The following is a 288,358-nucleotide window of genomic DNA, read 5'->3' as shown; positions in this document are numbered from 1 at the left end:
AAATAACTTCAATAACCCATGTAGGGGAAAATAATATTACAGATATTATGCTACTTTGCTAATACTGATTTTGAGTCAAATCTCACTTCACCTCTCCACTCTGATTGCCAGTCCTCATTGTAAACTGCATTGTTTTTCTTATGCTGATGTTGTCTAGGTGCTGAGTTGTGCTAGCTGCTACATCTTTAAATGCCATCTCGGGTCTTCCCCAGAAAATAGGCACTAGGCTGAATTACACCAACCTGGCAAAAAAAGTAATAAATATACTTCCAGCTGCTGAGCATACATTTTTTAAACAAAGTTACGGATATTTATTGCTTAGTTATATTACATTCATTATGTGCCTTTGTTGTGATACTCACTTATCTCCAATCCGCAAACCGATAGACTGATGGTGTCCTATAGTTCATATCCATTCCTCATCACTGACTAATAACAAAGTGCTGAAGCAAAACTTTATTTGGGGTTCTACTGCATCACATGTCATTCTTCTATTTACCCTGCACTCCAACCTAGACATCTCAGAGTTTAAAATATTATGTTTTTCCACATCTGGTAAGACTTCTGTTAGAGCTGGTCTTTCATGAGTACTTGAGAAAGATGTCCATGGAGTCCTGCTGGCTCAGATACACTCTCTCACCATCTCACCATAATCATATGTTGCTTTTATGTGATACCGAGATACATACCCCATCACACTCCCTGTACAATTAACAGATCCTTTTACAGTGTATGTTACTGTGATTTCTCTTTCGCAGAGCAGATATGCATTTCATAATACACATTACGTTATCAGTAATGTAACTGAGAAAGGACAACGCATGTACTTTAATGCTGATATTTGTCCACTACTGGCACATGCTGAATTATAGGTATTCAGCACATGACACATACTGTTACTCACTGTTTTCTGGACATTCAGCCCATAGCCTAGTGATGCCACAATCTGCTTTAGTGGTATTCAGTCCACAGACTAGTGTTGCTACAGTCTGCTTTATGGGAATCCTGCCATAGCCAAGAACTGCCATGCTGCTTTCCAGGCATTCGGCTTATGAACCACTGATCAATATAGTCTGCTTCCTGGATACTTAGCCCATGGCACAGGACTGCCAAGCCATGCTTTCTGTCATAGCTGTATTGCTGCAGTACTATCACATTGTATATCATAGGCACTTAGCACACAGACAGTTTTGCTATGCACTGTTTTCCAGGAACTCAGCCAGCAGTGCATACCAGGGGTTCAGGTGCCTAGGCAGAAAGACTTTTCCCTGTGGTGCACTTGGTTGGGGACACATGGCTGAAGTGATATTCAGCTGCAGAGATATAAGGCTGTTGTAAATTCCCTGCTGGCAAAGACAAGAATGCAGTGTCATGCCCACAATTTCAATAACCAAATGCATAGGTGAAAAATAATGTCCATGGCCCCCATGACAACACGAGATAGCAGGCAGTATGGCAGCCATCAGCAGCAGCAAGTTGGCCAGTGGGCATATCTGTGGTAGTAAAATGCAGTGCACAATGGACAGTGCCTTCAAAATTAGTGTATGTGTGGACCAGTGCCCTCTTTGCAGTGTCTAGGGAACATTACATAAAATGCATACTGGAGCGTAAATGTGACTACAGTAGCATGCAATATTTCATTTTTACATGTTGCAGTTACATAAGCATGTACTGTACACTGAGCACAACATTCATTACTTCTTCCTTACACTTGGTTCTTAAAGCTGTGGGCATGGCAGTATCTGCTTCTCTTTGCCAACAGGGAGATCATAACAGCCATATTTCTTTGCAGCTGAATGTTACTTCAGCCATGTGTCCCTAACCAAATGTACCCCAGGGAAATGTCTCACTGCCTAGGAGACTGAATCTGCAGACCAGACCTTAGCATTTTTTAGGAATTCATTCTGAACGAAATAACATTATTTTAAAATATTACACAGCAGCACCACACACCTTAATTCTAAAATAAACTAGTGTACTTTAGCTTGGAAAGCAAACATTAAATAGGTGAACCTAGATGACAATAGTGAATAATTTAGCAGCTGGAAATAATAGACAACAATGTGTAAAATAGCTAGGCTGCCTATCACAATACCAAACCAACAAAACAGGAGTTCCACAAGGGTCCATCCTAGGACCCCTCCTCCTTAATATATTCATTAATAACCCTCACACAACCTGCCATTATAGCACTTTAATTCAATGCACCAATGATTCAACTATCATCACCTTCTCTGACAATATCCCTGATCTACTGAAAAAAAGCACAGAGCACATTTATCTCCATGGAGTCTTGGCTAAACAATGCACTATTGCTTAACCCTAACAAAACCAAACTGTTACTTTTTTCTCCCAAAACCAACATATCAGAATTCAAAATATACTCCCATAACAATACAGAGATTGAAATTGTTACTAATGCCAAATAATTAGGAGTCACCATAGGTAACAAGCTCTCATATGACCAGCAAATTCTTAATACCATTAAAAAAACACTCACTTCAAACTAGGAACTTCCTGGACCCTAGCTCTAAAAAAAAAACTCTAGCAAATACCTATCTTATCCCCTCACTTCTCTATGGCACTCCCATATTCACTAACCTGCATGTTTCTCTCAAAATTAAACTTCAGTCTTGTCACTATAAAATTGCAAAATTCGCCACTAATTCATTCTGCAATGCATCACTGCAATGTTCTCAAGGAATTAAACTGGATGGAATTCCCCCATTATCTCAACATCTACAACTAACTACAGCACAAAAAATATATATATATAAGCCTGATAGCTGCTGCCCAGTCTTAAAAGGCATCCTCCACACCTACTGTCCAACTAGAAATCTCCTCTCAAATAATAAGCATCTTATAGACATATACAAACCTAAAAAAAGTGCTGGCAAGTGTCATTATTCTTATGCCATAGGTAAAGTCTGGAACAACCTCTGAAATAACATTACCAGAACCGAACAGCCCAAAAATGTCAAGCTCGCTCTAAAGAACTACCTCTACAACTCTTAGAACTGTCCTTGTCAAACGTAATACTCACCCCTTCACCACCTACCTGTCCTGAAACATTTATTTATTTATTTATTTATTTCAGTTTGATAACCGGGGAAGTGCACTGGGCCATGAAGAGCCTGTTTTCAGTGGAGGCTCGGGGAGAAAAGCTCCAGTGTATAGTTACAGAGAAACAGAATTTACAATCAACTGTGAGAATATGCAGTGAACAAAAATAATAGTGAGGTAACATAAAGTAAGTTCACAGAGAAAATAACAGCACACAATACAATAACATGGCAACTTTCGATAAGACGTATGATGCAAGTATTAAATCAAATATAGTTTTGTTTTTTTTTTTTGCAAGTTAGGGGACTGGCACAATAAGGGTGAAGAAGTAGAAGTACAGTGAGAGAGGAGAGGATTAGTGGCTAGAGAGGAAAATTAAGTTGGGGAGTGGGGTGTGCATATCCATTTAGTAGTAAAATAGGAGACAAGAGAGTTTTGAATTTAGTGGGGTCTTGGGTATTTCGAAGAGTGAGAAGGAGATAGTTCCATAGTTTCGAAATGGAGTATGACAGTAGGAGGTGGCCTGGGGGTTGTGATGGTTTTTGGATCTGTAGGAGGTTTTGGTTTTCTGATTTGAGTGAGCGGTTAGGGATGTAAGGGGTTAGTGCAGTGGAGAGAAAGGGGCAATTAGCAGTTTTATGAACGAGCTTATAGGCATTAGTGAGTTTAAGCAAGGTCAGGTAATTGGGAAGTTCAAGCCACTGAAGTGTGTGGAGAGAGTGGCAGTGTTGGGAGGAGTTTTTTGAGTTGGTAGCAAATTTGCTTATTTTATTGTAGCATGATTCGAGCTTGAATTGTAGACCATGTTGGAGATTGCTTAATAGTGGGGCGCCATACATAAGAGAGGGGAGAAGGTAGGTAGATGCTAGGGTTTTTCTGGTGGAGGGGGAGAGGTAGTGGTTGTGCCTATAAAGAAGTCCTATTTTCTGGTGTTTTTTTTTTTTTTTTTATGGTGGATTGAATATGTATGTCAATTTTAAGATGCTCGTCAATGATGATGCCAAGGAGTTTGGCTTTGGATACAATTTCTATTGGGATGTTATTGCTACTGAGTATTGAGAAAGAGTTTTTGTCTATTATGGAGTTTCTAGAGGGGGAAAAGGTCATCAGTTTTGTTTTGTTAGCATTTAGGGCAAGATGGTCATTTTTCATCCAAGATTCTGTTTTAGAGAAGGCTAACTGAGTTTTTAGGAGTAGATCAGAGGCGGTAAAGCAGTGCAGATGATAGCTGAGTCATCTGCATACTGGATTATTGATTAGTCTGGGATCGCAAGGTGAAGGTTGTTAATAAATATACTGAAGAGTAGTGGGCCTAGAGCAGAACCTTGTGGGACCCCACTCAGAGTGTGTTGAAAGGTGGAGTTTGAGGATTTCCACTGAATGGCTTGTTGATGTTCAGAGAGATATCTTGAGAACCAGGCTAAGGCGGAGGAGGAGAGGTTGAGAGATGCAATCTAAGTTAAGAGTAGAGGGTGGGAGATGGTGTCAAAAGCCTTGGATAGATCTAGGAACAGGGAAGATACCGGTTTACCAGAGTTGCAAGCTTGATTTATACTTTCGAGAAAGGATAGGAGGGCAGTCATGGTGCCCAGGTGGAAGATGTGTTGAGTGTGGGTGAGAAGATTGTTTTGGGTAAGGTATTACATGAGCTGGGTTTGGACACATTTCTCCAGGAGTTTTGAAAGAGGGGACAGGATAGCTATAGGTCTAAAACTGGAGGTGTCAATGTTTTTGCCTCCTTTATGTAGTAGGATGATATATGCTTGGCCCCAGATGGCTGGAACATATGCTTCTTGGATGGATCTGTTGATTAATATGGAAATGGGAAGGGCTATATTGTCAGCAGATAGTTTTAGGAAAGTTGCTGGGAGATTGTGAAGTGTGTTCCAACTAGGTTTTAGTTGGAGTAGTATTTTTATAGTACCTGTGGGGATAGGTTTAAGGTTAAAAGGGGGGCAGGGGTTGGTGGGGCAAGAGGAGTTGGAGGGGGTGAAGGAGTTGATCTTTGGGGGGTGAGGAAAAGAGGAGGGTAGTTTGGCTATGCAATCTATGAAGAAGGAGTTAAATTGAGTGGCAATTTCCAGGCTAGTAAGTTTTGGGTTTGGGCAGGGGTTTTCTTTGTTACCAGGGTGCAGGAGGGAGGAGATACAGGCCCAGAACTTTCTAGGGTTGATAACAGTGGTTTGTCTGAAGTTTGAAATAGTATAATTTACGATATCTCGTTATGAGTTGTTTATAGAGTTATGAAGTTGTTTGAATTTGAAAGGGTAGCTGTTAATTTGGTAATTTGTTTTTTTTTTTAATATAGTTTCCAAGTTTTATCGCTTTGTAGCATAAAAAGTTTGGTTTCTTTGGATAGCCAGGAGAGGCATTGGCTCTGATTTATTTGGTTCATATTGGGGTATGGTTGCTGAGAGTTTTTATGAATATGTTATTGAAGTAGGTAGTGGCATTGTCGAGGGGCAGGGTTCTTAGGGGGACCAGTCAGTAAGTCTTAGACATTCTGAGAAACTTTGAGGGTTGAAGTTGGAGAGATTGTGTGTCTGTATGTAATGGTGATGTTGCTGAAGAGGGCAGGGATGACGGTCAGAAAAGGCAGGAAGGTGGTGCTGAGGTGGTCTGGTAGTGTTCCTGAGTTAGAGATAAGGTTGGGATGGGATGTAAGGATCCAGTTGATGATAGTGCCATAGGTCCCATCTTTACTTGGCCTGGTAGGGGAGTTTACAAGTTGGGAGAAATTGAAGAGACTGAGTGATTGATATGGGGCTAGTGTATTTAGTGAGGCCCAATTTATGTTAGTTTCACCTAGGATGTAGGTTTCATTTTTTGAAATTTGAAACATCCCACCAACCTTCCGACTTCAACTCCCAACTCTCTAAACACTACATATTAACAAATATATACCCTTCCTCCTATCTTTTGCACTTCACTCAAAACTATCCATCTCTTCTAATATTATTCCTATAAAGTATTAATCCATTTCCCCTCAAATCCCTACCAGACATTCTGGTTTTAATACTTTTTTGTGTGATATATACTTGTAAGATATATCCCCTATAAACTGATGCATTAAAATATTGTATTCTCTAACCTATCTGAATTCATCTTGAAACAATGTTAGCATCCTTTGTTTATCTAATGTATTGTATCATTATACTGTATTATCTGTTAATGACTGTACTAGAGCTTTTTTCCCCGGGCCTCCGCTGAAAATGGGTCCCTGACTCAGTCAGACTTTCCCAGTTACCAAATGTCAATATATAAATAATAAAATAATATATATAATCTTTTTTGTATGGTAAAAAACAGAAGGATAATATTTTTTATGAATTGATTTGTTTGACGGAATTAAGTACTCAAAACAAAGTCCAAGATGACTGCAATGATGAACAAAGAACTTGTATGAAGTCTATATATTAATGCAGATGAAAGAGCTAAAGTTTTAAAGTGTTGCTGAGCAGTTGCAGTTTGGGGTTTGATTTTATTGGATGATGACACGTGTGACATGACAGATGCTTAATAACAGGCACAAGATGTAATACCACAATATTACATATAATACCAAAATATTATCTAGACAAAAAAGATAATGTGTCCTGACAAAAAGCATTATTATCAGAACAGTTCATTTGAATTTAATATATTATGTGATGGATTTTTTTATTTTTTTAAATTTAGGTTCTGATACAATCACATGACCTGTTCTGTTATACTGCCTCCTAATTGTGCTACCATTAAATATTTGCAGATTGAAATTGCAGTCTTCAAGAGTAAACACTTAAGGTTAACAATGGGAATCTATACTAGTAGCTAGATTGTGGTATATTGAAGTATGCTGCTGTACTCCAAGGTAGAGCAGTTTCAGAGTTAGTACATGTAACTACTCCAGGTATGAGGTTTGCGGCTATTGACAGAGGTACACATAGGTAACATAAAACATGTTTTTCTTCTTCATTATTTTCTTGCGTGCCTACCATTTGTTAGACTATTTTAAAATCTATGCACTTTGCTGTAACACTTCTATTTTTATATACAGCACCAGCATTACCAAATGGGATAATTGCAAATATTATAAAAATCTGAGTAAAACAAAGGAATAAGCAATGCAAAAAAAATCTGCATTTTTAAAACTTTTGCCAAATGACTTAACAGTTCTAAAGTCCTGAAGCTCTCTCTCTGCATACAACACATTGTCACAATTCTGAAATGTTTTAATGCTATACTATAGCTAATAATAGTAAGTGATGTGCAGCATATAGACAACAGTTTATTTCTTGGATCTCATTACATTAGCTAAATCACAGTTAATTCTAATGTCTACTTATTTACATTGTTAAAGTGCATATGAATTAACATTAGGCCAAAGTACATCAACACATAATATTCATTCCTAAAAGTAATGTCTTTCGGCTTTTCCCAGTTAGGGGTCGCCACAGCAGAACTCTGGTCCACTAATGATTGGCAGTGGATTTTTACGGTGGTGCCGAGTTGCCAGCCCGATGCCCAACCTTCATAGAAGGCACACTCATTCATGCACGCACCTACCTGTATGTCTTTAACGTCACTCGACCGCGTGGAGGACATGCAGACTCCACACAGAAGGTGCTCCAGTTGAGAATCGAACCGGAGAACCCCTTGCTGTGAGGTGACAACGATTCTTTCCTAAAATAAAAAATTAATACTTACAAACTAACTGAAGTAGCAGAGTCTCCTTTCTTAAAACATGTACTACAGAAGTCAACATTTTTACAAAAAATGATCAGGATTATATGTCTACTAAAACATTTATAAACTTCCATTTATCAAGGCACCATGGGAGACATGTAAATTATCCATGAAAAAATATGAATGATTTTGCGCTCTGGCTATAGAATGCACAATGACCCAAAATTCTTTAATAAAGCACTCATGCTGAACATCAGACAAGTTACATAAATCATTCTAAAACAATGACATTTTTAAACAGTTTACTGCTGACCTCAGTATAATTTTTTAATTATAAAAAATACTTTTAATATGGATCATTGTGCTTTCAACATATGCAGTATAAAGCTAAAGCAGAAAATAATTTTCTAGACACAAACACACAGTTTTGTAATGTGTCATGTGAAATTTGTATATTTACATAAAGTAGAAGAATATGGAGGTTGATTCTCGAGGTCAAGAAACATCATATAACTTGAAAATAAAGTTTTTATTTTTCCATTTATGTATTTGAAACAAATAGCACCTAAACAATAAACTCAAAGAATATTTGGTTATTTTAAGCAATCCTCAAGGCCTCCTAATTTGATTATTTTTAAATATTCTTTTAAGGTCACCTAACTATAGTTATTGTTTCAATGTGTATTTGCTTGTTAGTTTGTCTGTCTGGTTGTTAATCTGGAAGGTAAGCTGGTCTGAGGTATCTTATGCCGCAAGGTATAATGAAAGTTTACTGAGAAACATTGCATTATTTACTATTACAGTTTAGTTATAACAGAAAATTGTTGCATTTAATCAAAATAATCAAAATCTACAGTAAGGATAATATACACTGTGATGGGTCTGAAAATCGTTTTATAGAAAAAAGCAGGAGACAACATAGTGTTACACAAGATTGTGAGTTTGAAATTAACTGGCTTGTTGCTAAGCTCAGTACAAGTGCAAGTTGTACACAATTCAAGAGTATATATTTATTAAAATTGTCTAATTAAAGCTAATGCATTTCAATTTATTTCCATATAGCAGATCTATTTCATATGTCAGGTATCTGCAATCTTTGAAATAATGGCAATAAGAGGTCCTGGCTAGATGATAGAGTAATTTGGCTTTAATAATACTATAGTTTATCTCATATCGGCTATCAAGAAGGGAATTTCAGCTTACTAGTGTAACTTTACTGACTATGAGCTCACCATGTCTTTTATAGTTTTGGTCTAAAATAAATGAATTCTTTTCACTCCATTGTTTACACGGTATGCAAGAAGACAAATACAAGTTGTGTAGGATTGTTTGTCCTCCACTGACTTAATACTTTGCAATTACAGACTAATAAGGGTAGACTCACAAAATAAACTTCTTCCATCTGCTTTAACCTCCAACACCTCCAACACATTTTTGTACAAGCCAGCATTAATAACTTTACTAAGCTGATGTTACATGCATTAATCTGCTGTCTAGTGAAATCAGTATTATTATTTACTTTTTCACCTTGACTAGATCAATAAAGTTGCATAAATATTTGAAAAATGGCGAGGGCTAGGACAGTAAGTGAACACATGTCAAGATGTGCTTAAATTTGTGGGTCTCCCTGACAAGTCAAAGCATGATGCAGCCTTTTAAAAGAAAAAAAATGGCAGTCTAGGTGACTACATTGTTTGCCTATTCTTTCTGCTCATGCTGGCTTCATACTTTACAATAACTGTTATTTAGTTAACTACTTGATCCATTTTGCCTGCCCACATGTTTTATTTTTTCTCACTGCTCTGGTGTTTCTGTCTTATGCCATCTTTGGCTTACTGATTGCATACTGTGTCAAGTAATGCTTGGGCTCGTCCATTTATGACATGCAGCAAACATGCCTGCCATTAGATACAAATATAATGTAGAAAAAGCACACAGCCAGTAGTCCACAACAGAGATAAATCAAAGCAAAATAGTTTAATGAAGACAAAAATAAAAAAAAACAAGATGAGCGCTTTCGCAGTCAGCTTCATCAGATCTTGAATACAGCAAGAAAAATGCAGCTTATTCATAATACAAATAATTAACAATGTATCCAATCAAAGACAGTGCATCCGTGGTTGCTAGGTAATAAACTAGAACTCTAAAAAATGTATACGAATAAGGGATTAAAAACATATAAAATATACAGCACCCCCTGGATGTTATAATCTAAGAACATCATGAAATAAAAATGAAATAAAAATCTATCTAACAAATTTTATATTTAATTTTATTTTGTTGTGTATTATTTTATATGATATTATTTTGTTTTGTGTTTATTTCTTTCTTAAAGGCCTTGCTCTCAAGGCAGGTTGTGTTGAAACACTCTCATTCAAGCCAGGGGCGCAATGCACCCCTAGCTTGAACATCCACTTTAACTCAGCTTGGTATGTGGTATTAACCAAGTCACCCATCCTAACATTCTGATGTATTACTTCCAATACTAAAAATTTTAAATTATGTTCTTCTCCAAAAGTATTCATATGCTTAGCTATTGCACTATAATTCATGCCTCTTCGTGCACAATAAAAGTGATCACGTATCTTTTCCCTTAGGCATCTGTTTGTTTTGTCGACATAAAAACATCGGGAATAGGTACAGTGGGCTAGGTAAACCAGATTCTTCGAATTACAATCTGCTGGTGGAAAATGTGTAAATACTCTATTATTTTGTGGGTGTGTAAATACTGGAGATTCATCCACATAAATACAATAGGAGAAACCATTACATTTTCTTGTACGTTGTTCCACTTTCCTATCATTCAAATCTAACACTTGTCTGGGATAGCATGATTTTTGTCATATAGACTTCTTATTCCTGTATCCAAACTTAGGTCTATCACCTACAAGTGAATGAATTCTCCTCTCATCACTCGAAAATGTAACACTAAAGAATGGAGTATGGTCTCTGTTTCTGTTATTTGGAAAATGAGACACATTAGGTAAAGAAAAATATGGCTTACCTGTTGTTTCTCTACATCTTCTAACTATTTGCTGTGTATTATCTATCTCATGGTCATGATAGCCCCTGGACAAAAAATCTGCTCACATTTGTTCTAAGCATGTTTCAAAATCCTGATCATTATTGTATAAATGGCTGGGCCTTAAATTCTATCCCTTGAGTACATTGCAGAACACATGCTATTGAGATGTACATAAGTAGGCCGATAACATTCCTTTCTGTATAGTTTAGTGTGTAAAGTACTGTCTTCACTTTTAACTAGTAGAATATTGAAGAATTCAATACTAGCATTAGAATATTTAAGTGAAAATCTCAAAAAATCAGTACTTGCATTTAATGCATCTATAAACTGATGTAGTTGTAGTAGATCTCCTGTCCATAATAGGGAAAGATCATCGGCAAAACTTCAATAGAAAGGTATGTAAGACTTATAATAGGTGAAAGTGAACATCACATTTTCCTCCCAAGCTACCATGACTAAATTGGAATAGCTATTGGCACACGGAGTGCCCATAGCTACGCCAGAAGTCTGTAAGTAGTAGCTATTGTCAAAAGTAAACACATTATATTCCAGTACCATCTCCATCAGCAAATATCAAAAATCTGTTTGTCTAATATCATACATACTTTGACTCATTATAGCTTGTTTCACCATCTGTATCCTTTCAAGATTCGGTATACTGGTGAACAAAGCTGTTACATCCATAGTGACAAAAAATCCTAGATCTCTATCTATATTTCCATCAACAAATGTATATAGATCTTGTAAAAATGCTTACTATCAATTAAAACAGAATTGCATGTAAACAAAATAGGTTTAAACAGTTTTTCCAGATAAATAGAAAGTGGCTCAGTGAGCCATCCACCTCCCGTCTAAAGGGAGGACACAGACGGTCCTTGTGTATCTTAGGGAGACCATTCAAGACAATGAACAATGCTACTTTTATATTTTTTTTTCAGGGACTATTATATCTGGTTTTCTTGCATCTATTTTATGAACTGTTGGTAATGTCTGATCCCATGTGATATAGATTTTATCATTCTCCACAATGTTCTGTGGTTCTTGTTTCCAGTGCTTTTCATCTACTTCAATACCGAAGTGTTTGCACAGTCCCGAATGTAATAGTCCTGCCACATTGTGTGCCTTTTGGTATAGAAGCCTTCTGCCATGAGTGCATCACACCCAGCAATATGATGTACAACTATTTCCAGTCCTTTTACAGAACCTGTATTTGTCTGTTTTTCCCACATTTTCAATGGATTTTGTAAACCAATGTGTATGTTGTCCATTATCCTGCACCACGATTATTAACCTTTTATCCTTTGGTTTCAATTCACCTCTCCTTAACCATTCCTGTATCAGATCTTGGTCAACATGAAGTTGTTCCAACAAATCTCTATACTTGCTACTGTATTTATGGGTTTTCCAGCTTTCCTTTCTTATCATCTGATCATTTTCCTTGTATTCGTTCTTGCTTTTGGCACATTCAGTTGTTGTCTGATTTTATCTACTTCTGGTTTACTTTCTATTCTCACTTTACACCAAACCTCCTCTGCTAAACTTAGCAAGGATGTCATCTTAGGCTTGTTCTCCTCATGCTTTCAAACTTTCTCTTATGTTTGGATCTGGTGAGGTCAACAGGTATGTCTGTAGTCCCACGACTGTTGATCTATACATGTAATAAATTTCAAGGAGGCTCATACTTATTTCAGAAAAAAATATACAGTCTTGAAGTATACTAATTTTTATATATCATTTGATAGGCATGAGCCATTTTTCTTGTTTTCCTATCCAACTGATTCAGTACTCTTTGGGGCTAGTCAATCACACGAAAAATGTAAGTTAGCACAGAAAGAACAAATTCCTTTATAGCTTGGACTTTATTTGTAGATGTCAAAGGAGTTTTCAATATTAGTTTTAGTCTTCTAAATATTATTTACTGAGTTTTATTCTCATTTGTTCATGTTTTATTGTTGATCCTTCATCAGTTCCCAAATATTTATATTCTCCTTCCTGTTCAGATTTATTTATATCACATTCGTGTCCCAAATAGATATTTTCATGGTGGTGCAGCTTTCTTGCTTTAAATGCTGCTTTTACACATTTATCAAGACCAAATTATATTTTTTATCATCTGAGAAAGATTTATCCATTTGTGGTAGTGCTTTCAACTCCATATCTGATGAACATCACAGTTTTAATTCATCCACAAAATGCTGATGAGAGATTTATAAAGAAGGCTGGTTTCTGGGAACCATATTGTAACCATAACCTCATCTATTAAGTAAACAGCTTAATGGGTTAAGGGCAAAACAAAAACAGTGGCGACAAATAATTACCTGGAATATTCCCTTTGAATTTTTATCTCTGGAATAATAATTTTCCCTTTGTCATGGCTCATCTGTGAAGCTGTGTGCCACTGTTTTATGGACACTATAATGTAATTGATCAGTATAAGCATTCCTTTATGTATGACTGTGAGATGCTGTCAAATGCTTTTTATTAATCTGTATATATAACATACCTAGCTTTTTCCCATTTTTACAATTCTCTTTTATTGTTTTATTTAGCAACAAACGATCCTTTGTTCCACGTCACTTTCTTTTGCTGCCCTTTTGCTATATTGCTGTGACTGAATTTTTTTTCTAAATTACTATAAACTATGTCTCCATCAGTTCCAGTATATAATTTATATATTCTCAGAAGGCAAGTTATTGGTCTATAGTTTTTAGGATGCTTTTCAGGTTCACTCTTAAAGAGGACTATCAATTTTGCTGCTAAGCAAGTTGGTGTCTGTTCAGGATGTGCATATGAATAATTCTTACTCAGGGCTACATCTTTGTGCAAAGATGTTAATAACATTAGCCAAAGGTTAGGAGCCACTTCTTGGCCTGAATTTTTCCATTTAGGATCTTTTCTTAATTTTGACTCAGTTTCTCTGACTGCTACATCATACCATTTCATATCCTCTACATTAGAACTCCATATTGTTTCTTTTAATTCTTCTATCCATTTAGCATCTTTGTTATATTCGAAAGGGTCTTTATAAATATTTCTCCAAATGTGTCTATTTCATCTTTTTATGATTGTGTTTCTATTCATTTTGCATTATTTCCCAGTTCTCTACAAAATCTTGTTGGCTCATCAATTAATTGCTTATTTTGTACTTTTCATTTATATATATCTATATATTTTCCAAGTTTTTTAGCTTGTGCTGATATTTTTAGTTTATTACTGGCAATCATGTAGACATCCACGGTGGTGCAGCGGTAGCATTGTTGTCTCACAGCAAGAGGTTCTCCCGTTCGATTCTCGGCTGGAGTGCAGGGAGTGCCTTCTGTGTGGAGTCTGCATGTCCTCCCCATGGTTGGATGGGCATTCGAAAGACATGCGTAAATGGGCATGCCTTCTTTGAAGGTTGAACATCGAGCTAGCACCTTGGCGTTTGTAAAAATCTACTGCCAATCATTATCGGACCGGAGTTCCGCTGTGGCGACCCCTCACCGGGAAAAAGCCGAAAGACAAACAAACATTGGCAATCATGTATGATAGATCCTTGTCTATTCTATTACTGTTCTGCCCAGGCTGAGCAAATATTAGAGAGACTCACAGCAGACTGGGAAAAAGCAGGGGATATGACTAAATAATTTAGCTCATACTTCATGAAGGGGGGAGGGTAGAAGGTATAACGTTAGCATAGTAGGATATCAGTCTAGGCACCAGAATGAAGTAAGATGGAGTAGAGAGAGAATTATCTGACCCAAAGGAAAAAAGAATAAATATCATATAGTTTGCTCCCAGGCTCTATGTGAATCTGGCCATTGTGTTCACAGTTCCCTAGATTAGATTTTCAACAGATCACTGACCAGTACAAATACACCTGCGAACTGGAAGATAACAAGTATGGTACCTGTAAAGAAGGTGGGAGAACTGGGCAACTAAAAGTCTGTTAGCCTAACATCATTGGCTGGGAAGGAGTCATAAAGTTAATGGTGAGGGAAACACCAGTTACTTTCCTAGTGGATGACACTCTCAAGTACAACAGCCAATATGGCTAGGAGATGTCAGTCAGACCTGATCCAATTACAAAAGAACTTAACAGGTGAGTGTTGGTAGACATTTTGTTTCCTGACTTCGCAAAGGATTTTGCCTCAGCTCTGCAATGACAGTTGCTAGAAGAATTGCAAGAACACTATACACTATCACAACATGAACACTCTCAAGTTCTTATTCTCCATAAGCACTAAACATATTTTCCAACTGTTTCTGCTACTAATCTTCACTTGATTATTCCTTCTCTCATGCCATCTTTCTTTTCATCTTGGCTTCTTCTGTACCTTAAATTTTATTCAGGTTTCTGTTCAGGTACAGCTGTCTGTCTCCATAACTGATGTTGTTCAATGTCTGTTTGTTTATCTCATTTTGATGTAGTGTAGACATTAGCAATTATCATTCTTTAACTGCTTTTGTTATATTCACAATAAGCAAAACTATGTTAATCAGTGTTGTTAATTTTTCTAAAACTGATGGAGTTTTTCTTCCCAGGCCTCTTCTGAAAAGGGGTAATTTCTGGCCCAATCAGTCTTTCCTGGTAAACAAAGGGAAATAAATATACCCTGATCCCATGTGCAAAAATGGGAAAAAGGAGTTGTGGATGGATGGAGAACAACAAAATCTCTATTACAGATGTCTTTTCTTGGTCCCATAACTCATCCCAGTTAGGATAGACCCATGGTTTCTAGGTTGGCGTGGGTCATTGTGGCACAGTGGCTGTTTCATTTGTCCAAGGTGCTTATACTGTATGACTTATTATAATAAAAAAGTTGTATTAATCATCCATGCTGTAGGTATACTAGGTAATATGGTAATGAAACCTTGTAACAGCTAGGCACAAACCTTGTAACTGATGACACTATTAAAAAGAAGGCCCATAGCCTAAACAGGCATACATGTTTGCTTCTAGTGAAAAGTGATTTTGTAAGAAAAAGACTGAAGATATGAAGATTCTAAGCAGTAGGGTAACTTGGCATCTTGACTCTCTCTCTCTCTCTCTATATATATATATATATATATATATATATATATATATATATATATATACAGTCTAAATACTATTATACTCATATGATAGGAGTCAGTTGAGGAGGTACTGGCACTTTGGGAGGATGCCCCCATTGCTCTGCCCACAGGAGGTAAACTAGACACACACTGCTAGTAGATGGCCATAAGGCAGCCCACAGACATGGAAGGAGTACATTTTTTAGCTTTCCTGGGTATATTGTGAAATTCCACAAAAGGAGCAAGAAGTTGTCAGTTAGACTAGGGATGTTTGGTGTACCCTACATAGTTTGCTACCGCACTGACCTTCACCAGCACAGGTGGTTTGAAAAACAGATGTATTATCTTAAATGTTTTCAACTCTGCCTGTGTTGGTTGACTGCTTACATGCTACTACCCACAACTGTCTGATACAGCTTTCATAAATCTACTGCTTTTGTGTAATATAATTTGTATGTATCGTTGTAGCTCCTGCCACTGTGGCATCTATTTCTGTATTGTAATTTGTGTAATTCGTTGATGTACAGTATAATCTTGGTGCTACAGCTTGAGTTTTACCTTTAAAAGAAAACAGGGTTTACCATTCGTAGGATTTGCAGACGCAGGACTTACCTGGTAAACACATTCAGTTTAATAAACAATCAAACAAATAAATCAAACATTTCATCAGAGCAATTTTGAGACTGGCTGTCTCCCCTTTATATTTGTGTTTTAAAGACTATTTTAGGTCCCTGAGAGGCTATTGATGTTATTTCTCTTTCTCCCCTCTATATTCTTGGTTTGACCATTATTTTTGGTATGTATGAGGTTATTGATTAAGATCTGCTTTATGAGCAGAAACAGACAGACAGATACTTTGGAGTCAGGAATCAGTAGTGGTATATTTGGGAATGTAAAAAGGGTAAAACATGAATGCATGTGCTGATTGTGCTGAATAATGTAATGGAATTGTGCAATTGCACTTAAACTGATGTGAGTTAGAGAGTGGATGTTTACAGACGCTATGTTTACAGATACTAATGTGTTGGCAGTCTATATATTATGACAGTGAGGATACTGATCTTTTTGACTTGCTTCTAGAGCAATTAGCATCAAGCCAGAAAGTCTTTGACTAAAGGCATACAGTTTTTCTAACATCCAGTCTAGAAGTATACAATGCAATCATAAACAACATTTGAGATCTTTGTATGTTATATAATTTATCCATGTTCTCATCATTGCCTTTACAATATGGCCATTTGTGACATCCACTTCTGAGCACAGTGTTAAAATGTTCCTGATTTTGCCACAAAATTTGCTGTGGCTGATGTAAAGTATATGATTCTGTAACAAAACAGTGTTGTCACAAACCATTTCCAATAACCACATTTATAAAATCTGTATTCAACAAATGTGTATTAAAAGAAAGCCTCTTCTTCTGAAGGCTTTCTTAATGAATACCAGTGCAATCTAAAAACTGTCATTTCACTGGGGGCCTTGTCTACTGTTACTCTCAACTTTGTCTGTGATTCTTGAATTAAGAATGCTTTCTCTAACTCCTTTGTTCTTCAGAGGATAGAGCATTTCCTGTGGTGCTATAGCATGCAAGTTATATATGTAAAATGGTACCAGGTCCGTAGTAGTTTCTTCTAATAGTGCTACCTTTCCTTCATCAAACAAATACAGAGGATTATAGTCAGGTTGTCAATCATAGCCAACTAATTATGTGTCTGATGCACAGATGCAAAAAGTTTCACCTTGAGAGTGAAGATCGAGAGGTAAATCTTGGCATCCATGTGAGCAGCACATAAAAGAGCATTATGATCAGGGACCCAATCGTAATATTTTTTGTAATACAAGGAGCTTTATCTGTTTCATATACTACCAGTTATAATGAAAGAAGGAAAGACAGCGAAAGAATGTATTTTACTGACTTTCAAAGCCAGTGAAGCACTTAGTGAGAGCTGTCAAACAGCGGCATACCTCTTAACCTCTTTGCTTAATAGTTCTGGACAAATCTGAAAATAACGGTGGTAGTGGAGGGGGGGGGGGCAAAAGATCAAAATCATGGACAGTTATTAAATATTGCTCTAATTCACTGAACTCATTCTCGCCAATGGAGTTCTGGATGTTTACACTCTATCTTCCAATAGTTGCACACTGATCTTTTTGGAAAACGTGTTATGTTCTCATATTTTAAATACATTTTCAAATCTTTGGAAATACAAGGGTTACTAAAGAAGTGCAAATAGCAAACTGTTCAGTGAAAACTATTTTTTACAGTGGTAGTATTCATTAGATTATATATTTTAAAATGGATTTTATAAGTCACACAATGCGGAAAATACAATGTTTGCAATATTTTGTGAACAGCTTACATTATCACAGTAAATATTAAAGTTACACACATGCCATCAGTAACATTGTGTTCATCCATGTGCGTGCTTTCATATGAGATGAAGTTCTGACTGTGTCACTTGATTGTTGAGATATTCAGAGAAATGTAAAAATTATGACAATATAACTAAATCATATATGAACAAAAAATAACATTGCTTTAGCTGCACTAGACAGAAGCCAAGTGTCAGAGCAGTTGTATTGCCAGTCATGTAAGCTTTAAGCCAAGTGTCAGGGCAGTTGCATTGCTAGTTATGTAAGCTTTAAAAATAAATCTTTCAATAACTTGCATGTAACATAATTTTAGAATTAGTAATGTAAACATGTATAAGAAATATTAGATGCCTAGAGATGTCACTAAGACATGAATAGAGAAATGCTTGGAGGTGTAGCTATAGAATAATAGGCTGTCCATCAACGTGCATTTTCTGAACATTAAGAAGTATAAAACTGTAATGTCTAGGACTATTAAATTATTGTAATCCTCAGTGATATACCTGAAAAATAAAATTACAAGAGACAGGGCAAAACTATGAGGCAAAATCATGAATATCTCACATAAACAAAGAAAATTGAAAAGTACAGAAGTCAGAAACAAAGTGATCCTCTGGCAGAAGGTAAAACAGATTTTAAAAGGTGTCAGACACTTTATTCTGCCACACTTTCCATTTGTAAGTGTGGAAGAGTGAAGCTCTATCTGTTTTGAAACATTGGTTTACCTTCTGCTGCTACATTTGCCAGCTGCTGTAAGTCCCTAGTACAAGACCAAATCATAACAATGTTTACTGTGTCCTTAAAGTGACTTGCCGATGTTTATATATACATCATAGGATTTGATAAGTGAAGTGCCATGATGTATTTTCTTTCTTACCCATCCTTACTTTTTTGGTCCATTTATTTCAATAAAAAGCTTTGTAAACTTTATATTAAATCACAGCCAAAAATAATTTGGCTTCTCCAGTTGTCACGTTACTATAGGGGAACATTAGCTACATCCATAGACTTTAGTGGAGCAACTTCCTGCATGAGCAGTGGTACACCCATTAAAGTCTATCGCTGCAATAGCTGCTTCTCCTGGGCTTATGTCACTGAGGTTAAAATTCTTGTTTTTTCCTCAGTGATGTCGATAATAGGAAATTGAGCATTTTAAAATTAATTTTACATATAAAGGAGATGTTGAAACATTTTCTTGATGGGAGAAAGTGCTGTTTGAGAGTTTATTCACTGCATGCTGTAGTATTAAGTTTCATTTTCAAAAATTGGCAAATCACCTTAAGCTCCCCTAGGTGTTGTTGAAGTATTACTTAGGTGCTGTGTGTAATACAATGTAATTGTAAAGACTAGAGCCAGAGAATATGTCTCTGCACTACTCTTTTTTTTTATTATATTCTGTGTTGTATGTCTTACAGATCTATATTCTTGGTTTTCTTCTGTTGGACAGCTGATGAATTTTATTTTCCTGTTAAAGCCACTGGTGGAGCAACATCGAAACATGTAACAGAAATCTCCATTTTTTTTCTATGCTGATGTTGCAAAGATCCTAACACATTTAGAAATCATACCAACTGATTAATAAAATAATTGAATTCAATATTTTTTAAGCTTTATTCCTGTAGTTATATTGATAATCTTTAAACTAGTAACAAATATCTTCAATAATAATTGTAAAAATGACCTCAGAGCTGCAGTAGTGGTTCACCATAGGAATGTTCATGTCAGACAGACCACAGATTTAACACTGTAGCAATATTTGAAGTATAAACTAGGAATATGAGAAAGAACAGTAGATTGTTCCGAAGTAGATGATGTGTGTTTAAGACATACTCATCCCATACTAACAAAGGAGTATTATCTGAAATACAAAATGTATAAAGTACCTTCTTTACATACAAGCTTGACAATGGCAAATGTCATAGTAAGTCTATGCAAAATTGTGTGCAGGATGTAGAAGAAAGGGGGAAATAATAAAGGCAATATCAATGTAGAGGATTAAATTCTCACTTACTAGCAAACTCATATATTCCTTTATTTGTTAGTAATTGGTCTGAAAGAGTGTTTTTTCTAACTTATTTGTATATAGTAAGTTGTCAAAATGAGAAATATCTTTTATTTAGTGTTTTCTGAGCATGCATTATTTTTCAAAACCTGACAATAGAAAATGCCCTTAAAAAGAAATAATGAATGTTTCAGTAGAATTAACTAGGCCAGAATGTATAAATCTAGCCTCCATAACAATTATTGCCTTAACACATTGTCAAAGGCATGCTTTATATGAACACATGCTTGACTGACTCCCTGCCAGATGTTTCCTCGGACTCTTGCACTTAATTTACACTCTTTTATTTCCATGTATAAAAATATATCAGGGGAGCTTCAAGTACTCAGAAGCTATCACTAAATGTGACAATTGCCTGATGGCAGTAATTATCTCTATTGTACTCCTTGGTTTGCAAGATTTTATTAGAAATTCCCCTGAGTTAGGGCAGCAATGTGTTTATTTTTACTTATTATATATACTGCTCGTTTTATTTTATGTGAGTAGCAAAATTAAAGCTTCATTTATAGTCAAACATGATTTGTATACAAACAGAAAGGTAGGATGCCTTGGATTTCTATTTTTTTTTTTGTCATTTTTTAAGAGATGCATGTTTTATGCACAAGAAGTCAGTATTTCAGGTAGACAATACAAATTAAAAACTTGCTGAATACATATTTTGTTAATGACTAACAAGAAAACACAGATGTTATGGTGCTATGAAATAGAACATCCTGGCATTTATTTAGAAACACTGCTATGCTGATGTTAAATATTATCCATTCGGTTCATTTTTATCAATATGATCAAAGTTAAAAAAAAACTTCTAAAGGAAATACCTGCTGAACAATGGTTTTGAATCTTTTACTTGTAATTTTACTGATTGCATTAAAGTTTCAAACATCTCAGCGGATTTTCTCTTTTCTTGATCCATTCCAACATACTAGCTTTGATTTTTCTTGGTCTTGGGATGTGCACAGCTAAATTTTCCTCTTGACAATGGTTCTGAATCTTAATCTACTGATGGTTGATGTTAAAGATTATATATGCTGAACTCTTGTATGGAATGTCAGCAGCTGAAGCATGAAGGCAGATGCAGAATTATAATTTATTTAAACTTAATGTAACTGAATGTCAGAAATGAATTTAGATGTTTATATTTTTTCATGGATTCTTTTTATCTAGCAGAAAGAACCATAAACACACACACACACACACACACACACGCACACACACACACACACACACACACACACACACACACACACACACACGCACACGCACACGCACACGCACACACGCACACACGCATGCACACATCAGATATAGCAACCAAATCTTTATAAGGTATCAATTTATTTACCAGTGTAACTACTAAACAGTCTTATGTTCATCATTAGATCACTGCTACAGTAGCCTAAGCTACATGGGACATCCTGCTAATGGATCATACCAATCAGCCAGTTTCCAAAGCTTTAGGACACCTTTCATGCTCCCCAGCCTCTGCCATGTATAAAGGCAGTAGCTAGAGTATAAACATGTTCAGGACTTTCTTGCCACTGAAGAGTATGTATTTTGAGGGCTTTAGATGATCAATGGTTAGCTAGCTGTTCATCAAGGTTGGGCAGATAAGTTCCCCATTGGGGATTTCCTTCCAATCTCCTAATCTGAAGAAAAATATATTATAGTCTATATAATGTTTTTATTTAGGGACATTCCAACCCTTTATTGACTCCTTGTCACAGTAAGCTTTTCTGTCAGAACAACATTTTAATATCTAGCTTATCTGGGCAATTCCCATGTAAAAGTTTTTTTTAATAAAAAGATCAAACTTTTACCTCAGGAATCTTTGTGTGGGGCTTGAGTTTTTTCTTTGCTGACTGCTGCTTAAGAAGTTTTACCACAGAAATTAATTTTTTGTCAGGGGTTACAATTGACCCTTTAGAGCTCTGCTAAATGCTTGTTGGGTACTTTTCTTGGCTGTAAGCCGTTCTTCAGTAATTGTTGGGGCTCTCTAATTTGCAGTCATTCTTTTATGCAAAAGTGTACTGTATATGCATTACTTTGTTGTGAGAGGCAAGAGCAATCTGTGTGTGGTGTTTGCCACTATAAGATTTACCTCAGGAAAATTCTTCTTTTGTGAAAAGCTGTCACTGATGGTTCTGGACATCGCTTCCCACTTGGGAGTTTCCTTTTGCAGCTAGTACATGGACTGGGGTCTCACTAATTCTACTAAGTCCTCTCTGAGCTGCAAGAATTAAAAAATTATTAAGGAGGTTTTGGTCTTCAAGTCAGCTTCCACTGTGCTTCAGCCACTGATGGGTGACTCTGCTGTGGCCATCTGTTGTTCTTCAGATCACTCATCTTTTTCTCCTGAACCTCTAGTGTTGCTCCTTGGGGTACCACCATGAAACAGGCACATCCTCTGCAGCTGTGCAGTTGACTTTTCAGGGTAAGAAACCACCACCCTTGCAGGCTTCTGTAAGATATCAGAGATTTCAGGAGGCACTGCTTCACTATACCACACTGAGAAGCCTCTTTCCTGAAGTAGGGGCCATCTGTTGACCTGCCCTTTCCCTAGGGGATCTCCCAGGCAGAGGAAGCATAAATCTAGTAACACTTCTTTCCCAGAAGAAGATAAATGGCTGAATTTAGCAAAAGGGTTGTTGAGAACATTTCAGTCTCCAAATGATGATGGTTTTCGTCATAAGAAGAGGCAAATAATTTCTTCCCTGTCATATTCTGATTTTCAGTTTGAGGAGCAGGATTTAGATTAGGTCAATATTTCTCATGTTCCCTAAACACAAGTGGGGATTCAGGCGTTGAAACAAGCTTTTACTCATATTCCCCTCCCCTTTATTGGAAAGGCTCACCCAGACTCTGCTACACTTTGCTGTGAGGGAAAGGTTGGTTTGCTTTTTATTTGTTGTATTTTGTATTGGTTTATTGCCTTTTTATATTTTGAGTGCTGTGATTTGTTTTCTTTACCTTGTGTTTTGCTTGTGTTTTTCTTTTAACTGCATATTAAAACTTCAAAAGACACTACAGCTCTGTTTCTTGTGAGTCAGGCAGAAATGTTTTCCCACCCCTCACCCTGTTCCTGTTATGTTCTTAAATACCACTGTCTTTCTAGCTGCCTGCCTCTTATGTTAATTTGCCGATATATATCATTTCCTCTCTGCTTTCACTGACTTGTGTGAGTAAGCACAAAATTGCCATTTTGTGAAATCACTCCCCTTCAACTATTTAAATTTATTGGCCATCCTACTGTATTCCATAGTACCGGAATACAAAAGTGATCACCCCCTTTCATTCTATCTTGCTGTTTTAAAAATAGTGACTCTCCACTAAAACTTAACTTTTTAGACAGGTAAAACTTAAGTTACCTACTTTCACATCTAACTTCTCTAGTGCACACTGCAGTGTTTAGGATAAACCATTTTTTTCATCTTACCTTTAAGCATCCCTGTGACTAGCACTTGCTCTAATACCTGCTGGAAAGCACTAGGAAGCCTTAAACTGATACAAGCACTCAACTCTCCTTATTAATAAGGAGAAATTAATCATAGGCACTAAAACAGCCTATAATTGCAAAGTACCTTGCTAAGGTAGGGGAAAACAGCTCCTGTACTTTATATAAAAAAAAAAGCACCAAACCAGACATGTCCAAGGGTCAGCTTTCATTGATTTCTCATGTCTACCTGGTGAATCTGGGCATACTGAGGCAATGCAGCAATTGTCTCATGTACACAGACAACCCTCTCCTCCTACCACCCAACACTACAACCTGTAAGAGATGCACTTACATAGCCAAACTGGAAGCAACGCTCTCTCCACCCAAGATTGTGCTAGACAGTCAAGAGGAGAAGGTTAACACCCACACTACACCTCAAGCAACACATAGCCCTTCTAAACTCACACCACCAACACCCACACATAGCAACACTAAATCCACATATGCGGAGGACCTTAACTGTAACCTGCCCAAGCAACAAGGACCTCCGAAGCTGAAACGCAAACAAACACCAATCACAACCAAAGTGTCACATAGTTCACAACACCTGTGTGCCACCCAGCAACAGCCCTTAAGGCAAGATAATGTACCCAACACTTCAGTCATAGGTGACTCTATAGTCAGGCACACTGATGTCCCACTCACCAGGCTGAACAAGGAGAAAATTACAGTGAACTGCTTGTCAGGTGCCAGGATCCACCACATAACTCATGCACTCAAGTCACTCCACAACAAGTACAAATATGACTCTGTCATTGTCCATGTCGAAGTGAATGACTTGAGACGTACCTCCCTGGACTACATGAAAAGAGACATGGAAGAGCTCTCAGATCATGTGGCCCATGCAGGTATGACCCTAGCCCTGAGTAGCATCCTGCCTTCACCCAGAATGATACCAAAATATAAGGACAACATGATTGACTTCAACAATTGGCTAAGCTTCTGGTGTTATTCAAAAGGGGATCCAGTATCTGTCTGCCTGGGACAACATGATCGACAGACTACGATGCTTTACCAGAGATGGTCTGCACCTCTCGCCCCTGGGATTCAGGTTACTGGCTAAGGCTCTTGCCACTACTATAGTGCCTTTTTTAGGCAAAGTTCAAAGAACAAAACCACCACCATAACAGGTACAAGCATGCAAAATCTGAAGGTAATGCTACTCAATGCTAGAAGTCTAAACCTCAAAATGCACTCTCTCGAGGCACTCCTAAAAATGGAGAACATCAATATCTGTGCAGTAACTGAGACCTGGTTCAAGGCTCCAGAGAGCACCCCTGCAATACCAGGCTACAACTCTTACCACTCTTTTCGGCTACCAAACCAGGATCGAAACACTAAAGGTGGAGGAGTGTCCATATTCACCAAGGATATTCACACCACCAGGTTAGTTGCCCAACACAATGCGTCTGAAATTCTCCAGGTGCAACTAACACTAGGTAAGACTGCAATCCAAATTGCAGCTTGCTACAGATCCCCCACCCATGCCCCAAGATTCTCACTACACCTTTCTAAACATACTGGAAAATATTAATATACAACCAAACACCTTAATACTGGGTGATTTCAACTATCCTGCCATTAACTAGGAAAACTACTCATGCACCAACACCTTTGCACAACGGTTCTTGGAATTCATAAATTCCAATGCCCTGGATCAACTAATCCATAGTCCCACCAGGGGCTCCAATATTCTAGACCTGGTCATTACCAACATGGGAAATCGATGTTCCACACCTATGGTCACCCCCTTGTTGGTCAGGTCAGACCATAAGCTAATCACCCTTAACATCCACATCCCACCCCCACCCCCCAGTAAGGAAACCTCCATAAAAAAACTTCTCCAAGGCCAACTTCATGCTACTCAAGTCAGAAGTTACAAACTTTATGACATCCATGCAGATGGGAACTGAAAGTTCAACTGCTGAGTCCTACACTAAGGCACTGTATGAGCACATCCACAAATGCATGAATTGTGCCATCCCAAATAGAACCAAGATGCTCTCCTCCAAAAAAAAGGAAGCCAATCTGGTGGTCTCCTGCCATAAACAAACTTTACAACAAAAGGAAAAAACTGTTGCAGAAAATAGGAAAATCCCAGGATGCAAAAAATTCCCTTACCAGCCTCAGTAAGAAGCTGAGATCCCTCATAAAATCCTCCAAAGATAGTTACGAAAATAAAATTGCCAAAGATTTCAAAGACAACGACAAGGCATTATATAACTATGTCAAGAATCTAAATGGCAATGCTCAGATCTGCTCTGAGCTACAACAGAATGGCATTAAATATACTGATCCCAAGGATATTGCCAATATCCTGGCAGATCGATTCAGTGCCAACTTCACCCCCCCTCTCACTCCCTAAATGGCCCATCTCAATACTGGAAGATTGCCAAATTCTGGTAATAATGGCCACACAGGTATAAAACGCACTCTCCAAAGCTAAGAATACAGCATCCATGGGACCAGATGACATCCCGGGCTGTGTACTACATGAACTACAAAATGAACTGGCACCTCACCAAAGTGTCAAGTTTAATCATACTCTCCCCTCAGGCTTCGTGCCCACTGAGTGGTGCACAGATACAGTTATCCCTCTCCACAAGGGGCGAGACACCTTGGATCCCAGGAGCTACCATCCCATCAGTCTGACGAGCCTGATCTGCAAGGCCATAGAACGTATTATCATGGAACTTATAAACAAAGACATTGGCAACCTTAAAACACTGGACCCCACCCAGTTTGGGTTCGTGAAGGGCCGATCTTGTCTCCTGAACCTTATTGACTTCTTCAAATCAGTCTCCAGAGCCGTGGACAAGGGTAAGGCAGTCCACACAGCCTATCTGGACCTCGCCAAGGCCTTTGACACCATCCTCCACTCTGGAATCATAGATAAACTTACTAAGCTGGGCATTAATCCCTACGTCACTCGATGGGTTGCCAACTGGCTTACTGACAGGACCCACACCAGAAATGTAGCTGACTCCAAATCCAGCACCAGATAAGTGACAAGTGGAGTACCTCAGGGTTCAGTCCTGGAACCTCTCTTGTTTGGCATCTACTTCTCTGAAGTACAGGCCAACACTAATGGACTCTGGCTAACAAAGTTCACAGATGATTGCAAACTGGGAACCATTATTGAATCCCCAAATTATGTGTATACTCTACAAAAGGGCCTTACAGAAACAGATGCTTGGTGCCAGAGCCATGGGCTCAAGCTCAATGCCAAGAAATGTACAGTTATCCCCTTTGGGAAAAAAACATGTACCCGTGAAATATCACATAGGTGGCAGTACACTAAACGCCGAAAGTGTGATAAGGACTTAGGGACACAGGTGGACAGTGGTCTCACCTTCAATAACCACATCGCCACAACAGTCAAGAAATCCTTCTATGTGGCACACCGCATCACTAAGGGCTTTTCATCCAGAAAAAAGGAGGTCATTGTCCCACTGCACTCATCCCTCATTAGACCCATTATAGAATACAACGCCCCATTTGGTATGTACCTTTTAAGACATTGGCAACAACTGAAAAGGCCCCAGAAATACCTCACTAAAAGAATCACAGGCCTAAAGCAGATACCCTATGCTGATCATCTTAAAAAACTCCAGCTATACTCTGTCGCATATCGTCTGCTCCGAGGCGATCTCTGCTTAACATACAAGGCCATGTCAAACCCAGAGCTGTTGGACATGCTACACAAAGAAATCCCAATCCCTCAGAGCCACACGCTCCAGGGATCTAAATCTTGTCTTGTCATCACAATAAACAAAACATGCTGGAGGGATAGGTTCCTGACCCAGAGACTCCCCAGCCTCTGGAATAGACTGCCCATACATGTGAAGCAGAGCGCCTCCTTGACCCTCTTCAAAAGGAACCTTGATGATTGAATGGGAGATAGGAAATTCACACCAGAAATCATGTCAGTCACCCTGCTAGACAGGGGTCGAGGGAAGTAAACAGTGTGGGAAGAAATAGCCAAGGAATTGTTATGGCTAGGCTTGTATAGGCCTTAGGGCCGATAGCCTAGTACCAACCTATGAACCTATGAATCTATGAAGAATGGTCTTTTTCTAATACTATTGCCAAAATGAGGGAATTTCTTTCAATGGGAACACTAAGATATGTCTGAATCTCAATGGTAGACTTTCCTGAAATAGTACTTGTTCATCTTGTAGTGCTATTATTAGAAAATGCCTGCACCACCACCATCAGTCAGCCATCTATTCCAAAAAATGTTTGATAAGTTGTGTAACTTGCCCCAGTCCCATGTATTTGGCAGATCCTGGAATAATTTTCTTGTCAAATTCAGTTTCTACCAAACTGTCAACAGCTAGCCTTAATCCTTCTGGCAAACTGGGAAAGTTTTGGATAAGTTTGGTAAAAATGTTCATTCTTCTTCTACCCTGGCCTTCAGAATTGTAAATTGTCAAGCATATATGTCTAAGTTTTTGCTGACTTCTTATGATAATTTAAGAAATTTAACTATTGCACTTCCAGAATTAAAGAGCTGAAGTTTATATGTGTTCTGTGGTATCTACTATATCTCAGGTAATCAAACATTCTTTGAAATGTGTTTATAACATTGTGGATATTGTATCCAAAGCTGCTGCTACTTGTTCTGTCTTGAGAAGATTTGTTTGGTTGCAGACACATAATTTGCTACAAGATGTTAACTTGGAAAATTTAAATGCTCCCCTAGATATAGAAGTGCTACTTGGTCTTTCCTCTGAAGAGATCCTTAAAGGATTTAATGAAACTGGAAAGTTACTTCCTTGCCAAAATGTAACAGAAAACTTTTTCTCTGATTCATTTTCCTCTTTAGGGAATCAGAATGAACATTCCCAACTATGTTCAAGCAACACTGACATGGAGGTTCACAAAAGAAAGGAGAATCCTCCCACAACCAAGGACAACCTAAACAGATGGCACAGTGGTGCAGTGGTTTGCATTATCGACTCACAGCCAGAAGTTCTCTGGTTTGATTCTCAGCTGGGGTGCCTTCTGTGTGGAGTCTGCATGTCCTCCCTTCATTCATGTGGGTTTCCTCTGGGTACCCCTGTTTCCTTCCACATTAGAAAGACACGTGTCTGGAGCATTTCTCCCCAAGCCTCCACTGAAAATAGTCTCGTACCAAGTCAGACTTTCCTGATAAACAAATGTTAGATAAATAAACAGACTGACTATATGCCACCTCAGGATGCCCCCTCCCCTCCATGGAAACCCAGTAAAGCTTTCACAAAGTCTAGAATTCTCTTATCTCTATGGCACCCAATAACCTCAGACACTCATGTACCAAGAATCATTAAGAAAAGGTTACAACTGGCACTTGGACTCCCTTCTTCATTTTCAGTGGGTCTGTTTTCTTTTCCCCAATCAAACTGACCTGTTTCCTTCTGTTCTGGATCAGATGCCATCTCAGGGGGGTAACAAAACCTAATCTGCCCCCATTGAAGAGAGAAATGATTTTATTCAAGAATTTTTCTGTGTCAAAGAAAGAAGGAACCCAGAGTCCTGTTATAGACCTTTCTTTTCTTAAGTGTCACATCATAATTCCAAAATTCAAAATGATTTCCCAACAATCTTTGTTACTCTTTATTTATCCTTCCAGTTTTCTAGTAACATTGGATTTAGAAGATCCTTGCCATCACATTCCAATCAACAGCAATTTCAGGCTCTTTTTGTATTTTTCTATGTCTGGGTTTCCATTTTCAGTTTTCTGTTTTGTCCATTGGTTTATCTGCAGCTCCAAGAGTGTTTCATCATGTCTGGCTCCTGTAATAGCCCATTGCAACTTGCAGGGCATTCACATTTTCCCTTATTTAGATGACTGCCTGATTTTTTGCAGATTACTTTATAACTTGTCATGATTCTCTAGCTTGGATAATGAGACTATTTCTTAGCCTGAAATTTCAAGTGAGCAGAGAGAAATCTTTCATTTCTTCTCATGAGATAATGTTTATAGGATTCCTCCTAAGTATAACACTTATGATGGCCTTTCTTCCATGGCACCAAGTCCAAAATTACAGGGAACAGTTTCTGATATTTTTGGGTCTATAACATCGAATTTTATAAAGTTCGAATGTGATAATAGTGATCCGGGTTTGCTGAATGCTGAAAACAGTGAAGGTGCAGGACACCAAATTCTTTCCCAGGGAAAGAATTCAGTGGGCCATTGCTGTGGCTTCGCTGTTTTCAGCATTCGATATGTTGGAGCTTTATGGGTCGGGTTCAGGTAAGTGTGCGATTGTGTGTAGGTTAGAGTTAGAGGGCGGGTTAGGTGAGTTAGGGTTAGGGAGTGGGTCAGGTAAGTGTGCGGTTGTGTGTAGGTTAGGGTTAAGGGGCGGGTTAGGTGAGTTAGGGTTTGGGTGCGGGTGAGGTGAGTGTGCGATAGTGACGGACCTTAGGGTTAGGGTCGAGTTAAGGTAAGTGGATAGCTAGTAGTGTATGTAAAGTTTAGTTTAGGTGTAGGATTTTAAGTGTATGTGTGTGGATTGCTGTGTTTTGTGTGTGTTTGTGTTGTGTGTATGTTTCTCAGAATAGCGATTTTTTTTTCCTGGGAAAAAATCACTATTCTGACTGTTCAATGTTTGAGGATTTCGATGTTTAGTGTTCTATATTATAACATTCGATCTTTGTAGATTTCAATGTTATAATATAGACCCAATATTTTCACACAGGACTTGGGCTTCTTACAGAGAATATCTCATAATTCTAGGTTTAATGGCCTCTACTATTTGCATGATTCCCTTGGCCAGACTTCACATGAAAAAAAAAAATAATGGCTTCAGCACCAGTATCTTCTCTCATTTCAAATTACGGTACTGGTGTTTGTGGAAAAGGATTTGTCTTTCAGTCCAGGTCTCCCTTTCTTCCTTTCAGCCCCTACTCAGTCTGTAATCACAGATGTGTCAGAATTTAATTTGGGACCTGTGTCCAAGGGGCTGAAAGTACAAAGGTCTGGAACAAGCAAGACAAGTTAAAACACATAAATGACAAAGAAATGATGGCTCTAATGAATGCTCTGAAATCTCTGGAATGCTGAATAGAAGTTGAATCCAGAAGCCTTCTGGGAACTGATCCATCTGTAGGCAACCCCCTCAAGTAAATCTGTTTGGCTTCCATCAAAATAAACAGCTGAAGAATTTCTGCTCCAGGACCCCTTGCAAGCAGGCCTGGAAGAGAGATGTTTCATTCCCAAAGACAAGACTGTTTTTTTATACTTTTCCACCCTTTCCACTGATAACCAGATTAGTTATAATGATCCAGAAGGAATCTCTAAAGATACATGTGATGATGCCCTATTGGCTGAGGCAACAGTGGCACTCCTTTCTCTTGAAAATGGCCAAGGACAGTTTTCTGCAATCTCCCTCACAGAATGAACTTACTCACACTGGACGAGGGATGTCTAATACACCCTAATCTTTATTTTCTTCGGTTAAGTCCCTGTATGATAGAATTCTAATTCTTTTTAGTCAATCTTTCTCTGAGGAGGGTGTGGAACAGGTATTAATGGAGGCAAAATATATATATATATCTAGCTACTAGAAAATCATATATGGGTAAATGGAAAAGGTTTTATAGTTGGTGCGAGTCTAAGAACAAGGATCTTATTCAGGCACAGACTCTGTGAGTCTTTAGTATTTGTGTGATTTATAATCCTCTGGCCTCTCTTACCCTTCTTTTAAGATTCATCTTTTGGACATATCTGTGGGTCTACAATTAAACCCCTCCCTTTCTTCCTTGCCTCTAGAGAAACAATTTTTGTAAGTTGTGTTGCATACCTGTCCAACTAGAAGACAGGTGGCTGTTTTGTGGGATCTTAACTTTGTATTAGAATAATGTACTCTATTTACTTTTCAACCTGGTCATATGGCTGATCTGAAGTTCTTAACATGGGAAACAGCTTTATTTATTGCTCTGATTTCTGCAAGAAGTGTATCTGAGTTACAAGCTCTGATGGTGAGTCACCCCAATCTTATTTTTCATAAGGATGGTTTAAGCTTGGGAACAAATCCATCCTTTATGCTTAAGGCTGTTTCAGAGTTTACACTAAACCAGACTATTCATCTCCCTGTTTTTTTTTTTCCAGTGCCTAAAAATGAAGAAGAAAAACTGTTGCACACTCTGGATGTCCACAGGCAACTCAGATACTACAATGACAAGACAAAAACCTTCAGGTCATCTATTCATCTGTCTGCTTTTTATGAAGGTGAGAAGGGACAACCAGTATTTAAACAAATTATCTCCAAATGGTTATTCCATGTTATTGTCATTTGCTTATCTTACCATAACAATACACTTCTAAATAATGTCAGAGCCCTGGATACTTCTGCAACTTTTTGGAAAGAGGTGGACTCTAAAAATATATACTAGAATCAACAACTTGGTCATCTGTAAGCACCTTAACTAAACTCTACAAACTGGATTCCTACTCTAGGTTCAGCGTAGGTTTTGCTAAGACTGTTCTTTAGGTGCTCCTGGACTCTGATCCATCTTCCTCCTAATAAGCTTTTGTATTAATCCCATATAGCCCAGGCTGCTGCAGTTGTGATCTAATGATGAACATTGTACAGTTGTGCAAGTAAACTTGCCATAACAGAAGATGCTCAAATAGATCAATGCTGCAGTAGTCGCTGCAGCCATCCTTCAGTGTTTACCATTTTTATGCCAGGATGTGGCATCTGTATGGGTATTAATCCTGTTAAACAGGGATCTATTCCTCATCTTGGGAACAAGAAAGCTGTGAAGTTTTTCCTGCTTGAGCCACTACGTTTATACTTCCTGTTTTGCATCAGTGGCTAGGCTGCATGAAAAGTGCCCTAAAGCTTTGGAAGTTGGATGGCTGGTCTGGTCCCTTGGCAGAACATCCCATATAGCTTAAGCTACTATATCAGTGATCTAGTCAAATGTCTACTCTTATGGTAAATTTGCTTACAGAACTATACTTTTTGTTGTTCAATAAACAATGTCAAATATTCAACCTAACTAAAGAATACTTTTAACTAAAAAACAAAATTCTACATCCCAAAATGTGTCCTTCATTTATTCACTGATAAAAGTAATAAAACATTGCAAAGACAAGATTTGTTTAATTATTTAACACAGAATGCAGTAATCAAGGATATGAGCAATACATTCAGAAAAAGATGCACTGGAAGACATCAGAACAGCACCATTGCATAGGTGGAATGTGCCAGGCGTGCCCTGTAGACAGAAAAAAACTCAAAGGAAATACAAATAGCTTATAACACATACACTGAACAGTCATATTACTGCACTGCATCATTGACATAAGATGATCAGAGACATATTATTCTTGTACTATGTTTAAGCTTTAACCCACCAGTGGGTGTGTGTATATATCTGGATTTACCCATGGTTGGTGTGGGTTGATCACGAGGGCAAAACTCTCTTTTTATTCTGTGAAAAAAATGCCAATCGTTCCTTTTATGAGGTATGCTGCTCTTAAATAATGAAGAAAAATAGCAGCAACGCATGCAAATGATTTGCACATAAGACTTGTGGCTATAGTGATTCTAGTACCAATAATAGTGCTAGTGACAAAATAAGTGACACCACTGTGGATACCTGTGGATTTTGTGGCTTTATGCACATAAAGGTTATAGACAGAACTAAAGCAAATGGGGTTGACGGCTTGCAAAATGGCTAAAGGAATTTATCTCACAGGCACAAGGTACAGTTTGGATTCTCAGCCTAAGTCATTGTCTGATTATTGGTTAGGCTTTTAATAGTTTGTAAACTGCTTGCCTAGTACTTACCTTTTCAAGAGGATCTAAAATCAACCATTAGCAAAAATAAAAAAAAAAGTGACTATCAGGGTGTAAGATCTGAGATGACTTTAATAAAGAAGAACATAACTGATCCTAATGTACTCTAAACTGGAAAAATGACAATGCAGAAAGAAAAAGCAGAACACTTAAGGATTTGTATAACAGTGCAATGATAACTGACACCAGGAGATACTGACAATAGAAAATTTCAATTTAAGTGCACAGACTGTGAAAATTATATAAGCTTTATTGTGCAAAGCACTTTGGTATGTTCAATGGAATGACACCATTAAAAGGGCTATGATCTTTGTCAAGCCAGATTGTACTAGTGAATTGATGGAGAACATTAGTAGCACATTTGATAAAGTGGTGACAAGTCTAATAGAAATCAGGAGTAAAAATGATATAAAGCATATCATTACTGAACAGAATTAATACTGGGTTATGGCTGGGCTTTTGTTTTCAATTTATATGTCAAATATGACTGGGAAAGGCAGCACCTTAGTTATGGCTCCTCTCTTGGTATGTTGGTAATAAAATCTTACAGCTGTGCGTCCTGCAAATGAAAAACCCGAAGCTCAATTCTCTTACAAAGATGAGCAAGTGGAAAAAGAAAACTGTAGCAACAGTCCCAATATTTATACAGTACGAATGGGGCACAACAAAGCAGATGGAAATGCAGAAGTTCCCTATAATGTGCACCAACAAATGGAATAGGGATCTAGTGCAACAGTGCAAAAATCACGCCACCAAGCAAGTCATCAGTTCTGTTTCCAGTCCTGTCACATACTGTATGGCCTGATATAGAATAAACTGTGAGCCACTGTGCAGTGTAGTAATAAATAGGAGTATGAATGTCCATCCGTTACTTTTCTGTTCCTGTTGTTCTAGAGGCTCCCAGGAGTGTAATGTCCTACCAATAAGTTACAGGCACAGTACCTTGACAAAACAAACTTATGTAATCAACAGTATTCAGGTACAAGGAAAAAACTTAAGAACCATACAGAAAAATAGCTAGTGACCCAATAGGTGAAAATAAATAGCAAAAGGTAGAGGCAGTCAGTGCAGAATAAATGAATATGGGGATAGCAACATGTGCATAGCATTAACCATAGTGCACGTCATATTTTCCCGAGGCAGCATTTTCCCATCGAATATACACTCTGCCCTCCATTTTCAAATGTATAAATGAAACAAAGAGAGTGCAAGAGAATCAAAAAAGAAAATACATCTGTCCAAAGTGAACACTGATGAAATAACACTATTTGACCAATTAGTGTTTCTCTTACAAGTGCTTCAGTGTATGTGGTCCTTCTTCAGTTTCATATTTTAATAACCATAGCATGGAATACAGGACAGTTTTTTATGTGCTTGTGAGGAAATAACATTTTAAGATTTCAGTGAATAAATAAAGTAAAGCTGGCTACACCACTGAATAGGTAAATGTATATCATAACAAAATGCTTCGGAGGTAACAGTCTGCAAGCTGATGTACAGTTACAAGTATATTGGAATGAAGATTGCAGCATATAGTCCTACAACATGCCAGACACTTAGCTACAGTTGGGATGATAGCACACAGACAAATGATGAACTACAAATAGAAGCAAGGAACAGGGTAACAGGTGTGCATGCAGACAACTTACAGATTTAAGATGCATAATAAAACAGGTATGCTATGCCAGTATCCTACAGGTAAAATTACATTGGGTGGCAGGTAATATAATATTTATCATAAGATAAGAACCTTTGTGTGAGGCAGCAGTACTGTATAAAGCTGAATGATAAATAGGGCAGTCACATCATCACAAGGGCTCAGGCTCAGATCAAGAAGAAGATACTCCTTCCGCCCGTTCAGACCACAAACGGAAGGGGTGAAAACTAAAGGAGGAGGTGTATCAATATTCATTAAAGATAGATACACCTCCAGATTGGTTAAACAGTATGATTCCCTGGAGATACTTCAGGTGCAATTAACTGTTGATAGGACACCTATTCAAGTCACTATCAGCTACAGGACCCACTCCATGAATCAGGACACCCACTCTGCCTATTTGGATCTACTTGAGTTTGTCAAGAGACATCCAAACACACTGGTTTTGGGTGACTTTAACTACCCATCCAATGACTGGGTAAATTACTCGTGCTCTAACTCACTTGCCCAAAGCTTCCTTGACTTTGTTAACTCCAATTCACTGGACCAGGTGGTTGACACCCCTACAATGGGTGCCAACATGCTGGATCTGGTGCTTACCAATATGGGGGACCACTGCAGTACTCCCACTGTGAGGTCTTCCTTAGTAAGATATGACCACATATCAGTCTCATTTGAAGTAACTATCACACCTGACCCCTCCCCAGCAGCAATTAACTAAAAAACTTCTCCATAGCAGAATATACCCTCTTACAGGACAGAATAAATAGCTTCACTGCACCCCTCAAATGGAAATGGCAACTATGCCGATTCTACACCAGTGCTTTATACAAACACCTGTATAACTCTATTGACTATGCCATACCTGATAGGACCAAAACAAGCTCCTCAAGGAAGAGAAAACCTGCCTGGTGGACAACAGCTATTGACAGGCTTTACAATAAGAGGAAGAAATTGCTGTCTAAGAGTAAGGGGGAGTAATCCCTAAACTGGAAACACTCCCTCCTTAGCTTAAACAAGCAAATAAGACTTCTTGTGAAGTCCTCCAAAGTAAACTATGAATCCAAATTAGCTTCCTCAATTAAGGACAACCATAAGGCATTTTTTAGTTCATCCATAACCTAAAAGGAAGAGCCCAGATTTGTGCCAAACTGGTAGTTAATGATACCACATATACTGAGCCTGTGGAGATAACTAACCTGTTAGCTGACAGGTTCTGTAAAAACTTCACTCCCTTGTCCCTACCATATGTACCCTATGACATCTCTACCACCTGTCCTCTACCTTGTATCTCTAAACAGCAGGTCATAAATGCCCTTTCTAAGGCCAAAAACACAGCATCCATGGGACCTGATAATGTCCCAGGTTGCATCCTACATGGGCTCAAAAAAGAGTTAGCAATACCACTGGGTACTCTTTTCAATCATAGTCTAAGCTCTGGCTTCATCCCAGCTGCATTGAAAATGGCTACTGTTATCCCCTTGCACAAAGGTGGTGCTTTCACTGACGCCAGGATCTATAGGCCTATTAGCCTAACTAGCCTTATCTGCAAGGCCATGGCGTGAATCATCATGGATCTTATCAATAAAGATATAAGTTATCTCCAAACACTTGACCCTACTCAGTTTGGATTTGTCAAAGGGAGATTATGCCTGTTAAACTGGCGGTATTCTTTGAGACAGTCACCAAGGCCCTGGATGAGAAGAAATCTGTGCACACAGCCTACCTAGACTTAGCCAAGACTTTTGATACTATCCCTCACTCAGGCATCATTGACAAACTCACCAAGCTAGGTATCAACCCTATCATTAGATGAGTCGCTAACTGGCTCACTGATAGAACCCATGTTGTCAAAAAAGGGGACTCTACCTCCAACAGCAGACCTGAAACTAGTGGTATTCCACAGGGATCAATCCTGTGATCTCTACTGTTTGGAAGTAATTTCTCCGAAGTACAAGCTAAAACTAAAGGTCTGTGGCTGAAAAAGTTTGTTGATGACTGCAAACTGGGAGGGGTCATAGAATCTCCAAATGATGTCAACATCTTACAAGACGGTCTTACACAAACAAATGATTAATGCCAAAGTCATGGCCTTTGACTCAATGCAAAAAAAATTATTATCATCCCTTTCAGTAAGTGCTATGGTCCTAACTACCACATCAATAACAACATCCTAAGTATGCATTCAGTGGTGAGAGACCTGGGCACACAGGTTGACAGCAACCTTACCTTTGATCACCATGTCTCCACAGTGGTAAGAAGGGCATTCTATATTGCTCATCTCATAAGTAAGGGCATGGCACCCAGAAAAAAAGAAGTTATAACCTCTTTGTACTCTTCAGGCCAAAAATTGAGTAAACACCCCTTTTGGTATGTACCTTTCCAAGCCCCTGCAGCAATTGGAGAGACCACAAAGGTTCCCCACAAGGAAAATTCAAGGTCTTCAGCATCTGTCCGATGTAGATCGTCTGAAATCACTGTCACTTTATTCTGTTTCATGCAGGCTACTCAGAGGTGATCTATGCCTTACATATAAGGCAATCTTTGACCCTGCTTTATTGGAAATGCTGCATATCCGCAAGTCAAATGGTACACAGGTTACTTGCGCTAAAGACCTTAAACTGGTATGTGACATTAATAGAACCTGTTGGAGGGGGAGATTTGTCTCCTCGAGGTTACCACAGCTTTAGAATGGACTCCCACTTCATATCAAACAGAGCACCTCATTGGCCCTATTCAAATGCAATCTGGATGACTGGATGGTTAATCATAAATTCACCCCAGGGGTTCCACCTGTGTCCTCTTGGACAGGCGCAATTGGTGCTGATCATGGAAATAAGGGTAGAACTTGGCTAGGCTTGTAAGGGCCCTAGGGCCATTAGCCTAGTAACTTCCTATGAGCCTATGATCCTATGCATTAGGAGCTACCTACTTGTACTAAAATATATTAAAGGTATAGATGCATTCCTATAGCCCACCTCAAAAGTGTACTGATAGATTGTGAATCGATGGACATGCATATTACCTTGAGAAGCATGTAAATGGGAAGAAATATTGAGGATCCCTTTACAAGAAGAGGGGGAATTGTAAATCCAAAACATCTTTATGACAGTGCAGAGAGTAAGGATCTGATGAGATCAATGGGAACCACTATGACCCCTATTCCTTGATGGTAATGTGTCCTGATGCGTTTGACTATTTAAAGTTTTAGAGCAAACACATTTTATATTAATTGTAAGGTAGTACAGGAGACTTTACAGGAGGTTTCCAGTGTAGTGCAGACTTTACCTATTGTAAATCTATGATACTAGTAACTACGTGGCTAGCAAGGAATGTGGTTCAACATCCATCAGAAAGTATCTTCTCAGTAAAGGATTTTAACTCTGCTCTGTTCTGATTAATGGACAGAGGCAGAAGAGGTGATACTGAAACTACCATACATAGTGACTGATTATAGAACGTGATCATTAGCAGCATCAAGGATGCCTTCCCAGATGAAAATAACTGTGGTTACTTCTTCTGTCCATCAAAAGGTAACTGGTGACAGTTACAGTACAATATCTTTACAAAACTATACAGTAGAGATTCCATGACAGCATTCTATGTGAAACAGCTACTGGCCATGTCGCACCTCACCACAGAGGACATTCAAGACATATTTTTTTGGAGGCGAAAGAGATATAATGCTATGAGACACCCCTACTGTTAATTATTTTCATAAACAGGATGAATACAAAGGCATTTAACAAATGCAGGATCCTTCCATTCTTCCCATCTGCTTTCTGGTTGGTTTGTACTCTGTTGCTTGCAGAAGGACTACAAACCACAGTGACGTCATTGCACAATTTGCAACAGGCCATGTTCAGTCACACCAATTTGAATACTGTCAGCAGCTCTTTCCGATATAGAACCCAGGATGTACAGAAAGGCAATGGGATGCCATCTCTATCGCTCTCTCTAGTGACTGTCTTACCACTATATAGACAAAGCTTAGGCTGGTACATCATTTCCTATTTGAAATTTGAGGGCAACAGTCTTCAGTATGTAAGTTAATGCCACTTGCCATGTGCAACTATGTTCTATCCTTGAGTGTGTTCCCCTTGTCTCTGCAGCCATGAAGATCTGTCTCTGTCATACACATCCTCATAGGTGGTGTTTCAGTTTCCCATTTGGCTAGTGCAGTCATTAAAGCAGGGTCCAAACATTGCACATCTTTATCATGCACATACACTCTCACTCATCCACTTACATGTTACACATCACTTATGCAATCTACATGCAGGCATTCCATAAAGCAACTGTACATTAAAAGTACACTCATACTGGATCGCACATACTTACATTTGTACATATGGCCTTTTCCTTATCCTTCACATTATCACCTAGCCACTCCCCTAGACATCACCTTTGTCCCTTAAGTACCATCTATTATAGTATGTCCCTCCAATTGCATAACCACACAATCATAGTAGTCACAATTATATATAAGTTTACTCTTCTGCACATTAAATCGCACCATTCATTATTAGACATTATTAGACATAGCCCAATTCTGCATTTTACATACCAAGCCAAGACTTTTGCATTTTTTTCTTTTCATATCTTTATCACTTCATGCTTTATTTTTCACATATTTGCTATGCTTCCAGCATATGCAAATTGCATTAAATATGCTAAATATATTAAAGTGAATATGGTGGAAACAACTGAAATTTAGCAACGATCAAAACAAACAAACAAACAAACAAACAAACAAACAAACAAACAGTAGTACATTTTATAGGTTCATAAGTAATTACTAGGCATATGGTCCTAGGAGACTATTGAGAAGCCTACCCCAAGTTTCTCAATTTCCCCAGAGCACTCTCTGGTTAACTGACTTACTCAAACTCAGAAAGCAGGCTAACAAAGGTTAAAAAAATGAAACCACAGATTACAGGAAACAGTTCATCACCAGTCCTACAACTATAATCCTTTGTGCTAACTGATGGGCACTGGCTGTCTATTTAAAAATGAACTGGATTATTATTGGAAAGATGGAAAGGGGGTAGGGTATGAAAGGTCAGCATTAAGATATGCTTTATGAAGCCATGACCCTGTGGCATAGAGTGATAAAGCTGTGACTATGATCCAGTCAACCTTAGTTTAATTATAGGACAAGCCCTGGAAGGACCATGGCATGGAGGAATGGAGTGACCAGCTACTGCTAAACACCCATTCTATTGGAAGGTAGGTGGTGTGTGTGCTGCAGCACTGACCTCTACAGGAGTGCAGAAGCATTACAAGTAACAACTAGTAGATACAAATGCTGTGCTTCAGAGAAACTGGAAGACTTGTTTCTGTGTTGGAACATTAAGGATCCTTCCTCAGGCAGAAGGACTCAGCATGTCATCACTGCTAGGGGGGTAGGATTGGGTCAGTGTTGAGAGGAGGCCCACATGACTCAAACTACTCCCTCATACCTGACTATTGCCTCCTAGGGAAAAATGGACTGATTAGGATCTCTCCCAAGCTGGGTACAAATGGATGACAGTGCTTTCACCTGGTCTGGAATGTAGCCTGGCTGCTGCCCTCATAGGAAGAATGAATGGATAAATAGGTGCAGGTAGATGAGACATTGCTTTGGGGATGGAGTCACACAGAAAAAAATGTGCTTTATGATTTGTAAGTTTAAGGGAAAGTAATATAATACAGCTTTTTATAATTCTAGCAAATAGTAAACTAACGTCTTACATTTTCTTTTGCAGAAACCATATAAATCAAAGGAACATATTGAAAGAATTAAAACAATATATTGAGTTTACTGAAATACCATGATAGGTTCAAAGATTTAGGAGTATTCTCTGTAAAGTAGACATGTTAGATGATGACTGTGTCTTGCCATATGATGTCTTGAATGGTGATTATACATTCAGTCACTGGGATTAAATTTTCAGTGTTCAACATTGGCTATTGACATTACATGCAATATTGGCTACTCTTTTAATGTCAAGAAAATCTTATCAGCATAACATAACTCTGTCTGTTTCAATACCTGAACATTTTCTACCTGCCTAATCTCTAATGGAAAAAGTTCCATCTACTTCCAGCTCTAGAATAAAAAAAAAATCTACATTTTTTAGCAAGTCATCTCATACATTATTAAATATTCATTATTCCATATACACCTTGCGTACTATAAAAATATAACTCCAACAAGCATCTCATCGTCTCATTTTCTTGATTCTTAAAAACCTAGATCAAATCACCGTTTATTAGTGTATAGTAAACAGCAAGCCAATTTATGCCCCTAAGCTGCTCCTTATATGGTAATTCAGAATATCCTTTGGTCTTTTTAGTAAAATATTTCTGTTCCTATTCTAGTCTCCCAATATCAGACTTAGACTATATAAAAAAAACATATTCCAGTAGTGGTCTTGTAACTTGTTTATAAAAATTGGAAGCATTACTAACTCATCTTTTGAGCTTACTGTTCATATCAATGTTTTATTTTTTTATTACAAAATAGCATTTCTTATTATTTCACTCACTAGACCACAACTAAAATCACTATCAGCAGTTATACCTAAGTGTTAATATTCTTTGATATCCTTGATTTTACTGCAATTTTTTTCTGAGTGAGTGCCTTTTTTAAATCTAATTGTAAGGGCCAGCACACCCACGGACCTACCCCGAGGCCATTCCTCCCATTACTATATTGTCCTAAGTAAGTAAACTGTTGTTGTTCCCCACTTTTACCACTAGATGGCAGCAGAACACAGGTTATGAGAACACTGTTTGAATTTCTAAAGCTCCCCCAGCCCCACTGCATAATACCTAGTCCAAGAACCCTAATTCTAGCATAAATACCAAGCAAGCTCCCCAAGGAAATAAATGAGAAGGTATTACCTTTCAGACATTAGGCTGAAAGGCATACTTGTAGAAAGCTGACCCACTATAATTAAACCTCTCACATTAGCTTTGCATACAAATGATGCCTTCTGCCTTACTCTCCTTTTCCTCTGGAAACTAGATAAAAAAGGATATCCCTTGCATATTACCTAGACAAAAGTTTACTTAGACAGTGTTACCTACCTACTTAAGGCCTTGGTAGTGCAAAGTCTCTCTGTATTACTTCTTAGTAGACAACCCACTCTGTGGCTCTACCCACTCCGTTTGCCCTGTGGGCTCACTCCGCTCCCCATACCCTACCCCTAATTCCCACCCACCCCAAGTGGTCCTAGATTTATACTACCTAGACCACTCCCACACTCCCATCCCACCAATTACACACACCAACTACTATACACATATAGCCACACCCCTCCTCTACCTACACACTTACTCAAAGCCTTCTTATAGTATTTCTCACCTATCCAATACCAATACCAAGTGGGATTAATTCCCATTTGAGTAACCTTAACCTACTCAATATACCTAATTATATTCTTCATCCATCCTCACCCCAACTCACCTGCATCATTAAACTCCTCAGTATGCCTAAGGTAACTAAACCCATCACAACCAAACTAACATTTCTAACAAAATGTATATTTGTCCTCACCTCAGCATATATCCTCACCTTCTTTGAAAAACCAACCTTTTACCAATTTAATTACTCTCCAAAACAAACCGCTATATTAACCCTTACCCACAACCATACTCAAATAAATATCACTTCCAATCCAAGCTACCTGCTAGCCAAATACCATAGACTTTCACATATTAAACACAACAAACTCACAGTAAAGAAAGTAAAATATCTAATAAGCCATACCTACAACCCTACTCTAAGACTAAAAAATCCCTCCTTGAAAGATGGTGACATCCACCCTAATCCAGGCCCAAACAATGTCTGCATAGTCAAAACTACCAGCCCCAGTCCCACACCCCTTGTTATCCACCCCAAACCCCCCAATTATTTCCTAATAGGACATCTTAATATCCAAAGTATTAATAACAAAATAGCTCCACCTCCATGCCCTTCTAGAAATTTACTCCTTTGACATCTTCTGCATCACAGAAACCTGGTAAATACCTTATACTAAAGACAATGAAGTCATTCCCCTAGGATATAATGTATTGAGACAAGACCGTATTAAAAGTAAAGGTGGGGGAGTAGCAATCTTATATAAAGATGGACTTCAGATCTCCTCTTTACCTTATAACCCACCTCAGGAAAACAATGCTGAAATCCTTATCTCCAAATTTCAAATCAACCCCATCAAATCACTATATATCATCTGTATCTATCTTCCTCCTGGTAACAATACCAATACTATTGAGGATATCCTTAGCTGGATATCCTCTACTTACCCACAAGAAACAATAATACTAGGTGACTTCAACACCAACTGGAAAACTGTCAATGCTGAAAATCCCACTTCCCATATTAATCTTCATGGCTTTAGTCAAACAATTACCTCTACAACCAGAATCAACAAACCAAATAAAAAAGAAACCACCTTAGATTGGATTCTTACTAATAATCATAAACAAGCTTATAAGGCAGGAACTCTGCCTGATGATGTAAGTGATCACACGTTGACTTACATTATAAGGCAAAAGAATGATATTTCTAACCCCCCTACTTATAGGGTATCATGGACCAACAAACACTTTAACCAAGTACTATTTCAAAATGAACTAAGTGCTTGTGACTGGAATACTTTAAAATCTCTCCCACTTGATGAGGCTGCTAAATATTTCAACTCAAAATTCTTAGCTATCCCCAATAGGCATGCTCCTAAACATTCCATCAGAATGAAAACCACACCATTCCTCTGGCTTTCTAAGGAAACCAGACAAAAATATTGCTTAGAAACAAATCATGGGCTAAATGGAGAGCTACCAAAACTCTGTCTGACCAACAAATCTTTAGGCAGCTTAGAAATACTACAAAAAAGGCCATACTTACTGACAAAAAGAACTACTATTGTAAATTACAGCAAATTCACAAAAAACAACCCACAGAAGGTCTGGTCAGGAATCAATAGACTCTTACTCCCAGGTCACTCTCATACACCAACCCCACAAGGGTCTGATCATAATACCTCCCTCCAAATTGCTAATGCTTTCAATATTTTCTTCACTGATCATAATACCTCCCTCCAAATTGCTAATGCTTTCAATAATTTCTTCACTGAGACCATACAGTCACTTGCCAGTCAACTAACCCCAGATAACTCAAAACTTCATACCACCAGTTCTGGCTCTCTTCCAACATTTAAATTGCAACCCATCTCTACAGCTCTCATCTTCAAATTCATCCAAAAACTGAAGCCTTGCACTCCTTCTGCTGACCAGCTATCATCTGAATACCTGCAAAAAGCAGCCAAAGTTATTTACATACCCAATATCCATCCACACCAGAGGTCAACCCATCACTGGTTAGATCAGACCATAAACTAATCACTCTGGATGTCCAAACCCCACCACTACCCCCAACTAAGGAAGCCACAGTAAAAAACTTTTCTAAAGCAAACTTCACCTTACTTAAGACAGAGGCGGTATGTTTCACAGCCCCCCACGCTAAAGGATAATGCTGCCCAAGATGCAGAAACCTTTACAAATGCACTTTATGAGCACCTACAAGGATGCATGGATTGTGCCATCCCTAGCAAAACCAAGACTCACTCCTCTAAGAGAAGGAAACCAGTATGGTGGACCCCTGCCATAAACAGGCTATAGTTCAGAAAAAGCAAATCCCAAGAAGGAAAGACATCCCTGATCAGTATCAGTAAGAAACTAAGGTCCCTCATAAAATCATCCAAGGCTAACTTCAAAAGAAAAATAGCCAAGGATTCAAAAGATAACCACAAAACCTTCTTTAGCTATGTTAAGAATCTAAGTGGCAACTCGCAGATATGCACTAAACTAGTGCAAAATAGCACAAAATATACTGAACCTACTGATATTGCCAACATCCTGGCAGATAGATTCAGTGCAAACTTCACCCCTCTCTCACCCCCAAAAGGGCCCACAACAATACCAGAAAAGTGCAGTGTGCCGGAAATCACAGATGCACAGGTGAAAATAGCCCTTTCAAAAGCCAAAAACACAGCGTCAATGGGGCCAGATGGTGTCCCAGGCTGCATCTTGCACGAACTACAGAATGAACTAACCCCCCACCTAAACACGTTGTTCAACCTCAGCCTCTCCACAGGCTACGTGCCCATAGAATGGTGCACAGCAATGGTTATTCCACACCACAAAGGATGGGCCACAACTGACCCTGGTAACTATTGCCCCATAAGCCTGACTAGCCTGGTCTGCAAGGCTATGGAGCACATCATCATGGAACTCATTAACAAAGACATTGGGAACCTCCAAACACTTGATCCAACCCAGTTTGGCTTTGTTAAGGGCAGATCATGCCTACTAAACCTGGTTGACTTCTTTGAGACAGTCAACAAGGCTATAGATGAGGGAAAGTTTGTTCACACAGCCTGCCTTGACCTCCCCAAGGCTTTTGACACCATTCCCCACTCGGGTATTACAGAAAAACTCACCAGCCTGAAGCTAAACCCCTACGTCATGAGATGGGTTGCCAAATGACTTACAGACAGAACTCACACGGTAAGAATAGCGGGCTCCAGACCTGACTCTAAAGCAGTCACAAGTGGTGTCTCACAAGGCTCGGTCCTGGGACCCCTACTGTTTGGCATATACTTTTCAGAAGTACAGGCAAACACAGGAGGACTATGACTAACCAAGTTCACCGATGACTGCAAACTGCGAGCCATAATTGACTCTCTGGCTGACATGGACATCCTCCAAAAGGGCCTTACTGAGATGGACACCTGGTGTCAAAGTCATGGCCTCAAGCTAAATGCCAAAAAATACATAGTCATCCCGTTTGGGAAAAACAAAACATCCACAAATTACCACATAGGTGGTAGTCCCTTTAATACAGAAGAGGTAATAAGAGATTTGGGGACCCAGGTAGATAGTAATCTCTCCTTTGACAATCATATTGCCAAAGTAGTTAGTAAATCCTTCTATGTGGCCCATCTAATTACTAAAGGGTTCGTATCTAGAAATAAAGAGGTTGTAGTGCCCCTCTACTCATCACTCATCAGACCCATCATAGAGTACAATGCCCCATTTGGGATGTACCACACAAGACACTTCCAGCAGCTGGAGAGACCACAAAAGTACCTCACCAAGAGGATTACTGGCCTCAAATATATGTCATATGCAGCCTGACTGAAAAAACTCCAGCTGTACTCAGTGGTATATTGCTTACTCAGAGGTGATCTCTGTCTGACTTACAAAGCCATGTCCAACTCAGAATTGATGGACATGCTCCATCTAAAGAAATCCAAGTCACTGTGAGCCACATGCTCTAGTGAGCTGAACCTTGCCACAACAATAAGTAGAACATGCTGGAGGGATAGAGTCCTGTCACAGAGACTCCGCATGCTTTGGAACAAAATTCCAAACTACATTAGGCAGAGCCCCTCACTAACACTCTTCAAGCGAAACCTCGATGAGTGGATGGGGAACAGAAAATACACCCCTGGGATCACTTCATTGGCTCTGCTTGACAGAGGATCAGTTAATTAATCAATGGGGTGGTGAAAGCCGACACACTCTGGCTAGGCTTATAAATGCCCTCGGGCAGATAGCCTAATACCTACCTATGAACCTATGAACAAAGCTGCAGTCTGAGACATATTTAATCTAAAAGAATACATTTTATTTTTATTTGTTTTCTAGAGTAGAGTACTTATCTTCATGCATTTCCACACTGAGCCTGGGAGCTGTGTATGGTTAACTCAGAGTCACACAGTTAGGCAATGGAGGCTGCAGGAATCAAACTATTTAAGACTGGCTCTCAAACATATCAATTTGATAGACTTTGAAAAGTGCCTGGGAGGATGGATCAAGATTGTTACAATAGAAATCTTAGGATGGGATATGACCAAGATGGTGGCCTGAGTGCAGCAGATTTTAGTCTGTACTATTAGAAAGTTTTTGACAGGATTTTATTATAAGGTCTGATCCAGTTAGTACTAGAAGTGAAGAGAAATAGATTTCATCATATGATCAGATGACATTAGCCAAAAAGTAATAATAAAATATGTCATTTTATACATAAAAACAGACCACTTGAATGATTTTGGTTTCTAAAACTTCTGAGCAAGAAACTATCTCTACAGAGAAGGATTTCCAGGAGTGCCTTCTGTGTGGAGTCTGCATGTCCTCCCCGAGGTCGAGTGGCCTCCGAAAGATATGCGTGAATGGGCATGCCTTTGCTGAAGGTTGGGTGTCTGGCTGGCAGCTCGGCACCATAAAAAAAAATCTACTGCCAATCATTAGCAGACCGGAGTTCCATTCTTGTGACCCCTAACTGGGAAAAGCTGAAAAGACAAACAACAAACAACCGTCATCTATACAATAACAATCCTTAAAAACAGACAATATGGATAATGTAGAGAAAGGTAACAAACCGTTTGAATGTCTAAGTCATTGATCCAACAACAAAATGCTCACATGGACAGTATAGAAACAAGTTCAAATGACACTGAGAGAAGACTGGATGGCAAGAAAATCACAGTGTATTGTTGATAGAAAATAACTTGCTACTGGATAAGGTGGATGACCTAGAACACCAGGAAAAGAAGAAATAATGTAAGGCTGTTTGGTTTACCAGACAAAACAGAAGCAGGAAATATAAATGATTTCCTCACCATCTGGATTCCAAAACTTTTAAATCTTCAGGAGGTCTTGCCATATGGTATTGAGAGAGTTCACAGATCTCTTGCAAAACATAGAGTTAAGGAAGGCATTAAATTTATCTTGCATCTTGACCAAGAACTTATTAGAACTGCTTGGGCCAATGCGCATCTGAAAACTGGTAATTCTGCCATCAGATTTGATAATGACTATTCATGCTTACAATCAATAAAGACCCAAAGAAAATGCGGTATTAAATACCACATTTTATTTCCAGCTAGATTAAGAATCTTTCTTTCAGAGGGAGCAAGGACTTTTGACTTCTTGGATTGTACCCTTTCCTTTTTTAATCTAGAAAAGCTAAGTAGCCTTCAGTTTGAAATGGACTGGTGTCATACAAGTCTAGAGCACCATGGATGGAAGACTGTTTGTTGTAATACAAAATAAAAAAGACTCATGAAAATGGAACATTAGTATAATGAGCTAGTGGGCTTAACTGAGTAAAATATATGTTTTATCTATGAAGTACTATAGATATAACAACTTCACACAAGACTATGTCTGGGCATCAGTGTGACATTATTGCCCATTTTCTGTGAGAATTTAAAATCTAGGTCTTTAAAATAAATATTATTTCATTAATTAGTCAGATGAAATATAAAAAGAAGTTATGTACTCACGATAATATTCCATGTTTGTAGTCCATCTCGTCCTTCATTCTTACACTTGGGTTTGGAGCCAGTCCTCGGCTCTGACTTGGCAATTCCTTAGCTCAAAGTCTTTTAGTTGGCTCGTGGCAAGGAGGTATCCCATCATGCACTGCTGACATATCCCAGATCTTGTTTGCTGCTACTAGTAGAAACTATAGAGGAAAGAACAAACCATGGAGAAATGTCTCAAATGTAGAGAGAGAGTAATTGTTTAAATTCTCCCAGGTCCTCGAAGGAGGGGGCAGGAGGGAGGGATAGTAAGAATGAAGGATGAGATGGACTACAAACATGGAACGTTATGGTGAGTACATAACTTCTTTATGTTCTGTAGTCCTATCTTGCCTTCATTCTTACACTTTGGACAGCATCCCTAGCACCTTTATCTTGGGTGGCTCACGGGAAAATACTTCTGAGTACTGTGGAAGATCTGTTCCTGGAAGCCACGTCCAACTTGTAATGAGTTATGAATGTATGAGGGGTAGCCCATGTCGCTGCTGCACAAATGTTATCCATTGGAATTTTGGCTTGGAAGGCCACCATTGTAGAAACAGATATGGTAGAGTGGGCTTTCACCTTAAAAGGGATATCTTTGTCACTGGACGTATAAATGAATGGAATGCAGCTTGAAATCCAGTGTGATAAAGTAGGTTTTGAGACTGGTAAACCCTTTCTTGAATCTGAAAAGGAAATAAACAATTGGTCTGACCTTCTGAAATCTTGGTTCTATGGAGATAGAATCATAGCTGTCTATGAACTTCAAGCTGGTGAAATTTGTATTCTGCCTTATTGGAAAAAATTGGGAAAAAGACAGGTAGATCAATGGATTGATTAATATTAGCCTGTGAAGAGATTTTAGGAACAAATGAAGGGTTGGTACATATGTGATAGCCACTAGAAATATGGTTTTCCATGAAAGGAATTTGAGATAGCACGTTGCTGACAGTTCAAAAGGAAGGAAGTTTATGAAGGACAAAATTCAAATCCCAGGGTGCCACAGGGTCCATAATGGGGGGTCTCAATAATGTGGCACCTTTAAGGAAGGCTCTGCACAATCTATGCGCCATAAGGTTATGTTCATTAGCCAAATGGAAGGTAGAAATAGCTGCCAGTTGAACTTTAATAGTGGCAGTGGGTGATCCTTGATGAAACAGTTGTGTAAGAAACTCCAAAATCGCAGAGATGGGGGCTGTATAAGGATCAAGATTTCTATCATGAGCCCAAAAGGAAAACCTTTTCCACTTACTTGCATAAATCTTTCTAAATGAAGGTTTGTGAGAAGATGTCAGAATATGTACAACATCAGGAGACAAGTCATGAAGCCTGACTAAGGATGGAACCAGAGCAGCCACACTGTCAAGTTGAGGGTGTGGAGAGATGGATGGAACACCCCTGATATATGCGTCAGTAAATCTGGCACTGGGTCCAGAATCCAAGGTTCGTTCATTAAGTGAGGCCTGAGGAAGAGGAACCAAATCTGACGAGGCCAGTAAGGAGCAATGAGGATCATCTTGCTTCCCAAGGATTTTGCTTTCTGAATGACCTTTGATATCGGAGGAAAAGGTGAAAAGGCATAAAGAAGTCCTGAGGGCCAGTCATGAATGAATGCAACTCTGGGTGTCTCCCCCTTCAGGGGGATCAGGGTGAAGTAGCTGCTGCATTTGGCATTCAGAGGGGTGGCGAAGAGATCGCAGCAAGGCTGATCCCATCTGCAAAAAATTTGTTCCGCAATGTGTGGATTCAGAGACCACTCATGAGGCATGAGAATCACCCTGCTGAACCTGTCGGCTATCACATTGGTTTTCTCCAGAATGTGCATTGCCACCAGAAAGCATCGTGAAGACACTGACCACTCCCAAACTCAAAGGGGGGTAAGATTTGGTCCCTCCTTGTTTGTTTATGTACCATACTACTGACATATTGTTCAAATGAATCGCAATCGTCTATTGAGGGAGAAAGCTGTGAAGTACTTGCAACACCAGAAGCACTGCTCTCATCTCCAGGACATTGGTATGCAAATGAGCCTCATGTTCTTGCCATGTGCCTTAGACTGTTCTCCCTAGATAATGCCCCCTCACCCTATCTGGAAGGCATCCATGGTCATGGTGGTGACTGGGAGAGACAGAACAAAAGGTCTAGCTGTAGTCAGATGGCTGGACTGGGTCCACCAGTGAAGATCCTGTTTGCACGATTCTGTTATCAGGATGGGGTGAGAAAGAGGTAGTTTCTGCAGAGACCACTGGGCAAAAAGTAACCACTGCAGAACTCTCATGTGCAGCCTGGCTAGTGGGACTAATGTTATCACGGAAGCCATCTTACCTAGCACTTTGAGTACCGTCTTCACTTTTGCTTTTCGCTGTGGAAGTAGACTCCAGCCTTGTTGCCTTATATTCTGGACTCTCTCTATGGGGAAGTAAGCTCTCATAGGTTCATAGGTGGACTTACTAATCTGCCCCAAAGGCATTTATACATTTATAAGCCTAGCCCAAAGTTTAAACCCCCTTATGTTAAAAAATACTGTGCCCATTAGTTTGTTGTGCCTCTGTCCAGCAGTGACACAAAGATTGTGATGGTGTTTATTTCTGTGCCAATGAAATTCACGTGCTGAGAGGGCGATAATGCAGATTTTTGCCAGTTTATTATAATTCCTAGTTGCAAGCAACTGATAATGGTGGTGTCCCTGGCTTGTAGTAGTAGATGCCTGGTGGTGGCAGTCAGGAGCCAGTCGTGCAGGTACAGAAACACTTGGAATCCAAGACATCTCAAGTGAGCCATTACCACTGCCATGAATTTGGTGAATGCCCTGGGGGCTGTGGTGAGACCAAAGGGCAGAGCACGAAATTGGTAATGACTGGCCCCCAGCTGGAAGTGTAAGTGACTCCTTGATGCTCTGTCCATTTTGATGTGGTAGTACACACCTTGGAGATTTATGAAGCACATCCAAATGTCTTTCCCTAACAGTGGGGAGTATCTACTGTAACGTGACCATTCGGAACTCGGACTTCTTTACTGATTTGTTCAACTTGCTGAGATCCAAGATGGGTCTAAAGTCCCCTGTTCATTTGGGCACCAAAAAGAATCTGGAGTAAGCCCCTAATCCTACTTGGTCTGTGGGGACGGGTTGGATGACTCTCTTTTTGAGCAACTTTTGGATTTCTACAGTTGCTAAATCCCTGTGATTGGGTGGAATATCCAGGATTCTTCTGGTCTGAGCAGGTAAGAAAGAGAAGGGAATACAGTATCCTATGGTAATTATCCTTTGTACCCACTTGTCTTGTGTGATATTGTACCAGGCTTTTGGGTACAAAGATACACGGCCCCCGACTGGCTCCAGAGATGCACAGTTGGGCCTCCTTTCAGGAGCGCTGGTATGGATGACCACAAAAGGAATCATGGTCCCCCTAATTCTGTGGGCCTCCCCTGCCTCTAGGGCGATGTCTACTGTTATTTCCTCCTCCTCTGCCTCTGGAGAAGGAATCACCCTGTGCATCCTGGAAAAACCTCTGAGACTTTTTAAACCACATCTTTCTGCCCCTCTGCCCTTTGGGATAGGGTCTAGAAGGAACAGAAAAACAGACTTCCATGGCAAACAGGGTTTCCCCTTCCTGTTCGCACCTGGTGAGTGTGTCCTTTACCTTAGGTCCAAACAATGAGGATCCATCAAAGGGGGCGTTGGTAAAGGTAGACTTAAAGGCCTCCACAAAATTACACAAGCGCATCCAGGAGTGCCTTCTAAGAGAAACTCCTGAACTTGCTGCCCTACTCGCTCCATCTGCTGCATAAGATATCAGCCTCATGGAGGAGTTAACAATAGAATTTAAGGTACATATCTGTGCATTAAGCTTGTCAGATACTGCTTTACATATGTTACCTTGGAGAGTATCTCCTAGCTCTTTCAGGAGATCTCTCTGGAGCCTAGTGAAATCAGAGAGGTAGTTCAGCAATCTGAGTGTAAAAGCCACTGAAGAAAAGACAAGCTTCCTGTACCTATCCATCATTCAAGACTCCTTGTTTGGTGGATGGACGGTGGAGGAAGTTTCAGCTAGTTCCTTTTTGGTGGCTGCTGCCACCACCATGGCATCTACTGGCACACCCTTGGTGAGAAATTCTTTGTCCTGAGGTACTGATAGGAATTTATTGGGTCTTCTAGGAACTGGTTCCACAGTATCAGGAGATTCCCACACCTTTCAACTCACTAGATCCAAAAGTTTGTCGAAAGGTGGAGATACCCAAGAGGTGGAGGGTTGAGACCCGAAAGCCTTCAGGTAAACTGACTCATCAGAAGGGGAGGTGGTGGGCCAGCCACTTCTTTGTTTCAGGATCTCAAGGATATCTGTGAAGGAGATATCATCAGAGGATGACTTGGGGGACCCGTCTGACTCCTCGAGGTCAGTGTCTGATGTAATAGACTCATCAGAGGAGTCAACATGTTTCCTCTTACAAGTTTTCTTCCAAGGGGGCTCCTCAGAAGGATATTCTGGGGAGGTCTTGGAAGACTAGGGACCACTCATGGAGGGTTCCTGAGGCTGCGAGTCTCCACTGTGTTGGATGAGAGAAGGTGCTGAGACTGAGGTCAGCACTTTAGGGGGAAGAGTGTTAGTGCCCCTAGTTGGAACTGAAGACTTGGATAGAACACTCATCAGCTTGAAGGGTGATCCCCTCAGCTCTGAGGACACCCCTTATTCTGAAGGAGCAGAGGCAGTCCTCGGTACTGAAGAGATAGACTCTGAGATGTGGGGTCCAAACTCACCCGAGCTGAAGCACCGAGAGGTAAGCTCAGAACCAAAGTTTGGGTCCAAGTGTTCCCCTTGGGCCTGACCGGAGCACTTAGGAACCTAGATCCCATGGAAGGTACCGATGTTGTCAGAGTGAATATTGGAACCGAGAGGCCCACAGAGGTAGCTGGAACCGACCTTTCCACAGCAAGTGGCACCGACATCTCTGGCTCTGAAGTGCCGGAGTGGCTCAGAGGAGGAACGGTGATAGGGTGGATGGGCTCAGTAGGCTCCAGAGCCGACTGGGACGGAGCCAAAAGTAAATTTGCCAGCTCCGATGTCTTCAGGAGTCTGCACACCACTCTCTCAATGTCCTCATCAGAAAGGCTCCTAGAGGACCTGGAGGATAATGTGGGGGACCTAGACCGCTGAAAAATTGGCGATCTGAGTGTCGGAGAAACCTGACAAAGTTCCTTCAACCGACTCCGAGACACAGATTCAGTTATTGGCTCCATGACCTTTGGAACAGAAACTGATTGCTCCACATCAATAATCTCTGTTGGCACTGAAACAAATGGAGCCGAAGAGGAAGTAGTCGATTTAGATATTTTTTCTGGCGGTTCCGAAGACATCGAATGAGTAGGAGACTGCCTTTTTGCAGGTTTAGGTTTGTCTTTCTTAGATGAGGGTGACTTGGAACTAGAGGAGGAAGAAGATGCCAATTCTTTCTCAAAGGAATGCTTTAAGAGACCTTTCAGGATACATTTGTTCTTTCTCTCTTGAAGGACTAGAGAACTAAAAGCATAGCAAAAGAAGCAAAATTCTTGAAGGTGAATAGCACCTAAGCAATATGTACAAATAGTATGCCTGTCTGTCAGGGACATTTTTTTAACGCATTTGGAACATTTTTTTAAACCCCGAAGGTCTGTGGTCTTTCAATTCTTTAGACATATCTGCCACCAATACAAATACTAACACAGACAGAAAAAAGCCAAATCACAGTGACTAGTGCTAAAACAAAACAGGAACTACCTCTAATTTAAATGGTTAGCCCTGAAGGAAAAAACAACAGATAGGCAGACAGAGGACTAGGTCCTCTAACTTAAACAGGCCTAGCCCTAGAGGAAAGGAAAACATGAACGACAGACAGAGGACTAGGTCCTCTAACTTAAATGGGCCTAGCCCTTGGTGAAAGATAGCTTTAGAAGAAGAAGAAGACAATTAGTCAAAAGCCCAAACAGCAAAAACCAACAGCGAGTGCAGGGATACAACAAATAGGCTTGCGGAAGAACGGCCAAGAAAAAACAGCAGAAACACAGCAAACAATGCTACATGAGGTCTTCAACAGACACCAGACTAGTAACAAATACTAATACAGCTTAATAAATTTTTTAAACACTATCAAGTAGAATAAGAGAAAAAAATTCCACTTAGCCAAGGCCAAGAAGAAGCACTTCTGAACTCGTTGAGCAGCATGTGAGATCTGTGATATGTCAGCAGTATGTGATGGGATATCTTCTTGTCACAAGCCAACTAGAAGACTTTGAGCTAGAGAATTGCTGAGTCAGAGCCGAGGATCAGCTCCAAACCCAAGTGTAAGAATGAAGGTAAGATAGGACTAAAGAACATTGCAGCTTTTCAAGTTATGTCCTTTATTATGAAAATGACTCCAATTGCAGAGAAAGGCAAAGAGAACACATATTACAGTGGTTCAGGCACATATGTATATCACATATTGTTTGGTGAAACTCTACCCTAAGTAAGTCTTCTTCCTTGTTTTAACATGTTTTATTTACATACATAAAGTTTATTGTATGTTTCTGTGCCACTTAATCTGTAAAGATATTTACTTAGCATTTTAGCAGATTCTGTCATGTAGAAATACAGTATTTTACTTCACTGTAATATTCAGCTAATTTTCTTCTTTCAAACTACAGTATTTCTGTCACCACACTATTGCTTTAAATGATTTGCAGACTTAATATGCACTCATTATTATGCAATTTTGTAATTTTGGTGTTTTTTCTGTTTGTATAAATCTTTTTCAAAGACTAACCACACCCTCCGTGTTTGTTAAGCAATAAATATCAGTTTAGCATGTTTTAAAAACACAAAAAAAATGTATAATGGAATCACTTTTCAAAGCATAACTGGAGGTACTTCTGGGGTAGAGCTTTCTTTTTGGTGTACAGTAGAGCAAGGAGAGAAAACTATGAATTTACCTGCTGTATATAGCCTTTTATTTAAGTGAAAGTACGTCTAAAATCAAAAATGTGGCTAGAATTACCCATCTATTTGTTGGAAATAGATTCTTCACTAGAAGAACAGAGTGCAGAGTGACAGGAAGATATGCTAACATATATGGCATAATTTGTTTTTGAATGCTGACTAATATGTAGCAGTATATTTTCAGATAAGTAATATTTTTTCTCCTCTTTCCCAATGTTAAATTGTATGTTTTAACACGATTCTGTAAAAAGTTAATATACACACACACACACACACACACACACACACACACACACACACACACACACACACACACCCATATGTGTGTGTGTGTGTCATGTGTGTGTGTATATATATATATATATATATATATATATATACATATATATATATATATATATATGTGTGTGTGTGTGTGTGTATGTATGTATTTAGCAGTCTTTGTAAAATTGTGTTTCCCCCTCTCTCTCTGTCTATAAGAAAAGTTTTGCTTTTTTTTTAAATCTGTTACCAGAATAGTCTTTTGTTTGTTTTAACTGGTAATTCGGGAGGTGTGAAATGTGACCAGCTTTCTCTTAGGCTGACTAAAGGTATCCTCAAATTTCTGCTGACTCCAAAGTTGATAACATTAGCTTTCAAACTCTAGTCTAACATATATTGAAGTAAATATAATTTTTTTCTCTTTACAATTTACCGAAGCATCTAAGTTAAACAAGAAAGTATATGCTTTAAGCATTCAGATGGGATTATTAAAATATAGTTTTATTAAGTACATTCTCTTCACATGAACAAAGGTGGGTAATAGCCCTAGACGCAAGAGCAAATTACATGTATTTCTTATGAAACCTAAAGATTAATAATATGAGTGCCGAAGTGGATTGAAATCATGCACTGTTGACAGTCTATTTCTTGTAGTCCAGGGTTTGATTCTCAAAGCCTTCATCTGCATTCTGTGTTACTCTGTGTGGTTTACTTAACCACCCAATGCTTTGGAGTTCTTGGAAGGCCGGGATGGTTTCTTACATGTTCTACTTGATTGCATTGCCTTGTGGTTACTATGAACCTAAAGAGTAAACATATGTTTAAATGGATAAAAGCTGCTATGTGGGGAGATGAAGTTAAAACATTTTTTTTCCTTGTTGCACAATATGGTTGGTACATATTAGTTAAGACAAGACTGAGTGCTTTGAACATTCAGGGAGGCTTATTAAAAGATTATTTTGTGACTATCTTTAGCTTCACATAAACATTAGTAGGTGGTGGCACTGTCAGTGGGAATGACATATGACTTTGCTTATGGAAAATGAATGGTCTCAAGGATGATAGTAATGTGAGAGTTGGGAATAGTTGGGAATAGTTTGGTGTCTGGTGGTTGATAGGAACAGATCAACAAAGTTGCTGTATGCAGATTATGTGGCATTACAGGCAGACTCTAAAGAAGAACTTCAGCAAATGATAAAAAAATGGAATGCAGAACTGAAAATACTTAGGATGAAAATGAGTACAGATAAGACAGTTGTAATGGCAGAAAATGGGGTAATCAGCAGAAGCTGAACATTGAAAAAGAAGGAAAAATAGGGGAACCATAGCTCTCAGCCTTCCATCTCTGAAATGAGGAACACTACCCCTCATAATGTGGAACAAATGGGCAAAATGTGGAACAATTACTAACAGCTTACTAACAAGTTAAATCTAGGAAGGTCATAGGATGGTTAAAATATGATGGTTTTACTTATAAAACATATATTTTAATGAAGTAATATAATTATTTTCTATTTTCTATGGATATCAGTTAAAAAATTCCTAACACTGAATGTGTGACAGAGCCTCTCAATGTGGAACTTCGAGGAACATGAATTTTTTAAGACCCTAAATGAGGTACATTCCTCATAATGAGGTACACTTGAGAGGTATGAGGGGAAACAGGTGAGCAGCTTCAGGTATCTGGGTCAGATAACTGAGGAGAATGGAAGTCTGAATGAGGCGATCAGAGCTAGCATTACAGGGGCTGCAAGCTGGCCAGCATGTCAGTGGTAGTATATGACAGAAGAATGCCAGAGAAGCTGAAAAGTGAGGTGTAGTGACTAATAACACTGTATGGAACAGAAACTGGGCAGTGAAATCCGAGCAGTTGATGAAGTTAGAAGTGATGGAGAAGAAGTGACTAAGATGAGTGGTAGGATGTACGGTGTGAGACAGATGAAGAAATTAGGAAATCAGAGCAGAAGCCCAAGTAGCTCTAAATGCAGAGAAGGTCAAAGAGAACAGATTATAGTGGTTCAGGCACATGTTCAGGAAAACAAAAGACAATCTAGTGAAGAAGATTTAAGGCAGACAGAAAAAAGGCAAGAGGAAATGAGACCATCCAGCAAGAAGATAGATATACTGTGTAACAGAAGACCAGTAACAGCCAGGCATGACAACTGAAAAAGGTAGAAGAGTGGCACTGAACTGAAAAAATGGTGGTAGATGCTCCAGCTCCATGTAGAAAATGGGAAAAGGGGGGGGGATTAATGGTAACGGTTGGTGCAGTGGTTTGAAACTATGAGTTTTTGACAGGCTGTTTCTTGTGAGATGGATTCCTCAATGGTGTCCTCATCTGCATGCCTTGTGAGTACATGTGAACCTAGAAATTAAACATATATTTAATGGAACCAAAAGGAAAATATCAGTGTGAAGAGCACAACGTGTGCCTGCTAAATACAAACAAAACAATATTAGCACTGCAGGGGTGCAAAAAAACAAAAAAAACAAACAAACAAAAAAAAACACATGCGATGAAATGCCCACAAACAGTCTGAAACTTTAAGAACTATAAACAATTAAATAAATGCTTAAAATGCTTAACTTATATCACGCGTTTTTCATCCCAAAGGCACCAACACTTCTTCAGATAAATGTATACCACCTACTGCACACTCTTTATATAAAACTATGATTAATTAACTCATTTACTTATTATAATTAAATAATTCACTATAACATCATGTGTTAATGCTAGGTTAATAAAAAAACTAATAATAAAACTGAATAAAAATTTAGTGATAAGCTTTCTCACTTAATCGTAAATACAATGACATAAAAAGCAGGCATCTAAACTATATGGAGGCTCTAAAATATTCTACATAGTATTTTAAAATAAAATACTTGTTTAATGAAAGCAACACCTCATTTCCAAATAGTGCGAGTCTTACAATTCACAGACAATTCTAACCCTTAGTGACCAAAGTAGCAAATAAAAAAATAATAAAATAAAAAAATTTTACTCAATGCTAAAATCTTTAAAATACACTCTTAAAAAAAATTGTGCAAAAAATAAGTATATACTCTCTCTATGTTTTGAAATCCAAAAGTCATTTAAATAAGTGCCTTCTACCTACTATAAAAAATAATGAATAGCAAATAAGATGAAAAACATTTCCATATATTGTTATTATAACCTAGCTGCTCTCATTTTTAATAATGGTACTGTGGAAATATTGTCATTTAAACCAGGGTCCTCATTAGCCTTTAGAAGTATTTGCCAATATGTCTTTTGATACTCTATCTTTTCTTCCATGGGCCTCCTCTACTGTTCCATGGTATTGCTGCCAATACAGAAAACAAAAACTTAGCTTCTTTGCAAGCCAAAGTGTGCTTGTATAGGGCATTGTTGTGATTTGACATTGTTATACTATAATAATGCTCATAAATTCTTTTTTTTCAGTGCTCTTTCAGTTTTGCCCTCATAAAAAGCTTTGCATACCACACGGGTTGCCAAATATATTACACCAAATATGCCAAATACCAAATATATTACTCTTGTATCAATCTATCTCTACTAGGAATATATATATATATATATATATATATATATATATATATATATATATATATGTGTGTGTGTGTGTGTATATATATATATATATATATATATATATATATATATATATATATATATATATATAAATATATAAATAACTTGTGTTACTGATATATATATATATATATATATATATATATATATATATATATATATATATATATATATACATATACACACTGCATACACTTCCCACACTTAAATGTTCCTACTTTCTTATTTAAATTACCTTAATGAATCTTACTTTCTAATATGTCCTTAATAGTCTTAATTTTTTGTAAATAAAATGAATGGGACCCTTAAATAAATTCTCTACATCAGAAAAATTCTTAAATATCTCCCAATAGATGTTAGTAGTTTTTGTTACAATGGTAGTATCTTTATTATAATTCATAATAAAAGCCCCTGTATTTCTTAAGTTGTTACCTCCTTGGTCATTACAATTCTTTTCCTTGTTACATACTGCATTCCTTAATATTACATTCTTTTTCCATAATTGAAGGAAATATTTACTTTTCTAACCCCCATGACCTCTTTAATCACTCCTTCTACTAATCTAATTGGGTGTTTTCTTTCCAAAAACATATATTTTTTTATTTCACACTCCATTAGAAAATCACCTTCTTCAGAGGTAATCCTATGGGTGGGCACCTGTAGAATAAAGATAAGAATCTGAAAATGTGTTTTTCTGTATATAGTAGATCTAAGCCTCTGTTCATCTTCCATGGTACATAAAGTTACGTCCAAATAGTTGACATTTAATCTTTCAATTTTATATGTAAACTTTAAATATTTTGCAGTCTGTCCTATGTATTCTATAAATTCAATCAACTTTTCTCTGTCCTATTTCAAATATGCAGATGTCATCCAGGAAACTTTTATATAAACCAAAAGTTAATTTCTTCAAAACTAAACAATCCTTTATCAGAAATCGCTTCTTCAAACCATTTTAAACCTATTTTATCAATAGTGACAAAAATCATATTCTCTCTGAATAATTTATCATCCACTTCCCTTAAGAAATCCAATGAATCTTTTAAAAAAACTGTATGTTGTGTTTCTACTCTCTTTAATTTAGTATCTATAAGTGCTAAAAATGTGTTTTGGATCCATTTAAAGCCACAATAGGTCACATAGGTGGATCCACTGTGTTTTTATGGACCTTAGGGATTGAAAATAAGGATGGCACCATGGGCTTATTTGTTTTTAAAAAAATTATATTCTTCCATATTAATTAAGCCCTCTAATAGCATGCCATATAAACCACAACTAATTCTGCTATAAGCTATATTTATTTAATTCCTGGTCACCCTCTCGTATTTATTGGTATTCCCCAATATTTCCATTATTTTTCCTGCATATGTTATATTATCCATAATGACCGTCCCTCCCCCTTTATCCAGTCTCATTACTCTTAGATTTTCATTATTTTTTATTTCATTTAGTAGTTCCATTTCTTCTTTTGACAAATTGGATCAAACCCTAAGTTCTTCCTTAATTCTCTTTCTACCACTAATTCAAAATTCTTTAACTGAGGATGTCTGGTGACTACATGTGAATCTAGAAATTAAACATATATTTAATGGATTCAAACTACTATATATTGGTGGGAAAATGAAACTGAACCAGTTTTTTCCAGTGCTGTTAGTACATATCAGTTACAGTGGGAATATATGTGCTTTGAGGATTCAGATGGGATTATCAAAGGAATGTTATATAACTAACTGCAGTTTCACATAAATAGTGGTTGGTGGTAGCTACAGATGTCAGAGCAGGTGGCATACGATTTTGTTTGTGGAATTTGAACATTCTTGAGAAAGTTAATGAGTGTTGTTGAGAGTTTGAGTCTTGGTGAATGGTGCTGTAGACCAAAACATTGAATTATTGGTGTGCTGTTTCTTGTGGTCCAGGGTTTGATACCCACAGTCCTAGTCTGCATACTGTGTGGGTTGTTTGTCTAGACAGTGATCTAGGCTTCTAAAAAACTTGGATAGCCACCTTAATGGTTTCTCTCTGACTGTATACTTGGTAACTACCAAAAACTAAATACGTGTTCTAAATGGATACCAACTAATACGACAACAAGAATCAAAAAATATCTTTTTATTTTTTTTATTTTGTTACCATTATAGTTTTGCCATTTTATATAATACACTTATAAACAACAAACTTAAGAAAACCAGACTGGAAGGCAGGAAATGTGAATACCCCAGTAGTGTACAAAAAATGTAAAATCCAATGTTTTAAGTCTGTTTACCCATGGAAAACACACTTTATTTAGTCAAAAGACATATAAAATTAGCACTTTCATTTCTACCATAAGAAACTTCTTCAGACAGTTTAAAAGAAAGCAGTTCATGTTTAAATACCTTCAAATAGTGATGACTTCATACAAAAAGCACATCCCTCATGATTTCAGCCAATGAGAACACATCTCTGCATGCATATTTATGAATATTTGTAAATATTAATAAATATCCATGAATATTTATAAAACCTTTAAAAACATAAAATTAACATTGCAGCACATTTCAGAAATGTAATATATAGCACATTTGTTAAATATAAATACAAAAAGAAGTGTTTACTCTAAAACCTTATTTAAAACAACTCAATTTTACAAGGCTGTGAGGATAACCTTGGAAGATCTTTTTATTGAGGGCAGCATCTCAATTTCTGAGTATAACTATTTTCTATACCCTACCCTATTACCCCCATGATTTTTGGTCTACCTAAATTACACAAGAATGTAAAGCAACCCCCGATGCACCCCATAGCTGATGCAAGGGGCTCTATCACTCACCCCTTGGCTAAGTTTATTGACATAAAATGTAAGAAACTGGCATCAGAGGAGACCAGTATTTGTATGAAGTCATCACTATTTGAAGGTATTTAAACATGGACTGCTTTCTTTTAAACTGTCTGCAGAAGTTTCATATGGCAGAAATGATAATGCTAATTTTATATGTGTTTTGACTAAATAAAGTATGTTTTCCATAGATAAACAGGCTTATAACTTTGGATTTTACATTTTGCTTTTTGTACACTACTGGAGTATTCACATTTCCTGCCTTCTGGTCTGGTTTTCTTCAGTTTGTGGTTTTCTGACTTACTGGTGGTTTGATACTTATAAACAACGTACAGAAATTATTAACTTGATGATAGATAAAGTGGTCAACATATTAAGTATTAAAGTAAAGGCAACTAGCAATAGTGGGTGTAAGAGAGTAAGACAGTAAAAGAGAAATAGAGGGGTAGTTAGAATGTGATTTCTTTTCAAAGTTGGAACCTTAAGGTCCATGGAAGGATTGTTTTACTTGCAGTTTAGTTATCTTTAATATAGTTAACTCTTTGCTTTTTGTGTCTGTGTCCAATAAAATGAACTTTCAGAGAATCGTTTTCATTTTGTTTTCATACAGGCATTATTCTAAGTATTAAAGCATATGGAGATCATAGAATAATAATTAGTAATCACCATATGCATGTGACTAATATATAAAATGTCTGCTTTAAAATATATTGATTTAAAGAAGGAATAAGAGATGTAATTTGTTTAAATGTTTAAAATGCATAAAACACAAGTGGCTTTTTAGAGGAAACAAGATGATATTACTACATTAAATACAAAGTAATACACAGTATTAGCAAGTTCTACCTTTAAAGAAAACAGAAAGGGTACATCAATCTTGTGGAGAAATTCTATTATAATGCCAAGGATTATTGATTTGTACAGAGATGATAAAAGTATGATGCCTATGGCCATTATGGAATATCAAGAAAGAATGATATTCTAGCAACTATGTACTGGAATATGAGAAATGGAACACAATTGTCTAGGAAGTATCTTGAATGAAGGGAAGTATAATAACAGCAGGAGACTTTAACTGTATACGTAAAGAAAATGATTTTAGTGCAATGAGCAAACCGTGAATTTTAGAATCAGCTAAGGCTTTAGTAAACTTTAATATATGGGTTGTTTGGTTTGTATGACTTAATCATAAAGACATTAAGAACTTTTCTGAATAAAACTATTTGTTTTACACTCATTGCTGTTTTAGATTTGGTACACAGTAAAGAAAAGGTAAAGGTGACAGCATGTCCTTCATCAGATCACTATATAATTCCTTATACAATAATTATACATCCAAGAAAATTGTCTTATTTTAATAGACTGCTAGCTTATAAAATAAAGTTAAAATATTTTAAAGAATGGTTCCTAACAGAAATACAAGAGCTCTTTGACTTCAATAATGATTGTGAAGTTTCTGGTGTCATCTTATAGGATTTCATTGGTATTATGACAAGAGAAAGTAATGGGATAAAGACTTATTTGAGCTGTAAGGAAAGACAGACTCCAGGATTCACTAAACTCCATGCAGAAATAGTGCTATTCCTGCACAGAGTGGTTTGAGTGCATTTAGCCTTAGCTTTAACAGCAGCATGCCTTGAATATTCATAAAGGCTCCCTGCTGTTAAGGCTAAATGGACACAAACAGTGAACGAGTGCAGACGGCATGTTTAAGCAGTGCATGCACATCCAACACACCCCCTGCACTCAGAAAGTGCTATACGGCACTTTTTAAAAGTATTTCAGTGTCCGCGGACACTGAAATGAAATAAAATGAGCATTTCAGTGTTTGCAGACACTGAAATAGTTAGGGGAACAAGAAACAATGCAGGGGGTGTGTGACAGGTTCTGTCACACACCCCCTGCATTGCAAAAGTGCCATACAGCCATAGCTGTCAACTGTACAGGTATCTGCAGAATGCCCACATGCCTGCCTCGCATACATCTCTCCCTCCCAGAGCAATAAAGCAGTACAAAGCCATAAATAATGGAGAGAAAAAGCCAGAAACATAGAGACACATTTTAAATATTGCACTGACAAACCCAAAAGCTGATAGAATAAAAGGTTTGCAGTAGCACGGATGACCTGCAGGGTATGAAGACTGAAACACAAATATCTGCCATGTAAAAGCACCATACGGCCATAGCTTCTAACTGTATAGGTGCCTGTAGAATGCCCAGATGCATGCCTTGCATACTTCTCACCCTCCTAGAGCAATAAAGCAGTACAAACCATAAATAATGAGGGGGGGGGACAAAGCCGCAAAAATAGGGACATGTTGTAAATATTGCACTGGCAAACCCTAAAGCTGATAGAATAAAAGGTTTGCAGTAGCATGGACATCCTGCAGGGTATAAAGACTGAAACACAAATGTCTGCCATGTGAAAGCGCTGTAAGGCCATAGCTGTTAACTGTACAGGTGTCTGCAGAATGCCCAGATGCCTGCCTCACATATTTATCACCCTCCTAGAGCAATAAAGCAGTATAAATCCATAACTAATGGGGGGGCAAAGTCACAAAAACAGGGACATGTCATAAATATTGCACTGACAAACCCAAAAGCTGATAGAATAAAAAGTTTTCAGTAGCATGGACTTCCTGCAGGGTATGAAGACTGAAACACAAATATCTGCCATGTGAAAGGGCCATAAAGCCATAGCCATTAACTATACAGGTGTCTGCAGAATTCCCAGATGCCTGCCTCACATACCTGTTAACCTCCTGGAGTAACAAAGCTGTACAAGTCCATAAATAAAAAAAAATAACGTTTTTTCCATACAAAGGTATGTTTAAGCATAGCTGAGCAGGTGTGCATGTTTTGGCCCTCTGCCCAGCATTGCTTAAACACCCCAGAGGAGATACATAAAAATACACAGTTAAAATTGGAATGCCGGGATAGTGTAGTGGTTACTGTCCCAACTTTGTATGCAGGTGTTCACGATTTGAGTACCAAGACAGCCACTTTGTTTTTACACAGGAAAGCAGTGTTAAAATATTTTTGTTTTTTGTAAATGATGTAGTAAGTGATATTTGTCAACCAGGGTAGGGTAGTTGGTCTAAAATGGAAGTGTGAGTGCATATAACATGTGAAACCACCCATGTATACACAAGTGTCCCACACAATAGAGTCACACCCCTTGTTAATGTAATGAAAGTACATAGAGGGACGTCATGTAAAGTAAATCATATACACTAACTAAATTAAGTCATTATCCTAATATTTTTAAAAATTAAAAGTGAACAATGATTAGCAGTGCTCAACTATGCTTAGCAGGTTTAAGCAATGCTTAGACATGAATGCTAAGCAACAGTCAACTCATCTAAGCAGATTTGCACACTGTTAAGCAGTGCTCAGCAATGTCCCCTTTAAGCACTGCTAAAATCAGCTTATGGGGTTTGCGCACCGCTAAGCTGTGCTCAACATTTTCAAAATCGACCAATGATGGCAAACAGCAGATATATGGCCTTATTTAAACTGCACAGGTGGGAACACAGCCAGTACCTGTTATAGTTCAACCTGTGCAGGAACCATGGCTGGTGTAGGTGAGGGTTCACACTTTAGGGTGCAGTGCTGGGGCATTGTGGAGTCTAGGGTCATGGCTGGACTTTTTGTAAGTAACTATGATGAGATACTGCTGCAGGGCCAGTACCAGGGCTCACAATATAAAGTGGAGGCCTGGGACCATCTTGCTCATGATCTCACCAGTGCTACTGGCATCCCCCAAACTGGTGAGTAGGTCCAGCACCACTATGCCGACCTAAAGCAGAGGAAGGGGTGCTCTTGGACCATTGGATCCAAGATGCCAGGGACAACTGTGGTCCAGCAGTTTGTAAGAATCACAGATATAGGTGTATTAAATTCTGGCCTGAGGTTGTGAAAAACAGGTATGCATAATGTTTGTTTTTCTCCCCTACAGCTGTGGCAGAGAGGGCTAGTAACATCAAAGCCCATGCCAACAGACTGACAAGGCTGCACTGACAGGCTGGTGAGTAAAAATCTATTTTGCAGTATATTGTGCAAATAACTAAGAAGGAATACATTGTGTACTGCTAGTAGGTATACTGTTACTATGTTAACTGAATAAAGTTTGTCAGACTAATATTGATCTGAAATAAACATCTATAACACAAACTGTGTTTACTCTGGTATGTTGTTGTAGACTTAGAATGGAGCTGTAAGATATAAATGCCCTGTGTAAACCTTTGCTTTTCATTTTGCAGTAATTCAAAGGATTAATGCACAGTACACTAACAATCTGTCATGCATGCATCACAGGATTACAAGTTCAGACTGTCTAATCAAGAGACTAATAGGCAGAAATCAGTGAAACAAGCAACAGCAGTTCCCCAGGAGCTCAGTGTGATGAGAAATAGCTTAGTTGTTATTTTGCACATCCAGACACATTTTGAATCCAGGGATTAGTACTAAGATGTGTGCATATCTACACACAAGGAATCAGGAATATATTTAAAAACAGTCAGGTAGTGTTAACAGTTTGTAAATTCTTGCATACACTGATGGAAACTCCTGGTGTTCTGGCTGGTGTGATTCTTAAACAATCTGGAAATATATAGCTGATTGATAAGTATATTTCTTGGCATTTTAACCTTTCAGAGTTCCGCATTGTCTTAGTTTTGCCTGACTGAATTGTTGTTTGCCTGACTGAATTATTTTATATATTTTCTGGCATTGTTTTATGTTTCTCATCTGTCCTGAAACTGTTTCCCCCTATTTCTGAGGTGGAGCTTATAAAACTGGTCTAACAGCTTTTGTGTTATCTGATTGCTTCAAGGCTTGCTGATTTAAAAATAGTTTCTGTTTGTAAATTCTTGCATACACTGTTGGAAACTCCTGGTGTTCTGGCTGGTGTGAATCTCAAACAATCTGGAAATATATAGCTGGTTGATAAGTATATTTCTTGGCATTTTAACCTTTCAGTGTTCTGCATTGTCTTAATTTTGCCTGACTGAATTATTGTTTGCCTGACTGAATTATTTTATATATTTTCTGGCATTGTTTTATGTTTCTCATCTGTCCTGAAACTGCTTCCCCCCTATTTCTGAGGTGGAGCTTATAAAACTGGTCTAACAGCTTTTATGTTATCTGATTGCTTCAAGGCTTGCTGATTTAAAAATAGTTTCTGTTTGTAAATTCTTGCAGACACTGTTGGAAACTCCTAGAGTTCTGGCTGGTGTGATTCTCAAACAATCTGGAAATATATCGCTGATTGATAAGTATATTTTTTGGCATTTTAACCTTTCAGGGTTCTGCATTGTCTTAATTTTGCTTGACTGAATTATTGTTTGCCTGACTGAATTATTTTATATATTTTCTGGCATTGTTTTATGTTTCTCATCTGTCCTGAAACTGTTTCTCCCCCTCCCTCCCAAGCTATTATTGTAGAGTTGTTATAGTTGGTGGCTTTGTAGTTGCCCACCTCTACTGTAAATTTGATCTGGGACACCCTCCAGTCTGATGTTCACTCTACTTAATACAGAGAGAACATTTGAGTAGGCCAACCCACTTAAGTTCTTAACCTTGAATTTTTCTTATGCTTCTCCTTCCTCTCTCCTTGCACTTTACTAAAAAAAATGCACTTTATTTTGCTTTTGCCTCTTCTTAAAAGTTTACAATTGTATTTATTCTGCTGCATGTATTACTGCTTGTTAGTAGCCTGATTAAATTGTACCTGTTATTCTAAGCCTTTGGTTGAAGCACTTGGGCTTCAGACCATTTGTTTTACATTAAGATGGTGGGGTCTGCACTCTTGTGGGAGGAGAGGGTAAATTCTGCCCTTCTGAGCTGGGAGTTTCTGGTTAAGGATTATTGTGCCTGCTTATTTGAACTGTTTCTTTCTGAAATTGGTACGCCTTGTTTGCTGTAGCATAAACTAAATTCAGACCTGCTGAATCTAGCTTTGTTTCTATAACTTCAGCACTAATCCTGACCATCTTTTTTTGGAGAAGGTACCCCTGCACCCTAGTGGCAGGAGTGTGCAGTTCGAACTTGTCTGATGATAGACTGTTGGAACTGGCCTCAGTTTTTAGCTTTTTATTGGTTAATTTGTTTAAATCAGTTTGCTCATTTGCTACTGTTATGTTAAAAAATACACTTTATGCAATGCCATTTAGCTAGGGTTAAACTATTCCCGGCACCATAAAGTCTGGTCTTCAAATTTTCCCTTAGAACTAGCCAGATTTTTAGTTTTAGCACTCAAATCTGTTTATTTGAGCTCAGCACTTGTTCAGAACTCATTGTAAACACCAAATAAGCTCCACATTACTAAAGCACTCAACTTTCCTCACTTGTCTAGAGGAAAACAGTTTTTAGTACTTAACAAATGAGCACCTATCCAGGCATGTCTAAGGGTCAGCTCCTGGAGTTTTCTTCTGTCTACCTGATGAATCTGGGCATCTTGGGGCAATGCAGCAATTGCCTCATGTACACAGACAACCCTCTCCTCCTACCACCTAACACTACAACCTGTGAAAGATGCACTTATATAGGCAAACTGGAAGCAAAGCTCTCTTCACCCAAGACTGGACTAGACAGTCAAGAGATGAAGGTAAACACTTGCACCACACCACACTCATCACATAGTCCCTCAAAACCTACACCACCAAAACACACACATAGCAACATAAAACACACCCCTACATTCGTGGAGGCTCTCAATAAAAATCTGCTCAAGCAACAGAGACCTCCAAAGCAGAAACACAAGCAACCTCCACCCCCTAAAACAACCCAAATGACACATAGCCCACAAACTCAGTGTGCCACTCAACCATAGCTCATAAGGCATAACAACGTACCAAACACTCTAGTCATAGGTGACTCTATAGTCAGGCGCACTGATGTTCCACTCACCAGGCTAAACAAGGAGAAAGTTACTGTCAGCTGCTTGTCAGGTGCCAGGATCCACCACATAATGCATTCACTCAGGTCACTCCACAACAAGTACAAATATGACTCTGTCATTGTCCATGTTGGTGTGAATGACCTGAGATGTACCTCCCCGGACTACATGAAAACAGACACGGAGGAGCTCTCCGATCTTGTAGCCCAGGCAAGTATGACCCTAGCCCTGAGTAGCATCCTGCCATCACCCAGAATGATACCACAGTACAAGGACAAAATGATTGACTTCAACAATTGGTTAATCTTCTGGTGTCATTCTAAGGGGATCCAGTGTCTGTGTGCCTGGGATAACATGATCAACAGACCACAATGCTTTGCCAGAGATGGCCTGCACCTGTCGCCCTTGGGATTCTGGATACTAGCTAAGGCTCTTGCCACCCCTACAGTACCTTTTTTAGGTAAGGTTCAAATGACAAATTCACCACTGTAACAGGTACAAGCAAGCAAAATCCGAGGGTAATGCTACTCAATGCTAGATGTCTAAACCTCAAAATGCATTCACTCGAGGCACTCCTTAAAATGGAAAACATTGACATCTGTCCAGTGGCACAGACCTAGTTCAAGGCTCCAGAGAGCACCCCTGCATTACCAGGCTATAATTCATACCAAACCTTTCGGCCACCTAACCTGGACCGAAACACTAAAGGTGAAGGTGTGTCCATATTCATTAAGGATAACCACACCTCCAGGCTAGTTGCTCAGCATAATGCATCCGAGATTATCCAAGTGCAACTAACTCTAGGCAAGACCGCACCATGCCCCAGGATCCTCACTACTCATTTCTTGATACACTGGAAAATATTAGGGTACAACCCTACACCCTAATAATGGGTGATTAAACCTACCCCACCATTAACTGGGAAAATTACTCATGTACCAACTATTTTGCTCAACGTTTTCTGGAATTCATAAATTCCAATGCCATGGATCAACTTATCCACACCCCCACCAGGGGCAACAATATCCTAGACCTGGTCATTACCAACATGGATGACCGATGTTCCACACCAGATGTTAATTCCTCATTGGTCAGAGCTGACCACAAGCTAATCAGCCTAGACATCCACATCCCTCTCCCACCCCCATTAGGGAAACCACCGTAAAACATTTCTCCAAAGCCAACTTCACGCTTTTTAAGACAGAAGTGGCAAACTTCACGATACCCATGCAGACGGGCAATAGAGGTACAACTGCTGAATCCTACACAAATGCACTTTATAAGCACTTACACGAGTGCATGGATTATGCTATCCCTAACAGAACCAAGATGCTATCCTCCAAAAAAAGGAAGTAAATCTGGTGGTCCCCTGCCATAAAGAAACTCTACAACAGAAGAAAGAAACTGTGCAAAAAAAGAGTAAAATCCCATGACTGGAAGAACTCCTTGGTCAGCCTCAGTAAGAAGCTGACATCCTTCATAAAATCCTACAAAGCCAGTTATGAAAACAACATTGCCACTTATTCTAAAGACAGCCACAAAGCATTCTATAGCTATGTCAAGAATCACAATGGCAACACACAGATCTGCTCTGAGTTACAGCACAATAGCACTAAATATACAGAACCAACTGATATTTTCAACATCCTAGCAGATAGGTTCAGTGCTAACTTTATCCCCCCACCCTCTAAAGGGCCCTTCTCAATACCGGAAGAATGCAAAGTTCCTGTAATCACAGCTGCATAGGTAAAAACCACACTCTCCAAAGCCAAGAGCATAGCATCCATGGGACCTCACAACATCCCAGGCTGCATTCTGCATGAACTACAGAAAGAACTGGCAGCCCACCTAAGCATCATGTTCAATCATAGCCTCACTTCAGGCTTTGTGCCCACTGAATGGTGCACAGTGGCAGTTATCCCTCTCCACAAAGGGGGAGCAACAACAGACCCCAGGAACTACTGCCCCATTAGCCTAAAGAGCCTGGTCTGCAAGACCATGGAACATATCATTATGGTTATGGACAGATGCCTGGTGTCAAAGCCATGGCTTCAAGTTCAATGCCAAAAAGTGCATTGTCATCCTCTTTGGTAAAAACTATGTACCCATGAGCTACCACATAGGTGGTAGTCTACTTAACACCGAAAGTGTGATAAGAGACCTTGAGACACAGGTGGACAGTAGTCTCTCCTTTGATAATCACATCACCACAGTAGTCAGGAAATCCTTCTACATGGCATACCTCATCACAAAATGATTCTCATCCAGGAAAAAGAGGTCATTGTCCCCCTCTACTTGTCACTCATTAGACCCATTATAGAGTACAACTCCTCTTTTGGTATGTACCTCACAAGACATCTACAACAACTGGAAAGGCCACAGAAATACCTCACAAAGAGGATTACCAGCCTCAAACAGATGCTCTATGCAGATTGTTTCAAAAAACTCCAGCTTTACTCCATCGCATATCTCCTACTCAGAGGCGATCTCTGCCTAACATACAAAGCTATATAAAACCCAGAGCTGTTGGACATGCTCCACTTAAAGAAATCCCAATCCCTGTGAGCTGCATGCTGTAAGGACCTACACCTTGTCACCACAATAAACAGAACATGGTGAAGGGATAGATTCCTGTCCCAGAGATTTCCCATACTTTGGAACAAACTACCTATCTATATCAAGCAAAGCTCCTCATTAGCACTCTTCAAGAAAAATCTTGATGATTGGATGGGAAATAGGAAATTCACCTGGGATCACCTCTGTGGCTCTGCTCGACAGGGGCACCAGAAAATAATTTTCTTGGGTTGCGAAAGCCAGGGTTCCATTTTGGCTAGGCTTGTACAGGTCCTAGGGCTGATAGCCTAGTACCACCCTATGAACCTATGAACAGATATTTTTTCCACAGGTTTTACATTTAAGGAAATGTTGGTAGTAGCTGTATGAGGGGTATACTAATAAACTGTGTACAACTGTTGAACTGTCCCCCGCTTGTTAGCTTTGTGTTGTGTGTTGTTGTTTTTGTTTGTTTGTTGTTGTAAAAACACTGCATTAGATTTAGTATTAGTGTCGCCAAGTGCTTTTTGCTTTTGGTTCTTGGTTCTGTCAGATTTTTTTTTTGCGCTTTTCGTGAATGATCTGTAATATACCCCCTACTTACCTGATTTGTTTTTGGAGTATAGCAGAACAGTGCCATGGTTCTTTTTCCAGGAGGGAAATTGAGGAAGTGTAGAAGGTGAGGCTGAGAAGATGGAACTGATGTTTTACTCGCCCTTGGTGGATTGGGAGATGATGGATTCTGTGGGCTTATGGAGTATTCCTGTCATTGATTCTAGAATGAGTGTACCAGCTGATTGTGTATTTACATGTACCAAGAGCATCTTTCATGTGGTGGTGGACTGGCAGTAGTGTAAAGCAAATCTACAAATGAAACAACTTTTACCCCCCCTCTATTTTCAGCAGTTTTGAGTTGTGTTTATTTGAACTTGGACATTCAAGTCCGTTTTTATAATTAAAGAATTTTTTTTTCTATTTGAATGAATTAGTTTCAGATATGTTAGATATTATGATTTGATTAGAATACTCGAGACTTTATGTGCTGTCGGAGAAATTTTGGAGTTTTTTGTTTTGGTGGTTTAATTCTTTCTTTTGCCTTTTAAATCAGAGTTTTTGTTCAGGGACCCTCTTTGGAAAGTGGTCTTGTACCATCACTTGACCATCACTTGGAAATCTGACTATTCAAGATGACTATTCTTTTCATAATGTTTTCCTATTTTATTTTATTATTTTTTGTGTTATACTGTACTGTCTGTCTGTGTTCTCCAGTAAGGTTTTGTCGTTTTTTTAGTTTTTTTAGTCAATACCTTTTTGAAGTTTTATTCAGTGAGGTGTTGACTGTGTTTTCCAGAATATTCTTTTCCATTCTTCGGTCTGTTAAATTATTATTTGTTAAATTATTGTAAAGATATTTGATATAATATATTTCATTACACATATGAAGAGGAAAAGTTCAGTGATAAACTGGTGGTCAACGGACACTACTAGAGCTGCAAAGAGGGAATGCAGAGGAATGAAGAAAAATGGAAAAGAGCAGACTTCATGTGTTCCTAATTGCCTAAAGTTAACATATTATTCTAATCTCTTGATAATAATTGGTTTTGTATGAATGGATTTGATCTTTTTAATTGATCAGGCTTTTTTTTCAGTGTTCTTCCAGTTTTTTAAAATTTTTTTTGGAGTTTTAATTTTTTTTAAAATTTTTTTGTTGAAAGTTGAGGAGGTTGAGAGTTGTATCTACTCTATGCTCTCCGCTGTGTGTTTTTTTCAGAGGTTTCAGACTTTGTTTTTTTTTAACCAATTACTGTAATTAATTTGAATTGTAGCTGGAAGTGATATTTTACCTCCAAGAGTTTTGTAGATTACTTTAAGAGTTTTGATGGATGTGGTTTTGTTGGAAATCGTTGGAACCAGTTTGGTTCAGTGTAGTTTGCTGATTTTAATGCTGATTTTAAAAGAGCAATCATTCATCCAAAATTAAAGAAACCTGAAAACTGGGGCTTGATATTTTGTTTAGCCAGGCCTTTAGGCCAATTTCTCTTAAGTTTTAAGTAAAGTGATGGAGAGCTATGTGTCTAATTTTGTTTTTAAAATTTCTGAAATAAAATTTTTTTTAATTTTCAATCTGGTTTTAAATAGTACTATAGTGCGACAGCTTTGCTAAAGGTTTGGTTTTTTGTTTTTTCTTTCTTATCATAAATAGTGGAAATTTGTCTTCTTGTCTTTGTAGATTTAGCAGCTGCTTTTGATACAGTAGATCATGAAATATTGCTGCCTTTGAGCATATGTGTGGGTATTACAGGTTTGGCTTTAAACTGGTTACCTTTGTTTTGTGTGTATTTTTTTTTTTTTTGGGCTATATAATGTAAATGGTATTGATTTTCATTCATTATATGCTGATGATTGTCAATTGTATTTACTCTGGATGAGGCTGATGGTTGCTCAATTTCAAAGGTGTTGGATTGTTTGTGTGAGGTTAAGTTATGGATGGCAGAAAATTTTAGCATATGCCTGCAAATGACAACAAGATACGTACATACAACATGCACACTTCCTGATATATGTCTCTTAACTGTCACTCTGTCATGGCTAGTGGTCACTGCTGACAATAACCCTGGACACAGATAGGAAACCAGTTGAAGTATGACAGTAGCACACTCACATAACAGCAGTTCAGTGTATCCCTTCTGTGCCAGATATGTAACCCTGACATGTACGAGTCCCCTCTAGTCATGTACCCAGAGTTGTCACAGTTTACCCCATACCATTCCAGGCTGACAGTTTAACAGATATGTTTGTGCTACAGAACCTATTGGCCATAGGTAGATGTAAAGTGCAGGCAGACCCATAAAGTATTGAGCAGTACTGTTGTGGAAAATAGAAGTATAAACAGTTGTTAATGGAGATTTTTGTCTCTTCCCCCACCTCTCATCTGCATTGATAATTATTATTCATATACTACTGGTATGTTGTTCTCCAAACCTAATGTTGGGACTTGTGTTCTATTATTATTCATATATTTGATTGGTTGCATGTTAACATACCTTGTTCAAATACTATTATCGATGGGCTGTTGCTGTCAATGTTACAGGCATGCTGTTATGATGCATACTGTTGTTCCATTTATGCATGTGTTCTGTTTGCTATGCAACTGTTTCAAATCTGTTTTATGGGGTTAATTGGAACACCCATGCATGCTGTTATAGCTACCCTTGAAATGTGCTGTTCATGATTAACCACCATAGTTTGTAAAACCTCAACACCATAGCACGTTTGGAAAGGCAGATCCCAGCAGATCCACCTGTTCCACCTCATCTGGCCATGACACTGGGCCCCAGTATGTGTCTGGGACCCAACCCGGGACTTCCTCATCCTTCGGGTGGAACCATCTCAGGGGACAGGGCCCGTTCCCCCCCGGGAGTGGGCACGGACAGGAGCCTGTCACCCGCAGTCAGTTCTGGGTTATAGTGCGCAGCATCATCTGAACAGAGTTGGATGACTGGTTGCGCCAGATGGAGGGCCACCTGGTGCACCACAAGGGGCAGGCTGCCCCTCGTGCCCAGCCACAGCCACAGCATAGCCACCTTCAGGGCCTTGAAGGTGCAGTGGTGACTGCCCATCCCTAGCTACCTTCCATATTGTTTTTCCCTCTGTGTGCCCTTTTTTCACCACTTTCCTATGACCCCTTTTCTTTTCTTTTAAAGAAATTAGCACAGGTGCAAGTGGGAATAAGTGCTGCTAAGTGAAGCCAAAACTAACTAACCATGTTTTGACATCACTTAGCATAGCTCAAAACTGCAGAAGCCCACTAAAAGCCACTTAAAACCACTTTAATCACTCTGTCTCTATTAGCCACTGTTCTGCCCAGCAACAAAACATACAGCTGTGGCAGGTCTTGAACCCAGGAGACTGTACTCTATAGTCACAGCAATGTACCACTACATCATTTGAAGGATGTGGGAATTTATTTTGCTTTTTCAAACATATCATGCAATAGAGACATTCAACATTAGAGAACAAGCTCTGTGGAATCATTCATGTTTAGTATATATAAATATACACATATATATGGATGTATGTATGGTGATGCATGTATATAAAAAAGTATATACATAATATAGACATATATATATATATATATATATATATATATATATATATATATATATGAATATAACATGCAGTGCAGTCATACCTCAGAATCATAACTCCCAACCTCTTAGTGCAGAAAATCTGGACAAAGACCATCAAAATGGGGGGACAATGGGCCAGAAATAGGGACATAGTTGAAATATCGCCCTTATAAACTTATGAAGATGCTACAGTAATAGGGTTTGTTTTAGCATACATCTTCTGAAGGATATGAGGTCGGAAATAGAAATGTATATGTCATTATTTACTAACATAACTCCTCAGATCATCACAGTGATTTACCAGACACATGGCAAATAATTAGTGGAACAGACCAAAAAGATGAGCAAACATCTGGACATCCTGTGGAATGCCTGGCAGTTGAGATGTATGCTCAGAACCCCTTAGTCCAATGAATCTGGACCAAGCCTGACAAAGTGGAGAGACAAAGACATGAGAATAGGGACACATCTGAAATATGTAATTAGATAATCTGAGAAAATTGCTGCAGTAACACTGTCTGTTCTAATGTATATTGTCTAAAATATCACAAGTCTGACACTCAATTGCTTCTTATATTTTAGTGACCTTAATCCTCACATCATCCCACTGATTTGTCAGAATTGCACAGTTATGGAAACTATGCAAACAATATGAGCCACACAACTGGACATCCTATGACATAACATTAAGGAAACTACACTGAGCTGCCAAGCATGTCACCAAGTACCGCCCAAACTACAGTCAGACCAACACAACACCACCCCAAATCAGCTGTGTGGATTTACGCATCCATTAGCAAATATAACAGGCACTATAGGGATGTAACAGTAGTGGAAAAGAGACACTGGTGTGAAAGTGCATACCCACAACCAATTAAACCACAGTCACAGCAACATACCAGTAAAACAACTGAACACTACTGTATAATAACTGTGTGAACAAATATATCCTGTTTGCCACTCACACACTACCCCTACATATACTGCCCCAAGTCACAGTGTAGTGGGAATCCTGAAGTGTTACGGGACATGTCACAGTCTGCCCATACAAACATATACTGCCAATGCATCACCAGAAACTGGAGCAGCATGCACAGTCAGATAGAAAGGGCCCATGGCACTCACATATAACCCCCCCACACACAGATGTCATGCACTAAGAGGTATGTTACATCATTATTTAGTGCCTTCATTCCTGCTATCACCTCAGTGATATAGCAGACTCCCAGACATGTTACAAGGAAGAGGCCATAGATTTGAGACCAAAGCCTGGACATTCTGTGGGAATCTGTAGAGTTGAGACATCTGTGTATGTCTGGCCATTGTTAACAGACTGTCAGGATTGTGTAGACGTGTAGTCTGTGAGTGTTAGTTGGGCTGACTATTGGGGTGGGTGCCCCAAGGTTGGCAAAGAGCTCCTTGGTGGGTGTAAGTGGGGCTTGCATGGCAGAACCCCCACCTGTGGCTGTGCGCTCCCTGACCATGGCAGGGACCAAATATGAAGCATACCAAACCTACAATAAGCTTGATGCATACGTGTGCACACCTGACAACTAATACTTTGTTACAGCAGCTTGTGATTTAATTACAGCATTGAAACTGCTTGGGTACACACCTGCTATTAAGTAAGGAGACTCTGAGTAACACCAAATAATGGGTCTGCTGTCCTAGTAGGTTATTCCTCACATTTACCCAGTTGCTTGCTACAGCAAAAGCCGTGGCTCACAAAGAGCTTACAAAGCATCAAAGTGATCTCAGTGTTGAAAGTTATCAGTCAGGAGTAGGGTACAAAAAACATTACCACAGGATTGCATATACCATGGAACAGAGTGAAGACAGTCATCAAAAGGTGGAGTAGATATGGGACAACAATGACGTTGAAAAGAACGGAACGCCCCCATAACTGATGAAAAGACATTACAAAAACTGGTCAGGGAGGCTGACAGGAGACATACAGCAACACTGATGGGGTTGCAGTAATCTCTGGCAAGTACTGGTTGTATACTACATGTAACAAAACATCCTGTATTCTCCATAAGACTGGCCTATGGGGAAGGGTTGGAAAATGTAAGCATCTTCCCACAGAAAAACATCCAGGCCTGGCTACAATCTGGAAAACATTACATCAAATCTCCCAAGAGCATGTGTGAAAATGTGTTATGGTGTAATGAGACCAAGGTTCAACTTTTCAGCCATAATTCCAAAAGGTATGCCTTGGCCCAAAACCATCAGGCATCTACCAAAAACTTGTAACCAAAACTTCCACACAAAATCACACAGCAGAATGCGATCCCGATCACAATAAAGGACGTCTTCTTAAATTCAATCAACGGCAGCCAAAAATAACTGAACAAAAACAGTTTATTAAAGAAAATACTCCATCCAGAACCTTAGATTAAGCGCTTTTGTCTCCAACACGGGGACTTCATCAGAATCTAAGGTATAACAACACCAAATCACTTTTATACTAAATACATTCAATTAGCTGGCATCTAATTAGATAATTCATTAATGAATTGATGAATAGCTTCAGTTTGTCTTAAAAAAACATGCCTCAAAATGGCATTCTAAAAAAATACTAGAGACATTATATGAACATTTAAAAAACCTGTATGAGTAAAAAACACACTATATAAGTATGGGAAATACACAGTAAATAGGAAAAAAAATCATAAAAAGTATATGTAATATTATTATGCATCTTGTACTGTTTAAAAATATGTATATTAAACAGTATGTCAAACATTAATATATGTAAAATATATATATAAATATATGAAATGCATAAATATAAATATATAAATATATAAATATATAAATATATCAAATATATATAAATAAAATAAAATATATAATAAAAAATACATATATATATATATATATATGTGATAATATTCAAATAAATACATTCAAATAAATACATTCAAATAAATACACGTCCTATATATCTTTTCCTATACTCTTCCATATATTTTTTCATATGTTGTGACATAAAAGATGAAAGACCAAGGACTATATACATATGTTTAGATGTTTAAAAATCAATTCCACTAAAATTATTTCCAATAAAATTAAATTAAATTAAATGAGAAGGTTGAACTATTACCAACAATATGTGTATTGCTAGACACACCTAGCAGTATACATCTATTCAGGTTTTTTGAAAAATTAGACATATAAACAACCTTAGAAAAACAACATCTATAATAATATTGTTGTTCTTTGATAATTGTAATAATATTAATTTTATATATATATATATATATATATATATATATATATATATATATATATATATATATAGTAATATTCATTTTTTGTGTTTCTTGGGATCACCTGCGAGCATTTTCAATGCTGGGGTAATAGAGATGTGGTCATTAAGACCCTTGCCACAACAAGAGTCCAATCTAAGCTGCCACATCATTTCTTTTAACTCCAGTTGGGTTTCCCAATCACCACCTCTCTCAAGACATTTTACTTCCTCTATTACCCAGAATTTGAAATCTGCATTTTGGCAGACCAATACATGTCTGTACATAGCATTATTTTCATTTTGTTTACTAATGTCTCTCATATGTTCATAAATTCTGGATCGTAGGTGTCGTTCAGTTTTCCCAACATAGTAGCTCCAGCAGATTTTACAAAAAACAAGGTATACCACCCCTTTTGTATAACAGCTACTGTAAGTTTTGGCAACCAGGGTTGTTCTAATACTAGGTATTCTAATCTCCTTTTGTTCTGCTATATATGCACATTGTGCGCATCTACCACATTTAAATGTCCCACATTTCTTATTTGCCCCATGTGTGTTATTACCTTGTTTTTCTAAGATGTTCTTGATATTTCTATTCCTCCTATAACTGTAACTTATATCATTTTTAAATACATCAGTTTTGGTAGCCATTTCTCTAAACATATCCCATGTCTCATTTATACATTTTCTAAGTTGACCTATCCCTTGATAATACGTAAGGGTTACGTAGGGTGCACTTTTTTCATGATTTTTATTGTGGTAGTTACTGCCACTTCCCATTTCCTGAACACCCCCATCCACTTCATTGTTGTCTCTGTAGAAATCGCTACTCTTAACTAATAAAGGAGTATATTTTTTATCACTTCTACCCTTTTGGACCTGATATTTTACATCATATATCAAATCTGTCGAGTATCCTCTCTCCTGAAACATTTTACCAACAAATTCAAGCTCTACCTTGAAATTCAATGTCATCTGAAATCATCCTTGCCATCCTAATCATTTGTCCCTTTATAATATTCTTTTTTAATACATAAGGATGGTCACTATCAAAATGTAGATAAGCGTTAGAAAAATGTTCCTTTCTATATATATTGGATTTGTAACACTTGTTTACATAGTCCTTGTCTAACCTCACATCCAAAAAATGAATAAAATCTGTTCCAATATCATGTGTGAATTCTAAAAATGTCGTAGTATGATTAATATATACAATAAATTCATCTATCTTGTCAGTAGGCCCCTTCCAAACAACAAAAATATCATCTAAAATCTATAATAATTACTAATGTAACTATAATAGTCAGACAGAAATATAAACTTTCTTTCCCAATATAGCATAATTATATTAGCATAAATAGGGGCACATGCAGAGCCCATTGCCACTCCTTCTTTTTGATGATAATATTCGCCTTGAAAGTACACATAATTATATTTCAAGACTAACTCCATGTTTTCTAGTACTAACCTAAATTCATCATTAGTTACCAACTCGGTTTCAGTTAAAATCTCTTCAAACCATGTCATTCCTATGTCTTGTGGTATAACAGAAAACAAATCTCTCACGTCTATAGTGATAAAAATACTATCATTTGTATATGAACATTCTCCCATCTTCTTCAAAAAATCCCAGGAGTCAACTAAAATATGATCATATTTCTTGTAAAACTGCTTCAATTTTGAATCAACATATATGGCCAATGGTTGCGTCTTAGAACCCTGAGACGAGACAATAGGTCTCATAGGTGGGTCATATACAGATTTATGGATTTTCGGTATACCAAAAATAGCTGGAATAACTGGTTTTGGGACTTTAAGGAAGTTGTAGAGATCCATGTCAATCAAACCCTGTAGTAGGTTGTCTTCCAATACTAAATCAATCTGTCTGTATGATATATTGATTTCATTTCTAGAAACACTACTGTATTGTTTATCATTATCTAAAATATCCTTCATCCTGGTCGTATAGTCCCATTTGTCCATGAATACCACACCCCCACCTTTGTCTGGTTTCATAACTCTTATTTTATCATCTTCACTCAACTCTTTCAATAATTTCATTTCAACCTCAGTCAGGTTCCTAACTGGTTTTGTATTGTACATATTCGCCATACGTATCCTCCTAGTTACGCATCTCTCAAAATTCATAATTTCATTATGTATAGGGGGATTAAATGTACTAGCTCTCTTTAGTATATTTTCCTTACTAGTAGTATTCCTGTCTTTGAACATGTGAAGAAAATTTAATTTTCTCGTAAAAAGTTTTATGTCCAATAAAACATTTTCTATTCTAGGAATGTTGGTAGATACAAAAGTAAATCCTTTAATAAATAGGTTAAAATGTTCTTCAGTAACCTGCTTGTCGGTATAATTATATATATTGTAATTCCTACAAGTACAAATAATATTATGCCTATTTTCATCTATTGGAACAACAATTCCAATATCACCAATACTTGTATAGAGCACTGAATTCTCATGTGTTATCTGCGTAATCTCCCCATATGTTGAATGTTGTTGTTCTCCATCACCTGTGCATATGTGGGTTGTTGCATTCGGTTCCGTAACCTCTCTGACCTCCTGGGTTCCTCTAGGTCTAAAGGGATCTCTTCCCTAACAGTATTAGCGCTTTCCCCACAACTAGTAAAATGCTGTTCTCCTTCATTATCATCATATTCGTGGTGTGCATAATACTGTTGTTCCCTACCAAAATAGTCATGCTTTCGTCCACCCCTTCTATTTTCTCCAAATTGATTAAAATGTGTAAAATTCCTATTATTGTATCTCTCATTTCCCCTCCAATTGGTGTTTTTGTTGGTATAACTTCTGTAATTATGATATGTATTGTTTTTAGACTCGACATAGCATGCCATACCTTTTTCATACACAGCCAAATCCCTTTCCAATTTTAACATTTTCCTGTTAATGTTACTGTTGGTCATATTATCTACATCACATAGTATTCTCAAATAAACATTCTTATGTTCATCAACTTGAAATAACAAATCAGTACTGATGCAATCATACAATACATCTATATCTTTTTTGAGTGTCTCCATATTTTTATTGTTTAATTTTATCATTTCTTTTAAAACTGCCAGCCCATAGTTATTTAAAATATCACAAATAGTTTAAAAAAAATCCTTGTCTTCTTTAGCACAATTAGGAAATTTATTAAGTCTTAGTCCTTTTGGTATAATTTTCTCTTCCAAACATTTTTCAAAATACCAATTCTCAATATCCAATGATTTATACTTGGTTAACAAAGATTTAAAAGTCTTACATGAATCCTTGTAGGTAGAACCACTTTGTTTTTCTTTGTCCTTCTCCCTATTATTGACTTTAAACGATCTGTTAATCCATGTCTGAAAATCCAGGCTCCTATACTATCTACATCTACCAAAAAGCTGAAGATGAAGATGAGTTTCACCTTTCCACATGGCAATGAACCGAAGCATACATTTAAATCACCCTAGGAATGGCTCCACCAGAATACAATCAAAGTTATAGATTAGCCCAGACCAAACTCCGATAGAAAATCAGCAGTGTGACTTGATGAGGGCTGTGCACATGAGATGCCCTTGCAATGTGACAGAGTTGGAGGGCTTTAGCAAGGAAGAGTGACCAAATAATGCCAGGTGAAGATGTGCCATGCTGATAGACTCCTTCCCAAGAAGACTGCATACTGTAATTAAATAAAAAGGTGCTTCAACAAAGTATCAGTTTAAGGGTGTGCACACTTATGCAACCACCCTATTGTATGTATTTCATTTATTATATTTTACACGTAACACATTTGTTTGTTTACCAATTAGATTGCACAGGTGATATGTCACATTAAAGGTGGGCAATGTTTTGAAATTAATTATTACGGTCTCATTTTATATATTACAAAAACCTGGCATGTTAATAGGGGTCTGTACACTTATCATATTCACTGTAAGCTTAGAAAGTTGTAGGTGTAACAGGATTTGTTTTAGCATACATTTACTGCAGGTTTTGGGGTCTGACACTCAAATGTATGTCATTAATTAGTGATGTCATTCCCCAGATCATCCCAGTAATGTGTCAGGGAAACACAGGCATTATAAAGAACAAAGCAAACATATGAGCCAGACAGCTACACATTATGTGAAGATTTATATGGTTGTGAGGTATGTTCTGTAAAAGTTGCCACTGTGCTATACAGGTGAATATCAATAATGTGCACATGGGTGCAGTGTATGCTAGGTGAAGGGTCATCACCTACTAACACTACTCACAAATTCCAGAGGTGTATATTGTGACCTGGAGTGAAAATGGCTTCACTGTATGATGTTGAGGGCCTGTCCAGAATATGTATGTTGTGGTCTGACTGTGTGTCATGCATATCATCATTTGGGTATTGTGAGGTCTGTGTAATGCCTTTGTGCCACCTTACCTGTATGTGTCTGTGTGTGTGTCCGTGTGTGTGTGTGTGTGTGTGTGTGTGTGTGTGTGTGTGTGTGTGTGTGTGTGTGTGTGTGTGTGTGTGTGTGTGTGTGTGTGTGTGTGTGTGCGCGCGTGTGTAAACGAGCCATCTTTATAGTGCAGGTATTAATTTGCATATGTTGTCTTGCCTCACAGGTGGCGATGCGGGTTTTGGTCCCTCCTGCATGGGACCTGATGTCAGTGTCTCTGTGGACTCTGACAATGATGATAATCATAGTAAGGAGTTGTCAAGGGATGAATCTGTGCCATCAGTTGGTATCCCACGGTTGTCCACAACATCCCTGCACACAGCCATGATGCCCACACATACCCCATCCCCAGTGGCCACAGATAATGGACAGTTGGTGGGTGGTGGCATGGAACAGGCTAGTGTGGTGACTATGGCAAGTGTGAGTGTAGGCACTTGCCATAGCTGGAGTGCAGGCAAGGTCCCACACAGGCAAATGGACAGGGGTGCTCACAGGAGGACTGCTGCCCATCCAGCCCCTGTTGCAAGTGCCACAGCAGGTATCACCAGATGCATGTTTCAGGCTGTCATGGAGGCAAAGGCACATACTGACTGCAACACCAGCCAAATACTCAGGGACTTAGATGCACATATTCCTGGTGTCTGTGGCAACCTGCATAACCTTGATGAGGCCACACGTGAGAATACTGGGGTCATGACTAGACAGTGGGGTGAGACCATGGCACTCCTTGACTGTGCAATGTCTGTGTTGGACTGTGTGGTGGGAGATGGGCAGCAGGCATGTAGATGTAGGTCAGCACCATAATCAGCTGAGGGTCTACAGGGCCATGCACCTTCACACTGCCGTAGTGGCAGCACCACAAGCATTACTGAAGGGGGTGCTGTCCACACCACAACACAGCAGGCCATGGGCCCGTGGTCCTGGTTGGTCCCATCAGGGACACAGATCCAGCAGACAGCAGTCACTATCGGAGAGTAGTACTGCATCTGGCCGTGGGCCTGATGGTGCCAGTGACACCCCTGGCAGGACCAGTTCACATGTCCATGGCCAGAGATGATGAACTGTACACCCTGCCATGTACAGTCCACAGCTGTCCAACATACCCCTGTGTAGGGCAGCCGCATGGCGTGACTATGTGCATACAAACACGCACACACACACACACACACACACACACACACACACACACACACACACACACACACACACATCACCATCACAGCTAGATCACCTCCAGACACACACACACTACCTCTGCTTGGCCCATTCATAAAACATCAACCAGATCCAAAAATCACAAAAGAACAAACCGTTGAAAAGCGAACCGGAACACAATGAGAGCAGACCTTCTAAAATCACGAACAGTGTTTATTAAATGAAATAAAATGTAAGCGCTTTCGGCAAAACCAATGTCTCGCCTTCTTCAGACAAACAGCAAGATAACATTTGAATTCAGTTCTTATACCTATGCCCATTAGAAAGGTCCAATCACAATAGTATGCATTTTTTAACTATTAGTTTCCAAGGGAACCTTAAAACAATAGCAAATAATGACAAATAAAATAAAATAAAATAAGATGAAATGGAATAAAGTAAGTGGTTCAGTGAAGATCACTATCATGACATTGAATAACTGAACCACAAATGGATTATTTAAACATATATACAGGTGTATCTTCGTAAAATGAAAGACACGTATGTGTGTATATATTATATATATATATATATATATATATATATATATATATATATATATATATATATATAAGCACATTTATATGTCTCTATATATCCTGCGGTAATCCACATTGACAAAACAGTCTTGGAAATACCATAAAACATAAGAGATAAAAAACATACAAATAAGAATAACCTACAAAATAGGCAAAACAAAATAAATGCCTATGCTGTTATTGAGACATAGTTATATTGCGAAATGCTCCCAGTTATGCTATAATTGTGCAAATGCGAACAAATCTTAAGAACGCTTAGGAAAATGAATACAGAAATATTTGCCTGGGGATTATTTATAGATGTTAGCAGTCACTGCACCAGTTATAATTGGTAGCCGTGGCTTGTAAGTATTGGCCAATGTGACAAAATGAACTGAATAACCTCCTGGGCTAACCCCATTTATAAATGATAAAACAGAAAAGAAAAAGCAAAACATAGAAAAACCATTATAAGAAGGTTTTGTGTGAGAAAACATATATAAGTATAACACAAAAGCTATAGATAATAAAAATTACCTATTGTAGGAAAGCCATTTTAGGACACATTTGATGGATAGGGCATCATTAATACCAGGAATGATGTGTGCTCTAGTACGCACTTGCCATAACAATTCATCCATTTCCAATTGGATTTGCCAAGGGCCTCCCCTTATATCCAAATCTCTTTTTTGTAAAACAATGAAGCTGAAATTATGCCCATCATACTCCATAGTGTGTCTAGCCAAAGCGTTACTGGCATCCTTCTTACAAATGGCATATTTATTTATTTTATTTTACATTTGTTGACCGGGCTAGTCCAGCTGGATACATATCCATTTTCAGTAGAGGCCCGGGGAGAAAAGCTCCCAAACATTAAAATAGTTAGGCACTACAATTTGATAGAAGTATTACATTATAAGAAATAACAACCAGCATAACAAACATTATTTACATACTTAAAGAGACAAAACATGGGATTAAATAGGTCAGAAAACATAGGTAGAAAAGGAGGAAGTAATTTGATTGTAGATAGTTTGAGAGAGAGAAGAAACAGTATGATGTTAAAGCTATGGATATTAATCTGGAGTTGGACATGGGCATAACCAGTGGGACTTGAAATATTCTGTAAGATTATTTTTGAATGGTGTGAGTGACGTCATGAGTCTAAGGTAATGGCATACTGATGTTCGTATATTCTAGATTTTAATTTGAGCTCGGTTTTACCGATATAAAATGCTTTGCAAAAATTACACAAAGCAGCATATATGACCAATTTTGTTTCGCAATTGTAGTGGTTATTAACTTTATATTCTTTGTTATTGATGGTAAAATCGTTTTCTACTTTTATGTGCTTACATTGGGCAAATGAACCACATTTAAACATACCATGTGGTCTATTTGTATGAAACTTTTTCTTTGTCCTTTCCAATATCGATTTTAAATTGTCACCTCTCCTATAAGTAATCCTGGGACTATCACCTAAAAGATTAAATAGGTTTCGGTCATTTCTTATAATGTCCCAGTTTTTATTAATGATTTCTTTGATTTTTTGAAAATCTAAGGAAAAGGTGTGTAAAAAAACTGGTGCAATACTTGTTATTCTCAGGCATACTTGCTCCCACCAATCCACTTACTACAATGCTTTGTTCATGGATAGTGGCCATGGTGTTATTGATCTGGCCACCTAATAGGGGAATGAAGTGACCTTCATCTCGCTTACGAGACACCTCGGTTATGACTTTCCTACAATAGGTAATTTTTGTTATCTATAGCTTTTGTGTTATACTTACCCAGGCAAATATTTCTGTATTCATTTTCCTAAGCGTTCTTAAGATTTGTTCACATTTGCACAATTATAGCATAACTGGGAGCATTTCACAATATAACGATGTCTCAATAACAGCATAGGCATTTATTTTGTTTTGCCTATTTTGTAGGTTATTCTTATTTGTATGTTTTTTATCTCTTATGTTTTATGGTATTTCCAAGCCTGTTTTGTCAATGTGGATTACTGCAGGATATATAGAGACATATAAATGTGCTTATATATACATATATATAATATATATATATATATATATATATATATATATATATATATATCTATATATATATATATATATATCTATATATATATATATATATATATATATATATATATATATAAAATATATACACACATACGTGTCTTTCATTTTACGAAGATACACCTGTATATATATATTTAAATAATCCATTTGTGGTTTAGTTATTCAATGTAATGATAGTGATCTTCACTGAACCACTTACTTTATTCTATTTTATCTTATTTTATTTTATTTGTCATTATTTGTTATTGTTTTAAGGTTCCCTTGGAAACTAATAGTTAAAAAATGCATACTATTGTGATTGGACATTTCTAATGGGCATAGGTATAAGAAATGAATTCAAATATTATCTTGCTGTTTGTCTGAAGAAGGCAAGACATTGGTTTTGCCGAAAGCGCTTACATTTTATTACATTTAATAAACACTGTTCGTGATTTTAGAAGGTCTGCTCTCATTGTGTTCCGGTTCACTTTTCAATGGTTTGCCATTCATAAAACATCCATCCAAACACACACACATAATGTCAACCATATGGCCCAGCCTAGGCCTCTGGCAAAACCACACAACACCCTATGCATATGATGATGCCTGTGCCACATCCCTGTCATCCATACCAACGATACAGGGACATGCTAATATGATTCTGATGCACAGGGTGAATTAAGTACAGTTTAGCTATGTAATGCTATGCAAGGTGCTGTCAATTGGCATTTGTAATGGGTACACTGCAGAGTGTGTGTACTTTTTCAGTCATGACACATAAGTGGTGTTAGTAACACTGACTGGATTTAGTCTCACATGCTGTATTCTGTTTGCGTTCTAGGTGTCTGTATATCAGCAGGATGTGGTCCTGCAGACATTGCCAATGATCGGTATGGCAGAGTGGTAACACATTGGCTGTGTCATAGCTGAGGTACAGCTGTATATGTATTCATTTACCAGGTTTGTGTCATAGTTATTGCATGTGCCACAGAGATTATAGGGCTGAGGGGTGTATGCAGGTAAGTCTATGGTAGTTGACATCAGCAGCTCTTGTAAAGTGGACAATGGTAAGTGTAGTAGGTGAATCACACCTCAGATTGGTAAAATCCACACCCCCAGAGGATATTGTGTTGACCAAACACACAGAGAATACTGTTCCCACACACACAGTCACACACACACACACACACACACACACACACACACACACACACACACACACACACACACACACACATGCGCGTGCACACATGCGTGCACAGGATCACAGTTGCCAGTGTTGGGTTTGGAACCCCTATCCATTTAGTTAGTGGTAGTACAGTGTTATGCGGTTACCGCAAATGGCACAGAACTAATAGGGCGATGAGTATTCCAAGGTACCTGTAAAGTGAATAACATCACATGCCCTTGTGAGGTTGTGTACTGGGTGGGAAAGGACTCATAATGCTGTCACTATGAGTCTACACACTCACAAACATTGCTATACACACCAGTGTACACACACATTTGCCAATACTGACATTAGCAGCCCTGCCTATCATGTTATTCATTCCATACTGTTAAATAGCTGTTGCACGCAGCACCGGGCTTATAGGGCTGAAGAGTGTCTGCAGATACCTCTATGGTAGATGTGAACAGTGGGCTTCATAAAGTGGACCTTGGGACATGTACTGGGAGTACCATGGCCTAAAATTCTAAACCACAACCACACAATGGATATAGTTTTCATTCAAACACAGACACACATTTTCCAGGATTGGGAGTAGAACCCCTACCTATCTAGTTATTACTACTACAGTGTTATGCATTTACCATATGTACCATGAAGCTTACAGGGTGAAGAGTGTCCCAAGGTAATTCTAAGGTGAGGGGCATCACCAGGCCTTGTAAAGTATGGCAATGGGAGATGTACTGGGTGAGAATGGACTCAAAATACTTTAACCTACAGTTATGCACACTTACAAATACAAATACACTCATACACACATTTGCCAGGACCGAGATTAGCAGCCCTGCCTATCTCGTTAGTCAGTCCATACTGTCACATAGTTTCTGCACACGGCAAGGGGCTTATTGGGCTGAAGTGTGTAAACAGATACCTGTACAGTTGATGAAGACAGCGGGACTTGTAAAGTGGACCTTGGGACATGTACTGGAATTACCATGGCCTAAAAATGTAACCCCCCCATGGATATAGTTTTCACTCAAACACATACACAGGAAACAGTTCACACACACACACACACACACACACACACACACACACACACACACACACACACACACACACACACACATGCACATTTGTCAGTACTGAGATTAGAACCCCTGCCTATCTAGTTTTTGCTACTACAGTGTTATGCATTTATTGCAAGTGCCATGGAGCTTATAGGGTGAAGAGTGACCCACCTTTCTTCTAAGGTAAACAACGTCACCAGCCTTGTAAAGTATGGCAATGGGCAGTGTACTGGGAGAGTGATGCCTCAAAATGCCGTATCCTACAACTATACAAACACACACACACACACACACACACACACACACACACACACACACACACACACACACACACACACACACACACACACAAACACACACACCAGGACATATATTAGAACCCCTACCTATCTAGTTATTGGTATTATAGTGCCATGCAGGTACCACACACACCACAGGGCTTGTAGGGTGAAGAGTGTCCCAAGGTACCTGTAAACTGAATAACATCACTTGCCCTTGTAATGTATTGCAGTGGGAGGTATACTGGGTGAAAAGGGCCTCAAACTACTTTCTCCTACATGTTTACATACTCACAGACACTTTTATACACATTAATGCACAGACACGCATGCCAGTACTGAGATCCATAGGTTCATAGGTGTGTACTAGGCAAATGGCCATGGAGCCTTTACAAGCCTAGCCCATATGATTACCCTGGATTCATGTCACCTGACATTACTCCCCAGTATGTCAATCAAGTATAGCCACTAAAGTGATCTCTGGGGTGAGATTTCTACTCCCCATCCACTCATCCAGATTTCTCTTGTAGAGGGCCAGTAAGGTGCTCTGCTTGACATGTATGTGAAGTCTATTCCATAGCATGGCTAGTCACTGGGTTATGAACCTGTCCCTCCAGCATGTTCTTTTGATTGTGGAAATGGGGTTGATGTCTCTGGGGTATGTGTTGCAGACAGATTGGGTTTCTTTAGATGTAGCATGGCTAACAGAGCTGGGTCTTTACTTGCGGTTTGATTTGTTGTGGACCTCCACTTTTGTGGGTGTGTGTTGTGTATTTGCAGGTGATGCTTACTGACTTCATACACTGCAGGACACCTATGTTACTGCAAAATGTCCTCTGGTGTGCACATTCTTCATTTGTCTGGCCAGTGGTTCCCCTCCCCCTTCTGTTGTCTCTTTATCCTTCTGTAGTCGGGTCATAGGCTTTGCCCACAGTAGCTGCTGTTATGTTTTTGTAATTCTGGTGTGAGCATGGTAAATGCAGTAACATCACACACAAGGTTATGGACTATACACTTCTGAGCATACCTATTTATCAGGTTGTCCACCATTGCACCACAACATCTGCTGGGGTCCTCAGACAGTTTGTGTTACTATGGTATTATGTGGCTACATGTTGGCCTAGCTGTCAAACTGTTACTGACACTGACATCTGGGCAGGCCCATATATTACAGTCAGAAGAAGGCCCACACATGGGGACAGGGTGTTGATACTGTTCTGCCATACATAGACAGTTGGGGGACCAGTTTGTTACTTGCTTGCTTTCTGTTGTGAGTGTGACAGCTGCTTCTCCACTGTCTGCCATTGATGTTTTGACATGACCTTTTCTTGTTTTGCAAATACTTTGCAGGTGAATGGAATGTTGGGACAAGCAGAACAGATATACAAGGCATACTTGTGCTCCTTCTGTGACAACCTGCCATTCCAGGGGTATGGCTGTTGGCCAGGGACATGTTGTCAGTGCTGACACAGTAAGGTGGTAGCCTTTTATGACCTGCCATTACACTGACCTTCAGATACCTGCTGTGCTACTAGACACCATACCTCTCTATATATAAGAGCCAGACATCTGGACAAAGCCATATGTAATTGGGTGACAAAGTCCTCTGTTTAGGGACCATTTTAACTATTGGTCTCACAAATCTAGAAGGGTGATACAATAATCAATTTTGCATTAGCATGCATTTTCTATCAGGTATGAAGTCTGAGACACTACAATCCATCATTATTTTCTGACTTTAGACTTTTGTGGTTTGCCAATGATTTGCCACACAACCACTATTTCATGATAAAGACACCACAAATATGATGCATACCTCTGTAGATTTTGCAAAAGGTCTGTACAGTTGGGAGGTATGGTAGGAACTGTGTAGGTTACTCTGACCTGTGCACTGTTCATATGTGTGGCCCCTCCATCCATGACCTGTCCTGCTTACCAGCAGTAATGGATATTGACATCTGAACAGTGTGTGCAACTCCCACCAGAGGTGTAGCTGACATGAAAAATAGCACTACAATTCTTGGAACATGGCCCTGTATACCACAGTACTGTACCTAGGCCACAAAGACACAACAGCTAGGAGTAAGTGCTGGCCACATCCTGACAGTATTTCCCATGCATATGCATAGATCATTGACCTGTGCATATTGTGGATATGCAACAAGTTATCATGTTGATTGGGACAGCCCTAGGAATGTGTGTTTTGCTGCTTTTACCCTACATACTTACATGTTACTGCATTTCTATGGGAATATGGGTGTGGGGACCACACCTGTCAACAGTACATATTTGCATATTATGTACTGATATTGGCTTTACATTTTGGTTTCATTTAGCATAGTACTGTGCCCGGTGTTGGAGAATAGAGGCATATCAGTAGAGATCACAGGTTAGATTGTAATGGGATACAATTGAGTTTCAGACTTCTTACCCTTCAGAGCCTTACTGCAACTACAAGGCCTGCTGTGATATCACTGTGTAAGTCTGTAGGGGGGTATTCCATCATTGTCACCATTTGTGGGCCTTTGCCAGACATTCCTTTATGATTTTCTATGGCTGACTTGCTGGGTAAGTCTGAGGGGTGAGTATGGGATTCCCACATTGAAATCCATGCATGTGGTCTATGACCCCCCGCATATACTGCAGTGGGATGTGTCACCTTGGATAATACTGCATAGTGTGGGCAAGCCAGTATTGGGCAGACATTTTCTGGTGTCCCACATAGCTGTCAGTTGTCTGCTGCTACCCCAGTAGGCCACCCCATTCTCTTGCATGGCTTGCAGCGATACCATAGGTATGCCACCAGAACATACTACTCCATTCATTTATTGCCTGTAGCAGTTGTGGGGACGGTCGATGTTGGATGCACGCAGTACACTGCCTATACATGATAAGCTACAGGTAGTGTAATGCTGCTGCAGCTGATTCCACAGGATCATATTGTGTGCACATGTGGCTGGAGAGTACTGCAAGGTTCCACCAGATATGTTAAGGAAACAGAACCATGATATGAGCATCCCAAACACATGCTCTATAATGATATTGGTTTGTGCATGTGCCTCATTATGGCGTTCTTGAGTGTTTGTGTGTGTGTGTGTGTGTGTGTGTGTGTGTGTGTGTGTGTGTGTGTTTGTATTCCTGATGGGTGTCATCATCCACGGCTCCAGTGCTTAGCCAGCACCCCCCACCAGATGGCCATATGGGATGTCCTCACTGACAAATGCCCAGTACAGCTGTGATGAATGCCAGATGTAGGAGTCGTGATAGCTTCCAGGGCTGCCAGCACACACATTCATGATAATGCCCTGAGCATTGCACATCATCTGGCATTTGATGGAGGGGAAGCCCTTGCAGTTTATGTAGACCTTACCCTGTTCATCAGGTGGTGCTTTGATGTGGATGTGCGTGCAGTCTCTCACACCCAGTACATCCGGGTAGTCTGCTACATGGTGGAAGAGATGCATATTGCTGGTCCTCTCATCATGGCTGTTGGGGAAATAAATGTGCTCACCAGCATGTAGTAGCATGGCATCCAGTAACTGGTGGCGTACCCTGGATGCAGATGCCTGTGAGACCTCCATAATGTCCCCAGTAAGTCTTTGGAAAGTATTTGTAGCTAGTATTCTTAAGGCTATACATACCTTGCTATCCACTGGGATGGGTTCCCCCTCAGTTGGGTCTGGGTCTGAGTTAAGGCCGGCACAGCTTGATGATCTGCTGAAGTATGCCTCTGTCCACCCTGTTGTGCTCTACTATCTCCAGATCATGTAGTCCCTTGTAGGTTACCCTGGGTCTGAACACTCTTTTCCTCCTCCTAAGTCTGGGGCGGTTGTCAGCAATATCCTCCTCACTGCCCTCAGCTTCTAGCACATATTGATAGATCAAAGCAATGGCAGCCCCTAATGTTTTTTTGGTTAAAATTCCCATGCATGTGTACACCAATGGTGCAAGGTTTGTGGGAAAACCAGACTGAAAGGTGTTTGCACAGTTTATACTGTTGTGCTGCAGATGCTGCCTGTATAATTGGCTGACTATGATACATGCCACCTGCTTGCTATTTTATTTGTACTTGATTGCTTTTATTGTGCTATTTGCCTTTTTTTGCCCTCCCATTTCCACCCCTTGTAAATGGTCCTGCTATTTCTGTTTTTTTTTTATTTTAGATCCGGTGAGTGCCATGCAAACTTATTTAGCTAAGGTAAACAATGAGAAATGGCCCTCCCCTGAACTTGAACATGCTCTTCATTTCATGGAATAAGTCAATACTGCCTCAGACACACCCCCTTGCTTAGCTGTGCTTAGCTAAGCTCAGATGGGAGCCATGGAGCTCCAATGTTCATACACCAAGCATAATACACTCCCTTTTCATGTCAGCTGCTTCTCCTGCTTACACCACTGCCTTATAGGTCCTACATGGCTAGGTGTAGCCAAAGAATGGTCTCCCATTTAGTAAGTCAGGAAAATTTGCTCATTTGCTACCCCACTGCCTTAGTCCCTGGCTATACCCCTACACCACAGCCTTCCTCCTTAGCAACCAGTCAACCAGTGTTACGTGTTATTGTTTTGATTCTGCATTCCATAGACTATATTGGCAAAATGCAGATTTCGCTTAAAATTGCCTTTTCACATTTTTATGGCATGATCCCATTTGCATGCCACTGCCCTATACTTAAAACGGCTGAAATTGGCAAAAAAAAAAAATAAAACTTTTATTTTTATAATTTTGCAACACTTTTCCATGCCAATGGCCATATATTTGGCCACTGGCATGCCTAAGGAGTATAATGCATGCTTTACTTTGAGCTGTCATGCCTCTGTTTTGATTTTTGCAGAAATGTATTTGACTAGTAGCCGAATACATTTCTGCACCTCAAACTGTTCCTGCATGGATACCTGCCTACTTACTGAATTGCTATTTTACCTCATTTGCATGTTTTTCACCAGCAAATGAGGTAATTAGCATTATTCAGTTCTGCCCATGTGGGAATAGTGCTGCCAGGCTTGTGCACGTCCCCAGGCTTGTTTACTGGATTGCTCGGCAGCCATGTTCCATGCAAGAGCAGCTGCACTATTCTTACACTCCGTGTAAGCTTTATTGAATCCCAGGAAGAGAGATAAGATAAAGTTAAAAATACAAAAAAAAAAAGTAAAAAAAATAAGAGAAAAAAACATGATCAGGAAATGGGGGAAATAAACGTAAAGTTTCAGAAGATCCTACAGCATAAGTTAAACTGCACTCATTGTCTAATTCTTAAAGAGTTACATAAATTATTTCTTAGATCCCAACTGTACACTTTTTTTCCCAAACACTTTTATTGAATTATCACTTGTGACATAGGCAAATTTACATTCATATCAAAGTAATCAAACTATATTAACATAACAAGCATTATACTTCACATATATTGCTATATATCAAATAACCTAAGCAATATTACATAAATTATTCAATTCTTGCATTTTTTAAAAAACAAGAAACATTTTTTATTAAACCATCACTTACTACATAGGTAATCATACATTTGTATAAATGAAAACAAACCACACCGTCACAATCCTAGTTGCAAGCATTTTACATCACAGACCATACTGAAACACTCCCAGTTACAATATTATTCTCTGATTCTTAAAGGCTTACATAAATTAGTTCTTAGATCAAAAGTGACATCAAGAACTAATGTACAAACTAGTAATGTAAACACTGAGAAGCAATTCATTATTGAATTTTAATTACATTCTTTTGTCAATCTTTGCCAATAGATAAAAAATATACCACTTATATTAATAAAGGAAGGCCAAACTGGCTTTATATTAAATGGGCAAACACAGGTAAAAAAATCAAAAGAATAATTCCTTCAATCGATTATGTTAATAATAATTAAAACCATGTATAATTAGCTTAAAGCTTGATAAAACCTTTCATTCTGTAAACAGTTCTCATTTAATGAAAGTTATAGAAAAATAAAGATCCTTAAGTAATTGTATATTTGTTAATAATCACATTTTCAAAATTCTATTGCATATGTTAAACTATGATCTTTTATTTCTCAGTGAATAAAAAAGCAAGGGTATGAAACAACACTGCCGCTTGTCTCCTTTATTTTTTTGTTTTAGATAATGATTCGGTAGCCAGTTACACAAAACATATTAATGATATAGCAAAATTTAAAATATATGCTCAATGTAATTCCAAAAATCCAGCTATTTGCTAGAAATATACTGTTAATAATAGGTAATATTGATTCTACACTAATACATATAAAACAAATTGTTAAAATATTTAAAGTTAATGTCAGGTCTAAAGATCAGTCAGTATAAAACTAACATGTTATTACTTAATAAAAAGTTAAATTATTTGATGGACACTAGTAATACATTTAAATATGATAATATAGAGCTTAAAATTTTAGGGGTTACTCTTACATGCAATTTTAAGGAAATAGCAACAACAACCTATAAAATATTTCATGCATATTAAAACAATAATAAATAAAAGGAATATATTATTTTTTCTATGGAATGTAGGTTAATTTTAATTAAAATTATTTTACCCTAAATGTGATACATTATGCAGACAGCTTCTTTAGTTCCTTCTAAAGAACATGTTAAACAATTTAATGACATTTGTTTGAAGCTGTTTTGACACCTCCCTGAACCTAGACTAGATTAGGGAAATCATATACGATAATGGAAGGATGTGAATATGATTTCTTGACCTAGAAATGTATGATGTTGCTTCAATTATTAAAACAGTAACTTTATGGTTAATTTCTGATTATTCAGCTAACTGGGAAAAAAAGCTGCATCAAACCATTTGGTTAAATAAATAAAAGTATCATTATACCACATTTTCAAATCATGGATAAAAACACGAAGTAAGAAATATTTATTTTGAAATGCCAATAATCCAAAAGATTCTGCTTTCATAAACAACATAGTAAAAGCATTTAGAAATTTTATATATGAATACCTGAGGATAAACACATGGGGTTTCACATTTTTGCCTATAGCATTTGCATCACAATGTATAAACAGTCAAACATTTCAGCAATGCTAAGCTTAAAACCATTGGAATTTGATTTGTTGAATCAAATTTTAAGAGAGACTAAAACACTGATTATTTTGTGGATAAATATAGTTTGGATATGAAAAGCTGGCTTACAGTACAAATCAATAGATAGTTTTCAATCTGTAAAGTTGACTTGATGTCAAATATAATTAAAAATATTCACCCATTCTTGATTTTCTAAATAATCTCAAAATAAATGGTGAAACAGGGGAAAAAGCATTTTTCCAAAATATATAAAACAATTAAGAACTACAAATTGTTTATCAAATATAACTACTGGATTATGCTCTCCAAAAAATTGGCTCAACTTCAAGTTGATTAGATAAAAATAATTTTAATATCATCAAAGAAGACAACATTACCTTTATTTTAGAGATTATTCTTTTGGAATTTTTACAGAAATCATTTATCACTCCATGTAGAATTGAGGTGATATACAAACAGAAAGGTGTTCATTTTAGGAGGTATAAATCTTTAGTCAAAGCAGATTGGTAGCATTTAGTTTAGAACTGCAAACTACTACTACTCTTTTGGGGGGAAAACAATGTTTCCATGTTTGCAGCAGGCATTGTGATCTTATAAATTCATATTTCTAATTGTTTGATGTTGTGTAGTACTCATATTCCTAGAGCTTATTGAAATTAATCCAGTAACATTCCAAACAATCATAAAATACAATTGGACCAAATTTACCTGGAAACTACTTTACTGATACAGAAAAAAAAGAAATTAAAGAAATCCAAAAATGTACATGCTTTAGTACATTTTGGGCTTCATGAGAACTTGTAAAGCACATTCAAAAATAGTATTTAAAACCCTTATTAGGTCATATGATCAAATTTAACCAATTAAATTTCACTACCACAGTTTAAATACCTTCAGTACTTCAACTGCCTTCAATACTTAAACTAACAGAAGCTAAGTGATAAAAAATGAATAACTACAATAGGCAACTAAAGATTTGCTGTATTTAAAACATGCAAAGCTTCGTATGGACATGAATCAGAATAAACAGAATAAACATCAGCTGGTGAGTACATAGACTACAAATTTAATACAGAAGTGAATAATACATATTAAAGCTAATGAATATTGACCTTATAAAACTCATTCTATTATTGATATTATTACAAACTTATTTAAATTTGCAATCTATTTGCCTTTAATTATTTTAAGACACTTATAATTGATAACCTATTATTTATACCAAGGAATTGAATGGCATTTAATTTAATTTGCCAACTCCATTGTACTTCTTCTAAGACTGATTCCCAATCTCCACCCCTAATATTTTTGGGTACCTTTTACGAAACAGAAAACAAAAAACTTATTAAATTTGGCCACATAAGGGAAATTTATATTATGGCATATTATATTTACTTTCTCTCATGTGTTCTAAGATCATTGTATTAAAATTTGCTTTCTATTTTGTCTACATAAACACCATCAACTAAGAGGAATGTAGAAATATATACCATTCCCAATGGCTTACTATAATATTATTGTAACATGCTACATTCACCAGTGATCTTAGAAGCCTTACAATGCCCATACTTCATCATCTTACATCCCTTTGCAGTTTCTTATTTAATGTGGGACATTTCTCTATACACTACTCAAGTTCACATTTTTTTCCTATATCACCAGTTTGGATCTTCACCTAGTTTCACCCTTTAGTTTTCATTAAATCAAATATTCCAATTCTTTCTTATTATTTCTTTTGTTTTTATAGTTACTTGCCCATACATGAATACCATAGGATTATATCTATTCAATGACCCTGTTTGTGTACTACATTATTTATCTCTAAAAATATTTTGTTTTCCATTATTTTAAAAACTAATTGAAATTTATGTTTTCTTCTTTCTGTACCTTCATCACCAATAGTGACAATCAAATGTTTAGGATACTCTGTTACTAAAACCTTTCTTTAAGGACTTCCATTTCACATGGTTCATCAATAGATGTTAGTCTTGACCCTCTAACAATGCGGCCTTTTACAAGACTTTTTTTCTGTTGTGTAGGGTGACAACTAGTAGAATGCACAAAAATATTACTAAAAGTCAACTTCTTATAAACACATGATTCAAACCCTGTATATATCATTCTTTGTCACATATATGTCCAGAAAATTAATTTTGAAATCATTAGAATTCAGTTTAAAACATAAATTTTTTTTTATTATTTATTTTATTTTACATTTGTTGACCGGGCTGGTCTAGCTGGATACATATCCTTTTTCAGTAGAGGCCCGGGGAGAAAAGCTCCAACATAATAATATGAGAGAGATTAAACATACAGAGAAAAATTGAACATACAGAGAAAAAAATAATACTTTTAACATAGGTATAAAATGAGTACAGCTAACAACACGTGTGACTAATTTACCATACCTATGCTGAGGAGGTAGGTTGGCGAGGGGAAACCTAGAGGAGGAGGTACTAGTCTCCAGGAGGTGATGAGACTGGTGAGGTGGTTGTTGGCTGGGTTTAGTCTGGTTTAGGGCAGGGACATAACTAGTGTGATTTCAGGAATTCGCTGAGGTTAATTTTAAATAAGTTAAGTTGTTTGGAAGTGAATTCCAGGTTTTCCCTATGGAGTTGGCATAGATGGCATCACCGCCAGAGTTCTGGGATTTGATGTTTTTTATTTGAACACTATTAGCTGATCGGGGGAAATTAAGGTTTGAGTACGGAGGAAATACTTTACTCAGAGCAGGGACTCTGTCAGGTTGTTTAGTTATTTTAAATACTTCTGTGAGTTGGGTGAAGTTGAGAAGATTAGGCAGTTCAAGCCAGCCAAGTTTCCTTAGGTTAAGGCAATGATGAGTAAGGTAGGGAGTTCCAGTTATAAATCTAGCTATGTGATTATAGGCAACGGAGAGCATATTGAGTTCACGCTTATTGAGGAAAGATAGGATAGGGGAAGTGTACAGGAGGGTAGAGAGAAGATGAGTGCGAGCAATGGTTTGGCATGAGGGGTCAGAAAATTGATACATTGAACCATTAACTGTCCTTATGGAATTGCTAATGTGAGTGTCGAATTTCAGCCTGTGATCAATAGTTACTCCTAATAGTTTAGTGTTGGGAACAGGCTCTATGATGGTCCTGTTGGTGGATTTTACATGGAATAGAAAATTGTTAGGAGATAGAGGTTCATTGCCTAGGGAGTGGCTGCTGAGGGAAAAATAGCAGCAACTTGGTTTTGGATTAAGAAGAAGTTTCAGTTCAGTGAACCAGTTTTAAGCAGTTCTGGGTTTTTATTTGGAGTTGTGAGATGGAGATGTCAGAGCAGATCAGGGTAGAGTCATCTGCATATTGAATACAGGTGGCTTTGGGTATAACTAGGTGAAGATTGTTGATGAAGATTGAGAAAAGGAGGGGACCAAGTATGGGATAGCCTGTTTTGCCATTGTACAGCCTGTTGCCTACCAGTGAGGTAGGCTTTGAACCAATTTAGGGCTGGGTTGTCAAGATGTAAGCCTTCCAGGGTTTGGAGGAGAAGCTGGTGGTTGACCATGTCGAAAGCTTTTGATAGGTCCAGAAAGAGAGCAGAGGATATGAGTTTATTATTACGGTTATTGTTGATTGAGTCAATAAAGGAGAGAAACCCGTGTTGGGAATTAGACAAGAGACTATTAAGGGTAAGGTAGTTCAGGAGTTGTCTGTGAACACACCTCTCCATGATTTTAGCTAGAGGAGACAGGATTGCTATTGGTCTATAGTTGGATGTTTCCACCTTGTGGAGAGGGATGATATGAGATTTTCCAAATAGATGGGATTGTGGCTTCATTTATAGTTCTGTTGATCAAGATAGATATGGGATAAGAGATAACGCCTGATGCTATCTGAAGGAATTCCGCTGGGAGGTGATCTGCCGCTAGGGTGGTTGGTCTTAGTTTTTAAGAGGGAGCGGATGTAGTGGGTAGCCACAGGCTCTAATTTACAGGGGAGTGGAGTTGAGGCCAGCCGAAATTAGGTGATGAGGAAGTGTTATATCCGAATTTCAACAGGATTTTTCCTATGAGTTTCTCAGGGGTGGGGTGGTAGATTTAGGATGGAGGAGGTTATTAAATCCAGCCCAGAACTTTTTTGGGTTTTTCTGGTGTTTGTCCTGGAGGTGGCAGTAATACTGTTTTTTGTCTTGAACAATGGCTGTTTTAGTCGAGTTTCTGAGTTGTTGGAATTTAATGCGGTCCAGTGGAGTTTTAGTGGCTCTCCATTTGTTCCAGGCCTGGTCACGGAGTTTGATTTTAGTTTTAGTCTCCTTGGTTAGCCAAGGTGCGTTCTTTAGTCCTAATTTGCGAATGGGCGTGATGGTCAAGTATGTTGAGGAAAGTATTGTTAAAGTAAGTAACACTCTCCTGTAGGGGTAGGGTTTTGAGGATGGACCAGTGACAGGATTTAAGTTCGGCAAGAAATTGTTGTTCATTAAATTTCTTCTTATTTCTTACAGATCTATATAGAGGTGTTAGTTGTTGAGCTTCTGTGTTTGATAATATAGGTGATTAGGTGGTCGCTAAGGTCATTGGGAAGGGTTCCGTGTATTTTGTGGATCCTTATTGGTTAGTATCCAGTCAATGGTGCTTTCTTTTGTTGTGCATTTCCTATTCTAGTTGGTGATGCGATAGTTTGGGAGAAGCCATGTAGGTTGATTGGAAGGGGTTAATTTTATGTGCAGTGAGACCAGTCAATATTGAAGTCCCCGAGTACTATAGTTTCTTGAGGGTAGTTAGATGTTAACCAGCTAAGAGTTTGTTCTAATTTTTCTGTGTTCTTCCTGGAATATACATTACAATAAGATTTATCGATTTTGGGTGTTTAGGCAGAGCTTTAGAGCCAATAGTTCAATGTTAGAGGCTTTGGGAGGTTGTATTGAATACCTGGTGACATTCATTGTATTCCTATACATAACAGCTATGCCCCCCCCCTTTTGTTGCCCCTGTCTAACCTGTGGATATTATACCCAGGTGGGATTATCTCTTCGTCCTTGGTGGAGGGTTTTAACCAAGTTTCCGATAAGCACATAATATCAGGGGTGTGGGTAGCTAAGATAGCATGTAGATTGTGAACTTTGTTATTCAAGCTTCTTAAGTTGAGATGGAATATGAGCAGGGAGCCTAAAGAAGTATAGGTGAGTTTGGGGATGTTTGAGTCCAGGATCTTGGTAGGACCTGGGTTGGGGTGGATATCACCGTATGTGGTAATACATTTTTTTAGGTGGTCTAAGAATCTTTGAAGTTTACAGATCAGTTTGTGATAGGCTCTATTGGTTGATATCTTAGGGTGGTAGAGGGTAAGATGCACCATTTTGGAACTTATCCTATTGTCAAGGTATGGAGAAGTAAAGATAACAGGAGAGGATAGGTTTGGATGGTTGGAAGTGTGTCCCTTTGGGAAGGGGATTTCTAGTAGAGTTTGGTTTTCATATCTAGTTAAGTAGTAGGGAATAAGTAGGTAAATTGCTATGAGAGGGGTTATGCTAAATGTGAGTTTGCCCATGATGGCCTGAGGAAGAGAAAGTCAAGGTGGGAGGGCTAGAAGACTTTACTTAGTGAGAGAATAAGGCTGAAAGTATGGGATGAGTAGTAGCAGAATGGGGTGTAATAGGTGGAGGTAGTGGAGGGGCTATTTGACTGAATAAATGTAGAGGTAGTGGGGGCGGGTGGGATATGGGGGCAGGGTGGGGGAGCAGGAATATACCGCCAGGAGTTCACAGGGTCCTAAAGGCAGCTGGTAGTGAGTACTGTTAGATTGCTTTCCAGGCTGCTACTTTGCCAGAAATGGAATTAACAGTTATTTGATTATGCAGCATATGCTGTTGAATTGGGTGGAGGTACTGACTGGTTCCTGCTAGTGGGACACTTTCCTGAATAATGTTAGGCTACAGGATATAGTGTTTTACCCTGAATTGTCTTTTATAAGAGGAGTCTTTATTCCAGATGGAGGTTAGTGCATTCGCACCAGGTTGGAGTCCTCCAGGTGCCGTAGTGGTGGGGGCTACCCTGAATTGTCTTTTATAAGAGGAGTCTATATTCCAGATGCGATGTGCATTCGCGGGCAGCGGTAGGGGTCCAGGTGCCAAGTGGTGGGGGCTACCCTGAATTGTCTTTTATAAGAGGAGTCTTTATTCCAGATGCGATGGTCAGGTTAGTGCATTCCAGGTTGGAGTCCGTGGGGCAGCGGTAGGGGTCCAGGTGCCTGTGTGGTAGTGGTGGGGGCTACCTTCGATTAGGCAGGAGGACAGAACAGTACCTCTGGATTCCAGAATTCAAGGAGAATTCTGTTCTGTCTGTTATGTATGATTCAAATTATGTTGTAGTATTCAAAAATTCAACAAATTTTGCAAGTCTTCTGAATCAGTTGATGCTAATATAAAAATGTTGTCCAAAATGAGTATAGAATTGTAAATAATGTTGATATACAAAATTAAAAATGAAATTTTGTTCCCAATACCATAAAATTACATTGGGATAAATATGTGCTGTTGCTGCACCCACTGCTACTCCTGATAACTCTTTATAGTACATCCCCTCAAAGAATATAAAATGTTACTTAAAACAATTTCCATAAAATCATACAACATAATGTCCTTGTGTGAAAAAAATTGGGATGTGATAATTGTTTCATAGAACCGCTGTAGTATTGTTGTTTGAAGATCACCAAAACAAATCTTTAATACCCAAGGTAACCAATACATTTGCATCACTACTCTTACATTTTGTTAGCAAACTAAAAAAGTGCCAAGGATATCTGAATATGTAATTCTTGTCTAAAAATGTCTTTAATTTAGTATTTACAAAAAGGGCAAAGGGTTCACTTTTTGACCAGTTTGCAGCCACAGTTGGACTAAGCATCTGATCAACACTGTTGGTGATGAAGTTATAGATGAAAGAAAACATACATTTCAGTCTGTTTTAAAATTGATGAAAAACTTAATTTTTTGAAATGTAAAGAATGTAATACGCAAACAGGGTCACTGGAGAGATATATGGCCATGGTATTCATTTCCTGGCAAGAAGCTCTATAAATAAAAGTTGAGAAAGAATTGGGTATACCATTTAATGAAGAATTAAGTGTGAAATAGGGTGGAAATCCAAATTTTTCATATAAGAAAAATATGAACTTGAAGCAGAGTATAGAGAGATGTCCCACATTAAATAAGAACAATATAAAGGAATTTAAAATGGTGAAATGTGGGCATTGTAAGGCTTGTAAGTTATGTAATAACTCTCATTTTATAAATATGGTAAGTTACAGTAATATTGTGACTTTAAATACATTTGTAATAACAATAATGATGTAGTTTTTATAAGGTCAATATTTATTATTTTATTATGTGTTATTCATTTATGTATTGCATGTGTAGTTAGTGTATGAACTCACCAATTAATGTTTATTCTGTTTATTCTGATTTATGTCCGTGAGAAAGTGAGCATGCTTTTAAATACAAATAATGATTTTTTGATGTCATAGAATCTTTAGTTGTCTGCTGAATGTATTCAGTTTTTTTTGTTTAGTTGCTGTTACTTTAAGTACTAAAGGCATTTTTAGAGCTGAAGGTATTTAAACCATGTTAGTGAAATTTCAATAGTTAAATTTAATCATGTGACTTATAATATGGGTTTTAAATATTATTTCTGAATGTGTTTTCCTATTCCTGTTTGTGCTGAAGTCCAAAATGGACAAAAGTGCCTAACAGTTTGGATTTCTTTTTTTATTGTCTACCAATAAAGTGGTTCCCAGGTACTTTGTTTCAGTCATATTTTGTGTTAGATTGTTGACAATAGCTGGAAAAACTATTATGATGAACTGGAAAATGAAATTACATATTCATTTACAGAGTTTATAAATACTGGCAGTGTTGTGTGTCATAAAGAAATTTGAAGGATTTAGTTAAAACCAAGCAGAATAGTCACATACTATAATTACTAGATAAAATTGAGCTCATTAATAGAAGAAAATCAATCTTCATTCTAAAATTAGTTTATGGTTGTTTAACTCTTTTTCATCTAACCTGAGTGGAATTTTATATGTCCTGAGAGATGCAGAGCTCCTGCCTTGACAGTTTTTGCCTGAGCTAAAATTCTGAGAATGCAATTTTTGCAGCTTGCCTATAAGCAAATTATATATATATATATATATATATATGTATCAAAAACTATAAATGTTACAAAAAAAGTACAGTTATTCAGCACACACACACACTTCACAATATATATGTTTTAGCTCAGTAGATCCTATTTGGGCATCCTGCAGACTACTACAGCACCAGACAAAGTTTAAACTGCATTGTGCAATAGCCTTTTCTGTGCTTATTTACTGTTAAATTGCATTTCTCTGCCTAATGTCACCTTAAAAACAACAACAACAAAAATAAATTCTATCCATTTGCTCATTTCCTGCCTTTTTTCTTTACTAGAATAGTCCGGATGCCAGAATTGCTGGTTTCAGAACTTTATTTTGTGTTTCTGAGTTGTCCAGACCTTGCTGTGGTAGAGGGAAGTCTTTCTGCTTATTAATTGGAGTGATAAGCATTGAGCTGCCTATCTGTTACTAGAGGAGTAGTCTCCATCTTAGGAATTGTACCTCATTGGCCCGTTGGTGCTGCTTTCTATCCCTTTCAACTTTCTGGCTTAAATACCCATGTTTGCATGGGTTTGCACTTGTTTTAGCTCAGCGGATCCTGTTTCGGTGTCCTGCAGACTACTACAGCACCAGAAACGAGGAAGAGAGACTCTTTGCATATTATAAGTACCTTTTTGGCTTTTTTTTTACTGTTTTTGCTAGCCGCACTTCTATAAGCCATTTTAAAGTAGTCTTGCTACTATTTCTACTGTTTTTTAAATCATTTTACTGTTTGTGCACTTATTTTTGCTTAAATTCAAAGTTTAACCTGCATTTACTGTTGTAGGCTACACACTAAAGTGTGATTGCCTTTTCTGTGCCTATTTACAGTTAAATTGCATTTCTCTGCCTAATTTAATCTTAAAAAAAAAAATTCTATCTGTTTGCTCATTTCCCACCTTTTTTCTATACTAGAATAGTCTGGCTCCTGGATTTGCTAGTTTTAGGACTTTATTTTGTGTTTCTGAGTTGTCCAGACCTTGTTGTGGTAGAGGGAAGTCTTTCTGCTTATCAGTGAGAGTGGTAAGCATTGAGCTGCCTGTCTGTCACTAGATGAGTGGTTTCCAGCTCAGGAACTGTACCTCATTTGCCATTTGGGGCTGCTTTCTTTCTCTTTCAACTTTCTGGCTTAAAAATCCATGTTTGCGTGGGTTTGCATTGTACAGCGCCTCTTAGCTAGGGTTAAACTATTACCAGTGCCAGAAACTCTGCTCTTCAAACTTTCCCTTAGAACTAGCCAGTTTTCCAGTTTTAGCACTCAGACCTGATTCTCTGAGCTCAGCACTTGCTTAGAACTCATTGTAAACACTACATTTTCCTTTAATTGCTACAGCACTCAACTTTCCTGTCTAAGTAAAGAAGAAAACAGTTCTAATACTTAAATAAACAAGCACCTATCCAGGCACGTCTAAGGGTCAGCTCCTGGTGTTTTCTCCTGTCTACCTGGTGAATCTGAGCATCTTATGGCAATTTAGCAATTGCCTCATGTACACTGACAACCCTCTCCTCCTACCACCCAACACTACAACCTGTGAAAGATGCACTGATATAGCCAAGCTGGAAGCCAAGCTCTCTCCAGCCAAGACTGGACTAGTCAGTCAAGAAGAGAAGGTAAATACCCATAACACAACATGCACAACACATAATCCTTCAAAACCTACACCACCAAAACCCACACATAGCAACACAAAACACACACCTAGATTCGTGGATGTTCTTAATAAAAATCTGCCCAAGCAACAGACTTCTGAAGCTGAAACACAAACAACCACCAACCCCCAACACAACCCAAGCAACACATAGCTCACAAAACCAGTGTGCCACTCAACCTTAGCACCTAAGGCAAAACAACATACCAGCACACTAGTCATAGGCGACTGTATAGTCAGGCACACTGACATCCCACTCACCAGGCTAAACAAGGAGAAAATTATAGTCAGCTGCCTGTCAGGTGCCAGGAACCGCCACATAATGCACACACTCAGGTCACTCCACAACAAGTACAAATATGATTCTGTCATTGACAATGTTGGAGTGAATGACCGGAGATGTACCTCCCTGGACTACATGAAAAGAGACATGGAGGAGCTCTTGGATCTTGTAGCTCAGGCAGGTATGATTCTAGCCCTGAGTAGCATCCTGCCATTGCCCAGAATGATAACACAGTACAAGGAGAAAATGATTTTCTTTAACAATTGGCTAAGCTTCTGGTGTCATTCAAAGTGGATCCAGTATCTGTCTGCCTGGGATGACATGACTGACAGACCATGATGCTTTGCCAGAGATGGCTTGCACCTGTCGCCCCTAGGATTCTGGATACTGGTAAAGTCTCTTGGCACCCCTATATAGACTTTTTAAGGCAGGGTTCAAATGACAAAATTACCACCGTAACAGGTACAAGCAAGCAAAAACTGAGGTTAATGCTACTCAGTGCTAGAAGTCTAAACCTCAAAATATACTCACTCTAGGCACTCCTCAAAATGGAGAACATTGACATCTGTGCAGTGACAGAGACCTGGTTCAAGGGTCCAGAGAGTACTCCTGCAATACCATTGTCTGGGATGACCCATTGTATCTGGCACAGGGTCTTTGACAGAACCACTCTCTGATTTTTTGACATACCATCTCAAACCTTTATTAAAACATGTGAGAGCATGCATCCAGGACACCACTGAATTCCTTAGGATCATATTAGAAACTCAACTTGAACCAACTTGGTTACTCTGCATACTGGACATCAAGGCACTCTACACTAACATTCCGCATTGGGCAGGATTATTGGTGCTCCAATACTGGTTGGAGAGGGCCAATCTTTATTCAGACGGTTTTAACACTTTATTACTTTGTATGGCCGAACATGTATTGTCTAAAAACATTCTACTTTAATGGGGAATGTTATTGGCAAGCTAAGGTGACAGCAATGGGGGCATCTTTTGCCCCCATCTATGCTGATATATTTATGGGGTACCTTGAGAAACATCTGATATGACATCACACACAACATATACATCAATGAGATGGACATATGGAGAAGGTACTTTGATGACTGTTGGTTGGTGTGGCATGCAGACGAACTATATCTGGTGGAATTTGTTCAGTATCTAAACAAAAATAAATGTGGTATGGAATTTACATTGAATTGTGACATGCATTGTATTAACTTTTTGGATGGCACTGTCATTAAACAACAGGACGGTTCTCTAGCTACCAAGGTGTATAGGAAATATCCCCAGTATAACAACCTGTTACATGCCACTAGTCTGCAACCACACCATACCATAAGTAATATACCTAAGTCTCAGTTCCTGCATATTAAAAGAATATGCTCTAATCAGGAAGATTTTGCAGTTTCACAACAAGATATGATACACAGGTTTCAGATGGGGGGGCTATAGACAACAATGATATACAATCTGCTAGCTGGTGGGCATCAGCTCAGGATAGGATTCAATTACTTACATATAAGGATCGAACTCATGTGGGTGAATCTGAACCAATCAGATTTATTACCACTTATGGATGTAATGTTAATCTCATTAGGGAAGTTGTATCTAAACATTGGAATATTCTAATGTCCATTGAGGAGCTTAATCAGGCATTGGGGAATCGGTGTCAATTTTCGTACCGTAGAGGTAAAACATTGGGATCATATTTTGCACATTGCAAAAAGCAGGTTAGTGGACAGTTTAGGGGCCATCAATTAATCATTACAGGGGACAAACTTTTGGGCTCATTTTCTTGTGGCCACTGCACTTTTTGTAAATATATATACAAATCAAAATTTACAAATAAGAATTCGGGACAGGTTTATGACATACAATGTTTTGAGAATTGTGGATCTGACTGGGTTGTATACTTAGCCACTTGCACCTGCTCAGCATTCTACGTTGGGCAAACATCCCGACCTCTATATATTCGGATGTCTGAACATTATAGTGACATTGGTAATAAACGTTTAGCCAATACCCTATATAGACACAGTACTATACACAGTTTTGTTTTTCTGTGATAGATAAGATCCAGGGGGACAAAAGTAATAAATTAGGCTGATACTCCATTTTGAACACCAAGGAAAAATATTGGATTATTAAATTAGGAGGTCTATTCTCACCGGCGTTAAATGAGCATTTATAAATGGAAGTTAAACACTAGCTCTCTTTTTCAGTATTAAGTTTACTTTCATTTGTCCCTGTAAAAGTTCCATTAACTTTGTCTTGATCAAGTTAACAGAAATATCAATATGGTAAATATTTATAGTTTGGTGGACAAATAAAATCACACTTTCTCCCTTACAACTTCATATAAGTCAGAAGACATTCTTGAACTATGATCTGACTTAGCTTGTCAAAAGTGGTGTTCTGAAATGCTACTAAATGGACAGTCTCTGACATAGTTGAGGGGAAAATGGTATATACTGCCTACCTGAACTTCATTAAGGTGTTCATTTCAATACATCACTCAGTTATAGTTGACAAACTCACCAATAGGTACACAACCCCCTACATAACTCACTGGATTGCTAGCTGGCTCATGGACAGGACCCAAGAAGTCAAGATTGGTGATAACCACCTCCACTAAGAGACTAGTCACCAGTGAGGTACCTCAGGGCTCCATGCTGGGACCGGTCCTATCTGGCATCTACGTCTCACAAGTAAAGTCTAGTGTCAACAGCCATTAGCTGACCAAATCATAGATGACTACAAATTGGGAGCTATCATAGTTTCCTCCATTACACAAACATCTTACAAGAAGGTCTAACACAGACAAGTGACTGGTGCCAAAGTTATAGACTAAAACTCAATGCCAAGATATACATTGTAGTGATTTTTGGGAAAATTGCCAACCAGGCTAATTACTTCATCAATAAGACATCCCTAAGAGTTGACCCAGTAGTCAGGGATATGGGAACATATGAAGACAGTAATCTGGCCTTTGACCAACATGTGGCCAAGGTATCAAGAAAACCATTCTGTCTTGCTCAATTTATAAGTTAGGGCATGGCTTCCAGGTCCAAGGAAGTCATAGTGCCACTTTATTTTCCCTTATCAGACCCATTATTGAGTATAATGCCCCCTTCAGCGTGTACCTGATGAGAAATATACAACAGAACACCTGCAAAGATTGCTTTTCATTAGAATCCCAGGTATAATCACCTTAAAGCTGTATCTCTATACTCTGTCTCCTACAGGTTACTGAAAGTCAATCTATGTCTGGCATACAAGGTATCTTCAGATGCAGCTGTGATGGACCTTTTGCATGTCTGTAAATGAACAGCATCAGAACTACTAGATCCAAGGATTCAGATTTTGATTGTGACATAAGGAAGACACGTTGGTGAGACAGATATGTGTCTCAGAGGATCCCCCATGCTCTTGAACAGGCTTCCTTTTCATGTGAAGCAGATTCCATCCCTACTTAAGCATAACCTTGACCAATGAATAGGAAATCAGAAATTCATCCTAGGTCTGGCCCCACGTTTCTGATAGACAGAAGTAGACAGTAATGCCCAAACTAACATCCTCCCCCACATAACTTCTACAGACTTCCTGTCATCGTTGTTATCTTCATCATCAACTCCCTTTTCCCCATTTTCTATATGGGGGTCAGGATTTTGTATTAACTGTCACCATCTCTCTTGATTCAAAGCCACACTCCTGCCTTCTTTGACACTCATGCCTGACTGCCACTGATATTCTATCACACAATCCATCCACCTCTTTGTTGCATGCCCTCGTGTCCTCTTACCTTCTTCCTGTCTGTCCCAAATCTTCTTCACCAGATTATTTTCCGCTTTTCTGCATGTGTACAAACTACTGTAATTTGTTCCCTTTCATTTTTTCTGCAATTAGAGCCACTTTGGCTTCTGCTGTTATGTCCTCATTTCTTCATCTATCCCACAGTGTGCATCCTACCAGCCTTCTCAGGTACTTCATTTCCATCACCTCTGGCTTTCTCATCTGCTCTGCCTTTAGTACTGGTTGCATGACTGTTTTGAACACCTTACTTTTCAGCTTCTTTGGCAATCTTCCATCATCTACTGCACCTGACACTCTGTGCTAGTTGGCCTTAGTCCCTCTGATTCTAGCTTTGTCCTCTTAATTCAGACTTCCCTTCTCCTCAACTGTCCCTCCCAGATACTTGAAGCTGTTAATCTGCTCCACTATCTTCCCTTCTATCTCATTTCCCAGCTTATTCTGATTTTACCAGTTTGCTGCCATTACCTCTGTCTTATCTGTACTTGGTTTCATCCCATGTGCCTTCAGTTTTGCATTCCATCCCTCTATCCTTTGCTGAAGTTCTTGCTCAGAGTCTTCCTGTAATGCCACATTGTCTGCATACAACAACTTTGTTGATCTGTCCCCTCTGTCCTGTTTGCTAATGTTGTCCATCACCAGCATGAACAGCAGTGAGCTCAGAGCTGAACCCTGGTGCACACCCACTCCCACTTGGAACCCCTTTGTGAGACTGAACACTGTTTGTACTTGAGTCATTGAGTCCTTGTACACAGCCTGCACTAATTCTACCAATGTTTCTGGGACTTTGAACCATCACAATACTGCCCAAATCAGCTTTCTTGGGACCTTATCATATGCTTTCTCCAAGTCTAGGACTGCCCAGTTTATTTATTTTACATTTGTTGACCAGGCTAGTCCAACTGGATATATGTCCATTTTCAGTGGAGGCCCGGGGAGAAAAGCTCCACGCTTCAGAATAGAATCACAATAACATAGGTACATTACTAAGATTTTGCAAATTATAATAGTATAATGATAATGAGCTTGTTCTTCATCTCTAGCTTCTTCTCAACTATCTGACTCGCTGCAAACATCAGATCAGTTGTGCTGCATCCTGATCTGAATCTGAACTGTTCATCTCCCATCTCACTTTGTATCACTCTGCGTATGTATTTATCAATCACCCTTTCCAGAACTTTCATGCAATGTGACAGGAGTTTGATACCTCTCTACTGTCCACAGTTGTGGATGTCTCCTTTGTTTATGTACACTGGCATGAGTATGTTTATTCTCCAGTCATATAGGATATGTATTTCTCTCCACACTTCTATGAGTACCTTCAGAAGACATTTCTCCCGTTTCATCCAGTATCTTTATCATGTCTGCTGTGACATCATCTGAGTCTGCTGCTTTCCCTGACTTCATTTTCCTTAGTTCTATTCTTACTTCTTCTAGGGTGGACTCCTTCTTCTCAAATTATTGTGCTATGTCTGGGCAGTACAGATTCTGTGGTTGTTTTTCTTACTGGATGTACTCCTTCCATCTCTCTTTGATGTCATGTGGATTGGTGAGCAGATTTCTGCTGGCATCCCATCTTTTTTATTTTTTCTGTCTTTGCCTTGCAACCTGATATAGTTTCTTTTGCCAACTGAGTCACTTGCCAGAAGCTAGTTGAGTGCCTTCGATGCCTGTTCTTTGGTCTTGCAACTCCTTTCTTAGCTTCATTGCTAGTCTACTAATATTCCTTCCTAGGCTTGTCCATCTTTTCTATCTCCCACTTTTTCATGCAGTCTTTCTTTCTTTTGATGACTTCCTGGACTTCTGCATTTCATCACCAACTTTCCTAATGTTCCTTATTTTCATATCTGGCTTGACTACATATCTGTTCTCTAGTCCCCACACATGCTGTTTTGTGATGCTGCCATTCTTCTTCAACTTCACCTATTTTGTCTTCTTCTTCTTGAGATGCTAGAGCCTTGAATAATTCCTTGAACTGTTGTGCTTTCCCTCCAGTCAACTTTCAGATCTTCAACCTGGTCTCTGTTGACCTTAGAGCCTTCTCTGGCTATTGGTTGCAGCTGATTATGGCAACTAGTGGTTTATACTGTGGGCAGACTGTTTCATTGGGGATGACTTAGCAATCACTGATTCTATCCCAGTGCTCTTTCCTTACTTGGAGGACATCTACCTGAGCTTCATGTTGGCCAGTCTTGTATGTGATCTTGTGACTGTCTCTCTTTCTGAACCATGTGCTGGCTACTATCAAGCCATTTGCCAGACAGAAGACTAAAATGATCTTTCCTTCTTTATTCTTGCTGCCCTACCCATGTGGACCCAGGGTGTAATTATATCCTGTTCTGTCTGTTCTGAGATGTACATTCAAGTCACTCATTATCAACAACAATTTGTGTTGTCCTGCTTTATCTAGTAGGTCCTGCAAATGTGCTCTTTTCCTCGCTATTACAACCCTGCTGTGGGCATAGGCTGAGATTATGAATAGTGCCCTATCATTACACTGGGGTGAGATGGCCATGAATCTTTGACTAATTATGACAAAAACCTTCATTGTCTTCTGAAGCCTGTCTCTCACCACAATTCCCGCACCATTTCTAGTCTCTCCTCCTCCTGAATAGTCGAGTGTGCATCCAAAGCAAGGTGTCCTTCCTGCAGTGCCCTTCCATCCTATCTCTTGGATACATAGGATGTCACCAGTCTTGACTTCAAATGTTTGTGAATCAAGCACCTGAAGTACTCCCTACAGTATATCTTAAGTTCATAGGTATATACTAGGCTAATGACCACCAGGGCCTTTATAAGTCTAGCCATGCAATCCAACCCAAATGTATCACAGTGTTTCAAGGGTATTTATTAGGAGTGGTGTATGTGTGTTAGGAAGTTGGCATAATGGTTAATGACTTTGCCTGCATGCACAAGGTTCATTCCTGACCTTTGGCCAATGCCTGTTTGGAGTTTTCATGTTCTCCCTGTGTAAAGCAGTGGTATTTAGATAACAGGTATTACTGAAAGATTTTTCAACTATTATGCAAGCTTTCATTTGATACCATGGAATTCTGCATAAAGTCCTTCTTGGTCAAATTATTACCATAAATATTAATTAATACATCATATACTCATTATTTGGCATAAAAATAAATTATATTTTCTCACTTACTGACCACCCAATTTTGGTCAACAGTCCTAAGTGTAAAGGGCATGTTTACTTAAGGAGACCAAGTGAACACTGAATATGTGATCAAATGAATGACTAAATACATAAATAATAAACAGAATCAGCAGCAAAGCAGAACTCCAACCATGCAGTCCATGAAATGAGTCCATCATGAAATAAAGTAAAATAAAATAGAACATCTATTTATTACAAAACTGGTAAGCGCTTTCACATATTTTTTATGTTAGATATATTTCCCATATATATTTTATATTTTGATATGTATGCTTTTAGTTTTGAAGCTGCTATGTGGGCTATGTGATGTCTCTTTAAATGTATTTCAGCATTGAGATGATTGGTGTTATCTGACTGGTGCACTTATACTATTTAAATATACTTGACCAGTATTTGTCTGTTTGAAAGCGCTTACCAGTTTTGTAATAAATATATATTCTATTTTATTTTATTTAATTTCATGGTGGACTCATTTCATGGATTGCATGGTTGGAGTACTGCTTTGCTGCTGATTTCATTTACTATTTGTCTTTACTACTTAAGTAGTACTACGTTTCCTCTGGAAGGTGTGTTATTATACTTTTTAAATACATAAATAATTGCCACAATGAAAGCCATCTTCTCATCTCACTGCTGTCAGAATACAGTGTAAAACTTACTACAACCCCCCTCCACGAACACCCCAAATATCTTTTAACCTCTTAGCCCAGGAATAGTAGAAGATATGTATGATCATACAGTGGAGAAACCAGATAAATAACTGATTAACAATTGCTTAAGTTTATTTAATAATACTTTTTTCTAGTTGAAGCGTATGATTTTTTAAGCATTAGTTTAAACATGAGAAGGCAGGGTATCTAGCAATCCTGCTTTCATATGTTTACAGTAAGCATAAACAATTATTTTTTTTATATTTTCTGAAGAGAGCATAGATATGCTGGCTGGACCATATGGAATAGAACTGGAAAAACTGCTTGGTGCTGTAGGTGCTGTGCGATGTCTTGTAGAAGTAGCACTATAGGTGCAAATGAATTAATTAATTTTAATAAAGTCTATAGCAAGAATTATTGTAGACACTTGTGTAAATAGTTATTTGTTTTATTATGTTAATTGGTTTGTTGTTGTATATAAAATATGAATAAAATATTTAAGAAAAAGAAAAATCTTAGTCTGCTTATTTGCTTTTTAGAACTGATGGCAGTATAAAGCTATTAGCAATGTATGACTTTCTAAACAAACTGATATGGTATGTGAGAGATGTATTTACACAACGTCATTGGAGGCAAAGTTCTCACATAAAAGTACTCTCTAATATCATTAAGGTTGTCAATAGTACACACGATGCATCCATCATACACAATTCAAAGCAAACATATGCTGAGTCACTTAAATATAACCTTCCTAAACCACAAAGACCTCCGAGATGAAGTACACATAACATTTACCCTCAGCAGCCCCAAATGCACTCTTTCAAACAACACCACATTAAGTACATCTCATGGAGCCTCTACCGCTAAGCCCATAATGCAAGCCATCACACAATCTAACATTCTAGTCATTGGAGACTCCATCATGAGACACACTGATGTCCCTCTCACTAGGCTGAGTAAGGAGAAAGCCATGGTCAGTTGTTTATCAAGGGCTAGGATCAGCCACATTACACATGCACTCAGATCATCAGACCACAAGTACCAATATGACTCAGTCATTGTCCATGTGGGAGTAAATGACCTGAGACATACCTCACTAGACTGTATGAAGAGAGACATCATGGAGCTCTCAGAATGTGTCTCAGGCTGGTATGAGCCTAGCACTGAGCAGCATTTTACCTTCTCCAAGGATGATGCCACAATACGAGCAAAATATGATTGACTTTAATAATTGATTTAGTTTCTGGTATCATTCAAAGGGGGTGCAATATTCATCAGCATGGAAGGAGATGTTCAACAGACCATACTGCTTTTCCAGGGATGGTCTGCACCTCTCCCCTCTAGGCTTTTGAATATTAGCTAAAACATTGTCTTTCCCCATAGTGCCTTTTTTAGGCAATGTCAAACTGAAAGTACTTCCAACGTAGAAAATCAAAACCAAGAAAATCTAAAGGTATTACTGCTCAATGTTAGGAATCTAAACAAAAAACTCCACTTCCTAGAAGCTCTCTTCACCTGTCTGTCACTGAGACATGGTTTAATACCGTGGAGAGCACACCAACATTGCAAGGTTATAATGCCTTCCACACATTTACACCAGCTACTTCACAGGCAGGGACTAAAGGTGGAGGTGTTTCTATTTGCATCAAAAATAAATATACTTCAAGGCTGATCAAACAGGACAATGCATTTGAGCTGCTCCATGTTCAAATCACCATAGACAAAATCTAATACCATTCCTTGCAAGCTATAGGCTCCCCTCTATGACCCAGGAAACCCATACCATATATTTAAACTTATCAGAAACACTAACCATCCAACCCAGTTCTATATTCAAGGGTGACTTTAATTACCACACTATTAACTGGGAATCCTATATGACACCAAACGTATAGGCACAGAGATTCTTGGATTTTGTAAACACAAACTCCATTAATCGTTTAGTCAATACACCGTCTAGGGGTGCAACCATACTGGATCTGGTCCTCACTAACATGGGAGAGTGCTGCACACCCTCTACTGTAATGTCTTCCCTGGTAAGGTCAGACCACAAAATGGTCTCCTTTAAAGTAAAAATAAAACCTGGATACCGAGCTAAACCTGGACTATACAGGAACTACTCTAAGGCTAACCTGCTGCTATTAAGTGATGGCCTGGCAAAATTTCAAGCCTCCATAAATCCTGAGAACACTACTGCCTATGCAGAACTGTTCACAGAAACACTGTACAAGCATGTTAATAGCCACATAAAGGCAGCTGTACCCACCAGGAAGAAGTGCAGAACTAACTCAATAAACAAGCCAACCTGGTGGAATCACAAAATCAATAGGCTGCATAACAGAAGGAAGAAAATCATGGCAAAAATTAGGACGTGCAGCACCCAGCAGGATAAAAGTACTCTCATCAAACTAAACAGACAACACAGATGACAAATAAAGTCTACCAAAGCCAAATTTGATGTAAGTTTGGCCTTACAGGCCAATGACAGCCACAAAGCATTCTTTAGCTATGTCCACATCCTCAAAGGCAATACATAACTGTGTACAGAGCTCATTGTAAATGGAACCACCTATAATGAGCCAGAAGATATAACAAACCTCCTATCTGATAAATTCAGCTCCAACTATACCCCTCTCTCTCCCTCAACCTTCCTTCAGGAAATACCATCAAATATAACTACCCTTACTATCACTAGGGGACAGATCCTTAATGCTCTCTCTAAGACCAAGAACACTGCATCGGTAGGTCCAGACAATATCCCAGGATGCCTTTTAAATAGCACGAAACACGATCTAGCAGGGTCTCTGGAATTACTATTTAACTGTAGCCTCCAAATACACTTCATGCCTCATGAATGGAGAACAGCAACAGTCATCCCTCTGCACAAAGGTGGACCATCTACAGACCCTGGAAACTACAGACCCATAATTTTCACTAGTCTTATATGTAAAGCCATGGAAAGAATTACCATGGAAATGATCAAAAGAGATATAAATATCCTATGCAGACCACCTGAAGGTCCTAACTCTGTATTCTGTCTCCTACATGCTATTGAGGGGAGATCTATGCCTGGCATACAGGGCATTGTCAGACCCCACTCTGATGGACCTCTAGCATATCCACAAAACAAACAGCACCAGGATTACCCATTCTAAAGACTTAAACCTTGCCTGTGACATAAATAGAACCTGCTGGAGAGACAGGTATGTATCCAAGAGACTACCCTCTCTACGAAACAGGCTCCCCATCCCTGTGAAGCAGAGTTCCTTCCTAACCCAATTAAAGTGCTAGTCTCATGGGCAATTGAATAGGGAACAGGAAATTCATCCCCGGTTTGGCACCTATGTCTCTAATGGACACAGGTAACCTGTAAATGGTTCAACTCCCATGCCCCTGCTTGTTAATATTTCATCTCCCAAATCCCTAATTACACTTATCAAGGGTATCAGAACTTGTCTGAGATTTGGGATGCATGGCTAGGCTTAAAAAGGCCCTTGTGATCATTAGCTGAGTAAACACCTATGAACCTATGGACCTATAAATCAGATTTCAAATAAGACCATGGCATGCAACCATTTGGCTGTGTTATAAGAACTAGAGTCTGTTTCTGTCAAAACCCAATTACTTAAGCCCAGTTCATCAAACTGGCTCAAAAATATAAACATGTTAGTGAGTTTACTTAAGTAGTTTGAAAGACATCTTATGCAAACCATAACAGAATTTTATTTTTTGAAATTCTTGAAACAGAGTTTTTGCTTTGAAGACAGATGAAAGTTTTAACAAAATGATTGCAGAACAGATAGCAAACCATGAATCACTAATGTCAGTCCACTAGAGGTTAATTTAAGAAAAAAATTATTTCTTGAAAAGACAAAATATTTTGAAGGGGAACTGCACATCTCCACTATGTTCAATTATATGATAAAATAGTATTGCCCAAGTTGCACATTTCATAAAATGAGGTTACTACATTAGGATTTTGCTCTTGATATGAAGGTAATCAACCTCAGTAAATCTGAGGGAGCAGGAAATGCACCTTATCCAGTCTCCCACACTGAACTAACATATTAAAGGTGATGCAGTTGGAGAGGTGCCCTGAGTGCCTACTTCTTTGGGGTGATAATTATCAAATGCAACTCAAAAGAATATTTTCAAAGTCTAATTATTGTATGCAACTTTAAAAGGAGCCTTTTGACAGTTTAAAAGCTGTCAGACAATTTCAAAATTAGCAAAATATTACTAAGTTGCTATAGAATGTTGTGTGTGGGGGTGCCAAACAAGTATGCTGCCTTGCTAGCATATTAAACTGCTTTGCTACAGCTCTACACACATGCGCGCACACACACACACACGCACACACACACACACACACACACACACACACACACACACACACACACACACACACACACACACACACACACACACACATGACCCCCATGGCGAACACCTATGCAAACATTGTTTTAAATCAGTGGGAAGATGAATATATTGATGGTGCGAAGAACTTATATAAGAGCAATGTTCTTTTTTACCACAGTTTTGTGGATGACTGTTTTTCAATTTGGGGAGGTGACGTGAATGGTCTGTCTGATTTTGTCCAATATTTAAATAGTAGTACAACATTCTTAAGGTTTAAAATGGAATAGTCTGAACAGCAAATAAGTTACTTAGATGTGTTGTTATATAAATATGGAGAAACACTTGAAACTACTGTATACAGAAAGGAAGTGCAAGTGAATAGATATACTCATGCTATGAGTATGCATTCTAAGCATGTATTTAGAGGGGTCTACCTCATAACGCTGAAAGTTTGAAACACAGATGACGAGAAGACCGACACCAGAAGATCGACAACGAAGATGACCAACAGTTGAGAATCACAATGCTGAGAACACCAACATGTCAAACGAGCTAGTGGGTAAGTATGCGGTAGTGGCGGATGTCAGGGTTAGGGTGCGGGTAAGGTAAGTGTGCGATAGCGACAGTCTGTAGGGTTAGGGGTGGGTTAAGTGAGTTAGGGTTAGGGCGCGGGTCAGGTGAGTGTGCAATAGTGACAGACATTAGGAATAGGGGCGGGTTAAGTGAGTTAGGGTTAGGGCGCAGGTTAGGTGAGTGTGCAATAGTGACAGACTTTAGGGTTATTGTTTGGGTTAAGGTTAGTGCATAGATAGTTGTGTATATAAGGTTCAGTGTGGTTTGTAAGGTTTTTGGTGTACTTGTGTTGTGTGTGTGCTTTTTGGACAGGGGATTTGTTTTGTTTGTTGACTGTCGGGATTGTGGTTTGTCGGGTATGTGACGTTTCGTGTTTCTGAACTTTTGTATTGTGGTGTCGGTGATTTTCTTGTCAGTGTTTTAGCGCGTCGGTGTTGTCAGGTAGACCCATTTAGAGGCATAATAAAGAGTCAATTGCTAAGAATAAGTAGACTGAACACAGATATAACAAAGTGTAGAGAACAAATGGAAATGCTAATGCAAGAACTAAAGGATAGGGGGTATGATGATGCATTGATATATACTAATATGCATGAAATACTAAAACAGAGAGATGTAGTAGCACCGGCTATGTTTAGCAATAATACAGAGATGAATGTGGAAAATCATGAAAATGCAAATCATTTTAGATATGTCACCACCCAGAGTAATATAACAAAAGCTATAGAAAGAATAATATGAAAAAACTGGCGGATTTTAACATCAATGCCAGAACTAGCAGTCATTCTAGGAGATAGACCAAAGTTTGCACATAGGAATTGTTTAAGTCTGAAAAGAGAGTTATGTTACAAAGACTTTAGATAAATAGAAAATAAATAAATACATCAAGTAAAATTGGTACAATACCATGTTATAATTGCAGTTGTTGTAAAGACAAAGACATATGTAGTAATACAGAATTTGAGCATCCTGTAAGTAAAGAAAAATATAAAATAGAATGTTATGCAACCTGTAATACTGAATTGATAGTGTATTTGGCTACTTGTACACAATGTGAAAGTTTCTATGTGGGGAAATGTTAAAGATGCTTGAAACATTGAATAATTGAACATAAATCAGAAGTAAGAAGAATGATTTTGACCAATGCATTAGCCAAACACCATAAAGATAGAGGGTTGACGTGTTTAAATTTAAAGTACTACAGGTATTATATAAAGATGGTCGGGGAGGGGACATAAATAATAAACCTGAAACAGCAGTATATAAATGAGTATAACTATGTTAGAAGCAGATAGGTACCCAGGACTTAATAATTTAGTAAGTATAAAACCTATATTGGTAACTAAGCAGAGGCAGTATAAATAATAGACAGATACATATATAAAAAAACATATGTAGAAATGTTAATATATTATGTTAATATATTACATATATATTGCCTATGAAATTTCTGTTTTCTTAATTTTATGCAAATATTTTTTAGTAAAATACAGTATGTATCTAGTAAAATAACTTATGTTGAACTGATTTTAAGTTAAATTGAAAATGTTTCTTTATTGTTTGGTTGTGTCATGTGTTTAATTGAATGGATTATTTAAAGTGCAATTTTAAAATGGATTAAGTATACTGATCAAGGGTGTTACCCAAAAGCTTTATCTTGTCTTGTGTGAATAAATCAAGTCTGAGCGTTTTTTTTTCATCTGTTTTGTTTCTGTTTGAAAGTAAACTCATTCTATAGCAGACTTGAGGAGGAGAACAACTTGGAGGGTGTAAAGCTACCCACTTGTCAGAATGAGACAGTGCTCAAACGTAATCCTGGAGAAGTGAGAAGCCAACTTAAAAAAGTGAACCCCAAGAAGGCTGCAGGCCCTGATAGCATTCTGGGCAAATTATTTAGAGAATGTGCAGACCAACTGTACCTAATCCTTACAGATATTTTCAATATCTCCCTGTCTGTTGAAATTGTGCCAACATGCCTCAAGGTAACTAATATAATCCTGCTACCCCAAAAAGCCAATCCAACATGCTTAAATGATTACAGACTGGTGGCACTAACCTCAAATGTCATAAAGTGCTTTAAAACGATAGTAAAAAAGCATCTGTCAGAAGCTCTGCTACTGACCTTCAACCCTCTGCAGTTTGCCTATTGGCCAAACAAATCCACTGCGTATGCCATTTCGGTGGCCCTGCACCTCACTCTGGATCATCTTGAAGAGAGGAACAATTATGTCAGGCTGTTGTTCACTGACTTTAGCTCGGCATTCACCACAGTGGTTCTGATGCAACTCCTAGGCAAATTAATTAACCTTGGCTTCAACAAGACCTTCTGCAACTGGATCCTTGACTTCTAGACTGGAAGACCACAGAAGACATGTGGTGGTAACAGCACATCAAGTATCATTACACTAAACACTGGTGTGCCTCAAGGGTGTGTACTTAGTCCTTTACTATTCACCATCCTTACCCACAACTGCTCTGCAAAATTTCCCAATAACCATATCATCAAATTTGCAGATGATACCACTGTAGTGGGTCTCATAAGGGATGATGACGAGAGGGAATACAGGAACAAAGTCATCTCTCAGATCAAATGGTACGAAAATAGCAACTTGGATCTGAATGCCAACAAAGCTAAAGAAATTATCAGTGACTTCAGAAGACAGCCAGCCATTCACTCGCCACTTGAGATCAACGGTGAGGTGGTAGAGAGAATTCAGTCTACAAAGATCCTGGGGGTACACATCTCAGAAGACTTCTCTTGGTCCGTGAACATAGGCCAGATAATTAATAAAGCTCAGCAACGCCTGCACTTCCTGAGAAGGCTCAAAGGAGCAAAGCTAATGCTCTATCCGCTTTCTATAAAGGAGCTATTGAAAGTATTCTCACCTGCAACTTTACTGTGTGGTATGGAAACAGTACTATGGCAGCGAGGAAGAAGCTTCAAAGAGCGGTGAAGATTGCGGAAAAGATAATGGGCACAAATCTTCCAACCATGCACGATCTTTTTACAACAAGAAGCATAAAGAGGGCATGCAAAATACTTAGAGACACATCACATCCAGCATTTAGCTGGTTTGCTAGACTTTCATCTGGCAAGAGGTAGAGCAGCATCCACTGTAGGACCTCCAGGGTCTTGAACAACTTCTATCCAACAGTGATAAGGCTCATAAACTCTGACATCAACCTGGACATCTCCTACCTCCAAACGTGATCTCAGTAGTAATATTTCACTGAAAGTGACTCGTTATTTTATTCACTATAGTTAATATATTCTTACAGAAGTACAATACCTTTCTCTTAGAAGTGCAATTGCAATAATTCCTCATGTGCAGTATTAACAAATTGCCTTTTCTTCTCTTTTTCTGTGTACAGTATTATTTATTCATATGTTTAGGTTTATATGTATTGATAGTTTTACCTGACTAGAAACAGATTGTAAGGTGTATTTTTTTCTCTTTCATGTGTATTAGTCATTAGTATAGTTGTGTATATGTCATGTCTTACTCTTTTTATACTTAAATTGCCTCTGTACTCTGATGATGACCTGATACCCGAAATTTCATTTAAGCTTTTTCTTAAATGACAATAAAGTTTTCTTTGACTCTTTGAAAATAAAGTAATGGTCCAAAGCAGTTTATAGTAGGGTACCTGAATATAATGTCTGGTGAAAGAAGAAAATCCAACAATAATTTTGTCAGAGGCATTAGAATGAAGGTACATGCAAGCAGTGATGACCAGATACAGAAGTAATGATTTCAGCAGAAGATTAAATAAGACACAGAGTAAAGGTCAATCTGTTCTGATTAATGACATCTTTTAGGAACATCTGACTCTGCCAAGCCTCTTCAATAACTGTGAATGTGGGAGGATAACAGAGCTCAGCTTTAGGGAATTGTTCATTCACCAGTACCTGCTTTATACTCTTCAGAATCATGGGCAAGCTGGAGTCTATCATGACAAGCAATGGGTACAAGGTAGAGAACCAGTTCTGTATGAGATTCCTGTCCATCATGGGGCATGTAAGTACATTCACTGCACATATACATATAGGCAATTCAGAGAATTATTAGTTTATTGATCTTCATGTCTTTGGAACATAGAGCAAAGAGAGAGCACGCAGTCAACAGTAGCATGAGGACAGGTAGTAGAATGTGGGCATCTCTGCAGTTAATGAGACTTGGTTTAAAGCCATGGAAAGCACCCTTGGAGTGGAGGACTACAATGCCTTCCACACATTCAGGCTAGCTACTGCACAGGCTGGGACCAAAGGTGGAGGTGTCCCAATCTGTATCAACAGCAAACTCACCTCAAAAGTAGTCAAACAGAATGATACTCTTGAGCTTTTCCATGTTCAGATTTCCATAGACAAAATCCCATATCAAATCTTTGCAAGCTATAGGTCACCTTCTATGAACCAAGAAACCCATAACTTGGACTAAATGGAAGCTCTCACCATTCAATCCAATACCATATTCATAGGCAACTTTAACCATTATAACCTGGTTATAAACTGGTTTACTTTCATGACCTCAGTTGTGCAGGCCCAGACATTTCTGGACTTTGTAAGTTCAAACACCTTGGACCAAATAGTCCATATGCTCACTAAGGGTGCAAACATACCAGATCTGCTACTCGCCAATATGGGAGAATGCTGTACCTATCTTTGTGTAGTGTCCTCTCTGGTAAGGTCAAACCAGAAAGCTGTCTCCTTCATAATAAAAAAACAATTCTGTGACCCCATCTAAACATGTAATATTTAGGAAATATTCTAATACAAACCAATTACTACTAGGTGATAATCTGTCAAATTTTCAAGCCCACCAAACCCTGCGAACACAGCTGCCTATGTGGAATTATTTACAGAAACATTGTACAATCATGTCAATAAATGGACAGAGACAACTGTGCCTACCAGAAATAAGTCCAAAACACAAATCACCCTGGTGGAATCTAAACATAAGGAAGTTGTATAACAAAAGAAAAAAGGTCAACGTCAAGATTTAAAAGTATGACTTCCAGGATGGTGCAAACACTCTCAACAATCTAAACAAACAACTAACAGAGCAAATTAAGTCTACTAAATCCAAATTTGAGGTAAAGATAGCCTCCCAGGCCAAGGACAACCAAAAGGCTTTATTTAGCTATGTCCAAAACCTCTAAGGCAGCACATAACAGTCTGCAGAACTGATTGAAAATGGAGCCAGGAGATATAGCAAATATGCTGGCCAACAAATTCAGCTTCAGTTTCACCCTCCCCCCATGGCTGCCTCCCAGAAAATACCAATAAACAAAACCATCCCAATCATCACTAGGGAGTAGGTCCTAGATGCACTCTCTAAGAAAACACTACATCAGTCGGCCCTGATAATATCCCAGGATGTCTCATAAATAATTTGAAACATGACAATTTGAGACTAATGGAGTCACTGTTAAACCATACCCTCCAGACAGGCTTTGTGCCACATGAATGGACAACTACAACAGTCATCCCTGCGCACAAGGGCAAGCCATAAATGGACTTCGGGAACTTCAGACTCATTAAGTCTGATGAGTCTCATATGCAAAGCATGGGAAGAATTATCATGGAAATGACTAATGACATAGAAAAACTTCAAACACTGGATCCAGCCTAGTTTTGTTTCTTGAAGCTATGAGAATAGGCACACTCTACACATCAGGTACCGCATGTAGAAAATATACCAAAAGGCCAAATGCTGAGGTTCCAGAGCTAACAGCTACGCTATGGTGCTACCTGTTTTAGGGAGTATTACAAGCAAAAACAGGCATGCATTTTTTTGCACTCCAAAAACAAGAGTTGTATAAAATGCCAATGAACTGAAAATTATTTTTATAAGACTTACATAAACATTTCTAACTGTATTAGCTTTTTTAAGTACTACATTAAGTTATTAAAATTTTATAACATTATCTAGAAAATGACTGCCATGTGATTGTCATTTATGTAGGAATGCACATTTTATTTTATGTAGCCTTCATTATGCTCTATCAGACATCTGTGAACATCTAAATTTGGCTCATACCAGACATCTTGATGTCACAGCTCATTAATGCCAACTACCATGCATACCAAACACAGGGCAGAGTGGATCTGAAAGGTGAACTGACAGATAAACAGTTCATGACTAGAATCACTCAGCTGCCAGTGTGCAGTCTATGGGCCACCAAGTGAAATGCATGATATGGAGAAGTGCAACACTGCAGCAGGGCAGACACAGTAAGGAAAGGTACACAGTAAGGCAAGCTGTGCATCCTGCAGCATATGAGACCATTTAGGAAAGCAGATACATGTTTGTAAACTGTATGAAAGTGTAAGTGGGGGGATAGGAATCCTATAGTGATTCTGTTTTGTGAACTGCAGTCACATATAGTCATACAGAAACACAGATAGAGAGGCAAACAGACACATAGAAGAGTGTATGTGTATATCTGCGTGTGTGTGTGTGTGTGTGTGTGTGTGTGTGTGTGTGTGTGTGTGTGTGTGTGTGTGTGTGTGTGTGTGTGTGTGTGTGTGTGTGTGTGTGTGTGCACTTCTACTGATCCACTAAACAGCTCCAAGGAGTGATTTGTTTGCAACTATGTGTAGAAAATATATGAGTGGTGTAGAGGAGTTTGCTAATCTACTCTCAGAAAGTCTGACTGGCTTGTGATTCTTTACTAATATTTAACTGTCCATATTTGTAAGGGTTTATACTCAGTGGATGAACTCACTGTCCTGCTACTTTCTACAGCTCTGCTGGGGGTTGTTATAGAAAGTTAGTATGAACTTAAAGTACATATGGAGCACAGGGATTACACTCGAAAGTCAGAGAAAAGATAAACGTGTTGCAGTACTGTAGCAAAACCAGACTGTAACATTGCTCTAACAGAGATAAACCTGTTGTGGTACTGTAGCATGAAACCAGACTGTAACATTATTCTAACAGAGATAAACCTGTTATGTGGTACTGTAGCATGAAACCCGACTGTAACATTGCTCTAATACAGATAAACCTGTTGTGGTACTTTAGCATGAAACCCGACTATAACACTGCTCTAACAGAGATAAACCTGTTGTGGTACTGTAGCATAAAGCCTGACTGTAACATTGCTCTAACAGAGATAAACCTGTTATGTGGTACTGTAACATGAAACCAGACTGTAACATTGCTCTACCAGAGATAAACCTGTTGTGGTACTTTAGCATGAAACCCGACTGTAACACTGCTCTAACAGAGATAAACCTGTTGTGGTACTGTAGCATGAAACCAGACTGCAAAATTGCTCTAACAGAGATAAACCTGTTATGTGGTACTGTAGCATGAAACCCGACTGTAACATTGCTCTAATACAGATAAACCTGTTGTGGTACTTTAGCATGAAACCCGACTATAACACTGCTCTAACAGAGATAAACCTCTTATGGTACTGTAGCATGAAACCAGACTGTAACATTTATAGGTTCATAGGTTCATAGGTTTATACTAGGCTATCTGCCCTAAGGCATTTATAAGCCTAGCCCAAATTTTTGTGGCTTACGCCACCCCTTATATGAAAAAATACTGTGCCCATTAGTTTGTTGTGCCTCTGTCCAGCAGTGACACAGAGATGATTCCCGGGGTAAACCTACGATCTCCCATCCACAGGTCAAGATTTCTCTTGAACAGAGCCAGCGAGGTGCTCTGCCTCACATGGACCGAGATTTTATTCCACAGCATAGGGAGTCTCTGAGTGATAAATCTATCCCTCCAGCATGTCCTATTTATGTCCGTGCTAAGGTTTAAGTCGCTTGCTCTAGTGGTTTTGGTGGATTTGGATTTTTTGAGGTGGAGCATGTCCATTAATTCCGGGTTGGACATGGCCTTGTATGTCAGGCACATGTTACCTCTGAGCAGACGGTATGCGACTGAATAGAGCTGGAGTTTCTTCAATCTGGCAGCATATGACAGATTTTGGAGTCCCTTTATCCTTTTGGTGAGGAACTTTGGGGTGTCTCCAATTGCTGCAGATGTCGGGTGAGATACATCCCGAATGGGGCATTGTACTCGATCATTGGTCTGATAAGTGAAGAGTACAGGGGAACAATGACCTCACTAGATCTGGATGTGAATCCCTTCATGATCAGGTGGGCAATGTAGAAGGTCTTTCTAACCACTTTAGCAACGTGAGTGTCAAAAGAAAGGCCACTGTCAACCTGGGTCCCCAGGTCCCTGATAACCTCTTCTATGCTTAGTGGATTGCCACCTATATGGTAGCTTGGGGTTACCTTGTTTTTCCCGAAGGGTATGACTATACATTTTTTGGTGTTTAACTTCAGGCCATGGCTCTGGCACCAGCTATCTGTTTCCATGAGACCCTTCTGAAGGATATCCGTGTCCGATGCACTTTCCACTATGGCGCCCAGTTTGCAGTCGTCTGCAAACTTTGTCAGCCAAAGTCCTCCCATGTTGGCCTGTACTTCTGATAAGTAGATGCCGAACAATAGGGGCCAAGGACCGAGCCCTGTGGGACACCACTTGTGACCGGCTTGGAGTCTGACATAGCGCCAGCAACTCTAACCCTGTGGGTTCTGTCCTTAAGCCAGTTTGCAACCCATCTTGTGACATATGGGTTTACATTTAAGCTGGTAAGTTTTTCTACAATACCCGAGTGGGGTATTGTGTTGAAAGCCTTTGCAAGGTCAAGGTAGGCTGTATGGACTGCCTTTCCCTCATCAATGGCCTTGGTGACTGTTTCCAAAAAGTCGACCAAGTTCAGAAGGCATGATCTTCCTTGACGAAGCCAAACTGGGTCGGGTCCAATGTCTGCAAGTCCCCTATATCTTTGTTTATGAGCTCCATTATGATCCTCTCCATAGCTTTGCAGACTAGACTTGTTAAGCTTATGGGGCGGTAATTACCAGGGTCCGTAGAGGCACCGCCTTTGTGGAGTGGGACCACAGTTGCCGTCGCCACTCCTTGGGCACGTATCCTGTGGTAAGGCTGAGATTAAACAGCTGCCTTATATGTGGGTTTAATTCCTCATTTAGCTCATGTAGCACACAGCCGGGGACACCATCCGTCCCATTGATGCTGTGTTTTTAGCTTTAGAGAGAGCAGCTTTCACCTGCGCATTTGAGATGTCTGGGAGGCTACACTGCTGGGATAGTTATCTCTCCTTTAGGGGAGAGGGGTGAAGTTTGCACTGAACCTGTCTGCCAGTATGTTGGCAATGTCTGTGGGTTCAGTGATTTTGTATCATTTTGGATTAATTCTGAGCATATCTGGGAGTTTCCACCCAGGTTCCTAACATAGCTGAAAAAAGGCCTTATGATTGTCCTTTGAATCCATGGCAATTTTTCTCTCAAAATTGGCCTTAGTTGATTTTATGAGTGCTCGTATTTTTTTACTAATAATGATCAGGGGTGACTTCCCTTTTATGGATTTTGTTCTATCATGTAATAGCTTTCTCCTCTTATTGTAAAGTTTGTTAATGGCTGGGGTCCACCAGACTGGACGCTTGCCCTTTGTGGAAAGAGTCTTGGTTTTATTTGGGATTGCCTGATCCATGCAGTCCTGGAGGTGTTCATAGAAGGCATTTGTAAGGGCTTCCGCAGCTTGGGTTGTGGTTTCCACTGGCTCAGGGGCCTTGAAGGATACCACACCAGTCTTGAGTAGTGTGAAGTTTGCTTTAGAGAAGTTCTTCACTGTGGTCTTTTTTGTTTGGGGTGGGGGCGGGATGTGGATTTCCAGTGAGATTAGTTTATGATCAGATCTCACCAATGAGGGATATACTTCCGGTGTGGAGCATTTTGTCCCCATGTTTGTGATAATGAGATCTAGTATATTTTCTCCTCTCATGGGAACAGTGAGTAGCTGTTCCATGGCATTTGAATTTATGAACTCCAGGAACCGTTGGGCTAGAAAGTTAGGGTTTGAGTAATGAAACAGAGATAAACTTGTTGCGGTACTGTAGCATGAAACCAGACTGTAACATTGCTCTTACAGAGATAAACCTGTTGTGGTACTGTAGCATGAAACCAGACTGTAACATTGCTCTAACAGAGATAAACCTGTTATGTGGTACTGTAGCATGAAACCAGACTGTAACATTGCTCTAACAGAGATAAACCTGTTATGTGGTACTGTAGCATGAAACCCGACTGTAACATTGCTCTAATAGAGATAAACCTATTATGTGGTACTGTAGCATGAAACCCGACTGTAACACTGCTGTAACAGAGATAAACCTGTTGTGGTACTGTAGCATGAAACCAGACTGTAACATTGCCCTAACAGAGATAAACCTGTTGTGGTAATCTAGCATGAAACTAAACTGTAACATTACTCTAACAGAGATAAACCTATTATGTGGTACTGTAGCATGAAACCTGAGTGTAACACTGCTCTAACAGAGATAAACCTGTTATGTGGTACTGTAGTATGAAATCTGACTGTAACATTGTTTTAACAGAGATAAACCTGTTGTGGTACTGTAGCATGAAACCAGACTGTAACATTGCTCTAACAGAGATAAACCTGTTGCGGTACTGTAGCATGAAACCAGACTGCAACATTGCTCTAACAGAGATAACCTGTTGTGGTACTGTAGCATGAAACCAGACTGTAACATTACTCTAACAGAGATAAACCTGTTGTGGTACTATAGTATGAAACCCGACTGTAACACTGCTCTAACAGAGATAAACCTGTTGTGATACTGTAGCATGAAATCAGACTGTAGCATTGCTCTAACAGAGATAAACCTCTTGTGGTACTGTAGCATGAAACCTGACTGTAACACTGCTCTAACAGAGATAAACCTGTTGTGGTACTCTAGCATGAAACCAGACTGTAACATTACTCTAACAGAGATAAACCTGTTGTGGTACTGTAGCATGAAACCAGACTGTAGCATTGCTCTAACAGAGATAAACTTGTTGCGGTACTGTAGCATGAAACCAGACTGTAACATTGCTCTAACAGAGATAAACCTGTTGTGGTACTATAGCATGAAACCAGACTGTAACATTACTCTAACAGAGATAAACCTGTTATGTGGTACTCTAGCATGAAACCAGACTGTAACATTGCTCTAACAGAGATAAACCTGTTATGTGGTACTGTAGCATGAAACCAGACTGTAACATTGCTCTAACAGAGATAAACCTGTTGTGGTACTGTAGCATGAAACCAGACTGTAACATTGTTCTAACAGAGATAAACCTGTTGTGGTACTGTAGCATGAAACCGGTCTGTAACATTGCCCTAACAGAAGTTACAGTCATTTATAAAGGAAGAAAAGTTCCTTCACTCTCAATGATACCTTAATGGTTTCCTCCTGTCTACATGTAAGTTTACAAACATCAGTATGTAAGTAAGTTTTTTTTAAATTAGGGCAGTATTTAAAAACTGTTCCTGATTTTTTTCTTTACTTGCTGTGTGACAGTACTTGCCTTACCGACTTTCAATGCCTGTAAATCACTTCATCTCTTTTTGTAACAAGTAGTACATGGAGCACGACAAAGAGTTATGATAAGGTCTCACCGATCATAACCCGTTATGTGTTATTCACATGGATGACAATATTCACCTCTCAAGCTTTGATATCGAGATGAATTTCTTGGTATCCGTTTCTTGAACACATAATAATGTGATTACATCTGAGACCTAATCATAACTCTCTATGTTATGTGAAATTCATCCACTTCCTGCTTTCTATGAACAAAAAATTAGGTTTTGGAGATGAGCCCAGTATGCTGGTTTAGAAACTGCCTAGCTGATAGAACACCCATTATGCACTCTGCTAATTCCAACTCAGATATGGTATATCTGAAGCCAGACTACCTTAAGGTTCAGTACTTGGTCTATTTTTTTATTTTTTTCCACATTTTGGAATGATCTTTCTATATTAATGTCTCTACACTGACAAAAATAAACATAAAATATGCTTTTCCGTAAAACTGGTACTACCTCTTATGGTATTCAATCTCAGTTACAGAATTTACTTTGGCACTGGGTAAGAAATAGCTATCTCTGTAACAATACATCCAAGACTACATAAACATCAAGAAGCTGGAGTTAACATATACTTTCTGTCTTTAATAACTCTATGAATTCCTCAGTTAAACACGTCCACAAACAACAAATTCTTAGATCTTTGAATTGATCTACCTCAAGTTCGTCTACTACTGCAGACTAATGAGAGTTAGGAAGTTACCCAACTTAAAGTCAGGGGAATAGTTTCTAGTGCACTTAACCCTCACTCCTGGTAAGGCCTTTGGCAAGTTATAAATAGTGCTGTCTGTTACTTCATTAAACTCATGTCAAAATTCAACAATGCTCCAAACTGTTGTAAATAAATCTTTCACCATCTACTCCATCTGAATCCTATGAATGCTTGCTTTTTCTGTTTGTGCCTTTTTTACTTCTCTTAATAATCAGTTACACTAACATTACTGTCCTTCTCCTTATTATCCTGATCTTACCTCTAGCTTTTTCTGTCTTTAGCAAAATGCAAGGCACTCTTCTTGAAGATGTTTGACCTGGGCCGAAAGCCAGCTTCATCTTAACACATCTTACTCAACCTAATCAGCTCTTGAACCACCACCTTCCTTGAACAGGGAGTAATCCTACTACGGGACATCATTTTACAAGTCCCTACTTTGCCTGGCTACAACATGGATACTATTTCTAGAACCCAAGAAATTTGTGTTAAGCTGGTATATTACATTTTTAAGTTCTAAGTGAGCCTAGAAGGGAGCACCACATTACCAATATTCCTGCTGGGTGGACTTCTCTGACCTCTTTTTATGCACACTAGTAAGCAAACCTTGCATCCAGCCTTTAGCTTCCTAGCCAGACCTTTCTTGTCCATGTAAATCTGAGGACCATGGAATATAATAACCCAAATGATGCACCTTCATTCTTTATTTTATGGAAAGAAAAGTGCCCTACTATTAGGAAACCTCCACATAGTAGACCTTGTCAAACCTTACTGTCTGTTTTCCAAGCAACAGTCTTTGAACTGAGATTCACAATAGAAATCTTTAATAGTCATAGTTTTGTTTTACAAGAGTAAAGCTGTATTAATGAAAGAGTCGGGACTTAAATGACAACTCTCTGATTTACCTACTTGACTTGTCAAGTCAGTAGTGATATCCAATCTATCTTATCAGGCAATGTGGTGGGTTATCATTTAATGAAATCTACCAAGTCAAAGACCTTCTGAACTTCATACAGGCCAAAAATCTGAGTGTTGATCTAGCAAGGTTTGTTTTCAAAATTATATTTTTTAAAGCATGACATTTGTAGAATTTATGACCAAAGAATTGGACTCTGTTCTATTGTTTTTTACCTTTCCAGTAATCCAAAACAATTTTTTTTTAATTGCATCAGCATCCAGTTACAAGCTACCACCTGTGCTCCATATGCATGTCATTTTTCTGGACAGATCTTTTAGTTTAGATGATATTTCATCTAGATTCCTGTCCATTGGAGACAGCCACAATAACACGTCAGATTCCGGACCAGAAGTTGCAAAATATTTCCTCCCTACAAGTACAAACAATCTAAAAACCGAAGGTACTGAAAACATCAGCGAGCCAGCAAGAAGTTTAAAAATGTATTAGTAATGAACCAACAAGATTAAGCACTTTCCTCAGTCTATAACCAATATTTCATCAGAATCTAAAAGTTCAACAAACTTTACAATGTTTAAATAGTAAAAAATCCATGACCACCACATCAATTAACAACAGAAGCAAATTTGTTAACCTTATGTTGTCTAGTGCAAAAGAAGGTAGTTGTTAGAACATAAGGTGCAGGGTTTACACTTTGTATGACTTTAAATGCAGTACACTACGGAATGAAATACATTCATTAAGGCCAGGGGGCACACAAGCATTCAACCTTAGTTGCCAGATCTTTGCTGTAGAGGTCTGAAGGCTGCTATTTTCTAGCTGAAAGAGCTTATGGAATAAAGTTTTAAAGGTGTGTTTTAAAAAATGTGTTTCTTGCCAATTCTGCCCTATGGATTATTACTATTTTCTCAGTTTTTGTTTTTTGTTTGTTGCTGGTTCATTACTAATAAAACTTTTAACTTCTTGCTGGCTTGCTGGTGTCTTCAGTACCTTCAGTTTTTGGATTGTTTGTACTTGTTGTTCCTGATTCCTGGTTTGTGTTTTGCATTTCTCCCTACATTCATTCTGATTACAGCTTAACCTTCAAATTAATCGAAGTTAAAAACATCCCAGGTAAGAACACTGAACCTAGGTGTCTGTATTGGATGGGTTTCACAGTATTCCCCTGAGGTTAACTAATAAGCTGAACAAATAATTTAATTGTAATAAAAAAGCTGTGAAAATATACTTAAGTTTTATTTTTTGTTCATCAGATGAATGCCATTTTTTTGGTGTACTGGTTTGTTTTAGATCAGTTTTAGTCGCAGTTCCGATGTACATTGTGTGCATAAATCTAAATGATCAAATAGTTATCACTAAAACATTTTTAGGCTGGGTTTATGTCACCTTCCTCAAGATTCTGAGGAAACTGCTAAGTATTTCACTCACTAGCACCCATATATATGTATACCATCTCTACAACAAATGACAAAAACCACAAGCTTAGATTTCAAGGTGAGCACCATATCTCAAGAGATATGCCTTCCATCACGTCAGATAAGATTCCTAGGTGATGAAAAAAAAAAAGTACATTAATAGTACCATGAATAACAAAATAATCACTCTGCATCCTCCTTATAGCAGTAGTCAAGCCAAATAGGAGCTGGAAAAGAACTGGGAATACAGGGACAACTTTTCCAGAAATTTACAAACCATATTAAACTTGCAATAGCAGTTTCGTTTTAAGTGTTGCACGTACATTCAGAAGGTCATAAGGTCTTATCAGTTATAAAATTCAGCTTTATAAGTGGTTGTCAGCCTTTTGTGTAGTGAGAAGCAGAGCACTTGATGATTATGAATAATGCTACCACACATCCTTCTCATCAGTTATAATTCACAGTCTGCTTCTAGTCTTTTTACCTACAGTACTGAGTCAACAAGATTTCTGTGGTAATAAGTAAATACATAAATTAAAGTCACAAAATAAACAGCTTTTGGTCCTCCAACAAAGGAACCAGCATTTATCTTTTTCCTCCACCCTAACATGCCATGGATAGAATGCCCATCTACATTAGTGAACATTATTCCCTACACAGACTAGCACTACCTGTTTAATATTTTTTCTATACAACTATGACATCCAGTCACTTTATTATGTTGGAAGACTGACTTTCATTTCCCACCCTTTGTGTATGTATCTGTCTAAATGTGTATGTGTGTGTGTATGTGTGTGAGTTTGTGTTTGTGTGTGTGTGTGTGTGTGTGTGTGTGTGTGTGTGTGTGTGTGTGTGTGTGTGTGTGTGTGTGTGTGTGTGTGTGTGTGTGTGTGTGTGTGTGTGTGTGTGTGTGTACGTGCATGTGCACGCATGCGTGCATGTGTGTTTGTGTATGTGTGTATATGCATGTGTGTGTGTCTATGCGTGGGTTTGTGTATGTGTTGGCCATGTTGATATCTGTAGCACTGACCAGATTTATGGTAGCAAAAGACATTATCATATCACTTCTTTGCTGTGTGTGTGTGTGTGTGTGTGTGTGTGTGTGTGTGTGTGTGTGTGTGTGTGTGTGTGTGTGTGTTGGGCCGATATATATCTGTAGCACTGACCAGATTTATGCTAGCAAAAGAAGTCATCGTATTACTTCTTTGGTATGAATGTGTGTGTGTGTGTGTGTGTGTGTGTGTGTGTGTGTGTGTGTGTGTGTGTGTGTGTGTGTGTGTGTGTGTGTGTGTGTGTGTGTGTGTGTGTGTGGTGTGTGTGTTGGGCCGATATATATCTGTAGCACTGACCAGATTTATGCTAGCAAAAGAAGTCATCGTATTACTTCTTTGGTATGAATGTGTGTGTGTGTGTGTGTGTGTGTGTGTGTGTGTGTGTGTGTGTGTGTGTGTGTGTGTGTGTGTGTGTGTGTGTGTGTGTGTGTGTGTGTGTGTGTGTGTGTGTGTTGGGCCGATATATATCTGTAGCACTGAGCAGATGTATGGTAGCAAAAGACATCATCATATCACTTCTTTGGTGTGTGTGTGTGTGTGTGTGTGTGTGTGTGTGTGTGTGTGTGTGTGTGTGTGTGTGTGTGTGTGTGTGTGTGTGTGTGTGTGTGTGTGTGTGTGTGTGTGTGTGTGTGTGTGTGTGTGTTGTGTTGGACCAATCTATATCTGTAGCATTGAGCAGATTTATGGTAGCAAAAGACATCATCATCTCGCTTCTTTGGTGTGTGTGTGTGTGTGTGTGTGTGTGTGTGTGTGTGTGTGTGTGTGTGTATGTCTGTGCATGCATTGGACTGATAAATATATGTAGCACTGACCAGATTTATAGTAGCAAAAGATATCATCATATCACATCTTTGGTGTGTGTGTGTGTGTGTGTGTGTGTGTGTGTGTGTGTGTGTGTGTGTGTGTGTGTGTGTGTGTGTGTGTGTGTGTGTGTGTGTGTGTATATGCATGTCTGTGTCTGAGTCTCTGTATATATGTTGTCTGAATGCCATTTGTTCTAATGTATGCCACATTTTCACTAAGAAAAACTATAAGGAGAAACTAACAGTCCCCTTTTTCCTTTCTGCTTTCAGACCCCTTATCTTACTAATGGGTTTCTCATTCTTATTTAAATGAAACCATCTGATAAAACAAGTTGTTTACACATATTGTCTGTAACACAGGGTGCACATAGTGTAACGTGACAGGTTAGCAGGTATACTGAGAGATCCGTGAATTTATGAACTAAAATAGTGAGCAGAATGAATGATATTTATGGAACTGGTAGGAGAAAGAACACAAAACACATTTAAAAGATTATCACTTAAAGGAATGTATCTCCTAAATGCTGTCTAAGATTCACGTTTTCCTGTAACAGAACAGCAATTATATAACTTCACCGAGCTAGAGGTTATATGCCTATAAGGGACAGTTTTGTGCATGTGCCATTATAACATTTTTGGAATTACTCTGCTCTTGCTAATGACAATCTGATTCTGAAAACCTGATTGAATGATAAATTATACAACTTTAAAAATATAATTTTCTTGAACAGATGTTTAAACCTGAGCACACTGCTTAACTTTTTTTTTTTAATTAGCAGTAACTTCCCCTGGAAGCAGAGAGTTTAAAGAATAGAATCACAGTAATGGATCATACAGCAAGTCCCATTAATCAGTTGTCCTACTTTCTTGTTTTGGCACCAAGAGTTGCAAGCAGAATCAAACAACAACAAATTAACCTTTTTGGGTTTCAGCTGCACTGCATCTGTTACACCCTGCCAGTCACACTGCTGACAGCCGGCAGCCAAGTGCTCAGCTTTGTGTGGGCAATGTCAACAAAATTTATTGTTCAACACTGGCTTATTACTTACAGTCCAGGCATTTCATCTTTGTGGCAATCAGGATAAATTGGGTTTCTGTAATAACACAGTGGCCAACCACTCTTTACTACAGGAAACTATAATGAATGTGTCTTGCATTTGCATTAATTTTGACAAGATTTACTGGTGCTTGCTGGTCTGTGAATTTGGAAATGCCAGCAACAGCATAGGTCAATAAAGTGATAACAGTAATGACCACAGAAAAGGTAAAGAGACCTGAGTCTGATGACCAGAGGTTCAGTTAGCTCTAATGAGGTTCCTGATGCTGTCATCTATTTTTAAGCCATGCTATTATAAGACAATAATGTTTTCTTTGAAATGGCATAAGGAAAAAATAATAAAAATAAAAAATAAACAGTAGCCAACTGACCACCTGATCACAAAGCTTTCATGAATTTTTATGATGAAGACATGCTAAAGAATAAAGATAAACATTGTCCTATTGGGACTACTAAATTTGCTTAATCTTTGTTTTACTTAACTATTCAGTTTTATTTGCTATCATATTTTTAATCATTCTGCAAAGCCAGAGCTGTCTCTTAGGCCAGAGAGCTTGAATTTCTTAAGTGTTGTGTCACTTAGATGCTTTTAATTAATTTTTTTATGTAATACTTGTTTGTTAATATGTTGGAGAGATGTATAAATACAGTAAAATGTCTTCATGTAATGTAATGATTCAAAGACCATTAAGAAATGTTTAGAATTCTTGATTCAATATTTATTTATTTACTTTTGTCTGTTTGCTTATTTACTGGCATAATTCATTACCACAACTGAACTGTTTTTGGCACAGCCTGAGTATTTAAAAGCAATAGTGGAGAACACAAATCCTAAACCTGATAGAAAATACTTGCTTAATGCGAGATGGTCTAGGCATAGATTGGTTGAGACAATAATAAACACAGCATAAAGCAATGACAAAGAACAATTGATTTGTTCATGCATCCTAACACAAAATGCTTCATCTGTTCTTAATTACAATAAAACAGACTGACATGATCGCCTGCATTAACAGCAGTTATAATAGAAATACTGGAGTTGAGGAAAACTGTAGGGCTTACCTAGAGTGTGCACAGACTGGTCAAGAGCTTTTTATGGAAGGTAAAAAGTAATGTGAAGGACTGCTTTATACACATAACCTTACATAAATTCCAGCAAGCAAAGTTATGTACATTATTTACAGTACTCGTTTAATATGCTATACCAAGGTGTGTGTGGATAAGGGTGGGAGAAGAACATAAGGAAGAAGAATATATACCATATGCACATGAAACATTCGGCAGTATATTATTAGTTTAAACTTCCTAAAGTCCATTATTTACTGTAGTTGTCTATCTCAGAAACATTAAAAAAAACAGAAATAGTATGTAAGAAGCTGGTGAGAGAGGGCCTTGAAGAAGAAGATGGGAAAAGTCACAAGGGAGATGATAAGATAGAATAAGAGAAACAAGATGAGAGAGTTGATAGCAAAAACTACGTATATGAATGATATAGTATGAATAATTTATTATTCCATGGAACAAATTAAAATGTGTATGTGTAACAGAGCATCCTATACATTATAGGGTGCACAATAAGTAAGAGCAAGTCCGCAGAACTCAAGGTATATGACATATACAAAGTGTTTAAACAAGTTTTCTAAAATAATTACATGTAAAATTAAATGCTTCAATGTTTTCTTTGTAATCACAATTCAAAAAACTTTACTGTGACGCTGGGATTGCATACTGATGTGACTATGGCATTAAAGCTTGTAGAACTTGTATAATACTAGAAGCAGACAGAAACTAATCTAGATAAGTATGCATACCCCACATGCATGCAAAAGAAACTTTGTAAAGTGACATACAGGGCCGATTCCAAAACATATGCAAAACACTCTTTATGGTATCATGCATCAAAGGATCCCCTGCAAAGGCCTTCAAATAGCTAAAAAAGTCAGCTGAATGATACAAACAAACAACATTTAACAGTGATAGAGTAAAGAACACTCCTCTGTGAAAACTAAGTATACGAACACCTTTAAGGAAATATATGTGTATATATCTTTATTATGTACCCACTGTTCACAGCTATTCTGAAAACACACCAATGCAAAAAAAATGTGCTATGTGGCCAGCTAGGACCACATAACATTCCTGTAACCTGCTATTGGCATGAAGCAAATGTGGAGGGACACATCCTGCAGTGCATGGTTTTGCCATGATCAGGGATAGCAGGAATGAAGATATGGTGGTCAGAGGAAGCAAAGCAGAGGTAGACATAAAAATGTCGAAAAACAGTCAAAGGGGAAGTACAGAAATTTTGAATGCTTTTTTTCCCTTTTTAGGCAGAGGCCCATTTTTCATATATGGCAAATAAATGGAAAGGGTAGGAAAAATAAGGTATGTGGGGAATGGGAAACACAGACAGGTAAGAGAACACACACCTGACAGGCACAACATATGAGATAAACAAGCAAAAGAGAAAGAGGAAATCAAAGCTGGAAGTGGGAGGGACACATGAGCTAGGGATGTTTGGTATGCGCATGCAGGCTTGTTAAATTTGAAAGGAGACACAATACACTGTTTATATGTGCCCACAGCTCCACATTCCTTTGTACACACAGCAGTTTACAATTGCAGAAAAAAATCAATCATTCCCACAAATGAATGGGACAAAAGAAGCTGTATATGCACAATATAACTGTCATATCTACAGCATAAACAATGTTAAGTATCAGTGCCTATTCTAAACGCACTGCCATTGGTGTGTACCACCTCAGGCATCCAAGTCATAAATGAATGGTAAGTGCAGCTGTACATGAGGAGAGGGTGAATAGTCTGCTGGATGCCTTACAGAAGTAAGATTTAAACAGGTAAAACACTGGCAGTCACACCATGACAGAGATCTGGAAGTTGCATATCTTATTCATGGAGGACAGTTGGGAGGGGTTCTACTGCTGATAAAATCCTCATCATGAGTATTGTAAGCTACTACAGCCTAGGGAACGCCATCCCATCAAATGTCTCTTTCCCCCTAGCGTGCAACTCATACTGACCATGAGCATACTTTTCTACACTGCAGGTTCCCAGAAGGCAACCCTACCCTGTGGTGGACTGTTATTCTTCCAGGCGAGTAATCTAACTTACAAGTCATTTCTTCTAAGTCTTTGTGCTTTCTTTTTTCCTTGGACATCAAGCATTGAGTAATTCATTTGTAAGACCAAAACATGATACTGGAACATAAAGGAAAGCACACACACAGGACACATGCAATACTCCAGGTTATGGAGTACATATCTGACATAACCTGTAATGGGCCAGATGGTACAGCTTTTGATGGTATGTCACCAAGTAGGCAGCATTGCCCTGCCTACCTAAAGCAAAGAGGCATGAAATTCATTGGTATGCACAGATATGCCAGTGCAATCCCCCTTTATGATGGTCTAACTCAATGCATGAAGAATATCTAAACTCTGTTGCTATGAACACATATATAGTGCATAAATTCATATGCATGCATAGACTGCAATAAAAATATGCCACACAGATACATGTACCTGTTTTTTATATTCACCTACACATAATTATAATTCACACCCACAAATATGTAACCTTGATGACTAAATCATATTACAATCACACACTGAGGCCTGGTCTGCATGGTTACCTATGCAGCTATACTATTTAAATCTTCCCAGAGGTCATGCAATTGTGATCCATTCCCATGCACCTCACAATGTATAGGTGCCTACATCAAAAAGCACATGACAACTATAATAAAGCAGATGGACACATCCAAACATTGGTCTGAACTAAATAACTGAGAAGATACACCCAAACATTGGTATGAACTAAATAACTGAGAACACAATCAGCAATATGCATGCCTGCACAAAACCCATCTAGTAATGGATTCTTAATTAAATGGACCAAAACAGCTGAAGCATCCATACTGGAAAGATTAATTCAATCATGGCAAGAAAGAAGTATGACATAAGGCCTTCATGCCTAAGTGATATACATGAAATCACTAAGTAGTAGTCTTATACACTAGCACATGGAATGAAACATGCATTTTGAGCATGCAAACATAGACATACATGCTAACTAAGAAGCCTTATTGTATACATTACAAATGCTTTATATAGCGTATCTCATCATGGATAGCCCAGTATGAAATGTAACTAAAAAAGCATGTTCAGCAATAATACAATTACTGAATCAATTATTCTCACTTGTGGATGGGAAAAAAAGGTTGTATGTTTGCCATTATTTCACCTTTGTTCATATGGAATATCTACCTTGCATATCTCTTATAGGTTCATAGGTTCATAGCTGTATACTAGGCTAATAGCCTTTACAAGCCTAGCCCATAGAAGTGCCCTGGCAATGTGCCACCCGACGTTAGTTCCCAGTTCCTCTATCAAGTGGAGCCACCACAGTGATCCCCGGGGTGAACTTTCTATTTCCCATCCACTCATCAAGATTTCTCTTGAAGAGGACCAGTGAGGTGCTCTGCTTGACATGTATGGGAAGTCTATTCCAGAGCATGGGCAGTCTCTGGCTTATGAACCTGTCCCTCCAGCATGTTCTGTTGATTGTAGTAATGAGGTTGAGGTCTCTGGAACATGTGGTGTGGAGGGATTTGCATTTCTTTAGATGTAGCATTTCTAACAGAGCTGGGTTAGACATGGCTTTGTAAGTCAAGCAGAGATCGCCTCTTAGTAGACGATACGAGACAGAGAATAGCTGGAGGTGTTTGAGTCTGTCCATGTAGGGCATGTGTTTAAGGCCCAGGATCCTCTTTGTGAGGTACTTTTTGTGGCCTTTCCAGCTATTGCATGTGTCTAGTGAGGTACATACCAAATGGGGCATTATACTTAATGACTGGCCTAATGAGGGAAGAATAGAGAGAGATGATGACCTCTTTCTTTCTGGATGCAAAACCCTTGGTAATGAGATGTGCCACATAGAAGGACTTTCTGACTACTGTGTCAATATGGTGGTCGAAGGAGAGGTTGCTATCAATCTGTGTCCCCAGATCTCTTAAAACGCCTTTAGTGTTCAGTTGCCTCCCATCGATGTGGTAATTAGTGGGAACTCAGTTTTTCCCAAAGGAGATGATGACGCATTTTTTTGCATTAGGCTTAAGGCCATGATTTTGACACCAGCCATTGGTCTCAGTGAGGCTTTTCTGTAGTATGTCTACATCACTTGGGGAGTTAATAATGGCTCCCAGCTTGCAGTCGTCTGCGAACTTGATGAGGCAGAGTTCCTGTGTTGGCCTGGACTTCTGCGGGTCTTCCAGTGTGGTACAGAAGTCACAAAGTCCTAGTTATTTTGTCAGTGTCACAGGTGCTTAAATCTCATCCATGCTAGTTTGTTGAAATGGTAACTTACCTGCACTTGCACCCAATTACAGTGGATTGCTATCCACATATGCCTCAGTCCAATGAAATGGACCCTTCATAGTTCAAACAAGTAGACATCAAAGCACCAAAGTAGAGACAGCATTATCACTAGCTTCTTCTGTCTTCAAATATGTGCCATTTCTTGTAAGGTTGGAGCATTTCAAACATGCAGCAGAGATTTATCAGGTCCCACAGCTGTCAAATGCAGAATAAAGTTGCAAACATCCACTATATAAGGAAGTACTACCTGCTATGAGATGCAGAGATCACACAGTGGTAAATTGCATGCATGCCAAACTCTAAATGGTCCTTTGAATAACTGTAGGACCTTCTGTAATATGCCTATCAAGTGAGTATGGTGCTTTACTGTGCTATTATCTTGTCTCAAGTGAGGTTAATGTGGTTTATTAAATATGAATGAAACTCATTAAGAATGTGAGGTAGTAATCAGCTATACAATCAGATATGCTTAATGGAAGCTCTGAGAAAAGTCAATTGGCATGATGGAGGAGTATGTCACAGATATAGTCTAAGGATTCAATAAGTGAAACTTCTGCATTTATTCTACACAGTACATATACAATACATATGTTGGTGCCATTTATAAATGCTGACTGGTGTCTGCATAACTTGTATTATATAAATATATATCTCCTTTTCTGAATGTTGATGGTAATGTATGCTTACTGATGCAGCCAGATGGCTCAGTAATGTGTCCCAGCAGTCACCTCCCTGTAAATGCTTCTCTCGTTACTTCCTTGTGTTGTGATTGACTGAGTGTGTTTTAAGGTGGCATGTGTTCCTTTCTTAAATGTGCCATTACTAGCTGTGTGCAGTAAGGAGTGAAGCATGGAATCCAAATAATATAATGTTGAAAAAAGTACTTAATAGCAAACAACACAAAAAAGTTTGGCACTTTATTCACTTCTGAAATAGTCAATGGACTTCTTCAGAACTAGAAGAATTATGTCAATGCTTATTTAAATATATTAGTAATATAGCTGTCAATTAAGTTATATTATGCCAATCATATATTTTATTGTCAAAAACACATATAAGATGTTATATAAAGTTCTAACATAAAAATAATGGATCAACAAACTCAATGTTTTAAAAGTTCCTGTCCATATTAATCAATAAATATTACTGATAACTAATCGTTATGAAAATAAAATGTTAAATACTGTATAATGGCAAAATTTAAATACTGAATATACAAGTGCAGTTCATAAAATGCAACCCCAAAACTTGAAAATGTGTGCATATGTATCTAACGGGTTACAATCAAAATTCAGAGTGAAGGTTCAACAACCACAGAATTTCAAAATTTGATTGGCTGATTGGCTGAATCCGTATAGTTGAACCTTCATTTGTGTGAGTGTTGGTTTAGTGAATGCATTGTGCATTCGCACATATGTGGTCAGCCTTATGATAAGAGATCCTGGTACTGTGCAGATAAGGAAATTTGCCTTTTCCCTACTGTAGTGTGATCTCAGAGTTAGAATATTTAATGTGTGGGAGTGTGGGGTGCAGGGGGGTTTGCCCTCCTGCTAAATAGTTTTGTTACATGGTATGCAGTGTTCCACTGAAGTCTACAGATGTCGAAAAAGGTAGAATTTGCTTAAGGAAGTGTGTTTGCAAAATTCTGACCTTCTCAACATTCCGTTTCGTCTATCTGCTTTGATATTTTAAGTAGGATTTAGTTTTGATCATCGACCTTATGATAGTAAACCATATCTAACTATATGTATATATGTCATTTGTATATATATATATATATATATATATATATATATATATATATAGATATATAGATATATATATATATATATATATATATATATATATATATATATATAGATATATAGATATAGATATGGGTCTAGGACATTTCACTGAATGCACATTTCACTGAAAGTCAAATTAGTGTGCACTTTTCACTGAAAGCTCAATTCACTGAAAACTTCACTGAAACACATTTCACTGAAAGTTATATATCGCCCATTCCTCACTGTAGTGCAACCCTGGAGTTAGTATATATAGTAAGGGGGGTGTGGGGCACCACCCCCCACATTGGGGGGTGTGGGGGTCATAGCCCCCCACATATTTTAAATATTTTGAACTATATACATAGATACTTGCAATTCCAATATATTACTGTTTTCTGAACATAATATATATTTAAAATATGTAGGGGGTGGTGCCCCCACATCCCCCCTTACTATATATACTAACTCCAGGGTCGCACTACAGTGGGGAAAAGGCGATATATAACTTTCAGTGAAGTGTGTTTCAGTTAATTGAGTTTTCAGTGAATTGTGCTTTCAGTGATTTGTGTTCAGTCATTTGAGTTTCAGTGAAATGTGCATTCAGTGAAATGTCCTAGACCCATATATATATATATATATATATATATATATATATATATATATATATATATATATATATATATATATACACACACACACACACACACACATATATTTTATATATACATATATATATATATATATATATATATATATATATATATATATATGTGTGTGTGTGTGTGTGTGTGTGTGTATATGCAACTATATTCAAAAAGTCAATAGAAAAGTAATTAATTAAAGTTTAGCTATCCTCGGTTTTACGGCATGGGCTATGGATACATTCTCATTAAGCCCAGGCTTAGTAGTGGCATTTCATTTGAACTGCCACAATAATTCCTTATATTCTAATTTTATTTCCCATTGCCCATCCCCTAGGGTTAGGGGTGACCTTGTCCAAAATACCAAAAAGGAACTTTTTAAAGACTGTTTGAACAAAACTTTATTTAATTTCAGTTTGGCTATGTTGTAACAATATTTGCATATTTTCTTTCTTAATGCATTTTCCAACTTCAAAGAAGTTCCTTCTTATATAAATGAACAGTTTGCAATTATCACATATTTTAGTACCTGTCTTTGGAAGTGGTTCATTCTCCTGTTTGGGAGCCACATATATATTTTTTTCATATTGTTTGCTGTTTTATATACAAAATGCTCCCCAAAGCCTTGAAGACCATCTCATTGGCCTTGAACATATTCCAAATACTTATTATGACAGAGTAGATCATCCTTGAACCGGAATTATATTGCAAGGCTAAAACTAACCCAAACAATGACATATTTAAAAATAAGGTAATAATAGATGCAAATAAATTTTACTTCACCAATGATTTATTGGGCAGAGAGAAATTAAACAATGTATTTCCACTTTATGTAGTTATACAGATGACTGTGACTATTGTAAAGAACTTGATTGCATCCATCATGAAAAAATGGCAATAAATTTGCATCAAATATTTAAGCAAAGATTTCATACCTTAGGTTAACTGAGCATATGAAGCACCAAGAGACTCACTCTGCTGCCTGTTTAATCTAATTTTTGATACTTTTAGCAACTGACCCTGCTTTAAAAATATCAATATTCACCAATTATTTCTAAGGCTGCTAAAGCTGCGGAGTTCAGCTCATCAGAATAATCTGTAGAGGAGTATAATTTCACCATTCTGCTGTTTTTCTTTCAGTCAAACTGCCTTTGATGAAATGATACAGAAGCACATTATATATATGTGTGTGTGTGTGTGTGTGTGTGTGTGTGTGTGTGTGTGTGTGTGTGTGTGTGTATGTATATGTATATGTATATATGGGTCTACTTTGACCCATCAAAATGACTGTTCACCAAACTGCAATTTTCTGAGTCTGGTTTCATGAAAGTGCATTTATCCGAAAATGCACTTTCACAAAAATCAGTTCAGCAAACTGAGATTGTTGGTTCCAGGATCCTGTGGTGGTGCAGGTACGGTGTTTTCTCAGTTGTGTATGGAAGGGGTGCTTGTTCTTGTAGATTGAGGTACAGTGAGGATAAGGGAATATTCCCTTTTCCCCACTGTAATGTGATCACGGAGTTAGAATATTTAAGTAGCAGGGGTGTGGGGGGTGCAGGGGGGCTTGCCCCCCTGCATACATGTGTTTAGTGCATTTTTTTTGGTTTTATTTTTGTTCCATTGAACTGATTTTCACAAAAGTGAAGTTTTGGATAAATGCACTTTCGCGAAAATGGACTAGGGAAATTGCAGTTCAGTGAACTGTAATTTTGATGGGTCAAAGCATATATATATATATATATATATATATATATATATATATATATATATATATATATATTTCTATAGGTAGGAATGTCCTTGAAAATATTGTTACCAGTGAAAGACGTGGCATGGTGCATGAGCATGTATATCTTGTACCATGTTTGCCATTATTTCACCTTGGTTCATCTATAACATGTACCTTGCATAGCTTTCGGTATGATGCAGAAGTCACACAGTCCTATTTATTATTGCAGGCTTCCAGAATAGAGACATGCAGTGATCCATGTCAGTGTGCCCACTGTTGAAATGTCTTACCTTTATTACCATTTCACCATTTAGGTAGGACTACCATCATAAAAGCCATGGGTCTGATTACTAGCATTGCTTTAGTACTTAGTGAAAGGGATGCACATGTCTAGGTTATCATGTATACTAACCAGGAGAATGCAGATCACACCTAAGTCATAGTAACAGTTACATAGGATATGGCATATAGCCATAATGCTTCTCTCTAACAGTGGTCAGGCAAATACAAGAGAGCCAAGCCCTGTTCTTATGAGGGAATATGGATTCCTAGAGGGATACCAACTTCAGTAGTTCTCTTGGGAATGATTCTGTTGAAGCTGATCATGATGGACTGGACTGTTAGGGCCTAGCTCCCATCTCAGGCAGGGGCACAAGCAGTAGCAGCTATTGGAGATGGAGATATGGCTCATGATGTACGAAATGGGTTTATATTATATCATCAAAGATGCACACCATCGAACACATTTCATCAGACATTGAATTTATCAAACCTCCCTCATGTGGTTGGCTCTACCCCCGACACCCCTTGCTAATTATTTATACCAACTCCAAAACCACACTACAGTGTGGAAAGGGCAAATTTCCTAATCCCCACAGAAATGAGATCTCAATCCGAATGGTTCAAAGAACAGCATGTTTGATTAAATGCCATTCAAAATGCTGTTCGATGATGTTCATCTTCAATGAAATAATAGGGATCCATACAAAATATGTGGAATCTGCTATTACCAATGTATAAGCTGATGCAGTCCAATTACAAGCTACTGCAGTGGATACTTTCCTCATATTACAAGCATACCTCTTAACCTCTTAGCACAAGAAATCTGGACAAAGTCTAATATTATGGGGGGATAAAGGCCCAAAAATAGTGACAAATTTTAAATATTGCACTTATAAACTTAGAACGTTGCTGGAGTAACAGTATTTGAGTAAACATGCATTTTCTGAAGGATTTGAACTCTGAAACTCAAATGTATATCATTGTTTAATTAATTCATTCCTCAGTGATTTGCCAGAAAACCACAAATTTTATGAGAAGCAGATCAAAAATATGAGACAGAAATCTGGACAGTTGAAATGGTATGATTCCAGGTGCTCTTCGCACTATATATTATGGAGGTGAGAAATCCCATGTGGAGCCTATTAAATCATTTAAGAGAACTATGGAGTGCAGGATAAGGGTGTATCCAGTTTCATGTGGAGTATTGGATCACTATAGCACTAGTTTGCATTCTTGGCAGGTGCTGTTTGTGATGTCATGTATGTGAACAATTTGGGTGTATAGCAGGGTTCATGAAACCAAGCTTCAGGTTTAGAGCTACCTACAGTGACACAGATTATGGTTGGTAGACATGCAGGATCACAGTCCATAGCAGACAGATCTTGCCATAGTAGACCATTTAGCTTTGGTACCTCCTCAGAGTCATCAACAATACAACTGATAGTATGAAGCCCAGCTATAGCTACTGATATGGATGCATCTACACCCACTGTTAAAGATGGCTTCCTATCAGGTGTGTCGGGCTTGGCCTGGAGGAACATGTTCATAGGTAGGTACTAGGCTATCAGACCTGGGGCCTATATAAGCCTATCCAAAAATGTTCCCTGGCTTTCGCCACCCAAGAAAATTATTTTCCTGGGCCCCTATCAAGCAGTAACGCAGACGTGATCCCCGGGGTGAATTTTCTATTTCCCATCCAGTCATCAAGGTTTTTCTTAAAGAGGGCCAATGAGGAACTTTGCTTGACATAAATGGGTAGTTTGTTCCAGAGTATGGGAAGCCTCTGGGACAGCATGTTCTGTTTATTGTGGTGACAAGGTTTAGGTCCCTGGAGCATGTATTGGGAGCTCTGGGTTTGACATAGCTTTGTATGTAGTAGAGCTGGAGTTTTTTGAGATGGTCTATATATGGCATCTGTTTGAGGCTGGTAATCCTCTTAGTGAGGTATTTCTGTGGCCTTTCCAATTGTTGTAGGTGTTTGGTGAGATACATGCCAAACGGATGCATTGTACTCTATAATGGGTATGATGAGAGATGAGTAGAGAGGAACAATGACCTTTTTGATGAGGGAAGGATTTCCTGACTACTGTGGCGATGTGGTTATTAAAGGAGAGACTACTGTCCACCTGTGTCCCGAGGTCTCTTATCACACTTTCAGTGTTTAGTGAGCTACCGCCTATGTGGTAGTTCATGGGTACCGCGTTTTTTCCAAAGGGGATGATAAAGCACTTCTTGGCATTGAGCTTGAGGCCATGACTTTGACACCAAGCATCTGTCTCTGTGAGGCCCTTTTGTAGAATGTCTGCATCATTAGGTGATTCTGTTATGACTCCTAGTTTGCAGTCATCTGTGAACTTTGTAAGCCAAAGACCTTCTGTGTTGGTCTGCACTTCAGAGAAGTAGAACAGGAGAGAACCCAGGACCGAACCCTGTGGTGCTCCACTCATCACTGGTCTGAAGTTGGATTTGGAGTTGGTTACTTTTACTGTGTGGGTTCTGACAGTGAGCCAGTTGGCCACCCATCTTGTGACATAGGAATTTATGCCCAGTTTAGTGAGTTTATCTATAATTCCTGAGTGGGGGATGGTATCGAAAGCCTTGACGAGGTCAAGATAGACTGCGTGCACTACCTTGCCCTCATCTATGGCTCCAGTGACTGCTTCAAAGAAGTCAATCAGGTTTAGTAGACATGATCTACCTTTTACAAACCCAAACTGAGTGTGGTCCAGGGTTTGGAGGTTACCCATGTCTTTGTTCATAAGCTCCATGATGATACGTTCCATGGCCTTGCAGACCAGGCTTGTCAGGCTAATCGGGTGGTAATTTCCGGGGTCTGTGGTGGCACCCCCTTTGTGGAGTGGGATAACCATCGCTGTGTGCCATTCAGTAGGTACATAGCCTGAGGTGAAGCTATGATTGAACATGGTACTTACATGGGGTGCCAGTTCGTTCTGTAGTTCATGCAGTACGCAGCCTGGAATGTTGTCTGGTCCCATGAATGCTGTGTTCTTGGCTTTGGAGAGTGCGGTCTTTACTCCTTCATCCATGATTACACGGGCTTTACATTCTTCTGGTATTAAGATGGGCCCTTTGGAGGGTGAGAGGGGGGTAAAGTTAACACTGAACCTATCTGCCAAGATGTTGGCAATATCGGTTGGTTCTGTATATTTAGTGCCATTGTGCTGTAGCTCAGAGCAGATCTGAGTGTTGCCATTAAGATTCTTGACATAGCTGTAGAATGCTTTGTGGTTGTCTTTGGAATCAGTGGTGATTTTATTTTCATAACTGGCTTTTGGAGGATTTTATGAGGGATCTCAGCTTCTTGCTGAGGCTGACCTCCAATCTTGGGATTTTAGTCTTTTAGGCAACAGCTTCTTCCTTTTGTTGTAGAGTTTGTTTATGGCAGGGGAGCACCAGATTGGCTTCCTTTTTTTGGAGGATAGCGTTTTGGTTCACTTGGGGATGGCATGATCCATTCACTTGTGCATGTGCTTATACAGTGCATTTGTGTAAGATTTAGCAGTCATACCTCTATTTTCCATCTGTATGGGTGTCATGAAGTTTGCCATTTCTGTCTTAAGAAGCATGAAGTTGGCTTTGGAGTAGTTTTTGACAGTGGTTTCCTTAATGGGGGGTGGTGGTGGGATATGGATGTCTAAGGTGATTAGCTTGTGGTCAGATCTGACCAGCAAGGAGTTGACCTCTGGCATGGAACATCTGTTACCCATATTGGTAATGACCAGGTCCAGGATATTGCTGCCCCTGGTGGGAGTGTGGATAAGCTGATCCAAGGCATTGGAATTTATGAATTCCAGAAAATGTTGAGCAAATTAGATTTATGTGGAATTTGTATCTATGTCCTATTGTGAGGCATACAGTTTACAGCCTGGAGCACAAATGTGCCTGTATTGTGATGGTCACAGATTCTATGCATGTCTGTTGCTGAGTGCATTCTGTGCCCCCTGATGCCACTACAGATGAAGAATGTCACATCAGCTTTGAAACAGGATCCATTCTGAGAGAGTCCTTTTTATTTCAGAAATTCTGACTATCTTTTCATAGAGAATTATGATTGGGTCTGTGGTGATAGCCAACTTTTTATGCACATGAGACATGAATGTCAAGAAATTCACATCAAATTTGAAGCTTGAAAGGTGAATGTTGGCATCCACACTGGAATCACATAATAAGGGTTATGATCATAATTATTTGTAATGCATGGCGTTTTATCTGTTCTATGTTAAAGAAAAAAAAGTGTAGGACTACATGTATCACCCTTCAAAGCCTTTGAAAGCCAGTAAAGCACTTTAGTGCTATCATGCAGACAGCAGGCAGAGGCAAAATGTCCCCTTGAAAAAAGAACTGCTTTAAAAGATATTAGACATGTCATTCTGCAAAACTTTTTTATAAATGTTCCAGAACAATGTATCTAACATATTTTCAAAACAGATTTATAATGTTTTTAATATTTTCAGTTGAAATTTATGAATTGTGTGCCTGGCTTTAGTATATAGTTTGAAGTAAAAAATATACCTGTTAAATAAGTGAGTTGAAACAGTCATATACTGATTTACTTTCTTTCTGAGCATCCATTCAGCAAATGCATTCTAATACTGGAAGTTAACTGCCACATTATACACAATGTAATATTCCAGACCAAGAACTTCTGTACTGCACTTCTGCTTATCTTCAGTTACTGCTGACTAAGGAATGTGTGGATGCCTGCTTCCTTTTTTGTTATTCAGAGTTCATTTATAATCCAGTCTAAGCATATGGACTTCTTAAATACATCTATATCTACTTGTAAACTGTGTCAAACGTTACTTGCTTTATAGAATTAAAGTCTTTGATATTAACTGAATGTATAGTCAAAGTTACATTCCTTGACATTTACTACAATGAAAACAGATGTCCCCTCTTTCTGTGTGACTGCTCATTGCCCAGTATCCACAGTATCCATAGCCTGAAGAAAGATAGATAAAGCTGAAAGGCAGAGGGATTTAGCTTCACAAGGTGGTGTGACTGGTGCCCTTATAATGCTTTGGCTACAATTTATTTTGCTGTAAATGTTTGCACCATCTATCTAACCCTGCGACCTTTTTTGGATGATAGACTAACTTAAAAACTCATCTTTCTGCGAGTGAAGCCTGCATTGACTGCTTGTATGTTGGGATTAAGAAAGTGACTGATGAACATTGCCATGTGATGGAACATAATTGTGAAGCAGTGTGTGGTTTACCTGGAATGATTAGTTTAGCAGGGAAGCTAGGCACGTTAACATTACTGATTACAAGAATTCTGGAGGGTAGTGCTGCACTGAGATATGAAGCTGGAAATCAGAAACTTCTGTTGGGGCAGTAATACCCAGGCAGTGAAGGCACAAGATCATAATGGACAGTTCAATAATCATGATAAAAGACTGCAACTGATATGAGAAAAAGTTGGGGGATTTTGAAAACAAGACCAATAGAAACAATACAAAGTTGGAGGATTTTGAAAACGGGTTACAGAAACAATATCAGTCTTGCTGGTATGCCTAAAGGAGCAAAGAGAGGGAATCCCTGTAACTTCCTACAGAAACATCTGCAGCAGGCTTTAAACCTGAATCCTTTCCAGATTTTTGTCATTGGATACCGTACCCTCTATCATAACAAAGCATGCCTCTCACACAGTTTATTTTAAAATTGTTCATTTGTCTACACAAGGAATGCATCTTGCAACAGGTAAAGGATACATGTCATTTTCTTATGTATGTATTCATCAAGTGAGACTTTTTCAAGACTATGCCCATAAATTAGTTTAGTGCAGTAAAGCCTTTTCCACTAAAAACAAATCCATGTTGTCAAAATAATATTCCTGTGTTATTCAGACAATCCACCACCCTGTGTTTTTAAATGCAGAACAAATGTTATCTTTTAAATCAGACAGACGAGACACTGCTTTACAATTTCTTAAACATCATCTCCTCAGAGAGTCTATGTGCATTGAGGTAATTCTTAACTCTATAGCATCTGGGGAAGCTTTGTTGATGGACTGTTTGCTGACGTTAATTTCTGGCTGGTGAGTCCTCAGTTTCCTTGCTTGGTAAACCTGATGGCAATCTATGACACCATGCACTTTGCCATTGAAGCTACTGGACAGTCTAGATAAGAGATCAAGGAAAAAGTCTGCCAAGCCAACCGCCAGGGAATTATACTTGAGAGCATCACTATCCACAGAGAGATGCTTTACTCCACTTCAGGAATGGCAAGTAGAAAATAAGAATCCTGCCTGGGGACAGATTCCTGTGTTGGAAGAGAGAACCCTAACTCCTGTTTACAGTCTGAGCAGCTCTACCTTCTGGAGGAATTGAAAAGTTTATCATAAAATACAACATTGAGAAAGCTGGAAATGGGGTGGAAGGTGAAATTGGTATGATGGAGCAACATGACTGGGATTTTAACAGTCATCATAGCTGAAGCCAAATGGATAAATCTGTTTTTTTGCCACATGCTGGTATGTTTTTGTGCATGAGCTAGGACTTCACCTCAATTTTGACTCATTCAAAAATTCAAGGTGCAGAATTATTGAAGCCCTGCTGCACAGGTCTGCTATAAGTTCTGGTTAGCCATTGGGAAGTTGCTTGTTATTAATTGAAGTTGCATGAATTTTGTGTGTGTGTGTGTGTGTGTGTGTGTGTGTGTGTGTGTGTGTGTGTGTGTGTGTCTGTCTGTCTGTCTGTCTGTCTGTCATTCAATGTCTGTGGACTTAATTCTAAATTAAGTGTGTGCTACACAACTGGTTCAGAAAGCTGCTGTTTTTTTACTGCAAGAATGTAAGATAGCATAAAGACATGTAAGAGTCTTAAATAGTTTGTAACATATATTGTCTAAAATAGACACTCCCCTATTTTAAGGATGTCTGTTCTAATCTTCTTTCTACAGGGCAAGAGCATTTCTAAACTACTGATTGGAAAGAATTTAATGTGATCCCCAAATCTGTAACAGAAAGGACAAACCAAGTGTCAAAGAGGTAAATTAAGTCCAGAGCCAGATTCAGCACTAGGTGACCTAGGCAGCTCTCTAGGGCCCATGTCTGCTGAGGGGGGGGGCATGATTTTTTGGGGCCCCCAACTTCGTTATACAAACAAAAAAAAAAAAAAAAAAAAAAAATAAATATAAATATATATATATATATATATATATATAATCCATACAGATCCTCAAAAACATTTTTCACCGAATGATTATCGGTGGGGCATATTTACCCGAAAGTGCTTTTCACTGAAAAAGCACTTTATCGTAAGTATGCCTGTTCCAGAGATTGTACTATGGTGTGGGTAAGGGAAAATTAAATTTTCCCCACTGTAGTGCTATCTCAAAGTGAGAATATTAAAGTAGGGGGTGTGGGGGGCACATCCCTCCACATGGGGTGCAGGGGGGCTTGTAGATTTTTTTTTTTTAACGCACTTTAACAAAAGTGCTTTTTCGGTGAGAAGCGCTTTCATTAAAGTGTGTTCGGTGATAATGGATTCGGGATTTTGCACTTTCGTGCAAAAGTCCTAGATCCATATATATATATATATATATATATATATATATATATATATAGTTAAGTTAAAAATACAGTGAGATCCTTCCTTAAACACAGCAAGTATTAAGACCCCAAAGGAGAATGTCCTCAACTTGAGACTTATGTAAGACCCAGAAACCTCCTGACATCCTCATCAGGACAATGTCCTAACATCATCTAAACCCACACAGGAGGTTTGAGCTGGCAATGTCTGCCATCTAAGCATACATGGAAGATTTAAGTAGAAGCTGGGGAGATAAATAGCAATAGGATCACCGATATATATGTGTGTGTGTGTGTGTGTGTGTGTGTGTGTGTGTGTGTGTGTGTGTGTGTGTGTGTGTGTGTGTTCAATGCCTAGTTAGAGGCACTGTTTAGGTAAGTGACTCTGCTCAGAGTCAAATGGCAAGTGGTTTAAACTCCACACCAGCTGCCAGGTCTCCTTTAATTTTTTTCTTTTGTGTTAATCACTGAAGATTACAATCTGTCTATGTCATACATAGAGTTTAAAACCTGTGTTGTTCAGTGTCAGTAGTGCAACAGGTAGCACACTTTCTTTTGAAGCACAAAGTTGACGGTTCTCTTTCCAGAACAGGTAGACTGATTGTTGACACTACTATGCAGCATAAGGGGGGATGGGGTGCTGCACTCTTAGGTATGTCCTCCTTTGGATGAGATGCCTAGTAACTATGAACCTGTTGTCTGTTTGCCAGCCATTCTCCATTGCAATATTATCAGCACACCATATTTTTGTTTTTGTTAATGTAACATAGGCAATTTATTCCTCAAGGGCAGCAGGCACTATATTTGTAGATATGCACCCATGAACCTATGAAACACTGAAATGCAAAGTTGTTTGTCAGCAGCAGCCTCTTCATTACTAATAGTTCTTTTTAATGTGGACTTGTTCAGATGATTTTTACTTCTGCAGCGATTGTGCATATTGACTGATACTGGTATATTGCAATGACAGAAGTCTGAGTGGCCTTTTATGGTTGAAATGTTCTGAAATGGGTATTTTTGTCAACATTATTTCATTGCTTACTGGAAAAATGTTCAAAAGTGAAAATTTAAAACACACTGTAACACATGGGACTATATTATACAAGGAATATAATTTAATATAATCAGGAAGGTGAATCAAAGAGAACATGCATATATGCATGGTCCTAAAATGTGAACCAGTAACCACTTGAAACTTGTAAAACTAAAAGCAAACAGCACACCACTGAAAATACAAATTGGGGGGGGGGGGGCACTGTATGACAATCCAAGAAAAGTGCCAGCCAATTTAAGATAAAATGATTTAATTGAGCTCTTTCTATTCAGGTATGCAGCTTCTTCAGAATAACAACCCAACATGCAAACTCAATTTAAATACATGACATCATTAATCACATGCCACATGAAGGGAAAAAAACAAAAGACACAAAGTTAAAAACTTGAATAAAAACATTACATTAATGTTACATACCTTAAAATAAAGGTAAAGCTACTAACACCTCTCAATATTCCTCAAGTCCATGAGTTTAAGAAAGCTCTTAAAAATTACCTATATAGCACCATTTGTCACTGTAATCACCCTACTTGAATTTCTTCTCTAAATTTTTATACACTGTGGATAATCCCTTTTATAATACTTTCCCCCCCTAAATAATCCTTTTATTTTTTTTCTGTTTCTACCTGTTTTTGCTTCCATCCTCATTTTCTCTTCCTTGTTCTATATTCTATTTTTGAAAATCTTCTTTGTATGTATAGCCTACAGTATTTATTTATTTGTATTTATATTTCTTACTTTTATGTGGAGCTTTCCTCCCAGGGCCTCCGCTGAAAAAGGGCACTAGCTCAGTCGGACTATCCTGGTCAACAAATGCCAAATAAATAGATAAATAAGTTTTTAACTTTGTTTCTTTTGTTTTTTTCCTTCATGTGTCACATGATTAATGATGTCATGTGGTTTTCAATGCAGTTTCAATGAATGTGAGGTTCAAAGACAGAGAAATTCACTGTTGTTCATGCTGTCTGTTTTCATTGTGAGACTATATTGTTTAAATTCCATCTAAATATTTGTAATCATTGTAGAAGTAAGGAAGAGAACAGTATACATGCTGGCAGGTTTGAACAGTGTTTATGGTAAATGGGGAGAAATAACCATGTAATGGGATACTGCAATAGCTGGGGGGGGGGGGCATTTGGGCTTGATTTGGCTCTGAATAAGTCCTAGGAAAATGTATCTAAATAAATGGCATGGATGTACCTTACTGATTTTTCATGAGGCCTGCTCCCTGATATATCTTCACTGCCTGAACTCTAGTAGAATTAATTTCTGTCTGGCCTCCAGAGACATGTTTACTGATGTGGAGAGTGTGGACATTACTTCAACTCTCTTCACATATCATACAGCAATACTCTGTAACCTATCTTTTGACAATGCTATGGATTCCACACACTCATGGTAATTAAATCTTAATTTTTAAAGATAATGAGCTACTTGAAGATATACAGTATAGCTTGCATCCTTACATAACACTAAATCTCCTGGACTCTAGGCTAATCTATTTTTGGTGGTATTTCTTAAAGCTGGAGATATGAAGCCTTTTGCACAGCAGTGAAATCTAAACATATGCAACAGAAAGATTTTCTGCTTGAAGTCATGCAATGTGAATTAGTTAAAACTTTTGAGCAGTTGGGGTAATTCAGTAAGCCTTACATGGAGCGAATTTTCATGTAGGAATAGTGGTAAGGCTTGAACATAGAACATGGCTGCTAAGCGATCCAGGAAACAAGGCTCAGGGTGTGCACAAGCATCCTGACACTGTACGGACATGGAGGTGTCTGCGGAATGCAAATCACCTCATCTGCTGGTAAAAACCATGCAAATGAGGATATTTTGATCCAGGAAGCCTAAAGGCACCTGTGTAGGTGCAGTGTAAGGCTGACAAATGTACATGGTTACAAACCGTGTATAGGAGTATCAAAATTAAACAGGGGCTGTAACAGCCCAAATAAAAGGTTATACAAGGTGCAGTAAGCATGCAAATGGCCAAAACTATGGCCACTGATATAAAAAAAGCAATGAAATATATTAAAAATGAATCTGTTTTTTAAGACATATGGGACGTTTAAATGGTACACAGCGATGTGAAAACATGCTATTTTGCAAAAAAGAAATTAAAAAAAACTGAAAAATATGACATTTAAAGATATTTAGATTTTTTTCCATTATAGTGGCCAGCATGCAGACTCATACAATGGCAGGTTATAGTGGTTTCTAAGGACATAGGCTTTGGTGTAGTGCAGTATCCAGGGTATATGCAATTAGGTGTGTGTAAATGAGGCAAGTTTATTTAATAGCAAAATGGGCCACCATATCCGTAGGTGCTAACTGTGTAAGGGCTAGAACCATGGTAGTGTAGGCAGAAGAGACAGCTGACATGAAAAGGGGGTCTGTCAGGGTTTGTGTAAGCAGATTGGAGCTCAGCGGCATCTGTCTGCACTCAGCTAATCACAGCTAAGCAGGGGTGTGTGTCTGAGACTGCTAAGCTGTGCTTAGCTGGTTAAAGAAAAGCTAAGTATGATCATGTACAGGGAAGGGATGTTTCTGCTCAGCAATGTTTACACTAGCTCTGCGGGTTTGCACGGAGTGCCTCTGGGCTGAGCAGTGGAAGAAATTAAAAAAAAGAGGGGCAATAGCCTGGGAAAGCCAATCAAGCATAAATGATTGATAAGCCCTATTCCACTCACACTGGCCCATTTAAACCCCTCAATGATATACCTGACAGGTAGAATGTATCATAGTCAGCCAATTACACAGGCATCTGCAGCACACCAGTATAAAGTATGCATACACTCTTCACTCTGATTTCTCCGACATACTCTCCACCATTGGAGTATACACTTGGGAATTTTAACAGACAAAATGATAGAGGCTGCTGCTGCTCTGCTACATATGCACACACTACAGGCTGAGGTCAGAGATGATGATGATGATGATGCTGACAACAGGCCCAGACTGAGGAGGAGAAGAGTGCTCAAACCCAGGATAACCTTTCAGGGGCTACATGAGATGGAGATAGTGGAGCAATAGTGGAGCACTACATGGTGGACAGGGACATACTACAGCAACTCACTGAGCTCTGCCAGCCTCACCTCAGACCCAAAGCCAACAGAGGATAACCCATCCCATTGGAAACAAAGGTATGTGTAGCCTTAAGAATATTAGCTACAGGTACTTTCCAAAGACCTACTCTGGACATCATGAGGATCTCACAGGCATCTGCATCCAGGGTACTCCACCAGTTCCTGGGTGTCATGCTAACACATGCCAGTGTGCACATTTTTGTTTCCTCAGCACCTCTGAAGAGAGGACCAACAATATGTGTTTCTTCCACCATGTAGTACACTAACCAGAGGTACTGGGTGCCATAGACTGCACTCATGTGCACATCAAAGCCCCACCTGGTGAGGAAGGTAGAGTCTACGTCAACTGCAAGGGTATCACTCCATCATCTGCCAGGTTGTGTGCAATGCACAGGGCATTATCATCAATGTGTGTGCTGGCAGCCTTGGCAGGTATCATGACTCCCACATCTGGCACACATCACAGCTATACCAGGCATTTTCCACGGGTGACATCCTGTACATCCATCTAGTGGGAAATTCTGGTTATGCACTAGAACCGTGGCCACCAGAAATGCACACACACCAACTGAAGAATGCCATAATGAGGCGCACGCACAAACTAGGAACATCGTAGAGCATGTGTTTGGGCTGCTTAAGTCACAGTTCTGCTGCCTTGATATATCTGGTGGAGCCCTGCAGTACTCTCCAGCCAGAAGTGCACACATGTTCGTAGTATCTTCCATGCAACATATGATCCTGTGGAAACAGCTGCGGCAGGAACATCACAGAGAAGGGACACACAGCCCCCCACCATTGCCAAGGTCCCCACAGGCACAGGGGAACTCAAAGGAGGACCCCTCTGAGCCTGTCCTTGTAGGAAGATGTAGGTGTGCCCAGTACGCCCTGTCCTTGGCAAAGAGGCAACGCAGTGACAGTTGAACATACATGCATGCAATTCATGACTGACAGAGATATCTGGTGAACTGTGTATTAATGCTTTGAATGCAGGTGTACATATTTAGCCCCTAGTGGATGTGACTATGTGTGATCTGTACAGACCATAGCAGGGTGCTAGGTTGCATACCTGACCTATATACATTTCCACATCGTATATTTGCAGTCTCCACCTATTACAGTGTCATACTTGCCTGCATCAGTGTACCAGCATTCAGGAATACATATAACTGAAATGCAAAGGTTAACACAAGACAATCCTGAAAGGAACACATTGCAATACATTACACATTACTAGTCAAGGTTCAGATCTTATTGCAGAACATATATCAAATTTCACTGTATCTTGTTTTACAGCTCCACATCTGTACTTTAGCATAACGGTTCTTTATCAGCCAAACTTCACTCAATTCATGGTGTCATAGCCATATTTGCTGTGGAGCACCTGTACAACTGTATTTCTTCAACAACAGACCAGAATAAACATAACAGTTGCTGCAAATAACTTTCTTGAGGGTAACATGACGCAGTGGTTTATTACATTCAAAATTCTGACTTCAGTTGTACTGCATATCCTGTAGATGATGAATGAATGTCATTACCTTCACAGTTTCAGTCACTGTGTACTTTATTACAAGATCCTTAGTATTGCTACAGTATATATTTATGCCATTCCTACACAGTATTACTACAGTATTAGCTTTCTTTCATCAATAGTAGCTTGTTTGATGCCTTCATCTGTATTGCACAGTGTCTGGTATTACTCATTTATATTGATGTGGGTCTAAGAACACATTTATTGCAGTACACTTAGAACACACTATACCTACTGGCAGTAAACAATGTACTCTTTCTTATTTATTGTACTATATGTTGCAAGATAGATCTGTACTCACCACACTGTTGGCGCATCCTCTCCAGGTGCCTAACTTGGGCCTCTATGTTGTGAGTCTTCTCCTTTGCAGCTGTAGGGGGAAAATACACCATTATACGTACCTGTCTATCACATATACATGCTAGAATTTGGTAAAGCAATGATTCGTATACTTACAAACTGCCGGGGGATTCCCGTCCTGATAATCTTGGATGCACAGGAAAAATCAGATTGGGACATTTCATGTCCATGCTGTATGACACTCTTACAGTACAGGGGGTGTGTTATGGACACTGTAACACATCTCTTGTGTGACATAATTCATATATAAATACATAAGTGTCCAAGGACACTTTCTAATATTCTTTTAGTGCCGTCCAACACTTTAACAGTGCAGGTGGTGTGTTACAGACATTGTAATACACTCCCTTTGTGATATACTTAATATATAAATACATGTGTCCAATGACACCTTCTAATATTCTTTTAGTACTGTATGGCACTCTGACAGTGCAGGGTTGTGTTGCAGACACTGTAACACCCCCCCTGTGTTAAATTCATGCAAAACTTATATAATTAAGTGTCTGAGGGCACATTTCTGTCATGTCGTTGTGCCGTATGGCGCTTTCACAGTGCAGATGGTGTGTTACACATCTGTGAGCACTGTAACACACCCCCTAGCACTGATTCAGTAACTGTGTACACAGCTCAACCTCAATAGCATGCCTTCATTAATATGCAAGGTGTGCTGCCGAGGGGGAGCTGTGGACACAGCCACTATACACTCCGTGTAGGATTTACAGTATTACTACACAGAGTTTATTAAATCCAGGCAAGGGTTTTTTTTCACACTTTGTGTCTTTACTGCTTGTCAGCCATCAGCTCTCTCACGGCTAATTGGCCCATTCATTCCCTATTCACTAAGGAGAGGGTTGGATAGATGGCACCATCATTTATATAGGAATTAGCAGAGGTTTAATGGTTTTCTGCTTAGCCCTAAATTCCCCACAGTCACTGGGTTTGCAGAGCAGAAGGTGGATATGCCATGAGCTATCCATGGTGGTCAACCCTCACTTCTACAAGATACAGTACAATTGAGCAGCCTCAGCCCCTCTTTTCAAGTATTCGTTAGAGAAATTGTATTTCCCTATCTGCTAATAGAACAGCTCCTGGACTTTCCTCTCCTGAGAGAAGTGAACAGGCCATGCCTCTTTACACTACCCACTCCTGAGAAATGTGAGTGGGCCATGTCCCTTTACACTCCCCTCTCCTGAGAGAGGTGAGTCTCCTGAGAGAGGTGAGTGGGCTGTGCCCCTTTACACTTCCACTCTGAGAGAGGTGAGCGGGCCATGTCTTTTTACACTCCCCACTCCTGAGAGAGGTGAGTGGGCCATGTCCCTTTATACTCCCCACTCCTGAGAGAGGTGAGCAGGCTGTGCCCCTTTACACTTCCCTCTCCTGAGAGAGGTGAGTGGACTGTGCCCCTTTACACTCCCCACTCCTGAGAGAGGTGAGCGGGGCATGCCCCTTTACTCCTCACTCACTTTCAATGCCAGAGGTGCTAATGGGTCACAGTAAGGACTTCATTTCACTGAGCCACAGAGCCAAGTTTGTAAGAAAACTAGGTCTAAAGCAACAAAACATTTACAGACCTCTAGGTTGTTGCATAAAAAGCTTCATAAACTAAGGAAGAAAACCCCAGCTATAGCTACACAGGATGGTATTTAGCAACTAGGTTTAGAGTGACAGACCTGGTAAAATTCTGATGATATGAAATAAAGAAAAATGGCTGTAGAGTGTCATCCCAGGGGATACATAGTAAAAGACCAGGTCAAGTACTAGTTAACACTAGTAATATTAATGAGGGGTTTATGAATTTCTACAAAGTTCTGCATCAAAAGGAAAACACAGAGAAGAGGTATCTGAAAGGAAGAATAGTGTCCTTTTTCCCAAAATAAATGTGACCATGCTGCTACAGCAGGATGTCATGGATTTTATCAACCAACCCTATCAATAACTGGGAAGTCGCAAACATCATATGGAAAATGCCTTATGAGAAAACTCCTTGTCTGAATCAGTTTTATGCAGCAATCTTGTAAAAGACTGGTACGCTGAACAAATCCCTGTTGTGCCTATCAAAATCCTTTTAATCAGATGGGGGGCGCCTAACCAACTTGTCCTTATGATCCATTATCACAGTCATTCTTAAACTTGGTAAGGATACCCATGTAGTTAGTGACTGCAGATTGATATCACTTCTAAATATATTAAATATATATATATATATATATATATGTATGTGTGTGTATGTACGTACATACATATATATATATATATATGTATGTATAGGTTTACTATTGAAATTTCGAATCAGCTTTGGTCGACCATTTAAAATGTTGATCTGAAATGCTGAATTTGAAATTCTGAATAGTAAACCAAAGTGAAAATGAATACATTGAACTCTATGGTTCAATGTATCCGACATAGCAGGATGTGACATCACTCACCTCCTGCTATGCGCAGTAATGTACCATTGAACTCTACAGTCAATGGTACATTAATTCTACTATTTTGCATGTGGTTGTGCCACCCCATGCACCCCCACACCACCTGCACATTAAATATACTAACTCTGAGATTGCACTACAGTGAGGAAATGGGCTAATTCCCTGTTCCTCACTGAAGCACAACCTCCCTTCACAGTGACAGCACATCACATGTCAAAAGGTCGAGTGCACCATGCAACTCGATCATGCATGCTTGACCTTTGTTGGTTCAATTACATGCTCCTTGGAAACCATGATTTCGTCCATCGGATGTTCGACTGACTGCCTTTCGGCTAAGTCATAGTAAACATAGGAAACCTATATAGATATATATATATATATATATATATATATATATATATATATATATATATTTATATATATATATAAAATCTATATCTATATCTAAGATATATATATATATATATATATATATATATATATATATATGATCCTCTAAGGATGCATCTTAGCTCATGATCTGAAGTTTATCATATCCCATTCTTATCCTTAATATGCAGGAAGGGTTCATCCAGGGGGTTGAGTGAGTGAGTGTAGACCATTTAAGGAACCATGCACTTATGCATATACAGTCTCAGAGATGCCTGTCAGAGCCTGAAGCTACCTTTTTGTCTTTGAGAAGGAGTTTGATTTCTTACATTTGGTCAATCTATAGGAAGCATGGACTGGAATGGGGTTTCAGAAGGATTTTCTCTGTGCTGTTAGGGCCCTAGGCTGTTTCCTTTCAGCTTCAGTTGTCACAAATGGTTTACCCCCCACACACAATTTCCCCTTTAAAAAGGCACCTGGCAAGGTTTCCCATTTTCTCTATCTGTTTCTTTAAGCTGCAGAACCTTTTAACAAACTGCTTAATATGTCTGGGGTGATTGAGGGATGAGATTTGTTTGGTTTATATTATAATGTCTAATGCCGAAGTCACAATATCCCCACTTGCAGTGAAGGTCATTGAGAACAGATTACAGTGGTTCAGTCACATATGCAGGAAGGCAGAAGATGTTTTGGTGAAAAAGATTTGGGAGAAACAGGAAGAAGGCAAGAAGAAATAGGATGTCATTTTCAAGAAGGTAGATGAATGGTACTGAATCAAAAGAACCCATGTAGACAAATGGGAAAAGGGGGGTGATGATGATGAGGATGAATAGCATAACCTCTGACTTGCACAGGCTTGTCCTCTTTCTGTACAGGATGTGCTGACATGAGAAGGTAGCTACACTATTGAACCAGGTTGTATGGAATAAATAAAGCATGGTAAGAGTCCCTGTTTTGCATTTTAGACCTAGGTGTTCTGGATTGGCAACTATTTAATGTGGCTTTATTTATAGCTCATCTGTTCCCCTGTGATAGAAGTCACCTGCTGATATGGGGCTGGATGGAAACACATATTTTTTTACTCCCACACTTCCTGGGTGATTTCCACGTAAGAACATGTGATCAGCATAATTTGATTTATACTGAAATCCTGAAATTGTAGTATAGAATACTAAAAAATGCACATTTGGAGCTATAGACCATAAACTTTTCGGAGATCTTGTAATAAAGTTTTGCATAAACTTACATCAAACAGATAAACATTTTCCTAAAATATAGTACTACAAATCTTATCTGAAATGAAAGGTATGAGACTCTAGACTGTAAAAGTACCATCTGCAAAAATGATGACTCTGTAGCTGAAACCATTTCAGAGATAAATGGCTGTATAGATTTATAGCCCTTGTCTCATTATCGTCAAAGGGATTTTAAAACATGGAATTACTGTGACAGATGTCAGATAGATTGTGATAAAATAAAAGATTCACTTTAAATAACAGACCTCATGTATTTTATTGTTCTTATGAGAGAATGCTGCAAAACTTTCAGTTAAAATGTATAGTTTACTTAATAATATGTAACATATTTACTTGTGAAAAAAAACATTCTTTACCCATTTTTTGCATTGCAGAAATTATCTTCATAAAAATATTCATATTTATATTTCAGTCAGTTACAATGCCTCTGTAAATTCAGTCCTCTCAGCTAGGAAGGCATATGAATAATTGTATATCTTTTCGATAGATTTCACCTACAATATTTATCTTTTTTCATACTGAATTACTATTTTAGCATAATTGCCTTTATTCACAAAATTCTGCAACTATTCCTTCTTGCTTCTACACTTTTTCAGCTCAGATGCCTAAGGTGAGATCAAATTTTTTTTTTCTAGTCAAGGTCACAAATTATTTGGCACTGACTGTTGTTATGAATGTCAAAGCCTATGATGCTTAATCTTATGTATAAGAAACGTTAGAAGTATGGGTGGTCCTTTGAGTATGTGTTTCTCTAAAGGCAAACACCTTTTGTCCTCCTTTCTTGCCCAGAACAAGTTGTTCAGTTCTTGTTGCAGTAACCACACCATTAGTAATGTAGATGCTTCACTGGGTAGCAACACAACTGGGTATGCAGAATCATGATTTCATTCATCCATTTAACATTCAAAGATTTATCAATATTCTGCACTTCAGTTAAGCTAAAAGCTTACATGCTGTTAGAAATGTATGCCCTTAATGTAATATACAAAGTGAAAGTACCACTTTAAGAACAGTACCCATAAGGCTAACCTGCATGTAGGATGTCATGTCGTTCTTCCTGTTTCAGCAGCTGTTGTCATACTAGTAATTCACAAGATTATATCCAGACTGGCTCGTCTGTCTGTTATGTCACATATACAGCAGGCCTATGGTAGTCCAAAAAAACAACACGCGTTGCCTGATGTCAAAAGTAGGATCAATTAACAGTTGCAGAGTGGACTTTTAATGGCAGACAGAATGAAAATGAAAAAGCACTCTTCTCATAGGCAAATCTTTAAATCCACAATGCCATCAGAAGGTGAACTGGTAACAAAAAATGGAACAATTGATGCAAACTACCACTGAATTGCCAGATGGCATAGAAAAGCTGAAACAAGTAAAGCCTTTGATAAAATTAATGGAAAAAAATCAAGTAATTTGTCATCATAAGGAAAATAACAAAAATGGCAGCAAACAGGTTAGAAAATAACTAAAATGACAAAATAAATAATAACTTTGATAAAAAGCACCAGATCAATGAAAAAAGCCATAGCGTGCTTGTACACACACACACACACACACACACACACACACAAACACAAACACACACACACACACACACACACACACACACACACACACACACACACACACACACACACAGAAAAATCCACTTCACTTTTTAATTCAGAGGACAATCTTTGTTATTGCAGCATGAGTTTCAGCTGGTATTTCTGTTTTAATCATGGCTACATTTTTATCATAGCATTAATCTTTTGCTTACTCCACCAGCACCCTTTGGTCCTACAAAGCAATTTTGAATAAAACTGGAAAAATTAATTACTGAATCTTGATCTCGTCAGTATTGTATTTGCCATAGCAGAAAAAAGTAAAGAGGCGTAGATTGCCACTTTTCTTCATCTTCTGGGAAATGATGCCATAATAATATTTACTATTACTGAAGAGCAAAACAGTGACATTTTTGTTAAGGACAGGTTTAAGCAACAGTCAGAAAGAACTTGTAAATCTGGCATTTATTTTTCACTAGAATTCAAGGGTCTGTTTATGCCTATATGACTGAACCGAGACATAGAGCTAAAGACCGAAAGTGGTGTGACAAAAGGAGGTACTGCCAGCACAGCTAGTTGGAATTTTGTAAATAATCATATGTCATTTGTGAATATCAACAAGATTCATATGCTTATATTACAAATGTATTAGAACTGTATGTCATATAAGATGGTTTGTACAGACGTGTGCTGAAGAGATATTTTGTAGAGCACACAGCTTAGAGATGTGTCCATAGTGTACCACACTGGAAAAGAACAGAAACATATATATATATATATATATATATATATATATATATATATATATACACACTATTGTATCTGTGTAAATGTATATATTTTAGAACATAGAAAGTTAACTTGCAAAACTTCAGAAAAATAGTTGAAATTAAATTATTTTATAACTGTGCCATAAAATATGGTTTCAATGCAGCAATGAGACAGAATGTCTAAAACTAAGGAGCCTTCTGCATTTTCTTGTAAGTGCTTTATTGTTTTATGTCTTCCAGCAACTACAAAGATCTAAGGGCTATGTATTTTTCACAGGTAGATGCTAAAGGCTGGCAGTTTCTAGCAATGGGGGTTTAGCTTGGGAACTAAAGTCAGATGACAAGAAGTAAAGAAGTAATGTCATCCTGCAAGCTAACCCAGCAGTAACATTTGAGATACTAATTTAATAACTCTTTGAGAGTGACATAACATTCTGTATTTTGTCTTTGACATGACAAGAAGACCCATTCACCACATAGGTTCATAGGTTCATAGTTTAGTACTAAACTAACTGCCCTTGCAAGTCATTTTAAGCGTAGCCAATTATTCCTTGTGAGACTCAAACCCTGCACCTTGTGTTTGTCAGGCAAACACCTTAGCCATTAAGCCACCCTCCCAGCCCCCCAACATATGTGCTTTGCTCTGTAAGTAAGTTAACTAGGGTACAGTAATTTCTCTTAGATACAGTTAGGAATATAGTGAAGTATAGCTTAGATGTTTTCTTTATTTATTTGAGACTGTCCTGCAATGTTGTTTTAAATATTTCCTGTGATTTTGAAGTTACTGTGATTATTTACTGAGTATTTTCTTGTTCTTTTATTTATTATTAAATCTATTTAAACCTATCATTGTGGCTGATATTTGTGAGACATATTTCAATTCCAAGAGTACTTGCATATGTATTTGGTGACACTGTGGGTCACTCCTAATAGCCTTGCTCTTGGTCAAACTACCATTTGAATTAATAGTAACATTACACAGTAAGATTGGACAGCCTTTGTTAAGAGCCTTAAAGTAACTGATAAAGAGTTGGCTGGTGGCAGTAATAGCTATCTTTTAGTCTGGGCAAAACAGGGCATAGCTAGTAAACCTGTATCAGCCTTTCCCAGGTGTGTGTGTGTGTGTGTGTGTGTGTGTGTGTGTGTGTGTGTGTGTGTGTGTGTGCGTGCGTGCGTGTGTGTGTGTGTGTGTGTGTGTGTGTGTGTGTGTGTATAAATCAAATCTCAAAGAGTATGTATGTCAGCTACTTGGGCAGGGACACAAAGCAATGGTTGGAGAGAGAGGGTGCTGGAGGTCTTGGCTTGGCCACTCAGCTAAGATCTCAACCTTATAGCTGTGCCAGTGGGGAGTCTTACTGGGTGGGGATCTAGATAAAGAGGTAGAAACCAGCCCCAGACAGACTGTGGTCTCTGTGTGCTCTTAAGGGAAATTGCACATTACTTTGTATATACTTGTCATCCTCCCAGTGTATATGTCCCCCATTGCTGCCAGTGGTCAGGATTGAAGCTCCTTGATTACGAGGCCAGTGGTGGGCGTCACAAGTTACATAAAGTAAGACAGCATCGTCTGTGGCTTACATAGTAATATAGTGATATGCAAACTTGTCTGAGATAACTCATAAAAAAGCTGTAAATGTTGCCAAGGACTGGGATGTGTGTAAAATTAAAAAGAAGCAACTGTCTATATGAGGCAAGCAACATAAATCTACTGGGGCATAGTAAAATCTACAAATACTTCAAAAAATCAAAGGCATTTAATTGGAGAGAAGCAATGGTTTTCAAGGTGTGGTTATATGCTTGATAGGAAGCTTTGTTTGTCAGTCAATAATTAAAAAAAATCAAAGACATTTAGTTGATGAGATGTTCCTGTGTTCATAGATGTATACTAGGCAAATGACCACAGGGGCCTTTTTAAGCCTAGCCATGCACTCCAAGCTTATTTGACAGGTTTATGGACCTTGATATTATTATAAGGGGTATATGTAGGCTAGGGATTGGGTGGTCAAGGATTTTACAGGCTGCCTATGTCCATTTGGGACATAGGAGCTAGATCTGGGGTGAATTTCTGCTTTCCCATCTACTGGTCCAAATTACACTTGAATTGGGTTAGGGAAAAACTCTGATTCGCATGGATAGCAGCCTGTTCCAGATAAGGTGTATTTTTGATACACATACTGGTCCCTCCAACATGTCTTATTTATGTTGCAAGCAAGGTTTAAGTTCTTAGATCAGGTATCTCTGATGCTATTAGTTGTGCAGATATGCAAAAGTTTCATCAGTACCAGATCTAAGGATGCTTTGTATGCCAGGCATGCATCACAGTTTAACAGTCTGTAGGAGACTGAGTACAGGGATAGGGCTTAGAGGCAATCCATGTAGGGCATAGTATTATGTCCTGTATCCTTTTTGTGAGGTATCTTTGTGGTTGTTCCAGTTGTTGCATGTGCCAGGTCAGGTACATAAGAAAGGGGGCATTGTTCATAAGTTCAGTTATATACTAGGCTAATGACTGCCATGGCTTTTATAAGCCTGGAAGTACAATCCAACACAGTTGTGTCCCTATGTAGCACAGGGTTTACTACAAGGGGGGTATGTTAGTTAGGAAGTGTCTAGAGGTTACATGAGGGGCATATTAGTTACTACTGTCTGCTTCGGCCTATCAGAGTCATAAGAGCCAGACCTGGGGTGAATTTTTAGTTTCCCATCCAGTGGTCAAGGTAAATAGAGTTGGGAATGGACTCTGCTTCACATGGATGGGGAGCCTGTTCCAGAGCATGGGGTCCCCTAAGACACATCTGTCTTGCCAAAATATCTTATTTACATCACAAGAAAATTTAAACCCTTGGATTTCGTGGTTCTGAAGCTGTTCATTTTGTAGATGTGCAAAAGGTCCATCAGAGCTGGATGCAAGGATGCCTTGTATGCCAGGCATAGGTCGCCTGTCAGTAATGTGTAGAAGACAGAGTACAGAGACAGAACTTAAAAGTGATCCATATAGGACAATGTGTTTATGCATTGGATTCTCCTGGTAAGGAAGCTTTGTAGGTGTTTCAACAGTTGCAAATATTTGGTCAGGTACATGCCAAAGGGGACATTATTATCAGTGATGGGTCTGATAAGGGTCGAATAAAGTGACAGTATAACTTACTTGGACCTAAATACCATGCCCTTACTTATAGGCTGGGCAACATAGAATGATTTTCTTACAACCTTGGCCACATGTTGGTCAAAGGCCAGGTCTGCATATGTTTCCAGATCTCTGACTACTGGCTCAACTCTTAGGGGTGTCTTATCAATGGAATAATTAGACTGGGTGACAGTTTTCCCAAAAGGCACTATACTGCATTTCTTGGCACTGAGTTTTAGTCTGTGACTTTGGTACCAGTCATCTGTCTGTGTTAGACACAATTGTAAGATGTCTCTGTCATGGGGGAATCTATAATAGTTCCCAGTTTGCAGTCATCGGCAAACTTGGTCAGCCAAAGACCCTTGATAATAGCCTTTACCTGCAATAAGTAGCAGGAGCAGTCCCATCACCAGTCCTGATTTCCTGTGTCCTGTCTGTGAGCCAACTGGTAATCCGGTGAGTTATGTAGGGGTTTATCCCCAGTTCAGTGAGTTTGTCAACTATACTCGTGTGGTATTGTACTGAATGCGTTAACCATATCCAGGTAGGGTACCATTTTCCCCTCATTGATTGCCTTGGTGACCTTATCAAAGAAGTCCATCAGGTTTCTTAGGCATGATCTTCCCTTGACAAAGCCAGACTGGGTTGGGTCCAGTGTCTGAAGGTTGCCTATGTCTTTGTTGATTATTTATATGATAATTCATTCCACGGCTTTGAATATCAGACTAGTCAGACTAATAGGGCTGTAGTTTCTGGGGTTGGTTGATGGACCACCCTTGTGAAGCGAGATGACTATTGCAGTCCTCCATTCTTGTGGTACAAAGCCTGTTTTCAGCTATAGTTGAAAAGTCACTCAAGTGGTCCTCATAGGTCATGTTTTCAGCTATTTATGAAGCACTACAGGATATTGTCAGGGACCATCGAGGCTGTGTTTTTGGCCTTAGCCAGTACCACCAGGACCTGCTCCTGTTAAAAGTTAGGTTATGCTACTAGGTATTTCATGAAGGGTGGCAGGGGGGAGTGGGAGGTGGTTTGAGCTGGATTTGTCAGCCAGCAAATTTGCTATGCCACTTTGCTTAGTGAAGATGGCAGCATTGGCCACCAGTTTTGTAGTTTCAGATATAGCTGGGGAAGGTTCTGTGGTTGTCGTTAACCTGTGAGACTATCTTGACCTGGTAATAGGCCTTGTTGGCCAGTGAGGACATGATACCTGGGGGGTTGGGGGATGCAGCGCTCTCCTATATTTGTGAGTACCAAATCCATTATGTCTGAACCTCTGGTGGGTATGCACACTACCTGGTCAAGTGTATTTGTGTTAATAAAGTACAGGAATTTTGGTGCCTGCAAGTATGCAGTAGTTTATGCTTCCCGGTAGTTAAAGACATCCATAAATAGGTTATTTGGTTTAATGATGAGTGACTCCAGTAGGTCTAGCTATGAGCTATGGAATTTAAGGTACATAGAGGGTCACCTATAGCAGGATATGGTATGGGACTTTCCTATGCTGATTTGCACATAGATAAGTTTCAGGTCATCATTATGTTTAACCAAATTCGAGTTATGCTTGTTGCTAATATAGATTGATACTTCTCAACTTTTGTCCCTGTCTGTGTAGCTGATGGTCTAAATGTGTGGAATTCATCAAAGCCGTGCACTGCTGGAGTACTTTCTGTGGATTTCAACAATGTCTCGGTAATGGACCACATGTCTACATTCTCAAAATGAGGAGAACTTGTAGGGTGTGCAGTTTGTTGTTTAAGTTTGTAGCATTGAGCAATAGCACCTTTAGGTTTCTTTGGGTTTTATTTGCTATGTCGGTAGGATTGTCAATTTGACATTGCCTAAGAAAGGTTCTAAGGGGGTGGATAAAGTTTTAACCAATATTTGGAAACCTAGGGAAGACAGGTGCAGTCCATCCTTTGTAAAGCAACATGGTCTGTTAACCATGTCCTCTTATGTTGACAAATATTGAATCCTCCTGTAAAGACATCAGAAACTAAGTCAATTATTAAAGACAATACTTTTTTGTTTATACTGTGGCATCATCTTTGTTGAAAGTAGAACACTGCTCAGTGCAAGGAACATAGCTGCCTCAGACACATATTCAGAGAGATAAACAATGTCTGTCTTTGTATAGTCCAGGGAAGTATGTCTCAGGTAGTGTTATGCCCTGTATCATTTACTCAATAATTGGTATGATGAGAGTCAAATGCAGTAGAATGATGACTTTCTTGGACATAGATGTCATATCTTTGCTTACAAGTTGTGCAAAATAGGATGATTTCTTTACTACTGCAGAAACATAATGGCCAAAGGCCAGGTTACTGTCTACATGTGCCTCCAAATCCCTGACTATTGGGATCTACTCTTAGGTATGTGTTATCAATGAGGTAATTTCCATGGGTGGCCGACTTCATAAAGGATACTATTATGCAATTATTGCCATTGAGTATCAGACCATGGATCTGACACCAGTTATTTGACTAAATAAGCCATTCTTGGAGGATATTTGTATCTTGTGGGATTCTATGACTGCAGTTAGTTTGCAATCATCAGCAAACTTGATTAGCCAGAGGCCCTTCATGTTGACCTTGACTTCAGAGAAGTAGATGCCAAAAAGGAGTGGACCCAGTATAGAGAACTGAGGGACTCTGCAAGTGAGTGGCCTCTTTGTCGAGGTGGACTCCCCAGTCCTAACTCTTTGGGTTCTATTTGAAAGACATCTGGCTATCTGCAGGGTGACAAAGTGTTATACCTACTTCCATGAGCTTGTGTACAATGCCAGAGTAGCACATTCTATTTTATGCCTTGGCCATATCAAGGTAGGCAGTTTCCACCATTTGGCCCTCATCTATTTCCTTGGTGACCTTCTAGAAGAATCTACCAGGCCAAGCAGGCAAGTTCTTCCCTTGAAGAAACCAAACTGGGTTGGATCCAGTGTCCACAGATTTCCTATGTCACTGCTAATTATTTCCATGGTGATTCTTTCCATGGATTGCATATGAGACTAGTCAGGCTTATGGGTCTTTAGATAGCCCACTCTTGTGCACAGGCATGAAGATTGCAGTTCTCCACTGACATGTAATGAAGCCTGTCTGGAGGCTACAGTTTAATAACGATTGCATTGGCCCTAATAGGTCGTGCTTTATGCTATTTAGGAGGCATCCTGGGATATTATCAGGACCCACTGATGTGGTATTCTTGGTCTTGAAGAGTGTGCCAAGGACCTGCTCTCTAGTGATAGGTTTGAGGGCTATATTCAAAGATATTCCCAGAAGGGGTGTCTGGGGGAGAGAGTGGAGTAACACTGGAGCTGAATTCATCTGCCAATAGATTTGCTATATAATTTGATTCAGTGTAGGTGACTATATTTAAAATTACTTATGTATATTGTTGTGTACTACCTTGGATGGTGCAAACATAGACAAAATAATGTTATGGTTGTCCCTGGTCTAGGAGGGAAATTGTATCTGAAATTTGGCTTCAGTGACCATGATTTGCCCCCTAAGTTGCTTGTTTAGATAAATGAAAGATTTTTTCTCCTGCATTGCACTTCCTTATTTTTGCCATGACTTTCTTCCTTTTGTTGTATAATCTATTCATACTGGGATTCTGCCAGGATGTTTTTTGTGTGTGTGTGTGTGTGTGTGTGTGTGTGTGTGTGTGTGTGTGTGTGTGTGTGTGTGTGTGTGTGTGTGTGTGTGTGTGTGTGTGTGTGTGTGTGTGTGTGTGTGTGTGTGTGTGTGTGTGTGTTAATTTGTGTTCATTCCTGGTAGGTACACATCTCTATGCATATACTGACATGACTGTAGAGCATTTCTGCAAACAATTCGTCATAGGCAGCAGTGTTTTCAGGGCTTGAGAGGATGGTAGAGCTTGAAATCTTGCCAGGTTATAACTTAATAGTAGGAAGCGTGCCTTAAAATATTTTCTAAATTTTCCAGGGTTAGCAGGGGTCCCAGGTTTTGTTTTTATTTTAAAAGAGGCAGCTATAGGATCTGACCTCAACAGAGACGACATTAAACTGGGAGGTGGGTGCAGCACTCTCCCATGTTATTCTGGACCAAATCCAATATATACTCTCTTCTAGTGGGAGGATGAACTATCTGGTCTAGGGTGTTTGTGCTGATAAAGTCTAGGAATCTCTGGGCCTGCATGTTTGGGGTCATTAATAGCTGGGTATTTAAATTCACCAATGAATATGGTATTGGGTTGAATAGTGAATGACTCCAGTAAGTTTTAATATATGATATGGGTTTCTTGGGTCATAGAGGGTTACCCATAACTGGCAAGTATATGGTATAGGGTTTTACCTATGGTGATTTGGACATGGAGAAGCTCAAGTGTGTCATTCTGTTTGACCAGCCTTGAGACATGCCTGTGCAGTAGCTAGTCTAAATGTGTAGAAGACATTGCAGCCCTGCACTGATTGAATGCTCTCTATGGCTTAAACCATGTCTCAGTAACTGCACAAATGTTTACATTTTCCAAGGTCAGGAGAGCTTGGAGGGAGTGGAGTTTCTTGTTTAGTCTACTGGCACTGATGAGTAACACCTTTTGATTTTCTAGAGTTAGTTTTGTTATGTCAGGCATTTTGTCATTTTGGCACTGCCTAAAAAAGGCACAGTGGGGAGGACAATGTTAGAGCCAATATTCTAAAGCCAAGAAGGGACAGGTACTGACCATCTCTGACAAAGTAGTGTAGTCTGTCAAACATATTCTCCCATGCTGAGAAAGTGAGACCAAATGTTAAGCCAATTATTAAAGTCAGTCACCATCTCTTCATATTGTAGCACCAACCTTGGAGAATGTAATATGCCTCTCTTCATATAGTTCAAGGAGGCATGTCTCAGGTCATTCATACCCACAAAATCAAAGTCAAAGTCAAAGTAAACTTTATTGTCATACAGCTCAACACAGAGGAAAAGTGCCTATCACTGCACGAAATTTCGATACTCAGGCTCGTACCATATGAATGACAGTTTACAGAAGGAAGATACATCAAATTAATAAAAAAATTTAATTAAATTAAATAAAAATAAAATAAAAAAATAAGATACAAAAAAGTTCATAAAGTAAAACAAATTTGAAAGCTCTGTTTACATCAGAAACACAACAAATACAACAGCAGGAATGGACTCGGTAGAAATATAAGGATATGCACAAAACAGTACTATAATAATTAAGAAATGCACACATGTAAACTTACCCATCAACAATATATACCATAAACTTACAAATCAGTTTTCCTAGTGCAGATAGGGACGTATGAAGTGAGCTATTCAGAGAGTTTATGTAAACAACACTGACATATTGCACACAAATGTTTTACCTATGTTGCATGTTAGGCTATGGGTTTGTTATTCAGCAATCTGATAGCGTATGCAAAGAAGCTATTATGGTATCTGGATGTCCTGCATCTAATGGTTCTCTAGTGCTTCCTGCATCTAATGGTTCTCTAGCGCTTCCATGTTGGCAGGAGTTTGAACTGTTTATGAGCTGGATGGTGTATATCCCTCAATTGTTTTTGGACTTTGCCATAGCATCTGTTTGAATATATGAAGGTTAGAGACAATGATTTTTGTGGCCTGTTTAACAATCTTATCCAGAGTCTTCCAATCAGCTTGAGAGCAATTTCTGTACCAGATAATGATGTTGTTTGTCGGTACACTCTCAAGCATGGCTCTGTAGAAGGTGAGTAGGACCTGTGGGTGAGGTTAGCTCTACGAAGTCTCCTAAGGAAGCAGAGATGTTGTTGGGCTCTCTTTATAAGGTAGGGAGTGTTTGTGTCCAAACTTAGGTCTTAAGAGATATGTACCCCTAGGAATCTGGTGCTATTTACCCTCTCCACTGCGGTACTATTGATAATGATAGGGGTGTATGGCTTTTGTTTCTTCCTAAAATCAATGATGATTTACTTGGTTTTCCCAACATTTAGTGCTAAGTTGTTGTCTGTGCACCAAAGGACAAGTTGGTTCACTTCTCCCCTGTAGGCCCCTTCATTTTCCTTCTTGATAGGGCCAGTTACTATGGTGTGGTCTGCAAATTTGATGTTGCACTATGGCAGAATCATACTGGTACTTGTGATCCAGTGACTTGAGTGCATGCATGATTTGGTGGATCCTGGCCCCAGATAGACAGCTGACCATAACTCTGTCCTTACTTAGCCTGGTGAGGGGTACATTTGTGTGTCTCACAACTGAGTTTCCTATGACCAAAATGTTGGATTGCATGGTGGTTTGCTTTATGGGATTAGAAGAAGAGGCCCTGTGGGATGTGGCAATATGTACCTTGTTCGGTGTTGGTTTTGCTAGGTTTTCTAGAGGTTGCCAAGGACAATTTTTAGTGTGCAGTATCTAGGAGGTCTTTGTGGTTTTGAAAGATTACATTTAAGATCCAAAGCATATATTGGTCTATGCATCTGGTCTTTACTATGTGAGATAGATGTAATGTGTGTTTGTGTTGTTGACAACCTGTTTAGTATTATAGGTGCTTGTATGTGACAGCCTTGCCTCCATTGAAATTTTATAACTACATCTCTTACATACCATATCCATTTGTTGGAGAATTAGGTGGCTGGCAATATACACTGGACAACTGCTGCATTGCCTCAGGATGTAAGTGTCGAATACACAAACTGTTGGCTGCATAATCATTTTTAAATGTATTACAATAAAAGGAGAAGAGGAGGTCAGAAGAAAGTTTTGCAAGTGATTCACGCTGACAAAACTGTTGAATGTTCAGTAACTGATAAAGTTTCCTGCCTACCTCAGAATGTTTGTAAATGATTTGATGTGTGTGTTGTGCATTATGATGCTTCAGAAGACACAAAATGATACTGAACTAAAAGACCCTAAATAGCCTGATGAACACTGTGATCATCATATTGAAAGAGACAGTGATACAGAAATGGAGAGAATACTTTAACCATAGGATATTACACAGCAACAAAATATAGGGAAATTTAGGGAAGTCTACAACAGAGAAGAGTACTGGTAATACACATCACACTGCAGGAACAAATCCAGAATATATGTCTGCCACATACAGCTGTCCCACTATAGTGTGCTATTACTCATTTGCCCTGGTATATTTATGACTGGCTGTGTTAGTTTGGAGGTGGTTAATACAGGTAGGCACATGTAATAGGATGGGAATGCTGCAATATTGAGGGGGTGGGAGCACATCCAAATGGCAAGTCAACAGAGACAGGTGGAGTGGTTATTGTCCATCTGATGACAGGAAAAGTAATTAATGCCTCACTGTCTAAACTGCAGACTTTGTTGTGGGACAACTTTACAAGCCAAGGGATGCCTGGCATAACAGCTAAAATATATACGGTTTGATGATCTGGGCTGAGCACAGTTGAGGTGCACCCACATGGCAGTTGATAATGGGCTTCAAGTTTTATGAGCAAAGAATATGCTGTAGGCATTGCAGTGAAGGCCAGCATGTGTGGACCGCAACTCACATATCATAATCTGGTAAAGTGTCACAGAAGTTAGGTCATTGCACTACAGAAGACCGCACCTACCATAGGGATGCTGGAATGGTAGGTGTTGTCCAACATGGACAGTCCTGTATACACACACTGATCCATGTTTGTTCCCACAGGTCTACCTTGTTATGAAAAGAATAACACAGCACTGAGAAATGTACACCAAAAGAGACAAATGTACAACTGCTGGGCCTAAAGATACATGGCAGCTATATCCTGGACATAGATAAGGTGGATAAGCCCTTTGGGGACCAGGAGTTGCAGGAAATGGTGCAGCAGATAAATGCTGCTGGTAGACACATCCACACAAAGCTGCAGGTGTATTAGAGGGTAGCCAAAATCATCTTGCTTGCAAGGAACAGGGAACAGGATACAAAAGCTGCCAGTTCTACCACAGGCACTGCTCCTACTACACAAAATCAGCACACAGAGATAGAGTAGTTTGTAGTAACACTAAGAGGTGAAACCAACAGAACCCTGGTTCTGGGAGGTAGTTTGGATGTGGGTGCTGGACTGGTCAGGACCACTTGAGTGTCTGTAAGGGATGCCTCATGTGAGACATGGCAAACTCCAATCATGTAGCACATTAATAGCTCATCTATCCTGGTGTATGCAAACTTCACCATGTGCTGTACTGTATACCAGAACATTAGGACTTCAACTTTGAACTTCTGCTGCATGGTGATAACTGCCTGTGAGTCTATGGGGGATGAACCGGGGGATTTGCATGGCATGTCATTACAAGCCAATACTGGCATGAATTGCTGAACAGTGTACTTGTACACAGCATACTGCATTCCTGTCATCCAGGGACATTAAGACAACCATGGATGCATTCTCACCAACAGTATATTCCTGGAAAGCATATTTTTGATGCATAGTTGGAAGTGGGAGCCACACATATACAGCATTCATATGGCTATATTGTCTGCACTTTCACAGGTTCCACTGGGAAAGAATCCAGCAGTATGGGTCTGCACATTTCTGAGGTCAGTATGTGTGCATGGGCTGCAGTGATAGCACTAGTACACAGCAAAGTCAGAGGATACAATGGCATTGGTCCCCCTAAATGAAACATTAGTATAGGTCATGTGCACCAAATATGAGATTCATGGAAACTGCTTGGATGCCAAACAGACACATTCTACATATTCCTCACCGCCACAGGTGAAGGGACAGTAGATGCTAAGAATGCCCCTACTACATGACCAACATTTAGGTAAGGATGTTATGCCTCTGTGTGTCTCAAACTTTGTACATAGACAGTAGAAGTACAGTCAGCATCCAATGTATCCACAAACTCTGAGGTGCACACATGGGGATGCATGGAATAATTAAATAAATGGTAGAGGTGAATGAGTGTCCATCTACAACTTGTGGCATAGGTATTGTAAGATATTGGCATTACTCCAGGCACCAACCAGAGAATGTGTTGGGCTGGGATCCATGCATAAATAGATAGTACTCCTAGGAGCATTGTATGCAGTGTGGCATGTGCGAAGACATCCATGGCTTCCATGAATACCTCCAAGAACTACAAAGAATGGCATCTCACTTGCCATCCATTAGTGCATCTCTGCGGCTGCTTGCACATGACAGGCACAGTCAAGGTAGGGAATGGTGACATATTGTAGGTGAGCATGGGTGCTTTGCACACATGGTTGCCTCCACTGTTGCATACATTCTTGGCTATGGCTACCTTTATGGACATGAATGTCTCTCTACTCCACCATCTCCTCCATCTATGGCCATTGAATATCCTCTGAAAATGCACAACATTTTCCAAGATCTCACACAACACTTCTCAGTCATGGTCCCAGAGTTTCACAGCAGTACAATCCCCAGTAGATTTTTCCCCCTTTGACACATATCCCATGATGGACAGGGCATACTGACAAATCAGGCACCTGCATTGATCAAACAGAAAAGGACACAGCCACAATATGGAGCCCTCATGCTATGTCCTCCACTGATGCACATGCCTCCACACCTTCCTCTGCAGGAATGACCGCTACACCTGGCCAGGACTCTCCCACTGAAAGCTCCACACCATCACCTGGTGACATGATCCGTGACACCCCACAGAAACCCAGTCATGTGTAGACTTACTGCAGGCCTCCCAATTCTTCCTCCTATGCTAGTGTTGTCCCTTGCTATTGCAAATGATGATGGCTGTAGTCTGTCCACCCTCTGCTTGACATGGGTTATGGACTGCCTAATGCATGGCATGGGCAGTCCATGAAGTGCATTACATTGCCTTGGTTTGTAAATGCATACACCACTTTAGTTCTGTATTTGTTTTGTCATAGTTCATAACTATGAACCAGATGCCAGTTCTTTGTCAGTGCAATGACATATTGGACCCACCTCTGCCTTACTTGGCAGCCCCACCATAACTGTGACCTCCAAATCTTCAGCCAGCTCCTCCTCTTCTGCTGGCACACCTCTGTCAGCTGGTGCAACAGTGTCTGTTGTTGTAACTGTAACTGTTTACAAAGCCCAATATTGTGCAATGTGGAACACACCACATATAGCTTGCTGTACATTTCAGGAGTTTACTTTAGCACACATTAAGGTGTAGCCAGGTAGTGGAAACAAGACTTCAGCACTCCAAACGTGTGACAACATTCTGCATCTGTGCCAGTGGAGTGTTGTATACCCTCTCTGCATCTGCCTGGGGGTGTGTGAATGTGAGTCATCAGCCATAACGCTAATAAATATGCAGCAAACACCAGTATGAGCAATTTGCTTCCTATATTTGTGTTATTAAACCATCATTGGTTCTAAGGTTGGCAATGTGTGCACCTACCAGCTTGATGACCCTATAGAAGGTCCACCTAAATATTAGTATATTCATATGCACCAAATATGAGACTCATGGAAACTGTCTGGATGCCAAACAGACACATTCTACATACTATCCTGTGCACTACATACCATTTGGCAGTTGAAGAAGTGGAAATACTTCTAGTTAATATTCTGGAACACAAGTGGACCAGTAGAGGCCTTGATGGTGACAATGTAGATGCTTTCAATGGAATTCAGGAATTCAGAAAAATGAGCTATACTGTTTGTTAGATGCTTGCATTGTGCTGGTTCTGTTCTGTATGTTGTGGGAATCACATCTGCTCCTCCACATGCAGCAGTATCACATCTAAGAGATGGTGCAAGATTCAAAAGGCTGAGGCTTGTGAAACTGCTAACATAGCCCCAGCTGGATGCTAAAATATCCCAATAGTAAGAATGGTTAAAGTTACACTAATCTTGCTGTCCAGTGGGGTAATTTTTCCATGCATCTCCCTTGATTCCATGTGTGAGGATGGCACCAGTGAACCAGCTGCCATATGTTTCTGTCCACAAGTAAAATTCAACTATGTAAGGCTCTGTCAGCCACTGATGGACATTTCTGGGACACAGAGTATGATGGTGTACAGAAACAAACGATTGCCTTACCTTATTGTGCTGTTTCTATACATTTTTGAATCATGTAACCATGGCTTTGGGTGTGATTTTTATACATGGTAACTCTCATTAGCATGTTGATGGATATCTGCATGTAGTGCATAACATGATATTTTCAATATAATGCATGTGTCTCAGAATCTGCTCCTCCCTGCAAGCCAGCACTCACAGCACTGTATCACCTAATGTAGTGCTGCCAATTGTACCCCCAGGCTGTCAATATAGCAACAAAATATTTTATGTAGAATGACATTTGAGTGACTGGAAATGATTAATGTATAGTCTGCAAATATAGTTCCTTTGCTCTAGAGATTAATAGGTAATCAGTCAATAATCCACTGATACACTTCATCAGTAAATATTTTGCAGAGTTAGTTGCTAAAACAACCCCTTGCATGTTTGTGAAGCAGTTCATTGACACAGTAATGCAGGAAGTAAATAAAAAAGCTTTGAAGACAGTAATTCAAAGATTCATTAAATAGGGCAGCCACGGTGGTGCAGCGGTTAGTGTTGCCACCTCACAGCAAGAGGTTCTCTGGTTCGATCCTCAGCTGGAGTGACTTCTGTGCAGAGCCTGCATGTCCTCCCTGTGGTCGTGTGGGTTTCCTCCGGGTGCTTCAGTTTCATCCCAAAGACATGCTGTAGGTGGATTGGACACTCTAAATTGGCCCTAGGTGTGAGTGTGTGCATGTGTGTTCCTTCTGTGGAAGGTTGGGTGCCGGGCTGGCAACTCAACACTGTAAAACTCCACTGCCAATCATGAGCAGACAGGTGATCTGCTGTGGCAACCCCTAACTGGGAAAAGAAGAAGAAAAGAATTCAAAGATTCATTAAATAAATGATTCATACTTTCATGCAATACAGTACATTAAGGCAAAAGAAAAGACCCTGTTTGCAGTAACAAGTCTATTGAAAACTGTAAAAAAAAGTATGATGTTTCATGATATGTTTGGCCAATATGCTTGATTATTTACATGCAGAACAAGATTGTGATCAAATGGGGCCCTAGGCAGGATAATGGATCAGGGCCCCCTACAGCAGCCCCCCCTGCAGCACTCTGCAGCCATTCCAGTGTCCCATTACTTGGCTATTTCTTTCCACTTATCATAAACACTGTTCAAATCTGTCAATATGCATACTGTTTTCTTTTTTAATTTTACAGTGATTAGAGATATTTAAAACTTCAAATTTCAATTTCAGATTTTATAGCATAAACACAGATACCCATTTGTTAAACACAACAAAACAGTCCCACAGTGAAAACAGACTTAGAATGATCAGTAACTTCTCTGTCCTTGAAACTCACATTCATTAAAATGGCATTGAAACCCTCATTCAAAGAAAATACATATGGCCAGTGGCGGATTGTTTACCTTTGGACCATTTACAAACCACAGGCCCCTTGCACACATTTTCAGGACCATGCATACATACATGTGTTCTTTGATGCACCATCCTGATTGTATTAAATAATATTCCTTGTATAATACAGTACTACTTGTTACAGTGTGTTTTACATTTGTAAAACATTTTTCCTGTAAGCAATGAAACAAAACATATAAACCATTAATGACAAAACTACTCATTACAGAACATTTCAACCATAAAAGGCCTCTCAGACTTCTGTCTTTACAATCCACTAATATCAGCCAATATATGCAATCCCTGCAGATGTAAAAATCACTTGAATAATTCCACACTAAAAAGATCTATAACTAACGAATAGGTTTTTGCTGTCAAATAACTGCTCTTGAAGAATACATTGCCCATGTTACATTTAAAATAGTTGGTAAGCTGGTAATATTGCAATAGGAAATGGCTGTCAAACTAGTAACAGGTTTATAGTTACTAGGCATCTCATACAGAGGAGGACAAACTTAGGACTGTAACATCCCCATCGACCCTTAAAGGGCACTGCAGCATCAGCACTCCATATACACAGTGCGGGAGTAGAACCCACAGCCTTCAGGAACCAAAGACAATTATGCTACCTGTTGTGCTACTAACATTGCTTTTGAATGTTATAGCACAAACACTGATGATGGCCATTTGCTAAACAAAATAGTTACACATTGAGAACAAACTAAGCATGAGCAACAGTAAACTTCTCTTCCCTTGAAACTCAACATTTCTTGAAAATACACAAAATCTCAACATTCTTTGAAAATGCACAGAAACTCAATAGTCCTTGAAAATGCACAGAAGCTTAACATTCTTTGAAAATGCACAGTAACTCAACATTCTATGAAAATACACAAAAACTCTACAGTCTTTGAAAATGCACTGAATCTCAACAGTCCTTGAAAATGCACCTGCTTGTTGGTGTAGAAGATTCAGGCTCTAGTCTTTTGTAATCAAGGTGCAGGATTTGAGCCTGAAAGCTGCCATCCCTAACTGGAGTATTACACACACACACACACACACACACACACACACACACACACACACACACACACACACACACACACACACACACACACACACACACACACACACAATGTTTGCTCACCTCTAACATGTTACATTTGTGTGTTTGTCTATCTTATTTACTTGCTTGTCTCTTTCATATGGAATGGAAAACTCTGTGCTCCCAATGTTTAAGCATGAGTGTGTCTTTAGTATGATACACCCACAGACACTACTAAGGACACACTCTACATGAGTCCTTAAAGAAGAAATGTAAGTTTAGTTGCCCCCAGCCAGTGAGCCCCTCCAAGCTAGGAGGCCCTAGGCAGCAGCCTAGGGCATCTAGTGCTGGATCCGGCTCTGTGGACATAACAACATTTTATATAAATACGTTCAGTGTCAGAAATGCACTTTGAAATGTAAATGATGAGAATACGGTGCTGTCAGGATTGCCAAATAAGGAGAAGGAAGTGTCACTTTTCATTCAAATGTACAATACCTGCCATGATAAAAAAAAGAAGTTATGCACTTACCATAGCGTTCCATGTGTGTTGTCCATCTCGACCTTTATTCTCACTGATGGCTCAGATCCAATGTGTGGGATCCATCTTGGCCTTTACAAAAGCTTGTGGGCTTCAGCAAAGCTCATGGGCCTCCTTCTCTACCCACAATGCAATTCTCCAACTTCCCCTATCTTGTTTGCCCACCCCAAACTTATAAGGAGAGAAATACTGTTTATCTGGCCAAAAGGATCAACAGAACTAATAATTATGAAGGGCCAAGCTAACTTTGCTGAGGTTATATAGGTCTAAAAAGCAAAGTCCACTTGGTCTCCCAAGAAAAGTGGAAGGGGGCATGGAGGGTGGGTTGTGAGAATAAAGGTTGAGATGGACAACACATATGGAACGTTATGGTAAGTACATAACTTCTTTATGTGTTGTTGTCAATCTCACCTTTATTCTCATTGATGGGACCATGCCCCAAGTGACCTGATTCCTGAGTGGCTCATGAGAGAATATTTCTCAGAACCATAGAACCAAAAGAGGCTCTACTCCTGGAGGCCAAATCCACTTTGTAATGAGTGATAAAGTTATGAGGTTTTGCCCAAGTAGCTGCAGCACAAATGTTGTCCAAATGTAACCTCACTTGGAAATCTGTAGATGTAGCTAGTGACCTGGTGGAATGAGCATTTACTGGGAATGGAAGAACTCTGTTGTTAAAGTTGTAGTTGTAGGATATGCAAAGAGATTTCCATCTAGATAAAGTAATCTGAGACTGGCTGACCTTTTCTGGTGTCGGAATAGGATACAAAAAGTTGGTTTGATTTTCCCAGAAATTGTGTGTAAGTAAAAACATAATTGTCTATGTACATTTAAAAGATGCAACATATACTCGCCTTTGTTTTGATAGTTTGGGAAAAACACAGGCAGCTCAATAGATTGATTAAGATTATTTTCTGACATGCCCTTAAGAAGAAAGTTTGGTTTAGTGAGCAAAGAGACTCTACCTTTATGGAAAACAGGTAAGGGGTCTTTGTGGACAAGGCTTGCAGTTCCGAGACTCTCCTGGCTGAGGTAATTGCAACTAAAAAAAGAATCTTCCAAGACAGAAACTTTATATCACATGTGTTTCAAAGGGGGGATAAATGATGTTTGTTAAAATTAAATTTAGATCTCAAGGAGGAGTTGGGTCCTTATATGGAGGTCTAATCATAGTTGTTCTTTTTGAAAAAGATTTTCAGAGTCTGTTTGACATAATAGTAGAGCTATTTTCTCCCACATGATAATTAGAAAATGCTGCTAGCTGGACTTTAATGGTAGAAGCAGCTGAAACTTCATGAAAAAATGTTGCTAGAAATTCCAGGATATAATGTGTGGGAGCAGAAAGGGGGTCTATTTGTTTGTCATTTGCCCACGTAACAGACCTGTTCTATTTACTCTTCTATAATTTTCTTGTGGAGGTCTTATGGGAGGACAACAAGATATGTTTTACTGGAGGGAAAAGAGGAAATCTGGCAATCAAGAGAACTGGAGCAGCCAAGCTGTCAACTTGAGGTTTTGAAGGTTGGGATGAACCATTCCTAACAGATACATCAGAAGATCTGAAGCTAGGTCCAGAATCTATTATGGATCATCCAAAAGATGAGGCTGTAAAAAGGGGAACCAGATTTGACAAGGCCAATAGGGAGCAATCAGGATTATCATGGTCTCCAACAGACTGTCTTTCTGCAAAAACCTGGGAATTAGAAGAATCGGGGGTGGGGGGGTATAGTAGCCCTGAAGGCCAATCGTGAACAAGTGCATCTCTTGGTAACTTCCCCATAGGAGGATCAGGGCAAAGTAGTTGCTGGATTTGGTATTGGTGGGTGAAGCAAAGAGATCACAGCAAAGCTGGCCCCATTTGTGGAAAACGCTTTCTGCTGCATTCTGATTGAGGGACCACTCATGAGGCCATAAAATGGCTCTGTCAGTTTGTCCACAATCACATTAGATTTCCCTGGGATGTGTATTGCAATAAGAAAATGGCTGGAAGACATTCCCCATTGCCAAACCCTTAGAGCTTCTCGACAAAGGGGGTAAGATCTGATTCTTCCTTGTTTGTTTATATACCAGACTACTGACACCGTTTGACTGAATTGCAATTGATCCTAGATGGAGAGTGTTTTTAAATGCTTGCAATGTCAACAGTACTGCTCCCATCTCTAGACAATTGATATGCAGATGAGCCTCATGTTTCTGCCAGGTGCCTCGGACTGTCTTCCCCAGATAATGCCCCCCACCATCCTATCTGGGAAGCATCCATAGTCACAGTGGCCTGGGGTGGAGGATGGATGAATGGACAGCCCTGAGACACTGAGGGAGAGTGAATCCACCATTCAAGATCCTTTTTGCAGAACTTAGTTATGATAATCTTGTGTGCCATTGGCAAATTTAGAACTGGCCATTGTGTTGAAAGTAACCACTTAAATATCCATATGTGTAGGCAAGCTAAAGGGATAAGTACAATGGAAGCTGCCATTTTTCCCAGAACTTCTAGTACTTGTCTCGCACAGACTTGAGTTTTCTTAAGTAATATTTTCACATGTAAACATAGATCTTGCACTCTTTCATGGGGAAGTCTTGCTATCAGCATGGTTGCATTTATCTCTGCTCCTATAAAGTTTAAACATTGAGAGGCTCTAGAGCAGACTTGTCTCAATTGATGGAAATGACTAGAGAGTTGTAGTGTATAGTCTCTGGCTTGTAGGAGAAGATGCCTGGTTGGGGTGGTAATGAGCCAGTCATCCAGATATGGAAACACCCAGAATCCTCTGCATCTCAAGTGAGCTACTACTACTGCCATGCATTTGGTGAACACCCTGGGGGCTGTAGTGAGACCAAAGGGCAGAGCTTGAAACAGGAAGTGACTGGCTCATAGCCAGAAGCACAACAACCTTCTGGATCATCTTTCCATTAGTATGTGGTAGTACATTTCCTGGAGATCTATAGAGCACATCCAATTGTCTTTTAACAGGAATGGAAGTATCGACTGCAATATTACCATCCAGAACTTGGTTTTCTTTACCGATTTGTTTAGTTTCCTGAGATCCAATAACAGTCTCCAGTCCCCTGTTTTCTTTAGAACTAAAAATAATCTTGAGTAAGTCCTGGATCCTCTCTGGTCTGCGGGGACTTCTTGGATGACTCTTTTTTTGAGCAACGTTTGAATTTCTAATGTTGCTTGTTCCTTATGACTGGATCAAATGTCTGGAATGAATTTGTTTATGGGGGTGAGGAAAGAAAGGGGAATAATATATCTCCTGGATATTATGTCCTGCACCCATTTGTTGTTGGTTATCTTTTGCCAGGCTTCAAGGTGCAGAGACAATCATCCCCCAACTGCTTCCAGAGGCAAGCAGTTAGGCACTCCTTCAGGAGCACTGAAAGGGTCTGCCAAAGAAAGATTCTCTGGAGCCCTGATTTTGCAGGCCTCCTCTGTCACACGGGTGGCATCTTCCATTATTGTTCCCCCCTCTGCCCCTGGGGGAACTTCCATCCTGAGTGCCCTGGCAAGACCTTTAACATTTTTTGAACCACGTCTTCACACTGCCCCTCTGACCCTTTGGAAATGGTCTGGTGGGTGTGGAAAAACACACTGCAATGGCAGACAAGGTCTTCTCCTCCTGTTCACACTGGGTTAACATTTCTTTTACCTTGGGTCAAAACAGAGATGAACCATTGAAAGGAGCATTAACAAAGGAAGACTTAAAGGGGTCTGTGAAGTTGCAAAGGTGCATTCAGGCCTGCCTCCTAATGGAGATGCCTGATCCCACCACCCTACTCACCCCATCTCATACATACAAGGTTAGTCTCATGGAGGAGTTTACCACAGAGTTGAAAGTAGCGAGCTGAGCGTTGATCTTATCTGCCATCACATCAGCTACAGCTCCCTGGAGTGAGTCTGATAGTTCCTTTAACAGATCCCTTTGAAGTCTGGTGAAGTGGGTGAGATAGTTCAGTGATCATAAAGTAAAAGCCACTGAAGAGAAGACATGCTTCTCATACCTATCCATTGTCCTAGAATCATTATTAGGAGGATGACTAGAGGTACTGATCTTGGAAAGTTCCTTTTTCGTGGCAGCTACCATGACCATGGCATCCACTGCTACACTTTTGGTAAGAAAAGCTTGGTCCTTAGGGGCTGTGATGTACTTATTTGGCCTCCTAGGAGTGGGGTCTACGGAGTCTGGATTTTCTCAGGCCTTCTGAGAGATTAACTAAATAAGCTCATCGGAAGGCGGTGTCACCCAGGAGGTTGAAGGCAAGATCCAAAAGCCTTCAGGTATACCGACTCTTCAGCCAAAGGGGAAGAGGACTACCAGTCTCCTCTTTGTTTAAGAATTTTCAGGATGTCTCCAAAAGAGACATCCTCAGGAGGTGACTGTGGGAACCCTTCTGCATCATCGAGATAGGTATCTGAAGTGACAGACTCTCTGGGGAGTCCAGATGCTTCCTCTTGTATGATCTCTTCCAAGGGACTTCCTCAGTGGGATAGTCTGTGGAAGTGTCGGATGAGGGTGGAGTCCCTCTGTGGGCCTGTGGAAGGAGGTGATGAAGTGAAGACACTTGTGCCAATGATAAAAGAAGCTCTGAGGAGGACTGTGTCTGGGACTGAGCAGCAGTCACTACCCTCCTTATAACTTCAAAAACAGTCAACCCCTGCTCTGAAGAACTCCCCAGACCCAACAAAAAGGATGTTGGAGCCAATAGAGCCCCCAGAACAGGAGACTGAAGCTCCAAAGATGAGGTGGGAGCTGAACCCATCCACACTGTGACCAAGAGAGACATATTCGGATTCAAACCAGCTCCAAGGACCTGACCAGCGAGTGTTGGCTCCCAGAAGTCTCATGCTCCATCTGAGCAGAAACACTTGGGGCAGAGCCAGGATCCAAGAAGCTGAGAGACCCTAGACCTGAAACAGACACTAATTGGATATTGGAGACTTCTGGCTCTGAGATGAAGGATGGACTGGAGGAGGAATAGGTGCAGAAGGGGTAAGATGAGTCTGATCTGACTCCTTTGGGTTCAGATCCTTTGGGTTCAGATCCAAAAGAAGCTTGGCCAAGGCAGGAGTCTTATGAAGCTTCTGTACCACTCTATTCACATCTTCATTGGAGAGGCTCTTAGTAGACCTAGTGGACAATGTGGGAGATCTGGATCTAGCCAAGAAAAAAGAATGGAGCTGGGAAGATACTGGCTCCAAGGATGGAGATTGGCTCTGATAACGATACTTGGCTGGCTTAGGTTCTTTCAGAGCTGATGATTTGTAGTGGATTCCAGAGCTAAAGATATCGACAGCGCCAAGAAAGTTCCTATTTCAGAGGGTGCCATCTGCTCTGAGGTTACTGTTGGAGCAGACACCTTAGGATATTTGGCTTTCGACTCAGACAATGATTTCAGAGACAGAGAAAGTCTCTTTCCCATCTTCTCTAACTTGTTAGATTTAGGAGAAGTGGGTTCAGAATAGCCTCAGCAAATGGGGTTTTTAATAACCCCTTCAAAATTAATTTATTTTTGCATTCCATTAATGCCCTCTGGTTAAAAGAGTGACATATGGAACAAGATTCCTGCAAGTGAAGAGGCCCCAAATAGTAGACACATAATATATGGGAATCACTAACGGGCATTTTTTTACTACATTTCTCACATTTTTTATAGCCTAAAAGCTTACTCTCCTTTTGTGACATGCTAGAAGCTAGAAACTAAGAAACTAGAAAAAGACAAAGTTCTTTTTTTTTTTTTAACAACAAGAGGGACAGTAAAAGGAAGGGGATGTCCTCTAACTCAAGTGGACTCTGGTTAACTGTTCTGTAACTTAAATGAAAGGTTAACAAGGGTAGAGAAAAGCAGAAATATTAATACAACTAGCAAAGGTTGGGAAAGTCCTCTAACTTAAGCGGACTTTAACAACCATTCTCTAATTAAAACAAATGGTTAAGCAGTAGGGGTACAGTGAATCATACAACATAACATTCTGACCTGTATGACTTGTCAAACTGAAATAATTCACATGAAATTGCATATATATATATATATATATATACATATATATATATATATATATATACATACATATATATATATATATCAGTAACTGGGCTCAATCATATCTGCTAAAGCTGCCCGATATGTGTTGCAGAATTAACAAAAATTCACATCGATATGCAATTTAAAATGTACAGTGCTATCTATATATATATATATATATATATATATATATATATATATATATATATATATATATATAGAGTCCAAGAAAAAGTCTGCAGCCCATACATAAAGTACAGTGTATAGAAGGAACAATGTCAGCCAAAGCCTAAGTAAATCAATTGGTGTATCTGAATCTGGCTACATACATACATGCATTGCAGTTTGTTCCTGGAGAAAACACATTCAGACAGTTCCATAAGAGATATGATTGAAACCAATTATTGCCAACTAACTATGATCTATATATTTGCTGTGTGGCTGTCTTTTTCCTAAACTTCAAAGTGAAACAGCCCCATTTTAAGTTTTCCAACAAAGAATAGTGTGGTTTGTGGCTCATTATTGGTCCATTTTCATTCTATTTGATATTTGAATGTTTAATCACTATCTTTACATATTCAGATGCTAGCATAGTTTGGGTACGTGATGACCTGTCTTTAATGCAGGCATTTTATTGATGTTATATCTGTAAAAGGAAGATTTGTTCCATGAATTATTTTGGAACTTTTTAAGGTTTACAAATCAAAAGGGATCACACCCAGGGGTTTGCGTATTGGATCTAACCACTTGTAGGTCAGGCTGGTGAAACATTATTAGCAGAAAGGTCTGAGGCACAACAATCTGTCTCCATACGTTTTGTGGAGATTTTGCATTCCTTCTATCAACTAAGAAGAGCTCGCTCCATATCAGAAGTCACAGCGGTTTGTGATGAAGTTAAGCAATTGGAGGGTCAATCTATGTATAAATCTTCTTTTTAGAAGTTAACTAAAGACCTACTTGAATTTGAAAAACAGCTGAGGGAGAGAAAGATTCGCAAATTCAATAGGGATGTGAAAGATTATAATCAGGGCAGACCTTCTGACCATCATTAAAATGTTAGGTTTTCTAAGCAGGATTTAAATAACACTGGGCAGAAAAGGAAAATACAGAAGTCTATTCTGAAAAAAAACTACTAGCAGTACAGTTAATGACACTTCTGGGGAAGATTCTTCCTCTTATACGGATACTGAAAATGAAAATAAACAGTTGTCACCAGCCTATAAAACACATAATTTAATCCTTCAGGGCCAGAACACTGCAGTACAAAAAACCCTTTAGGGCCAGAAGAAACGGTGGTAGAAAACATAAATCAGGCCACCATGTTTGAAACATTGTTATATCTTCTGGTACCTCATTAGAGGGTAATTGCAATGTACAGTCTTTCCTCTGTGGTTTTATCTGATGTAGAAGTACAACTACTAAATAAAGGCCTTAATTTTGTCCCTGGTTTTGTGGTGCCTGAAGATATTTTTGCAAATGATGGGTCTTTTTGTAGAATGTTAAATCTAAAACTACATTTTGATAATATTGAATTACCACTTGATTCTTATCATGTGTTTAGATTTCATAAATCTACATTTATTCCTCCTATGAATAAGTATGTGGCAATTTTTCAACAATGTGTTCTCAAAGACCTACATTTTGGATTTGGAGCATCTACTAAGCTTTGTTCTAATAATATGAGTACGTTAGTGATTCAAGCCTTGTACAATCTTTGTAACAACAATAATCTGGTCATTATAGGTTCCTAGCTTCATAGTAGGTACTAGGCTATTGGCCCTAGGGCCTATACAAGCCTAGCCAAAAAGGTACCCTGGCTTTCGCCGCCCAAGAAAATAATTTTCCTGTGCCCCTGTCAAGCAGAACCACAGAAGTGATCCCCGGGGTGAATTTCCTATCACCCATCCAATCATCAAGATTTTTCTTGAAGAGTGCTAATGAGGAGCTCTGTTTGACATAGATAGGTAGTCTGTTCCGGAGTATGGGAAGTCTCTGGGAGAGGAATCTATCCCTCCAGCATGTTCTGTTTATTGTGGTGACAAGGTTTAGGTCCATAGAGCATGTAGCTCAGAGGGATTGGGATTTTTTTAAGTGGAGCATGTCCAACAGCTCTGGGTTTGACATAGCTTTGTATGTTAGGCAGAGATCGCCTCTGAGTAGGCAATATGCAACGGAGTAAAGCTGGAGTTTTTTGAGTTGGTCTGCGTAAGGCATCTGTTTGAGGCCAGTAATCCTCTTTGTGAGGTATTTTTGCAGCCTTTCCAGTTGTTGTAGATGTCTTGTGAGATACATACCAAAAGGGGCGTTGTACTCTATAATGGGTTTAATGAGTGAAAAGTAGAAGGGAACAATGACCTCTTTTTTTCTGGATGAGAAACATTTTGTGATGAGGTGTGCCACATAGAAGGATTTTCTGACCACTCTGGCAATGTGATTATCAAAAGAGAGGATACTGTCCACCTGTGTCCCAAGGTCTCATAACACTTTTGGTGTTAAGTATACTACCGCCTATGTGGTAATTCATGGATACAGCGTTTTTACCAAAGGGGATGACAATGCACTTTTTGGCACTGAGCTTGAGATCATGCCTTTGACACCAGGCATCTGTTTCAGTGAAGCCCTTTTGTAGGATGTCCACATCATTAGGAGGTTCGATTATGGCTCCTAGTTTGCAGTCATCTGTGAATTTAGTTAGCCAAAGGCCTTATGTGTTAGCCTGTACTTCAGAGAAGTAGATACCAAACAGGAGAGGACCCAGGACTGAACCCTGTGATACTCCACTTGTCACTGGTCTGGAGTCTGATTTGGAGTCTGCTACTTTCACAGTGTGGGTTCTGTCAGTAGGCCAGTTGGAAACCCATCTTGGGACATAGGGATTTATACCTAGTTTAGTCAGTTTATCTATAATTCCAGAGTGGGGGATGGTGTTGAATGCCTTGGCGAGATCTAGATAGGCTGTGTGAACCACCTTACCCTCATCTATGGCTTTGGTGACTGCTTCAAAGAAGTCTATCAGGTTTAGGAGACATGATCTGCCTTTTACCAACCTGAACTGTGTGGGGTCCAGAGTTTGGAGACCTCCAATGTTTCTGTTTATGAGTTCCATGATGATGCTTTCCATGGCCTTGCAGACCAGGCTCGTCAGGCTAATGGGGCGGTAGTTCCTGGGGTCTGTTGTGGCCCCCTCTTTGTAGAGTGGGATAACCGTTACAGTGCGCCATTCAATGGGCAAAAAGCCTGCGGTGAGGCTATGACTGAACATGGTACTTAGATGGGGTGCCAGTTCATTCTATAGTTCATGAGAAGGCAGCCTGGGATGTTGTGAGGTCCCATGGATGTTGTGTTCTTGGCTTTGAAAGTGAGGTTTTTATCTGTTCAGCCGTGATTACAGGAACTTTGCATTATTGTTTCTGCTGATAAGGGAAGGGCTGTTGTAGTGATGGATTGGTCCATGTACTTGGTAGAGGCTCAAAAACAATTGCCTGATGGTAGGTTTTACACCAAAATGGCTATTAATCCTACCCCTAAATTTAAAAAGGAGATGGAATTGTTTTTACAATCAGCTCTGAGTGAGGGCATAGTTAGTAAACAAACTTTGAGTCACTTAACTGTGCAGGACCCCCTGCCACATCAGTTATATTTACTCCTTAAAATATGTAGCAGGAAATGGTTCCTTGACCGAACCATTATCACCGTTTTTTACTATTTATCTTAAACCATTGTTACAAGCGGTCAGGACTAGGATCCAGCACACTACTACATTTTTAAATATAATTTCTGAGATGCAGCTTAAACCTGGTTGGACTATGTGTACTTTGGATGTTACATCCTTGTACACTAGTATACCACACTGGGCTGGTTTGACTGCTTTGGAATATTGGTTGAACCGTATTCATTTATATAGTCTTGGGTTTAACACCTTCCTTATTTGTTTAACTGAACATGTCCTGACCAAAAATGTATTTTATTTCAGTAGTGACTGTTTTTTACAATTGAAAGGTACACCTATGGGTGCATCATTTGCACCCATATATGCTGACCTTTTTATGGGATACTTGAAGCAACAAATTATTTATGATAGTAATCATAATTTGTTTTTGGATGAAACTGACATTTGGAGACGATATCTTGATTACTGCTGGTTGGTATGGAAGTTGGATGTTGAATATCTTAGTGAATTTGTTCAATATCTGAATGAGAACAAGTGGGAGATTCACTTCACTGTACATCATGATATTGATTGTATTTCATTTTTGGATGTCAAAGGAAGTTGCCAGCATGATGGGACTTTGGAAACAGTGTATTTTGTAAACACCCACATTCTAATACTTTACAACCTGCTTCCAGCTGTCATCTAAGACATATTATATGGAATATTCCTTAATCTCACTTTCTGAGGGTTCGCAGGATTTGTTCTACTAATGATGCATTTTCATCACAACAACACAACCTTATTACCAGATTTTGTGATAGAGGTTATAATAGATCTCAAATTATTCAAACTAGTGATTTAGTCCAAATACTAGATAGGACAGATTTGTTGAAATAGCAAAAAACTAATAGCAACAATAATATCAGATTTACTACTGGTTATGGGCACAACACTTTTGGTTTTATGGATTTGATCCAAAAATATTAGGACATTCTTATGGTAGATGATAGATTACATAACCTCCTTGGTTCTAGATGCCACTTTTCTTTTAGGAGAGGCAAGACACTAGGGGGAGTTTTTAATCACTACATGCATAAGACACAGTGTAAGAGTACACTTCAGGGAACATTAGAAGGGGGTTTGCTATTGGGTTGTGTTCCATGTGGCCATTGTACATTTTTGTAAATTTGTGATCAAGACGAATTAATTTACTAGTAAAAATACTTCAAAAATATTCCACATCAATATATTTGCTAAGTGTGGCGAGGAATGAGTTATTTACCTAGTCACATGTACATGTTCAGCATTTTATATAGGTCAGACATCACGACCCTTTAGACTACAGGTATCAGAACATTTAAGTAATATGCGTAATAAATGTCTGTCTAATGCTTTGTATAAGCATACTATTAAACATTCCACTGCACAATTCAAGTCTGTAGTTATTGACAAAGTTTCAAAGAATAGAAACCTGAAAGGTGGTTCGCACATTATTCCTAATCAAAAAGAAAAAAACTTGGATTATTAAACTGGGAAGATTTTTTCTCTGGAATGAATAAGCACCTTTCATTTCTTAATTAGTTAATTGGATGGGTGGACCTAATCATTTTGATTTGAGTGTATATATATATATATATATATATATATATATATATATATATATATATATATATATATATATATATATATAGATATATATATATATATATATATATATATATATATATATATATATATATATATATATATATATCTGTGTGTGTGTGTATATATATATATATATATATATATATATATATATATATTATGACTAATAGATGTTAACTGTATTTTGGACACTGACCAAGGCCATAGGGATGAAACCAGTTTGTTAATTTTATTTTAGTGTAATTCTACACTAAAATGGACTTTGTACTGCTGAATTATTAAAGGAAATACCGATTCTCTCATAAGGAGTGCTGGCTGTTATTGTTGAGAAACTCTCAGAACTAGGCATAAATCCTTACATAACTCACTGGATTGCTCGCTGACTCACAGATAAGAATCAAAAAGTTAGGATCGGTCAGACCAGCTCTACCAGGAGACCGGTCATTAATGGAGTACCCCAGGGCTCCATGTTGGGCCCTCTCCTGTTTGGCATCTAATTCTCAGAAGTCAAGGCTAATGTCAAAAGCCTCTGCCTCACCAAGTTTGTAGATAGCTGTAAATTGGAAGCTATTATAGATTCCCCCCACAACATCAACATCCTTCAAGAGGGTCTAAGACAAACAAATGACTAGTGCCAAAGCCATAAATTAAAACTCAATGTGAAATGTATTATTGTAGCTTTTGGGAAATCATCCAACCATGCTAATTACTCCATTGATAAGATTACTGTAAAACTTGATCTGATAGTTAGGGATCTGGAAACATATGTAGACAGTCTTCAATCAACATGTAGCCAAGCTAGTAAAATATCATTCTATGTCGCCCAACTCATAAGCAAGGGTATGTCATCCAGGTCCAAGGAAGTAATAGTACCACTCTACTAAGCCCTTATCAGACCCATCATTGAGCACAATTCCCCCTTTTGAATGTACATAATCAGGCACTTGCAACATTTGGAATACCCTCAAGGTTTTCTCACTAGGAGAATCAAAGTATGAATAGCCTGTCCTACACAGATCACCTTAAGGTCCTATCTCTGTACTCAGTCTCCTCCTACAGGTTACTGAGAGGTGATCTATACCTGGCATATAAGGCAAACTCAGTTCCAGCTCTGATGGATCTCTTGCACATTTATAAAACAAACAGCACAAGAAACACTAAAGCCAAGACCTGAACTTTGTGACATAAATATAACATGCTGGAGAGACCAATATGTGTCTCAAAGGAACCCCTGTGGAATATGCTCCTCATCTACATGAAGCAGAGTTTCTCTCTGACCCTATTCTAATAGGTTTATATGTTCATAGGTGTGTAGTACTCTAATAGCCCTGGAGCCTTTACAAGCCTAGCCCATAGGATTTCCCTGGCATCATGCCACCCAATGTTAGTTCCCAGTACCTCTATCGAGTAGAGCCGCTGTAGTGATCCCTGGGGTAAATTTTCTATTACCCATCCACTCATCAAGATTTCTCTTGAAGAGGCCATTGAGGTGCTTTGCTTGACATGTATGGGAAGTCTATTCCAGGGCATGGGCTGTCTCTGGGTTAAGAACCTGTCCCTCCAGCATATTCTGTTGATTGTGGTAATGAGGTTGAGGTGTCTGTAGTGGGTGGTGTGGATGGATTGAGATTTCTTTAGATGTAGTATATCTAATGGTGCTGGGTCAGATGTGACTTTGTAAGTCAAGCAGAGATCGCCTCAAAGTAGGTGATATGAGACAGAGAAATAGCTGGAGTTTTTTTGAGTCTGTACATGTAGGACATGTGTTTAAGGCCTAGGATCCTCTTTGTTAAGTACTTTTGTGGCCTCTCCAGTTGTTGCAGGTGTCTAGTGAGGTACATGCCAAATGGGGCATTGTACTCAATGATTGGCCTAATGAGAGAAGAGTAGAGAGAAAGACGATAACCTCTTTCTTCCATGATGCAAAATCCTTAGTAATGAGATGTGCTACATAGAAGGACTTTCTGACCACAGTGGCAATGTCATGGTCAAAAGAGAGATTGCTGTCAACCTGTGTTCCCAGATCTATTATAACGCCTTCAGTATTCAGAGGATTACCATTGATGTGGTAATTCATGGGAACCGAGTTTTTCCCAAAGGGGATAATGATGATGCATTTTTTGGCAATGAGCTTAAGGCCATGGCTTTGACACCAGTTGTTGGTCTCAGTGAGGCCTTTCTGTAGGATGTCTACATCACTTGGGGAGTTAATAATGGCTCCCAACTTGCAATCATTTGTAAATTTGGTCAGCCAGAGTCCCTTTAAGTTGGCCTGGACTTCAGAGAAGTATATGCCAAACAGGAGAGGACCCAGGACCGATCCCTGTGGGACTCCACATGTGACTGGTTGGCAGTACAGCTTGGAGTCTGCTACTTTCACACTGTGGGTTCTGTCTGTGAGCCAGTTTGCAACCAACCTAGTGATACAGGGGTTGAAGTCTAGTTTAGTTCATAGGTTCATAGGTAGGTACTAGGCTATCAGCCCTAGGGCCTATACAAGCCCAGCCAAAAAGGTACCCTGGCTTTTGCCACCCAAGAAAATTATTTTCCGGTGCCACTGTTGAGCAGAGCCACAGAAGTGATCCCTGGGTGAATTTCTTATTTCCCATCCAATCATCAAGATTTTTCTTGAAGAGTGCTAATGAGGATCTTTGTTTGATATAGATAGGTAGTTTATTCCAGAGTATGGGAAGTCTCTGAGACAGGAATCTATCCCTCTGGCATGTTCTGTTTATTGTGGTGACAAGGTTTAGGTCCCTAGGGCGTGTAGCTCGGAGGGATTGGGATTTCTTTAAGTGGAGCATGTCCAACAGCTCTAGGTTTGACATAGCTTTGTATGTTAGGCAGAGATCACCTTTGAGTAGGCGATATGCGACAGAGTAAAGCTGGAGTTTTTTTAGATGGTCTGCATAGGGCATCTGTTTGAGGCTGGTAATCCTCTTTGTGGGGTATTTCTGCGGCCTTTCCAGTTGTTGTAGATGTCTTGTGAGGTACATACCAAAAGGGGCGTTGTACTATATAATGGGTCTAATGAGTGATGAGTAGTGGGGAGCAGTGACCTCTTTTTTTCTGGATGAGAAACCTTTTGTGATGAGGTGTTCCATGTAGAAGGATTTCCTGACTACTGTGGCGAAGTGATTATCAAAGGAGAGACTACTGTCCACCCGTGTCCCAAGGTCTCTTATCACACTTTTGGTGTTAAGTATACTACCGCCTATGTTGTAGTTCATGGGTACAGAGTTTTTACCAAAGGGGTTGACAGTGCACTTTTTGGCATTGAGCTTGAGGCCATGGCTTTGACACCAGGCATCTGTCTCAGTGAGGTCCTTTTGTAGGATGTCCACATCGTTAGGAGTTTCGATTATGGCTCTTAGTTTGCAGTCATCTGTGAACTTCGTTAACCAAAGACCTTCTGTGTTAGCCTGTACTTCAGAGAAGTAGATACCAAACAGGAGAGAGGACCCAGGACTGAACTCTGTGGTACTCCACTTGTCACTGTTCTGAAGTTGGATTTGATGTCTGCTACTTTCACAGTGTGGGTTCTGTCAGTGAGCCAGTTGGCAACCCATCTTGTGACATAGCAATTTATACCTAGTTTAGTGAGTTTATCTATAATTCCAGAGTGGGAGATGGTGTTGAAAGCCTTGGCAAGATCTAGATGAGCTGTATGAACCACCGTACCCTTGTCTACAGCTTTGTTGACTGCTTCAAAGAAGTCTATCAGGTTTAGGAGACATGATCTGACTTTTACAAACCCAAACTGGGTGGAGTCCAGAGTGTGAAGATTACCAGTGTCTTTGTTTATAAGTTCCATGATGATACGTTCCATGGCCTTGCAGACCAGGCTCACCAGGTTAATGGGGCAGTAGTTCCCATGGTCCATGGTGGCTCCCCCCTTGTGGAGTGGGTTAACCATGGCTGTGCGCCATTCAGCAGGCACAAAGCCTGAGGTGAGGTTATGACTGAACATGGTACTTAGGTGGCATGCCAGTTCATTCTGTAGTTTGTGTAGAACGCAGCCTGGGATGTTGTCTGGTCCCATGGATGCTATGCCCTTGGCTTTGGAGAGTATGGTTTTTACCTGTGCAGCCGTGATTACAGGAACTTTGCATTCCTCTGGTATAGAGATGGGCCCTTTAGGGGGTGAAAGGGGGGTAAAGTTAGCACTGAACCTATCTGCCAGGATGTTGGCAATATCAGTCGGGTCTGTATATTTAGTCCCATTGTGCTGTAACTCAGAGCAGATCTGAGTGTTGCCATTGAGATTTTTGACATAGCTGTAGAATGCTTTGTGGCTGTCTTTAGAATCAGTGGTGATTTTATTTTCGTAACTAGTTTTGGAGGATTTTATCAGGGATCGCAACTTCTTACTGAGGCTGACCAGGGAGCTCCTCCATTCCTGGGATTTTACTCTCTTTTGCAACAGTTTCTTCCTTCTATTGTACAGTTTATTTATGGCAGGGGACCACCAGATTGGCTTCCTTTTTTTGGAGGATAGCGTCTTGGTTTTGTTTGGGATAGCACGATCCATGCACTTGTGTAAGTGCTTATAAAGTGCAATTGTGTAGGATTCAGTAGTCGTAACTGTATGGTCCATCTGCATGTGTGACATGAAGTTCACCACTTCTGTCTTAAGAAGCATGAAGTTGGCTTTGGAGAAATTTTTTACCATGGTTTCCTTAATGGGGGGTGGGGGCAGGATGTGAATATCTAGGGTGATTAGCTTATGGTCAGATCAAACCAATGAGGTGTTGACTTCAGGTGTGGACCACTGGTCATTCATGTTGGTAATGACTAGATCTAGGATATTGTTGGCCCTGGTGGGGATAAGTTGATCCAGGGCATTGGAGTTTATGAGTTCCAGGAAGCACTGAGCGAAGGAGTTGGTACATGAGTAGTTTTCCCAGTTAATGTTGGGGTAGTTGAAATTGCCCATTATTAGGGTGTTTGGTTGAACCCTAATATTTTCCAGTACATCAAAAAGAGAGGAGTGGGAATCCTGGGGCTTGGTGGGGGATCTGTAGCAAGCTACAATTTGGATTGCAGTTTTGCCCATAGTTAGTTGCACTTGGATAACCTCGGATGCATTATGCTGAGCAGCTAGCCTGGAACTGTGGATATCCTTAATGAATATGGACACATCTCCGCCTTTGGGGTTCCGGTCCAGGTTACATGGCCGAAGTGAGTTTATACCTGAGTGGGGGATGGTATCAAAGGCCTTGGCCAAATAGGCTGTATGAACTGCCTTGCCTTCATCCAGAGCTCTGGTGACTAATTCAAATAAGTGAACCAGGTTGAGCAGGCACAATCTAGCCTTCACAAAGCCAAATTGTGTGGGATCCAGAGTCTGGAGACTCACTGTATTTTTATTTATTAGGTCCATGATGATGCGCTCCATAGCCTTACAAATTAGACTCTTCAGGCTGATGGGCCAATAGTTCCCAGGATCTGTAGTCACTCCCCCTTATGGAGAGGGATGACTGTAGCATTGCACCATTCAGTGGGGACAAAGCCTGAGGTGAGGCTGTGATTGAGCAGGCCATGCAGGTGTGGCTACAGTTCACTTTGTCGTTCATGTAGAACACAGCCAGGGATGTTGCCAGGTCGCATGAAAGCTCGATTATTGGCCTTGGGCAGTGCAGTTTTAACCTGTGCAATTGTAATATTGGGTACCTGGCATTCATTTGGTATTGTAATTGGTCCTTTAGTGGGGAGAGATGGGTAAAGCTGGCAGTGAATCTGTCGGCCAGTATATTGACAATACATGTTGGCTCGGTATAGGAGGTACCATTGTGCAGTGGCTCAGAGCAAACCTGGGTATTGCCATGGAGATCCTTGACATAACTAAAGAAGGCCTTGTGGTTGTCTTTAGTATCTGCTGCAATTCTGTTTTCATAGCTATCTTTATGGGATTTGATGAGGGATCTCAACTTTTTGTTGAGGCTAATAAGGGAGTCTTTCCAGTCTTGGGACTTCACCTTTTTCTGCAACAGTTTCTTCCTTCTGTTGTAGAGTTTGTCATGGCAGGTGAGCACCAGATTAGCTTCCTTTTTTTTTGAGGAGAGCATCTTGGTTCTCTTGGGTATGGCCAGTTCCATGCATTTGTATATGTGTTCGTACAGTGCATTGGTGTATGATTTGGCAGTCATGCACCTATTCTCCATTTGCATGGGTGCCGTGAAGTTAACCACCTCTGTTTTTATGATCCCAAAGTTAGCTTTGAAGAAGTTTTAATGGTGTTTACTTTTGCTGGGGGTGTGGGTGGGATGTGGATTGCAATTGTGATTAGTTTGTGATTGGATCTAACCTGGGACAAGTTGACTATTGGTGTAGAGCAACGGTTTCCCATGTTTGTAATAGCCAGGTCAAGGATGTTGCTACCTCTAGTGGGGGTAAGAATGAGCTGGTCCATGGCACTGGAATTAATGAATTCCAGGAAAAGTTGGGCAAGTTGATTGGTACATGAGTAGTTTCCCAGTTGATGAAGGGGTAGTTGAAGTCACCCAGTATGAGGGTGTTGGGTTGGACCCTAATACTATCCAGGATGCTTAGGAAGGTGGAGCGAGAGTTTTGGGACATGGTTGGGGACTTATAGCAGGCAACGACCTGAATCACTGTCTTACCCAATGTTATTTGCACCTGAAGTATCGCTGATGTTTTGTGTTGGACTACCAGTTTGGAGGTGTGCATATCCTTTATGAATATGGAGACAACGCCGCCTTTGGAGCTTCGGTCTGAGTTCTGAGGCCAAAAGGTGTGGAATGAGTTATAGCCTGGTAATGCAGGGGTGATTTCTGCTGCTTTGAACCAGGTCTCTGTTATAGCACAGATGTCAATGTTCTCCATTTTGAGGAGTGTTTCAAGTGAGTGCATCTTGAGATTTAGGCTTCTAGCACTGAGCAGCATGACCCTTAGATTACATTTATTTGTAGCTGTTATGGTGGTAATTTGGTCTTTGGAACACCCCCTAAAAAGGCACTATAGGCGTGGCAAGAGCCTTGACCAGTATCTGGAATCCCAGGGGTGACAGATGCAGGCCATATCTGGCAAAGCATTGAGGTCTGTCAATCCTGTCATCCCAGGCAGACATACTGGATCTTCTTGGAATGACACCAGAAATGTAGCCAATTATTGAAGTCAATAATTTTCTGCTTATATCGTGGTATCTTTCTGGGCGATGTTAGGATGCTGCTCAGGGCTAGGGTCATACTCGCCTGGGCTACATAATCCTAGAGCTCCTCCATGTCTCTTTTCATATAATCCAGGGTGGTACATCTCAGGTCCTTCACACCAACATGGACAATGACAGGATCATATTTGTACCTGTCGTGGAGTGGCCTGAGTGTGTGCTTATGTGACTGATCCTGACACTCGACAGACACCTGACTGTTACCTTCTCCTTATCCAACCTAGTGACTGGGACATCACTGTGCCTCACTATCGAGTCACCTATGACTAGTGTGTTGAGCAAGCTGTTTTGCCTTAAGGGCTTTGGTTGAGTGGCACACTGTTTAGGTGAGCTATGTGTCACGTGATTTGTGCTGCATTGTGGTGGTCAAGTGGGTTTTTGCCTTGGAGATCTCTGTTGTTTGGGTAGATTTCTTTTGAGAGCCTTTGCAAAAGTAGGTGTGTGGTTTGTGTTTTATGTGAGAGCTGTGATGGTGTATGTTTTAGAGGGCTATGTGTTCCATGTGGTGTGGTACAAGTGTTGACCTTCTCCTCTTGACCAGCTAGTCCATTCTTGGCTGGAGAGTGCATGGCTTCCAATTTGGATATATAAGTGCATTTTTCACAAGTCTGTGTGTTGGGAGGTAAGAGGCGAGGGTTGTCAGTGTACATGAGGCAGTTGCTGCATTGCCTCAGAATGCCCAGGTTCACCAGGTTAATAGGAGAAAGCACAGGGAACTGACCTATAGATATGGCTGGAGGGGTGGACATTATTAATAAGTACTGGAGCTGTTTGATTTTGTAGAACTTTTAGTGCTGGTAGCACTTATGTGTGCTACAATAATTTCTGCAAGAAGTCTGAAAAAGTGCAAGACGGGTAAGCTAGTTAAAGTGCAAGAGATAAGAGAACTAACAGGTTTTTAGGGAAAAACTGAACAGCAGACTTTCTTGCACCAGTAATAGTTTATCCTGGCTTAGCTTTTTATTGGGAGCCTTAGGGAGAGTAGGTGTGTGGTTTGTGTTTTATGTGAGAGCTGTGATGGTGTATGTTTTAGAGAGCTATGTGTTCCATGTGATGTGGTGGAAGTGTGGACCTTCTCCTCTTGACCAGCTAGTCCACAAACCCCCGCAAACACCGTTTTTTAAAGCAGAAAGTTAAAAGGGAAAGAAATGCTGCCCAAACGGCCAATAAGCTACAATCACTTTCTAAGCTAGAAACCACTCCTCCTTGATCACTGGATGGGAAATCACAAACTCACCCCCTGTTAGCCCCCTATGTGCCTGATGGACAGAAGTTGACAGTAAGGAAATTAATTCTCAACAAACATACCCACCCCCACATAACCCTTAACTACCTCTTCACTAACATACTCCACCATACAGCGATCCAAGGAACTCTGGGATAAAACTGGGTTGGGTTGCACTTTTAGACTTGTAAAGACTCTGGTGTCCCTTAGCCTAGTATAAAATTATAAACCTGTGAACCTATGAACTTATTCCTGTATTTCACATTTAGTATCCTAACCTGGTTTCACCATTCTTCCCACAATTTCTTGATATGGCTTTTCTTTCCATGACATGTGGTTCTGCTCCCTTCATCTCTTTTGAATTAACCCTTACAGCTCCCTCTTAGTAAAAATTATACTGTTAGCTGGGAAAAAAATGTCAGAATAATCACACCATTGCTGGTTTGAATGCCTTGTTAGATACCAGCACACCATCCATACATCCACAACTGCTTTTCCCATTTTTGCACATAGCAACATAACCAAACACCACAAAAGTATTAAGATTTTATTCTATCAATAACTAACTAGGTGGCAATGTACTACATTTTGGGTACTAACATGTTGTTAGAGATGATTTGGCCCTTTATATTACTACCATTATACTAACAATCACTACCACAACAACAGAATTTATGTCAACTGTGTCACAGTGCTTCAGTCACTATGTGTGGTACAGTAGATAGATAGAGGGGAACCATTTAAGGTCCATGACACTGGACTTTCTACGTCCCTCACCTGTAAAACAAATGGTGATCCTTAAAATGCAGTCATCACCTTCCATATGCTCTAATGATGCAATCTTTTAAATTAGCCTTTCCTATCTTTCTCCTTTTTAAACTTGTTAATTGTTTAAGATAGTTTCTTGGCATATCTCTCAACTGTCATACTTTTAGTCTGTTGTTCATAAAATTTTGGCTTTCTGGCAAATCAATGGCAAATCATTGAGGACTGAAGTTAAAAAATAATGACAGACATTTAAGTTTCAGATTTCATACCCTGCAGAAAATTCATGCTAATGCAAAACCTGTTATTCTATCAACTTTCTACATTTATAAGAGCAATATTTAAAAATGGCGTTACCCAGATTTCCTGCTATAAGAGGTTGAGAGGTATGCTTCTTTGACAAACTGCGTAAGCTATGTATGCCATCTCAGTGCCTGATAGTTATTCCTATCTTCTCTGAACAGACCTACATATTTTTACCAGGCATTTTTGTACATTACTGTACTCTTATTCTTAATAACTCTCTTACATATACATTTAGCAAGCAGCAAACCTAGGTTTATGTGTCACTCCTGTTTCTATGATCTCCCTCCCTGCACACCACTGCCTTGCACTTCAGTCTCTTTAACTCATTACATCTGAGTAATGCCTCCAGGTGCATCTGCAGTTAACTTCTACTGATGCCTCTAGATGTCAAACATTGCTTGTTCATATTTGCATCAGTAATTCCAAAACCATGCTATGTACATTTTTTAAAAGATTTAATTTCATCTTAAAGCTTACATAATGGAAAACTCAACTGCACTAATATTTGACCTCTGTCTAGTGTAGATAAAGAGTTATTAACTGTTGTTTTTATTATATTAATTTATATAGATATAATTTTCACTTTTTTCTCAACAACCAAGTAACACAGACATAACTCCTTAGTCTCATATGAAACCACTCTGCTAGATGTATAAAAGTCTGCTGACAGAATGTGTGCAATGTGAGTGGTTGCTGAGATATTGTAAGTTGTTTAAAAAATATCACAAACATAATAGTTACTCCCTGGGATTCAAGAAATGTTTTTTTTGTGCCAGAATAGTGCAGCAGCTCCTGGATGAAATATGGCCACCGAGCGATTCAGTAAACAAGGCTGGGGGCGTGGATTAACCTGCCAGAACTATTCTGGCACAGACGCCACTGAACAATGCTAATTATATCATTTGATGGTGAAAACCATGCAAATGAGGTGAATTAGTGATTCAGTAAGCAGGCAGGCATCCATGCCAGAACAGTGTCCATTGCAAAAATGTATTCAGTTACTGACCGTGTGCATTTATGCAAAATTGACAATGAGAGCATGACAGCTCAAAGTAAACCATGTATTATAACCATTAGACATGCCAATGGCTAAAAATATAGCCATTGACATGGAAAGGAGTTGCAAAATTATAAAAATCAAATGGGTTTTTTTTTGCCGATTTTGGCTGTTTAAGTGTAGCGCAGTGACGCGTAAACGAGATTGTGCCGAAAATAAAAAAAATGTGAAAAGACAATTTTAAGTGAAATCAGCATTTTGCCATTGTAGTGTATGGCATGCAGAATCAACACAATAACCAGGTAACACTGGTCGCTAAGGAGAAAGTCTCTGGTCTAATGGTGTAACAAGGGACTAAGGCAGTGGGGTATGCAAATGAGCAAATCACTAAATGGGAGAACATTCTCTGGCTGCACTTAACCATGTAGGAGGTATAAGGCAGTGGTGTAAGCAGGAGAAGCAGCTGACATGAAAAGGGTGTGTCATACTTGGTGTAAGCACATTGGAGCTCCATGGCTTGTGCATATGATTGGCTGGGTCGGTGGATTGCTCCATCGTTGTGTATAGGGATGACAGTGGCTGTCATCTGTGCAGATAGGATGAAACCCGTGCTCAGGATTTGGTTGGCTACAGTGCATAATGGATCTGAGACCTCATGCCTGTGTTCATGTAGGTTTCAGCCATGGATGGTATCAGGCCAACGAAGACTTCTGTGTGTTGCCTTTGAGAGGGCATTACAGACCTGCTTCCTGATGATGAGGGTAGGGGAGCAGGTGCTGTGCATGCACATGTGTACCGATGGGGGGACAGGGGGTGATGTTTACTCTTCACCTGTCTGCAGCCGGTTGCCTATATCTATGCCCTATGTCTATGTGGTGTTATCGACCACCACTACAGAGCAGATTTGTGTGTTGCCTCTGGGATTGCAGACACATGTGTGAAAGGCCTAGTGATTGGCCTTGGTGGATGTGTCCAATTTGCACTCAAATATAGCCTTAGGGTAATTCACCTGTGACCTTATTTGCTTGTACAGACCAAGGTGACATTGCTTCCAATAAGGCACCTGTTCCTTCTTGGCCCTGTCCAGCAATTATTTCCACCTATTATGGTATTTGTGTATTGCTGCTGTTCACCACAGAAATTTACCCTACCTTGAGGGAGATGATGTTGTCCTGTCAGGTATTGCTGAGTTCATACAGCTATGTAGGTGCCCACATAGCATTGTGGTGTAGGTCTGGACACTACTGCTAGTTACAACTGATTGGACATTGGCTGTAAAGCTACTTTTACCTGCTCTGAGATTTATAGTCAGTTGTGTAAAGTTAATTTTGTTTTACCCCTGACAGGGGGGGGGGCAGGGGAGATGGTGACCAGAACAGTGATGACTATGTGGTTTGATCTTACCAAGAAGAATAACACTGTAGGAGTGCTACAGTGGCTACTCATGTTAGTTAGGACCAGGTACAGGATATTTACACCTGTCGTAGGAGTGTTGACCGGCTGATCCACAGCATTGCCACTTGATAAATCCAAGGAATCTCTCTGCATTCATGTTCAGGTGAAATAGGTCATGCACACTATGGTCGGGCTGTTGAAGTCACACAGGAGTAGGGTAGATGATTGAATCCTGACAGATTCCAGCAAGTTTCAATAGGAGTGGTGGGTGTCCATAGTCATGGTTGGAGGCCTGTAGCTAGCTATAATTTGAGTAAGTGTTTTGTCAACTATTAACTGCACTCAGGATGTATCCTGTGTGTCATATTGTTTGGCCAGCCTGGAGGTGTGTATGTATATGATACTGTTCAACACTTCACCTCCTGTGGCTTTGCAGCCCTCCATTTGGGGTCTCAATGTATGACAGGATGAGTAACCTGACAAGGTTAGTGTGCTCTCCACAGCTACAAAGCAGGTGTCAGTAACTGCACAAATGCTGGCATCATACAGGACAAGGTACCCTTGCATTGACATGGGTTTTATGCTAAGACACCTAGCTCCTGTTAGATCAAGGCATATGCACAAAGGCACACATCACTGGTGGTCAAAGGCTGGAAAGTGTGTTACTTTATGAATCTAGCTGAAACACACTTAGTTGCCAGCAAAGATGGGGTTGCATTCACAGGTCTACTCTGCAGGATATGACATCTGACAATCAAATGTATGCAATTATGTTATGACTTCAATCTTTAATGGGTTGCCATTGATGTGCCAGACAATACACAACTGTATGAGGCATTGACTACAAATATGAGGCAGACATGTGGTCAGTCGGCAAAACTCTGCAGAGTTGTCAGGTATGGGCTCAGTATATAACATACATGCTCAACACACACTTCTGCACCTGTTGTGTAGTATGCACATACACTGTATAAATCTCTTACATTTGTAAGACAAGCAAATGTGTCATAGTAGCATTCACAGGTGACATATGAATATTTACAACATCCCAGGTAGCTGGCCTAGCAGTGTCACACTCCATATTGGACAACAGACACTCCAGTAGTAGTCATACATAAGCTGACCTTTGCTGGGGAGACTTGGAGGCCAGAGATATGATCCATGTCAATGCAGACAGGGCAAGCAGGCATATACACAGGTGCCGGACAGCAGCATGTTAGTCCAGCAGGTCTTGTTGTGACCTAATGTTTAACTTCCTATTTGACATTATTGCATCCCCCTTCTGCATTCCATTACAAGCTTACATGATTGCCATACCCATTATAGTGCTAAAGAGTTTCCTCAGAATAATGTAAATGGTTAAGTTTGTGTAGTCACAGTCTGTCTTTGTGTAGATGGGTTCAGACCTGTGTTGCATAGGCAGCAGCTTGCCTTTTGTAGGTAATGCTCATGAGCAGGTGATGATGCCTGTGCACCAGTCAGTGTCTCCCACTTGCTATTTGCATCAAGAGCAGCTGTGTTGTCTTGCTTTTAGCCATTCCCATAGCAACACAGTGCTATAATTAAGTCCTTCATGTGGGCCTTGCCCCTTTTCCTTGCCTGTGTGTGGGACATTATGGAGGTGTGGGGACTACAGCTTCATAGATGCTAGGTGGAAATACATCTCAGAACAAAACATGTGGAGATAGCCCAACAACATGGGGGACAAAGCTTAGGAATTGGGTACACATTGTAAGTAAGTTTTGCTGTTATACACATAGAGGATTGCTAGATTAACAGGGTTTGTCTGGATATGCATTTTCTGTGGGACCTGACATCTAACAGTGATATGTATCTGACATACCTCTCAACTGTACAGATGTCCACAGTCTGCCCAGAGGCTTGCCTGTTATGTTTGGTCTGTTCCTCAGACACTTTCTGTTTTTGAGAAATCAGTAGGATAATGTGATGACTGTAGTCAGTAAATGTTGACATCCATTAGTGTTTCAGGCATCATATCCTTCAGGGATGTTATGTTACAGCAAACCCTGTAACACCAGCAACTGTTTCAGTTTGTAATGCCATTATGTGAGATATGTCCCTCTTTTCAGCCCCTGTCCCCCAAGTATGTAATGCTTTGTCCAGGTGTCTTGCAGTAAGAGGTTTAGATGTATGGTATATCATTATTTAGTGACTGCACTCCTGATATCATCCCAGTGACTTAGCAGACTCCTGTAAGTGATATATGGCAGTGGCCATAAACATGGTCCCACACCCTGGACATTTTGTGGAAATCTGTACAGTTGAGAGTTATGCATGTCTGGCCATTGTTAATAGAGTACCAAGATTGTGCAGCAGTGTTGTGTGCAAATGTTTGTTGGGCTGAGTAGGGAGAGTAGCAGAAGTGAGTGTCATAGATCCTTTTCTATCTGACTGTGCATGCTGCTACAGTTGCTGATGGTCTATCAGGTGTATATGTTTGTAGGGGCAGACAGAAATTTCTTGTAACACCTCAAGATTTCCAGTAGACTATGAGATGGGGAAGTATATGTTGGTGTAGTGTGTGACTGGCAATCAATATATGTCTGTTCAAACAGTCATTCTACTCTAGAGTTCATTTGGGGTACTGGTATGTTGCTGTGACTGTGGTGCAAATGGTTGTGGGTGGACATTTTTGCAACAATATCTGCTTTTCCCTACAGTTCCATCCCTATAGTGCATGATATATTTGGAAATACATGGGTGATTCTCTAGACCTGATTTGGGATAGTGTTGATTTGGTCTTACTATGGTTCAGAAGGTACTGGGAAAGATGCTTGGAGGCTCTTACATTTTTTTTTCTCTTCTGTTACATGACTGCAGTCATACCTCTCCACTGTCCAGAAGTCTAGACACTGTCCAGATGAGTGGCTCATATGTTTGGTCTGTTCCCCATAACAGTTGTGAGTTTCTGACAAATTACTGGGATGGTGTGAGCATTGACATCAGTAAATGATGACATTCATTTGTGTTTCTGATCTGGAATCTATCAGGAATTATATGCTAAATCAAACCATGCTATTCTAGCAGTCTTCTACACACACACACACACACACACACACACACACACACACACACACACACATACATATATATATATATATATATATATATATATATATATATATATATATATATGTGTGTGTGTGTGTGTGTGTGTGTGTGTGTGTGTGTGTGTGTGTGTATATAGATCTCTCTCTCTCTCTCTCTCTCTATATATATATATATATATATATATATATATATATATACATTAATATATACATATATATGACTATAAGTGTACTATGGATATATATTTTTCCCTTATGTTAAATGACTGTAGTGCATGATATGTTTGTAAAAACATTACAAATTCCTACATGTTGGTAAAAACATTACAATTTCCCACAGCTTAGAAGGTGTAGTGGTACATTGCTGTGATTGTAGTGCCAGTGTCCTGGGCTCAAGACTTGGCAGTGTTGATTATTTTGTTGCTGGGCAGAACAAGAGCTGATGGAGACAGAGTGATTATGGCACTTTTAAGCAGTTGTAAGCAGGTTTGGGTAGTTTTGCATGGAGCTAAGCAGTCCTAACAGACGTTTAAGTCCTCTTAGCTTCACTTAGCAATGCTTACTCCCCCTTACACCTGCTCTAATTTTAATTAAAGAAAAAAGAGTGTTAGGAAAGTGGCAAAATGGGGGCAAGCAGGGAGTAAAACATTAGAAAAAACAGCTAGGGATGTGCAGGATGGGTGTAGGAAAGGACCATAGCTCTACATTTCTTCTGCAGTAACAGTTGTGAATAATGTGTAGAATTTGGAATTTACAGCCTCACACCCCACAGGGAGGGTGTTGGTGACAGACATTTGTAGACGAATGTATGGGTAGATTGATTACTTTCACTGTACATAGGGGCAAAATGTAGAGCTATGTATGGGGTAATTACTTTTTTGTGGGACATATGCCCTTTTTCTCAGGTGAGAGTGGGATGTTGAGGAAGGGCTTTAGGTATGTTTGGGGAGGTAGATAGGGTAGGATAAGTAGCATTTGCAGACAGACAAGACAGATGAGATAGCAGACAGGGGTGGTATATGACACATGAGGGGGTAAACACCTTGGACAGGGAGGGTGGTTGGGAATTAGAGGCCCATGACCCCCCAAAGGGATACAGTGGGAATGAGGTCCCCACCCATGGGCAGTCACCACTGCACTTTCATGGCCACAAAGGTGGCTGTGCTGGGGGCTGGAAAAAAGGGGTGGCCTGCCCCTTGAGGTGCACCAGGCAGCTCTCCAGCTGATGCAGCTGCCCACCCAACTCAGACTGGATGATGCTGCTCACCTTACCCCAGAAAAATCTGCCGGTGATGTGCTCCTCTCTGAACCAGCCCGGGGGGGTGGGCCCCATACCCTGAGGCGGTTCCACCCAAAGCTGGTGCAGGACCAGTGAAGGAGGATGTCCTGGGTGAGGTCCCAGATATGCAGAGGCTGGTGCCATGGCCAGATGGCATGGGACAGGCAGATGGTGTTTTGGTTTTCCCAGATATATTGGTTAGTCATGAACAAAACATTCCAAAATTAGTTATAACAGCATGCATGGGTGTTCCAATTAACCCAAAGCAACAGATTTGAAACAGTTGCATAGCAAACAGAATACATTCATAAATGGAACAAAAGTAAGCATTTTAACAGCATGCAGGTTACACTGACAGCAACAGACCACCAATAATCATATTTGAACAGCGTATGTTAATATGCAACCAATGAAATATATGAACAATAATAGAACAGATGTCCCAACTATAGGTTTTGAGAACAACACACCTGTAGTATATAAATAATATTTATTGATGCAGATGATGGGTTGGGGGAGAGAAAAAAGTCAATTAACAACTGTATCAGCTTCTATTTTTCACAACAGTACTACTCAATACTCTACAGGTCTGCCCTCACTTTAAATCTACCTATGATCCATAGCCTCTGTGGCACATACATACCTGTTAGACTGTCAACCTGTAATGGTATGGGGCAGACTGGGTGAACTGTGGCTACTTTACTGGAGGGGGGTGTACATATCAGGGTCACATACTTGAGAAAGAAGGGTACCCTGCAATGATGTTATGTGAGTCTGCTACTAGCATAGTTCACCTGGATTCATATCTGTGTCCAAGGTGATTGGCAGCAGTGACCACTAGCCATGACAGTGTGACATTTGAAAGACATGTATCGGGAAGAGGTAATGGTGTGTGTACCTATTCTGCTGACATTTGCAGGCATGGAGTTGGATAGTAGGACAGTTGTACATGATGTATTGTTATACCTTTCAAACAGCTACTACAAACATTTCATTACCTGTAAGACCTGTGGAGAAAATAGTTGTTACCACTATCTGACTATTTCTACAAATATTCAAGATTTCTTGCGTGTATATATATGCACATATCTCAGTACCACTCCATGAATTCGAACCATATCTGTGCGTGCTAAAATGAAATACAAGGCTATTTCTTGTCACACTGAGCTACTGGGTAACTGCTGTCTTTTGATTGACTGTTTTCTGCCTAATACTCTGTGGATTAGACAGTCTGACCTTGTAATCCTGAAATTCATGCATGAAAGATGGTTAGTGTACTGTGTAGTAATCCTTTGAAATTGTACGATCTGGAAAGCAAAGGTTAACACAAGGCACTTCAGCTGGGGACACACTATAATACATTTGACATTAGTATTCAGGGTTCTGATCTTAGTACATAATATATGTCATATTTCATGTATATCTTGATTTACAGCTCCACAATCTACTGTTTTGCATGCTAGTTGATTCTCAGAACAACCTCTGTTAATTCATGTTGTCAAAGCCATATTTTCTGTGCAGAACTCGTACACATTCTATTTCTACAACAACATACCAGAATAAACACAACAGTTGGTGGTTTAGGTTTTTACTGTACTTATCTGACACAGTGCTGTACTACTGCATATGCTGTAGATAATTATTAGTCTGGCAAACCTTTCCTTAATTGTTACATACAGAACACAGTAAACAATTTACTCCTTCTTAGTTATTTCACTATATACCAGTAGATCTGTACTCACCAGCTTGTCAGTGCAGTCTTGTCAGTCTGTCCACATGGGCCTCAGCATTGCTAGCCCTCTCCACTGCAGCTGTAGGGGGAGAAAACAAACATCATGCATACCTGTCTATTACATACTCAGGCTAGAATTTGGTGCAGCTATATCTGGGATACTTACAAACTGTTGGATCAGGGTTGTCCCGAGCGTCTTGGATCCATTGGGCCAAGAGCATCCCCTTCCTGTGCTTTAGGTCAGCATAGTGATGATGTACTTGCTCACCAGTTTGGGGGATGCCAGTGGCACTGGTGACATCATGTGCCTGATAGTCCCAGGCCTCCACTTTATATTGTGAGCCCTGATACTAGCCCTGCAGCAGTCTGTCATCATGGTTTGCTACAAGAAGCCCAGCCATGACTCTGGACTCCAAAATGCCCCAGTGCTGCACCCGAAAGCATGAGCCCTTACCAACACCTGACATAGTTCCTACTCAGAGAAAGCTACAACAGATTCTGGCTGTATTCCTGCCTGCACCATTTGGATAAGGCCAAATTCCCACCCTTTGCTGTCATTGGACCATTTTGAAAATGCTGAGCTCAGCTAAACAGTGCACAAATCCGCTAAGCAGGGTTGAACAGTACTTAAAGGAGTAATTGTTGAGCATTGCTTAACAGTGTGCAAATCTGCTTAGCTGAGCTGACTACTGCTTAGCATTTATGGCTAAGCAATGCTTAAACCAGCGAGGCATAGCTGAGCACTGCTAACCATTGCTCACTTTTCGTTTTTAGGGAATATCAGAATAATGACTTTTAATTAATCATTACTGACATATTAGTAAGTGTATATGATGTACTTTAAATGACATCCCTCTATGTGCTTTCATTACATTACTATGAGGTGTGACTATACTGTATGGGACACGTTTAGAGATGGGTGATTTCACATGTTATATGCACTCACACTTCCATTGTACACCAGCTATACTACCCTGGTTGACAAATATCAATTACTACATAATTTAAAATAAAAATAATAATTTTAACACTGCTTTCCCATGTAAAAAGAAAGTGCCTGTCTTGGTACTCAAACCATGAATGGCTGCATGCAAAGTCAGGACTCTAACCACTATGCTATCTCAGCATTAGGATTTTAGCGGTATATTTTTATTTATCTCCTATTTTTGGGCCTTTGTTCCCCCATTATTTATAGCTTTGTACAACTTTTCTGCTCTAGGAGGTTGAGAGGTATGGAGGCATGCATCTGGGCATTTTGCGAAAACCTGTACAGTTGAGGGGTATGGCCATATGGCACTTTGACAATGACAATGCATTACTTCCTATTCGGATGGGTGCTATGAGTGTCTACAGACACTGAAAGCACTTGCAAAGTGCCATAGGACACTTTGACAATGCAGGGTGTGTGTGACAGAACCTGTCACACACCCCCTGCATTGATTTCTTGCTCCCCTACCTCTCAGTGTCTGCGGACACTGATTTACTAATTTTTTGATTTCAGTGTCTGCAGACACTGAAATACTTTTAAAAAGTGCCATACGGCACTTTCTGAGCACATGGGGCGTGTTAGATGTGCATGCACTTCTTAAGCACGCCCCCTGCGCTCAGTAGTGTTCTTGTCCATTTAGTCTTAGCAACAGCGCTCCTTCATGAATATGCAAGGTATGCTGCTGTTAAAGCTAAGGGTAAATGGCCATAGTTCACTCTGTGCAGGAATATCACTATTCCTGCAAGGAGTGTATTGAATCCCGGGGACTGTGTTTTCTGCTACTTATAAATTTCAGTTTAAGGCCTAGAACATAAAGAATACTAACACTATAAAAATAGTTTGTGCTGAATAGTTTGCCATTTATACTTCTTTCATAACCTTTAAGGTTCCAGAGATATGAACATTTGTTTGTAATGTGAGGACATAATCTGATTTTTGTCAAAAGGCTTAGCCTCCACCCATTGGAAGTTACAGTGCAAACTTCCTGAGCTCCATTAGAGTGAATGAGTTAAGTGGCTGGAGCTATCTAATCTATTGGTCTACACTCACATTAAGACTGCCCACAGCATCTTTTATAGCCCAGACAGATGCCCTACCACCATCCGTTAATCAAACCAGTGCATCACCCACAGAGAACTGCAAATGAACCAACACTTAGTGCTTACTAAAAAATCTAAAAATCACAATGGAGACTGCCTATACTCTTGTATACATTGTTAAACAGTGGAACTACCTGAAACAGAAATAACTCATCACATCTACATGCTAAAATCTCACTGAAAACACACTTGTTAACAAAATGGTCATGCACTTGCAACACCCATTACTAACCCCCCTTCTTATTCTTATCTTATCTCATCTATATTTTAAAATCCGAATGAAATTACACCTATCAATCAAACAGTCCTGCTCTTCTACCAGTAACATTACTAATTCTGCTCCTCATGCTGCCTAGCAAATAAGTATCATACAGTCCCCACACTTCTATTTATTGGCATCAAGTGAATAACTGTTTGAGTAAAATATGCCCATGCATAATCTGTTCTCTGAGTACTAAATTTTCAGTGTATCTTTATACATAAAGTGCAAACTGGAGCTGAATGTTTTATAGATATGAGCCACCTAAGCATGCTGTAAGTACTATATAGTGTACTTAATATGGTAATCACCTGTTGAGTTATAGATACCTCAGTATTATATAGTATATATTTTATTTTTCATGCTAATTGCCTATGGAAATGTATATAATATGAAGATTTTCTCCCCAGGCTTCCACTGAAAAGGGAATTTACCTTATCAGACTTTCCTGGTAAGTAAAGACAAAGAAGTAAACACCTACATATGTACTTGCATGCATACTCTTTGAGCTAGTAACCTATACTGCCTGATCTGATGTTGTGAAAAGTACTCCAAAACTATTGCCATCCCTGAAAACCATCAATCTTTTTTCCAATATTTTCCCCCAAAATACATTGTTCAGAAAGAATGTACATTGAAAGTGTTACTTAAATTAACAAATATGTGTACACTATCCCATTTTCTGTCCCCTAATGGCAAAAAGAGCATCCAGTAATTTCCTCCATATTGATTCCTAAAATGTTTCTGCCAGTACCTGACCTGGATTCTGAGGATAACCTATTGGAAAATGCATGTCCAGTAAGACATGCTGATTTAGAGTATTTACAAATAATAAAAAACATAGGGACATAATAATGGTTGACATAACTCTTTTTATGCTTGTGAGTAATGCCTGCACCTTCATTGTCAGAAGATCTGTTGTGCTGATGCCTGACGCACTTATAAAGTCTGCCTTGTCCTGTTTAAAAGTATATGATTCACAGGCTTCCATTGTTTTCACATTTCCACACCTTACATTTTGCTACTGAGGGATAGCTGAGTATTCTAAAAGATACATTAATTATTCCCTCTGATGAAAACCATCCTTGTCCACAAAATATGAGAAAAGTAATCTTAGAAGCTTCCTGTTGAAAAACAAGTTTATTTCTCCCTTTTCATCCAAAGTTGAACAAGTGTTTAAAACAAGGTCATTAGCCCTTTTAGTTTCATTTTGAAAGGCCCTATCCCTTGCCCAGTAACCCTTTAAACTTTATACAGGTTAACACGATTATGATTTCTACAACTGATCTCTTCTGTAGCTTCATGCTCTGGATCTGCCTCATTTTGCTTATAATTGTTATTTTCTTTGGTCTGTAGTAACACTTTTCTTCTATACTACTTATTATACACCTACAATCATTACACTAAAACCTAGAAGAGACAGCATCATATAAAATTCCTCTATAAATCATACAAAACACTGAAGAATTACAGATGTAGCACATATGTCCCCAACAAGTATTTTTCACAGGCTTCTCATTTTAGTTTTGACAATTATTTACTTTTAGTTAAAAGGTAGGTACATTAGTACAATGACCCTTTTCAACAGTGACCCAAGCACAAGTGCAAAAATGAAAAAGAAAAATTATAAAGCAAAAAGAAGCCATACATACCAATTTTTGAAACAAGCAAAATAGTCACATACAAATAAGATGAAGTTGTATAATAATAAAAAATACAAGTAAATAACATGCTGCAGTAGGTAATATAACTGGTATAACACAGCATAACAGGGAGTTAGCAATGACTGTAAAACAATGTGATAAGTGTAGCATGATTAGAACATTTGACAGATGCAAGTAGTATTGCAGATACAGCATGTTAAAGAGTTCTGTTTACAGTATTTACAATATGTATGTACAGTGAGTGAGAAACAGCAATGTGGATTAAAGGTTGTCTAACCTTGGAGAGTAATAAATTGTGGGTTTCCAATTGTCTGTATAGCACTTGTATTTGACCTGTTTGGGAAGCTGTTTAGAAAAAGCCTGCTTCAATCCTAGGAGAGCGTTTTCAGACATTACTTCCAAAGGAAGATTATTCAACACTATGGTTCTGAGTCTACAAAAGGCACATTCACTAATAGCTGGTTTAAAAGTGGGTCTGCATAGCATAAAGATGTCTTTTAGGGTGTTTCATAAGGAATATACTTGTTCTCTTATAGGCAGTTTTCTTTTCAAAGTAGGCAAAATCCATCATTTTGAATTAGGAAAGCTGATAGTAAGAAGGCTGATCTAGATGTGAGTGATAACCAGTTTATACTCTTTAAAAGACTGTAGTGGTGATCGTGGGAATCTACAAGCAGGCCAAACTGACATATTCTGTTTTCTGCTATCTGCAATATTATAAACAAAGTTAAAAGCTAGGAGTTTAAGGCCCTATTGCAATCTGGGGAGGAGAACATTTTTGGCAATGCACAGTATGCACTGGAGAGAGAAGATGAAAAAGTCTACAGCAAAGTTTTAGCTGTGAAATGACTGTATTTATGGTGTTAGTGTGCAGTGTGGGACAATAAGTAAAGGGTTGGGTCAGGGATGATGCTAAGTTATTTGTAATAAGTAACTACGTGGATAACATTATTATAGGTGCCTTTAATTATAATAATGGGAAGGTTATTATAGTTTGCGGTTGAATGTAAATAGCATAACATTATTTTTTCTGATTGTTAAAGAGATCATTAGATTCCACCTATTGACAAAGCTAAAAAAGAATGCTACAGTTATGTTTGCAGATTGATGGGGCACTTATTCGTGTGAAGAAGTATATCATCTGCAAAGAGAATTATTCCTAGAGGGGAGAGGTCATTTACAATGTCATCAATGAAGAGGAAGAAAGGTAGCTGACTTGTAACAGAGACTTAGTGTTATTTAAGTTATTTATTGGAGTGGACTTGGAATGCTCTATTTTCAAGATAACTTTGGAATCACTTAATGGTATTGAATCCAAAATTAAATTTTTCATGTTTTTCAAGGAGAAGTTTGTAATCTTCAGTTTCAAATGCACTAATTATGTCCACGAGGACTCCAACAATGATTAACACATCATTAATATTAGTGGAGATGGTGCCAGTTTTTGTACTAAATAATTTTTGAAGCCAATGTCAGGAGGCTACAGTTACTGATGTGTATGAAAAGTTCTTTATATAGGATTGTTTCAAAACACATAGCAAGAGAGCAGAAAATTGAGACAGGTCAAAAATCTTTAAGGGTTTTAACAGAGGAAAGTTTGGGGAGAGGGGTTATACATTAATGCTTTAAGGCTGAAAAGACTACTCCTAAAGTCCAGTACAGATTGAAAATAGAGGCAAGTAGCTTGGAGATTTTGTTGGCAGCTCTTTAGAAAAGTATAGCATAGAACACTGAATGCAGGAGATGAGGGGTTCAAGTTTTTAATAATGATTTAGTTTCATTTTTAGAAATCTGAGTGATGTAGAAGGTAGCAGCATATCGGCTAAGGGTAAAGTTGAAGAGGCATGTGATTTTCTAGAAGTATATATAGGGTATCAGAAGAAGGAAGAGAACTGGTGATACCTCTGATGGTGGAAATGAGAAAAGGTTTTTAGTTGTCTGATGTACTGATGATGGCATTACAGACTAGAAAGGATAAGGTGTGGGAGTGGTCTGTGAAGTACCTGTTACATGTTTGGTTTCTTTCCAAAAGTGCACAGGGTTGGTTGGGTCAGAAATTTCTTTTTGCCTAAGGTATAGGTATTTTTATGAGTTTGCTGCAATTCCTGTTTGCTTTATTAAAGTTAGATTTGTTTGGTGTCATTTGTTATTGTGAAGGGTGTTGTTGATGCAGCATTTCTTTTGTAGTTTATCCAGGCATTATCTCTCTATCTTATCAATTTTTAATGTTGTTAGTAAGCCAAAAATGCTTGTGAGCCTTTAGTCTTCTGAGCACAGTAGGAAATAATCTTGTATAGTAGATAAGATATCAGTGAAGAGGGTGAGAGGTATATTTTATGTAAAGGCTCCAAGCAGTTTAAAAGTTGAATTATTCACAGTTGCACTATAACTTTGTGTATCATTTTCATTCATAACCACACATTTTCATTTTATCTGCATATGGCCTATTTTCCTCATCTTATTTTATGAGCAATGACTTATGCCATTAGTATTCAATGCAGATCTGCTTCTGATTCTTTCCTTTATGCACTCTTACCACCTTTGTTGTTAGTTTAATACCTGATAAGACTGCAAACCTGCTATTAATTTCATCCATGCTAATGAAGCAATTTCAATTAAAATTAACACTATATTAAATTCAAATTTGGCTGTGTTAATCAGATTCAATACTTCATATAAGGTAGAAAACATCTAGATCAATTAGAGCTCCTAGTTTTCATTCTTCTGGCTTAATGTCTCACTTTTTTGTCATACATGAAAACAGGTTCTATTTCCTACACGCCCAAGCATTTCCTTTACGATTTTATTGTAGGTCAGCCAACCATGGTCCAAATCAAGGATGGCTTGTACCTTTGTTTTCTTGCAGGACCAAAATGGCACAACATCACTTCAGTCCTACTGGTTAAGGTATGGCCTAGTAAAACAAGCATGGCTGAAAATTACTTTGATCGTTTTGTCCAAACTTGGCTAGCATCATTCTATTTTCAGTGTGACAAAGATAATAAGAAGCACTTCATGTATCCTGACAAAGTATAATTGGCATAATTTTGTTTTAGAAGACATAAAATTATCTAAATTACTCTCTCCAGTCTGGCATAGCATGTTATGGATGACATTATTGTAACTGAGTCAAACATAGTTTAAATGGTGTCCTCTGTTTTTTACCAAACACAGTATGAACTGTATCAGAATATCCAGTTTTGTTCTGAGCCCTACATAGTCTAAACTCACTTTATCTTTCCTAAGCAAGTATTACCTGCACCTCTATATACCTGCATGAGCAAAGGATTAAAACACTTCAAATATCCTGGCCAACCACGGTCTGCTTCATTTATTTTAAAATATGCTTCAGCCAGTCAAAACCTGCTTCTTTTTATGGTGGAAATTATTTTAACTTGCAAAAAATTCACATCATCGCTCATGTCTAGGCAAGACCTGCATGACTGTATTGCAAATGAGCCAAGCATGACTTAAAATTGCATAATCCTTTATGGCAAAGTATGGTCTACCTCACTGAGTTTTAACTGTTCTAGATATACTTACTTTATCTGTGATAGCCAAGTACAGCCTATATCATTGTGTTTTAACTGTTCCAGGATTGTGTAGAGGCACATAGTTTAAACTTAATTTACCTGTTACAGCCAGCACAGCCTACACCATTATGTTTTAAATGTTCCAGTAATGCTTGCAGTCATATCAGCCACCTGGATAAGCATGAACTTTGTCATTTCATTGCTTAAATAGCTTCATCCAATTGGACTGAATATGACCTGGACATTCTGTTTTATCTTTATTTTAGAAGAAGCATGCATGACTTAAAATCATTTCAACCTTCATGGTCAAGCATGGCTTGAAATATTTTTATTTTTGGGGTAAAAATGGCTTACCTCATTGTGCAACACAGATTAAAGACATTTCATAAGCCTTGCAGCATTTTATTGTAAATGAGCCAGTTGTAAAGCAAACAAAATTCAATTGTCTTAGTCAATCCTAGCTTTCACCACTTTATTTTATTTGACAGTAGCATGGCTTAAATTACTTATTTTATCTGAGCTAAACATAGCCTGCTTTATTTTATTTGAACTTAGTCAAGCATTGAATAAATTGCACCTTCTATCCTGGTAATGCATGGCCTGTCCCATTTTGGTCTAAATGAGCCCTTTGCAGACTAACATCATGTTATCCCACCAACCCAAATATGGTGTAAACAACTGTGTTTCCAAGGAGTCAAGATGTGGCAAATTCATTCATCTTGACCCAGCATGACCTGCTTCATTTTGCTGTAAATGACTGAAGCATGATGTAAATATATCATCTATTATTACCAGACTTGAGTTGCCTCATTTTGGCATGTGACGTGTTCAAACAGAATGGTGTGTATTTGTCAAGATCAGGGAAGAGAATTTGTGCAGCAGATATTTTGCAGTATTTGACAAACACTACGCAGGAATTTTGCCAGATCTAATATTTAACATTTCACAGATAGCAAAATTTGATGCATCTCTGATGGTTGTTAATGCTAGGAGCATTAATAATAAAAGTTGTTTTATTCGAAAATCTGCTACGTTCCCACAAGACTGATGTTGTTATTGTTCGTGAAACATAGTTAAAGAACAACAACTGGAAACCAGTTCTGTCAGGATATAAATGTTTTTACTGTAACAGACATTCAAACAAAATATCAGGTGAAGGTGTTATGATAGGGATTAAAGGTAGCCATGAGACCTGTGAGTATTACATGTTCAGTGATAATACCAATACTATAAACTATGTAACTGTGACAATAAACACAACGCTGGAACAAATAATAATTATTGGAGTATATAGACCACCAAAGTCAAGTGCAGATGACCTAGAGGAATTCATACATTTCTTGCATGAAACACAGGAGGGAAGAATAATATTAGCTGGGGACTTAAATTTACCAGAAACAGATTGCAATAATATTGATTCAACAATGTTAGTAAGGAAATTATTCACAGCATATATTCAGGAACAACAATTGTTTCAGATTGTAAAAAACCTATCTGGGGACAGAACATACTAGACATTGTTTGTGTTCCCCAAGAAATTACTGTAACTTCAAGTCAAGTTTTACCACCATTGATGCACAGTGATCATAGGGTTATAAAGGTTAATTTGTTGCTAGATAATTCTGCCAAACTGAAATCTAAGCCAATGCACAGAAGGTTAATTACAGATTATATGGAAGCAAAACAGTCACTGTATAAAACTAACTGGAGTGAGGTATTCAATGGAAGAAGTGCAGATGGAATGTGGAAAGTTTTGAAACAGAAATTGCTTGAGTGCAAAAAATCAAAAAATGTTTAACATCAGGATCTAGGCATACAACATCAGGGGGATATATTTCCATAAGAATAAGATATCTGATTAAGGTGAGAGACAAAAAAAAAAAGAAATATAAGAGAGGTTGAACTACAACTTTGAAAACTGAAATAAACAAGCTGGACAAGATCAAGAAAATTTTGAAGAAAATTTATATAAAGATATTGAGTAAAATAGGAAACCTTTTTATAGATTCATAAGATGTGGAAGGAGTAAAGACACACAAATTGATAAACTGTGTGCAGATTATAAAATTTATTCTCAGACACAACAGATTATAGATATATTTACAAAATCTTATACAAAATAATTTGGCTCCACCAAAGGGGTGATAAGTTGTCCGAGTAACATTCAGTTAACTCCAGATACTGGAATCAAATTAGATTATATTGAAAAAGAACTGTGCAAACTGATCTAAACAAAGCACAGGGAGGAGACAGAATGAGTAACAATGACCTGAGAACACTTCAGCAAAAACATACACTACCATTATATCTATTATTCACTGGGTCATGTAAATATGGGGAGATTCCTCAAGATTGGAGACATGCACTTATTAAGCCTGTCTTTAAGAGAGAGGGGAGTAGGACAAACCCAGAGTCATATAGACCCTTAAGTCTATTTTCATGTTGAGGAAAAAATAATGGAGAAGGTAATACTGGATAAGTTATTGTCAGAAATGGATAGGTTGGGACTTGAAACCATATATCAGCATGCATATGTTGAAAACAGATCTATTACTACCTGTAACTTGTTATATAAAAATATAATAACAGCTATGAATGAAAAATTGTGCTGTAATGTAATTTATATAGATTTAACTTCAGCATTTGACAGGGTCATACACAAAACACTGATCAATAAATTAGTACAACTAGTTATTGATGTACTCTTGATAAGATGGATAGCTGCATGGCTTACAGATAGGACACGGTAAGTATCATATAGCAACTGGGATCACCCATTAACAGCAGTCCAAAAGACAGATGCTAGAAAACAGGATATAGTGGTCCAAGAAAAGAAGACAAAAGTAGCATTGATCATTGAAATTGCCACACCCAGTGACTATAGTGTCTTGCGTACAGAGGGGACACAAAGTCATAAAATACCAGGATCTACAGGCAGAAATGAGAGCAATGTGGAAGAGAGATACCCAGATAGTTCCAATAGAACATAAAAACAAAAAATACTACATTACCAAAGGTGGTCTCAACAAGTAGAGAAATGCAGGAAAAAATGATGAGATGTACCACCAAGGCTGTGGTGAGACAAACACGTCATGTTAAAAGCCAAATTCTTTAATACAAACAGATAAAAATCCAAGTAGCATAAAACAAGGTTCAGGGTGGATAAGCACTTTCAGTAAAAAACCTTCTTCAGATCCTCACCCATTAACCAGTGGTTTTCTTAAAAAGAGACAAATAGACAATCAGCAAAAACCAGAAACAAGCTGGACCAATGGGCTTATCATATAAACCAACCATTTAGCATATCAAAATAACCAATATGGGATGCTCATAAACAATTTCTTACAATCAAAGGCATACCAGTCTCAAAGCCATTCATAATAGCAGTTTCTAGTCACAGAAAAAGAAGGACCAATCACCAAAATCCCAGGAACAAGCTAGACCAATGAGCTTATCATATAAAACAACCATTTAGCATAACAAAATGGTGAATAGGGAGCTATCAGAAGCCATTTCTTCCAGTCAGAGGCATGCTAATCTCAAAGCCATTTATAATAACAGTTTCTAGTCACAGAAAAAGAAGGACCAATTGCCAGGAATCCAGAAACAAGCTAGATCAATGAGCTAATCATACTAAATCAACTATTTAGCATATATATAAAAAAATAGGAGACTGTCAGAAACTATTTCCTCCAATCAGAAACATGCCAGTCTCAAAACCCTTCATAGTAGCATTTTCAGAACACTGAAAAAAAAAAACAATTATCTTGTATCAGGAAGCTTATTCACCAATAGGAGTCAAGTCATAACTATTCATGATCATAAGAGAGAAAGAACCAATGAATTATTGTCAAAAAGCTAGTCTGCTAATGGAAAATAAACCATGACTCGGTAGAGTCATAAGAGAAAAGCAGCCAAATACAAGCTGGAAGTCAAAACACCCAATGGAAGCAAAGGGAAGTCAAAATGCAGCCACTCCTAAGTGATAGCATGACTCTAAAAGAAAGCAAAACAACAGAGTGCAAGGCTCATATTTACTAAAGTCCAAAAATCAGTTAGCATTTCCATCAGATCAATTGAATTTCTTGCCAAGGCCTCTTGCCTTTAAATTGGGCTTGAGAGGGATAACACCATTAAGACCAGTTGGACAATCGGCTCTGAGTTCCTAAGGTATTAGCCAAATAAAATGTTTTACTTCTACCTGCATAGTCAGGAAGAAGAGAAGTTATCTGACCTAAGTTTCAATGGTGATATTCGGATTATGAAACCTGATAAGGGTGGTGGGATTTGCATCTTTGATTCCAGTGATTATGCCAACCAAATGCTGGAATTATTGTTCACTGATACTTACAGAGAAATTTCCAGAAATGAGTTGAACATTGCTTATGGCAGAATAGATGTTATCTTGCATGACATGTATGCAAGGACAAATTGATGGGGATACATATAAGTATTTGGTCAACAAACATCGTGTGGTAGCTAGTATTTTTGGTATTCCAAAAATTCATAAGAATTTACCCCCCCTCCCATTAAGACGTATAGTTGCCGCAGGTAGAAGTAAAATATTTTCTTTGGCTAAATATCTGGATAATTTACTCAAACCATCAGTAAATAAGATAGAACAAATCTGTAAAGATTCATGGGATTTTTTAACCAGGTTAACTTCTAGTAATTTTGTTAATGATAGCCTGCTGGTCACTATAGACATCCAAAATCTATATTCTGTCATCCCACATAATGAGGGATTAGAATGGTTGGAAGATATTTTATTTGACATAGGTGAGTTGGATTTTGACAATATTAACATTGCAACAGCACTGATGGAATTAATCTTGTCAAATAATTTTATCTACTTTGAAGGTCAATTATTTAAACAACAAACTGGAGTTGCTATGGGTGCAGCATGTGCCCCGAGCTTTACAAATCTTGCCATGACTTATTGGGAGAAAAAATATCTTTTTACTAGCCCTTCCAATATGTGTTGGAAATTTTTATCCTAGGTTTTTGGATGACATTTTTCTCGTGTAGGTGGATTCAATCGAGAGACTAGTCAAATTCATTAAATATATAAATGGTAATACTGCCTTTTTAAGGTTTACATATTCTGTAGACAAGGATTCAATGATATATCTGGACATCAAACTAGTCAAAGACTATGTTAACAGATCTTTTTTATCAAATATTCACAGAAAAAGTACGTTTTCGACCTCTTATCTCCATTTTGACAGCTGGCACCCACCTTTTCAAAATAGGATGGTTGTTAAAGGTCAAATGGTTAGACTAGCATGGATGGTCTCTGATGACCTAGAGTTTAATGATGAAGTGGACATACTACTTAAGATGTTCATTAGGAGGGGTTACCCTTTAGAACTTTTGAGGAAAGTTAAAAGTGAAGTTTGTGACAAAAGGAATAGGGGAGTATATATACCTCTATTACTGTGACCAAATAGACAATATTTGAATGTGGCTAGTATAGACAGTATTGAAGTAACCCACCAGTGGGCTGAGACAATAGGTTATGATAAGGCATATATTATCACTTATGGTACTAACGCTTATGATATTGCAGATATTATTAAAAATCAGCAACAACTGATTTGGTTAATATTTAGATACTTTTCCAAAGGTTGTGTCCTGCAATTGTAACCAATGTCGACAAGTTTTTGAATGTGACTCCTGTACTATCAATAACAAGAGGTTTAGGGTGAACCAACACTTTAATTGTGAGTCAAGTTGCATAGTTCATGCTGGCTTGTGTGGTTCATGTAATGCATTTTATATGGGAAAACCTCCTGTAAGTTGAGAGAGAGAATGTATGAACATGTGAATGACATTGGGAAAGTAAACATTTCTAATGCTCTTTGTAGACATCTTGTACATGCTCCGAACCACAAGATTTGTGGTCTTGGACAATATTAGGAAAGATCCTAGAGGTTTTATTGTAGAAGACCATCTATACAAGATGGAACTAATTTGGATTCTTAGACTCAATGCAATGAGTTTTCCTGGGCTCAATGAAGCTTGTTCTATCACTTCATTATTGAAGCTTAAGAACTGAGATGGATAAACCCAGTACATATGGCTGTTGTTTTATACATATATATTATTATTTAAATACTTTTTTATATCAAATTGTGATATTTTCGGTACTGTTGGCAGCTAATTATGAGAGTTAGGTGTAAATTACTAGTAGGTTTTAATATTTAAACATTTATATATTCAGTTATTTATATTTTAATTTATTAATGTCATTGGTCAATGACATCACATGACTTGTAAATGGATATATTTAAATTTTAAATTGTGGCTACTGTGGCAGTTCTGAAGAAGTCTTTTTACTACATGAAAGCACTTGGCTGCTGTTTTTGCAATAAAGTGGTTGTTGGTGTTATACCATCTGCCTGGAGTCTTCCTTCTCTTCAGTTGATATTTTGTATTTTTTTCTGGTTACTAGTTAATGCAACTTCTATACTTAGGTCCTATTTTACTAAGGCAAGAGGAAAAAAAAATACTTTTTAAGGTTACACTAGCACCTTGAAATTTTCTACTTAATAATATAAAAATACACATTCAAGAGAATCTCTCTCAGCCCATTATAAAAAAATATAATTTATGTTGCTTTGATAGCAACTAGAATTTTACTTTAGGTAGCAAGTTCAAATATGCGTAGTTACCATGTATATTTCTTGCATATATTGTATATCTCAATCCCCTTCACTTCCATTAGTAAGTACGTCTGGTCTTCTCAGAGCATTATCTAGCAGTCTACACTAGTCTATGTTTCAAACTGCTGTTTCACAAATTTCATGCATTGCAATATTTTAAGTATAAGTTTGTGTGTGTGTATAATCATACCACATATATTCTCAAAATATATATATTCAATACAGTTAAAAACATTATTATTGGCTTTTTGGCCCAGGTCATGAAAATGGACCTAGTGTATGCCTAGTTATATGGTTAGAAATGTAAGTAAGCAAGTAAGTATACAAATATATGATCAATCCCAACAAAGTGGCCATCACTATAACTAAATAGTGCAGGCCACCATCTAGTAAAACCTTCAGTTTATATGTGAAAGCCTATAATCAATTCAGTAAAGTATTTTAAATACTGTTAAGGATTCATACTGAAGCAAAGCACTGGAACAAAACAATAAATCCAAGAACAACGACAGTTGAGTTGAAAGTTATAATAACATCAATATATATGAATTTTACATAAATATATGAAAAACAACATGTACATAGACTACTAGTGACTTAAAACAAAAATAAAAATAAATTAACATTATACTAAATATAAATAGCATGCACAATATATAAAAGAAATATGTATAATAAAATCAGAACTACTTTAATCTTGTTTGCTGTATTCTCTGCGATATAGGTTTTAGTGATACCGATGCATTTAAACCTGGGGGTACGTCAGCTGACAATCTGATTATCCATTCATACTCCCTTAGGTCTAAAAGATTGGATAAATCCCCTCCCCTGGGTGATGCATTGACGCAGTCTATAACCTGAAATTTAAGTAGTTCTGATTTTCATATTTCTTTTATATATTGTGCATGCTATTTCTATGTACATGTTGTTTTTCATATATTTATGTAAAATTCATATATATATATATCTGTGTAGTCATAATCGTACATTTTGGAAAATTTCTATATGTTTTGTGGGCATTTTATTGTACCTGTTTTAAACATTGAGAAAGGGTTTTTGAACCTGAAAGCTTTGTTGTTTTGGTTATAAAGGTATTTCAACTCAACTGTCGTTGTTCAAGGATTCATACTGCACAGAAGTAAATGATTTATTTATTTATTGGAGACTGGGTTGGTTCCATTTGATATGTGGAAAAGACTGTAGCCTTATTGCATAGAGTACATTTAGTGGTGAATTTCTTGTATGGAACAGCTGACAATAAAGCCAACATAAAAGCAGTGACACTTTAATAAGGTTAAACCTGTAAACGTGCATGTTGATTTTAAAATGCCTGGTTAAAGAAAGACAGAAGCAGTTAAAACATGCAACAGGCTGCTTCTGCTGAGCAAATTTCAGATATATTGCCTGATCCTGTGCTCAGTTATTTGGTAGAAATGACTGACAACCAAGCACTCCTAAGGAGATGTCCCTGGCTGTGTGCCATGGGGGGATGAAGCCATGATTGTGAGTCCGATGACCCAAATCTGATGAGCTGCTAGAGTGCTGGAACAGCCAGTCAGGTGATTATGCCAGCTCAGCTTTCGGGGGAAGTGGATTGTGATTCTAATCTTCCAAACTGCTTCTATGCAAGAACAGGTTTGTATAACAGGAGAATCCATTGGTGTGGGGGACATGGCCTTGGCACCACAACCCTCTATACATGTGTGGGACTATGCACAAATCAGCGCAGAAGGTTTTATTGATTGATTGTTTTATTGATGTGCTATTTAAATTACTCTGTTGTTCTTTAGTATTTAGTCTGAAGAAGCGGAAGGAATATACCGTGAAAGCTCTTACTTTTTTATTTCTTATTTTTAGTAAAGTTTTATGAACTTTACCTGCAGCTGTGTCAGACTAGTACTTATATTGTCTCTATTTGGATTTTGATAATATGTTGCTACTTACAGAAACTGAATGGCAAAACAGGTTGACTGCATGCAAGAAAACCAATCTTAATAAAGCTTTCTGTTTTCAAAAATATGGTTTTAACTGCTTATTAAGTGAATGAATAAGGTATTTTTGAGTGGTCAAGTATTTTAATATAATGAAGTAAGGTGGGTGAATCATGGTTCAATGAAACACGTTATGTGACCACATCTAATGGAAGTGTAAACGTGATACAATTACAAATAATTGCAGTAAAAAGTATTCAACAGACAGAAAAAAATATGAAGTCTGGAACTGGTACACGACCATGCCATAATGGGTATTATTTTACATCTGCTGTAAATATACCAGTACTTTGGAATGGGACAAGCTTGGAGCTACTCACACCACTGAGCATCATTATTACAACCCTAAGACCATGCAGTCATGTGGGATTGAAATCACCAGAAACCTTTTTGCTATGCAAAAGCCATGTTAGAGTTATAATATTTATGATTGGAAATATGGGGGGAAATTCAATTTTATTTTGTGGAAGTGTATTATTTAATCTAAACTTGGTTTTATTTGTTTTGTTATTTCTATTTAATCACTTTGGTAAGATATTGACATCTGCCTCTGAAAGTTTTTTGTCAATTTTATTTTCCCTCAGATGATAACTGATTAGAGTTATTATTTAATCCTGCATAAGATTTCTGAAATTCATGGAAAGTATCTTCTATATCAAACAATGGCTTCTTTTTGAGTACCTCTAATTGACAGAATTTGATTCAGTTTGTTTGCTAATTTGTCCAGGAAACACTATGTATGGGGGTGGTTGTTGACTGGGTTACTAATGGAGCCAACTGTGACTTGCAGTTGTGGATGGATATAAAACTTTAGGCTTCATAGTCTACATAGAACATTTAATGTTCTCTAATGCTATTGCTGTTTTATGGTGTAATCGTTGACATTTTTAATCACGGCATTAACCTTATCTATAAATATATTTCCTCCTTTTGTAGTTTAATTTATTTGTTTTTGTTTACCAGGAAAATCTGACTGGACAAGGCCCATTTTCAGTGAAGACATGAGAAGAGAAGCTATTGTAAATGACATTTATATTTACAATTTCAGTATATATGATAAACAAGAAGTAAATTTCCAAAATAAAACTTGTAGTATACAGAAGTAAAAATACCAGAAGTACATTTCAGTAAAGTTCAGCAGATTGTACAACTCTGTTTACAGAATATAAATCAGACTGTATCACAGACAAATGTATGTATGACAATCAGAGAAATGGGCCATCCGTCGTAAGAGGACACGGGTTACAGAAACTTGTCAAAAGCATACAAATGAAATATGGGGTTTGAAATAAGCAAGATAAGAAAAAGGGGGTTACAATCATTAGAGGGGATGACTTCTAGATATAGTACAGATAAAATATAGTTACTAATGCTAAAGTATGAGAAAAAATAGAGAAAAAAGATGTGGTAGATGAGTGTATGGTTAATCTGAAGAACTAATACGGAGAAAAGGTAGAAGTATTTTAGCTAAGGAAGAGATCATGAAGGGTATATTTTATTTAGTTTATTTATTTAGGTTTGATGACCGGGGAAATCCACTGGATCAAGAAGAGCCCGTTTTTCAGTGGAGGCCCGGGGAGAAAAGCTCCAACATATTAGAGTTACAATGTAAATTACAAACTGCATGTTACAATTAAAAAACAAAGCTTTGTACATTATTAAGTTATGTATTACAAGCTGCAAAGGAAAAAAGAGGAAAAAAAATGATTTGTGCAGAACATTTACTGACATTTCAGAGTGGGTAATACAGTATGCAATGCTTTCTAGTGAGGCAAACGTTTAAATACGAGGTAGCTAGCTCAAAGTGGTGGGTAAAACTGATCATATGCACAGAGTCATTTGAGAGAAGAGAGTTCTTTATGAGTTGATAAAAAGCTACTAGTTCTTTTAGTTTAGGTGGATTATAATGCATAGAGAGAGTACAGAGGAAAATTTATGTTGGAGCATGGCAATGGCATTTACATTTGGCTGGTAGGTGAGATTTTAATTGGGATTTGAAATTGTTATGGTTAGGAATGTATATGTTGGTATATGAGGAGAGAAGTAATATAACTATTTTATTATTATTTATTGACTATTTAATTTAATATTTTAACATTGTAATATTAATCTTGTCTTGAATATGAAGTAATTACTTATCTTATTATTTTATTTTATCTTTGTATCATGTCAATATTTTGCAAAATAAATTACTTTAAAACATTCCATAATGTATTTATAATAGCCACTCTTATTAGTCTTTTAATTTGACCATACATCAAGGAATTCTATTTATTATGTTCATTTTGCTATAACTGACTGTTAGTTTAAAGACAAGTATGTGATGGTTTGATGGGACAGGAAATAATTTTAAATTATTTAGTTTTACAATCTAACTCATAAAACACACTTATTATACCCATGTTTGAATCTCAAACACCTATGAATAATGGGTAAAAATTAAGGAATTAGAATATCTCTTATCATTTAAATCATTTAGCTTTAACAAATATGCATAAGTTTTCATCTCATAGCTGACAGAGCTATTCTAGGTGCTTCAGCTTCACATGAATCTGATAGATTAAGATACAGTTAACAGCATCACTTAATGGCAGACTCCTTTTCAAGTTGTTGAAAAGGATGTCTGAAAATCTGTGTTTTGGATATTTGGCACCAAGTCCTGGACTATAGCACATGTTTACTAACACAAAATAATTGTTTTATATTCTATAATAATCACAGCAAACACTTTTTATTTATCATTACACTTGCATATTATTTTAGGACTAATTATATTTCCATATCAGTGTTTTTGTTCTCCTGTTGTGGTTAAAATATAAATTAGCTAATATCTCATATTGAATGAATTTAATATGTTCATTATCTTTCTTCAGAAAATGAGATTCTTGCAAAAAAAAAAAAAAACATTTTCTTTATTTTGTTTCAGATATTTAATTCACATCTTTTCTGGCTAATATTTAAACCATTAAAATTTACTAGTAGAATATACTAAGCACTAGTGGCCCCAGCACTGAAGAAGGCCGGCAGGGAGGGGAGGAGTGATGGGGTGTGGGTTGCATGCACTTGGAGCTACAATGGGCAATGTTGTCTTCCTGTTGCCTCAGGGGGTGTGGCAGAGATGCCTGGAGGGAGTGCCCCATGCAGAAGTGAAGAGACATCCTCCACTGTCACCCCATTGTACGCCCATCTCCTATGCCTCACCAGGTGCACATGTTAGCAATAGGTGAAACAAAAAGTAATAAACCTCAAACCAACTCAAAGGATGTTTGAATGATGGCACTCCCAGCCACCTCTCCACTGATTGGGAGCAAATAGGCTAATTGGTCTTTGAGATAGATGACAATCAACAGAGAACGGGGGCAAAGAAAGAAAAAAACAATAATATCAGACTTTCTTTTTCTTGTTCTTTTTGTAACATTTACTGATTGTCTGTAGAAAGCTATCTTAAAACTGTTGAAAAATGTTATACTTAAGATATTGTTTTTATGTTTTAAAATATAAGTGCATTTATTAAGACTAGCACTAAAATTAAAAATTACCAATGAGCATAACTCTGTGTATAACCACATAAAAAATCTGATGGGTATTTAGAAACAAATAGTGCACTGTGTAGGTGAAATAACAAGGTAAGTCGAGATGTGCAGAGAGTAGTTGATTTAGAGACACACGTAGTACAATCACTCTAGTGGGAGAAACATGATGGTATGCATCACATGCAAATGACCATACAATGATATGCAATTGAATGTTATCCTGCTAATAATCAGAAATGTATAAAACTTGGGGATAAGTTGTGGTGAACAACTTGTCTGAGCACCATCATTTCTCAGGGAACAGGTTCACAGTCATGCTAGGATGGTGGAACTAGCATATTCTTTAGCTGGTCAGCATGTGTTAGCAGCCCGACTGGAAGTCTATGTCTGTGATGTTGCACCTCCCACATTGTAGAATAGTCAGTGAATGACATACTACCATGTCCATCCCAGAAACAGTCAACAGCTACCATATGTGGACTGAGATATCATTCAGCAGCTAGCAGACATGTACTGTCTATACAAGGGTTAATTTGGATTTCCTGTCTTGGTGAACTTGATGGTTTGTATATCATTAACTATCCTTGCTTTGAGAAACTTTCAGCATCCAAATGGGAGCATGAAAGGTGCTTAACAAGACGCCTCATGAATCTTACTCCATTTCCTAGACTTGATGCTGATGCATGTTAAGGAGCATATTTGGTTCTAATATTACAGCATATGGGAAGATTATTACTGTGTGAGCCTTCTTTGACAAAGCCTATGTCTGTGAGGTCTTGGAAGCCATTGACTGCACCCATATTGGTATTAAGGCCCCATCTGCTCTACATGGTGTGTAGTGTATCAGTCAAAAGGGATTACTCTACATCAACTGCCAAGTGGTGTGCAGTGCACAAGATGTTATATAGGTCTGCAACTGTTTTCGTTGTATACTTGACTAATGTCAGAATGTTGAACTGAATAGATCAATGGTGTCTCATCATGGATAGCTGACTCAGAGAAGAGCATTGCATTTTCCTTACTTTTTCCATCTTCTCAGAGTTTGTACAATCTCAGAGGTGGTTTGTGTAGACCTTCAAGGTTTTTAGTATTTTAGGATCAAATAATCACAAGCTGATCAAATGAAATTATATGATTCATAGTGGACCAGTATTATATTCAATGTGTCAAAATGTCACAGAGTCAGTTCCCAAGGTTCTTACACCTGGCACATGTGCAACCTATATCCTTGTTTTTTTTCTGGAAGGACATTCTACAGGGTCATCTAGTGGGAGGTGCACACAGTGCCAACAATAGGGGCCTTAAAGGTCCAGTCCCATAAACATAGGTCGTTGACCCTTCATGATGGTGTTTGCTGTTTTCTGTTGCAGATGATATTGTATATGTCTTGGAGTTAGCCTGCAGTTCCCAGACAGTGGTGCAGATGGTGGACAACATCACAATGACACAGACAAGTAACATAGCAAACTTGTTCAGAATCTTGAAGTCCTGCTTCCATTGCCTGGATGTATCTGTGGTGCATGGCATTATTCTCCAAAGACCCACAGTAAAATAAAGCATGTGCCATGTTACATAACACAGTAATATGGAAGCTGTTATAACAAGGGGAGACCATAGTACTGGTTGACATACCTTTGCCAGCAGTGAAGGTGGATTTGGCAGAGGAGTGGTCTAAGGGGACGATTGTAGCATGCCATCATGCAAGGAAGAAGCAGCAGCAATATGTTGTGGCACTGGCAAAGAGGTGGTGTCTGGTCCACAAGTATGGGCCATGAAAAAACAAACATAGGCCAAAGATGATGCATGCTTTTACATGCCCAGACCTTGTATAACAGAGCAATGGCTTAGCCATGTTATACAGCAAACAAACGTTACCATACACACATTAGCCAGAAGGGCAGGCAGGGCACAGTCATCATCATTTTTTACAGGTAGGGGGACAGCGGCATGGGACAGCTATGATAGCAAAGGTTGAAAGTTCATTGGTGGAGCCCACAGTAAGCATACAAATGGCAAGAAGGTGGTGGGTTGTAAGAGATCCTGTGCTCAGGTGATGAGGTGGAGCTTCCATGAGTGGATTGCTGGCTCTGTTTTTCATGTAGCCCTGCACAGGCAGGTCTGAAGGTATTTAGTGCAGGGAATGACATAGCACATTGGTTTCATGTATGGGAATATCACCATGACCCCTGCTGTATAATTTCAACAAATGAATGGTATCTAATATGTTGTGATTGATCACAGGTATGTGTCAGTCATGGTACAGCTAGACCAGAGCAGTCTAATGCTGAATTGCAAGGCCCTGTGTGAGATGTCCAGTAGGGTGTGTCCACAAGTAGAGCTGGACAAGCATCACCCATGTCCCAATGACTGTCCACACCCAAGACTGGAACTGGATATGCATCAGCTGTGTCAAGTTGAACATCCATGGGTAAAGGTGGAGGCCATGGTGGAGCCAGATGAATATCATCCATGTCATTCATGTCCAGGTATGCACCCACAGCTAGGTGCTAGAAGGCTTGGTCTACTTTATCCTTGTTAACAGTCCTTCTTTCATAAGTGCAAAGTGTCTGAAGTAGCACTGCACTCTCATTAGGGCAAACTCTGCCAGGTATTATGAAAGTTAAGATATGGCTGTGGGAACAAATGCAGATTTATGTGGGTATGCAGGTCAATACCTGCAAACTCCCTGCCCACAATACTCCTCTGGTGGGCATAACCTTATTATACCTCTCAACTTCTTAATGCAAGAAATCTGGACAGAACCACATATAATGGGGGGACAAAGGACTAAAAATAGGGACAGATTTTAATCATTGCTCTTATAAACTTAAAAGGTTCCTTGAATAACAGGCTTTGTATTAACATGCATTTTCTGAAGGGTATGAAGTCTGAAACTCAAATGTAAGTCATTGTTTAGTCCCTTCTATCCTCACTGATTTGTCGCCCTGCACTGTTTTGAAGTAACTGTTTGGACACTGTGCCATAATGTGATAGCTGTGGGCATGTGACTTAAATGCATTGCCCCTTGGATCTGCACCTTTGCTGACAGCACAGTATGTGTCAATTGTAATACAAGACCAGCATCTCTGTTAACCTGCTCTGCTGTCTGTGTGCCTGTGTGACATTGTGAAAACAGTCATCATACAACAGAATTGAGAGTCAGACTTAATCTACCCTGCACCTGTCTGTATGCTCAGTCCTCCTACAGAACGACAACCTGTTCTCCCTGTTCCTTTTGCTCTTGCTGTTTGCACACCAAGTACTGCAACCTGTGCTGCTTGTGCCATAGCTCCCAGCTCACTGCTGCCATGTGATAGGACTGTGACCTGTTATTTCTGTTCCCTATGCCCTGGCTTGTTGAATTATCTCAGGATAACAGTCTATCCTGCCAATTCCCTGTGTCCTGGCTGGATGCTGGCACTCCACACAGAATGGCAACCTATGCCAGCTATTCCCCTGTGCCCTGGCTAGCTGAATCTTCTTAGGACAGAAACCTGTCTTGTTTGTCTTTGTGCCCTCTTAGATTCTCCCTCCCCCCAAACTTCTGTCATGGGCAGTGCGGTATTAGTACACACAAAGCAACACTGTTTGCATTGTGTATGGTAGCCATACACCCTTAAGCACTGTGTGCAATAGAGGTTTACATTACCAATAATCCTGGTTGCTGTCAGTTTCTCTACATATGTGAGTATATTCACTTATCCACTTTCATTGGTATTCTAAGTTGCTTACTGTAATGTGATGTCCTCCAAATGGTGACCACGCTTTTTATTGCACTGCAATGGAACTCATAGTGCAGCCACTGTGTGAATAATGTGATTTAGTGTGATTAACTCTTAACTGTACCAATAACGCAATGTGTTAGCATCACTATTCCATACTACAGGACCCAGTATGGCTTGTTCATGGGCACTGCAATGAAATATGGGTGTGAGATTGTTCAGCTAAAACATGTTACTTTAGATTTGCACTCTGCTTATGACTGTGGTTACCATGCTACCCAGTGACCCAACATGGTCATGCTTTGCATGGAAGACATAAAATGTCCTGTGGAACTTGGTCACACAACTGCCAGTCTTCCAAGAATTAAGTACCTTTTTACAAGAAACTAATTTATAGCAAGATCTATTATTAGATTAAATACAAAGGAATATATAGAACCAGTAAAAAGAGAAGGGGTACAGCAATATTAGGGAGAGATTTTACTGTCTAGGGTTACTGACCCATATAGGAATGATAGAGGTGTCATATGTATGCCCATTATTAAATATCATAAAGAAAAGAATACTTACCTTAACAAATGTGTACTGGATTCTGAGAAATGGAGTTAAATTCTCTAAGACGTATTTGGAAATTTTAACTTTGAATATGAAAATCAGTATAATAATGGCACTTAATGAATTTACAAACCTAGGATTTCAGCATCAGCTATGGCCTTAGCAAACTTTATAGACTTAATTTAATACATGTTAATAATAACTCTTCTGAATCAAATTCTTTGTTTTACACTCACTGCACTTATAAATTTGGTGCATAATCAAGATTCAGAATTAATAGGGTAAAAATTTCAGATGTTTTGTTTCCTAAAATAGCAAAGGTAAAGGTAGTAACATGTACTTTATCGGGTCACAATGCAATTATGTATGCATTAACAATAAACCCAAGAAAATTGGCTTATTTTAATGGACTGCCAGTTTATATAACAAAGTTAAAAGATTTTAAAAAGTGTTTTAATAGAAATACAACAGTTCTTAGATAATAATAATAAAATAATGATGATAATAATAAAAGTAATAATAATAATAATAATAATAATAATAATAATAATTAATGATGAAGTATGACGCCATGTCAGTACTAGCCACTTGATGGTGTAAAACTTTGGCTCTATGTGATTTGCTCATGTTGACTAACACTGCCAAAATATTTGCCAGTGATATGTGAGTTGTGCACCAGGCTTACTCTGACCCATCCTGGGACCCATGCTAATGGTAGAAGGGGTGTACTTACCATTATTGGCCAGCGTATGCCTACCATAAAGCCCAACAAGCTTGAGTCAATAAGCTACAGGTTGTCTGGTGTCCACTTCCCAGCTTGGTTTCCCTGTGATAGCTTTGTTGAGTGAAAGCTGTATGTAAAGCCAATCAACTTGCCAAAAATGAACTAATGATTGCTACACTCAGTCTAGGTTCACTGACAGGGCACAGCTTGGAACTGGATAACATAATGATAAAGGAGGAGGCTGAACATACTCTGTATCCAGGAGACAAGATGGAAGTGTAGTGCAGCAAAGCCACTTGGCTTAGGATCCAGAGTGTACTACACAAGGGAAGGATACACTAGAAATGTTTTGGGAACTGTGGTGAGGGGGAGGCTTCAGAAGACAGTGAGAGATGTCATCAGAATTAATGACAGACTCATGGCAATGAGACTCCAGTGTAGGGATAGGGCAGTATTCATAACAGCAGCCTATGCCCTACAGCAGGGTTGTGATAGCATGATGGAATGTATATTCAAGCAACAGTAGCAGGCTCTACTAGATAAAGGAGGACACCATGATCTGTGTTGCTAATGGGGGACCTAAATGCACATATCAGGACATACAGAACAGCAGATGAGGACTGTCTGGCTCCACATGGGTGAGACAGCAGGAAAAAAAAGGAGAGGCCATTCTAGACTTCTGACTGCCAAATGGCTTGATAGTGGTCAATATATGGTTCATCAAGAGAGATAGTCACATACTAGAGTGGCCAACATGCAACTCAGGTAGTCTTCCTCCTAGTAAGTAAAGATCCTTAGGGTAGAAGCAGTGATTGCAAGGTTATCCCCACTGAAAGAGTTTGCCCACTGGTTGTCACAGTCAGCAATAAGAAGTGGTCAGAGAAAGCTCTAAGGTCAGCAGAGACTAGGCTGAAGACATTGAAGTTGACTGCAGATAAAGCACAAGAGTTTAAAAATATACTCAGGGCTCTATCACTCCAGGAAGGAAAAGAAACAGGTGGATTTGAAGAATAACGGTACCTCAAACAGTATGTCTGAGGACTATAGAACCAATATGTAGTCATGCTAGGTATGGACATAATGTAAATAAGGAAAGCTGGTGGTTGAATGCAGACGTCTGGCAAATCATCAAATGAAAGAAGTGCAGAAAAAAGTGGGAGATACAAAATATGGACCAGGCTACAAAAAAGTACCAGTGGGCTAATAAAGAGGCTAGGAGAGCAGTTTCAATAGCAAAGAACAAGGCAACCGAGGCATCATACCAGCTTCCGGAAAGTGACTTGGTACATGGCACAAAGAAACTCTATCAGGTGACAAGGCAAAGGCAGAAAGATAAAGATGGGAGTCACTAGTCACCCTTTATAGGGGATGTCAGCAACAACCTTCTTACAAGTCCACAAGACATCAAAGGCATATGGAAGGAGTACTTTCAGTAGCTTCTGCATGAAGAAAATCCTACAGAAGTTGGACGACCCCAGATGCAGCCTACAATGAAAAGAAAAGATGAAACCACTGCAGAAGGTATAGGAAAAGCACTATGGAAAATGAAGTCAGGGAAAGCAGCAGGCTCAGAGGAGGTCACAGCAGATATGATAAAGATGCTGGATGTGTAAGGGGAGAAGCATCTCTGGGTACTTATAACAGTATGGAGAGAAGGGCATATCTCAGATGACTGGAGTATAAGCACAAAGAACAAAGAGGACATTCACAACTGTGGGCAGTATAGAGATATCAAACTCCTGAAACACTGCATGAAAGTTCTGGAGGCTGTGATTGATAGTCAAATATGCACAGCAGTAGAAAGTAAGATGGGAGATGAGTAGTTTGAATTCAGATCAGGATGCAATGCAACTAACCAGATATCTGCAGTGAGACAGATATTTGAGAAGAAGCAAAATATGATGAAATAGTCTGACTAGGCATTTCTAGACTTGGTGAAAGCATATGACAAAGTCCTAAGAAATCTGATTTTGGCAGTCCTGTGATGGTCTGAAGTCCCAGAAATATTGTTAGAATTACTAAGTTATGTACAAGGAACCAATGACACAAGTACAGACAGTGTTTTGACACACAGAGGGGTTCCCAGTGGAAGTGGATGTGCATCAGGGTTCAGCTTTGAGCCACTGTTGTTCATACTGGTGATGGACTACATCAGTAAACAGAATGGAGGGAAGAAATCAACAAGATAGCTGTAGGCAGACAATGTGGCATTATAGATAGACTCTGAACAAGAACTTCAGGAAATGATAGGGTAACAGAATGCAAAACTGTAGGCCCATGGGATGAAAATAGGTACAGATGAGACAGTTGTAATGACAGCAAATAGGGAAATCAGAAAAAGCTAAAAAATGAGATAGAGTGGAAAATACAACTTTAGGTATCTGGAAGGGGTGACTGAGGAAACGAGAAGTCTGACTGTTGAGATCAAAGATAGAATCAGAGTGGTTGCATCCAACTGGCAGAGAGTGTTAGGGATAGTATGTGACAGAAAAATACCAGTGAAGCTGAAAAGTAAGGTATACAAAACAGTGGTGTGACTAGTCCTACTGTATGGCACAGAAGTCTGAGCAGTGAAGGCAGAGCAGTTGAAGAAGCTAGTGGTGATGGAGATGAAGTGCCAGGTATGGGTGATACTATACACACTGTGGAACCCATGAAGAAATGAGGACATCAGAGCAGAAGCCCAATTAGCTCCAATTGCAGATAGAAAGACAGATTGCAATGGTTTGATCACATGTGCAAGAAAGTAGTAGACAATCTGGTAAAGAATACATAAACCACCCTCCCCAACTATCACTAGATCACTGGTCTTAGGTGCAGTCTCTAAGGGTAAAAATAACACATCTGTTAACCCCAATAATATACCAAGATGGCACCTAAATAGCCTGAGACATGATCTATTGGGAATATGGAGCAACTGGTTAACCATAGCCTCCAGACAAGATTTGTGCCATGCGAATGGTCAATCCTTTGCCCAAGAGGGGGTCATCGATGGACTCTGGAAACTACAGACCCATACATCTGACCAGTCTCATATGGAAAGCAATAGAAAGAATTATCATGGAAATGATTAATAATGACACAGAAAACATTCAAACACCAGATCCAACCCAGTTTGGCTTCATCAAGGACAGATCATTCCTATTCAACCTGGCGGACTTCTTTAAGATGGTCACCAAGGCAATGGATGAGGGCAAAATGGTGCATACTGCCTACCTTGACCTAGCTAAGGCATAAACCCTAATGTTACACATTGGATAGCCATCTAGCTCTCAGAAATAACTCTGAAAGTTAGGATGGGGAGATCACCTCCACAAAGAGGCTGGTCAGCAGTGGAGTCCCTAAGGGTTCACTGATGGGTACACTCTAGTTTGGCATCTACTTCTTGGAAATCAAGGCCAATGTTAAGGACCTTTGGCTGACAAAGTATACAGTAATTGCAAACTAGAAGCAGTGATAGAATCCCCAAAGACCCTAACATCCTACAGGAAGAACTACCATAGACCAATGACTGATGTGAAAGCTACGGCTTAAAACCCAATGCCAAAAAATGCATAATAGTACCCTTTGGGAAGTCAGCCACCCTAGAAAATTACCTCATTGGCAACACACCCTAAGAGTAGAACCTGTAGTTAGGAATTTGGGTACATATGTAGATAGTGACCTGGCTTTTGACCAACATGTCTAATGTAATAAGAAAATTATTTTATGCCACTCAACTTATAAGCTGTGACATGGCAACTACATCCAAGAAAGTCAATGTTCCACTGTATTGGGCCTTCATCAGGCCCACAATTGAGTGAAATGCACCCTTTACTATGTATCAGGCATATGCAACAACTAGAATGTCCACAGGGGTTCGTCACAAAAAAAAAAAAAAAAATACAAAGACTAACCAGCGCATTCTATGCCCTATCTCTTTATTCTGTTTTTTATAAACTGTTGAGGGGCAATTTATACCTGGCATACAAGGCATCCTTGGATCCCACTCTGATGGTCCTTCTGCATATCCAAAAAATAAATCACATTAGAATTACTAAATCTAGGGATTTAAAATTTGCTTGCAACATAAATAGGAAATGTTGGGGGGACAGGTATGTTTCTTAGAGAATTTCCCCTCTCTGGAACAGGCTTTCCATCCATGTGAAGCAGAGCTCTTCCCTAACCCTATTCAAGGGAAACCAGGACCAGTGGATGGGAAATTAGAATACACTTCAGGTCTAACACCTATGGTTCAAATGGACAGAAGAGCCTGTAAAGTTTGTCCTAGCTTACAGATACCCATTAAAATAACCTCTAAGGCACATAGATTTGCAGGATCCATTTAGAAGGCCTGGCTAGACTTACAAAGGCCAGCACATAAACTTGTGAGATAAATGTGAGACGTTTGCTTAGGTTTATAAATGCCCCGGTGGTCATTGCCTAGTATACACCTATGAACCTATGAAGATTGGGGACAGACAGGAAGAAGACAAGAGGAAACAAGGACATCCAGCAAATAGATGTATATTTTGTTTGTGTGAGAGGACCTGTGACAGTCCACCATGACTGTGTAACAAGGTAGAAGAGTAGCACTGAATTGAGAGAGCAGGTGACAGTTGATGTGACACCAAAATCTCCTGTGGAAAATGGAAACAGTGATTGATGATGATAATGATGATGACAAAGTATTTATATTAAATAAAAGTCTTTACTTGATATTACAATAACAGAAAACAATAAGATCAAGACATTTTTGATTTGCTATGAAAGATATGCAAAATAAAGTTAAATATATAAAAAGAAAAGGGACTTATTATCAGAAATGAAAAAAATGAATACAGAGTTTCAGAAGATCCTACAGCAAAAGGTTTCCATTAATTTAGAAAAAGGTGAATTACATTCTTATTCAATAACTCCTAAAGGCTTAAATAAGTTAGCTCTATGATCTAAAATGATAACACAAACTAATCACATCAATAGTATATATAACCCAGGTATTAATAAGAAATACACAGACATAGAAGAAATTCTGGACTGTTAAAAAAGACAATATGAGAAAATTAATTCACAGAATAGTATCTTAGAAAATGAAAAAGTAATTCATACCTTTTTAAATAGGAATATAGAAACGTACTTTGGAGCAAAGAAGAAAAATAGAAATGAAAACATATTGGATAGCAGAAATAAAGGAGCAAATTAAAAGGCTGAAGGAAAATAAAGCTCCAGAAAATTATGGCATAATTATTGAATTATATAAAGTATCACCTCACTATGTTTTTTGTCTTTTACAGAAAGTGTTAGCAGAAAATAAATCACATTTAACATGCCTCCATCACAGAAATATATAATGATTTCTCCCTTATTACAGGATAAAGATCAATTGCTATGCTTTTCTTCTATACCTATATCATTAATGAATGCTGATTACAAAATGTGTGTGTCATTCCTTGCCATATTAATAGAAATATGTCAGACTTGCTTTATATTAAATAGGGAAACACAAGATAACATAAAAATAATAACTACTTTAATTGACTTTGCTAATAGCAATAAGCAAGAGCTATCTATAATTAACCTCGTTCTAGATAAAAGCTTGTATTCAATAAACTGGTCTTATTTAACTAAAGTATTAGAAATACACAGATTTCTAACTAATGTTATATCTCTTATTAATCATCTTTTATCAAACTTTATTCATATATGTTAAACCAGAATCTTGCGTTTCTCATTCAGTAAAGGTAGGCATGAACATGCAACAAGGATGCCCATCATATTCTTTATGATTTATTTGGTTGTTGGGTTCTAGCCCATTGTATAAAACTTAACAATGATATAGTAAAATTTAAAATAAATGATCCATATACTTGTAAAATTCTGTTATCTGGGGATGATATACTTTTAAGAATAAGTAACACTGATTCTTCACTAATTAATAAAATGTTTATTAAATATGCTGAATTGATGTCAGATCTAATGTTAAATCAAAATAAAACAAACAGTTAATAAAGACAATAACCCGCGGTGGTGGTGCTGCAGTAGCGTTGTTGCCTCACAGTAAGATGCTCTCCGGTTCGATTCTCAGCTAGAGCGTCTTCTGGGTGGAGACATGCATGAATGGGCGTACCTTTGTTGAAGGTTGTGCATCAGGCCTGGCAAGCCGGTACGTAAAAATCAACTGCCAATCATTAGCGGACCAGAGTTCCGCTGTGGCAACTCCTAACCGGGAAAAGCCAAAAGACACAAACACGTTAATAAAGACAATAAATACTTAGGGGTTACTCTTTCAAGTAACTGTAAAGTAATAACAACTTTAGAGACAATATTTGAACAATAATAGTTCAATGGAATAAGCTATTATTTTCCATGGGAGACAGGCTGATTTTAATCAAGATAGTTATTTTACCAAAAATATTATATATTATACAATCAGTAAGGATCCCTTTTAAACAATTTAACATTTGTTTGAAGTTCTTCTGGCACCTCAACAAAGCTAGAATGTCTTTGGAACATCATGTAACAGATTGGAAATACAGTGGAATATGATTTCCTGACCTAGAAACTTATGCTATGGCTTCAGTTATTAATCCAGTAATAGTTTGGTTAAATTCTAATTAGTCTGACAGTTGGAAAAACTCCATGAAACCATGCGATTAAAGAAAAAGATGTAACACTGTACAGCATATACAAATCTTGAACAATATGAAGTAGTTGTTAAATATTTACTTAAATATGCCAGTAATGCAACATATTCTACATATATAATCAACATATTCAAACATTTATACATTTTGCAGACAAATACCCAATGATAAAAGCATGCAGTTTTACATTATGACCTACAGCATTTGTACCACAATGTATATACAGTCTGAATGTTCAAAAAATGCTAAGCTTAAAAAATAAGGATTTGACTTTTTGGAATCAAATGTTGAGAGTATAAATTACTTAACTTTCACTATTTCATGTTTAAATATTATTTGGATATGGAAAGCTGGATTGAAGTACAAATCAATAAACAATTCTTAATCACTAAAGCTGATTTTTGTAAATGATTTCTAAATAAATCATGAGAAAATGAGATCATATATATTCAAAACACATAAATTAAGAACTATAAATTCCATACCAATGATAATTATGAGGATTATGCATTTTAAAAATGTGGTTCAACATTAAAAAGAGTAGCATTATTTTAATGTTCTCAATGAATAATAAAAAAAATCTACATTTTGGAAATTATTCTCTTGGAAATTTTTTTACAAAAATCATTTATTACTCCATATAGTACTGAAATTACATACAAAAAGGAAGGTATTGGCTGTTGGTGGTATAAAGCAGATTAGCAGCATATGGTTTATGACTACAAAGTTCTATAACATTCTTGGGAAATAAAATGTGTTTCCTTCAATCACTGTGGTTTAATAAATTATAGGTTGTTATGTTCATAGGTACTTACTAGGCTACTGATCTGTGAAGAGGGTTCCTCCCATAGGAGGTTTTATCCTTTATGTTTTGTGTATGAATACTCCAGAGATGGGAAGAGCAGGGATATATTGAGACATTTACACGTTGCCCCTACACATGAGAGTCTTGTGTGCTAAACTGGGGAGGGGGTGGATTTGTGGCTTCCCATCCATTTGTACAAATTATATTTGAATACCATAAGATAAGTATTTTGCTTTATGTGGCGTGGAAGAAGGTTCCATAGAAAAGGTATTCACTGTGATGCATACCTATACCTATCCCTCCAACATTTTCCATTTATATTGCAAAAGAGATTGAGACCCCTTGAGTATGTGTTCTGAAGGCATAGAGTCTGTTGGGGCTATGTATGTGAGGCAGAGGTAACTTCTTGGTAGTCTGTATGATAACAACAAGAGGGGCAAGGCTTTGATATGGTCTTCATAATTTTTGTGATTTAGGCCCCTAATTGTTTTAGTAAGAAGGCACTGTGGATGTGCCAGTTGTAACAGTGTTTGGACAGGTACATACCAAATGAGGCTTTATAATCAATGATCAGCCTGATGACAGGCGAGTACAGTGGAATGATTATATTCTTAGATCTGGATGATATGCTGGGTTTTCTTATTTTGGTACTGAGATTAAACTGTAAATCATGATATAGATGAAAGAAAGAGACAACAAACCAATCTGCAAAAAACAAGTGTAACAAATCATAAAATGAGCTACTTACAAAAGTCATTAGCTTAATCTTTCAAACTATACAAGGGACCCTCATGCGACTACATACAGTTGCAGGTGGTCATCCAAGACAATCTCTGTATCAATCAATCAATCAATCAATTAGTCAATCAATCAGTCAAATCAAATCAAATGAGGTTCAAACTAACAATATGAATTTTCATGCATCAGTTCATCAATTAATAAATTCAGGCACTGGTTTTCAAACCCAAGTCCTGATAACAAATAGACAATTCAGAATGCAAATTGGGAGGGCCAGTTAGCTAAGCACGTGTCATGTTTTATATAGACAAGTCATATCTGCTAAGTCATAATGACAGTTTGAAATCTCGTGACTGTTGACTTGATACTATCTAAAATACCATTTGATTTCCTGACTTGCCTGGAACATCGGAACAAAACATTTCAGTTCATTTTTATACACTAGCTTCCACTATCTGTGAAACTTTGTCTAAAATATGTCTCTAAAGTATGGCTAATTTCCCTTTTTACACGGGCATTGGGTTGAAAAGGTCACAAGCTACAGCTTTATAAGAAATATTTCTGTCTCAAGTATTTTAAAACTTCACTGCAAAAGGTTGATTAATGCAGGATTATTAAAAACATTTTAACTAATAATCATAGTATAATAGGCTAACAAGCATAATATTTATCTTGTTAATGAGAATCATGCTCTTAAGTTTTTGCTATGCGCTGTTTTTGTTTCATGTCCAACCAGGAAGGAACCAAACAGATAAAATGGGACAGAATGCATGGGTGCTATACAGATGCCATACTTTTAGATATAAGCTGTGAATGGAAAGAGGACTTCTTCACAAGAGTGGATAGATGGTGTTCAAAGGTCATCTTGTTATTGATGTAGGTTTCCAGATCCCTGACATTGCAGTCAGCTTTCAGAGGAGTGTTGTCAACATGATAGTTACAAGGAAAGTCATGTTTGCCTAAGGATACAGTTATAGATTTATTGTCATTTAGTTTTAGTCTGTGGGGTTGATAGGAGCTATTTGTTTGGGAAAGACTGTCTTGGAGGATTTTGGTGGATGTGGAGTTTATAATGGCATCAAGTTTACAGTCATCAGCAAACTTGTTCAGCCATAAAATCCTGACATTTGCTTTGAGCTCTGAGAAGTAAATGACAAAGAGGAGTAGTTCATTGATTGAACCCTGGGATACACCACCTTTTTCAGGAGGTATAGCCCCCCACCCTAATTTCATGGGTTCTGTTTGTTATCCAGTTTGCTATTTAATGGGTTACATAGGCAATTGCATTTAGATGGAAGAATTTGTCTATAATATCCACTTATGGGGTGGTGTTGATTGCCTTTGTAAGGTCCAGATATGTGGTGAGAACTGATTTTCCATAATCCATTCCTTCAGTAACCTTCTGGAAGAATTTGACCAGTTTAAGTAGGCAGAGTCTGCTCTTGATGAATCCAAACTGGCTTGGGTTGAGAGTTTGTAGGTTACCTATATCATTATTTATTCATTCCATAATGGTCCATTCCATACCCTTGTAGATGAGGCTGGCCGAGCTTATGGGCGTGTAATTACACAGGTCCATTGACACCCATCTTTGTGCATTGGTATGACTGCTGCTGCCCTTCATTCATCCAGATTAAAGCCTGCTTGGAGGCTGTTACTGAATAACTTTTGTAATCATGTTTCAGTCTGACCAGTAGTTAGCTTGATATGTTACTGGGCCCTATAGAAGTAGTGTTCTTAACCTTGGATACCACCTTGAAGACTTATTCTTGGGAGATTTGAGAGGGCTGTAGATACAGGTATGTTGTCTGGAAATAGATAGGGGAATGGTGTAAAGTTTCAGCTAAATTTACTATTAGATTTTCTATGTCCTCTGGATCTAAGTATGTACGATCCTTTTTTATTAGCTCTGTGCAGCGGTGGGCTTTATTCCTGTGATTACTAACATAGTTAAAGAAGGTCTTGTGATTATCCCTCCCTCAGCTGGCTGTTTGTACCTCATACCTGGCTTTGACTGATTTGATTAGGTTAGGACTTCATTGTAAAGTTTAACAAAATCCTTATTGCCATCTTGAAAGTTAAACTTGTTTTTGCATACAATGAATATTTTTTTTATTATGAAGTCTGTTTTTATTTGGGTTCTACCTTACGGGTTTATTTTTAAAATTAGCATTGTATTTACTTCTGAAGGGAGAGATGCAGACCCAAATCATGAAATTGGATTGCTGGGCTACAGCCCCTCCATTTTTTAAGGATGTGTAACACTCCTATTTAATGGAGGGATGCTTGAAGTCTCATCATAGAATAGAGTTTGCTTAGGGATTCCATACTGGTTAGGTAGGAGGTATGGGCTGAGTTGGAATATAGAGGATATCCTATAACTAGCTATGATATAATGAGAGATTTTGCTAGTATAAGTTAGATGTGGTGGAGTTCCAGTAATTATCTTGTCTACTGAGACTGGATGTGAATTTTTTTTAAGAATATGATATCTGCTATACATTTGCAAAATGAACAACATTAAAATTACCCAATTTAAGGATGTAAACCTCATCTGTGACATAAGCAAAACATGTTGGAGGGACAGGTATGTGTCTCAGAGATTACCCCTCTATGGAACAGACTCCAAATTCATGTGAAACAGAGTTCTTCCCTAAGCCTATTGAAATGAAATTTGGACCAATGGATGGGAAATCACAACTTTATCCCTGACTTGTAGCCTGTGGTCCTTATGGACGGGGCAGTTTGTAGATGCATTAAGGCAGAGTCATACACCAAAGCCATTCCAGCCCATGGGCATTGGTATTTGGGAAAATTAGGGCATAAATGTCTATGCTTAAAAAGGCTCTAGGGCAGTTAACCTGGTAGCCTCCTATAATCCTATGATCTGGTGACACCACCACCCTTAGTGCCTTCTCCATTGTGATAGGCATTAAAAGCTCTAACTCGTCTTGAACCAGGTCTCTGCAACTATGTGTATATCAGTGTTTTTCAGGGCAAGAAGATCTTTTCGGTAGCAGAGGTTTTGATTAAGGCTGCTAGCAATGAGCAACAATGCCTTTATGTTATCCAGATTCTATTTTGTTATGTTGGAAGCTTTCAAAGACTAACAGTGCCTTAAAAAGGCACTATGGGATGGATAAAGATTTAGCCAATATATGAAATTCTTGAAGGGTTAGTTGCAGAACATCACTGGAAAAACAGGACTATCTGCTATCTCCTCCCAGGCGGATATATTTTGTACCCACTTAGAATATTATCAGAAGCTAAGTTAATTGTTGAAGTCAATAATCTTTTGTTTATTTTGTGGCATTATTCTTGGTGGTGGTAGAATGTTGCTCAATACTAGGTTCATATCTGCCTCAGACACATATTCCAAGAGTTCCATCATGTTTCTCTTCACGTAGCCCAAGGAGGTACAGCTGAAATAATTTACAACCACATACACTATGACTGTATTATATATGTACTTGTGGTGTAAGAACCTCCTTGCACAGTTTGCTGAGTGGTGCATTTGTGTGCCTCGCTATGGAATTGCTCATGACTAGAATATTGGATTGTGTGTAGGTTTGCTTTACGGGCTTTTGAACTGAGTCAGTGTGACTCTTAGATGTATGTTTTATTTTGGGTGCTGCATGTGTTGCATGTTTATGAGGTTGTTGAGAGTGCTTTTTTGTTAGGTTACATTTAGGAGACCTTTGTGATTTAGGTAAGTTACTTTTAACAAACTCAACAAATGTAAGTCTGTGTGTTTGGTCTGAGCTCTTGGTGACTAGTTTATTGAGGTGTTATGTGGTACTGGTAATCTGCATGTTATTTGCTATGGATTCATGTGAGAGCTTTGCCTCCAATGGCGTTATATAATTTCATCTCTCATACACTATGACAGATTGTTTCAGTAATAGGTGGTTGTCAGTAACAATTGCTATATTGTCTCAGGATGCCCATTTTTCCTGAGCTGGTTAGATAGATGGTTAGTGCAAATCCATGGTTCCAGCTGCTTACTAATGTGTGATGAAGGGGGCGTAGAACCTATGAGGTCTGATTTTGATTACTAGCAGTACTTTACGTCTGGTAGTGGAGATATTGATGATCTCAACACAGCTGCATTTAGCAAGGAATTAATGATCCTTTCCTCCTTCTCTCACTAGAAGGAAAAAAATAGCACTATTTCCAATCTACCTCCTGAGAAGTAGTATTAACTCAGATGTTGCTGGTTTCAGAATACTTGCTATAGTTTTCTCTTGGGAGATGCCCTGGATAGAACCTACAGGAAATGGATGCAAGAGAAAGACAAGTTGCACAAAAGCTGTGATGTGGTTCTCACCAAAGCTGCAACCAGACCAATGAGTAAAGTCCCATACACATTGCCCAATCAGAGACCAGCAAGAATTAATGCACCTCTGCTTCTTCTCTCATCAGGAGAAAAACAATAGCATTAAACCCTAACTTACACCTAGGAAGCAATTTTGAGGCTTTCCTGTGATTGGAAATCTCTAGAAAAGAATGTCCCCTTTGCTCCTTCTTTCACCAGGACCATAAAAGAAGCAGTTATCTCAATCTGATTCATGAGAAGCAGTTAATATGCTCTCCAGTGATTGGTAGTCTAGCTCCAGATGTTACAATTTTTAAAAGTAAGATGGAAAAAAGGGATTATAATCTTAATATTGTGGTGTGCACCAGTGGCGGCTGGTGACTTCAAATCAAAGGGGGGCTGCAGGAGACAGCTGAATGGGTGGGGTCAAGGGGAAGGGGTGTGGTCAACTAGAAAGGGGAGGAGTTATGCTCAAAACCACAAAAACTAACTTTACTTAAATACGCTGCCCTTGGTGGCAAACCATCATTATGAGAGTCCAATCAAGACAAAAATAAGTGTAGAAGAATAAAAATATTTCAATGCATTGGCTGCATGACAGCTTACTTAATATCTAGATGGAAACAAAAGGTTGTGAGGCATGAAAAAATAAATTACTTTTTAAATACATTACTGGAATGCCAGTCAAAATCAAGTATAAGAAAAACTAGAAGCACTCAACTCAAACCACTTCTCCTTGCACTGCAGTTCTAATTATAATTTATATTCAGCTTTATTAAAGTACCAAGTAACATGCTGAAAGTAGAAATCTCTGTGATGCCCCCACTTGTAAAAATGTTTCTTATCCAAAAAAGACCTGCTGCCTGACAACTATCTACTTGTTTCATGGGGAAAACATGAAAGTAAAAAATGAAAACAAACAAGAAACAAGCTCAAGATACATTGCTTAAAGGATTACTGTACAGGTTATGTACCACACATGATTGGCATTCTGTTTAGTTTACGGGTAAAGTCTGTAGAGATGACTGGAAGTCTCCAACAAGTGTAATGAGCTTTTTAAAATAATGGAATCCTGTCCTTTAATACCCAAGGCTTATACATTATCTAGTCAAGTATTCTCTGCATGGCAACAACAGAAAGGCTTTCAATGTTGGCAATTCTTTAACAGTATGCTTATTAAAGCTTACTTGCATCTTACGATCTCAGACAAGCTTACCTTATGGTCATTAAAGCATTGCTACTTAAACACAGAGCAACAGGCACTTTGAGTAATAAGCATAAATCAACAGTACAAAAATATGACAGAAACTAGACCGTTCTGCAAAATCAAGGACAGATGAAAAGCCACTGTAGTACTTGTGTCTTCCTTGGATGGGGGACACACACTGCACATTTACACTTTATAACTACTCCTTGCCTTGCTTCGACACATCCAGAGTCACTACATGGTGGAGTGGGGTGCAACAAGTATGTCACAATTTGAAATGTCTCTGGCTGACTGTGATGGCCCTGACACATATGTCATACCTCTCAACATCAGAGCAATAAATCTGGACAAAGCCATACACAGAAGTGGGACAAAGGCCCAAAAATAAGGACAATTTTTAAATATTGCTCTAATAAACTTAGAAAGATAATAGAATAGGTCTTGCATTAGTATGCCTTTTCTGAAGGGTATAAAATCTGAAACTCAAATGTCTGTCATTATTTTCTAACTTCAGTCTTTAGTGATTTGCCACAAATTTGCCAAAAAGCACAATTTTATGAAAAATGGACTAAATGTGATGCAAAAATATAAAATAGCCACACAATACAGCTGGGAACCTGTCAAAGAAGGGACACTTTAATATTAGTACTGCTAACTTGAGCAGCTGACAAAATAAAAGAATCTACATGCATTTCAAGTAATCTATAACTTTGATTATTACAGTTATTTCTTAATTGTAAATCCTCCATGTTTTCTTCCAAAATTGCTATTTTGCGGAGGGATTATTAGGGAGAAGAGCAACATTTTGAGCCAAAATCGGTGACAGTTGAGAGGTTGGCGATGCCTAATTCTATAAAGCAATTTATTTGCATGTACCTCTCAACCTGTTAATGCAGTAAATCTGAACAAGGCCAAATATATTGGGGGAACATATAAACAGTACTAAAAATTGCTCTTGTATAAACTGGGACATAAATCTGGACAAGGCCAAATATATTGGGGGAACATATAAACAGTACTAAAAATTGCTCTTGTTTAAACTGGGACAGTTGATAGAACAGGTCTTACTTTAGCATGCATTTTTCTGAAGGTTATGAAGTCTGAAACTAGTGTGTCATTATTTAGTGACTTAATTCCTAAATGATTTGCCAGAAAACCACAAATGTTATGAGGAACAAAAATAAGAAGCAAAAAATCTATTCATTCTTTGAAAATCTGGACAGTTGGGAGGTATAGTTCAGCTTGGGCTGTCTAAGTTTGCCGCCCTTCCCTCTCACAAAACCATGGTCGAATGGAGCCTCCCCCTGCAGCCATTCCAATGATCCATTACTTTGCTATTTCACTCCATTTACCATAAACACTAATGTGCACACTGATTTACTTCTATGATGATTTGAACTTCATTTGAAAGTTTTATTTTGCATTTTACAGCACAAACACTAAGACACCTGCTAAACAAACTTGGCATTAAAACTTCTCTGCCCTTGAAACTCACATTCATTGAAACAACATTAAAACCCACATTCAAAGAAAATACATTTTACCCGTGGCAGATAAAAATTAATTCTGGGCTGTTTTCAAATCATAGGCCCCTTGCATATGAAACATACATGTGCTCTTTGATACACCTTCCTATTGCTTTGAACATTTTTCCAGTAAACAATGAAACAAAACTGCCCAATTCAGAACATTTCCATCATAAAAGTCTACTCAAACTTCTACAGTCCACTATTGTCAGTAAATATGCACAATCTCTGAAGTAGTAAAAAAGTCATCTAAATAATTCCACGTTAAATAAATCTGTAATGAAGAGGTTGCTGCTAGCAATCACCTTTATATTTCATGGTTTCATCGAAAAATAAAGTGTCTGATGCCCCTGAGGAATAAATTGCCTAAATTACATTAAAAATAAGCTAGTAATATTGCAATAGGAAATGGATGGCAAACTGATAACAGGCTCATAGTTAGTATCTTAACTTTCAGTACGGCAGCATTCACCCCTTATGGGAGTAGAACCAACAACCTTCTGCATCAAAAGCAAGTACACAACCTGTTGTGCTATTAGCAATGTGAGCTGACTTAGCATAATCAGCACTAAACTTCTCTTCCCCTGCAGCTCTCAGCTCCTTGTAAAATCTACTCAATACTCAACTGCATCTCAACTGCAGCACAAGAAATCTGGAAAAGCCAACGTTATTGGGGTGGGTCAAAGGGCAAAACCAGGGACACATTAAACATTGCTTGTATAATCTTGGAAAGCTGCTAGAATAAAATGCTGTGTTACCACCATACATTTTACTGCCAAGGTCCCTGTGCAAAAGAGTCAGAACAACATACCACTATGCCAAATCACCTGCTTTGTGAAAGAAAAATGCTGTGTTACCACCGTACATTTTACTGACAAGGTCCCTGTGCAAAACAGTCAAGAGCAACATACCACTACGCCAAATCAGCTGCTTTGTGAAAGAGAGGAAGACTGAAACTTAAATGGCTATCATTTAATGAATTCAGTTCTCACCATAGCTGTCAACCTCTTAACACAAAACACCTGGACAAACCCAGTAATGAGGGAATACAGCCCTCAAACATATTCAGTGAATTCAGTTCTTGCCATAGCTGTCAACCTTAGCACATAAAACCTGGACAAAGCCACTAACAGGGTATTACAGTCCCAAAAATAAGGACAAATTTCAAATAGCCATCTTATAAACTTAAAAATTGCTATAATAAAAGGTTGTGTTACTATATATTTATTGCTAGAATAAAAAGTTGTTTTACTATGTATTTTCTGAAGAATATGAAGTCTGAAATTCAAATGCCTGTCAATTTTACTTCTGACGGAACAAAAACAATTTTCAGTAGAGGCCCAGGGAGAAATACTGTAGACACATGTCTTTGTAAAATGGCAGGACACCAGAGCAAATCCACACAAACACAGGGATAAGATGCAGACTCCACATAGAATGCACCCCAGCCAAGAATCAAACCAGAAAACCTATAGCTGTGAGGCAACAATACTGCCACTGCACCATCAAATATATAAGGAAGTAAACATTCAGAAACCTGAAGTCTGAAATTCAAATGCCTGTCAATTTTATTTAACATTTGTTAATCAGGACAGTCTGACTTGGAACAAAAAAAACAATTCTCAGCAGAGGCCCAGGAAGAAATAATGCAGTCATGTCTTTGTAACATGGGAGGACACAAAAGCAAACCCACACAAACACAGGGAGAAGATACAGACCCCCCCCCCCACAAAGAAGGCACCCCAGCCAAGAATCAAACCCAAAAACCTGCAGCTGTGAGGCAACAATGCTATCACTGCACCATCAGATATCAAGTATTGCAATATTTACATACCACAGATATTATGAGGAATAGATCAGATCAAATATGAGGCAAAAATCTGTAATTTTTGTACAAATGGTGGTGGGTAGGGAATTCAGGTCTTTAACACCTGCATACAAGGTACAGGGTTCAAGCCTGAGGTATTCCCTACCACACCACCATGAGTCTAACCACCAGTATATTGCACCTGGGGCATTTTCACCCCCCCCCCCCCTTGTACATCCACTTACCTGGTCCTGTAGTAAATCCAAATCCCTGGTCCTGTAGTAAATCCAAATCCCTGTCTGCAAAACCACCATAAATCCTAAATGCATCTTCCCCTGATGAGACTGCAGCTGAAAGCCTGCGCAAATCCGACCCTGCCCGTCGTGAGATCTTCCCCTGCAGCAAACTCCAATCCAGACCCGAGATCCTTCTCCTGACTGCTGATGTTGCAGTCTGACCCTGACGCGTTTCCCCAGTGAGTTCCCAGGCAGTCTATGCAGTTTAAAACTGCATAGACTTGTGGGAGCGCTCCTGTCCATGTTTCTCAATCAGGACTGCTGCTGAGACAATCTGCGCATGCTCCATGCTCCAGACTGTCTCAGCAGCAGTGCGCATGCACGAAGTCCACGAAATTTTAAAATATTTTTTTCTATTTATTTCTTTTTATTTTTTTTGTTTGAAGTTGAGGGGGCTGCAGTCCGGCAGTCCAATAGCACGGGCCGCCCCTGGTGTGCACTAAGTGAATGGGATGATATGAAAGGCAGGCTAAATCAAGCATTAAGAGTCTAAAGGGAGGATCTTCCCAGTTTGATCTTTCAGTGGCTGTGAATGGATAAGATGAGACTGGAAGGAGCTTCCAAAGTGAAAAGTACAGTAGAGGCAGAGAGGGCAAATGCTAACAGGTTTAAAAGCACTGCGGGTGTGGGGGTTACATATGTAATGCAGTCATGCATCAGGAGTAGTCTCGCAGCATTTGCAGCTAAATAAGAATGTAGCTGAATACCCTAAATAAGAAATCCTACTTTTTAACTCCTCTGACCAATTAGCTAGATTTAATTCCTTTTCAATCGGTCAATAAAACATTTTTTTTCAAACTGACCCTAGCCAAGAACTTTTAAAACTCCAAGGAAAAATACATATAAGGCAAAACAACATTAAAAACTGTAATAAAATAAGATAATAAATAAATAAATAAATAAATAATGGAACTAGTCAAAGCTTGGATGAAAGAATCCAACCCAAAATCCAGTGCAGTCTCAAAGCTGGAGTAGTCTCACAAATTAACAAAGCTTTTGATGTTCAATGCTTCCAATCCAGATGTGTACTTAAGTTTCATTTCCCACTTCTCTTGAGCTTATTAACAATAGCCAGGAAAAATTACTACAACAGATTGGGAAATTAGGTTATCATTTACGGAATTTATTAGTACTGTCACTGCTGTGTGTTCTAAAGAAATGTCTACTATTAAGATGAAAAAAAACACAGATTATAATTACTGGATAAAGTTCAACTCATTAATAGAGAAATATTAATTTATATATTTAATGGATAAAATCCAACTCATTAATAGAGAAACATTAACCTGTGTGCTATGATCAGTTTATGGCTGTTTAATGTATTTCAGTGTGGATATAATAAGAATTGGTGTAGACACTTGCATAAATAGCTATGTATTTTATTATGCTAATGTTTTGTTCCTATATGCAAAATTTAAATAAAATATTTAAACAACCGACCCACTCAGTGATTTCTCTGTTTCTCCATATCTCTCCATAAAAGAGAAACAGTAGTATAGAATGGTTTCCATTAATCTCATTACAGTAGGGTAAAGGTTAGGAGTATGTTATTCCACTGACTGGATGGCCATAATAACACTGCAAGCAAACACAAGTAAGTGGCAGTAGGACTTAAGTATTAGCTCTGCCTTTTTTTTTGTTAGATTTTAGTATATAATGTTATGGTTTGACGACTTTTATTATCTTATGCATTAAAATTGGGGTGGTGGAGGTATAGTGGCTGTAAAACATCAATCTTTGATGTTTTGTCCCATTTCTAGTAGGTCCTTGTTCTATGATAATAATAATCACTAAAGAAGTGTCTTTCTTCTGAAGGGTTTTTCAGTGAGAGAAATAACAATGAATAAAAATGAGACACATAGCTTGCTCTCTTACTTAACTCTGTTCTTTCTTCAGCTACAGAAAAATATGGTTGAAATCTGGGACAGATAAAATATTACCCACATGAAAAATAGATATGTGGAAATAAATTGAATTAACTTCTAAGATTCTGTTGTACTTACAATATTCTGGGGTTCATTTTTGTTTTTTTGTGAAGTTAACTTTTGCACCACTTAAAATAAATAGACTTTTGAAACCGATGTTCAAAGCAGTTTGCAGTCTAGATATGGACTGTGGTTTCTGGACTTATAATATTCTGTTGCTCATTTTTGTTTTTCTTGTGTGTGTTAAGGTAACTATTGCACCACATAAGCAGACTTGTGGCACCAATGCTGAAAACTGTTACGAGTTTAGATATAGACTAAGGTTTTATGGAGATCAGGATCATTTGCAGCTTCTATTGAATACCATGTGTTAATAAAGCAGCAAAATAATAAACAACTGCCCTCAGCCTGTGTCTTCCTTTGAGTCCTTTCTGCCAGGAAGTACCATTGTATGATATAGATCAGTATGCAGAATGACAATAAACCATTAATTTAGTGCAACACCAAATGAAAATAATAATTCTTTTTTTTTTTGGCAGCCATTGCAGACTAACTTTAATACTGTAACTTTGTAACTCCAGTTGTGAAGTTACCCCCTTCCACCCTGAAAAGAGAATGAGGTTATTATACTACAAAACTGTGCACTCCTTACAGCTTGGTGTGTCAGTCTGAATAGCAGCATTTTATTGTAATGCAATGACAACAGTGTGGATAATTAACCATTAGTATTTTATATTTTTTCCTGCATCCCTCATCTCCCCGCAGGCAGACTGCTTCCTGTGCCCAACGCACTTGCACAGATGTTTACCTGCTCTCCCTTGCCCCATGCCCTTATCCTGTTACTGTTGTACATACTCATTGAAATGAAGGTGCACTTTGTACAACACAGTCATGGCAGTGTCACAGCCCACACTTCATTTAATGACATAAGATGACAACCTGGCATGAATTTCATGTACAATGCACACAATGAGGAACCTTGTCAAAAAGACAAGTTTCAATAAATATACAAATGAGAATGCATCCCAATGCACAGTACTAGTATGCTGACACAGCTTCTTGCTTCAGCCATGCCCAGATTATTATGGGTATTTAAGAGCAAGATGTTTGGTGTTTTAAATGTTCTGAGGAAGACCCGATTGTGGGAAGAAAGCACTCAACTTGTATTTTTGGAGAAATCAATAAAGTGGTTGGATACCTACAGTGGTTGTGGAGTGGAAATCTGTACCGTTCTTGGCAGTCTCTACTGTGTTTGGTTACTAGGCATGCCCAGATTATATCAGAATTCACCAGTGTTTGTTAAAAACAATAGCAGGTGTACGCAGTTGGGCAGCTTTACACTGAAGCTTCTGAGACAGAATATACTATTGAATGCAGTGATGAAATATGAAGCAAAATAGAAGACTGTACACTATTACACATAGACATTAGCAGTGACAGCTGCACTGATATCTACTCATCAAATGTTTTAAACAAGTCTCAACATTCTGAACATACTGGGCAGTCAGGCACTATGTGGATAATGTTTGCACTTACTAAAATATATGCTATTTTAATTCCCGTCTCTGGATTATTAGAAATGCAATTCATCAGATTTTTCAAAATGCTGAAGGTGATAGTAGACTATCAGAAGTATTACCATCCTGATGAAGATGCCATGGATCAGGATAGTAATATATGTATAAGGTGTTGCAATTTGGTCGAGTTTGAATCTGAAAATAGATGGTCTTAGAAGGGAGGTCATCATGACAGGTGTGATTGCATAATAAGTTCTAAGGAAATATAAACAGAAAGAAGTAATGCTAACAAGAATATTTATATGGGTTAAAAGAGCTTATCACAATGGACTAGGTTTCTCAAATTAAAAACTATTCTTTTGCATGTTTGCAAAATATGACAAATTGTGATGCTCAAAGAAGCAATGTATTACTATTTGGCAAAGACGTTTTATCAGAGGTAGGGGTTCAGACAGATAATACTTTACAATATATTCTGTTATGGAAAGATGGCATGCTTCCTGTAACAATGGAAGAAGCTACAGAATATAGTTAATAAGGCAAACTGGAAGTTAGTGGGGGTATTAGAGAGCATAAAAGGTTGCAAAAGGATAGTTACTGTAATGAGAGTTTCTTGGATGACCCTGAAAAGAACAAGCGGGTCAAGAAAAGAGCTGTTAGAGGCAATTTTAGTGTAAGATTTGAACAAAGAGAACCTGAAGTAAAGCAAGCATCCGGTGTACTAGTAATAGGTGCTTCGATGCTTTGAAAATGCATTAGACCATTGTGCTGCATCAGTACGGAAAATGTCACTGTTATGAGTCTGGGAAGAAGTAGATTTCAAGATATTCATTTAGGTTTACAGAAATTAACAGGAAATAGGAGCAGTTATGGTTATGTTATAGTTTTTATTGGTGTCAATGACTTGACTAAGATTACATTGCTACACAGGTATAAACAGGTTCAATATGTTTTTGAGGTTTGTTTTCACACAAGGTTAATCTGTGTTTCACAGAAATTCTTCCTTTTCTGGTTTTGACAGATTATCAGTTTACAAAAGCAAGGAAATTAATAACCATCTGTGTAATTTCTGTCACTAGAAAGAAACAGAGTTAATTATAACTTGGGATAAATTTTTTGTTACGGATAACCTTTTTGATAAGGACAGGTTTCTCTTGAATTATCATGAGGGTAAATTGCTGAGTAAGAAATATAGTGACATTGTGAATTACCAAACTGTAGCATAACAAAGGAGACAAGTGCTCTTTATAAACATTTCATCATATGTAACAAATTTTCCTGGTTTACATTTGGCATTCTTGAAATAATAATATTGAATACTAGGGGTGGTGACTGGAAGAGGTTTTTAATGAAAAGAGAGTTGATATGGCAGCTTAGGCTGGATTCTTCTTTATCCCCTGGTTGAATGAGCAAGTACTCCTTAAACCTATTTTAAAAGAGAAGGCAACTGTGATTTAAGGAATAACAACTTTTTTATATATCATATATCACATTTTGCACATAAATTCCTTTTAGGCACATTGAATGGTTGGCTGGTATTGTGCAATATTATGTTCTCTGATTCATCAGCAACAATAATTGAAATCTTTAAGTAGGATTGTGTAGTCATGTTAAATTATTTAATTATTTAATTGACTAATTGAAGTGGGATGGCACTTTGTAAGGTATTTAAAGTGGGTTTTGTAGTATGGACTTTCATCTGATGAAGTCTCTTTTTATGAGATGAAAGCGCTCATCTTTGTTTTTTATAAAAAAAAGCTGTCAGCTTTTGAAACGTGCGAGTTGGATTGGGCAAATTTTGTTGTTTTGGTTTTGTGGTTATGCACACAATTTTGAGATTTGTGAAGATAACAAATACAATATACATGTCCTAATGCTTTATTTATACAGCATATATGAAATGGAATCAGAATTCCTAGTTTGCACACAGTTCAACATGACTGCACTTATACATAATATAGTTGAGATCACTATACTCCATTTTACTTAAATGTCTACAAGCTAAACAGCAGATGACAAAAGGCAAATAACAGACTGTCTTCCTTGTTACCCTCAATTAATCCTGGGTACAAAGTAGTGTGCCTTAGAAATAGTTTAGCTTCAGACTTAATGACTTGCAATAAAAGCAGAAAATAGACTGAACAAGTTAATTCTTACTATATAAACACTGTATATGAATTCGCAGTACAAAATTCACTGAACTTGATTAAATTAAGCAATGCCAGGATGAGATATTTTAACTTCAAACTAACTGAGTGGCAGTAGAAATATACTTCAATAATGAAACAATTAATTACTTCAATAATGGCTATGAGAAGCTGATAACAAAAGAACCTACTGTTATTTCTGGCAAGTCAGTCCCTCGTCAGGGTACTAGTCCAGTAAGATGTTAATAGCCATGGAGTTTTGATCATATAGTATATATATATATATATATATATATATATATATATATATATATATATATATATATGAACTGCACAATTAGGATACTGGATTCATGTGTATATAAGATGTTAATGTGTCCACTCACAGAGGGGAATGAAATTAAACCCCAGCTACTTTCCATGGGCCTGAAGGAGTGGCCAATCACTGAATCACTAGAGAAAAGAACAGTGTATTCCTGTTGTTTTTTAAAAAGATGCAGGAAAGCACAAAAATAAAATAAAAATGTCATCTACCTCCTCCATATCCTGAAAAGGATGGGACCAAGGTAAGAAAATAATGAATAAAACATTGTAGTGCCAAGTAAAACCAAATAAACATACATGCTTGCAGAGGGAGTGAAACTAAAGCCCCAGTTCCTTTCCAGATGGCGGAGTCAGCTGCCAATCACTGAATCACCAGGGTAAGGAAACGAGTGTTATTATCACCTTTAAAAGATGCAGTAGTTCATCAAAATAGAACAAAATGTCATCTACCACTGCCTTATCCTGAAAAAGATACAAGGAAGTTAAGAAAATAACAAAACGTTGTAGTGGCAAATAAAACCAGGGAAATGTACTTAATCACAGGCTCATGAAATTAAAGAAACAGCTCTTTCTGGATGAGTGCTTTGGTCTTTTTCACCTGTCTGCTTCATTATTAGAAAACTGACTGATGTATAGATGAGACAGAGCCCTAGTGACTTGAAGGATCTCAAAACCTTCTAGCGAGGAAGAATTCTAAATGAATACTGCCCTTCCCTTCTTTATATGGGCTGCTAGCATCCTGGGTTTGTTGGGTTGGCAAAGGACACTGAAGGAGAAAGTCTTGACATTACACATACAGACTGGTGGCTAAAATACATTGCTAATCAGGGTGGCACTATTAACTATAAACATTTCTGAAATAAAGAGTAACAGTTTCCTCTTTTAAACATTCGTTTCCATTATACAATGCAGGGACGTAGAACAATTTGAGCAGCCGATCACAACAAGCAATTTAGCCTGCCTGGAGATATGTCATTTCCCTATAAAGCTTTCTTGAATGACTGTTTCCCTATAAAACTCTGCTGGAATGATGGTATTCTCTATAAGACTCTGCTGGAAGCTTGAACATGTCCACAAGGAGACTTAGGGTACAAGGACTGCCAAATCTTTCCAGAAAAATGGTCACTGTTACTATATAAAAAAAGAACTTCAAAAGATTTAATAACTAGAAAAAAATCAAATACTATAGTTTAAACATGGGAACAAATACTTCATTAGCTTATAAAAATATCACTGGTTTATAAATATCCATTCAGAATTAAAAGCAGTAACCACCTTGCTAAAATAGAACAGCATTCATCCATGTTCCTTGCTTGTACAGAAACAGCAACTAGCTAAACTAATATGGATAGGTTAAGGGAGGCCCCAAACAAATGTTTACACACTAAATAGCACATCCTGTTATGAAAAAAAAAGTGTGAACACCCCAGTCAGATATTAGCTGTGGAGCACACAGTTGTGTGTCCTCAGGAACTGCATGACTTGGGATGTGATGGGGGAAGACAATTATCATTTCAGCTGTGTAATATGAATAATGCCTTTTAGATTTGGGAGCACTGACTGTGATTTACTCCCTCCTGGCAAGTGCATTTTAAACCAGACTCCCACTTCTCTAAGGTATTATCCCTGCATTATTCATCTAGCTGGTATAATAGGAATCACACTGCATAAGTGTTTTGCTGTCTGTAGCAGTTAGAAATCAGTTTTCTGCACAACGCAAACCCAAGATGAATATATATATATATATTTATATTTATATTTATATATATATATATATATATGAGAGTGAATGAAGTGAACATGCATGTACATAATGAAAGAGCGCATGGGTGGGCATAGATTTACATTTACTAAGCATTCCTTGAAAATCTTAGCCAGAACAAGAAATGCCACTATACTGTGTTAAATGTCTATGGTTTTATCTGAATAATCCAGCAAAAATTGCATCTCATTTCTTTTCAATTGTGTGCCTTACCAACAGAAGTAACACAACTTGTGAACATTGGAAAACATTGCTTTTGTGGTATTTCTTATATATGAAACTCTGCAAGGGACCCTATAAATAACATTTTAAGAAGAATTATGAGTGCAGAAGCAAATATAATACAAGACTACTTGATTCATTGCATTGTATGAATGAATGAATATGAACTGCGGTTAGCTGCTTTAATAATTGGAATAACAATGGCACAGCATTAAGCTCTGCAGTTAATTTCATACAGATATTATCATGAAGCATACAAGGTTTATCCTTACATGAGCAGTTCATTGTAATCCCATGTTGTTTACTACCTAGAAACAGGAAGGATCTTGTCATACTTTAGCTTTTGTTTTGCCTTCAAGCTTCCATCTCTCAGTAGAAGTACGAGTTATTGTTTTAGAGCTACTCATTAATTTCCTTTTTCATGGTTTTCCAGTGCAGCTGCCATTTACTATCTTTTGGGAAAATAGCATTGTCAAAAACTGAATAGACTGTAATCAGAGATGAAAAATAAAAGTCAGACATTACTTGAAGAGATGCCTTTTGATATTCTGTGGAGCATAATACCTGTTCTGTTTTAACCTTTATTTGTTGTCTTCAGTAACTGATGTGACTCTGCCTAATTTCCATCTATAATGTGTATAATTATTCACACAGGTGGAATAATTTTAGGCGTCTGTGCATTAACAGAGCAGAAATAATTATTAAAATGATTTGCTTTCTCCTAATAAGTACTGTATTATATTATTCTCCAAGATAATTATTTTAGCAATGCACTCTATGCCCCATAAATTCATAATGTTGTCTCAAAAACGTCACTGTTGTTTGAGATCACCTTTACTATAAATACTCTTCTAGAACCTTCTATGGCATCATGATAGGACACTACAATTGTATGCTTTAAAAATCATATCCAGAATCTGTCATTGCTCTCAGAAAGGTTTTTTAGGCCTTTGGCTCAGTAATTATAGTTTCAGTTTTGATGGGCACTTAAGTTGGATGGAATTGCTAAATCTGACATTTTATATAACCTACATTGTTCCTTTTCCTTTTATTTTTTATGCAACAGCTTCTAAAAGAGCTACTTGAGTCACTTCAACTATAGCCTCAAAACAGGCTTTGTACCATGAAAATGGAGGACTGCAATGATTACTCCACTCCACAAAGGTAGACCATTAACTCACCCCAGAAACTACAAACATATTAATTTGACTAGTCTGATATGCAAAGCCATGGAATGAATTAACATGGAAATGTTCAGCAACGACATAGGCAATCTTCAGGAACTGAACCCAACCCAGTTTGGCTTTGTCAAGGGAAGATCATGCCTACTAGGCCTGGTGGACTACTTTGAGAAGGTCATCAAGACAATAGATGAGGGGAAAATTATGCATACTACCTAGCTGGACCTGGCTAAGGCATTTAATACACTACACCACTTGGGTATAGTTGACAAACTCACCAAACTGTTGCTACCCCCTATATAACTCACTGGTTTGTCAGCTGGATCCAGAAAATCAGGATTGGTGAGATCAGCTCCACTAAGAGACCAGTCACTAGTGGGGTACCTCAGGGCTTTCTGCTGGGACCATTCCTGTTTGGTGTCTATTTCTTGGAGGTAAAGGCTAATGTCAAGGGTCTTTGGCTGACCAAGTTCACTGATGACTGCAAACTGGGAGCTATCATAGACTCCCTCCATAATTCAAACATGTTACAAGAGGGTCTAACACAGACAAACGACTGGTGCCAGAGTCACAGACTAAAATTCAATGCCAAGATATACATTATAGTGGCTTTTGGGAAAGCTGCCACCCAGGCTAATTTCTCTAAAGACAAGACACCTCTAAGAGTTGAAGCAGTAATCAGGAATCTGAGAACATATGTAGTCAGTAATCTGGCCTTTGACCAGCATGTGGCCCAGGCAGTAAGAACATCATTCTATGTTGCCCAACTTATAAGTAAGGGCATGGCATCAAGGTCCTAGGAAGTCATAATGCCAGTTTACTCAGCCCTTATCAGACCCATCATTGAGTATAATGCCCGCTTCAGCATGTACCTGACCAGGCATATGCAACAGCTGGAATGTCACAAAGGTTTTTTACCAGGAGAAGTGAGGGTATAAGCACATTGCCATATATGTATTGCCTTAAAACCCTAGCTTTATACTTTGTTTCCTACAGGTTACTGAGAGGTGATCTATGCCTGGCATACAAGGGATCCTTAAATCCAGCTCTGATGGAACTTGTTGCACATCCACAAAATGAACAGCATCAGAAACACTAGATCCAAGGGTTTCAGTTTTACTTGTGACAAAAATAAGATGTGCTGGATGGGTTTCAAAGGATGCCTTTGCTCTGGAACAAGTTCTTGATCCATATGAAGCAGATTCCATCCCTAACCCTATTTAAGTGTAAAGGCTAATACAAAATCAGAAATTTACCCTGGGTCTGGCCCCATGTCTTTGATAAGCAGAGGCAGGCAGTAATACCCAAACTAACATACCACCCCACATAACCACTAGAAATTTTCTAACTATCATTCCCCCTCCTAATAAACATCTATAATATATTGGGTTGGATTGCACAGGTAGAGTTATAAAGGTTCAGTTGGTCGTTTGCCTAGTAAATACGTATGAACCTCTGAAAAGCTTTGAACTCCACAAAAAAGGCAGCTTTATTTAACACTCCCAAATAGCATTATTTAGATTATTCTCATATAATATAATACCATGTTAATGTTTTATTGTTTTACATTGTGGTACATTGTGCTCATGACCAACACATCAACACACCATCTCATTAAATTTATCGTAAATAAATAAATTAATAAATTAATAACTAACTAACTAAATTAATTAATTAATTATTAGGTAAGCAAAGAAAAAAAAACATAACATAGCCTTTGGCAAAATGAGTGGACAAGCCCCTCACAACCCCCATACAGGATGTTTCATAGTCTATGTTAATATAACACCTTCTAAGGTTACAAATCTTGGGGGATTTTGTAAAATTTGATAGAATAATCTACCAATTTCTTATCTATATATTAGAAAAACATAAGCATGGTTCACATGATGTTATTGTCTCTTCTTTTATTTTTAGGATGGGGAAGGTATTATGATCAGAATTGTATTGCTGGTTGTACACCAATTCTGGGAATCCCATTTTGCATGGACAATTGTGTCAGGCACCAATACTCTAGCATCACTAAGAATGTCCAGATTGATTATAATTAAGGAGAGGTTTCAGGGTGCACCTATTTCTGAGTAGCGCATATTTATGTTAGTATTCCTTTGAAAAGTCCACCTCACAGTGTCAGTGTCCCTATTGTCCACATTTATGAAACCGATGTATATATTATTCTGAAGTGCTGGAATAATGCATTTGAAGCTTCTCAGTTAATATAACAAAATATTTTTGATGAAGCATTAGTAGTTCAACTGGCTGACCATTTTTCAACTGTTTGAAATAGATCAATATCTCTTAAGCTGGTATTTATAACAAGTCCATACAGACAATTACAGCATTCTGCAGAAACATATTCTTTTTAATTAATGTCAGTTCAATTCAGTTATAGTCTGGATATATATTGCACTGCTCACTGAAAAAGTTACCATACGCACACACACACACACACACACACACACACACACACACACACACACACACACACACACACACACACACACACACACACACACACACACACACACACACACCCACGCACACCCACGCACACACAGAAAATGACTAGCCAGATTGGTGGTTATTTGATTATTTAACTGTGGTCAAGTAACTGGATGGATCAGCAGCTTATGTGCACACACACACACACACACACACACACACACACACACACACACACACACACACACACACACACAGGCACATGCACGCACACACACACATCAACACACACACACACACACACACACACACACACACACACACACACACACACACACACACACACACACACACACACACACACACACACACACACACACACACACACACACACACACACACACACACACACACACACACACACCGACACACACACACACACACACACACACACACACACACACACACACACACACACACACACACGAAACACAGCCACACACACACTCTAATCCATGAACCACAGCACACACACCCTCACACACATATGCAGGTATGTATGTATATATGTGTATATATATATATATATATATATATATATATATATATATATATATATATATATACATACATAGATATATAGATCGATAGACAGATAGATATATAGATATAGTGGTTGATAATGTGGTATGTTGAGGTCATTATCTCAAATAATGCATACATTTTAAGGACACTTCTCCATCATATGTCTTGCTTTAGGCATCAACATGTCAGTTTCTCATTTAGCACAAATTCTTTTCTGCAGGCTTTAAGGATCGTATTCATAGTACAGGGCTTCAGAATTGACTTACATTTATCTGTGAATAGTGGCGCTAAACAAATATGCTAATAAGGTCAGCGAAAGGCATTTGTGATGAATACGGAAACGTGAAATATTTTTTAAAAACACACCCACTTATTGCAAAAGAGTAAGTTGTGTAAAGCATGCAAAAAACAAAAACAACGTCAAAGACCATGAAAAGAAACTATTTGTAAGACTTTTAATCTATTAAAATTTAAAAGGATAAGCACTTAAATTTTGCAATGTTGAACATTGTTCCATCATATATAAGCATGGTACCATCCATGTTTGGTCATGGTTTTAGGAATTTTTGCTTGTATTTTTATCTCATATGGTTGTATTTAGTAATTTCAGCATGAGATCAACTACATAATATTAAGTAGTTTAAATTTTATTAATTGAAAATGTTTACCACATGTATATAAATAGATAACCATATAAGATGTGAATGCATATTTCATATGTATTTGCCTTATGTTTTAGTTTTATGTATCTTTAACATCCTTGAATTTTGATCTGATTGATAAATGTCTTATCTTTATGTGTACGACTAACTTGTCGATGTCAGGCATTAAGTAATATTTTACATTGTTCACATACTTTTAAAAAATTATTCGGGTATGGTTCCGTAGTAATGGAACATCTTTAATCCCATGATGGACCCACCATCCTGCCGCTAAACATGAGACATGGTTCTTTAGCGTACAGGTGATATATTTCCCAGTGAGGTCAGTAAACACTGATATTGGGTACTGGTGTTAAAAGTTAATATTTTATATCAGGATTTCTGACTGATACACTAGTATGTGACAAATGATTTTAACTAAATATTATTCTTGGTTCGCAATATATTCTGCTTATCGAATTCTGCTATTCAAGTTCATGGATAATGTGCAGAGAAGTTTTAATATTGGAAATATATATGTAACTCATGATGTACATTTCATTTTTATTATTTTTATTGGTGATAAACCATGCAGTTTTATTTGCAAGGTATTTGAATGCTCGAGTTCTGGCATGATTAAGAACCTCTGCTTCTTTAAACTTTGGAATTATTATAGTTCTAATTGCTTAATTACTGCCTTATGGATTGCTTAATTGAAATTTGCTTTTGTATATAAGAGAGTGTTTTTTCCCGTCTAATTGTAACCTGATGAAGCGCACCTGAGTGTGCGTGAAAGCGCTCGTTTCATATTAAATCTTTTTACTTTTCATGGTGGTTCCTTGCAGATTTATTCATCTTTAAATTTTGCAATGTACTGACGATTTATCTGATGATATCCCGTAGGTTACAGGACGAAAGAGGTTATCCTTTTAAATGTTAATGGATTAAAAGTCTTAAAAATAGTTCCTTTTCAGGGTCTTTGATGTCATTTTTGTTTTTCACTGAGTTTGTTCTGTTCTTGTTTGCTGTTTGTTTAAAGTGTGCATTATGAACTTGCAAATTCCTATGCAAAATTATGAGGGTTGGTGTTACTTGTTTTGTTTTGCATATCTCTGGCAAGCATGGCTGAGCTAGGTTATGCTTAAAACATTTAAGGAAAGTCCAGCACTTAAAAGGGGTTGTTTTTTAAAAGTAAAGGGTTTATAATTTTTTATATAGGTATTTCCTTTTTGTGGACAGCTTGATGATGTCATTAAAGAATAGAAAGGTGGTGACAGGAAAGATTGAAAAAGGGGAGAAAAAATAAGAGGGCAACTCACAAGGGAAACATCAAGAGGGTTTGTGCTAGAAGAGGTTCATAGGTTGGTACTAGGCTATTGGCTTATGCAGGCCTAGCCATAACAATTCCCTGTATATTTCTTCCCACAATATTTACTTCTCTGGACCCCTGTCTAGCAGGGCGACTGACATGATCCCCGGGGTGAATTTCCTATCTCCCATCCAATCATCAAGGTTCCTTTTGAAGAGGGCCAATGAGGCGCTCTGCTTGACATGTATGGGCAGTCTATTCCAGAGTATGGGGAGTCTCTGAGTCAAGAACCTATCCCTCCAGCATGTTTTGTTCATTGTGATGACAAGGTTTAGATCCCTGGAGTGTGTGGCTCTGAGGGATTGGGATTTCTTTAAGTGGAGCATGTCCAACAGCTCAGGGTTTGACATGGCCTTGTATGTTAAGCAGAGATTGCCTCTGAGTAGACGATATGCCACAGAGTATAGCTGGAGTTTTTTTAGATGGTCAGCATATGACATCTACTTTAGGCATGTGATTATTTTAGTGAGGTATTTCTGTGGCTTTTCCATCTGTTGCAGATGTCTTGTGAGGTACATACCAAACAGGACATTATACTCTATAATGGGTCTAATGAGGGATGAGTACAGTGGGACAATGACCTCCTTTTTTCTGGATGAAAAGCCCTTAGTGATGAGGTGTGCCACATAGAAGGATTTCTTGACTGTTGTGGCGATGTGGTTATCAAAAGTGAGACCACTGTCCACCTGTGTCCCTAAGTCTCTCATCACACTTTCGATGTTTAGTGTCCTGCCACCTATGTGGTAATTCATGGCTGCATATTTTTTTCCAAAGGGAATAACTATACATTTCTTGGCATTAAGCTTGAGCCCATGGCTCTGCCATCAGGCATCTGTTTCTATAAGGCCCTTTTGTAGAATATCCACATAATTTGGGGATTTAATAATGGCTCCCAGTTTGCAGTCATCTGCGAACTTTTTAGCCAGAGTCCATTAGTGTTGGCCTGTACTTCCGAGAAGTAGATGCCAAACAAGAGTGGTCCCAGGACTGAACTCTGAGGTACTCCACTTGTCACTTGCCTGGAGCTGGATTTGGAGTCGGCTACTTTTACAGTCTGGGTTCTGTCAGTCAGCCAGTTGGCAACCCATCGGGTGACATAGGGATTCCCAGCTTAGTAAGTTTATCTATGATTCCAGAGTGGGGGATGGTGTCAAAGGCCTTGGCAAGTTCCAGATAGGCTGTGTGGACTGCTTTACCCTCGTCCACAGCTCTGGAGACTGATTTGAAGAAGTCAATCAGATTCAGGAGACAAGATTGGCCCTTCACAAACCAAAACTGGGTGGGGTCCAGTGTTTGAAGGTTGCCAATGTCTTTGTTTATAAGTTCCATGATAATGCGTTCCATGCCCTTGCAGATCAGGCTTGTCAGACTGATGGGACAGTAGTTCACGGGATCCAAGGCGGATCCCCCCTTGTGGAGTGGGATAACTGTAGCTGTGCGCTACTCAGTGGGCACAAAGCCTGAGGTGAGGCTATGATTAAACATGACACTCAGGTGGGGTGCCAGTTCATTTTGTAGTTCATGTAGTACACAGCCTGGGATGTCATCTGGTCCCATGGATGCTGTATTCTTAGCTTTGGAGAGTGCAGTTTCTACCTGTGTGGCCATGATTACCGAAATTTGGCAATCTTTTAGTATTGAGATGGGCCCTTTAGGGGGTGAGAGGGGGGTGAAGTTGGCACTAAATTGATCTGCCAGGATATTGACAATATCCTTGGGATCAGTATATTTAATGCCATTCTGTTGTAGCTCAGAGCAGATCTGAGCATTGCCATTTAGATTCTTGACATAACTATAGAATGCCTTGTGATTGTCTTTGGAATCTTTGACAATTTTATTTTCCTAACTAGCTTTTGAGGATTTTTTGAGGGATCTCAGCTTCTTACTGAGGCTGGTGAGGGAGTTTTTGCATCCTGGCATTTTCCTCTTTTCTGCAACAGTTTCTTCCTTCTGTTATATAGTTTGTTTATAGCAGGGGACCACCAGATTGGCTTCCTTTTTTTGGAGAAGAGCATCTTGGTTCTATTTGGGATGGCAGGATTCATGCATGAGTGGATGTGCTCGTACAGTGCCTTAGTGTAGGATTCTGCAGTCGAACTTTCAGATCCCGTCTGCATGGGTATCATGAAGTTTGTCACTTCTGACTTCAGTACCATGAAGTTGGCTTTGGAGAAGTTTTTTAAGGAGGTTTCTTTACTGGGGGATGGGGTTGGGATGTGGATGTCAAGGGTGATTTGCTTATGGTCAGACCTGACCAATGAGGTGGTGAGCACTGGTGTGGAGCATCTATCTCCCATGTTGGTAATAACCAGGTCTAGGATATTGGAACCCCTGGTGGGACAATGGATAAGTTGATCCAGGGCGTTGGAATTTATGAATTCCAAGAACCGTTGGGAAAAGGAGTTGGTATCCGAGTAGTTTTCCCAGTTAATGGCAGGGTAGTTGAAATCACCCAGTATTAGGGTGTTTGGTTGTATCTTAATATTTTCCAGTATGTTTAGAAAGGTGTAGTGAGAATCTTTGGGCATGGTGGGGGATCTGTAGCAAGCTACAATTTGGATTGCAGTCTTACCTAGTGTTAGTTGCACCTGGAGAATTTCAGATGCATTGTGTTAGGCAACTAGCCTGGAGGTGTGAATATCCTTGGTGAATATGGACACTCCTCCACCTTTAGTGTTTCGGTCTTGGTTTTGTGGCCAAAATGTGTGGTAAGACTTGAAGCCTGGTATTGCAGGGGTGCTCTCTGGAGCCTTGAACCAGGTCTCAGTTACTGCACAGATATCGATGTTCTCAATTTTTAGGAGTGCCTCGAGAGAGTGCATTTTGAGGTTAAGGCTTCTAGCATTGAGTAGCATTACCTTCAGATTTTACATGCTTGTATCTGTTATGGTGGTGGTTTTATCCTTTGAACCTTGCCTAAAAAGGCACTATAAGGGTGGCAAGAACTTTAGCCAGTAACCTGAATTCCAGGGGTGACAAGTGCAGACCATCTCTGGCAAAGCATCATAGTTTGTTGATCATGTCTTCCCAGGCAGACAAGTACTGGATCCCCTTTGAATGACACCAGAAGCTTAGCCAGTTGTTGAAGTCAATCGTTTTGTCCTTATACTGTGGTATTATTCTGGGCGAAGGCAGAATGCTACTCAGGGCTAGGGTCATAACTGCCTGGGCCAGATGATCCAAGAGCTCTTCCATGTCTCTTTTCATGTAGTCCAGGGAGGTACGTCTCAAGTCATTCACTTCAGCATGGACAATGACAGAGTCATATTTGTACTTGTTGTGGAGTAACTTGAGTGCATGCATTATATGGCAGATCCTGGCACCCTACAGGCAGCTGACTGTAATTTTCTCCTTGTTCAGCCTGGTGAGGGGGACATCAGTGTGCCTGACTATAGAGTCACCTATGAATAAAGTGTTGGGTACATTGTCTTGCCTTAGGAGCTGTTGTTGGGTGGCATACTGGTGTTGTGAGCTATGTGTCACTTTGGTTGTGACTGGTATTTGTTTGTGTTTCAGCTTTGGAGGTCCTTGTTGCTTGAGCAGGTTAATGTTAAGGGCCTCCGCATATGTGGGTTTAGTGTTGCTATGTGTGGGTGTTGATGGTGTGGGTTTTGAAGGGCTATGAGTTGCTAGAGGTGTAGTGCAGGTGTTAACCTTCTCCTCTTGGCTGTCTAGCACAATCTTGGCTGGAGAGAGCTTTGCTTCCAGTTTGGCTATGTAAGTGCATCTCTCGCAGGTTGTAGTGTTGGGTGGTAGGAGGAGAGGATTGTCTGTATGCATGAGGCAGTTGCTGCATTGCCCGAGTATGCCCAGATTCACCATGTGGACAGGAGAAATCACAGAAGCTGACCCTTGGACATGCCTGTTTAGGTGCTTTTTTGTAAAGTTTAAGAACTATTTTCCCTTACCTTTGCAAGGTACTTTGCAATTATAGTCTGTTTAGTGCCTACAATTAATTTCTCCTTATTGACAAGGAGAGTTGAGTGCTTATATCAGTTTTAAGCTTCCTAGTGCTTTCCAGCAGGTTCTGGAGCAAGTGCTAGTCACAGGGGTTCAGATTTTAGTGTTATTACTGAGAAACCAGCTAGTTCTAAGGGAAAATTTGAAGATCAGACTTTCTGGCACCTGGAATAGTTTAACTGTAGCCTTGCAGTGCTGCACGATGCAAAAAATGTGCAAACACACTTGTTTTTAAGCCAGAAAGTTGAAAGAGATAGAAATCAGCCCAAAAAGCCTAATAAAATTACAATTTCATAGCTGGAAACAACTCCTCTAGCATTAGATGGGCAGTACAATGCTCACCACTCCCACTGGTAAGCAGTAGGACTTCCCTCTGCCACAGCAAGGTCTGGATAGCTCTGAACACAGAAAATAAAGTCCTGAGACAAGCAAAGCCTGGGATATGGACTGGCTAGGAAAGGTGGGAAACGAGCAAACAAGATAGTATTTTTTTTGTTGAAACAGGCTAAACATTGCAATAATACAGTAAATAAACACAGAAAAGGCTAACACACTTGAGTGTGTAGTCCTAAACAGTAAATGCAATTAAAACTCTACAAAATTAGCAATTTAAAACTTTTTAAATGAAGCAAGGCAAGTGCACAACTGAAAAACGATTTAAGAGGCAGTAATACAGCAGAATAAGTAGCTAGTCTACATATACAGAGAAGTCTATATATATATATATATATATATATATATATATATATATATATATATATACAGAAAAGCAGCTAAAACACACAATCAATTCAGATGCAATGTAACTTAGAGCACTTGAGTTATAGCAATATTAAGGAATTAGTTATAATCTTCTTCTTCTTCTTTCAGCTTTTTCCCAGTTAGGGGTCGCCACAGCGGATCACCTTGTCCGCACACTGAATGGCAGTGGAGTTTTACGGTGTCGAGTTGCCAGCCCGGCCCAACCTTCCACAGAAGGCACACTCACACGCACACCTAGGGGCAATTTAGAGTGCCCAATCCACCTGCAGCATGTCTTTGGGATGTGGAGAAACCGAGCACCCGGACCGGAACAACCAGCACCACAGGAGGAGACACATGAGACAGACAGAAAGGCACCCCAGCCGAGGATCGAACCGGAGAACTTCTTGCTGTGAGGTGGCAATGCTAACCACTGCACCGCCGTGGCCGCCCTATTAAGGAATTAGTTATAATAAATGCTCTAAAATATACTGTATATTTCCAAAATGTTTGAGAAGCACAGTCAGAACACAAGGAGATTCAGGCAATTTTTTTTTTTTTTTTTTGAAAGGGAAAAAGGAGAAACAGAAGGCCTTCTCAGATGTTCTCTCTGTATTAGGTAGAGTGAGCTAATGACACTAGACTGGGAGGAGTGTCCCAGATCACATTTACAGTAGGGGCGGGCAACTGCAAAGCCACCAAGTATAACAAGAAGACACGAACAGGGAGGGAAGGTGGGGACAATACTAAAGCTATTAGCCTACAGACAGGGAACACTACAGAAAGCCACAGAATTAAAGTTTATAAACAGATAAAGGAGGAAAGAGACTCTACAGAATGCTTTAAACTGCAAACAAATCAGTTACCCATGCAAAAACTAAAGCTATTAGCCTACAGACAGTAAACACTACAGAAAGCCACATAATGAAAGTTTTTAAACAGATAAAGGAGAAAAGAGACTCTACAGAATGCTTTTAACTGCAAACTAATCAGTTACCCATGCAGATTAGTTAATATCAATAAAATACACAGAAAACTATGCAGCAGGCAATAAAAAGTGCTATATATAAATTGCTAGAAACAATAATCAGTATAAATAATCCAAAAAAACAGGATACTTATATATCTCAGCTCTGAGTTGTAGTCAACGCCCCTCCTCCACTCTGCTCAGTGTGTATAGACAGAAATCCTCTCAAAGTTAGGGCTTAAATACCAGAAGATACAACCTTAGACAACTTTTTTTTTTTTTTTTTAAGGATAAAAGAACCTGCCCCCACTAGCAAGCAGCCAATTAACACAATCTAGCTAAGGTAAAGAAAGGCTTCTGCTAATTCAAGATGGCCTGTTCATGTGCTTTGAATAATCACTGTAGAAACAAGCAGGCCTCTGAACTAGGACAATACTAAAGCTATTAGCCTACAAACAGTAAACACTACAGAAAGCCAGAAAATGAAAGTTTCTAAACATATAAAGGAGCAAAGAGACTCTACAGAATGCTTTTAACTGCAAACAAATCAGTTACCTGTGCAGATACTAAAGCTATAAGCCTACAGACAGTAAACACTACAGAAAGCCACAAAATGAAAGCTTTTAAACAGATAAAGGAGCAAAGAGACTCTATAGAATGCTTTTAACTGCAAACAAATCAGTTACCCATGCAGATACTAAAGCTATTAGCCTACAGACAGTAAACACTATAGAAAGACACAGAGGTCGGAGAGGATTAGATCTATGCTTTTGTTGGGGGATAGACCCCCTATTTTTTCAATTGTTTTATGAGAGGGGTAGTGTGGGTGGGAAATAGGGAGGAGGGTGAAGGAGAAAGGATAAGGGAAGAAGGGCTGAGGAAGTGTCAGCTTGAATCTCAGTCTACAGAACATTAAACACATCCACTGCGAGATAATGTGCAGTGCAGCACCCTGAAGTTGAGGGGGTAGGGGCCTGTGTTGGTACAATGGTCGGCACTAACTCAGAGAATGTGTCTTCTACACATTGAAGAGAGGCTTCAACTGGCTGAATTCTTCTTTCCACTACTTCCATCAGTACATCCTCAACCAAGCACCAAAGCCTCCTTTCTGTAAGGCTTGCCAGGCTTGCATGTGCTGGAGTGCCCACAGGACTGGCACCTCCACTCCAACCCTGCAAGTATGTCCCTAGATGGGCAGAGGGTGATCTGTCCCTAGCCTAGGGAATGGGTCCCCAGTCTGCACCTGAGGGATTTGAAGCTGTAAAAAAGGAAAAATAAATCTGAGAGAAAGAAATAAAGGAGAGAGAAATGCAGAAACAAAATAATAAAAAGAGATAAAAAGGGTGGGGAGAGACAAAACAGAAAAAGTGCAATAACTCCACACAGTACTGTTTGCATGCCATTTCATACACTACTGAAATACTCTATTACAATTTTTATTGAAGTAGAGTCTGTGTATGGGAAGTGCTCATGCCTATAATGGGAGTTCTGATTTGGGATGTGCTTTTGTATTTGGAAATAATGATATCAGTAGTGCTTGTGCATACTTGTGATGAATTTAAATAGCAAGGGCTTTTGACTTCTTGAAGGGGTTTGTGTATGTGTCAGGTTATCTACTTGCAATACATTGAATACAGTACTGAAAATACCATTTGTATTTAATCAGGTTAAAAATCAGGTTAAAACAGTAACATTAGCTTGAACTGTAATGTCTTCCTCTGCATTTCTTTCTTCTGCATAGCTATAAAAATATTTCTTTATGATTAATGGGGAAAAGAGTTGCAAAAAGAGTGCAGCAGTTGTATAAGCATATGAATGTACTATAATGATTTGAAATTCTTTTTTATGCTTCTTGTACATACTAAGAAAAACATTTCTTGGACACTTGTTATGCTTACCAGGGGATTCCACCAGCCTTCCTATTCTTTGCTGGTGATTGCAGTTATTTTTTCCTCAGCTATGATTAAAAGAGAGAAGGTAATTCTTGTTTCCCTGTATTTGCACTTCTTATACATGAAATTATTCTTCTCTAAGCATTAGCTACTATCTTCTTCTTTTTACTTCCTTTTACTGACTGAATCACAAATGGTGAAGACATATATTAGTAGATGAAGATTTACGTCACTCCTCGTTTCCTCCTCATTATTTCAACATTGGCATACGCATGTTCAAGGTCATCATGAACTGGTAGAAATGGCCTCTATGAATTGCAGCTCAGATGTGCTCATTCAAGAACCTCTCAGGCAGCACATGGACATGTTCATAACTATGTATAATGGCCTAAAAGTTGGCTTTTCTTCAGCCTTTTACCATTCTCAATAAACAATTTTAGAATGTAGAATTCCAGCATTACTTATGACAGCTCCTTCCTTTTTATTTTAGAAGTGTTTCTCACTCATTAGACTGGGTACGTCAACAATAGTGTTACTCTTCTTAAAACTCTAGAAACAGGCTCCCTTTCATAAACTTCTTCCCAGAATTGTCTTCACATATCTTCTCTACTTAGAATCCTTGATTCTCAGCTCTTCTTGTACTTGGCCCAACTCAGCTCACCTCATGCCGTCCTCCACAGCCATCTTCTAAGGTCCCTTCCTCACACTTCTCAAAAGTGTACCCGTAGTACCTTCATTAAAGAGCAGTAATAAATTGTTTTTTCTCATCCGTTCATAGTATGCCCTATAGTACATAAACTGCAGGAGAATAGTAACCTTATATTTTCTAGAATTTGAGGGCATTTACTAGTAGAGTTCCCTAAGGACTCTACCTGACTACACCTTGGGGACTTTATATAGGCAATTTAATCCTTTGAGTAACCCTTTCAGCTGCTGCACAAGATGTTATATCATAATGTATCATATGCACATCATAAATATTTAATATACAGATTTTTTTTACTTTAATTTCCCCCTACCAATCCACTGGAGTGTACAGTTTTCGAACTATAATAATAGGAACTTTATTCCTTTCACATAGAACAAACATTTGCTTTCCCATTAAAAGTATAATTTAATCATTTACTGTCTTAGTCTGTTTGGACTTATGAGGCATCACCAGTCTCACTCCATGTTGCTCTGATTGCTTGTTTTGATAGTTAATAAAAATAATGAATGCCCTTTGGTTTTGGTAATGTTTCACAAACAGTGACTACATATTTAGATCTAACAGGGAAGGTATTTAGTCTTACATTTTCATGTCTCTATTCTTGATGCATGATTAGCTTGGAACATTGTCTGGTTCACATAGTCAATAAACCATTTGGAAATTATTAAAACTGATATTGCAATCTTAGTAGAAGAGACATATTTATGTTATCCTTCAGTGATGCAGTAATCCAGTTCTGTCTTGGCACTACGGCTACATCCTCCAGCTCTCCTGGCAGCCACTTGCACAGACCTAGCCAAATACTTTGGTGAAGTCTAGGCAGACTGCATATATTGATGTTCCACTTTCAAATTCTCCTTTTTACTGCATCATAAAACTGGATCAGCTCTGAATGGCAACTATTCCTCATTTGTTGTTGTCTGCTAGGAAAGCAAAAAAATCTTTCCCTATGAGTTTGTCTGCTTTTCCTCCCAAAAATATGTTAAGCTAACAGACCTGTAGTTTTCTCATTCTTACTTTCTTTAATTCTTTAATTAAGAGGATAAAGATATTACTGTTTTCCATTCTTAAGGTACACAGTAGCAGTTAGACATTTGTAAAAGATCTCAATCCATAAGCTCACTGCCCTGATTCCTTAGGATCCTAGGAAGCAGCCCATCTTGTCCCTGTGCTTTATGCTTTTAGAGAAACCATTTTCCTTTGCAACATTCTTTCTCTGTCTTGGAATCATTTGACTGTCCCACAATGCAATGCCTACATTCTGGCATGGTGTACCTCCCCTTGCTTTCCTTTAGGAAGATTAATAAGAAGTATTTATTCAATAGCTTTACTTTTCCTAGTCTTTCATAAGCTCTCTCATCTCTTTTCAGAAGGACAGGTATGGCATTATCTTCTTCTTTTCTACTTTAATACCTACAACAAACTTTTGTTCATCTTCTTAAACCCTTCTAGTAACCCATTTCTAACTTGAACTTGTAATGCCCTCATCTCCTCTACTGTCTTTCTGCTTCCCTCCTTTGAATGTGCCTTTGCTAGACCCCCATTGCCCTCATTTTGCTTCAGGTATTTCCTTTTTACTGCCTTTATCTTTATGCATATATTCCTAGTTAGTGACATAGACCTTCTCCTTTTTCCTCTTTTGTCTGTTCTTAAAACCATTATCCATAGCCCTGAGAAGGTTTCCTGGCCCATTCTAGGTTTATTGCTCCCTCAGCTTGCCTCAGTTCTCACTTTGCTCAATATTATATTTTAACATTAGTCTTACACCATCACCTTTCCTACATATTTTTTATCTGGTCATAGTCTGTTCTGCAATTTTCTGTCTTTGTTTTGTATGTATTCTGTTTATTGTCTAATTATATTAGTAAAAGTGGATTTGATCCTTGTCTTATTGTTTTTATACTTCCTGTTTGTGTTCTGCTTAGTGTTTAAGTACCTTAGTAAAGGTGAGTATGAATTTGTCCTTTTCTTAGCATTTTTATACTTCCCTATATCCTAAGCAACATGAATATGGTTGGCTAGTAGCACCTTCATCTGGACATTGTTGACCCCCTCCACCTCCATTAGAACCACATCTAAAGTTAGACTCATTCAAGTATAGTGCTATACCATGTGAGCTAAACTCCTTATGATATAAGATCTCAGTCAGCTCTCAATCTCTCTTTAACATGGAGCTCAGTCTCATATGCTACTCTAAGCAGATTCAGGTGCTCTGCAAATATAATTCCTTTCTACTTACCTCACTCTTTCATTATGTCCTCCAATCTCTTCCTCCTGCCTTGAGTTTTATGGGAAATGATAGACTGTGCTCATCCCTCAGCATCCCCTGAAACCTTAATTGCCAAAGTAGTTATCTGAGGTTTTGACCCAATCATTCCCTCAGCTTCTTCAAGGGATGATGTTCTTTCTTCTCTTTTGCTTCAGATTTGATTATATCATTCATGTAAACCACTTAGTCAACTCCACCCCTTTTCAAACAATCATTTCTCAGCAACCTATATCAAGACATATCCATGTTTCACCTCTTAACTGCCCATATTACTGTTCTGAAAGCAATGCTGACACTCCATTCCTATATCAGTGTTTGTTGAGCTACATTTTCCAAGTCAGAATTCTTGCACTGGATAGTAATCCTTTCTACCCATGCTCTGAGTACCCTTGTTCATTCATCTGCTATGTTCTGTGTTAGTTTTTATCTTGTGTCTGATATTTGAGAACCTGTCTTATCTTCTGCTACTCAGACCTCCCCTCCAACGTAGTTTGAAGTTATGATCATTGAGATGTTCCTGTTTTGAGCACTGTCACTACTTGAAGCTGGCTTCTAACTCAGCCCTTATCTTCTACTTCTTTTACTCATTGTTCTGCATAATTCTTTCTTTCTTCAGCACATTGGCTGCTGGTGTAGATTACACTCCTAACAATGTTACCTCCAACTGCCCATCCTGGCATCTCTCATTCCATGCTCACTGTTACCTCTCCAGTCTCACTGGATATATTTTTTGTGCCTGCATTCACCACAACATGTATTCACTGTTCCCATTTGGTGATAATCATGATTATCCATGTTTTCATAAATTTAAGCACTAAGACTGACTTTACTGTAACCTGAGTTCTCTTGTCTACTTTTCCAAGTCTCTTACTCCTCTTGAAAAATGCATCTTTGATTACCAAAATCCCTTCTTTCGCCACATGCTTGATTTAACTACTTCATTCATTGCCATATGTCACTTCCCTTTCTCTCTGCAACCTTTCTTCCACCAGTTCCAACACTACACCACACTATTTGTGTTGTTGCTTCCCTCCCTGATCTTTATGTATACTTCCTATAAGGCCTGTCCACATTCCTTTCCCTTAGATCCTCTGATGGGTGCGACTGACTGAGCCCCACTCCCTGTTCTATTTCTTCCTGCTCTCTTTTTGCTGCTTATTCCTGCATGATCACTGCTTATATTTTTAAAGCCTCACATATCACTGCTTACTTCACCTACCTTCATACCTGTCAACATCTTAACTCAGGAATTAAGAACTAAGCCAAAACATAATTGGGGAAAGAGAACCAAACTCGGACAAATTTTTAACATCGCTCTTTTTTTCTCCGCTTAGAGAACTCCTAGAATAACAGGTTTTGCATTAGTGTGCATTTTCTGAAGGATATAAAGTCTGAAACTCAAATTGTTGTCATTATTTGGCAACAGAAATCCCGAAGGATTTGTCAGAAAACCATAAATTTCATAATAAGCAGACCAAAAATATGAAACCAAATCAGAGGCAGGTGAGAGATATGCCTGCCTTTTCACATTGGTTTACTTTTTCTTGTCCTCTCTGTTACGTCTATCATTTTACTTTCTTCACTTTACTGTGTGCCATCATGTTTGAATTTACTCTTCTGTTAACTTCTGCTCTGACCTTTTTCCTACCTACTGTGTCTACTAACACCCCATTGCCTCCTTATCTCAAGCTCCACTTTGCCCTTTTTAACTTAACTAGTGAACCCACTATCATGTCTAGCTTCCATAGTATCTCATGAAACTTCAGCTTTTACTTGCAAACCTCATATGCAAAGGCAAAATATCACAATATAATGTTATGATTACTTATTACCTTAAACCATCACTTCAGGTCAGGGCACACTTTAGGAAAAGATGACCTAGGCAGCTACTTAGGGTGCCACTCATCTAGAGGTATTTTATTATTCACTTGTTTCCTTTTTGTCTATCTAAACAGTGCCCTCTTTGTAGCAGCACCCTAAGGAAAGCTCTGCACAGCTAATCTTTGAGCTTTCTGCTCAGTCCCACCCATGATCTGCATAATGGATCACAGTGCCTATGAGTCTCTCTCAAGATCTGATTTATTGTCTAGATTGTGGGATCATGGTGGGGGTGACACAAGCAGAAAGCACAAAAATTTGGAAACATGGAGAGGGTAATGTCCATGACAGTGTCAGATGTTTGTGTCCATCAGTACTATAAGGGTTTCATAAAGAAAGTTATATGCCTGTTGGGGTTAAATTTCCCAGAACATTATGATTTGTAGTAGGTATTATTTTTCTAATTCTGTTAGGCAACCAGATATTCATAACTATCAACTGACTTTGAGTTTGTAGAACATCCTTGATTTTTGCCTTTTACATTACTCTGTTCCTCATAACATGTGGAACACTATGTGTTATATGGTGAAGGAAATTGGCAGACATGGAATAGTTGCTAGTAACTTTAACTAGCAAGCTTGCAGCATGATTAAAAGCTATTAATTATTCACGCTTAAAAAGATTTTGAGTGCTGATGAATGAGTTTCATACTTGAAAGTCTTCAAAAAATGCATACTAATACAGAACCTATTTCTGCAAAATTTTCTAAGCACAGAAGAGCAGTGGTCATTTGCATACTTACTTTGTGGATCTTTATTTGTTTATTTATTTTTATTTTGTAAGAGTCAGACTTCACAGCCATAAACAAAGTACTTTTAATTGCTGCATCTGCCTGATGTTGTTTGCTTATTATTCTGGCTTTGCAGGACTGATGTGATTCATGTGAACAAATCTGGAATAATTTAACATGCGGCTACTGTTTGTGTGAAACATTTTTGAAATGCATATCTGGCTATCATATTTTTATTACAACCAAATGTTTGAGGTATATGCAGAAGTGATTATAACTGCGAGGTGAAAGCTGCCTGTGTATGAAAGCAACTGAATGTCATTTTTTGTTGTATAAACAGTCATTGTGCATTTGTATTTTGTAAGCTGGAATACTTACTGTGTGTCTGTGTGAAACAAACTGGAATTAATGTAATCATTACTGTTATTTTTAATGGAATCAGAAATCTAAAATGTATACAATCAGTAAAGTGGCTGCAACTATTGGTTCCTGACTGTGTATAAAAGTAATTTACCCTCGTGGTTATTTGACTGTTAAAGTCACTGATCTGGTGTAGCAGAAGTAGTGTCACGCACTGTATTTTATTTGGTGGAATTAGTGTAAAATGTGTTGCTATGGCTTATGCTTGTGCATGTGGTTCAGGGTTGCAGTGTAAGCTGGCTATAATTTCCTTCACTTTCCATCACAGTCATCAGCATTACACACAATAAGTGTCTGCTTTTGCTGGCTTGGCAGGAACAAGATGTATGTAGAAGTAACTGCTGTGAGGGTTTATCCATGTGCTCTGGTTTACTCCAATACCTCAAAGATGAGTTGATGAATTGATGTTCCTCCAATTTGCCTGAAAGTAAGCTTGCAGTGTGGGTGCTTGTATGTTTGCGCATCTTGTGATAGATCTTGACAGGGGCAGTATCAGTATGCATGTGCACATGTGAAAATTCAGTGCATTTTGTCATAGACATAGCTGATCAGCTGCAGTGTGTGCATGTGTGTGTGTGTGTGTGTGTGTGTGTGTGTGTGTGTGTGTGTGTGTGTGTGTGTGTGTAAAATACTATCAAATTTTATCTGTGAGCACATACAATATTTGCAGAACATTTTTGGACACATATATATGTCTTCAGGGTAGCACTAAACCTTTTTTCTTAATACATTACTATCTTTCAAAAATAAGGCATAACATGCATCAGAGAACAAACTATTAGCAGTTCTTAAAGGGACATTCCCTGAATCTAAAATTCTGACAGAAAAGAAACTTGACCTGATACCTCCCAGTTATCACCATCCACTTACCACGTTATCATCAGCCCTACTACTGGTTTCAGGTTTACTTTATGCAGCCCTGTTTTCACTCACTGTGCTGAACACAATTAACAATATTCAGTTCATGTCAAAGCTTTCAGTCCCTGATCTCTGGAAAACAATAAGGTTATTACATTTTGTGTGTGTTTGTAGAGGGAGTGGTTAGGCAAGACTCTCAGTGTTTTACTTTTTATGAACTTGTCAAAAAGATTGTTTTAATTTTGCAGCTCTTTATTTCCTTTATTTACTCTGCATAGTGTAATAACGAGCAGTAGAGTCAAAGAATAGTTTAGTGAATTCATGCTAAATCTTAGTCTCAGAATTAGTATGTATAACTATCACAGGTGGCCAGACTGTACAGTCCCTATTGTGGCAGTAAATTCTGGACTTCATTGTTTAAAATGACTCTATTGTGTGTGTCACACATGTTTTTTTTTGTTTGTTTTTTTTTGCAGCAGGTCAAAAAAACATTAAACTTGGCTAGTATACAGAAATAAAAAAAAAAAAAAACATGAAAAAAAGAAGATTGCTTCTACTACTTTTCAAACTTGCATCATTCTGATGCTTTCTACAGAGCAAGTGGCAATCATGCATAGCATCATAGCTCTTAGGAAACATTCAGAAGTCCACACAAGATAAAATATGAGTGAAATGAACAGAAAACTCTGTTTACTAACATTTTAGCTTTGAATTGCTCATATGCTTTCTTGCACGGTAGTAACAAGTGAGGTCATAAAATTCCTGAAAGGCTACTTTTCTCTGAGGAAAGCAGAGATGAATCTAATAAATGGCTCAGTGAGAGCAATAGTGGATACAGCAGCAGTTTGAGATGGAATTTGACTACGACCATTGAAACTTCCTGTAGGCACGTCTCCTCTAACCCTCACAACCAAAGCTGGATCATGCTCAGACCAGAATCAAAACAAAACAATCTCTGGAACTGTCCCTTTAAGGCCTGGTAGACCCCTCTCCAGGCTGTATAAGTGGATTATGATATGGGCTTACTTGTGGTCTCTGCCTTAAATCTCACCTATTCTAAAACTGGTCCTGCTCAGAAATTTGTAAAGGAGATTGCTTTAGTATATGTTGTGGACTGGCGATCATGTGGTCATTTATTTCTTTCATTTTTCTCACAATCATACCTCAAATGTTTGCACATAAGGTCCCTATAGCTTGTGCTGATGCTGGGGACACCATAATCATTATTTCTTTAACTTTCCTCACATATCTCAGAGGTGCAGACAGAAAATCACTACAGCTTATCTAGGGGCATTGTATTGCCATGGAACAGCAAGTTGGAATACATAACCGTGATTCCTCTTTTTCACTTTCCTTAAAATCATACCTCAAACACATATACAGATGTCTATCTTTTAGGGGTAGAGGTAATGAGAAATGCTGTTTATATATGACTGACATCAACAGGTTGAAATATATTTATTTTATTTTACTTTTGTTTATTGGTGAGAACCCATTTTCAGTGGAGGCCAGGAAGAAAAGCTCTAGAAAAACTACAGCGAAAATTACAATAATTTTGACAAATTTTAAGGAATTTTAAAAAGATATTCACAAAACATAAAAGAACATAAAATTCACACATTTTAGAATAGATTGATTACAGAGTATTACATGTGGGACATAAGCATTTTGTAAGAGTACCAACCTTAATTCAGTCTATAGAGTTGTAAGTAAATAGACAGCCTGCTTTTAGGGGGATGCATGATTTCATGGCTGGATACATAACTGCAGCAATTATGAAAATAGGGAGGTAGACAGAAGAGAAAGGATGGGAGGGTAGGAGTTAGTGTGGAAGATAGTGGAGGAGGGAAAGAGAGAGAATAGCAGGGTAGAGGGAAGAAGAGAAATGGATAAATTGTAGGTGTATAGGTGAGGGGACAGAGGAAATTAGTATATAGTAGAAGCAGTCTAGTAAGAGAAGAGAAGTTAAAAAGATAACTTTTGATGAACAGGGGGAGAGGATAGGTGGCAAAATAGTAAGTGCAGGAGTTGGAAGTAGATGTGGTGAATATGTGATGAGAGTGGAGTTGGTAGAATTGGTAGTTAAGGAAGTGGCTCTAGTCAGGAGTGGTACATGAGCAAAGCCAATTATTACTGAGGAAGTATTTTAGGAGTTTGTTAAAGTGAGATAGGTTGACAGTGGTAAGGATGGGCTGAGGGATGGTATTCCATATTTTGGAGATGTAGTTAGAATACAGAGATTCACCTGCTTTATTGTTGGATTTAGTGAACTGTAATAAAAGATTTATTGGAAGAACAGAGCAGATAACGGTTAGTATAAGGTTGGAGCATAGCTAGAAGGGCAAGGGTTTTAACAGGTTCATGTACTATTCTGTGAACAGAAGTGAGTTGAATGTAAGCCAAGTGATGGGGTAGTTCTAGCTAGTTTAGTTGACATAAGGCAGAGCAGTGGTGAGACGTATGTGATGTGTTAGTAGCACATTTTGCAGTTTTATTGTAGAGGTTTGAAGCTTGGCTAGGTCAGTTTTACTTAGGTTTGTGAAGATAGGAAAGGTGTATAGTAGGGTGGAGAGTACGTGAGTATGGGCTATATCCTGTCTTGTGTTGTTAGTAAGGAAAGGCTTGACTCTATACAATGAGCCTAGTTTAATATGTGTCTTCTTGATGGACTATAATAGGTGTAAATTGAATTTCAAATTGTTGTCAGTTAGTACACCTAATAATTTTGTTTGGGTGATGGCTAATTTAATGGTGTTGTTGGAGAAATGCATTTGGAATGGAGTCGGGGGATCATATGATCTGCTGTGGTGAAAGAGCTTCAGTTTAATCTTGGAGGGATTCAAAATTAGTTGTGAATCAGATAGCTATGACTTGACTGCTAAGAAGGACTGTTGAGTTGTGGATACCAGTTGCTTTAGGGAGGGTGCAGCACAAATAAGAGTTGAGTCATTTGCATATTGTATGACAGAGACAAGGGGAGTAGATGAGTGGAGTTGATTGGTAAACTAAAAAGTAGGGGGCTGAGAATTGAACCTTGGGGTACTCCTACATTGACAGGTAGCAGAGAGGAGAGTTCCTGTTGCCATTTGATGGCTTGTTTTCACCCAGATAATTAACTAAGGAACCAAGTGAGAGAAGAGTGACTAAGTTTAATGGTGGCAAGTTCATCAAGTAGTTTCCGGTGGGAGACAGTATCGAAGGCTTTGGAGAAATCTAAGAAGACAGAAGAAACTAGTTATCCATTATTCTGTGTTGGTTAATGGTATTGGTGAAACTTAGGAGGACATTTGTCATACTATGGTGTGGATGGAATCCATGCTGTGTGCTAGATAACAGGTTATTAGGTAGTTTAGAAGCTGCATATGGATACATTTTTCTAAAATTTTGAAAAGGGGTGGTAAAACAGTAATGGGCATGTAGCTGGAAAGCTCAGTACTGTTGCCCCCTTTGTGCAGGGGGATAATATGAGATATTTTCCAGTTTAAGGGGGCATAGTGTTCTGAGATAGAGTTATTGATCAGAAAAGCAGTGGGATAGGCAATAGAGTTGGCTGCTATTTTTAGGAATTTTGTAGGTAGGTTATCTGCTGCAAGGGTACTGGTTTTGAGTTTTTGGAGAGTAATTATTTTATGGTGAGAATTTGAACAGGTTTGAAGGAGAAGGTGTTACTGGTGTTGCTGGAAAGATTTGGGATAGCTGTAGGAGTATTATGTTGAGAGTTGGTAAGTGAGCGAATGGAATTTGTAAAGAAAGTATTAAATTGTGTCACAAAGCAGTCGGTGTTGGAAGAGGTTGTGGGTGTGGGGGCAGATGTATTCCCAGAGTGAAGGATTTTTCTTTTATGGTGGATCAGAATTTCTTGGGATTGTTGCTGTGCTATTTGCTGTGTAACAGAATAGTAAGGTTTTTTGTCAAGTTTAATTTGGGACTTGGCTTTGTTTCTAAGCTGTGTATTTCTCTAGATTGAGTTGAATCTTATTGGTATGCCAGAGTGTCTAGGCATGGTCTCTCTGCTTTAATAGTGTTTTGGTGTCATTTGTTAGCCATGGTGTATAGTGCAATTTTATTCTAGTGGTTCTGAGGAGGCTAGCCTATTTAAAATATCAAGGAAAGTGGTGTTAAAGTAGTGTACAGCAGTATCAATGGGAAGAGTTTTTGGAGGTGACTTGTAAAAGTGAAAGAAATGTTTGTGGGCTGAAGTTCTTTTTGTTGCAAATTAAATGGAAATAGGTTTTTCTGAAGGGATTAAGATGATGTCTGAGCAAGTAGGTGGAGAAATTATGACTTATTCTATCGGGTAGACAACCAGATTGGAAGGTTAATGAAGGTTCGTTGGTGAGGATCCAATCTAATATAGATTGTCTTTTGGTAGTTTTGTTTATTCTAGTAGCTGTTTTAATGTATCTATATCACATAATCGAAGCTTCAAAACATCGTATCTGATATGGTCGAGACCATATCATCAATGTTTTGAAACTTTGAAGATGTAAAAAAAATAAATAAATAAACAAAAAAAACTTACCTAAACATTTCAAACAAGGGGCAAGCCCCCTTTCACCCCCCACACCTCCCGCTACTTAAATATACCAAGTCCGAGATTGCATTACAGTGCAGTAAAGGGAAATCTTCCCTTATGGAGATTTTGTTAAAACGTTAGATGTTTCAAAACTTTGATGATATGGTGCTGACCATATCAGTTTTGAAGTTTTGAAACTTCGATGAATCAATATAGACCCATTTGAATAACCTGAGAGAAGCCATGCAGGTTAATGAAGTTAGTGGGATTTTCAGGGTTGTAAGAGAACCAATCAGTGTTGAGT

The sequence above is a fragment of the Protopterus annectens genome, chromosome 6.part0 (assembly GCF_019279795.1).
Source record: "Protopterus annectens isolate FY-2018-M chromosome 6.part0, PAN1.0, whole genome shotgun sequence".
In the NCBI taxonomy this organism is placed as follows: domain Eukaryota; kingdom Metazoa; phylum Chordata; order Ceratodontiformes; family Protopteridae; genus Protopterus; species Protopterus annectens.
This window is presented reverse-complemented; position numbering follows the sequence as displayed.